This window comes from Maylandia zebra, linkage group LG6 (genome assembly GCF_041146795.1).
Source record: "Maylandia zebra isolate NMK-2024a linkage group LG6, Mzebra_GT3a, whole genome shotgun sequence".
NCBI lineage: Eukaryota > Metazoa > Chordata > Actinopteri > Cichliformes > Cichlidae > Maylandia > Maylandia zebra.
The window spans coordinates 33,806,601-34,065,951 of record NC_135172.1 but is presented as its reverse complement, the minus strand read 5'-3'; the positions used below and the strand labels follow the sequence as shown (position 1 = coordinate 34,065,951).

General features: G+C 40.8%; 16 protein-coding genes and 2 long non-coding RNA genes across 28 annotated transcripts in view; 9 read left to right on the top strand and 9 right to left on the bottom strand.

The window, feature by feature from the left end:
- The first annotated feature begins 48,520 nt into the window (after window positions 1-48,520).
- On the top strand, window positions 48,521-54,277 carry LOC112434980 (uncharacterized). The gene is made up of 5 exons (XM_076885481.1): window positions 48,521-48,702; window positions 49,428-49,538; window positions 49,641-49,679; window positions 49,758-49,906; window positions 52,900-54,277. The coding sequence occupies exons 2-5, from the start codon at window positions 49,535-49,537 to the stop codon at window positions 53,314-53,316; spliced, it is 609 nt and encodes a 202-aa protein (XP_076741596.1). The 5' UTR covers window positions 48,521-48,702; window positions 49,428-49,534; the 3' UTR covers window positions 53,317-54,277.
- Window positions 54,278-54,777: 500 nt separating this feature from the next.
- On the top strand, window positions 54,778-59,237 carry LOC101481973 (uncharacterized). Its single transcript, XM_004539347.4, has 4 exons — window positions 54,778-54,883; window positions 54,982-55,302; window positions 56,856-57,001; window positions 58,580-59,237. Exons 1-4 carry the CDS (start codon window positions 54,817-54,819, stop codon window positions 58,913-58,915), a joined length of 870 nt encoding a protein of 289 aa, XP_004539404.3. The 5' UTR covers window positions 54,778-54,816; the 3' UTR covers window positions 58,916-59,237.
- Window positions 59,238-59,477: 240 nt separating this feature from the next.
- On the top strand, window positions 59,478-65,229 carry LOC101484441 (uncharacterized). Its single transcript, XM_004539093.4, has 5 exons — window positions 59,478-59,602; window positions 63,380-63,679; window positions 63,881-63,922; window positions 64,073-64,180; window positions 64,394-65,229. Exons 1-5 carry the CDS (start codon window positions 59,563-59,565, stop codon window positions 64,693-64,695), a joined length of 792 nt encoding a protein of 263 aa, XP_004539150.3. The 5' UTR covers window positions 59,478-59,562; the 3' UTR covers window positions 64,696-65,229.
- Window positions 65,230-72,688: 7,459 nt separating this feature from the next.
- Window positions 72,689-78,163, top strand: LOC101482262 (uncharacterized). Its single transcript, XM_014410448.3, has 8 exons — window positions 72,689-72,849; window positions 72,946-73,002; window positions 74,484-74,801; window positions 74,919-75,242; window positions 75,800-75,877; window positions 76,019-76,120; window positions 76,447-76,502; window positions 76,818-78,163. The coding sequence occupies exons 1-8, from the start codon at window positions 72,813-72,815 to the stop codon at window positions 77,241-77,243; spliced, it is 1,398 nt and encodes a 465-aa protein (XP_014265934.3). The 5' UTR covers window positions 72,689-72,812; the 3' UTR covers window positions 77,244-78,163.
- A 410-nt stretch (window positions 78,164-78,573) lies between these two features.
- On the top strand, window positions 78,574-97,223 carry dnm2b (dynamin 2b). Of its 5 annotated transcripts, none has more exons than XM_004539095.4 (20): window positions 78,574-79,026; window positions 81,544-81,617; window positions 81,883-82,032; window positions 82,125-82,328; window positions 82,547-82,645; window positions 84,475-84,635; window positions 84,743-84,885; window positions 84,976-85,111; window positions 85,308-85,375; window positions 86,702-86,840; window positions 87,649-87,735; window positions 87,825-87,895; window positions 90,397-90,451; window positions 92,201-92,311; window positions 92,526-92,635; window positions 92,734-92,845; window positions 93,645-93,812; window positions 94,132-94,358; window positions 95,025-95,240; window positions 95,469-96,360. In XM_004539095.4, exons 1-20 carry the CDS (start codon window positions 78,866-78,868, stop codon window positions 95,536-95,538), a joined length of 2,562 nt encoding a protein of 853 aa, XP_004539152.1. In that variant the 5' UTR covers window positions 78,574-78,865; the 3' UTR covers window positions 95,539-96,360. The 5 variants fall into 5 exon arrangements, with proteins under 5 accessions (XP_004539152.1, XP_012774176.1, XP_004539153.1 ...); XM_012918722.2 differs by lacking the exons at window positions 86,702-86,840; window positions 95,469-96,360 and adding exons at window positions 85,686-85,824; window positions 96,728-97,223 and having other exon boundaries at window positions 78,575-79,026; XM_004539096.4 differs by having other exon boundaries at window positions 78,575-79,026; window positions 95,472-96,360.
- Window positions 97,224-97,275: 52 nt separating this feature from the next.
- On the bottom strand, window positions 97,276-108,790 carry tmed1b (transmembrane p24 trafficking protein 1b). Its single transcript, XM_004539097.3, has 5 exons — window positions 108,493-108,790; window positions 107,073-107,170; window positions 106,788-106,977; window positions 98,430-98,597; window positions 97,276-98,324 (listed from the first exon to the last, which is right to left on the bottom strand). The coding sequence occupies exons 1-5, from the start codon at window positions 108,688-108,690 to the stop codon at window positions 98,274-98,276; spliced, it is 705 nt and encodes a 234-aa protein (XP_004539154.1). The 5' UTR covers window positions 108,691-108,790; the 3' UTR covers window positions 97,276-98,273.
- An 11,282-nt stretch (window positions 108,791-120,072) lies between these two features.
- Window positions 120,073-122,806, top strand: LOC101485665 (TNF superfamily member 14). 2 transcript variants are annotated; one of them, XM_004539098.5, is made up of 6 exons: window positions 120,073-120,337; window positions 120,656-120,873; window positions 121,550-121,619; window positions 121,866-121,913; window positions 122,011-122,242; window positions 122,373-122,806. In XM_004539098.5, exons 2-6 carry the CDS (start codon window positions 120,676-120,678, stop codon window positions 122,560-122,562), a joined length of 738 nt encoding a protein of 245 aa, XP_004539155.2. In that variant the 5' UTR covers window positions 120,073-120,337; window positions 120,656-120,675; the 3' UTR covers window positions 122,563-122,806. The 2 variants fall into 2 exon arrangements, with proteins under 2 accessions (XP_004539155.2, XP_004539156.2); XM_004539099.5 differs by having other exon boundaries at window positions 120,623-120,873.
- Window positions 122,807-126,150: 3,344 nt separating this feature from the next.
- On the bottom strand, window positions 126,151-128,527 carry LOC101486153 (uncharacterized). Its single transcript, XM_004539100.2, has 3 exons — window positions 128,031-128,527; window positions 127,879-127,915; window positions 126,151-127,546 (listed from the first exon to the last, which is right to left on the bottom strand). The coding sequence occupies exons 1-3, from the start codon at window positions 128,274-128,276 to the stop codon at window positions 127,170-127,172; spliced, it is 660 nt and encodes a 219-aa protein (XP_004539157.1). The 5' UTR covers window positions 128,277-128,527; the 3' UTR covers window positions 126,151-127,169.
- Window positions 128,528-137,726: 9,199 nt separating this feature from the next.
- LOC101486446 (phospholipid phosphatase 3) lies at window positions 137,727-147,705 on the top strand. The gene is made up of 7 exons (XM_004539101.2): window positions 137,727-137,871; window positions 138,036-138,204; window positions 140,050-140,207; window positions 140,314-140,600; window positions 140,681-140,738; window positions 146,626-146,802; window positions 146,903-147,705. The coding sequence occupies exons 1-7, from the start codon at window positions 137,815-137,817 to the stop codon at window positions 146,999-147,001; spliced, it is 1,005 nt and encodes a 334-aa protein (XP_004539158.1). The 5' UTR covers window positions 137,727-137,814; the 3' UTR covers window positions 147,002-147,705.
- A 1,310-nt stretch (window positions 147,706-149,015) lies between these two features.
- On the bottom strand, window positions 149,016-175,901 carry LOC101487011 (adhesion G protein-coupled receptor L1). Of its 5 annotated transcripts, none has more exons than XM_004539103.3 (26): window positions 174,571-175,901; window positions 167,740-167,852; window positions 165,258-165,471; window positions 164,645-164,754; window positions 163,804-163,818; window positions 162,311-162,518; window positions 160,802-161,066; window positions 160,362-160,701; window positions 159,980-160,273; window positions 157,869-157,972; window positions 157,550-157,735; window positions 157,392-157,430; window positions 157,131-157,311; window positions 156,914-157,036; window positions 156,212-156,429; window positions 155,928-156,101; window positions 155,048-155,260; window positions 154,676-154,896; window positions 154,436-154,502; window positions 154,219-154,307; window positions 153,415-153,583; window positions 153,162-153,311; window positions 152,983-153,079; window positions 152,793-152,903; window positions 152,400-152,423; window positions 149,016-152,083 (listed from the first exon to the last, which is right to left on the bottom strand). In XM_004539103.3, exons 2-26 carry the CDS (start codon window positions 167,801-167,803, stop codon window positions 150,093-150,095), a joined length of 5,667 nt encoding a protein of 1,888 aa, XP_004539160.2. In that variant the 5' UTR covers window positions 167,804-167,852; window positions 174,571-175,901; the 3' UTR covers window positions 149,016-150,092. The 5 variants fall into 5 exon arrangements, with proteins under 5 accessions (XP_004539160.2, XP_023009546.2, XP_076741217.1 ...); XM_023153778.3 differs by having other exon boundaries at window positions 152,400-152,420; XM_076885102.1 differs by having other exon boundaries at window positions 153,162-153,272.
- Window positions 175,902-176,358: 457 nt separating this feature from the next.
- nxnl1 (nucleoredoxin like 1) lies at window positions 176,359-180,069 on the bottom strand. The gene is made up of 4 exons (XM_004539102.3): window positions 178,109-180,069; window positions 177,575-177,822; window positions 177,309-177,398; window positions 176,359-177,207 (listed from the first exon to the last, which is right to left on the bottom strand). Exons 2-4 carry the CDS (start codon window positions 177,808-177,810, stop codon window positions 176,850-176,852), a joined length of 684 nt encoding a protein of 227 aa, XP_004539159.1. The 5' UTR covers window positions 177,811-177,822; window positions 178,109-180,069; the 3' UTR covers window positions 176,359-176,849.
- A 1,575-nt stretch (window positions 180,070-181,644) lies between these two features.
- Window positions 181,645-185,240, bottom strand: LOC101487876 (nucleoredoxin-like protein 1). Its single transcript, XM_004539107.6, has 4 exons — window positions 184,966-185,240; window positions 182,910-183,180; window positions 182,718-182,807; window positions 181,645-182,593 (listed from the first exon to the last, which is right to left on the bottom strand). Exons 1-4 carry the CDS (start codon window positions 185,048-185,050, stop codon window positions 182,224-182,226), a joined length of 816 nt encoding a protein of 271 aa, XP_004539164.2. The 5' UTR covers window positions 185,051-185,240; the 3' UTR covers window positions 181,645-182,223.
- Window positions 185,241-186,971: 1,731 nt separating this feature from the next.
- colgalt1b (collagen beta(1-O)galactosyltransferase 1b) lies at window positions 186,972-205,723 on the bottom strand. Its single transcript, XM_004539108.5, has 12 exons — window positions 205,222-205,723; window positions 200,149-200,259; window positions 199,935-200,052; window positions 197,455-197,589; window positions 194,375-194,579; window positions 194,157-194,276; window positions 193,187-193,263; window positions 192,989-193,095; window positions 192,490-192,622; window positions 191,325-191,452; window positions 189,208-189,414; window positions 186,972-189,083 (listed from the first exon to the last, which is right to left on the bottom strand). The coding sequence occupies exons 1-12, from the start codon at window positions 205,437-205,439 to the stop codon at window positions 188,813-188,815; spliced, it is 1,830 nt and encodes a 609-aa protein (XP_004539165.2). The 5' UTR covers window positions 205,440-205,723; the 3' UTR covers window positions 186,972-188,812.
- LOC143419036 (uncharacterized) lies at window positions 189,411-199,098 on the top strand. The gene is made up of 3 exons (XR_013099005.1): window positions 189,411-189,529; window positions 191,305-191,502; window positions 198,362-199,098. It is a non-coding gene; the product is annotated as an uncharacterized LOC143419036 (long non-coding RNA).
- Window positions 205,270-209,199, top strand: LOC143419034 (uncharacterized). The gene is made up of 2 exons (XR_013099004.1): window positions 205,270-205,410; window positions 207,919-209,199. It is a non-coding gene; the product is annotated as an uncharacterized LOC143419034 (long non-coding RNA).
- Window positions 209,200-217,425: 8,226 nt separating this feature from the next.
- On the bottom strand, window positions 217,426-224,455 carry LOC101464164 (long-chain fatty acid transport protein 1). Its single transcript, XM_004539109.4, has 14 exons — window positions 224,308-224,455; window positions 224,050-224,229; window positions 223,802-223,940; window positions 223,438-223,693; window positions 223,148-223,306; window positions 222,515-222,584; window positions 222,208-222,299; window positions 220,286-220,395; window positions 219,937-220,146; window positions 219,705-219,831; window positions 219,486-219,623; window positions 218,056-218,220; window positions 217,818-217,964; window positions 217,426-217,724 (listed from the first exon to the last, which is right to left on the bottom strand). Exons 2-14 carry the CDS (start codon window positions 224,217-224,219, stop codon window positions 217,567-217,569), a joined length of 1,941 nt encoding a protein of 646 aa, XP_004539166.3. The 5' UTR covers window positions 224,220-224,229; window positions 224,308-224,455; the 3' UTR covers window positions 217,426-217,566.
- A 649-nt stretch (window positions 224,456-225,104) lies between these two features.
- On the bottom strand, window positions 225,105-240,368 carry LOC101464439 (adhesion G protein-coupled receptor E5). 2 transcript variants are annotated; one of them, XM_014410464.4, is made up of 17 exons: window positions 240,056-240,368; window positions 236,237-236,317; window positions 235,644-235,793; window positions 235,150-235,293; window positions 233,453-233,593; window positions 232,910-232,953; window positions 232,471-232,575; window positions 232,222-232,375; window positions 232,000-232,119; window positions 231,722-231,921; window positions 231,407-231,574; window positions 230,832-231,026; window positions 228,824-229,041; window positions 228,499-228,657; window positions 227,459-227,630; window positions 227,166-227,267; window positions 225,105-226,987 (listed from the first exon to the last, which is right to left on the bottom strand). In XM_014410464.4, exons 1-17 carry the CDS (start codon window positions 240,084-240,086, stop codon window positions 226,946-226,948), a joined length of 2,226 nt encoding a protein of 741 aa, XP_014265950.2. In that variant the 5' UTR covers window positions 240,087-240,368; the 3' UTR covers window positions 225,105-226,945. The 2 variants fall into 2 exon arrangements, with proteins under 2 accessions (XP_014265950.2, XP_014265951.2); XM_014410465.4 differs by lacking the exon at window positions 235,150-235,293 and having other exon boundaries at window positions 240,056-240,367.
- Window positions 240,369-258,217: 17,849 nt separating this feature from the next.
- The window catches only part of sid4 (secreted immunoglobulin domain 4), a 4,175-nt gene continuing 3,041 nt past the window's right edge, over window positions 258,218-259,351 (bottom strand). Inside the window, exons 6-8 of the mRNA XM_004539112.4 lie at window positions 259,188-259,351; window positions 258,821-259,087; window positions 258,218-258,727 (exon numbers count right to left, since the gene is read on the bottom strand). The exon at window positions 259,188-259,351 is cut by the window's right edge and continues 16 nt beyond it. Coding sequence (XP_004539169.1) covers window positions 258,723-258,727; window positions 258,821-259,087; window positions 259,188-259,351 — 436 coding nt within the window. The 3' untranslated portion in view covers window positions 258,218-258,722. The remainder of the gene's footprint in view (window positions 258,728-258,820; window positions 259,088-259,187) is intronic.

Here is a 259,351-nt window from a genome sequence, read left to right as displayed (position 1 = left end):
GTATATATGACGATAAGTGCTGGGTTAAACGCATTACCGTAAACACATTGCGTTATTGCATCACTGCTAAATGTAACAGCTAGATTCTGAACTTCAACAGGTAACAAAAGTATTGATGAGCAGTCAGGCTTGTACAACATTTTAGCCTATGCAGTCTTTCAGCGGGCACATTCAGTGGAAATACTTTGAAGATCATGTTGAAGTACTGCATTGTTGGCTTTGTGTTTATACTAAATACTAAAAGAAAAATGTTGTACGCCCTCATTAGGATGCAGGTGGCTGATGACAATTTAAATATAGCTTTTGTTTTGTTTTTTGTCCTCTTGATGGTAGAAGGACTAGATTTAAATGTGTTAGCAAATTTTGCATATTTGCATATTCTCACACAGACAATATCATTTAAAATACTTTATAGCCAGTATAGAATTTTTGTTTAAACAAAATCCTTGTAAAAGGCTGCCAAATGAATTGCATCATTATTTTTTCCATTTGAGCTGCTCATCAGCACAGTACCAGTAGATAACTACTGTAATGCTGATTTTGTACAGTGACACTGACAAGAGAAAAAACCACCGTAAAACGTTATCTAGAATTCTTTTGCCAATACTCATCGACAGAAATCACAAACATCTGAACCCAGAGCAATCAAATGTAGCATACACTAGCTATAGCTATAAAACACTCTAACTCTGGGATCTATATCAGTATTTTTCCTGCTTTAATACATAAAATGAGGAAAGCAGTAAAACTAAAACAGAGAAAAAACAGAGCTGTGCAGCCCCTGTGCCTCCTGTGAATCCAAAAATCCTAAACTGATCTGAAGGAGTTCAGATCAGTTCAAGGTTCAAGGGTTCAAGGTTCTTTATTTTAGATTAGATTAGATTAGAACTTTATTAATCCCTCGGGTGGGTTCCTCTGGGAAATTCGATTTCCAAAAAAGCACAGCACCGACAGAAGTTACAGAGTTACAGAATATTATATATATATATATATATATATATATATATATATATACACACACACACACACACACACACACATATATATAAATACAGAGACAATATAAATAAAATATACAAAGGGGATAAATAGAATAAATAGGAATAAAAAATGAAAATAAAAATACAAGTGAATTGCACATTTCAAGCATTGAGGTCTATTGCACTGTTGACTATTTACAAAAGTATTGCACAAAAGGTATTGTACAGTGAGGTGAAGAGGCACTACAGCTTAGTTGTTCCCCCCTCCTTTGTCCTCCTGTTTCCCCTCCCTCTCCCCTCCAGAGAGGAGTTAAACAGTCTGATGGCGTGTGGGACAAAGGAGTTTTTAAGTCTGTTAGTTCTTGTCTTTGGGAGAAGCAACCTGTCACTGAACAGACTCTTCTGGTTGTTAATGGCCGTGTGCAGAGGATGCCTGGCATTGTCCATAATGTCCATCAGTTTCTTTAATGTCCTTTTCTCTGCCACTGTCACCAGAGTGTCCAGCTTCATGCCGACCACAGAGCTAGCCCTCCTGATCAGTTTCTCCAGCCTGGATGAGTCCTTCTTTGCTGTGCTGCTCCCCCAGCACACCACAGCATAGAAAAGTACTCCAGCAACCACCGACTGGTAAAACATCCTCAGGAGCTTCCTGCAGATGTTAAAAGACCTCAGCCTCCTGAGGAAGTACAGTCGGCTTTGTGCTTTTTTATACAGGTGCTCTGTGTTGCATGACCAGTCCAGTTTATTGTCCACCCACAGCCCGAGGTACTTGTACTTGTTGACCACCTCCACCTCCTCCCCCTCTATCTGAACCGGCAGTGGACCTGCTCTAGACCTCCCGAAGTCCACAACCAGTTCCTTAGTCTTTGAGGTGTTGAGTTGCAGGTGGTTTGTGTGACTCCATGCGACAAAGTTCCTCACCAGACTTCTGTACTCCTCTTCCTGATCATCCCAGATACACCCCATGATGGCTGTGTCGTCTGCAAACTTCTGAATGTGGCATAATTCAGAGTTGTAGCAGAAGTCAGAGGTGTACAGGGTGAAGAGCAGAGGGGACAGCACAGTTCCCTGTGGTGCTCCTGTGCTGCTGACCACAGTGTCAGACGTAATGTCCTTCAGCCTGACGTACTGTGGTCTGTCGGTGAGGTAGTCGGAGATCCAAGCGACCAGGCAGGGGTCCACCTCCATCCTGTTCAGTTTTTCCTGAAGCATACAGGGCCGGATGGTATTAAAGGCACTGGAAAAGTCAAGAAACAGGATCCTGACCGTGCCTTTTCCCCCATCCAGGTGTGAGTGGGCTCTGTGTAGGAGGTACAGGATGGCATCCTCCACTCCGACACCCGCCTTGTACGCAAACTGTAGTGGGTCCTGGGCATGTTGTACCTGTGGTCGGAGGAGGTTGAGGAAGAGCCGCTCTAGAGTCTTCATAAGATGTGACGTCAGTGCCACCGGTCGGAAGTCATTCAGCTCATTGGGCCGGTTCTTTTTGGGGACCGGGACGATGCAGGATGTCTTCCATAGGGCGGGCACTCTCCCCAGTCGCAGACTGAGGTTGAAGACTCGTTGTAGCGGCTCCCCAAGTTCAGCAGCACACGCCTTAAGCATCCTAGGACACACCTTGTCTGGGCCTGCTGCCTTTCTGGGGCGAAGCTTCCTCAGTTGTCTCCTGACCTGATCCACTGTGACACTGGGAGATGTTTGGGAGGAGGGGAGGGGGGGAGATGTCTTGCTGCTGAGAGAGGGATTGGAGGAGGGGGGTGTCATGGTGTCAGGAAGGGGGGGAAGCGAGGGAGGTAGGAGAGTGGGGAGAGGACTCTGTAGTGAAGGTGAGGGTGAGGGTGGGGGGGTTGTGGGCTGGTCAAACCTGTTGAAGAAGTTGTTGAGTTCGTTTGCCTTCTCCACAGTCCCCCCCACTGTGCTTTTCTTGGTGTTGTGGCCTGTGATGGTTTTCACACCATTCCAGACCTCCCTCATATTGTTCCTCTCCAACTTCTGCTCCACCTTCCTCCTGTAGGTGTCCTTTGCTTCCCTCAGGCAGCGTTTCACCTCCCGCTGTGCTGCTTTCATCTCCTCCTTCACTTTGCTCCTGAAAGCCTTCTTCTTCATGTTGAGGACAGCTTTGACTTCCTGTGTTACCCACGGTTTGTTATTAGGATAACACCGTACCGTCTTAGCAGGGGCGACCGTGTCCACACAAAAGTTGAGGTAGTCTGTAAGACAGTGTGTCGCCCCCTCTATGTCCTCACCATGTGGGCTCAGGAGCACATCCCAGTCTGTGGTGTCATGTCACATGCATAGTTATACAAGTATAACACACAGTGAAATGTAACCTGATACGCTCCTCGACATGTGCAAAAATGGGGGTGGGGGGTGGGTGGGGGGTGGAGGAAGAACATTATATATATAGTATATACATTAGGTGAATGTGCAGTAGTAGCAGCAAGCAGGTGAATTCTGTACATTAATATGAATAGACATCTGACTATTTTACAGAATAGACAATTGTTACGTTTTTAGTCCAGGCGAGTAAATAAACGCAACAAGAAGTTTGCCCCCCCCCTCACTCCCCACCCAAGTAAGAACACCAACAACGATACCTTTCAAAGTGTTTAAGCAGCCGTTTATTTTCGTCGGCAGTGAGCAATGCCAAAACAACAAACAAAAACTCCCTAGTGGTCCCTACACCACAATAAAAAGAAGCCAAACAAAAACACAAGTCACTTACCTATCTTTCTAATGAAAAAACAGGAGAAAACTTGTTCAACAAAAACGGCTTCTCACGCCTACAAGGTTGCGGCAGTGACAGATATACATCAGGTGAACCAACACGTGATCACTACTTGACAATCTATTTACAACTATTTACAACAAAACGGACATACCAACGCCAAATATACACGCGAAAACTCTTCACTGCACTACAATAAAACAACACACAGGTTCTTGGTCGAGTGGTGGAGGTTCGGAGAGAGCTCCCAGGTGGCTGTCATTCGATCCTTAAGTACTGGAGGTGGTCCATCAATTATCCACATCCAAGGATAGGCAGAGACTCCACCCAGATACCTAGCAGCCACACCCAGGTGTCCACCTCCTAGGAGAGAAAAGGGGAAAGATACCCACAGCCATCCCCCAGTGGGAGGCATAACACAACACACACATCATTGGCCATAACACAATACAAACATATTTAAAATTAAAGGAATTGAAATGTACATTGTGCCATGGTTTAGTGTCTGGAAGAGTCCTGTCTCAGTCAATTATAGATGATGTGTGTGTGTGTTTAGGGCCCGGATGGCTTGGGGATAGAAGCTCCTCTTGAGTCTCTCTGTCCTTGCCCAGATGATGCGGAACCTTCTACCAGATTGCAGAAGTTGGAACAGTTTGTTGCCAGGATGGGACGGGTCCTTCAGTATCTGCGCTGCTCTAGTCCGGCATCTCCTGGTGTAGGTGTCCTGAAGCGGGGGGAGAACAATCCTGCAGCAGCGTTCTGCTGTACGGATCACTCTCTGGAGAGCTTTTTGGTCCTTCACACAGCTGTTCCCAAACCACGATGTGATGTTCTGTGTGAGGATGCTCTCCACAGCGCCTGTATAGAAAATCCTGAGGATCTTTGGAGAGACCCTGAACTTTCTCAGTTGTCGTAGGTGATACAGGCGCTGCCTAGCCTTTTTGGTCTGGACCTGAATGTGGGCAGACCATGTCAGGTCTGAGGAGATGTGGACACCAAGATACTTGAAGGACTGCACCCTCTCCACTGGAGCTCCATTGATGATGATGGGCTTGTAGTCTCTGTGCTGACTCCTGCTGAAGTCCACCACCAGCTCCTTGGTCTTGCCGACATTCAGCTGGAGGTGGTTGTCCTGGCACCATGATGCCAGATTCTTCACTTCGTCCATGTAGGCCGCCTCATCGCTGTTGGAGATGGCACCCAACACCACTGTGTCGTCAGCAAACTTCACAATGGTGTTGGAGCCATGGGTGGCCACACAGTCTGAAGTGTAGAGGGAGTAGAGCAGTGGCGAGAGGACACATCCCTGAGGTGCTCCTGTGTTGATGGTGATGCTGTTGGAGAAGCACCTGCCCACCCTCACCACCTGAGTTCTGCCAGTGAGGAAGTCCAACACCCATGCACACAGACGGCTGTTGAGTCCCAGATCCCTCAGCTTTGTGAACAGTCTGCAGGGCACTATGGTGTTAAACGCTGAACTGTAATCAACAAACAGCATTCGCACATAGTTACCCTGTTTCTTGTCCACGTGGCTGAGAGTGGTGTGTAGGACGTGGGCGATAGCATCCTCTGTGGATCTGTTGGGTCGGTAGGCGAACTGCAGCGGATCTGTGGTGTCTGGGATGGAGGAGGAGTGATGTTCTTCAGCAGCCTCTCAAACACCTTCATTACTACCGAGGTCAGTGCAACTGGCCGGTAATCGTTCAGGGATGAGGGTTTGCTGTTCTTGGGCACAGGGATGATGGTGGATCTTTTGAAGCATGTGGGGACCACAGACTTCGCCAGGGACTCGTTGAAGATGTAAGTGAGCACACCTGCTAGCTGGTCAGCACAGCAGCGCAGCAGACAGCCGGTGATGCCGTCTGGCCCCGCCGCTTTCTTTGTGTTCACTCTCCTCAAAGCCGCTCGGACGTCATGCTCCGCGATGCTGGTCACTGGTCTCTCGTTTAGTTTAGTTTGGTTTGTATTCATCAGGAATTATTCAGAGCTATCAGGACATTTGTGAATGTTTTACTGACATTCAAGGACAACTAAATGTCTCCAATATGTGCAACACCTGGTTAACAAATTGTGAAATACTCCTTTGCAGGGTGATGACATAAGGGGAAGGATTTTGCAACATCTCTAGTGTGTGAACATTAGTCATTGTTATATTCTTTACATTTGTGACTGTGTTTATGAGCATATGCATGAATATTGTGGCTAAGATCTTTATTTAATTGCTAATGTTTGCTTGTCTCAATTCATTATGACATAGATTTGAATTTTGATGCCCACTAGTGGTGTTTTCGATAAACACACCAAACAGACAGCACTGCACACAGATCTATTGCAAGCATACATATTGCAGGGCTCTAGACTAACTTTTTGCCATGGGCGTACCGGCACAAAAGTTAGGTGCACACAAATTTTATAATAATTTATATAATATAATGTGTTTTTCTGGATACACTGTGCTTTTTCAGCATTCAAAGATTGATGACACCATGTCAGAGCACTGGCTATGAATTTCAGAAGGATCAGGCCTTAACAGAAAAGTTAGCAATAGTTCTTTTTCTATTACAGCTACATCCCCTTCTGTCGTGCCTAGGCTGCTCACTAGGGCTGGGTATCATCACTAATTTCTATAATCCATTCGATTCCGGTTTTCAAAGTCCCGATTCGATTCAACCTAGCCTCAGACAGTCAGAAATATTATAATTCTGATCATTTATCAGTACTGACTTCATCAGAATAGTGAACATCACAGCAGATGCCTTTGTGTGAAAGTAACTGAGAATAAAACACAGAAAAACATGAAGGAGATTTTCCTGGTCTGGCTTTTTATAGCAGATAACCTTAAAAATATTCTACAATGTTCTGCATATAAAGTTTAAATTTCTTCAGTATTGAACAACAGAAAAAATAGGCTTTCTTGTCCGAGGTCATTTAAGTGAAAAAAAGAAAAAGAAAAAGACAGCAGCCGACAGCGCTGTAAACAACGGTAGACTGGTGGGTAATAAGCGAATGAATAATACAGAAAACAGAGATTGGAGATGGGAAACTGTTCTTGAAGTACAGAGAGAGATAGAGAGAGAGCTAGCTGTGCATGAAGTGTGATTTTAATAGTCGTGGAAGCAAAACAGCAAAATTCATGACGACATTGATCAAATGTGAAGCGCAGTTTGCTGCTTCTTTTGCTGCTGGCTTGGTGAATTTTGGTTGGAGAGAGACAAAACCTGCAGCTCAGAATCAGCGCAAAAAGACGTAATCACAGCGCGGACCGGACGCATCAGAATCGCTAAGCTCCGACAGTGTGTCCGTCTACGGGCGGTCGGGTGAGAAAGCCGAGAAAGACAAAGTTGATTCTGATGCGTCGGGTCCGTTCTGTGTTTACATCTTTGTGTGGAATCTGTGTACCTGCTCTCATTTGCTGTTTGGTTGTTGTTGAAATGGTTTTGTGAGCTTTAATCTGAGAATCTGGCGTTTCTGGCAAAACAGAGTTACAGTGGGGCAAAAAAGAATTTAGTCAGCCACCGATTGTGCAAGTTCCCCCACCTACAATGACAGAGGTCAGTAATTTGCACCAGAGGTACACTTCAACTGTGAGAGACAGAATGTGAAAAATAAATAAATAAATAAATAAATAAATAAAATCCATGAATCCACATGGTAGGATTTGTAAAGAGTTTATTCGTAAATCAGGGTGGAAAATAAGTATTTGGTCAATAACAAAAATACAACTCAATACTTTGTAACATAACCTTTGTTGGCAATAACAGAGGTCAAATGTTTACTATAGGTCTTTACCAGGTTTGCACACACAGTAGCTGGTATTTTGGCCCATTCCTCCATGCAGATCTTCTCGAGAGCAGTGATGTTTTGGGGCTGTCGCCGAGCAACACGGACTTTCAACTCCCGCCACAGATTTTCTATGGGGTTGAGGTCTGGAGACTGGCTAGGCCACTCCAGGACTTTCAAATGCTTCTTACGGAGCCACTCCTTTGTTGCCTGGGCGGTGTGTTTTGGATCATTGTCATGTTGGAAGACCCAGCCTCGTTTCATTTTCAAAGTTCTCACTGATGGAAGGAGGTTTTGGCTCAAAATCTCAAGATACACGGCCCCATTCATTCTGTCCTTAACACGGATCAGTCGTCCTGTCCCCTTGGCAGAAAAACAGCCCCATAGCATGATGTTTCCACCCCCATGCTTCACAGTAGGTATGGTGTTCTTGGGATGCAACTCAGTATTCTTCTTCCTCCAAACACGACGAGTTGAGTTTATACCAAAAAGTTCTACTTTGGTTTCATCTGACCACATGACATTCTCCCAATCCTCTGCTGTATCATCCATGTGCTCTCTGGCAAACTTCAGACGGGCCTGGACATGCACTGGCTTCAGCAGCGGAACACGTCTGGCACTGCGGGATTTGATTCCCTGCCGTTGTAGTGTGTTACTGATGGTGACCTTTGTTACTTTGGTCCCAGCTCTCTGCAGGTCATTCACCAGGTCCCCCCGTGTGGTTCTGGGATCTTTGCTCACCGTTCTCATGGTCATTTTGACCCCACGGGATGAGATCTTGCGTGGAGCCCCAGATCGAGGGAGATCATCAGTGGTCTTGTATGTCTTCCATTTTCTGATGATTGCTCCCACAGTTGATTTTTTCACACCAAGCTGCTTGCCTATTGTAGATTCACTCTTCCCAGTCTGGTGCAGGTCTACAATACTTTTCCTGGTGTCCTTCGAAAGCTCTTTGGTCTTGGCCATGGCGGCGTTTGGAGTCTGACTGTTTGAGGCTGTGGACAGGTGTCTTTTATAGAGATGATGAGTTCAAACAGGTGCCATTCATACAGGTAACGAGTGGGGGACAGAAAAGCTTCTTACAGAAGACGTTACAGGTCTGTGAGAGCCAGAGATTTTCCTTGTTTGAGGTGACCAAATACTTATTTTCCACCCTGATTTACAAATAAATTCTTTACAAATCCTACCATGTGGATTCATGGATTTTTTTTTTCACATTCTGTCTCTCACAGTTGAAGTGTACCTCTGGTGCAAATTACTGACCTCTGTCATCATTTTAAGTGGGGGAACTTGCACAATCGGTGGCTGACTAAATACTTTTTTGCCCCACTGTATATTTAAAAGTCGATTCAGGATTTAATGAATTGATATCGCTTTATTCAAGCTACTCACCTCCCACTTCCACCTGCACTTTCAACTGGACCACGGCCAATCAAAGAGGTCCGCCCCTTACTATCTCTGATTGGTTTAGTCCACGATGGGGGCATAATGTGTGTCTGTTGTTGACCACAGGGAAGGTTGCAGATTTTTTTTTTTTGCTACCCGAACAGTTGGTCGCACTCTAGAGCCCTGTATTGCAATACAGGGAGTGCAGAATTATTAGGCAAATGAGTATTTTGTCCACATCATCCTCTTCATGCATGTTGTCTTACTCCAAGCTGTATAGGCTCGAAAGCCTACTACCAATTAAGCATATTAGGTGATGTGCATCTGTGTAATGAGAAGGGGTGTGGTCTAATGACATCAACACCCTATATCAGGTGTGCATAATTATTAGGCAACGTCCTTTCCTTTGGCAAAATGGGTCAAAAGAAGGACTTGACAGGCTCAGAAAAGTCAAAAATAGTGAGATATCTTGCAGAGGGATGCAGCAGTCTCAAAATTGCAAAGCTTCTGAAGCGTGATCATCGAACAATCAAGCGTTTCATTCAAAATAGTCAACAGGGTCGCAAGAAGCGTGTGGAAAAACCAAGTTGCAAAATAACTGCCCATGAACTGAGAAAAGTCAAGCGTGCAGCTGCCAAGATGCCACTTGCCACCAGTTTGGCCATATTTCAGAGCTGCAACATCACTGGAGTGCCCAAAAGCACAAGGTGTGCAATACTCAGAGACATGGCCAAGGTAAGAAAGGCTGAAAGACGACCACCACTGAACAAGACACACAAGCTGAAACGTCAAGACTGGGCCAAGAAATATCTCAAGACTGGGCCAAGAAATATCTCAAGACTGATTTTTCTAAGGTTTTATGGACTGATGAAATGAGAGTGAGTCTTGATGGGCCAGATGGATGGGCCTGTGGCTGGATTGGTAAAGGGCAGAGAGCTCCAGTCCGACTCAGACGCCAGCAAGGTGGAGGTGGAGTACTGGTTTGGGCTGGTATCATCAAAGATGAGCTTGTGGGGCCTTTTCGGGTTGAGGATGGAGTCAAGCTCAACTCCCAGTCCTACTGCCAGTTTCTGGAAGACACCTTCTTCAAGCAGTGGTACAGGAAGAAGTCTGCATCCTTCAAGAAAAACATGATTTTCATGCAGGACAATGCTCCATCACACGCGTCCAAGTACTCCACAGCATGGCTGGCAAGAAAGGGTATAAAAGAAGAAAAACTAATGACATGGCCACCTTGTTCACCTGATCTGAACCCCATTGAGAACCTGTGGTCCATCATCAAATGTGAGATTTACAAGGAGGGAAAACAGTACACCTCTCTGAACAGTGTCTGGGAGGCTGTGGTTGCTGCTGCATGCAATGTTGATGGTGAACAGATCAAAACACTGACAGAATCCATGGATGGCAGGCTTTTGAGTGTCCTTGCAAAGAAAGGTGGCTATATTGGTCGCTGATTTGGTTTTGTTTTGTTTTTCAATGTCAGAAATGTATATTTGTGAATGTGGAGATGTTATATTGGTGTCACTGGTAAAAATAAATAATTGAAATGGGTATATATTTGTTTTTTGTTAAGTTGCCTAATAATTATGCACAGTAATAGTCACCTGCACACACAGATATCCCCCTAAAACAGCTAAAACTAACTAAATAGCTTTGATATTAATGATTTTTTGGATTCACTGAGAACATGGTTGTTGTTCAATAATAAAATTATTCCTCAAAAACACAACTTGCCTAATAATTCTGCACTCCCTGTATAACATTACACTGATGTGAACTATGCGATGAAGAACAAAGAAAGAAGGTCAGTTTAGACTTTTATTTACATGTAAAGTGTTAAAAAAAAAGGCAACCATGTAGGAAAAGGAAAAAGAAAGTGAAAAAGTTTGGACACCCAAGAGATAGTTTATAATGAGAAGGAAATCTCAATCAGAATACTTTAATAATCACTTAGGAAATTATGTGGTTTACAGTTGCTCCAAGACAGTAACAGACTAAACTAATTAAATAATATGATATATTACAAAGTTTACACATGTAAGAAATAGGACTAATATATACAAATCACTCAATTATAAATGTCAAGAATATTACAAAGGTGTAATATATACGATTGATATTTAACTCTAACCTGTGAAACTTTGTCATTTGTCATTTTACTGTACAGCATGTGCAACGAGTGTAACTAATGCAATGTGTACTGTGTGCAGTGTATTAGATGGAGGAGTTGTGCAGAGAGCAGTGGCGTGTCTAGAAAATCTTTGTTGGGGGGGCCAGGTAGGGGCACAGATTTGGAGAAGGGTGGCAGATGTAATTGGCAGATAATGTTAAAAAAAAAATCTACCAACCGTTAACCATAATTCAATAATCCTGTAAACCTAATAACTGAATGCGCTTTTAACTCTTATTAGAATGAGATTTTAACCACTACGGTGCAAAGTTTTTAGATACTGCGTTGATAAAGTACAAGAGATACAATCAGTGCTCTGTCAGTGTTTATTATTATGTTAACTTTATCTGCCTATTTAAAAAAGGCAGATTAAAAAAAGAAGATCATCTTCTCACAAACTGGTGTTTGATTTTGAAACAGGAAAAAAGTGGGGAAACAAACTTTGCTAGACCCGCCCCTGCACAGTTACCAGCTGTCAGCTACATAAAAAAAGGATCCTGGTGTTATTTGTCTCTCAGAAACAGTTCATAACTTCAACTCATTCATGTGACCTAAAAGGTAAACCTGTTTCTCCATCATCGGGTCAGCTCTGATGATTCAGTAAGGACATCTCCTGGTTTCATCTTCATGTTTCCCTCTCACCACATATCCAAACCGATATCATGACCAGCAGGTTTACAGCTGTGGCTCCAGCAAACATCAGCTGATACTAGAAATTAATATTAAATAAATTCTAACAACAGCTGATCAAGCTTAAACGTGCTGCTGTTGTTTAGCGCAACATCTGCTGGTTTCCTCTTTCTGGCGCAAAGTGGGCGATAAACAAACAAGAGAGAAAAGCCGATCAGCTGATCATTGATCAGTTTCATGATTGAAGTAGAAACAGGAGAGGGAGGGGGAGAGAATGAGAGAAGAAGAGGCAGCTGTGCAGCAAAGACACAGAATAACTCCAGCTTTGTGTCTTTTTTTCATTATAGTGAAAGTATGGGACAAACTGCGTCTCTTCTCAGCTCAATACGAAACGTGTAATATTTTCTCTGAATGAGGGACCATTCCATTTTTTTAAGGAGCCGTTGGCAACTCTACTAATTAAACTTATGAATAAAATAAAGCTTACTATCAGTAACATCATAGCACCCACCCAGCTGTATAGAAACTCCGTTGTGCTAGCTAGTAGCAGTACGAGTTATTGTAACTGACTGTAAAAAGTCAGCACAACGAAAATAAACTCCACTTAAACTTGGTTTATATCTGACCCAGATAGACTGCAGGTCATAACTTCTTACCTGAAGTTCAGTTCACCTGACACTCGGACTGGCGGCTCTCCTCCTGCCTCCCCTTCCCTCATCCACCTGCTGGCCTCTGTAGAAGCCCGGCCATAGCCACCACCAAACAACTGAGTCGACCTGCATCTGGCCAATCCACCACCTCTCATTGTTCATGCCTTTACTAAAAAAAAATAAAAAATAAGTCACCAGGCATATGCCCGGTATGCCCGATGGCCAGTCCAGCTATGTTAACCTGCAACGAAATCTGCAGCTCCATACAGCAATGTTACGACTTAATTATATCTTATAACCAGTGTTGGGGAGTAACGGAATACATGTACCGCCGTTACGTATTTAAAATACAAAATATGAGTAACTGTGTTCCGTTACAGTTACCGTTTAAAAAGGTGGTATTCAGAACACAGTTACTTTGTTGAAATAAATGGATTACACTGCGGTACTTTCCCATTTCATTTTGTCGCGGGTCAGGACTGTTTGGGTTTTGTTTGACAGCTACGTTCTGTTGTTCCAGGCGGCAGCACTACGGTTGCCATGGTTACAGTGTGACGCTCTCTCTCTCTCTCTCTCTCTGCGTCTGTGTGTTTCCTGGGTGAGAGAGCACCTTTTCGTTGTTGTTGTTGTGCTAAGCTAACAGGCAGAATGCTACAAGCTCTAAAGAATGTAGCATCATGGGCAGTGTAGTCTGTGCTGCAGGAAGAATGGACTGCCATACACGTTATGGGTCTGTGAGCGCGAGGAGGGAGAAAAAGGGGAGTGGAAAGGTACGAGTTGTCATCGAGGAAAAACGGGAGCTGGAAGCATGTAAATATAATAATAACCACTTCAGCTAAGAAGAGTGCCTGACGAGCCCAGTTGTAAGTAAGCTATTAAGACTCGACTGTACACCGTATTCGTGTTTTCCTCCGAAAACAATAAGTTCCGTTGGAGCAGCCTTTCGACACCTCTCTCTGTCTCTCGCAAGAAAAGTTGACCCACACAACAAAGTAAAGCTATTTTTCGGCTACGAGCCGACAGGGACCCCGCCGTATTAGTCTGAGGTCCCTTTACTACAGTTCGGAGTCGCGGACCTTCAGTAATAGTAATAAATCACACAGCAATAGTACATTCACGTTGTTGTAAAAAGCATGATAATATATTAAGTAATCCAAAGTATTCAGGATACGTTACTGTCATTGAGTAACGTAACGGAATACGTTACAGAATAAATTTTGGGGCATGTATTCTGTATTCTGTAATGGAATACATTTTAAAAGTAACCTTCCCAACACTGCTTATAACTCATAACTCTTATCTTAGCTCCCCTCAGTAGCCTACTGTCTGAAATATTCGATGGCTGCAATAATTCTTTAAGTGTTATTTTTTCCTTGGTATTCTAATTTCACCGAAGTTTACTAAACTCAACAAACTTGATATTACTTACCGGGACATTTATTCTGTCCTCATTTTCTTTCACCGAAAAATTGTTTCCTGCAGTGCCGTCTTTCGTGCTTGGCTCTCCTACCTTTGCTAACGTGATGCACATAGTGCAGAAGCCGATGCTGCATTCACTTACACTCGGATATCTGAGCTTCACCGTGAAAACATAATCGTACATTTGATATTTGATTGAATTTTATTGTTTTACCTTTGGGGTGGCACCTGGGGTGGCCAGTCTGGTTGGGGGGGTGGCCTGGGGGGGCACGCCACTGGCAGAGAGATGGTTACAGACAAGAATGATTTCCTGTGTTGTTCAGTGGTGCTTTTTGGTAATCTCAGTCTCTTATTGAACGTGCTCCTGTGACTAGCCAGCACATCATGGAGTGGGTAGGAGATATAATCCAGCATTGTCCTTATTTTGGGCAACATTTGCCTCTCAGATACCACCCTAAGGCAGTCCAGCTCCACAACATTACTGGCATTGTGGATCAGTTTATTGAGTCTGTGGGCGTCTGCGACCCTCAACCTGCTGCCCCAGCATGTAACAGCATCGAGGATAGCACTGGCTATAACAGACTCGTAAAAAAATCCTCTTGTCCAACAGATGTTGAAAGACCTCGGCTGCCTCCAAAAATAGAGACCACTCTGGCACTTCCTGTATTGTGCAGTGGTGTTTATAACCCAGTCCAGTAGTGGTCTTCCTGTTAGGTAATCAACAATCAGGGACACAAGAGAGGCATCCACCTGCATCGATGTCAGCTTATCACCCAGAAGGGTTGGCCTGATGCTATTGAATGCACTGGAAAAAAAATCAAAAAAACATAACCCTCATAGTGTTCGTTGGCTGGTCCAGATGGGCGTAGACACGACTGAGCCTGCCTGTGTTACACAACAAATTCACCTGTAGCTAAATTCTACATACGTCGTTTTTAAACATGTTAAAATGAAAGAAGTGTTCATTTGGGGTAGGGCTGCATTGGTGGGACATGATGTTACTGCCGGTGTGGCCAGGATGACTACAGAACAATTTAGAGTGAAACAAAGTTCAATGAAAATAATTTTGTATTTGTTGCATACTTGGACATAGACAGTTTTAACTCACTGTCTGTTATGTGAAGGCTGTGTGCAGACAAGAGTGGTAGTAGGAGGACCCAAGGTGCAGATAGTGATGTGACGTTCTGTATCGAGGCTTCGAAGCTTGTGTCGAGTAATTGAGGGAGCGTTTCCGCGATGCGCGTATTGAGGCTTGCTTCATTTATGGGAGGAGCTGAAAATGATGACGTCCGAAGCCTCGTTGCCCGGCTGTACCACGTGACTGGTTCATGAAGTGGTTCGAACTTTGCCGCGAGATATGACAGCGATATAAACCCCTCAGACTTCATTCAAAAATGTGGGTGTTTGATGGAGAATTGCAATTAGTGAGAGTTTGGAGACAGTTTGGAGACAGGTTGGAGGTTTATGAGAGTGAGGAGAGAAAGTCAGGAGAGAATGGAGCCAGCTAAGAAGAGGAGGATGTCCTCCCCTGTGTGGGAACATTTTGATCTTATTCCTCCCAACAAGGTATGTAAATTTCTACAGAAGATGTATTTTCATAATACTGATTGTGCAATACAAGTTATGTTAAGCTGTCTTGACTTTTGTACAAGGTGAAGTGTTTGCTATGTGCCAGGGAGCTGGGATATAACGACACCTCATCCATGCTTAGGCACTACAGAGCTTTGCATGAGAATAAGGGGAACATCGATTGTGGAGCAAGACCAGGTGAGCCATCAAATGCAATGATAATATAGCATGCAGTAATGTTACTAAATGATATAACAATATTATACAACTGTTATAAGTTACGTGTGTGATATTTATATTTGTGCTTTGTCTTTATTGTCTTTCCTCAGGAGAACAATCTCAAATAGATGAAGATCTGGTTAGCATGGTGATTGAGGACTCCCAGCCATTTAGCATTGTGGAGGACAAAGGATTCAAAAGATTTGTTAAATCATTCAATCCTAGCTATGTTCTCCCCACTAAAAAGGTCATAAAAGCAGTGGAAATTTAGTTTTTACAGAATAAAATGTGAACAGGCAGGACTGTCCATACCTCAACGTTACAAAAGCACAACCACTGTCTACACCCCAACCACACCTCACCTCACAGTAAATGATCATTTCCATTTTAAGCATTTCCAAATAATCATTTTCCATACTGCCAGTATAAATATACACAGTATACTGCCATCACTACAATATACATGTTTTACACACTCCTTTTGTTGTTGACATTTACAGGCTGTGTGCAGAAGGCCACACTCTTCAAATTCATGCCAACTAATATTTTTACGTCCAGTAGGTGTCCTACTAGAGCAAATGAAGCTTCAAGAAGGTTTGCGCTGGGATGAACCAAGTGGATGAAAAGCTTCAGTGCTTCATGAAGCTTCATCTGCCCATCACTAGTAGTAGGAGGACCCAAGGTGCAGACACTCTGAGGTAAAACTTGAACTCAAATGTAACACAACTAGATATATCAAAATAAACTTACGCAGGAAGACTGACAAAACACACAGCATAGCATAAGGGTAGATCACAACACAGACACAGAGAAACACAGGGCTTAAATACACAGAGGGAGCAATCAGGGAATGGGTAACAGGAGGGAAACACAGCTGGGGCAAATCAGGCCTAACGAAACAGGGGAAGCAAAACCAGATACATTAACATCAGACATGGACCTTCAAATTAAAACAGGAAACAGCACAGACTGAACTAAAGACACAGACTCACACGCAGGCACTGCAACAGAGGGAACAGAGACGTAAACCATAAGACAGAACACAGACAAAGAAACCAAAGACTAGAAATGATAAATAATATAATAAACTCAAACCTCTGGGTCAACGACCCAGGCATCCTAACACTGTCTGATGATAAGATTGACCACACTCAGACAGAAGCGGACCCAAGCAGATGGAGAAACTGTAACATGACCATAAACTTTATTCCCTTTTTGTGGGTAATGATTAATAAAAACTGTGAAGTCTGGGTCATTGTTTTTTTAATAAGAAAGAAAGAAAAAAAAGAAAAAAATCTGTGACTTTATTCCAATGCGTTCAATGGAAACTGGCAGAGATATGCAGGTTGGTTATTATAGACATAAAGACATTAATGTACACTAACACCACAGTGTTTTACCACTCGATCGAATCATATCACTAGTTTCTGAAGGTCCAAAAAGAGCTCAAAATAGCAAGGGTTATGTGAGTGTCCCATTCTTATGTTTAATCATTTAAAATGATTAATGTCTGTTTTGCCAATGTCTGTTTTGAGAGTTAAGGTTGAGGTCAAACTAGTATTATTTATTATTTATCCTAGGATGAACAAAAAGCAGATGTTGCATCTGCTCTGGCTGCAGTGGGGCTGCAGGCTTTTGAAGCAGAGGTTGCTCTGGAGCTAACAACATCTCTGAATATGGTGCCATTACCATGTACTGGATCTTCAAATTCTTGACAAAAAACCCCACTTTAGTTTCTTCGTGTCCTGAGAATTTCTTTTCTTCTTTGTGTTTTATGAAACTATTTGAATATAATTCTCCATATAATTCATACTTTTCCACATTTTTGTATTTGATAATTTTTTATATTATAAAAAAGACACAGGCATTAGAAAGAACTGCATAAAAAACAGTTTACAGGATTTATTTGTAAAAATGAAAATAATAACATTTGTTACTAAGATTATTGGTAAATGGCCTGTATTTGTATAGCACTTTACTTAGTCCCTAAGGAACCCAAAGCGCTTTACACTACATTCAGTCATTCACCCATTCACACACACACTCACACACTGGTGATGGCAAGCTACATTGTAGCCGCAGCTGCCCTGGGGCGCACTGACAGAGGCAAGGCTGCCAGACACTGGCGCCACCGGGCCCTCTGACCACCACCATTTATTTTCATAAATTTCAAAGCAGTGTTATAATAAAGCTTAATTTATCCTTCCGCAATGAATCTACACAGAGCCTATGACATAACCTTTGCAAGATGCCAGTGCCGTCACCAAAAATTATACTTGTGCGACATTTGTTGCAAGCTATGTCTGTGTAACGTATAGTTATATTTTGTATAGTATAGCAACATATAATTAAATAGAAAGTGAATAGAAGACTAAAGTGATTTTTACACAGTTGTGTTCAAACTTATGTGCATAGAAAAAAAAATAACAGCGCTAATGTGTGAATGTTGTACGTCATTTTGTAACTGGATTATTGATAAGGAGACAGAAAATTGCTATGATGATATGAAAACATTTTTTCAGTTTCTAAAATAAATTTTGTTTTGACTTCTTTTGCTTTTTTATATAGGAAATTATTTTATTATGCTCTATGACTGCATCATCTGTCAGACATGTGTTTGTATACATGTACACATATATGTCTGCTGGAAAGTCTTAGTTACTCATTGCCACTTACTTTACAGGAAGGATGTTCCTAGTGATAGAAGTCAGAGGCAGTTTTTAAGCCTCAAAACCACAACTCTAAAACACAATGACTTTCTCATGAAAAAGATGTCCTACATAGATTTCTCTATGCCTGCCAACTCTCGACCAGTCAGTTTTTGTCTCAGCGATTTGAGATAAAAACTAAAAATATTAAAAATATAGCTGTGCTACTGAAAACTTCAGCTGTACTAATGAAAACGGCAGTATTTGCTGTTTGTGAGAGCAGTGCAGTTAAAGAAAAAAAAATCTGTTTTAATAGGGAAGAATGGTAGAGACACAGACACCCTCTCCTGAGCCTGGCTCTGCTGAGGTTTCTTCCTTTTCCTTCCCCCTATCGCCAAAGTACTTCCTGATGGGGATCATCTGATTGTTGGAGCTGTATTATTGTAGAGTCTTTGCCTTACAATATAAAGTGCCTTGATGTGACTGTTGTTGTGATTTGGTGCTTTGATATGGTAAAAGTCAGCTTTGTTCTTTTTTATGATTAGTAATTGTTCAGCTTTTAAATCATATCGTATGTGTTTGTTTGTTTGTCTGTTGCCAACGTTTAAGTAGCACGTAGGTGGAGCTTCTGTCCTTTCTTTTACTGCAGACTGCTTTAGAGCAATCTAAGTATAAAGTCTAAGTCTAAATATAAACAGATGTGACATAAAACAGCACTTATGTTGTGAGCCAGTGTTGGTGACACAGTTAAAAGAGGCTGTTACAAAGGAGGCTGTGTTGGTGCTGTTTCCTCCTTTTTATGCCCACACACCTTTGAAAGTTAGAATGAGAGCAAACCTGATTTGACTGCAGAAGCAAGTCTGTCTTCCACCATTCACCAATCACATCCGTCTGCACTGGGGTTTCCCTGTTATGTAATTATATAGCAAACTGTGAAAATACCTGTCAACACGTTTACTTTTATCATGATTGTGGCAAATTCGGACAACAGTGGATCATGTAGATATATTTGACAAGAAGAAACCACTTAGAATAAGAAAAAACCCTACATAGATGTTACTTTTCAGCCACAATGAAGATCAATTCATTCCTCTGTTGCCTTTTATATGGTAAGTGACTTTACAATGTTACCACTTTAAGCTATATTTAAATGGTAATTTCAGTGCATTTAATTCTGCACTCAATGCTTTCAATTTTAGCAGGTACACTTACTGATGGAACCATAATCAATTTAGAGGAATTCGAGGGGAGAAGTGTCTCCTTCCAGTGCTCACACAGACTCGCAGGGAGCAACAACAAGTATTTCTGCAAAGATCCATGTATAAGCACAGGAGACATACTACTTACTGTAGAACCTGGCAGAAGAGCAGAGTCAGGGAGGATTGCTCTGATGGACTCTGGGGATGGATCCTTCACTGTGACCTTCAGCAATCTCCAGCTGTCAGACTCACAGAAATACCGGTGTGCTGTGGAGCGGACTGGTTTTGACACATATGTTGAGGTACAGCTAACAGTAAAGAAAGGTATGTGTATTATACAATCAGTTTTAAATAAAATGCATTAATACCCTTAAGTTCTGTAAAGTTTACACATTCATATTTCACTAGAAGAGGAATACATTTAAATTTAAATTTACTGTACAAGTATCTTACCACTGCTGAAGTTATGTTACAGATAGACGGTATAAAATAATATACTAATAATTAATTTTAAAATTTTCATAATCCTTTGGTTCACTTTTTTTGTCTTTTGGTTTGACTGGAGCCCACAACTTCTTTTAGCTCTGAAATTTCTATTATTTTGTATTTTCCTCTTTATTCTATTATTCTCTCAAATCTTTTTAGATAAAACATATTAGAGTATTTTGAAAAATGCAGCTTTTCTAACTTATTATAGTGGATTTAAAATTATTTTTTAAATCCATAAATCATCTCTTGAAAAAGGCATTACACACTTTGGTGGGGCTTTCTGGACAAAAAGACTAAATTCTGAACATTGTTGGGCTATTCTGTTATACCTGTATGTAAAAAATACACTGCACCCAAAATATTTCATAGTTCAGCAACACTGATCAATCTAATAAACTTAAACCTACTCCATCCTTCCTATTCTGGTATTTTAAAGAGTAAGCAACCTAACTAATAGGGTTGCAAACTCTGATGAAAAAAAAAATAGGGAACCACCCCCCACCCTCCACCTCATGATGCTTAATCGATGTAATCAACTTTAATTTGATACAGTGTGAAAAAAAAATGCACAGAAGTAAATTATTTTTCAAGAATAATTAAATAGATGCAACATGTTTCTTCTACAGCATAGGTGTCAAACTCTGGCCCGCGGGCCAAATTTGGCCATACCAAATTACTATTAGAGCTGGCCTACTGGTATTATACAGCTAATATATATATTGTTTAGTATTAAGCTTTGCTTGTTCCATATTCAGTTTTTCAGCAAAACTTGTTTGAGTCCATAAGAAAAGATTCATTCTTATATCTGAAGGAAGATTTTTTTTTCAATAAATATTAATGTTAGCCCGCGACTTTGTTCCAGTTTTGAAATTTGGCCCACCGTGTATTTGAGTTTGACACCCCTGTTCTACAGAATTGCAGACTGCACAGATGGTATCTTCCCAAAGGAAAAAGTAGTATAGCTTACTAGGGTATATTAGACTTAACAGTTACTATATACAGTAATGGACTTCTATATATTATACATAAGATTAAAACTTTGGGTGCAAGATTCAGACAATTATTGATTAAAAGCTAGACATTTTAAATGAGAATAAGAACTAAAAGTATGTCTTTGTGCCCCCTTTTCCCTGTTAATGCCCTATCGGCCCCCCTGGCTAAACTTTGCTAAATCCGCCCCTGCACAGTTACCAGCCGTCAGCTACGTAGAAAACGATCCTGGTGTAGAAAGTAATATTAAATAAATTCTAACAACAGATTATCAAGCTTAAACATGCTGCTGTTGTTCAGCTGCTGGTTTCCTCTTTCTGGCGCGAAGTGGGCCAAAAACAAAGAAGAGAGACGGACTCATGACAGAAAAGCCGATCAGCTGATTATTAAGCAGTTTCATGATTGAAGTAGCAACAGGAGAGGGAGGGAGAAGAGGCAGTCGCTCCATATATTGGTTGTTAAGCTTAATGTGGGAATGCTTTACAAACATTCAGAGATGAACTTACACACTTGCTTTACTTCTCTGTGGGATAACTTCCTCCGAGATGAAATGCTGGTTTGGTAGCGAGGCTACAAATACACACAGCCACTCTATCACGTGAGCACACTGCTCCGAGGTGCTATGGTCAAGGCTGGACTGGGACAAAAAATCGGCCCGGGCATTTTGACTAGAGACCGGCCCACCAGGATAAAGATTGAAAATGTGACGTCATTCAGGGGTAAAACCGCAAAGGATTCTGGGAACTTGTGGCAAGAGGTACTAGTGCACGCAGGCTTTCAATTGAACTCGGTTACACAGCGATAAAAAGAAACACAGAAAATGGCAACAAGCTGTTGTATTATTAACTGCAATAGCCGGTCGCATGACAGCCACGGGAAGCTGACGGGTAAAGAGATCGTTTTTTTTTTTTTATCGGATTACGTCGTTGAAGAGAAATTTTTTAAGCCATGTTTCCGAAGTAAGAGCCGACGGATGGTCTGGATATACCAAATATAACGTCTCAGAACACTCCAGCTCACATATTAGTCTGCTCCAAGCATTCCCACAAAGGTCAGAGTTTTGTAGTAGTTAATACGTAATTTTTCTTAACATAATTGGTGATATAGGTTACAAGCAAGTCTGGCGCTGAACAGAAATTGTCGCGCTATGCTCCTTTGTTTATTGTGCATAAATAGTGAATTGTCCTGACACAATATTGCGTTTCGCTTCTGTTATTACCATGGTACATTGACAAAAACATATACTTTTATTCACAGGATAAAACAGTTGTTTTGTATCACTAATTGCCCAGTGCGATTACAACATACAATATTATTGTCACTGCTACATTTCTGTAATGCTACCAGAAATTATTTCCACTACTAATTAATTACCGTTGAGCTCGAAGGTTATATTAATAAACTGTTAACGAATGTGTATTTATGACGACGATTTGTGAGACTGGTAAACTTACCTTTGTTCCTACCGTGGTCTTTCGTTCTACACGGTGCATTTCATGGTCCCTGTACCCATCCGTCGGTAAACTGTACCTGGGCTTGTTGCAGTGACCTGAAGTTACTAAACTTCATGAGTGCATGCACTCACTCCAAGAACCGTATAATTATAAATCTGAGCGTGGTGAAAGTTGGGCAGCACGCTGACGTCTTTTGTCCACTCTGTGTGCTCGTAAGGGTCTGACCCTTTCACTCCTTTGATTTTTCCTCGTATCTTTTCTTTGTCTTTTCGTCGAGTCTGTCTTTGTACGGACCGGCATTGTTCTCCTTTTGTTTTGTACATTCCTTTTTTGTGCGGCAAAGAAAAAAACAAGAAGGTGTTGGAACCGGAGAATGAACGTTTTGCGTTGCTGCAAATGCTTGCATTTGATGCGGTACTTGGATTGTTTTGCCACTAGTTCCCGGCATGCAATGCGCGAAAATCATGTGATTGCTAAACAAGGGGGAGGGTGCATCCGGCCTCCTCGGCTGTAATTGGTCCAGCCCAGAGTCGATCATGACCAATTGGCCAATCCAACACCTTTCATTATAGATACCCTTCCTTAAAAAAAAATAAAAATAAAAATCCATCGGCCCATAAAAACAAAAAATCGCCAGCGGCCCACCGGGCAAATGCCCGGTATGCCCGATGGCCAGTCCAGCTATGGCTATGGTTATGAGCCGAGTTACGCCATGTCATGCTTTTTTGATATTTAATGGATCAATTACATTTTTTTATTTCTCTCCGATATCCGATCCAGTAATTTACGTCAGTATCAGACCGATACCGATACGTAATATCGGATCGGTCCATCTCTACTTTAAATTCAGTGCCATTTGAGCACCTAGCCATCAGGGACATCAGTCATTGATTTTCAGGTTCTCTTGCCCACACAGACTTTTTTAGATTCTTGAGGAACTAGTTTGAAAGTGTTCCACAATTTGTGGACATTATTTTTTTTAGATTGGCTAACCTCTGCTTCCATTACCTGGCCTCTCTAAAATACTCTTTTTATACACTGTCATGGTGCAGATGTGTTGCTAACTAACTTAAATATCTGCAAAGCATTCCTCCAGCTATTTTATTTTTATAACTACTTGGTTTTCCAGACTTTTGAGAGATGTTCCATGTTCATTTTAACCATTTGATATTTTTTGTGTTCCATTGTAAATAAAATGTGAGTTCATAAGATTTGAAAATCATTGGATTCATTTTTTTTTTTGCGTTTTACAATTATTTACGTTTACAATTATTACATTTATTTAAATATTACATACCATACATTTCCTGTATTGCTTACAAAAATAAAAATACCAATAGTCTAAATGCCTCTTACACCATTTCTTTTTATACAGCTGTTAAAATTGTGACAACGGTCATACCTGATGTGTCTTCCACAAGGACATATCAGAATACCAACACAACACATTTAACAACAGGAATAGACACCACAGAGCCCACTAACCTTTCAACAGGTATAAATATATTTATCAATCCTTATTCATATGAATAATAGATAACTTTATATGACACAATATTCCAATCTGTCCTACAGCCCTAAACTTCACAGCAGAAGAAGGACCTAACATCAAAACAGGTAATGCTTACTTTGATAATATCATTTAAAGTGTTTGCATGAACAAGACCTGAAATGTTCTTGTTTTCATCAGGCACCATCGTGTGTGCTACTGTTGGTGGTGTTGGTCTGATCGTTATCCTGCTTCTGGCAGTATGCTGCAGGAAGTCCAGAAAAACCTCAAAACTTAAACAACATGAGTACTGCAACAGTGCAAACAAAAGAAAGGTATGAACTCAAAAAATGTACGTCAATCTGAAAGCTGTGCTTGTAGTACATAACTAAAAAGCTGAATTTACAGGAATGTAGTGAGTGTGTATCAACAGACATTACACTGTCTGGATTCAGAATGATTAATATACCATTAGATAAAAAGTTACCACTACCACTCTCATGGCATTCACTGGTAGAAGTCTTGCTCTACCTGCAGCAAAACCAAGTATGTCTAATAGCATCATTGATAGGCATTGTTTAACAATTTTACATCTCAGTTTTATTTGTAGTAGAATCTTGTTAACTCCTCAAGTATTCCTCTGCCTGAAAACCCTCGTCAAAAAACATGTCTTTTGGATGGATCAAATTCAGAGCTTGTTTGATAGCCTATCACGGCGCAACTGAGTTAAGCTGAACTAAGTTTACTCAAGGTCATGATCCAGTGGGTTTATTGTCAATCACCAGACTGCATAAAGCGCAATGCGCAAAATTGCAATAAAACAAAACAAAAACAGTTCAACACCAGAAAAAAACAGAATGATACCGACACAAGACGGTGCAGACCCAACAGTGCAATAGAATGTGCAAAAGACTGAGCGATGTGCAAAATGTAACTGATATATGAAGGTGTGCGTGTGTGTGTGTATGAGATCGTGCAGATAAGTGGTTGGTAGTGACATGTATGAAGGCATGCGTGTGTGCGTATCTGTGTGTATCAGCCCAGTCACTGAGTGTTCAGGAGTTTGATGGCTTCTGGGAAGAAACTGTTTTGCAGTCTGACAGTGAGGCCCAAATGCTCCCGTACCTCTTGCCAGAAGGCAGCACAAGCAATTCATTCTGAGCATCAAACCATGCATACAAGTAGTTCAGCGCATCTGGTACAGAGGCGTCACCGTCGCAGGCAGGTGTTGCCTTCCTGTAGTTGATGTCCTGGATGCCCTGGTACATGCACTCATACATGCCAACCCTCCCGATTTTTTTAGGAGAATCCCAAATGTCAGTGCCCCTCCCGAAAATCTCCCAGAGCCACCATTCTCCAGATTTTCTCCCGATTTTCCAATAATGGCAGTACAAACATCCAATAAATGCAAGTCCCATAAGAATGTGCTAATTTGTTGTCTCTTTTTCACTTACCAACAGGTCAGCTGTGGTTATGATCACAATAAGAAGAGGACAAAGTGTAGGAAAAAGTCACCTAAGAGTTCTTATGTACCTACTCACCAACAAAGACAGGATATACCAACATCTGATTCCCCAGCAAGTGTACGCCTTCACATCTATGAAAACATCTCTTCCCCCCCAATCTTTCTGAATGTTCAGAATATTCACCCACAGGGGAACAAAAAGGACTATGATAATAACTCTGCAATCCACATTAATACTTTGCCAAACATAATGCATGAAAGAACAGATCATGGTACTCAAAGAAAACACAAAGTTAAACGTAAGACATGCAAAAATATAGAGAGTTGCACAAACAGTGTCTCCAGAAGTGATGGGAATAACGGCGTTAGAAGTAACGGCGTTACTTTTTTCAATAAAGAGTAATCTAACTAATTACTATTCCTATCGTTACAACACCGTTACTGTTACTGACAAGAATCGCATTACTATTTTTCAACAAACAGACAGTTGAAGCTGTATTCAGCTTACCGCACCTTATATCAGTTGCACGGAAGTATTTGTAAGTAATTTGGGCGCTACAGCTTTAAGAAGCTGTACACGCTCCCGCGGACGGCAATCACTTTCTGGTAGACAAATCACTTTTGCCCCCCTTGAGCTAGGGGGAAAACAATCGCATGAGTGCTGCTGTTTGACTGAGGAAGAATAAAGTAGTCTTGGTAAGCCAATCACACGACCACTTCAAGATGACAAAGCAACAATGTGATATATACCAGTTTTTAAATTGTGTTGATAGGCCACGTAAAACCAGAATCATGATAAACAATATATACGGCGTGTTTTTTCCTCAATATTTTCATCATGCTGTCTAAGGACAGCGCGAGCAAGCACTCTGCTTATGAACAAAAAGGACGTTTTAGGAGTGATGGCGAGAGAGAGAGAGAGAGAGAGAGAGAGAAAAATTCAAATTCAAATTTTATTTGTCACGTACACAGTCATAGACAGTACGATATGTAGTGAAATGCTGTGTGTAAGATAGGAAATAAATATGAAAAATTAAAAAGGGTAAATTTAACTAGGAAGGAATAAAATATAAATTAAGGTTAAAAATGAAATAACTGTACAACACAAATTAGAATGAAGGGTAAATTTAACTGGGAGAATAAGATAAAATATATAAATTAAAGTTGAAAATAAAATAACTGTACAACAAAATACACAATATAGAACTATATAAGAATGTATGAAGAAATATAAATAAATATATACACAATAACAGCAGCATATACACAATAACAGCAGCGTGATTTAAGTAATGAAGTGAAACAATGTCCAGAATGTCCAGTGTGTGTAAGAACTGTATGTGTGGGTCAGTACTGTGTGGTGGTGTGATTGAGAGACCGTATCGCCTGCGGGAAGAAGCTCCTCCTCAGTCTCTCTGTGTTGGTCTTCAGGGAGCGGAATCGCTTTCCTGACCTCAACAGAGAGAACAGTCTGTTGTTGGGATGGCTGAGGTCCTTCACGATCTTCCTGGCCTTGGTCCAGCACCGCCTGCTGTAGATTGAGTGCAGGTCAGGGAGCTCGGAGCGGATGGTGCGCTCAGCTGACCGCACAACCCTCTGTAGAGCTCGTCTGTCCTGCATGGTGCTGTTCCCGAACCAGGTTAAGATGTTTCCCGTCAGGATGCTCTCTATGGTGCACGAGTAAAAGTTCCTGAGCACCTTGGAGGGCAGTTGGAAGTCTCTCAAGCGTCTGAGGTGGTAGAGACGCTGTCGGGCCTTTTTCACCACGGTGTTGATGTGACAGGACCATGACAGGTCCTGCGTGATGTGAACTCCGAGGTATTTGAAGCTGTCCACTCTCTCCACTGGGCACTCGTTGATGACGGGGGTCTGGTAGTTCCTCTCCTGCTTAGTGCTGAAGTCCACTATCAGCTCCTTTGTCTTACTGACGTTTAGAACGAGGTTGTTCCTCTGGCACCAGTTCTCCAGATTCCTAATCTCCTTCAGGTAGGCCGTCTCGTTGTTATCAGAGATCAGGCCCACCACGACGGTGTCGTCAGCAAACTTGATGATGGTGGTGGAGCTGGTAGTGGCCACACAGTCATATGTGTACAAAGAGTACAGCAGGGGGCTCAGAACACACCCCTGGGGGGCTCCAGTGCTGAGAGTGGTGGAGGCTGAGACATGTCCGCCCATCCTTACTGCCTGTGGTCTGCCAGTTAGGAAGTTGGAGATCCACTGACACATAGATGAGCTGAGTCCCAGATGCTCCAGCTTGGTGGTGAGTGTGGAGGGAATTATGGTGTTAAATGCAGAGCTGTAGTTTATGAAGAGCATTTTAACATAATTCCCCCTTCTAGTGTCCAAGTGAGTGAGTGATGTGTGGAGGAGATGAGAGATTGCATCGTCTGTGGAACGATTTGGACGGTAAGCAAACTGTAGTGGGTCCAGTGTGTCTGGTAGTGAAGAAATGATGAAGTCTCTGACCAGGCGTTCAAAGCACTTCATCACTACTGAGGTGAGGGCTACAGGGCGATAGTCATTGAGAGAAGCAGGGTGGGGTTTCTTCGGGACAGGAACAATGATGGACTCTTTGAAGCATGTGGGGATCACCGACTGAGATAAAGAGATGTTGAATATCTCAGTGAACACAGGAGCTAGCTGGTATGCGCAGTCTCTTAGGATACGACCTGGGATGCCGTCTGGTCCTGCTGCTTTCCTGGTGTTCACTCTCTTGAAGGCTCTCCTTACTTCATGCTCGGAGATGACGAGCACGTTTCCGGTGCTGGCAGTATCTTCCTGTCTGCAGCCGTTAGCGCCGCTAACACAGAGTAAGAGAGAGAGAGAGCGAGAAAGAGCAGAAAAAGAGAGAGAGCAAGTTTTGAGATGTGAGAGATTTGTGATGTTTAGCATGTTTGGAGGGTGTAGTTAATGTGTTGTCTTGTGTAGTTAGTGTGTAGTGTTGTGGATAGTTTTGTGTTGTGTGTCAAAACAATGAGGCGACTGCTGTCTCCAGGTAGAAAAAGGAGTGATATACCTGCTGCTGTCAGATCTGCAGGTATCAGGCTGTGATGTTCTCCTTTATAGTGGACGGAAATTATTTTTTTGGAGTGGCACAAATAATTTGTGTGGCATCTTATTGAATGCAGAACAGCTGATTGTTATGTAAATAGTTTGAAATGGTTATAAAAAAAAAGAGTAAAAGGTAAATGGCCTGTATTTATATAGTGCTTTACTAGTCCCTAAGGACCCCAAAGCGTTTTACATATCCAGTCATCCACACACTGGTGATGGCAAGCTACATTGTAGCCACAGCCACCCTGGGGCGCACTGACAGAGGCGAGGCTGCCAGACACTGGCGCCACCGGGCCCTCTGACCACCACCAGTAGGCAACGGGTGAAGTGTCTTGCCCAAGGACACAACGACCGAGACTGTCCGAGCCGGGGCTCGAACCGGCAACCTTCCGATTACAAGGCGAACTCCCAACTCTTGAGCCACGATCGCCCCGCAATGGCTGCAAATAACTTGTTATTTGCAAAACTTGTGCATATGATTTAAAAATTCACAATTTATATTTGCATTTAAGGTTATGAAATATGATTCAATGAACATGTTTGTGGTTGTTACAGTGAAAAAAAATCACTTTTTCAACTCGGATTTGTTGTTTTTTGTCTTATTTTAGATGAATTGTGTTAATACAGTATTTCAAAATGAAAACATAACTGTAAATTCAGACACGTGAGGTTGTGCTGAAAAGAATGATACCAAACAAGGCAAAGTAAATAGTTTTTAAAGGTGAACTGTCGAGGAAAAATCAAAAGTGGTTAAAATGGCCAATTATACCCTGGACCCCAGAGGGTTAAACATTTTTTTTAAAGTATCAGAATCAGAATCAGAATACTTTATTAATCCCGAAGGAAAGTAACGCAATAGTTACTTTTGAAGTAATTAATTACTTTTAGAATCTGGTAACTCAGTAACTAACTCAGTTACTTTTTTGAAGTAACTAGTAACTATAATTAATTACTTTTTCAAAGTAACTTGCCCAACACTGGTCTCCAGAGTCCCTTGTGGATCCACTGAAAAGAAGCCCATATCACTTTGGTTTGGTTTAGATTTATCAGAAATAAAGGAGAGTTCACCTTAAAGATATGAGTTTTTATGGACATTCATGGACAAGTCCATAAATAATAAATGAGCAACCCTCATTGTCATCATTATTTAACTTGTACAGTAAGTCGTACTGTTAATGTTTCCATTTCATGTCTGTGGCTATATGTGTTTGTGTAAATTAAACTTCTGTTGCATTTAAGTACACGTTTTAAAGCTTCTCTGCTCAGAGTTAAAAGTGTAAAATGTTACTTCATGAGGTTAATACTTCTGCTTAAGTTCAGGGGAAGCGTTAGTAAGCATTGTGTCACTTTGTGCCTATGTTCATGAGCATGTGCTGTTGTGGTTGCATGTCAGCATGTAAATACCGAACAGTCTGTGTCTTCACAGTTAATGAGAACTTGTGAAAATGAGAGTGAATTATATCTTTACTATAAAGTGTGTATACAATTCATTATGCTAAAGACTTGGATTTTGCTTCTTCCTTGACGCCATAGCTGACACCACTGCACACTGATATGAGTAACCCAAATTAGACTAATTACTATCAACCTCTTAAATAATATAATATCACAGTGATGTGTAGTTCACACTGAAGATCTATTCTATTCTATTCTATTCTATTCTATTCTATTCTATTCTATGCTATTCAAGTGTTCATGTAATAAACAAATGATATGTAGCTTATACATATCATATATATACTGGGTTTGTTTTTTTTTAATTCATCCCAATGATAGCATCCTTTGACTGAAATTAAGTGTGTATACACACTGATGTCAGTGTCCTCTCACTTTTCCTGAATTGATATCTGATGCCCACAGCATCCGCTGGATCTTGGAGCAGTCCCCCAGTTCATCTGAAACATCACTTCTCTCTTTAAGACCACCCTGTAAGCTAGTGGTTCTCAAACTGTGGGCAGGACTCCATTAGTGAGACATGGTACTACTGCAGGTGGGGAGTGAAACAAAATTTTGGAGTGAAACAAAATCCAGTAAATATGATTTTGGTTTGGAGAATAAACAAAAGTTTACTGATGTACTTAAGTGTGGATTACACTGCACAGGCAGCTGCAGACATGACAAATGAGGTGTCACTCCTGTCATAGTGCTTTGAAGTCGCAAAGTAACCATGTCTAGTTGTCACATTGTAGTAGTGTCTTCACTGATGACGCCACGTGGTCACAAAACAATGACAGGTACACAGATGTTTGTGCAAAGTCTTAGTTCACTGTCTGGTGATGAAATTCCCATTACTCTGACACAAGTGGACTTAGGCAGATGCAGAAACTGTATCATGCCCATAAAATTTAGTGTTGCGCGGGCAAACATTAAAGCCACCTTTGTATTACTGGTCTTAAGCTGAGGTGTGATGCTTAGAGCGTCTCTTTGTCACAACCAAAATAGCATGCTTATGGGTGATGGGAGGGGTGGAGGGTAATGATTTGGGCTAGTTTCGCAACTACAGGACTTGTTACTGTTACTTTTTGTAAGGTGTTCACACACACACACACACACACACACACACACACACACACACACACACACACACACGCACACACACACACGCACACACAGAGTATTGATTTTAAACCTGCAAAGGAGAACATTTGCCACAACTTTTACCATTACAAAGTTCAAAGTAGTGTTCCAGTAAGCACTGCACACATGTACTATGGTTCCACCTTTGCACTCTTTATTCTGATCCCTTTTAAAAAATATGGCTTTAGGTCACATTTGAACCATTTTAAAGACTTCTCACCCATTTAATTCACACTTGTGTGTTGCTTGTTGTTATACATACAGCAGGCGTGTATAAAAGTCAAAGACTGAATGTAACAGCCTTCTCTGTGGAAGAAACTGGGCATCACCTTTGTCTCTGGTTATTATACAGGAAGCAAATAGAAGAGTGGAATTTTTATAGAGTTGTATTTTATTTGCATAGACATAGCAATAACTGCATATAACTGCTATTGCTATGATATTAGGTCAGTTTTGTTGCATTATTCCTAAGCAGATAATAAGCAAATATAAGTATGTAAGAATACTTGAAATGGTGACAATAAAACATTTTCAGTTTTTGAAGTGGCTCTGCTTTGAGACTTTAACAAAAATATTTTAGTACACTATGCTCTTTGACTACATCTATAGTATTTGTATACTGTACACATGATGTGTTGAGGACAGTGATAAAGTCAGAGAAAAGCAGTATAAACACATTTGTGACATAACATCTCTGGTCACATGAAGTCAACCAGAAATATTTCTTGAATATAAATTCTCTTTATTGAATGGTCACTACAGTCACCAGATATCAGTTCAACAGAACGCATTGGGGATGTGGAGGTACAGCTATAATTCTTCTATATAATAGGTCAAATATCGACAAATGATAACAAAAATTATACTCTATAAAATCAGGTGCTTTCCAATTTGTGAAATTAGAGATCTATAGAATCAAAGTTTGATCTTTACTTGGAAATGTTAGTCTGGAGAAGGGAAAGACGTGCAGTCCAGCAATTACACAGAATCTGCCAAAATTCCCTCCATTGATAGCTGTCAGCACATCTAATGACATAGAGTAAAAATTAACTTTGATAGTTATTTTCGCAAACCTTATTTTTTTCTAATGTATAAACAAATGTGAAGGGAAATGGCATTCATGCTACTACCACAAAGAAACTGTGTAACAGTTAAAGGAGGCGGAGGGTCATGAAGGATGTTGTGTACATGTCAGATTGAAAGAGACTATAGGACCTGCTCCTCCCTTGATGTCTGCCCATAAAACCTTCAAGAGTGAGATCAGTTTGCGTAAACAGAATGCAGCTGATATTTTAGCCTGCAGGATTGGGTCTGTTCTCCATTTGTGGTACAAGTGTTTAACTTTTAGGCTGTAAATGCAGAGCCCGTAACAACCACTTAGAATGAGAAGGATCTACAGAGCTGGCACTTTATCAGCCATAATGAAGAGCATTTTTTTCTTCTCCTGTTTTTTATATGGTAAGTGACTACCTAAAATTAATACATTAATTAATTTAAATGCTCAATTTGATGCCTTATAATGTCAAATGTAATGTCATTTGTTTTAGCAGCTGAACTAACAGAAGGAGTCATAATTAAAGTAGAGGGATTCGAGGGGAGAAATGTCTCCTTCCAATGCTCGCACACACTTGCATGGAAAAACCATAAGTATTTTTGCAAAGATCCATGCACACGCATGGAAGACATACTGGTTACTGTAGAATCTGGCAGAAGAGCAGAGTCCGGGAGGATAACTCTGGTGGACTCTGGAAATGGATCTTTCTCTGTGACCTTCAGTCATCTCCAGCTGTCAGACTCACAGAAATACCGGTGTGGAGTAGACAGGCCTGGTTTGGACTCATACATTGATGTACAGCTCACAGTAATGAAATGTACGTGTATAATCCTATTTCTTTTAGCTTGATTAAAAATGCATCACTACAGTGAATTCTATAGCTGTATCTAAAGGTTGGTAAAGTTTTACATATTCATTTCTTACTAGCAAAAATATATTACAAACAACATTGTTACAAACTCTGAACATAAATGCTGTGATTTTTTTCCGCATGTTAAATACTTTCAAGTATTTAATATATGAAAGGATAATTAAAATATTTAAAAAACCGGAGGTACCTAAAACATAAACCACATACAATACAAAATAACACCAAAACACAGTAACTCAAAAACACTGGGTCAAAATGACCCAGTACTATGACAACAATCAGAAAAACATTATATTGCAAAAAAAGAACTACTGACATGAAAATGTAAAGTGTTTTTTAAATGTAATTTAGTGAAAAAAGAAGAGAACTTTATTTTTGAATTTCATGTTGAAGCGAGCAAATATCACAAGTTGTACCAGAAAAAAAACCCAAACAAAAGTATCCAACAATACTCTAATCAAAATAGAAAAAAAAATAACTGAGAAAACATTTTTGTGCACATTTTTTTCCTTGCGTACTTCGATATCAAAGTATAGTAAGCAGATAATACGTTTGACAAACTTTAGCATTTTAATGATTTCATTTGTATTATTTTTACAGAACTTATCATCTCTCTAAATAACTCTTCTACCACTTCTTCTTACACAGCTGTTGAAAATGAGACTGATATTTCTTCTACATTGCCATATCCGAATCCCACCTTGAAGCAGTCCACAACAGGTATAAGTTCTGTCTGATATTATGCATTATAAGAAGAAAAAGTTGTATAAAGGCTACATGATTCAAGATTTCTTTTTAATACATCAGGCAACATCATTTGTGCTACCGTTGGGGGTGTTATTCTGATCTCTGTCTTGATGATGGCAGTACGCTTCAAGAAATCCAGAAGAACATCAAACAATAAACTACAGGTTTACACCAACAGAGCAGACACCAGAAATTCAAATGAAAGCGAGGTATGAGTTAGAAAATGGAAGACACCTGTTAGGAAGAAGGAATATAAAAGAAGTTATATATAAAAAAAACTTTCTGGGTGGAATTACAGAATTATATTGAAAAGTAAATCATGAGAGTTATACAACCCCAACTCTGTACCAAAACCACTTTCATGTCCTTCTCTTAAATATAATGGCAAAACAGGAGGTGGTTGTCTGAGATTTTCAGACACTGGGACATGGGAGAAATGGTTTGTCTGGCTCTATTACCAGATAAGCATACCCGGAGGGCACTTGCTAACATTTTTATATCTCAGTTTACTTCTATTAGAGCCTCCTTGACTCCTCAAGTATTCATTAAATGGCCAGTCGACAAAGCTAAAAACAAAATTACAAATCATGTCAAAGAAATCGTCTGGCTGACGGCTCCCTTAAAAATGCACCTGGTTTTTGTGTGTTTGTTTGTTTGTTTTTTGTCTTTAATGGATTAAATTTGACTAAATTTGTTTGATAGCCTATACCCCATGCTTTCTGTCTTTCAGTTAAACTAAGCAGAGCAAAGCCAACTGGCTGCGCATAAACTTTCATATTTCATATGTATCATTAAAAACTTTGGATTTTTATATATATCTATATATCTCAACACTTTTTTTGTCACTTTTTAATAGGTCAGTTGTGGGTACAATGACACTGACACGAGAACAAACAACTGTAGCAAGCTGTCTGCAAGTTCTTCTGTCTCTACTCATCAACAAAGATCAGATCTACAAACATTTAAACCCACATAAACCAAATGCAGCACACTCACTGCTGTCTATAAAGCCATTTATTTCTCCAGCCCTCTGGCAGGTTCAGGGTATTCGCCCATGGAGGGCTCAAATGAATAATAATAACTGGCATCTACATTAATGTCTTGCCATCTTTAATATATGAAAGAACCTGTGATTGCAGGAACCTCAGGAAGTTAAGTTATAATCTGTACTTTTTATGGACATTTGGAGACAAATACATTTTCCAATTATGAGCAACACTTGTTTTCATTATAATATGCCTATACACTGAATTAAAAGTTATTGTTTCCACTCCATGTCTGCTGTGCTCTGTGATCACAATGTGATGTTAAGTATGGGAAAGCATGGATCCATCATGCCTTGTATGAATGGTTATCCTTTAATGACCATGTTTTATTTTCTCATGGCTGCTTCTAGCATGATGTCACGAAGCTCGTATCATCTCAACTGTTTTCCTGAAAGTGGCAATAAATTCTCTGTAGATAAATGGACTGCGCAGTCATCAGATTTCAATCCAATAGAGAACATTCACATCCATTCGTTTTTCATTTTAAAAACTGTTTCCAGTCACAAAGTAATTCACTGATAAATGTCAGTGCATCTAGTGACACGCAGCAAAGATTAACTTCAATAGTTAATTTTGAAAAACTGTTTCTCAGTGTAAACAAATGTGGAGGAAAGTAACATTCATGCTTCCTCCACAGAGTAACACTGTGTGTGGCAGTTCAATGAGGCTGAGGGTCATGAAGCATGCTGTGTATGTATTGAAAGAGGTCATTGGATCGGCTCATGACCGGCTCTTGTTTATTAATAAATATATTTCATTTGCAAATGCGTACAGTGGTGCTATAAGCCTTTAACTTTGTAACTCCAAATGCAGAGTCTGTAGCAACAACAGAGCTGGCACTTTTTCCAGCATTTCTTTCATCTCCTGTCTTTTATGTGGTAAGCGAAATCCTAAATTTATACATGAATTCATTTAAATGTTGAAGTAGATGCCTTCTTCTAATAACATGAATGGCTTTAGCAGCTGCATTGACTGAGTGAGCCATAATCAACAACAGGGCAGATCTGAGCAATGCAAACAAGAGAGGTATGAATCAGATACTGCTATCAAAGGCAGTGATCAGGGTGATCTCTAATCACTGTGAATAAAATAAAGCATAAAATATATTCGGGGTTGAATTTGCTGGAGCAAAGTGAGAGTAAGTCATTAGAAGTTGTACCAGCTGTGTTGATGTTATGGATTTTTTGTTGTGTCAGACAACCAGCTGTTTGATGGCTTGGTTTAGATTTGTCTGGAATAAATCAGAGCTAATCGCAAAGATATATGAGATTTGTGTAAATTTTATGGAAATTCCTCGACAAGTGGATACTCCGGGTATTAAAAGCTTCATCTGAAATCTTCGTCACACTGAGGGTGTATGCTAAATTTCACTGTGGTTATTTCTAATTCACCACTGTAGCTGCCTGTGTTTCTGTAACTCAAAAATTTATTTATTTATTTATTTATTTATTTTTTTTGGCCTGTCCCGTTTGGCTCTTTTGCCATCAGAATTGTTGTCTAAAGGCAAAGAAAGATGCCCAACGGATTTACTTTACCAAACTGACCATCCCAGCCTTGCCGTAATGGTCCATTTGATTCACCTTTTATTGTTTATTTTATTTTCACTTACTGAATACGGGACAGACTTGACTGGGGGAAAGAAGGGGAGAAAGAAAGAGGGAAAGAGAAACAGCTGAGAAGAGGGACGGGGGAGAAGGGCAAAAGACAAAAACCAACAGAACGGGCAGAGAAAAAAAAATGCATATATCAATCACCTGGATCACCTGCTGAGAAAGAAAAAAGAAAGCAAGCAGAAGAGAACAAGAGTAATAGAATAAACAACATCACAATGATATATGGGAATATGACAGTAAATACTAAATGTTAAACATTATTGTGCAGCACATAAGATCAACAGAACACAGTGTGCTTTGAGGTAGGAGCCAAAAAGGGTGTAGTTTGTGGGTGTGATCACCCGTGTGTACACCTGTGAGCATGGACGCGCTTGTTTTTTGTTTTTTTAAAAGGTTCCTTCATGTAATAATCTGCTAGAGGGTGTGGGGGGGCCACAGCCCCGTCCTCCAGGGCGTGAAGCAGGTGTGGAGGAGATCAAAACTCCAGACATCCAGAGGCCCCCAGAACACAAGAGACCAAGGAAGACCAACAGAGGGGCAGCTGCGCCACTGTCCCGGAAAGAGCTGAGGAGAGTCCCAGATGAGGGCTCACTCAGCAGCCGCGGAGCAGAAGCCAGGGGGAGTTGCAGTGACGCGCCCGTGAGCTCCGCCGGCAGCCAGCTGCGCCTGAGTGACCGAGCCCCAGGCCGAGAGGCCGGGGGCACCCCACTTCCGAAGTGGCCCGAGCGAGCCCCAGGCTCCAGGCCCCGATAAGCGGCCGCCAAGGAGTGAGCCGGTGTGTACCTGGACGCCCATCCCCGGACACAAAGAACCACCAACGCACCGATGTCTGAGGGGGTCCGCCACTGGCAGGGGAAGTGGTGGTAGGGGGAGATAGGCCTCCAAACCTTGGAGGGCCTGAGATGTCCCCAGAGAGGTGGCGCCTGACACCCAACCTGACATATAGACACAGACATACAGGCACACACATATACAAACATCCATTCCCACCCTCATGCTCTCATATGCACTCACTCCACACTCAACCAACGTGGAGACAGACATAAAGAGACGTTGTACACACGATCACACTCCCCAAGCATACTCTACAAACCGGGTCTGCACCCAGACCCAGGTGGTGTTTCCCTTTTCCCTGCGGTGGGGGGAGGCAGACCGCCCCGACTCCGCAGCAGCAGGAAGGCTCCACACTCCAGACCGCAGTCGGACGGCCAACTCCTCCTCCTAGTCCTAGCCCCCCTGCTCCAGCAGGTCGCAGAGAATGGGGGTGAGAGAAGACTCCAAACCTCCCTCCACCCGCTCATTGTAGTGTTGATGCATGTGTGTTCTAAGGTGCATTTAAAACCCAGGAGGGCATGGAGCTACCTGCCAGAGAGCAGCAGGTAAGCGCATGGTCCCTCCTGCTAGCCCTCAATGTCTACGTGTATTTAAAATTGAGAGGTGGGCAACGATGCCAGGGGTGGGGTGTACACCCTGATGGTACTTTGGACTCCGTGTATCGTGCCCACCCCCAAGATCCTATATGTATGTGTAATGAGAGTGTGAGTAATGTGAATGTCTAAGTTGTGGGATAAAATTGAGGCAGAGGCAGCCCGAAGGGGACGGGGGGGGGGGGGGGGGGGGGGGGGGGGGTAGCCTCCTCTGCACCCTGGTGACATACCCCTACTCCAAGGCCCTGCATGTGTGGGTGGTTGTGGTGGAGCGGGAAGAGGGAGGCAGCTGGAGATGGGGAGGGAAGGAAGGGAGGGGCAAGTGACCCCTCCCTGGGGCCAGCTCCCCCGCTGACCCCAGTAGGCACCCCCATACTCCGCGACCCGCCAGGGAAAGGGGGCCCAGGCCCATCCAGACCGGGGCCCAGTGCAGCAGCGCCGCCCGGCCCCACAGAGCCCGGGACAGTCCACCCAGCCCCACCACAGAGAAAACTGCACCCACCCCACCATCCACTCATCTTCCAGACTACATAAGACAATAGACACCCAGGCTGAGATCTTCCTCCACCTCTCCTGTATCTCCCCCTCCTGCAGAGGGAGCTCCTGAGGAGAGGAAAGCTCCTGCAAGATGTGACAATCTCCCCCACCAGTTGAAGAGCCCCCCAGGTGGCTCGACGCACCGGCGGCACCCTGCTCCAGGGCTGGGCCCCCATGCACCCACCCGCCCACAACCCCGGCAACACACCAACCAGGACCCAAGCCCCCGAGGCCCGGTCCGGGTCCCAGCCCAGAGACGGAGCGCCCCCAGAACCTCACGCCCATCCCGGACCCACCCAGGGGCAGCCAGGCTACCAGGTCAGTAACCCACGTCCGTCAGCACAGACCCTCCCCTAGCCCCGCTGCACGCAGCCGCGAGGAAACAGTCACCTGAGAGCCAACAGAGCCCCTAACCGGACATGACCGCTACCCCGGGTTGAGCCCCCCAAGGAAGATGCCTCCGGGGAACCCCCCGACGCCCTAAGCCTGTCCCTACCCCCACACCAATCACAACAGTGAAGGCGGGACCAGACTATGACCCCCCACCCCCACTAGGTGATGGAGCTGATCAAAGGAGCCCAGAGCAATTGATCTGATGTGGTAGCAGAGGCTGTATCAAGACTAATGTAATCTAATAGATAATTTCTATATTGGTTAGAATTAAGATTATTTTTATTTTTCCAGTTCATGAGGACTGTTTTCTTGGCTATGCATAGGGCAGTGAAAACCATATGGGCGATATTCTTTTCTGAAGTGACATTATCTAAGCTGCCCAACAAACACACTAAGGGGGAAGTTGGAATGTTGCATTTCAGACACTTCGATAAGTCCTCACATATCTCGCGCCAAAACTTCTGAACTGGTGGACAGAACCAAAGAGCGTGGATATAATTGTCCGGTGAATTGGTTTGGCAGTGTGAGCAGTTGTTGGTAGACGTAAAGCCCATCTTGAACATCCGATGACCTGTATAGTGCACTCTATGTAATATTTTGTATTGAATTAATTGAAGACTGGGATTTCTAATTAGATGAAAGGTTTTTAAGCAAATCTGAGACCAGAAGTTTAGGTCTAAGTTAACTGATAAATCCGCTTCCCATTTTGCAATAGGAAGTGATATTGATTCATCTGTTTTAGAAAGCATTCTGTATATTTTGGATAGTAATTTGGGGGGTTTAAGAGTAAGAAATTGAACCACACTTGGTGGTGTTTGTAGTTCAACTTGACCCGGTTTAAATTTCTTTTTTACTATGGATTTAATTTGTTGATATTCTAAAAATCTTTTCTTGTTGATCCCATATTGTGTAACTAGTCCGTCAAATGAAATAAATTCTGTTCCTTCTAGTATATGTTCTAAATATTTGATTCCTTTATCACTCCAATCTGAAAAGTTTATCATATTATTGTTTTGTAATATGTCAGGGTTGTTCCAGATAGGTGTACGTTTGCATGGGATTAATGAAGACGCCGTCAATTTTAGAAACTCCCACCATGCTGTCAGAGAAGAGCTGATGTTGATGCTTTTAAAGCATTCATGTCGTTGGATGTTTGAGCTGATAAATGGTAGGTCTGAGATCTCTAGATTATTGCAGAGTGCTTGTTCTACATCTAGCCAAGGTTCATCTAAGAGGGTGTGTTTTAGCCATCCTGAGATAAACTGAAGCCTGTTGGCTAAGAAGTAGTGCTGAAAGTTAGGCAGTTCTAGTCCTCCTTTATCCTTGGTCTTTTGTAGTGTTTTTAAGCTTATACGTGGGGGTTTATTTTTCCAAAGGAATTTGGACATACATGAATCTAGAGATCTGAACCCTAACTCAAATTTTTTTTGCATTTGAATATAAAAAGCTTGTTCACATAAGGTTAACCAGGTCTGAAATACCACTTCATATGGTTGACTCCTCTGGTTAAGGTCAGAGTAAGAGGGAAGTTCAGTAGATGAAGTTTAGTCACTGTAGTATGCTGTGGTGCGTTTATTTTTTACCTTCATGACCATACTTGTGAATATTGTGGTTGTTGTCACAGAACAGGGGTTGCATTTGCAATTAGTGACACCTTGTGAAAATGTGAGTAATGTCATGTCTTTACAGATACTCTATCCTCATATAACATGCCAGATACTTGGATTTTTGTCCCTCCCAGGGGTCATATTAATAAAGACACTGTGAGGGTCAGCACTGATATAAACAACCCCAAACAGACTTTATTACTGTAAAACGGTGAAACTTCTTCTTCTTTTTTTTTTCTTTTTTTTTTGAAACATAACACCACACTGATCTGTAATTTACAATGAAGAGCAAAAGGGAAGTTTCAACATTTCTTGCATGGGTAGTGTTATAGAAGCCATGTTTACTGGAGAAGCAGATGGATAGTGATAAATTAAAGAACAGGACACAAGCCAAAAGACAGCTTAAACTGAATAAAAGACCAAGAGTGGCAGGACAAACTAAACTGTCTGTGTTTTATACCTTTAATCTTTTACAAAGAAATAATCTTTAAATACTATTTATCCCTTTTTCCCATTTTTAACCATGTTCAGATGAATTACCTGGTAATGGCCTCAATTCACACACTCGCTTGTGTGAAGTGAAAATGAATAATATATGAAAATAAACAAATACATGTCTTAGAAAGTGTTCACACAGTTTAAACATTGTTTTTATGTTGTTCACAGAACAAGCTATATCCAGTCAACATCCTGGGTAATCAAGAGTCTTGTTTGGGGCCTTCTATCAATTATTTTTGAAAGAGTGTTGTTCATGCATTTTTGCATTCATAATTCCATCAATTTTGATAAGATCGCCAACACCACTGGCTGAAATGCAGGCCCCAAAAATATCAAAGCTTCCACCACATTTTACAGATAGGTATACACAACTGGAACCAAACTTTTCAAATTTTGGTTCGTCACGTATTTTCATTCCAGGTGTTGTTATTTGGCATATCTCAGTTGTTTTTTCTGTTTTTCTTCCTTAAGCATTACTTTTTGACACCCACCCTTCCACTGAGACCATTTCTCTTGAAGCTTCAACAAGGCCGGGTGTGTCTCACAGCTCCTATGTCAAAGTGTTTTAGCCATTTAATTTCATGTTGTCATATACAGTTTCAGGCCTGCCACCTTTTCCCTCCATTTGTCCAATTTCCTCATATTTTTTTCAAAAACAAACTACACACCATACATATTATGCCAGGTTTTTAATACAGCTCTTTGGGTCTCACATTGTTGGTATTTAAAAATTTTTTTTAATAACAACAAACTTTGTCATCATGGGCTTTTTTTTTTGTAGAATCAACTAAAGAAATGGCAATAAAGTGTCTTTTTACAACAGGCTGCTAACAAAGTGCTTAAAATGATGAGAATGGCACTTATCACTGGCAGTATTTTAAATCACAAATTAGCATTCGTATCTATATACTGTCCAGATGAGCCAGACAGAGACTTTTTTTACCTATTTTGCCAACGCACTATTAGAACAAAATGACTGTTCCTTAGTGTTGGGAGATGACTTCAGTGCCGTTATTAACCCTGTTTTTGATAAATCTAATCCAGATGCAGCAACTAATCTCTCATCCACTCTGCTGAATGCACTCATTAGAGATCTCACCCTTATCAATCTCTGGCGTATGCAGAACATTGACACCAAGGATTACACATTCTTCTCCAATAAACACAAGACATTCTGTAGGATAAATTACATTTTTTTTTAGCCCTTGCCTAATTTCAGGTAGTACTTCTATTCAGCCAATCTTGTTATCTGATGACTCGGCCTTATTATGGAGCATCGACCTGCCTAATACTAAGACTAGGACCCCTAGGTGGTGACTGAATACATCGCTGTTAATCAACCCTACTCTTCTTAGCATGCTTTAGCTCCAGCTGAAAGATTTCTTAGATATCAGCACCAATGTAGACATTGACCCACAGGTCTTATGGGAGACTACAAAATGTTTTATTCATGGTTTTTGCATCTCATTCTCCTCTGTGCAGGCAAAATCAAAAGTTGCTCAGGTCTCTATTTTAGAAAATCAAATAGAATTATTACAGAATTTACAAAAAAAAAGTTAGATTACCAGTCTACACTCCTAGCATCACAGACAGATGAATACAATGCAGTAACCTTATCTAAAGCAGAGTTCATCTTCCATAGAACCAGACAGAAGTACTATTTTGAATCAGAGTGTCCTTGTCATCTGTTGGTACTTATGCTTAAACAAGGACACCCATCCCAGTAATAAAAGCTGCAGATGGTAAAATTGCAACAAACCCCCAAGCAATACCACTGCCTTTTTATATTGCTTTTTGAAAATCTGTATAAATCAGAGATCAATTTCAAGGAGTCTATTTGTAAGAGTTTTGACAGTTTGGAACTACCCCAAATCTCACAAGCAGCTCAGGACGGGTTGGAGGCCCCATTAACTCTGGATGAGCTGCATAGAGCGCTGAAAGGTCTAAATAAAAGGCTAAATCTTGGAATAGATGGCTTTGGGATATGATCGGCTCACTTATGCTTGACTCTTAATTTTGCAATCCAGAATGTCTCTTTCCAGAGAGATGAGAAAATAGCACTTATTACTCTTCTCTTAAAAAAGGTAAAGGATCCTCTGAGTGATCTAGTTTCAGACCAATATCCCTACTCACAACTGATCTCAAAGTATTAGTGATGTGTCGGTCTCGAACGAAATGGCTCTTAGAGCCGGATCTTTGACGTGAACAATGCGGGCCGTGGGGTATTTTTTCTTTCTCTCACCTTCTCTCTTGCACTTTTTTCCGCTTCACTCTGCACGCCAGCCTTGTGCTTTGTGCTGGGAAGAAGGGGGAGGGGCAGTGGTTACACTCGCAGTAGTACAGGAACAGAGAGAGAGAGAGAAAGAGAGCCAGGGACAACAACGTCACATTAGAAAGGTATAGTAGTCATCCACAACTATTTTCAGTTGCAGATGATAAAGGATTCAGAAAGTTTATTCATGCAGGCCCATATGACAGAGAATGTGCATCTTCTTTTTGTTTTCATATTTTAATTTATATTTAATTGTGTTGTAGTTTGCAGGAAAAAGCTGGAAATAGTTAAAAGTTGAAATGTGAATAGTTGGTTTTTGTATTATATGATTTATTTATTACATTTTATGTGGAGTGAATAAATAAAAGTATATTTACGGTGGCCACTAGAGACAAAGTACGTACAAACTCCGAAGCACATAAAAACTCAAAACACGTACAACACACAGCAGAAGTGCTACAGGATGCTAGGGGCAGTGTTGAGCTTTTGTTACCTAGTGGCTACACAAGCCAGCAAGTAAAATGGCCTGCATTTGTATAGCGCTTTTCTAGTCCTTAAGGACCCCAGAGTGCTTTACACTACATTCAGTCATTCACCCATTCACACACACATTCACACACTAGCAATAGCAAGCTACATTGTAGCCACAGCTGCCCTGGGGCGCACTGACAGAAGTACCAACCACCGGATTTGGTGTGTGGTAGTAACAGGTAAATGAACTTTTTTTTTTTATTATTTGAATATATATGAGTGATTGTGTATAAATATACAAACAATATGCTTTCAATTGTGTAATTTAAGTGATCTAGGAAGCTCTGTTTGGGAAGTTCAGTTAATGCTAGAAATGTGTTTTGGAATTTGTACGTGTTTTGTCTCTAGGGGCCACCGTATATATTTATATATAAACATATATGAATAAAACCACTTTTTTTGCATTAGTAATTCCTTTTGTGCATAATTTCATATTGTTGTTAATAATAAATTAATTAAAGCAACAAAACAACCTGAAGAGCCGGTTCTCTAAAAAGATCCCATCACTACAAAGTATGTGCCAAGTCTCTCGCATTGCGCTTGGAAAGAGTTATTCACGTTTTAGTTAATGCAGACCAGACAGGGTTTATCTGAGGGAGGCTCGCATCTGATAACATAAGAAGGCTGTTGCATATCATAGATGCCACAGATGGCTATCATAATCCATGTGCAGTATTCTTACATGATGCGGAGAAAGCCTTTGACAGGCTAGAGTGGGAATATACATGGACAGTATTAAAACACTTTGGGTTTAAGCAGAAGTTTGTTGCAATGATTAAGACAGACCACTCACCCTTTGCAAGTGTACTAACAGGGGACCTTATTTCTCCCTTGTTTACATTCAGTGTTGTTACATCCCCACAAATGAGATCTAGGGGAAAGTGTGGGGAGCGGTAACAAACAGGACCGGAAAAGAATGAAAACGAAACCAAACAAAGGTGTTTAGCATATATTAAGGTTTTATTACAAATACTCTTAACACAAAGAGACAGCAACACCACTTTATCAATAAGACTAAATAAGAAAAAGATAACAACAGCAAGAAAACAACTAATAAACAACAAAGTAAGGTGCACTTCCGAGGGCCCACAGGCCCACCCTTCGCTAGCAGCAGCAAGCTCTACTGCTGTTGAGGCCCACACTACTCACTTGGCGCAGTTACTGTCTCCACTTCTCCCAACGCTCCACACCACAGGCAGCACAATCACACAATAAGACCTTTCAATCACCTAGAAAGCAATGTAGAGACACAGGACAACCACCCTGCACCACACAATTCTTCCCAAGTAACCTCTGAGAGGTAATTGCTGACTGAGTTCAGGTGCCAAACGAGGGAAAGGGCATCAGCTAGGGCAGAGTAAAAGAAAGACAGAGGGGAGGAGCAAGAGAGGAGGAGGCGGAGAGAGAGGAACAGCACACCCACACACTCCCACAGCCTCACAAGATGTAACAACCATGGGACAAGGCAGGGTTGCCCACTTTCCCCTCTCTTGTTCTGGCTCTCTCTCTCTCTCTCTCTCTCTCTCTCTCTCTCTCTCTCGAGAACCCTTAGCACAAGTCATTAGACAGTCCACAGTCTCTCACATTAGAATTGGTGCTCAAAATCATATCATATCTCTTTAGGCAGATGACATTATTTTGTTTTTAGACAACTTTGAGACATCCATCCATCCATTGATTAGATAATTTACAATTTTGGTTCTCTCTCGGGCTACAAAATAAACTGGACAAATCTGCCTTGATGCCTTTGGACGATGAAGGTACCAAAGCTTCTTTGCCTGGGTGCATTCAGATTAAAAGCACTTTTACTTATTTGGCCAGTACAATTCATAACAACATACAAAAGATAAACAGGCACAACTTGAATACCATGCAAAAAAGGTGGTTTGGCAGTTCCAAAAACTTTACTTTTTGCTAAAGCATATCGTTAGGGCTGGATCAGGTGACCCTAAATCCTCCTTTAGTTGTGCTGCAAAAGTTGTAGGCTGCCGGGGGATTCCCATGATGCATTGAGTATCTCTTTTTCAGTCACCTTTCTCACTCACTGTGTGACTTCTCTGCACTGAATCATACTTGTTATTCATCTCTGGCTCTCTTCCACAGCATGTCTTTTATCCTGTCTTGCTTCTCTCACTCCAACTGGTCACAGCAGATAGCTGCTCATCCCTGAGCCTGGTTCTGCCGGAGGTTTCTTCCTGTTAAAATTGAGTTTTTCCTTCTACTGTCCTTAAAGTGCTAGCTCATAGGGGATCATGATTGTTGGGTTTTCCTCTGTATTTATTATTGTAGAGTCTACCTTACAATGTAAAGTAAAGTACCTTCAGGTGACTGTTGTTGTGATTTGTGTGTGTGTGTGTGTGTGTGTGTGTGTGTGTGTGTGTGTGTGTGTGTGTGTGTGTGTGTGTGTGTGTGTGTGTGTGTGAGAGAGGGGAGTCAGCTCGAGAAACGTTGGTGCTGAACCAAGAAAAAACATTTTTGGTGTGCTGAATAAAGTATCTGTGAGAAAGACACCTGAATATCTTGTGGGGGGCTGGATATTCACAATGACCCTTATTAAAACATATTTTACATTTTCTTTTTTCTTTTTTTTTTGTATACAGAACAGGGGTAACAATGGTAACTTTATTGTCCCCAGTGGGAAATTGATTTGCAGTCTGTTTATACAGACACACAAAAAAATAAAAAATAAACCACGCACATCCTCACCACCTTGTGGGGCAGCTGCAGAGCTGAAAAAAAATAATGCACAAAAAACTCCAGATATCTACCTCTAGCAGATCTTTTAATTTTAGTTCTACAGTCTGCAAACTGTTAATTCTTTTCTATGTTTTATTTTATATTTTAAAATTGAAAAAATTTAAATCATACCTTATGAAAAGTGAATTTTATATTTTTTTTTTACATGTGCAGCTTACTGCACAGTTGTTGATCGACATCAACAGATGCAGATATAAGAAGTATAAAGTAAGATGTATTCAGTATGTTGTTGTAGGTTTGTGGTGAATCTAAATTTCTGTTCCTGCTTTGGTTTGGTTTGTCAAGTCACCAGAATGATACTCATGCAACTGAAACTAAATGTAGGCAAATACTGGAGTCATCATTATTTCACGTCTTCCTGTTTTTGCTTTTTGTAAAGGAGACGTTGTAGGTGTCAGGCAACAATGTGAGAAGTTTATTGAAAATGAAATCAATAGTAAATATGTTTGGGGAAATTAAATATTATTAAATATATGAGGGCCGTTACCACATTTGTACTGAAAATTCAAATTTAAATCAAGTTCTTCCCTCCCAATATTACAAAGATGAGTGGCAAAATTAAATGACCCTCTGGGATTACCAGTTAATTTGAAAGCAGAAATAGAATCAGGTGTTTTCAACTGAAAAACTTTTGATTTTTTTTTTAAAGACCAATTAAAGCAAAGTCTGAAACAGTGTTGGATTTTCTTCTGGTCAAAACAACCATAGCACAAATACCCAAGAGGTTAAGACAGCAATGTAGTGGGAGTATAACCAGTCTTTAATCAGTTGCATGTTATTGTAAATGCTGTTACTGCTGAGTCCGGCTCCTCCTCTGTGTCTGGATCTAGTTTCAAATCAGATTTCCTTGATGACCATTTTGCTGCTTCCTCCTCGCCCTGCTGTGTCTGTGCCCCTCACTGGCTGGCACTGTGTGATTCCTCTGCCTCTTTTTAAAACCAGCTGGACTGAACGGGTGTAATTCCTATTGTTACTTGCACAGATGTCGACGGGAAGTAAACCAGTTTTCAAAATTAAAGTACGGTCTTTGATTAAAATGAGTAAAATCCTGTTTGGAGAATCAGAATCAGAATCAGAATCAGAATACTTTATTGATCCCTGGGGGAAATTATTTTTTGTTACAGTGCTCCATTTTAAACCAACATTAAGACAAGACAGACAATACGCTAACTAAGAATAGTACAATATATACATATATATACATACATACATACATAAGTCACTTATGAATAAATATTTGGAAAAGAAACATGTGTAGTTGTAGCAGCAAACAGTGTGTTAAGTGGATGCGTTGTACAGGGAGATGGCCACAGGCAGGAATGATTTCCTGTGTCGTTCAGTGGTGCTTTTCGGTAATCTCAGTCTCTCACTGAAGGAGAAGGAAAACACTGTAGCTAAGCTTTTAAACAGGGAGGTTTCAGAACTTTAAAATGTATTCACTATCAAACTCATCTACAGATGTAGATGACTTGATCACAAATCTAACGCTACGTGCTAAAAGAAAAAAATATAGACAACTATGGCATAAAACTGTGCTGCTGTCAACGAGTAACTGTCAGTTAACTGAGGCCGTCATCAAGTTTGTGTAGGTGTCAGTTCTTTGAAGCAGTTCCTTCCTTTCTTTGCTTTCACAAGTCAGGTCAATTCACGCGAGAGGAGTGCAGCTGTGACACATCTGCGGAGGCGTGTTTGCCCCCCACTCGTCACAAACAAACGCTTCTCTGCACACCGTGACTGCTCTGTGCGCTTATAGTAAGCTCGCACCTTGTATTCTTTCGCAATCATTTGTATGTGACAGTGATTTCATTTACTTGGTAAATATTTTCGACTAGTTTACAGTTTTATCGCGATCGTGACTTACAATATAATTCAATTCATGTGCACAACCTCGTACAGTGGTGGAGCAAACTGAAAGAGTTTGACCAGTCGTAAATACCTGAAAGGACCACCAAGATAAGAACCACTGAGCTGGCAGTTTATCAGCCAAAATGAAGACCATCTATATCATCTGTCTTTTTTGCAGTAAGTGGCTTAGAAAAATTATATTAATGTAATTAATTAACGTATTAATGTTTTCTAACATTTGTTTAACTCCGGGATGCACTATATCTTGCCAATTTTAGCAGCTACGTTGGCAGATGGAAACAAGTTGATGAAGATAGAAGGATTTCAGGGCAGAAATGTCTCCTTCCAGTGCTCACACAGACTTGCATGGACGTATAATAAATACTTTTGCAAAGATCCATGTGGGAGCGAGAAAGACAGGCTGGCTACTGTAAAATCTGGTGGAAGAGCAGAGTCCGGGAGGATAACTCTGGTGGATTCTGGAGATGGATCCTTCACTGTGACCTTCAGTGATCTCCAGCTGTCAGACTCACATCAGAAATATTGGTGTGGAGTGGACAGGCCTGGTTTGGACACATACACTCAGATACAGCTCACAGTAAAGAAAGGTATGTCATCATTTTATTTCTTCTGAGTTTATTTTATCAGTACGCTTAATTTGAATTATGCATCTGCATTCTTACTTCAAAAGATAAGGAAAAAAAAATACTCCACGTTTCTTATAGTTCTTTATTTCAGAAAAAAATTACTGCATATAAAAGCATAGCTTGTGAATTAAAATGCATTTTATAATCCGGTTTATAATCTGGTGGTTCCAAGTAATTTCCCCTCGTGGCTTGACTGGATCTTCTTGTTAAAAGATTCAAAAGATTTATTTCCCCTTTTTTTTCTTCTCACGTGGATTTATTGTATTTTTGGAGGCTCAGTGAAGAAAAACATCCAGTTCATAACATATTAGAAACATCAGAGCATTAAAACAATCAAATAGGTTTATTTTAACTTTTTGTTTTTCTTGTTCTAAGTCATCTCTCGATAAGCTATATTAATACAAAGTTGTTAAAACTAGCTTCTGGACACCTGTAGTGAATACATCTGTAAAATGCATCAATTCCTTTTTGCATCAGTATATTAAAAATTCCACTTATATATCCATGACATAAAACTTATTTTGCAGAAAACATCCCTAGATATATATAAAAAATAAAGGTATCTAAAAACAGTAATCTTATTGCGGAATTAAATTTTGAATGAAAAACTTTTACTTTTAGAATATATATATTGTATATTGATTAGTTAATAATAGTACCATAATTTGCCCCTTTCTCTTATACAGCTGTTGAAACTGAGACACCTGATGTTCCTACCACATGGACATATCAGAATACCAACACAACACAGTTAACAACTGGAACAGACACCATTAAGCCTACAAAACCTTCAATGGGTATAAAAACAATGTATTACAAATTATTGATTTACAGTCCTTACAAATATAAATTCTGGATACATTTTACATAAAGAAGTAATATTGAGTCCTGTTTTGCAGAATCATTCTCCACTAAAGAACAACCTAAAATCAGCACAGGTGAGTTTCCACTTGAGGATGTGATTGGTGTATAAGTTACTGATGAATAAGATGATTCTATAATCTTGTTTTCATCAGGCACCATTGTGTATGCTGCAGTCGGGGGCATTGCTATGGCATGTCTCCTGATGCTGACAGTATGCTTCAGGAAGTACAGAAAAACCTCAAAACCTCAACTACAAGTTTGCTTCAACAACACAGATGTCAGCAGTGCGTATCAACAAGAGGTATGAGATGGAAAATTGGAGATCACACTATCAGGAGGTTCATTCCCTCCTAGAGATCAGTGATTGCCTTAGACAGCAAATTAAATAAAGTAGAATATGATTGGGGTTTTTTTTTTTATACATCAAATGTAAGTATGTGACGAGGGGTTTTCCAAAAGTCATTTCTCATTTTTTTATATTGTGGAATTTTTCAATGGGGATGTGTTAAAACCACAGTGTTACATTAGTGTTGTGCTAAAGGAATGGTTTGACATTTTAAGTAAAATGCTTCTTCCCCTTACAATTGAAAAGTCAAAAGTCATATTGTGTATAGCTCTGGTGATAAATCTGGGTCAACTAAAAAGGTATTCTTGCAAAGTAACAGATACTGGCACTGGAAGTCACTCCTGTTTCAGAAGCACACACTCACTGACACCATTAGATGCAAAGATAAGTTCTACTGTCTTCCTGTTAAAAGTAGCAAGATAAAAATACTAACCTTCAAGCAACATGATGGTTAACTAAGCACAATTAAGAAAGTGAGAAGGGGGAGAGATAGTCTGGCTATGTCTGGTGATCTGGTACACAGAGAAACTGAATTCTGCATTCAAGTGTCTCAGAAGTACACTGACTAACATTTTACATTTCTGTTTAATTTGTAGTGAATTACATTTAAAGAAGAACACAGAGGCCTTTTTGAGTAGAAAACTCATACACTACCAGTCAAAAGTTTGGACACACCTTCTCATTTAATGATTTTTCTGTATTTTTACTACTTTCTACATTGTAGATACATACTGAAGACATCAAATGTATGAATTTATGGATATTTGCAGCAAAGAAAAAATATAAATAACTCAAAAAATGTCTTATATTTTAGATTCCTGAAAGTAGCCAGCCTTTGCTTTGTAACAGCTCTGCACACCTTTCTCTCAGTGAGCTTCATGATGTAGTCACCTTTTCCTTCTTAATGGCATTGGGACCATTGTGTTGTGCAGAAGTCAGGTTGGTGCACAGCTGACAGCCCTATTTAAAAACTGTTAGAATTCATATTATGGCAAGAATCAATCAGCTAAGTAAAGAGAAATGACAGTCCCTAACCCATCATTATTTTAAGAACTGAAGGTCAGTCAGTCCAGAAAATTGCAAAAAAAAAAAAAAAAGGGCTAACTGGCTCAAATGAGGACTGCCCCAGGAAAGAAAGACAAAGAATCACATCTGCTGCTTAGGATAAATTGATCTGAGTCACCAGCCTCAAAGATTGCAATTTAACCACACCTCAGATTGGAGCCCAGATCAATGTTCCAGTAGCAGATATTCCTCTCTACATCAACTGTTCAGAGGAGACTGTGCGAATCCGACCTTTATGGTCAAATAGCTTCTAAGAAACCACTACTAAGGAAAAGCAACAAGCAGAAGAGACTTGCTTGGGCCAAGAAACACAAGGAATAAACATTGGACCAGTTGAAATCTGTATTTTGGTCTTATGAGTCCAAATGTGAGATCTTTGCTTCCACCCACCATGCAGAAAAGGTGAACTGATGGTCTCTACATGCATGGTTCCCACCGTGAAGCACAGAGGAGGTGGCATGATGGTGTGCTGGTGCTTTGCTGGTGACACTGTTGGGGATTTATTCAAAATTGAAGACACACTGAACCAATATGAGTACCACAACATCGTGCAGCAACATGCTATCCCATCTGGTTTGCGTTTAGTTGGACTGTCATGTGTAATTCAACAGGACAATGACGCCAAACACGCCTCCAGGCTGTGAAGGGCTATTTGACCAAGAAGTATTGTGACAGCTAACAACGAGTCTTTCACATCACTGTGGAGGAAATTCAGTCACTTTAGGAAAGCTTTTTAAGCCTGATCGCCTATTTAAGGTCATACAAAAGCATCTTTAAGTCTGGTCTTTGATTGGACCTAGTCTTTGACTCCCAACACCCTCTGGAACACAAACTCTCAAAACATGTGGTTAACCAGACTGGGCTTTCATCAAATCAGCAAAGATGCACAGGAAAAAAGGTCAGACACCAACTAGGGAGAATCAGGACAAACAGAACAATATTGCCATTTTTCTGCATAATCCATCATACAAAATGTAATCAAATGGAAAAGTCTCTTTTTAAAACTTGTTTTATTAGTTTTAATCTTTTAACTTTATGCATCAAGCAAAAAATTTAATTATATGCAACATTCTCTGACTGGAAGAAATTTGTTTAACATTTAAACCTATTTTCTGCACATTCCAGCACATAAAATATTTTATTGTGTGTTTACACTCACTCTTTCAAATAGATGCAAGTGAAACACAGCAGAAAATAAATAAAATCAAAGACTAGCGGTCCTGTTGTTCTATTTTCACCTGTAAAGCAGGAGTGGGGTAGGCGGAGGTTTGCCCTGGTGCAGGTGTGCCGCAGCGGTCAGTTGAAGAATCCACGAGTTTCTCTGTGAATTTCCCATTAGCCTACTTTTCCTTGGCAGACAGGCTCTATTTAAGTGTTTTCTTTATCAAACAGGTCTGGACGTTAGCAATTCTAGGTGTGTAGTGAAATTGAACTCAGCTTTTCAAAAACAGGTTAATTAATTACTTGATGATTTAACAAGAGGATGCATTTACTTTTTCACAAAGGGCCAGAAAGATTTGGATTACTTATTTTTCCTTAATAAACATTTTTAATGCATTTTGTATTTACTCCAGTTCTCTTTAAATAATAAACAAAAATGTATTTGATGCTCTGAAACATTTAAGTGTAAGAAATATGCAAAAAACTGAGAAATCAGGAATAGTGGAAATACATTTTGATGGCACCGTGCATGCCTCTATCCTTACTGTAGAAAGATTTAGATTTATACATTTTTGTCTAATTCACATAGTAATTACTCAGCTAATAAGTAATGCTATTCAATGCCATGTGAGTAAAATAAAATAAAATAAATATTTTGAACATATAAGAAAATTCTGATTTATTTATTTATGTTTGTTTTTTTATTTTTGTCTGTTTTCAAGGGAGCAGAGCATCTTCAGAAGTTACCTGGGCGTTCCTCTATTCATACACACCATCAAAGACTGGATCCACCAGCAACTGAACCAACAGAAACGACATCTAGCCTACACCTTCATATCTATGAGAACATATCCGTGTCCAAACTTGCTGCAGCTTCAGAACATCCACCCGCAGAGCATCAAAATGACCACGATAATAACTCTGGGATCTACATAAATCCTTTGCCAGATGTAATATCTGAAAGAACAGGTGTTAGCAAGTGTAGGAAACACAGAGATAAACCTTTGACATCCAAAAATACAACGAGCGGTACTAATAGTGCATCTCCTTGTGTCTCCAGAGCTCCCTGTGAATCCACCGAAGAGAAGCCCAGAACACTTTGGTTTGGTTTAGATTTATCAGGAGTAAATCAGAGTTGATCTCAAAGATAGAATGTATATATTTTTCTGACAGTTATAAGCAAAACCTATTTCCATCATTATAAGCTTTTACACTAAATGGTGCTGTTAAGTGTTTTGATTACACATGTGGTTTAATATGTGTCTTAATCAAATTTACCTTACACTGGAGAAAAAAATGTGTGTGAACTACCATTTGACACTGTTAATATTTCTAGGTAAGTTCAGGGGAAGTGCTGGACTACATCCCTAGTGAATGAATACATTTAGCAGCTAGACTGCGTATTTGCCTTTGGTGTGAGTTTGTAGTAAAAGTGATTTGCACTTTTTCACTTAGTTAGTTGTAGTAATGATGTAGTTCTGCATTTGTGATACATGTAGTGTATTTTGAGGTTGATGCTTATCTGGAAGTATTTTGTGGGAGGGTAGTTTCAGTAGCTCCCTTTAAAAAAAAAAAAAAAAAATAGAGGTCACCACAGGAAACGCATGTATTCCGATGACTCCTAGTGGTCATGTGAATAAAGACACATTGGCAGTGAGGGCTGATATAAATAACCAAATATGAACTTCCTGTACCTTACTACAAAAAAATCATATTTTTGTAATATAATGTCACACTGATGCCTAGCTTTCAATGCAGCAAAAAAAAAAGCTCTTTCAAGATGGCGTAATTTATTTGTCAAAAAGACAGTGACTTGTTGACAGTACATCTAACATAAAAACAAAGACAAAATTAATAATTTCCAACTGGAAATAAGCCATGAAGCAGTTTCAAAAAGATGCAGCAGAGAGAAACAAACAAAAATGTTGAACCCTCTAAGCTTTTTGTTTAATGCTTTCTATAAATAATAGTTTCATGTATTTTGTCTAATATTAAAAAACTAAATCTTCTACTTAAATGTCTGCTTGGTAAACCTAGTTGGCCAACCAAGTCTTGTTAATCATGCCTGTTAACATGCAAATACCCCTAATTAATACGAATACTTAATAAATGCTATATTAGACCTCAAGAGTGTTTGTTGTTTGTTTGTTTGTTTGTTTGTTTGTTTGTTTGTTTGTTTGTTTGTTTGTTTGTTTGTTTGTTTGTTTGTTTGTTTGTTTTGTTTTGTTTTGTTTTGTTTGTTTGTTTTTGGGGGGGGGGGGGGTTGACTTGGGAGTAACAGGCTATATGGAAAATTTTTCCAAGAACCTACCAAATTTTAGTCCAACATTAGTTTCTTTTACCATCTCTATGAAAAATATAAAATCTCTCTACCTGCTTAATGCTGAAGAAAGTTCGACAGTCACTAAACGTGCTGAATAACTGGTGCACAGTTGGTTTATTATAAAAAATGAAACCGCTTCCTGCAGTGGTTGAATGTTATGGGTGTACAGTTTTTTACATGAAAGAGGAAGAGTTTCAAAGCCATAACCATGAAAGCACCTGACTGAACACAGGGAGACAATCATTAGTCCAGGTTGTTACCTTCTTCAGTGGCTGAGGGGAGAACCTGACTCTGGCCTGAAGGTAAATTAGAAGTAATGGGAACCATCTTAGACTCATGGAGAATAACTACAGCTGTCATTATTACTATACTACACATCCAAGGTGAGTTTTATAGTATTTAGATTTAAAACCTAGTACTAGACTGCTTATTACAAAAATAATTAAAATGTGTAACTAACACCAATGTTTTATGACAGCAGTAATCAGCACCAAAACCACAGTTTTTTCTGGTGTGGAAGGTGAGAGTTTTGTCTTCAGATGTGACTATCCAAATGGCCTGACGGAGAATTTGAAGTACCTGTGCCGTATTGATGAATGCTCCAGTTACTTGATAATGACAGACAAACATAACCGGTGGGAGACCAAAGGACGCTTCTCCATGTACGACAACACCACTGGAAGCTTCTTCATTGTCAAGGTGGATAAACTGAGGTTAAATGACAGTGGGACGTATCAGTGTGGAGTGGATATCAGCCTCCAACCTGATTATCACAGCGCCATAAAACTGAATGTTTCCCAAGGTATAGTATAAATATTTACACCACAGTTCTCAGTTGGCTGGCTAAATATGGTCTCCAGTTATGCATATTTCAACTACTCAGAGCAGACTGGTTTCTGGTTAGTGGGAATTGTCCCATAGGACAACCACAACTGATCAAATCAAATCAAATCAAATCACTTTTATTGTCACATCACATCAACTGAGATGATATAAGTAAGTTAGATAAGTTAACTAAGGCTAAAAAATAGAAGGTATATGTGCTGTTCAGCAAGGTGATGAATTCACAGGAATAAAATATTATAGCTCTTATGAATTCTGTTTGTGACCCCAAAAATAATAGGCCATAAATGACATTCATGAGAAATCAGTCGTACTAATTCCATGTTCTGCTTTCATGAGGTTTCTGTTTCTGTAAAGATGTACAGTGGAGTCGAAAAGTTGGACTTACTTTTTATTTTAACTTTATCTTTTAAAATATTTCTATGTAAATGTGAAAATATCTTGAAAAGCTTTAAAGTACACACTTATAAATTAATTTTGTATAATTAACTGACCAAAAGCAAATTTGTGTTATTGATTGTGTTATTGCTTTGTTACAAAAGGTCAGATTCAGTTATCTCCTTTTCATGTAAACAACATTCAAGCAATATTCAAGTGTATTTAAGGACATTTTTTCCCCCGTTTAAGCATTAGTGTAGTTTAACGTTCATAGTTTCATAAGTGAAACTCAGAACATAAGGGACTTTCTCGTCAATTGACTGGAGGTTTCTTCTGAGGAAGTAAACAAGACTAAATCATTTGGGTAACATACCAGTATTTCACAGACATGATCGGAAAGGAAGCCATGTCTGCTGCTGAAAGTTTGAGACTTCTGGCCTGAACAGCCAAAATAAATGGAAGCGTTTATGAAGATAAAAAAGGAAAAGAGCGATGCAGCAGCATATCAGACCAACAGCGAAACAGGGTGGTTAGAGGCTATTTTGGGCTTGAACACGTGCACAGAATCAATTTCACTCTTAGCAAGGAGAAGTGGTACTTCAGTCTCATGAAAACTTTTCCACCCAGTAGTTTACATGCTTGCAAAGAAAAAGTCACGCTGCAGTAACATATTTAGCAATTTGAAAAAGAAAAGCATTTTTAAAAATTGAATAAGAATTCAATTAGAATTTTCAATGCATTTTCCAAGGGTTGGAGGGCCAGAGACTAAATCCCAGCCACTATAGGGTGGCCTTAAGCACACCCTGAACAGGCTGCCAATCGTATGCAGGGCTAACACATAGAGAGAGACAACCACTCACACTATGGGGCAATTTAAAATCACAAATTAACCAAACCTCATTAGTTGCATGTCTTTGGACTGTGGGAGGAAGTCGGGGTACCTCTGTGCATACTTTCATTTTATTTGCTCATTTATAAATTCCTCTTTTTGTATTTTCATTTTCCTGTAAAAGTAATACCAGCCAATAGTGAAGACACAATAGAGAGTAAGTGATGTGTTTGATGTGTTTGTGTGCGCGTGTATTTTCATCTGTTTTATTAGCACTGAGATTTGTATTTGTGTAAATGTTCCAGCATATGAACCTCAGCTGTTGTTCCACCTGCCGCTGGTCCTGACTGCTGTTATGTGCGTGGCAGCACTCATGTTTGTGTGTCTGTTCACATTATGTCTTCTACTGGTTCTGAAACACAGAAGATCAATCCCACCGCAGAATAAAGAGGTTTGTCCACCACAGACACTTTTAGATATGCTAGCAGTATAAGCAACAGCAAAGTGGTTCAACACTGTACATTTGAAGTTTCTCATTATTAGTCAGTAACATTTATGAAATGTGAAACATTCATGAAACCTAAGGTTATATCGCAATAACAGGTCAAAATGTGAAGAGGATGTCAGTGATGAGTCATAAAGGTAGAACATAACATGTCATAAGCTTACTCTGGAAAAACACACCTTCAGAAAGGAAATAATAGTAAAATCACTGCATGGAGTTGACAGGCTCACAAAATACCTTTACCTGGCAAATGTTTTCTGATAACTATTTTCCTAAAGCTAATGTAAGCTGTGTGTTAGCAGAGATACCTACAAAAACAATAACATTGCTGACAAGTTCTCTGCTGTAATAACACAAATAAAAACACTTTGACCAACATAGCAAAAAGTATACAGTAATCTAAAGTTCACTTATCCCCTTAACATCTAGTTTGATACATACAGTTGAGACTTATACAGCATCAGTCTGATTTGAAGATGAATAAATACATTTTAGCAATAAACTGCAATATAAGACAAATTAAAACTCATATATGCATTTGTTTTACATTGGATTAAATTATTTCATGGTTCAGGCTTTAAAGTCTTATCATGTTTATCTTATGAGTAGCAAAATGATTCCCACAAACAGTGTGAGTGAGTGTCACGATCACACATGCATTGTGTCTTAATGCTCATGCCCACTTCTCTGGCCTGATAAAAGGTCTGGATTTTTAGTTTGGAAGCTTTAAAAGTTTCGTTTTTTGTTACAATATGTCCCACCATCTCCACTACTTCTTTGGACATGTTTTCAGATTAGTGGTAGCCGAAGGAATTGACATGGAGGTATGTTCACAAAATACACTGGAGAATGATATGCTTGTTAGCCCTGTAGTGTAGTTGAAATCTGTGTGTAATTACTCGTGTGATGACTTCTTTAATTTTCCAAGTCTCTGCTTTGATTAAAAACTGGTAGTTTTTGAAGATGTATTTATTTCCAATGAACCCTTCCTCTAAGGCAGAGGTTCTCAAACTGTGGGCTGTGCCCCCACTGGGGCATAAACAGAAGTGGTGACTTTCCATAGAGTATAAAACCATTTTGATGCTTGTTCATTAAAAACCTTTTTTTACCACTTATCTATTTTATTTTTCAATAATGTATTTAAAATAAATTAATTAATTGAAAAGGACCAGAGTTGAGGATGAGGTTGATGACCAACAAACTGACTATCGTCCTCACTTTTCCCTTACAAAACATGTGGGAGAATCTTTGGCAGCTGTCACTTGAATGTAATGTGTGGTTTGTCTGCTCTGGCCTACTGAATCTTTTTTTAAAGAAGGCTCTGTAGAAAAGGCTCATTCTAAGCTAACAAAAATACAATCATAAATAGTTACAGGTGATGAATCAAAATCTATATACTCCATGTATGCCTATAGATACACAATAGTGTTGTAATGTGTAATTTGACTGCAGAAAATGCCACATTGTTTACTCAGCACAAAGAAAACATGATCTCACTCTAAGTGTTCTTCTGGTATCTTGCAGATAACGTCTGACTATGAGACTATGATGCCAGGTCTAAAAGCTGAGCCTCAATGTTGCTGCAGCTGTTCAGCCCCAAACTGCGGTGATCCTTCATCTTTACCATTACCACCACCACCTGACCTCTGCTCCAGCTTCCTACCAAAGCATCGGGAGTCTGCTCTCTCATTCGGCGTTGGTGAATATGTTGATGTGGATGTACTAGGAAATATCTGCCAGTACCAACATCTGGATCTCAGCCAGTTAGAAGAGCATGTCTATCACAGTCTTCATGTACATAGTTGTCCTAAACATGAACCTATTAAAGAGGAGATGAACTGTTTAAATGTCAAAAGATAATTCTGGGCTAATCATACCTTAAGTCTTAGTAGTGTGGTTTCAATCAGCCTCTCACAAAAAGTACCAGTGATATAGAGTAGCTTGGTAAATCTGTAATTAATAATTCAACTAATGAAATCAAATGACCAATCCTGATCCAGATCCTGATTTAATATATTAGTTTTATCCTTTTACAGTGTTTGAATGACAGAAAGAGCTGAGTAACTCAAAACTTTTGGATCTTTATGCAATTTCTTTAAGTGTATATTTTTGTTTTGTTTAAATGGCAAAAAGAAAAAAGAAAAACAAAAAAATCTGAGTGGATGGTTTAAGCAGTGTCACTGTGCTCTACAATTTTTATAATATTTACCAAAATAAACAAACAGGTTTATATCTGAAGTTTTGCTTGTAGTTATTATTTACTGACCTGTTACCTCTTGATTACTCATTGTGAGAAAAGCGCATGGGAGGGACATGCTGATGGTCATGGTTTTTGGGGAGAGAATCAGACAGAGGAAACTGATGAAAGACAGGAAGTGAAAGGAAAAAGAGGAACCCGTGAAGAAAAGCAGACTTGGTATTCATTTAGAAAGACTCGCAAGGGCAAAGAATCAGGGTGATTAAAGTAAAGCCCAAGGACGGTAACAAAAAGAAACCTTACGTGAAGCATGGAGATGACTGTGATCTTTGTGATATTTCTTTTGGAAGGTAAGTTTACTGTCCTCTTTTAACTGATCCTTTTACAAAAACCTTTGCACATTTCATGGGAAATGCCTCATTTGCGTATTTAAACACAAATTTTGCGTAACAAAAATAATTATCAAAGTAGGATTGAGCGATAGTGAGAAACATCATCAAGAAATTCAAAGAGAGTCAAGCAGTACAGAATAATCCTGGCAGACACAAGAAAAGAAATCTTTCAAAGACTTCAAAAAGAAAAGAGATGTGGCTAAAGACCTGAAAACAACTGCCAAGAAATTAGTGAATAACTAAGTTGGGAACTGTAGTTTCAAAGAAGACAATCACTGCAAGGTTGCAGAACAAGAAATATCTTGATGCATGCTCAATCATCCAGGTAAGTAAATCCCCAAGAGTTGATTCTGTTCCTCTGGACGTAGTGTTTTCAATGGGAGAAACATTTGACTTCTTCAGTCTCAGTTGACTGCAGGTTTCCCCAATCTTATAAACAGTACATTTGCATTATGACTGAAACTAACACCACTGAAGGAACAATGGGCTGGGAGGTCAGTTCCTTGATGATCTCGGGATGATCTGGCTCTAGAGTTGGCAGTTTGTCTTCTAATCGGAAGGTCGCCGGTTCGAGCCCTGGCTCCAACAGTCTCAGTTGTTGTGTCCTTGGGCAAGACACTTCACCCGTTGCCTACTGGTGGTGGTCAGAGGGCCCGGTGGCGCCAGTGTCCGGCAGCCTCGCCTCTGTCAGTGCGCCCCAGGGCAGCTGTGGCTACAATGTAGCTTGCCATCACCAGTGTGAATGACTGAATGTAGTGTAAAGTGCTTTGTGGCCCTTAGGGATTAAGTAAAGTGCTATACAAATACAGACCATTTATCATTTTACCATTTAATATGGAAATTCTCATGACCATTGATCAAAGATGACTGATCAAAGCACATTGGTCAAAGGCCACTAATCAAAGACCCTCTCTCTGAATGAGTACCATTCAGAGAGAGTTGGGGAATGGCTACAATCACAGCATTGTAAGATGGCGAAAGATGTACCCTTTGCTATCCTACCCTGGAATACCATGAAGTCATTGGTTCACGTATGTGGATGACACCTGGGTGAAAATCAAATCTCAGGATGTTCCACAATTCACGGATCACATTAACTTGGTGGACCAACACATCAAATTGACCAGGGAGGACATGAAAAGTAGCAGGTTAGCCTTCTTAGACTGTGAGATTTCCATCACTAACGGGGGATATCTAAAAGCTGATGTGTACCGTAAACCTACGCACAAGGATTAGTATTTAAGATTTGACTCTCATCATCCACTGGAGCATAAACTGGGTGTCATTAGGACACTACAACATAGAGCGAATACCACAGCGGCCAGGGAAGCAGAATCACATCAAGAAGGCCCTGAGTAAATGTGGTTATCCCAGCTGGACATTTGTAAAAGCTGAGAAGGCACCTAAAGAAAGTCGATCCAAGAGAGAAGGACAACAGCTGAGATGCATTTTTTCTAAACACCGTGTCTCTGTGGCTTTTAAACCTTTTAAACCCAAAACACGCTTCACCAAAAATTGGAGAAACAGAGTAAAATAGTGTACGCTGTCAAGTGCCAGGAGTATTCCCAGGATTTATACATTGGGGAAACCAAACAACCTCTGGTGAAGCGGATGGCACAACACAGAATAGCTACCTTGTCAGGCCAGGACTCTGCAGTCTATTTACACCTACAGGCCAGTGGACACTCTTTCAAGGATGAGGATGTACACATCCTGGACAGGGAGGAACGCTGGTTTGAGTGCAGAGTCAAGGAGGCCATTTACGTGAAAAGGGAAAGACCATCTCTGAATCGAGGAGGTGGCCTAAGGGTACATCTTTCACCATCTTACAATGCTGTGATTGCAGCCATTCCCCAACTCTCTGTGAATGGTCCTCATGGCCTTTGATCAGTGGGCTTTGATCAATGGTCATGAGAATTTGCATATTAATGATCAAGGAACTGACCTCCCAGCCCTTTGTTCATTCAGTGGACTAGTTTCAGTCATTATGCAAATGTACTGTTTAAAAGATTGGGGAAACCTGCAGTCAGACTGAAGAAGTTACTTTTTTTAGTGATGAAACTTTTCGCCCACTGAAAATGTTACATCCAGATGAATCAACTTTTTGGGAGAAAAAGAAATACTAAAATTCTGCAAAAGACACATCTTCAAGACTGGAGTATGCCACGGATAACCTGGAAAACCATTATGCATACTGTAAGTGTGTCCTTTGGTCAGATGAGACAAAACTGGAGTTCTTTGACCACAGACGCGCTGCTTATGTTTGGCAGAAAATGGGAGAGGCATACAATCCAAAGCCATCCTCACAGTGAGTATTATGCTGTGGGGATGCTTCAGTGTCTCTTAAATTGGGAATTTCATCAAGGTGGAATAAATCATGAGGAAAGAAGGAAGATTTGAAGATTGTTAAATAAAACCTCAAGCAGTCAGCATTAAAACTGGGTATTGGCTGTTGATTTGTGTTCAAACACATCAACAACCAAAAATAATCATATGTCACTTCTGCTGAAGAACTTCCTCCAGAAGATTAAATTGAAGGTTGTTGACTAGCCTGCACAAAGCCCTGATTTGAATCACATTGAAAGGCTGGGGGGTGACCAACGTCCATAAGAAATATTAAATCTGGAGGTTAAATCTGGAGGAATTTGAGAGATTTCCCAAAGAAAAATAGCTGGAATTGCTCAACATAAGACTTATTGAAAACTACAAAAAAAAGACTGCAGGCCTTTATCCAGCAAATAAACAACTGACTATTCACATCCATCCATCCATCCATCCATCCATCCATCCATCCATCAATTCGCTACCGCTTCTCCTTTTCAGGGTCGCGGGGGGCGCTGGAGCCAATCCCAGCTGTCATAGGGCGAGAGGCGGGGTACACCCTGGACAGGTTGCCAGTCTGTCGCAGGGCTAACACACAAAGACAGACAACCATTCATACTCACATTCACTCGCACATTCACACCTAGTGGCAATTTGGATTATCCAATTAACCTATCCCCACAAACTGCATGTCTTTGGACGGTGGGAGGAAGCCGGAGTATCCTCCCACCGACTATTCACATCATAGTGGCTAATAGTTTTGATTAAAAACTGTTAGTTTTTGGTTTGATTAAATAAGTTGTTTAATGAGTGCAAAGACCAAAAAAATGTAAGCATAGCATCTAGAATAAAACTATGTTGATGTTTGAAAAAACAAACAAACCCCAAAACCAAAAATAAGCTCCTTGCTTATTTTTGTACGTAAGCAAAATACTGAATATTAAACTATATTTGCACATAATACTAAAAAAGGCTAATGATTAATGCAATGAAATATGAAAGTTTTCTTTTAACTGTATTTGGTATTATAGACATGGACTCTGTGCTGCTGGGAAGTAAAAAGGATTATATATTATATCAAATGTAATGAATCATTTTTTTCCACACTTGGTTCTGTATGATGCGTAAGAGAGGGCATATTCATAATATGGTTATCTCAGAAACAGAAAGCTCTGTCTTTTAGCTAAGAAGAGCTGCCTACCAACTATTCTTATTTTGTTTTTCTGCAACAGCCAATTCAACGTATGCTGGCTGAAAGGCGGTAGTCCTAAAGAGAAGACAGCAAAAATGGCTTCAGATAGTGGATGAACTACAGATAATACAGAGTATAGTTCAAATATATACTTCTGATTATAAACCACAACATGATCTGACTGTTGGTGCTCTGTGTGTGTGCGCGTGTGTTTTTTCTAGGATTATGGGAGACTAAAGCTATGTCAGTAACAGGAAACAAGGGCAGCTCTATCACAGTAACCTGCTCTCACTCCAACGCCTACTCCACCGTCAAATATTTCTGCAAAGGACAATGCACATATCAAGACATCCTCATAAGCAGCACTACCATTTCAAATAAAAAATACAAAATTGAAGATAAAGGAAATACATTCAGTGTCACTATCTCTGACCTGAAAGAAGATGACTCTGGAACTTACTGGTGTGGAATTGAACGAGTTGGTTTGGACACATATAATCAAGTAATCCTTACAGTTTTAGGTGAGTTGATTATATTCTGTACGTAAAGCTTTCATTATGTTATCTGTTCTGACTTTCAAATTTCTTGTCATTGACAATAGTATTTCACAACAGGGTCTCAGATTGTGTTTTCTGCACCAGACAGTGAAAAAAAACTGAAACACTAGCTCAGCAGAGCTGAGGCAAAATTAACTTACTTCACTTCCTGTTATTTGTGCACAGCTAACCAAGATAAGGCAGCCGATACACATGCTTCTCTTTCTGGTAAGGAAATGGCTGTGTGTGTGTGTGTGTGTGTGTGTGTGTGTGTGTGTGTGTGTGTGTGTGTGTGTGTGTGTGTGTGTGTGTACATATATCTGATAAAGTCCAGTGTGATATATTGTTGCTGATTTATAAGACCTATAACGTTTTCAGAGATGGTGGTGTATACTGGAGTAACTCTCGGTGTGGTGGTGCTAGTGCTGGGCGTGGGACTTCTGATTTTCTTCAGACATCGAAACAGCAACATCAATGCATCATCTGGTATAAAAAATTAACAAACTTTTATTTGCGTAGCTTCAAAATACTAATTTAACAGCCGTTTCAAACACCACAGTTGTTGTCACTGGCTGATTAATTCAATAATGTGGAACTACATAACTAACTATTCTCAGGAAGTCAAAGTCGAGTAAGGATGAGGGTAGTTTTGATATCAGAGGAATGACTGATTGCTGGTTCGTCTTTACCTCTTTACAGGACAGTACTATGACCTGGTGTTCAGGTCCTGTCAAAAACAAGATGCCTGCAATGACAAGAATGCCTCTCCATCCAAGGAGGATCAAGAAACAGATGGTGGAACTAAGAGCGCCAATCAGCATCAAGATACATCAGAGCCTCAGAAGGACTCAGGCAATCTCATCTACACGACTGTTACCTTCACAAATCAAACAGAGTCCAGCATGGCTGCACCCGACTGTGTAGCGTCTATAAAATCATCCTCTAAGCCAAAATCATCAGAAGAATCTACAATCTATAGCAACATCTCAACTCAATGCTGATGTTAGACAAAGTATTTCTACTGGAACATTTCACTTCTTGATTATAACATGTATTTTCTTCTTGTGATTTAAATATTTTAAAAATCCAGCTCCAAGTTGTTATTTAACTTCATATCAGGCATAATGTGTAATGTGAAAATTATATACATAGCAAACAATACATAGATTTTTTCAGACTCTGTTTTTCTATTGTATACATGCTTATTTATATGAGACTGAAACTGAGAAAGTGATATGAGCAAAGAAAGAGGTTGTGGGTTCATTCGCATGTGTCTAACGTAGCTTTGTTTTGATTAAGGTCCCTAGAATAGGATCAAAGCCCTAATTTGAATTTTGACTTGGTGACCTGAAACCTGATGGATTGAAACCAAAGTTTAAAAAAAGACCATTCAGACTCAGACCATTTACCATTTGACTGTGCAGTGAGTGTTGAGCACTGAGCACAACACATCTCTTTTTCCAATGATTTAAAACAGGTTTATTGTGTCTAAAATCTTGTTTAAATAAAATCTCTGAAAATAAACAGTTCAAGTATTTCATAAACAACTCAAATTCTGCACATTTGTTTCCTCTTTGAAGATGACTGAGCAGTAGCAACAATTTTGCATGCCTTTTTGACAGAGCTGTGATTGGGTAAGACAACTAGACCCATCAGTCACCAGAAGGTCTTTTGTAAGTAAGAAACTGTTTGAAGGAAAGCAGAGTTATACTTTGAGTCTGAATACAAAACACACAGATGATATGTGTGCCCCCAGAACCTACTTGTCAATTGTTTCTTTAGTGTTTAGTGTTGTTCTGTATGTCATTACAAATGGACTGCAGTTTGCTGAGAACCTTGTCAGTTTGCCTCTTGCCCTGTGAGAGCTGGAAGGGGCTCCAGGCTGCAAACCATTTTAGAACATTTAAGCTTGTTCTCTACTAGTGATGTGTGAATCATGAACGAATTGTTCAATACTCGAGGATCACTTTACTGACTCATGAATCATGATTCACAAGCCCAACTGACTCACTGACTCATCCCTGTTGCTGTTAGCAGCAATTTATCTAGCTTATAATTAAAATTGTGGAGAAAAACACAACATCCAGTATCTTAACAAAAAAAATTCTGCTCTGAACTGGAAGAAAAAACCCTGAGTAGAAGCTCACATCAAGAAAATAGCTCCTCGGTTCACAGTAGCATCGCTCTGCTAACATGCTAGCAGCACATTTGACCTACTCAGAATCAGAATCAGAAAGGGTTTTATTGCCAAATGTTGAGCAGGTTTACAACATTAGGAAATTGCTACTGACCCCCTCCCTTCCTGTGCTGAATCATAGAGCGAACGAATCACTCACTCACCCCCTCCCTCCCGGCTCACAGCTTCTTCTTTATATTTAACACATTTAAGGAAAATACTAATAAAATAAAATAAACAAAATAAATGTTTATTAAGCAATTTTGATAGGGAATTGCTTACTTTTAGAAATGTTTTGCTCTTTTTTGCTCTATAAAATAGTTGTTTTCTTTTAGAATCATTCATCTTAGCAGTAGGATATACATGAAAAGAGAAACAAATTAAGTTTGAGTGAAAATGTAAATTTTTTTCACTCTCTGGTCAACTGACTCAGTGAAACAAATGACTCAAAAAATCCGATTCACTTTGGTGAGTGACTCATTAAAACTCGATTCAGTAAAAAGAATCAAATTTACCATCACTATTCTCTACATCAATTAATGTTACCAATCTATATTAATATGACACAATTTAACTCAAATTCCTTCAAGAAAGTGCGCTCAACATTCTTCTGTGTCTCTCATGTTTCTTGTTTGGCAGGATGATCTTGCATCATGGAACCCTTTTGTTTTTTTTAAGAGAGTAAATTGAATTTTATTTGCTCTAACTGCATTGCAGATATGCACAGTTTCACACAGGTTTCAAGCTACAGCAGTAGTAGCTGCAGTAGATTTTTACATAATTCCTTTTTGTGACTGATCTTGGGAAAATTTAGCTAAATATATAAAAGGATCCTGACTGAAAAAATGAGGATATTATTAAAATTCACTCTCTGCATATTGACTGGTAATATCATTATCATTTTTAATATTATCATTCTTTTCAACATAAACTGTAAGCACAGTAACAATGGAAAGCACAATAAAAAAAATGCCTTTGCATGATATATAAGTAAGTTAACTAATTAAATACAATCCTTGAACACAAATAAATTTCTCAGGTAGTTCTACTTACTTGGGTACTTGTATTAATTTTCTTGCTGATTTTGTAGCTGTGCTTTTTACTCAATAAAACTTATCACATGTGCACAGTAAAATAAAATAAAGTGGTCAAACAGATTTTGGAAAGTGGAACATTTTGGAATTTCTCCGCTGTACACCACCACTATACATTTATAAAAAAAATAGATGAGATTGAAGAACAGACTTACACCTTAAAGGACTTCACATACTGGACACATAGAAATATTTGGCTTAAAAATATGTTTTTGGACTCACCTATTCTTAATGCAGCCGTTCACACCAAATGCTTAATTGCACATGACAGATTTGCAGCTCAAGCCCAATTTGTCCAACTTTGTGCATGTGATTAAATACACCTGACCAATCGGCCCACTGCATTTGTTAACAAGTGCCCCTGTGTCTCAAAATGCACTGAATGTGCAATGATCTAGATATTTCTATCTTTTCTTGTTTAGAAACGTCACAAACAGCCCATCATTGCTTAGCATTTACTCCACTTTTCTGTAATGCATTTTTTGAGGACATATTTTTGCAAAAGATGCTTTCACTGTTACACAATAAGTTTTTCTTCCAAAAGATTCTGAATTTTTTATGGTTTTGTCACAACATGCTTGGTGCAAAGGCCTTTAATTCAAGTTATTTAAAAAAAATGTCTTGTATTAACATTTAGGAATTACAACCACTTTTGTCCACAGGCCCCAATTTTTAACGGGCCTAAAGCTGTTGGACAAACTAAAATAATTACACATTCAAGGAATGATTTTAACACTTAGATGAAAATTTGTTTAGGTCAGTGACTCCCTGAAGTCTTGAGCCTATGAACATCACCAAATGCTAAGTTTTCTTTCTTTGACATACAAGGCCTTTACTGTAGCCACAGTGAAGCAGTTGGTGGTCCTGGTGCTGTCTCCAGCAGCGGCTCTGGCTCTGCCTCTGGTGCCGGCTCTGCCTCCAGCACTAGACCACATTTCACAGGTATGTCTCACTAAGAAACACAGAAATAAAGATCCTCAAGTCTTTACATTTATCCTGAAAAAAAAAATAATTTGTGCTTTGATTTTTACACTCACTGAGACTCAGTTGGTAGACCTGGTGGTGGCACTTTCTCTGACGCCAGCACCAGTGGCAGTGCTGCCTCTGGCGATGGCTTTGTCGGCACCCCTCTCTCCAGTGACAGTGACTCATCCACATCCACTCATTCCAAGTGAGGGCTGGAAATATCATGAAATATACATACACATTCTGTTTCATCTATATTTAACAGTATCAGCTGTCAGATCAGAGACTTTCTTAAATGTGAGTTACGCCTAAATATTTCAACCATTGTCAATGGAAGATCACTAGTCCATTTTGGAGACCTGTCCCTCCCTCAATGTCCATATATGAAAAGCTAAAAGAGAGTGCAGCATTGTAGAACAGAGAGGGCATCGGGGATTATAAATATCACACTCATTAAATCTGATATAGCATGAATGGAGGATCTAGGGTGAAGCTATACTGAAAAGCAGCTTGCAGATGTTCATTGGTTGCATAGAAAGGTGTTTAGCTGAGCCATCAAATCAGCCAGATCATCTTGATTTACATTGGAGTTTCAATTTGTGGCCTCTCTGAACAAACATTCAGCTCAACTTTTGAAACAGAGTGTGTGATTTAACAGTTGAAAAGAGAACATTTACTCGCTCAGGATAAACAGACACACAATTTATGGTTTATATTTTTTCGTTTGTATTTATTCAAATCCTCCTACTCCATCTCAGCATGTCGTTGTTGAGAAATCATCAAAGGAGAGGATACAAGCTAACAAAGAGGTATGTGTGAATGCATGTGTGTGTTCAGTTGCATCATCATCCTATCATCCTGGTCTCCTTTTTCTTAACAGGAAAGTATAACAGATCATCGTTATGATGAGATAAAGGAACAGTAACAGCAAAAGACCTCACTGCCATCTGTTTATGCTACTGTCAGTCCTCTTGCAGACCTGGTCCACTATGAATCTGCCAAGTTTCAGAAAAACGGGAACACACTTCCTGACAGTAATAAAAATTGATTCACTGAAAAAGAGCAGGAAGCCACCAGTCCTCCAGCAGCAGAACCAACTCTCTATTCAGACGTCACAAAGGGGCAACACTAATAATATAGTCACTCTGTGAAGAATGTCTCAGGTCTGGTACTACACACTCCAGTTCCGCACACTCCAGTTCCACACAATCCAGTTCCACACACTCCAGTTCCACACACTCCAGTTCCACACACTCCAGTTCCACATAATCCAGTTCCACACACTGAAACTCCAGGGTGAAAACCTCCAATCCAGCACTCAATCTTGCACCCTCCACTTCTGCATCCTCCAGTCCCAGTTTTGCAACACTTGCACCAGATGTCATAGGTATGACACAGAGACAGATCCTCTTGTCCAGGTGTTTCCAACTCCAGTTCTCGAGAGCTACTCTCCTGCAGCTTTTAAATGCATCCCTCTACCAACACAACTGAATCAAATGGTTGAATTACCTCTTCAGCATGCCATCAAGTTTGGCAAAGGCGTGGTAACAAGCTATCCATTTGAATCCGGTGTGTTGGAACAAGAATGCATCTAAAAGCTGCACGACAGTAGCTCTCGGGGACTGGAGTTGGGGACTCCTGCTCTAGTCTATACATGACTCCAGAGGGCAATAAATTGTATGCATTGTTGTTTATACCTTTTTGCAGGTTGGCCTATCGTTATTGGGGTGTGTCTGGGAATATTGCTGATGATTTTTGTGATTGCACTAATACGGTACAGACAGAAACTACTCAGGATGTCAGGTGAGGACTAGAAATTTGACAAAAATGCCATTAGATCAGCCAGATCTGCCAGGATTACAGTAAAGCTTCACTTTGTGGCCCGTCTGAACAAACGCTCTGTTCAAATTTTTATAACAGAGTGTTAACAGTTAAAATGACATGATTTACTTGCTCAGGATAAACAGACACAAAAACAAATATGATGTCCTTTACATTTATTCAAATCCTCCCCCTCCTCCATCTTAGCACGTTGTGTTGTCGAGAGATCGTCAAAGCAGAGGATACAGTCTGGATATAACAAAGAGGTACGTGTGTGTGTGTGTGTGTGTGTGTGTGTGTGTGTGTGTGTGTGTGTGTGTGTGTGTGTATTTGTGTATTTGTGTATTTGTGTATTTGTGTAGTTTGCATATGAGCACTACACCTGTATCTATCATCCTATTATTTTCTTTCTAGGGAAATACTGGAGATCCTAATCATTATGATAAGATAAATGAACAGAAACAGCAAAAGAGCTCATTGCACACTGTTTATGCTACTGTGAGTCCTCATGCACCAATCCTCCAGCAGCAGAGCCAACTCTCTATGCAACTGTCACAAAATAGGGTTAACAACAACAACATCATCAAGCTGGGATGTGTTTTCCATGCATAAATATTATTCATACATCTAAAATAGATGGAGAAATGTTGAATGGATTTCAATTTAGCATATAATTTTATCAAATACTTTAGTTAAGGCTTGTTTGATACTTACGTAGACAGCTACTTCCGTGCAACTGATATAAGATGCGATAAGCTGAACACAGCTTCAACCGTCTGTTTGTTGAAAAATAGTAAGGGACCGCATTTTCTTGTTAGTAACTGTAACGGCGTTGTAACGATAGGAATAGTAATTCGTTAGATTACTCATTACTGAAAAAAGTAACGCTGTTAGTAACTCCATTATTTGTAACGCCGTTATTCCCATCACTGTTTAACAGCGCTGATAAACTATGCCAATAAACCATATCACCGTAAAAAATGAGTGAACTCCCTGAACACCCACCACACCCTTAACTGGAGGCCACTTAACTGTAGAACTAAAACCTGATAAAGGGAATGAAAACTGATGATACTGAAGCTGTAAGATAAATAAAGATTGAAAAAGCTGCTAATGCACAAAAACAATTAAACACCTATTAATTTATTGTTATTATATATATATATATATATATATATATATATATATACAGACGCAAACTGCATTATTTGCATATAAGTGAATAGCGTAACATGCAACTATGTAGTCATGCCAGCAGCCAAAAATAAATACAATAGTGAAGTCTTGTGTGTTATTACCTGTAATAAATACACAATAGGATTGGACCCAAAATTTGTAACTAGGTATTGTCAAACTACCATGTAAAATGAGGCATAGTTTTACTGTAACTCTGAATACACAACCAGAGGCACAGCACAAAACTCTTTGCCCTATACATAAGCAGTCTCTGTGCCTCCCCTTACTTTTACAATCAATATCTCATGTGCATTTTTGGATTTTTTTAATGATTAATAATTGAGTCAATAACTGTATTGGCCACTCTGTAGTGGTCATTGGGGTTGCCAGTAATGAACTGGTCACATGCCAAATGTAATAAAAAAATCTATAAGTCTCATCATATTCTAAGTGTCATTTCTGAGCATACTACAGTCTACAGTTATTTTCTGGTTGGATGCATTTTGTGAGTCGTATTATTAGTATTATTATCATTAGTAGTAGTAGTAGTAGTATTTTCTTCACTGTAATTTACATATTACCATGTCATGAAAATCTTAAGAGTTAAGATCTGAGTTGTCTAACATATTCTGCCTTCTTATTTTTCCCAACACAACCTTTATTTGCCTCTCTCTCTCCTCATCTACATCCCCATCAATTAAATTGTGCCAAATCTGACATTCACACACTGTATTTTATTAAGTAAAACATAATTTGTTAGTTGTGCAAATCAGAGTGTCACGTTTGCCACCAGGTAGAGCAGATCTCAAATGCAGGACTCTTAAAAGACCAGTGAATTTATTTACAAAGAGGATGTGCAATAACAATCCCAAACATGAATCCCATAACAATGCTAGTCCTGATTCCCAAATCTCAAGGATTCTCTCCAAGTCAGCTCTCCACAGTTTGTATACCACTGGTCTCTAACAGGTAACTCTGCAGGTTTACTGTATACAAGAGGACACAGGTAAGTTTCTTTACTAAACAAAAGTAGCAAACCAACTAGTACCAGAGCTGGGATTTACACTGACATAGTAGCGCAACAATTCAGCAAAGACTTAAGCGCAGCCATTCCCTTAAGTAAGGCCACTGCATAAAATCCAGAACACCACAACACACATGTAGACACACAAACGAGGACAGTAGAGAGGAGAGGCAGAAAGCACGAGTGGGATAAGACAGACAGAAAACAGTCAGTTAGACGATGACAAAGGGACCATGACAAAGACAGCCTCTACTATTTTGGAATCAAAGTGCAGGCACACAGCTACTTTATCCGGAAATTTAATTATAATAAAACTCTACTACATTTTCATAATTCCATGCCTCTGGATAGACTACATTAATACTTTTTCATGCAATGGGTAGATACGTAGAACACCTGCTAACTAATATCTGGTATTATAATTATTTTGATCCAAAGATAAGAGAGACATTGTGGACATTGTTTTATGATGAATATTTTGCTTGAAGCAGCGAAAGACGTCATAACATGCAGCTGATGATTAGCTACTATGAGTCAACACTCTCGCTCTCCATCTGTTTCTTTCTCTTCTCCTTTTCTATCTCTGTTTCTATCACTCTGCATAAAGAGATTCAAATCCTGTTTCTTCATCATGCAAATATTTGAACTTCTGTGGTGGAAAAACAAAGTTGGCACTCTCTCTTTTGTGCAGAGACATCACAAGCAAGTGAGAATATAACAATTTGATGAGAGCAGAGTACAGGTGTCATGACTGATCATAGGGGCATGCAGCTTATTTAGCTTTTTTTAAAATTTTGGATCATAATATTATAATTTTAGCTTAAAACTGTGGAAAACTATAAAACGTTTCTGACCAAAACAATGGCAGCATCATTACAAATCATCCACTTAATAACAGGTAAGATTATTCTTCTATTTGATTTTCTTGGGGCTGAAACTCATTTTAAGTGTTATGATTAAATTATAGTTTTATTCATTTAATTTTCTATAACAGCTGCTGTGAGCTTTTTGTCTGTAATGGGAAACAAGGACAGACGTGTCAACATTAACTGTAAGTACAACAAAGATGTAAACCAACCAGCAAAATACTTCTGCACAGAGGCATGCTAGTAATTTGAGTTATTTACTGCTATACTTGAATACAAATTTCAGGTAATTAGGTAGTTACAGGTGTTTGGATTTTATGATTGTTTTTATACCTCTACTGTTCAGTTGTGAGAAAAATGTTTTTACGACATTTATCAGACAGCTATAGTTACAAACGTTGCTGTGATTAAGTTTTAAAACATGAAAGATAGCCATTGGTTAAATCATAACGCTGTATAGCAGCTAAAATTAGCTTATTTTAACAAACAGCGCGAGTGATACTCATTACTGTGCATTTGAGTTTCTTTGAGTACTTTCTTTTTTATTTTATTGCTGTTTTTATACCTTTAGTCTTCCGTTCTGATGAAAATGTTGTACATAGATTTAACAGACATCTATAGTCACAAGTAAATCCAGTGGAGTGGTTTGGTTTAAACTAGATTTAAACTAACAATGACCTTAAAAATATATAGATATTTTAAAATAATTAATTAAACATACTAACCGAAAATGGATTTAGCTACATTTTGGACCCTGTTTCCGGAATGCAGTAGCTAGCGAGCTGCTTGGAGACCGAAACAGCCAATCAGAATTTTTACATTCAAGTCTGTGATTGGCTGGTTTTATGGCACACTTATAATGCTGTAAAGAGTTAAGTGTGCACGGAGCAGAGATGTTGTGAGTGCTAACGACACACTGAGAGACGGGTTAGAAAAGTGGTAATTTTTGGCCCTGATGGCTTGCCATAGAGAGCAGATCCGCAGATGTCAGCACACAGAGCAGAGAACTGAGCAAGAGCAAATGCCAACAGCTGAGCGAGAGGGGCTGTTATTGTGTGTGTATATGGATAAGAGCAAACACTGAAATACATTTCTTGCACACAGCAATGTTTGCTCAAATTAAAATTTTCTTCACTCAAAATTATTTTTTCCTCAAAATGCAACATTTCGCTTGCAAAATTTTTTCTAAGGGCGCTCAGGCACAAATAACTCATACTACTTTTTCTTCGTTGGCGTTTAACAGCAGCATTGCTACCATCTTCTGTTTCAGTCCGTTATTACACTATTAAATCCTACAGCTCATTCCTGCGTCTTTCAGGATCTTACAAAGCTTCAAATGAGCGTTGACTATTAAATTAGTCATCGGCGATTTTGATAGGTGACATAATCGTGACTGGTGAACTAACCGTGGCAGCCCTAATACACCTGCATAGGTGCTAAAATGAACTTATGAATGAACAGCATGAGTGATGCTTTTTACTGTATATTAATGTATTAATAATACAGGTTGTCTTCTTGCTGCCTAAAAAAAATGTCAAACAGCATCTACACTCTACTAATAAACAGATTAGTAATTTTAAGTGTTGCACTGATTGCACTATACACACATCTGCTGACTTTGAGTGAGAAATTAATCTTTGCTTCATACGCTTCAACTCTCTGACAGGCTACAACAAACCAGTGAACCAGACCACATTTCTTGGCGCCTCGGCTACCATCAACTGCAACTATACAAGAGTAAAAGAAAGTGGAATCAAATCCTTTTGTAGAGAAGATGCAAGCTCTTATTGCAATAATCTGATATCATCTTATGACTCAAATTACACCAGACTAGACAGATTTTCTCTCAGAGATGATAAACAGCAAAGAGTCTACACTGTGATCATTTCTGCACTGACCCAACAAGATGCTGGAAAATACCAGTGTAGTATAAAATCTGGTACATCCACTTCTTGTTTAACTGAGATCCACCTCTATATTTTGAGTGAGTATTGATCTGATTTTAATTTAACGTAATAATAATTTTAGTAAATGAAAACACATTTATAAGTTGCAGTTTGTAAAGAAAATAGCTGCACTGACATGCATTTCCTTTTTTAAGACTGGGACGAGGTTAAACCACATGAAATAATTGGTGTTACTTCAGAGACTGCAACAATTACATGTAACTATTCTAAGAGTGAAGAGGACACTGAAAAATACCTTTGCAAAGGAAAGAATCCCTTGAGCTGTGATGAGTTAATACGGACAACAGAAGAAGACAAAGTTGTAGTTAAAGACAGATTTTACATGAGGGATAATAAAAGAAGGAACTGTTTCTATGTCTACATCAGTGACCTGAGGAGAACCGACTCTGGAACGTATTGGTGCGGATCTGGTAAAACAATGACAAATGCTGAATACACCAAAATATACCTTTCTATCAGTAAGTACCCAATTTGTATACATATATATATATATATATATATATATATATATATATATATATATATATATATATATATATATATCTGTGGTGTTTCACAACAACACCTTTTTATTAGAAGAAAAACCATCTGCAATAAAATTGGTTGAGGTAGAAGGTATCATTTTATTGTTCGACACATGGTTATAATTATTCTGACTTTAGTCCTGGTTTATTTGTTGACAATCAATAAACATATTTTACCACTGAAGCCATAAATTGAGTTACTTTATAGGAAATACAAAAAAAATGTATAGCAGGGGTGTCAAAGATAAGGCTCAGGGGTTCGAATTGGCTAAGCTGACTCCAGCCTACTGGATGGCTTTGGAAAAGGGAATAAACTTCAGACTGTTAAATGTATTTTCATACATTTTAAAGCTTTTCCTACATTCATACTACATCAAATTAATTAATTAATAGAAAAAAAACACTCTTTGGTACTGTATAATGATTATTTTCTGAGTATTAACAACATCAACAAAAATTGTGTAACCTTCTTTCTTTTTTTTCTCACACAGCTGAAAGACACACTCAAACCAAAAAATCAGTCAGTTTACGTTTGAAGAGAGATGACGACAACGAAGATAAGCATTTAGGTATGTGTCTCTGCCAAGCAGTTGCAGTTAATATCTCAGTATACGAATACACACAAATGTCTACTGCAGAAACACACTAAGCCACAGTCTCTATTCTATAAACTTTTAAGCCATATCTCTATGGCTGTCTCCTTTTTGCAGGCCTGCATATTGGTATTGGAGTGGGTGTGGGTGTGGGATCATTAGTGGTGATTGCTGTGGTTGTGCTAATACTATACAGATGTAAAGTCCTCAGGATGTCAGGTAGGAAAATACATAAATACAATAAACAAATACATATAATTGTTTAATTTATCAGATCAAGATTGGTGTAAAACATTCAATGAAAGGTTTTTCTGACCTTAACTACAAAAGCAAAAATATTTAATTCATTTAAATATAGATAGATAGATAGATAGATAGATAGATAGATAGATAGATAGATAGATAGATAGATAGATAGATAGATAGATAGATAGATAGATAGATAGATAGATAGATAGATAGATAGATAGATAGATAAGACATCAGTGAGAACAAACACACAAAAAAAACTCTTGTTGTTTATGTTCAAATTCTTCTCATCTTAGAAACTGCTGCTGAGGGGTCATCAGAGCTGAGGACAAAGTCTGGACATAACACAGAGGTGTGTGTGTGTGTGTGTGTGTGTGTGTGTGTGTGTGTGTGTGTGTGTGTGTGTGTGTGTGTGTGTGTGTGTGTGTGCATTTGTACATGTTTAGACATCTTTGTGAGGACAGAAAATTAGCATGTGGGGAATAACAGTCACATCTGGGTATAAAATGCTGGCCCCCACGAGTTTGAAGGCATTTTTGAGGCTCACAATGTGTGTGTGTGTGTGTGTGGGGGGGGGGGGGGGGGGGGGGGGGGGGGGGGGCTGTTTAGTTTGATTGAGGGCACAGTTTTGCATCTGTCCCACCATTGCTCTTCATTGCTCCCCCAGGGAAATACTGGAGATCATCAATATGAAGAGATTAACATACGGAGGCAGCAAGAGAGCTCACTGCCCTCTGTTTGTGCTGTTACCAGCCCTCCTCCAGACCTGGTCTACCATGCTAATGTTGACTTTCAGAAGGATACCAATGTCAATCTTCCTGCAGACATAGTCCACTATGCCACTGTGGATTTCCAAAAAGATGAAAGAATGCTTCCTGTCACTAGTGAAAATGGCTCTACTCCCATGGGACAAGACGTCATCAGTCCTTCTGCAGACATGCTTCAGTATACCACTGTGGGTTTCCACACTGGTGGAAAAACACTTCCTGACACTAAGAAAAATAGCTCCGCTGGCAGGGGACATAGTGCTACCAGTAATCAAGCACCTGAGACAACTCTCTATTCAACTGTTATAAGACAAGGGGAGCAATAATATAGTGATGCTGTGAAGGAGCTGAATATTCTCTATGCATAGATACTATCTGTAATCTTAAAATAATAGGAAAAAGGTTGAAGCACTTCAGGTGTAACTATAGAAATGTGGTTTAAATATTACAGTTATTACAATTACAAATATTTAGGTCGCATACACGTCTGATTTCAGTTAGTGGTTTTTAGTAAAAATTTGATTTGCTATGGTCGACGCTTCAGTGTCACAAAAATGAGAACATAAATTATTGGGTTTTTTAAACAAGTAATTGGTCAAAAAGTAGTTTACAATATTTAGAAAGTGTATCGTCACTTAAATATCTGATCACTGATTAAGAAAATGAATATTCCTAAGAAATAGTTCCCGGTTTGTTTCTTTTTCAGTCGTAGTTAATGAAACAGTTTAATACAGTTCAGAGGTTGGCAGTACCTGAAGGTGCAGCTGATGAATAAACCACACACAATTTGACATGGAGTAAAACATGTTTAGTTTACATTTCTTTAAGATAAATTAATATTTAAACTACTATGAGCTTTTCCTTGTGTCTTGTTATGATTTTTATCCTATTTGTTTTTATAATTCAAGCATGCAGTTATGATTTCCTGTTTTACGTTTGACCACCGAGCATCTTATTTTGCTCTGCAACTCCCTCTTGTGGACTCTTTGGTGATCAGCTGCTTATAAGTAGATAACTGTATTTGTTATCGTGTGCTTCATTGTATGAACCATATCATAATTCACTATCACATTGCCTGTAAATACCTCTCTGTAACAGTCTGTCATAGTAAGTAAGTGTTTTGTTTTATTCTTTTGTATTCGCTGAAAAGTAAAGACAAAGGAAATTAATGTGGTAATACAGTAGAGAAAGTGCTTCATAAAACAAAGCAGTTTGTGTAAGATTCTTTGAAATAACGAAATATAAAGAAAAGGGTTGTTGTTAATAAAATGTTTATTCCTTCTGGGGATGTAAGTAAATTTATTGTTTACATAAGAAAGTTATGAGCCTCACTGCAGATGCTCCTAAAATAATTTCATTAAAGAGACAAAAAGTACAGTCAACCTTGTAAAAAAAATTAAATAAAGCAAAAACATTACAGACAAAACAAAGAAAAATACTGTTTAGGAATTAAACTTGAAATTCAAAATCGTTGTTTCTTAGTACCAGTGGTGAAACGAGTGTTTTTATGAATAAGATAAGTCTCTTTTCTAATTTGTCAAAGTTCAAAAACTACTGTGCTCTGTCATAAAAATGATGACATATGTATGTGTACACTGACAGACATCCCAAACGACCAATAACTGACCAAAATGACGCTCCAGGCGGAGCTACAATCTCCGGCGGAGGCTGGGTGTCGCCTGACCGGATGATGACAGAAGTTTTCAGTCTAATGTGGCGACTTTTATCATGCGATCACACATTTAAGACTCTTGCGAGTTTACTAAAGGCTGGTGGGACTTCTGACTCTTAGCTCTCTCGTGTCGTACTGAAATAAACTCCCCGAGCCTGTGACAGACTGCACTGCCATTCGGGAACTTTTGGTTTGCTGGACAAGAGACCCCCTTGGCTCCTGTTTGACCGTGGAGGAGAGCAGAATAAAGCCCACTGAGCTGACCGAGCTGCAGCTATGGGAAACCGGGGAATGGAAGACTTGATTCCCCTCATCAACAAGCTCCAAGACGCCTTCAGCTCTATCGGCCAGACCTGCAACTTGGACCTGCCTCAGATAGCGGTCGTCGGCGGTCAGAGTGCAGGGAAGAGCTCCGTGTTGGAGAATTTCGTTGGGAGGTTGTACCATTAATATGTAGAATTGGCTAAAACTGACACTGTGAAGCTTAACTTTCTTTTTTTGGCAGGAGTCTCTCGTTGTTCTTTTAATAAAAACAACACAGAGCTTTTGCGTAAAAGTCGCCAGCTAAACACTTGGTTACGCGTCTGTGTGTCGGAGCCTCCCAGTTTTCCAACAGATTATTTCCATTATGGAGCTGTGCTATTCACGATCGATAATTACGCATTTTACGCAAGAACACAGCTGTTTGTTTAGTGACTGGCAGAACTGGTACAAAACGAGTGTTAAAGTAAAGTGCAATAAAAAAAATAAAAGCTTTCGTCTTAGCGTCCATGTTCTTGAACTATACAGTCAAGAATGTGACTTTCTCATTAGATCTGTGTCCACTGTTCTTTCCAGTCATTGCTTCCTATTAGGCCCATTCTGTCAAACATTTACAAAGGCTGTTTTCCTTGAGACTGCTCATTCTGAAAAGAAAGATAGCTTCATAGTCCTCAAATTACACAGGTCAGGTAAATGTTTTACTTTCAAGGGTGAGGTATGTAAAGGTTGTTAGCAGTTATGATGAAGTCATCGTGGATTGATCATTTATTATGAGACAGTTACACCCATCGTATATATATGAAAATGCCTTGACTCTGCCCTCTCAGCATGCTAAGCACTGTTGAATTTCTTTGTGAGGCTGATGAATGAGCTAGAAGGAATTCCAGTAAGCAGTGTATGATTCTTCTTGATGATAAATAGCAGTAAAACAGCTGTTACATTATTGCCATATGTTTGAGGCACTCTGCTCACTTTATTACGTTGTGTAAAATAATCAGTATTTTACATTAAAAACACATTGACATAGCTTGAAACAAAATCCGGAAGGGGAATGTGACATTGCCGTAATGCAGTTATAGGGGCCTAATCCACAGTTTGAGTTTAGTAACAAAGTAACAGGACCACTTTAATCGACTACATGTCCAAATGATTTCATTTGTTGTTCAAGAGATCGGGAATGTGGATTAGGCTGCCATGTCTCCTTTTTCCCCGTTTCCTTTTGTCTCCAAGTCCCAAGCAGTGGCCGAGGGAGACAGTAGAGGCATTGATGTGTTTGTGCTGGGGTCATCAGTGATGTCACCAGCTGCACTGTCATGTGTATATGACACACTGGGTACCACCAGATACCCACAGAAGAGCACAGAGCTGTTTTCATGTTTGTTAGTTGCTCCACTGACATTCAGAGATGAAGCACTGCGTTTTGAGATTGGGGGGTTTACTTGTTTTACGAAGGTGGAAGTTAGTTTTTGTCAGACACATCCGGCTAACAGTTTCGATTATTGATGTAGGTTTTTTTTTTCTATTTTATTGTTTTATTTTATTGTTTATAAAATGTTGACAAGTTTCCCTTATTTTAGTTCTCCACTAAATGGGAAAAAAAGTTCCTTTTACATTTTGCTATAATGTAAAATTATCCCCCAAAATTAAATTTTTGTTTGTTTAAAAAAAGAAAAGAAAAGATTATCATAATGCAAAATGTTCATGATTAATTTTGTGTTGGTGGACTAAATCATCAGTTGTTGTTTTTTTAAATTGTACTTGGTTTAGAGGACAAAAAACAGTTAGCAGTGTCCTTTGCAATTCCAGTTTAGATGACCCGCTGCTTCAACCGATTCATGTTGTGGTTGTGACAGGAAGAGAGAGAAAAAAACAGGATGGGTCCACAGTTGTGCAATTTCCTCCCTGCGCTGTCAGCAATGACTACAAGCAGAGGCTGTATACATGTGTATAGCTTCAAATCATTATATGTTAGTGCGTGGGGCTTATTTACCTTACAATAAAACTTGGACCTTGCTGCTGGCTGGGCATGCAAACAGAAAAACAGATAAGGACATATTTTCATGGCCCAGAGAGATGTGTAGTCGGTGACCTGGAAATGATCACGATTCTATCGGACAGGAGTTTCCATTGTGATGAATGTGTATGTAATGAGAAGGGCAAACAGTGGGAGACATCTATTTGTCTTTGATCTATTTATATTGAACAGGGATGCAAGTCAATCTTGGGTTTGCATTAATAATGCAAAACCTCAGATGGAGGCCTGCATTTCCAGTTAATGGTATATGAAAGCTGTTTTACACCATGAACTCTTATTTTGGTAGGGGATGCTAAATATGTAGGATTTTGATATAGTTTCAAAATGAAATTGATGTTTTTTGTTGTTGTATTTACTTATAAGTCAAGCCCTTTTTGTAAAGCACCTTTTATTTGCCGGTTTTAAGATCACTTCACAGATGCCGTACAAGCTGATAATAAGACAGAAAAATGTTACAAAACAAATAAAAAAGTAGATTTAGTGCTATGTAAAATATATTACTAAACACAAGGAATTATAAAGTATAATAGAATAAGAAATGCAAAAAACATAAGTGCTGTAAACGCTGTATGAAACTAAAAAAGAAAAAAGAAAAAAGAAAAGCCTGTCCATTAAACATTACTTGTTGTGTTAAACTTTACCTGCTTCTCTCCTTCAGGGACTTTTTGCCCAGAGGATCTGGCATCGTCACCCGTCGCCCTCTCATCCTCCAGCTGGTTAACAGTAAAGCAGGCAAGTTGTTTCTCAGTTGTTAGGAAGTAGTTCTTGAAAATCTGGTCTTTCTTGAAGAAAGCTGGAGAAATGTACCACACAGGATTGTTTTGCGTTTACAATCCTGCACTCTAAATCCATATCAATACAGGTTTAATAATTGCATCATTTATGCCACTAATTGAGCTTCACTCACTACATCTTACAGCTGTGTTACTTTGTGCCGTTTCTTTCCAGTCCATTCGGTTTTCTCCTTGCCGTCTAAAACTTGTTTATCTCCATGTAGAGTATGCAGAGTTCTTGCACTGTAAAGGAAGGAAGTTTGTGGACTTTGATGAGGTCCGCCAGGAGATCGAAGCGGAAACAGACCGTCTCACTGGATCCAACAAAGGCATCTCCCCTATCCCCATCAACCTCCGTGTCTACTCCCCTAATGGTACCACACACACGTTTACAAACTCAGCCTTCTTAGTGCCAGTGCTCAACATCCGTCTGATCACTTTCACCGTTCCCTCTTTTCTCTGTCAGTGCTGAACCTGACCCTGATTGACCTACCGGGGATGACTAAAGTGCCTGTCGGTGACCAACCCCAGGACATTGAGCATCAGATCAGAGACATGTTGCTACAGTTCATCACTAAGGAGAGTTGTCTGATCCTGGCTGTTACCCCTGCAAACACAGACCTGGCCAACTCAGATGCCCTCAAGATAGCAAAGGAGGTGGACCCTCAGGGTAAGCCAATGTTCAGAATATGTGGACCTACACACGTCTACATATTTCTTTTTGTAACTTTTTCGGTATAATTTTTGCAGCAACTTCAGGGATTGTACAGCAACTGCAAATTATTTGTTACTCAACAGTTATTAATGCTGATGACAATAAGTTTTTATTTGAAATCATTCTGAGATTATCTATCTGAATGCTAAAACATAATTATGACTTTTCTTCAGGGCTACGGACCATTGGTGTGATCACAAAGTTGGACTTGATGGACGAGGGGACAGATGCACGAGACATCCTGGAAAACAAACTTCTGCCGCTCCGCAGAGGTACGGACACAAAACCAAAGCATTAAAACTCCCACGCCATACCCACAGCAGTATCACCTGTTGTTTTGTGGACAACAGGTTTTGCTATATTGTTGTTTTCTTTAAACCTCGCATGACTATATTGGGACAACAGCCAGAGATATTTTAAGATAGAGGCATGTCTCTCAAATAATCCCAAATTAATTGATGAATTGAATGAGGCGGAAAAAGAACTACCAGGAGGGAAAGAATTAGGCAAAATTAGCAAACATGGAGCAAAAAATCTGTGATAAACTTGAACCTAGGTTGCTGCAGTGGCCTTTGGAATATGGATTAGCCTGTGCATAAGATGCACGGTAGCAGCATGCAAGTCAGCCACATGTTTAAGCTTTTTTAAAATTTTATTTTATCTTATTTTATTTGTCAGATTTGACTGATGATTCCATACACAGTTTTTATGCTGCATTAACCAATGAAATAGAAGTTAATATTAATAATGATACAAAATAATTGCCCGATTAAGTGTGCATTTAAAGATGGCTGATTACTTTCCTTTGTAAAAGGATGTTGTTTTACACAGTTTTGTGTTGCCAATTAACAGCCACAGTTAGCATCATTTTAGTTAGCATCCTATTTAATACTTACTTACTGGAATAACTGAACATCAGCTCTTTAGAGTGCATTCGGGTAAAATGCTAGACAACACGACACCTACCTATTACTCAGACAGCCACAAACATAATAAAGCATAATGTGGTTGCCATAAAAACAGGGGGATTAACTGTAAAGACCAAATCTATTTTGTTCCTGACTCCAACCTCCTGAGACCCAAGGACAAAAGAATCTTCCCACTGAACTTTTTTGTGATTTCCTGCCTCTTTGGAGCTAAAAGAGGCCACCCAAACACATGAGATATCAATGGAAAGTCCAGGATGTCCTCTATTTAGTACATCAGGACTTAGTAGGGTAGCTCAAATGAGTCAAAAAAGCAAATGTCCATTACAGAGGTCATAAATGAATAGCCTGGTTGTCAGGAGGATAAACAAGAAGTTGAACATTTTAATACAGGGGTAAAAAAAGCTACTGCATAGCCTCTAGTGGGGATTGGTGGAATTGCAGCTCATGTTTCAAAGAGGCTCTTTTGACTTAAGGTTTGCTTCAATTTTTACCTGTTATTTCAGATTCTGACACTTTATTGTCATTATCATTTCCACAGCAACAAAATGAAATGCATCCAGTAGAAGAATAGAGCAATAAAAAGAAAGCAAATTCATAATAACTAAGGAAAAACAACATAATAAAACACAGTCACGTGTTCTTGTTTTTTCACATATTACACATTGCCTTCCCACTGCTTTCGAAAACAGCAGTCAAAGGGCATTTATTCAGCATTAGGTGGAATAATTACTTTAGGAAAGAAACTGATCTTTAATCGGTTTGTCCTTGATTTAATAGCTCTGAATTTCCTCCCCAAGGGCAAGAGCTCAAACAGAGGTTTACTGGGTGTGTGTTGAGCCTTTGAGAGTATTTTTATGAGTTTTCTTTTTTAAATTGATGTAAAACAAACACTGTTTTAATCAGAGTTTAAGAAATTAACTTTGTAGGAACTGCATGTAGCTTTTTGTATAATATTTAGTTTTGTAATTTTTAACATATTTGGCCTAGCAACCAAAAGAACTTTTTAGTCACATGTGCTGTTGTTTTAGTAAAGTGTGGGGGGATATTCCACTTTGTGAATTCTGTCTGGTCTTTAGTAAATCCATTAAATTTCTTGTGTGACTACAAATCAAAAAATGATGTGGTTCTGGTCTTCTAAACTCCCTGGGTGCCTTGTTTGTACTTTTCTTTAGGCTATATTGGTGTGGTGAACCGCAGTCAAAAGGACATTGATGGGAAGAAAGACATCCGTGCCGCTTTAGCCGCTGAAAGGAAGTTCTTCCTGTCTCATCCTGCATACAGGCACATTGCAGAACGCATGGGTACACCACACCTCCAGAAGTCCCTCAATCAAGTGAGACACACACCTGATTATACAAACACATATATCAGGCAACGACAGTCACTTATAGCACAGAAGTGTTCATAAAAACGTACAATCTTTTTGTAACTTCTTTACAGCAACTCACCAACCACATCCGCGACACGTTGCCAGGGTTACGCAGTAAACTCCAAAGCCAGCTGCTATCACTGGAGAAGGAGGTGGAGGAATACAAAAACTTCCGTCCTGACGACCCGGCACGCAAGACAAAGGCGTTACTTCAGTCAGTACCCACTTCCACAGACCCAGATCCACAGATGCATGAAAACTCTACAGGATATTACATTTAATATTCATTTTGTAAAACCTGCAGGATGGTGCAGCAGTTTGGTGTGGACTTTGAGAAGTGTATAGAAGGGTCTGGAGATCAAGTGGATACTTCCAACTTGTCTGGTGGAGCGAAGATTAACCGTATCTTTCATGAGCGGTTTCCCTTTGAACTAGTGAAGGTGACAAGTGTTATCATCCCTTTTCTCAAAAACAATTATTTTTCTTTGTTTTTTTGAGTTCTTTTAGGTCATATATTTTTTATTTGCCCCTGAATTACCCAAAGAACACAAGCGCCTCTTAGACTGTTGCTACTGTTAATTTGGCTGCAAGTATCACCGATGATACACATAATGAATCAAATCCACTGTGTCTTAGATGGAGTTTGATGAGAAGGAGCTGAGGAAAGAGATCAGCTATGCCATCAAGAACATCCATGGAGTCAGGCAAGTTGAGCCAGGCTGTGAAAAAACCCCACACATTTGTCTGCTCACCTGTCTTACCTCTTTTCTGTCCGCGCTTTATGTGTCCCTCTTTTGTGTCCTGGCTATAATGTGTTTTTTTTTCTGTAACCATTTTCTGTAATCTCTCGGCTGCTTGTCAGCCTTATGTATATTTTCTTTCCTCTGCTCTCCCTCGTTTGTTTTTCTCCACTCTCCGTTCATGCCTTCCCTGTGTGTATGTACCTGTTTCACACTGTTCCCATGTGTCTCCTACTCCATGTCTCCATGTTTGTCTTGTCTGTATGTCCTTCAGGACAGGCCTGTTCACCCCAGACTTGGCGTTTGAGGCCATAGTGAAAAAGCAGATCATTAAGCTGAAAGAGCCCTGTCTGAAATGCATCGACCTGGTCATCCAGGAGCTCATCAACACAGTCAGACAGTGCACCAATAAGGTATCACTGCATGGTCGCCTGCCCGACTGCTACTCATGCATAGCTTGTACTGCCAGATGTAATTTTTCACCCAACAGTAGCCATTTTTGTGTGCATCTGGACATTTTTTTTCTTGGATTGCACAACTGAAACAGGAATTTAAAGAACTATTTTATAATCCTGCTTTGAGGTTTTCTGATATGAAGAAAACAATATAAAGCTACGTGTTCTGGCTGTACTGCAGTGCATTGGAGTGTGTAGTAAGAGATAGACGGGCTGTGACACATTCCTGTACAGGTTCTTTGCAAAAAACAAGCTGCAGGCCTGGTTTGAAGAAATAGCTCGAGACAGCGTCTACAGCCACAGCTGCTTCCTGAGATTATACTTAATCAAAGCCCTGCTTTGAACTAAATTTCAGCATGCTATTGTTTCTGTTCAATCGCGAAACTCCAACATATAGCTGACACTGGGGGGAACTCTTTTTGGGCAAGTTGAAATTGTGTTATGAAGGTGGGACTAACCAAAGTTGTTAGGCTTTATTGTGATTGCCTGTACACAGTTTGATGTCGTGTTTCTACAGCGACAAAGAAGATATAAGCCGACCAGCTAACTTGCACATGTACAGGAAGCTGAAACCTCCATCAACCTGCAGCTTGTTTCTGTTCTGAACATGAAGTAGAACTAACTAACCACCTGTTTTTCCCTTTTGTCATATTCCTCAACCTTCATCTTTACATCCCCTCTTTAAATGCTTTGTTTTCCCAAACTATTCCATCCAACATGGGCTTTTTGGTTTTTTTTATCACCATTCCCTTTTTTCTCCCACCATGGCACATACAACACTTCCTCCTCTTTCTCCTGATATTAAACCTCCAACTCCCACGATGCATCACTACAGGACAGGCCTGTTCACCCCAGACTTGGCGTTTGAAGCTATAGTGAAAAAGCAGATCATTAAGCTGAAAGATCCCTGTCTGAAATGTGTTGACCTGGTCGTCGTCGAGCTTGTCACCCTGATCAGGAAGTGCACTGAAAAGGTAAACATGAATAGCAGAGAGGCATGTTGAGGTTATGGAGAGAGAGCTAAAGGACAAAAGAGTGAAGGAGAAAAAACAGACAGGCTAAGACTAAATAGTGATAAAGAGCAGATAAATTCAATAAACTAACTCGTCCTGTCAGTGTCCCGCTGCTTGAAGGCTTTGCTGAACATCCATCCTGCTGCTCCCCTGGACCCCCAATGACAAATCCAAGAGCCCCTTCCCACTCTGATCCTGAAATCCACTCAGCCCATCATCACTGGGATTAGTGATTTAACACTACCTCACCAATATCAAATCCATTCCCCTCTCACAAGACATGTGGCTGCTTAAAATGGCACAGCTGTGGCTGGTGTTGTGTATATTTCAAGTGGTGTACCTTTTCTACACTATTCACATCCACAATGAGACACTCACAATGCTCTTCCAGACTGTTTTTTCCCTCTTTCCTATCTTTTAACCTCACTGATTTCCTGGTTTCTCTATGAGCTTGAGATTATAGTACAGTGGAAGGGGTTAATTAACCCGGTGCTGTTTTATAATATGGTTACATTTTCATAGATAAGAAAAAATCTCAAGCTGATAGAGGACTTGTTAACGCATGCCTCCTAAGGTGTTGTGTGTTAGTTGTCTGACCTCAAACATGTGTTCATGGTGTAACTTAACTGTCACTGGTTGAGTGTAGCTGCTGACAAGGAGACACAGATTGTTTTACAGTGTTGAGCCTGCATGCAGTAACAGTGTATCCGTGTGTAATCTGCATCAATCTGCAGCAGTGCATGTGTCTCTGTATGTGTGCTTTCTACAGCTGACCTCGTACCCCCGACTGAGAGAGGAGACCGAGCGGATTGTCACCACTTATATCAGAGAGAGAGACAGCAAAACCAAAGACCAGGTGCGTGCTAGAGATGGAGCTTGCCTGAACAATTATAAAGCTTGCCTTGTTTGTGTACACAACACGTCATGTTTTGCCCTCTTTGGCAGGTGCTGCTGTTGATTGACATTGAGCTGTCCTACATAAACACTAACCATGAGGACTTTATTGGATTTGCCAAGTAAGACCAACTTAAAATATAGATTATTCAGTTTAATTAGGATAAGTAAATGTGGGGGTTCATATTCACTTTTTAATTATATACATGATAGTAAAATCTTTCCATTTCCATGATAAATCGTAGTGACTAAAACATTATCTGCCTTTTTCCACCACTAGTTGCTGCCAGAAAACATCTAAGTCTTAAATCATTTAGCAAGCAAGTGGCTGTCATGTGACCTGCCTCCTGTGTGCTCCAAACACGAACCCATAACTGAAAACTCATCTGAAGCAGACTCATATGCCACATGTGAGAAAGGGCATCTGCGTAAACAGCTTTATTCTCTTTAAGATCAATTCAGTGTGTAGAGTTTATCAATCAAATCTTGAGCTTTATCGTGTGGAACTTTCAAACTGTTCTGTAGTATCAGGAAAAAGTAAGCCTAAATTTGAAATGATGCATACACAGGCTAAGATTCTTTCTCAACACAAAAAGCATTCACTTAAATTTATTGGGATTATTTTACCTTTACAGTTAAAATACAACCTAAGGGCAGCACCGATTACCTCACACCTGTCAGTGGAATTACCCTAGAGCAGTTTCTTGTAACTTGTCAGTTAACGTGTCAGAATTTGTAGAAGTGAGAATTTGCAGTTGTTTTTCTTTTTGTGCTGTTTTAGTGATAGATATTTCGTCACACTGTTGTAAACCACATGTTTAATCATCAATTTCAGTTCTAACAATGAACAAACATAATCATTAGCCATGACTGTAGGTGATTAGTCACTGGGCACTGTATTAGGTACACCTAGTACCTAGGGTGGAGCTCCTTTTGCCTTGGGAGCTCCACCTTATGCCTTTTTTCATAGCAGAGAATCAACAAAGCACTGGAAAATATATTTTTCAAAGATTTTGGTCCATATTGAAGTGATAGCACCACAGTTGGATTTGTCAGTTGCACGTCCATCTATTCACCACCTCCCCAAAGGTCCTCCACTGGATTCAGATATAGTAAATGTGGAGGCCTTTTAAGAACATTCAACTCATTTTCATTTTCAAGAAACCAGCTCGAGATAATCTGAGCTTTGTGACATGACACTCTATCCTGTTGAACAGCCAACAGAAAGCAGGTACATTGTAATCATAAAATCATAAAAAGGTACTCAGGGAGCCTCTGTATGCTCACTGTGTATGCTCACTTGGTATTAAGGGGCCTAAAGTGTGCCAAGAAAACCTGTCTCACACCATTACACCATCACCAGCCTAAATGTTTGACACATGGTAGGATGAATCCCTCCTTTTAAGTTGTTTATGCAAAATAAAAGGAGGGATTCATCCTACTCATCCTGGTCCAGTGAGAGTCCGATTTCCACTGCTGCATTTGCATCAGAAAGTTGTTTATGCAAAATTCTGATGCAAATGCAGCAGTGGAAATCGGACTCTCACTGGACCAGGCAACATTTCTCCAGTCTTTTACTGTCCTTTTGTGTAGCCTCAGTTTTCTGTTCTTCTGCCTGTTGTGTGCTCAGTGATGCTCTTCTTCATAGCTTGGTTGTGACGAGTGGTTATTTTTATCAGCTTTAAGCAGTCTGGCTATTCTACTCTGACCTCTGACATCTACAAGTCATTTTCTCACAGAGAACTGTCGTCAGCTGCATATTATCTTTTTTCAGGACCATCTGTTGTAAACCCTAGAGATGGTTGTGTAGATCAGCACTTTCTGAAACACTCAGACAAGCTCGCCTCACACCTGTAATAGTGCCACATTCAAAGCCACTTAAACCACCTTGTTCTCAATTTTGATGCTCAGTTTGAACTTTAGCAGGTCAGCTCGAACATGCCTAAATGCACTGACTGTCTGCAAAGTGACTGACTGATTAAATATTTGCATTAATGGGCAGTTGAACGGCTAATAAAGTGGGCATTTTGTGTAAATATATTTTGGTTTGGTTAACGTTTAATCTTTCTGCCTTTTAGTTTAAAATGAAATTCTACTAAACCCAAATGCATTTAAAGGCTACTCAACAGTTCATCCTGCTCTGCCTTAACCTCCTAGGACCTGGTGTCCACATATGTGGACATCACATTTTGGGTTATTTAGACCAAAATACTCAATTCTGCTCTACAAAGGCCTGATATCCACTTACGAGGACATTATACTGCTACTGTTCTATCCAAATTTTAAACTAATATCCTCATATGTGGCTCTTATTTTTCATAAAAACAAAAATAAGGTAAAACAAAATCTGGTAATTCTTTGTTTTTACATTCATCCGGCCCCAATCAGCCCAAATATCAAAGAGAAATTAAAAATGCATGCCGTGGAAGAGTTCGGGTCTTAGGAGGTTAAAGATAAAAAATATATATCAAAAGCAAACTGATCAAAAGGAAACTGATGTCTTAGATTCTTTTATGTTGCATGAAAGATTCCAAGAGTAGTGACAGTTATTGACTTTCTCCGTCATCTGTTCCCCGTTTGAAAACAGTTCTGTATCTGATGTTATGAAATCTGCCTCCTACAGCGCCCAGCAAAGGACTGCAGCTAATGCCACCAAGAAGCGAGCCATGCCCAATCAGGTGATCAAAGATACAGTCTACACCTCATCTAAAGTGCACATGCCTCTGTGATGTCATCATAGACCCTGCTTCCATCTGCTGTTATTCTGTTTTCATTTCTTGATGTTGTCTCAGCCTATCTCTCCTGCCATTACTACCTTGTTTCGTCACACGTTCATACTCTTGTCTGTGGCCCTCTAGTACTCTCCCTTAATTTCCCTTTCCTCTGCCTCTTCTTGTGGTTCTCCTTTAAATAGCCCAGGGAGAGATTCTTGTAAGTATGAAGCCCCCACGTCTCCATTTGTCACTTCCTTCTTCACTGCAGAGTGCATGGTCATTCGGACCATGCCGAGAAGCAAGATTTGTACTCCGTGATGAGAGGAATTGGGAAGTGAGAGTTACACTAACAAGGATGTGTTATGAGAACTGGAGTAGCTGTCATTAAAAAAAAGCAAACAAACAAAAAAACTTACAGCTTCCTTTTTTAAAATTCACTGTAATGTTCTGTATACACAAGGCAAGTTGATGTGTGGGAATTTGGGACAATTTTTATTAAACTTACGATAAGTTCACAGTCACATGTACTAAAAAAAAATTCTGGAAAAACTTTGTTGTTTGGAGTAAATTGCAGCAAACCAGTAAAGACAACCCACTACCTAAAGAAAGTAGAAAAACTGTCTGTAAACTTGCAGTTTCAGCAGGATTTACCGGCGTTAGAAGCCCAACAGTGCATCATTTGTCAGGAGAAGCTGATTACTGATATGGTGCCAAATTAGCTAAAGAGGCGCTTGGAAATCAATCATGACATCTTAAAAATCTTAGAAAGATTGAAACCAGAAGAAAATGCCAACGGAGTGAGATTGTAGGTTTCCTGCTAGGTCCAGGGTCCACTAATGTGCCTCAAATGTACCTAAGCTCCCTCCGTGTGTGTCAGGCACAAAGAAATTGAAAACCACTGGCCAAATCATAAAGGATGCCCGTGTGGATGTGTTTTAACAGAATAGACTGATACAAACTGCTGCCATAGCATAAACAGCTGTGGCTTTGTTATTTTGTAGCTCACAGGTCAGATGCTCAGTTCTTTTGCTGTGTCAGTGACAAGAAATTTGTAGCTCCACTCCAGCACATTTGATTAATGAAATTTAGCCATCAGTAATCCCTTCCAAGCTGAACTACAGGCTCTTTTAAAAATCACATTTTAATTGCAGTATTAAGACTTTAAGTAATTAACAGTGACACATATCTGCAATTATGACTAATTATACTGGGAAATTCGTGCACTAGTGGTCTATAAAAGTTACATTTTGAACCAATTTGTCACAGCTATCCACTGTAACAAATTGTCTGCAAGGCTGACGCACCAACTGTGCAATCCATCTATGGTTACGCCAACCAGATTTCAAGTATTGCATACGTCTGCTCATTATCCCTGTGTGTTCATTTGTCTTCCTGTTCATCAGTCTGGCAGTAAAAAGGATGCAAAGAAGGTGACTTTCCATTTGAACCTATTATCACTTGTTTGTACTCTTTGTGGTGCATTTATTGATGCTGTACGGACTGATCTGATTGCTTAGTGATCTCCTTTTTTTTATTAAGAACATTGTTACACCAGCATGGCTGTTATGTTGCTGTTTTTAATGTTGCTGTGGCATTTTTTGGGGCATATATTCGGAGTATGTTTAGGTTTCATTTGTTTTTACCATTCTGGTCGCTTGCTGTTGATCACCTGTCTGTACAGCTTAATCAACTGTTGGACTTAACTGTGTACAGGTCATCCGCAGAGGTTGGCTCACCATCAACATCAGCATTATGAAAGGGGGATCCAAGGAATACTGGTTTGTCCTGACTGCCGAGTCTCTGTCCTGGTACAAAGACGAAGAGGTAAGGCTGCTTTCAAAGACAAAAGGTTAAGTAATAATTTACTGGAGTAAAGCGGAAGTTACAGCATACCAACAATGGCAATATCTTACGTGTGCGTTTAAAGAAATGTCTTAAAGTTATTCCGAGCAGTGAATGAGTTTGTTTTGAAATAACTTTATGCATATCAGTCTGTCTACTTTTCAACTTGTCAATACATAACTGTTTCTTTTATCAGGAAAAGGAAAAGAAGTATATGCTGCCTCTTGACAACCTGAAGCTGAGAGATTTGGAAAAGGGCTTCATGTCCAGCAAGCACGTCTTTGCCATCTTCAATACTGAACAGAGGTGTGGATGCTTTAATCGTCTATAATCATTACAGTGATGCTGGGATTGGTTTTTTAGATATGATCTTTGGTCAAAGTTTGTGCATGTCTTTTTTACAGGAATGTGTACAAAGACCTGCGTCAGATTGAACTGGCATGTGACACTCAGGAGGATGTTGACAGCTGGAAGGCTTCCTTCCTGAGAGCTGGTGTTTACCCAGAAAAGGACCAGGTATTTCATTGTTACACTTACAATCTAGAAAACTGGGGAACCGTTTATTCTAGTGCTTTCAGAGGTGAGTATTACAAAGCATTATGTTCAGAGTACACTGAAGGAAACTGCAATAACAATCACAACAGTGCATTGCAAACTGTTGCATTGTCACAGGAACAACATGCAAATATCTTTATCTTTGACAAATTGCTGCTAATTCCATTTTACACAGCTTCAACTATAGAAGACAGATTTTAAAAATGGAATATTTGAGCAGCAAAATCAGTTTGGCTTTGATCTGCCCAAAAGTCATTTACATGTCTCCTTAATTGGACTATGGGGAAGTGTCAGACCTACATCTTTTAATCTTTTACGTATAAGCATAAAGTTTCACACCTTTAATGTGCAGCTGTCACATTAGAAGTGAAAAGCAGCAGCGTTAAAATTAATATAATGTTATAAATTCATGATAATTAACCACCATCTGCAAGGACTTCACTTATTCCTAGCACTATTGTGCCTTTTTCACCAAGTCTCATTTTATGTGAGCACACACAGAGGCTGAAGAAGAAACTCTCGATTCACAAAGGAATTGTATTATCGTTTATCTCTGACGGAGGTTTTATTCATATATTTATTTAAAGCTAGCTCACAAAAGAAAGCCTGGCTGTGTTGAAATACCTTTGCATCGTACCCTTCTGCTGGTACAGTCCAGAATTGGTGTTTCTAAATGTGTTAACTTTTTATCTAAAGACACCTGCTATTCATGGTCATTTTTGCTTCGTCTGTCTCTGTCCATCTGTCTGGTGTCCTGCAGACTGAGAATGAAGATGCGATTAATTCTAGCGACACCGTGTCCATGGACCCGCAGCTGGAGCGACAGGTGGAGACTATCCGCAACCTTGTGGACTCATACATCAGCATTGTCAACAAGTCCATCAGAGATCTCATGCCCAAGACCATCATGCATCTCATGATCAACAGCGTATGTCTACTGCTTTACTGCTGTGACTCAACATTAGTCGGAGACTTTACTCAAAGCAGGCAGGAAGCAGACAGCTGCTGAGTGTAGTGGTACAGATAAAAGAGTCATACATTTCCCCTCAGGAGTTGGCAAAGACTAAAACAGTGTTAAAAAGGGGGGCTGGGAATAATTATATAATAATTTAAACATTGCACTTTATCTAAAAAGCAACTTTATAGAGTCCTGCTCAAAATTATTTATAGCTTTTCAAATATGGAATACCAAATCTTATTAGAATTCGTTTTCTAAACTGCTGCCCTTTTCCCACTCGCACTTCCAGGCCAAGGACTTCATCCACTCAGAGCTGCTTGCCTACCTGTACTCTGCAGGGGACCAGGGCAGCTTGATGGAGGAGTCAGCAGAGCAGGCTCAGAGGAGAGATGAGATGCTGAGGATGTACCACGCTCTGAAAGAGGCTCTGGTCATCATCGGAGACATCAGCACCACCACGATTTCTACTCCAGTCCCGCCACCTGTCGACGATACCTGGATTGCCAAAGAGCCAAGGTACAACATAATTTTGGACAAATTCACACAACACTTACATAAAATATTACATTAAAACTTAAATACAAGATAAAACAAAGCTGCTGAGACTATGGAAATAATAAAGGGAAATAAAAAAAACAATATTAATAATAATTAAAACCCTTTTCACACTTGTATTAACAATGAACTCGTGTGATTTGGGAAGTACCCACAACATCTGTGTTTTGGGCAACACAAAGACAAGTTCACTCTAAATTTACTGACATCTGTGGTCACCAGGTAGAGACCCAGTGTTACTATTAATAGACATATAGTCACTGTTGATTTGTTTCAATGTTTCCAAACCACTGAATATCCCAAAGTAATGTTAGTTCTCTGCAAAACAGACAAACTAGGCTTGACTCATTTTATTACTCCAGATGTCCAGCAGAGGTCAGCTAAAGACTGTTTTTTCCACCAATGCAAAAGAGCATTTTCAGTTATACCAGCATCCAACTATGTTCATGTTTTTTGCAGTAATGAAACAGATTGAAGTATAAAAGTCACATAATATGAGTTCTGTCGGCTGGAACATCAAAAAAGACAGTATCGTTTACCCTATTTAAATATATGCTATGCTAAAATTAAATATATGACATTTGTTTTTGACATGATATTAAATATCTTTCCGTATCTTTCTTTCAGTCCTCCAGCATCCCGTCCTGGCACCGCATCAGGGGCCCCTCCCAGCCGACCCCCAGGGGTGAGGGGGGCCACTCCAGGTCCTCCATCTGCTGTCAACCCATCACCAGCATTTGGACCTCCCGTGCCTTCCCGGCCTCCAGGCGATCCCAACTCTGTTCCTCTAGTCCCATCAAGGCCGGCCCGTGTGCCTCCAGCGCTGCCACCGGGCGTTCCTAGGTAAAACTACACACACACACACATACAGACCTTGAAGCTTTTTTTGTGTGGCTTTGGTATTGGGGAAAGTTGCACTGAAACATTTGGTGAAGGGCTGCACTATGTGTTACTCAGGCTTTTGTTGGTGGTTTGGGAAAAACTGATGCATGACCTTCTGATAATATTTTTCCTTGCATGTTCCCTCCCCTTCCCTTCCCCCAATACCTCTTCTCCTCTCTTTTCCTGCAGCAGAAGACCACCGGCTGCTCCCAACCGACCTACTATCATACGTCCTTCAGAGCCCTCGCTTCTTGATTAGAAACCTTTTTTTTATCTGGTCTTAAAGACTTTGTTTACACTTATATATTTCTTTTAAGCAGAAATAGTCACTAATTTTTTTCCTGTAACTTTAGACTACTGTTAAGTAGTAATCTGATGCTGTTTCAGTCTGTGCATTTCAGAAGCATATTGTATGTAATTGTGAGATTTTTTTTAACAAGTACATAATGACATTTCCTGCATTTAGTATTATGAAAGGGGATAAATTTGATGACTTTAATGGCTCAAAAGTGTGGAACCAGCAAGTCAGGCTGAATTTTTCATTGTGCATTTAAATTGAAATGTGTCTTACAACAATACAATTTATAACTTTTTGTATTATGTGTACTTGCTAATATTTTGTCAGCAATTTTACACACTATTCACCTCAATAAGTAAAACCGCACTTTTCTCTCAATTTTTCTCAGCTTCAAACAGGCGTATACAAATTAGAGTGACCAGTATTTTATATGCTTGATAATTTTGACTAATTAAGTTTTTATGGGTAAGGTTTTACCATTTCTGTTTTAAAGACCAAGTAAACAAGAGACAGAAGAGGGGAAAAACCCACTGCTGCTGGAGCAGTGGGGTTTTTTCTGGTTTAACAACAATAAATATACAGTAGTTAAGAGTGAACTTACCCAGTCAAACACCCAGTCTGACAATTACCTCCCACAACTGTTCATCCTCATTAGTGCCTACAGTAAAGAAAGAAATTATAATTACTTAAAAAAAAATCTAAGCCATAATGGAAAAAAATGTAAGGAAGACGTTCTTCTTCTTCATGAAGTGATGGAGTGAATAAATGAATAGAAAAAGACAAGTGTTTGGTGGCTGCAGCTTCTTCTTCTTCACTTTTCTCAAGTTTTTTTTTTTTTTTTTGCACAAAGAGTGAAACATGCAGAACATGCTTCTTGTGACAGCATTTACACAGAATTGAGGTTAAGAACTTTTGATTTGTAAGATTAGGAGACCAAGAGAAAAATTTCACTTTCTGTATGCGGCATGATAAGATCTTCTGCAAAGCATGATGAAAGCTAGTTGCTTTTGGTGTTTTGCTGTTCATGTAGCTGGGAAGGAATTACTAAAGGTATGCAATCCTGTTCTTCCTCACCTTTTCTTCTGTCCGCTGTGTTTTACTGATACCGTTACCCAAAATCTTTTTTTCTTCTCGTGACCTTTTAATACAGGCGGCCACCGCAAGTCCCTGCTCGTCCCAACCACTGGTGAGGGAAACTCAGACTCTACAGCAGGAGGAAGATTGTCCTACGTATAATTGTTAAGCTAGACACTTAAATAACAAGTGCATGCAGAAATAATGGTTATACATTACAAGAGAAGTCGTGGCTGGACAAAAGTTGACACTCTGTATGCGTTGGCTTCTAGAATGAGAAATGCTGGCATCCTCTGTATATTCAAGTAGACTATTAAGTTTACTTAGTATTTCTATTATTTAATTTACTGTGTAGCAATCATGAAAAAATTATTTGTTTTGTTCTTTATCAGAAATGTTTATCAAACCTGAGGAAATAAAAGTAAATTGAAGGCAAAGCTTTGTGATAACATTTAGCTTAACTGTCCTACTAGGTGTGTTTACCTTGGCATGCTGATCTACTGCATGTTATTCATTCAAGACTGATGTGGAATTCATCATGTGACTTATTTATAAAGACAATTCTTTAATCAGTTCTGTTTGCAGCTGCTTTTTATCCCGAAAAAAAATCCTCACATCAAAGTATTTCTGTGTAAAAATGCATTTATTCTGATCAGTGACTCCCATGAAAACTTGATTTTTAAGTATCTCACACACAATGCATCTGGTAAAAAATAAAAAGCTGAGTAGAATCAAAATTACATTCTTTTCACACACAAACATCAGAAGAAGAAAAAAAAAGGCCGATCTGATTCCCCAGAAGCCAAAATGTCAGAAACCAAACATGCATGTAACAATCCTGATATATACACATGAACTTACATTCACATACATCCTGCATGTATACAAGTCTAAAAGAGAACTGACACGCGTTTGTCATCATTAATCACTAAAAATAATCCCTCATTCTTGTTCTGCATTTTTATTTGTAAGTATGTCAGCTGTCCTTTAATGGCACATAACAATAAATCAGTAACCTCTCAAAGAAAAAGAAAAAGATCCCTAAGGCTATAACCGAGGAAACACTTGGAGTGATGACAATTAAAATCGCTGTTACGATGGCAGGATCTGTTGAGGACAAATAAGCCAGCAACACTATTGCACAATGTTATCCCCTGTAAACCAGCAGTCAAAGAAGTTACACAGCTCAATTGTTAAGTGTTGTTACACTATTGACCTTCAAAGGTAATGACACCTTTGGTGAAAATTTCCCAAAACCTTTACACAGTTTCAGAAGTATGGGACAGTACAACAGGACAACATTTCCTCGATGGCTTGTGGTAAGATCTGACGTTAAAGGCACTAAATGACAGAAATGACTAACTAACCTAAACTTCCTAAACCCTTTACTCATCTGGTTACCCTTAAGGGTGTAACAATGTTACTTATTGCTCACAAAGAAATGTGGAACAAGGTCTCAGAAATTAAATACAACTCCAGCAGAATTTATTGTGACTGTTTGTGTCCATGTGGATTATAAGAGCAATAATACACAATAGTAATAATTTGAATGGGTAACCAAATGCCTTGTTCTCAGCTGATTTTCTTCCCGGTCTGTCATGTATTACTTCAAAACAATCCCTCTATGTGCGGACCCTCCGCTTATCATCAAACAGTTTGCGGACTGTGTAGACCTGTGAACAAAGATGGCAGGATATCAGGTTTGAAAAGTGTCTGCCTAAAGTACAAAACAAATCATTTTCCCTTATTGAGGTTGTGAAGCTGAGATGTTTATTTACCTGTGTAAGAGCCACGCACAACATCACCACCACGCTGGCACACGACCAGAACGAGACTCTCCACAGGTTATCTTCCAAAAGGTTTCGGTCCCGTGCCTCGAAAGCGCGCAGCACCGTCTGCATCTGTCGGCTGCGCTCCAAGCGTTTGTAAAGAGATTCCATGGATTCCTGAGGGGAATGAAGCCCGGCATGAAAACATGGATAGCAACAGGGAGCAAAGATTTAAGGGATTTGAAAAAGAAACGAGAGGGGAAAAAATGACAGGCTATGCTTGGTCTCAAAAGTACCGAGCTTTCAATTGTGTAGTTGGTAAAGTGGAAGAAATAGAAGTTGCAAATGGCTTAATGACTTTTCTAAACTTCCATTTTGGTGTCAAAACAGAACTTAGAGATGCGTTTTCTGTGCCGTTTCAGTTCATGTCAAATGTAAGTTTGTCAGCTAGAAAACCCATAATACGTCATGCAGCAATCGTGTGGTTTAGTTTAACTAGTTTGACTTGCCAAGTAGGCAATGATTTTCCAGCAGGTGCATCAGTATTTAAGTCTTCAAAACTGGCAAACACTGTGTAAAGATTGAAGCAGATGTTATTTGACATTTTCTATATCGTCGGCAAAATCCCACAAAAACAAAACAAAACCAAGAGTGTATTAGTTTGTCTTTTAAAACTTTCCCACTTCCCCTGCCTGTCTGTGTCTCACAGCTCAAGCATAATTTGTTCGAACTGAATATCAAAGAATGACAGGTAAAAGACATATGATTTCCTTTTCTAAAAACACTATCCAAGTAGAGGCTAGTAGCAGAAGCATACTAGTATGTGTAGTAAGTGTTGGTCGAAAGCAGCTGGACATCTTTCAGGTTTTTGAAAAATCACCTTTCAACTAAAAGGCCTTTTCAGTTTCATAAGCTGTACTTGCATATATGGGACTCTCCATCATCTCTAGTGGGGTTAAATAAAATAGTTTGAAATGTGTTCAAAACCCAAACGAAATTCAGTTCCCTTTTACTCAAATACTTTAATGATCTGATCACTTCACAGATGAGTGTCAGAGTATACGCTGCTTCAGACACATGGTTAAGTTGTGGCTAATTTCTAAGTCTGTATAACCACCATGGAAAGTTGCGTCGTAAGTCAACTGTAAATCAACTGTAAATGACCACATGATCACATGTTAGAAAGGCTTTATTAAGATGTGATCAAGTCATTCATCTCTCAGTGTCGCATCTTCCCGTCCTCTTCTCACCCACTGTTTCTCTGTATGATGGTTGCTTTTTATTTTCTCCTCCCTTAATATCCGGTGAGGTAAAATAACGTAAATAAATAACCATTTGTCATAGTGTGCATTTCCCTTGCATATATAATTTTGGAGCCTGTGAAATATTTATGTAATTTATACCATTTTGAGTTTCTTACAACATGCTTAGTGTGAAGCAGATGTTACACACTAAAAGCAAAGTGTAGTATTTCTAATGAAATGATTTTTTTCCTAAACAGTGTAATGTAATTTTAAAAGAGGACGCCAGTCAAAGAACACTAACACCAAGTGGCAAACACCAGGGCTAAGTAACGAAGCCAAGGCAAAATAGTGCCAAAAATAGTCAAATTCCTCTTTAAGCCACTTGAAGCTCCAAAAGAGAGTCAACACAAAAACTCGCATGTTAAAATGTCCAAGTTTACACCATTAAAAAGCATGTTTACAGTGACTTTGGTCTCTATGAACAGTTTGCCCCATTTGTCACAACTAAACTAACATGGATTTTTTTTTTTTTTTAATATTCTTTCATGATTGTGTCCATGTGAACTAAGAGGCACGCCGACACAGGCTAATCTGTAGCTCCAGTGCTTCACTTGGTCCGCTACGCTGTGTTTGTGCTTTTTTCGCCATTTTTGGCAAATTTTTAATAGACTGTATGGCAAATACTATGTCTGCCTGTGAGACCATCCAAGAAGTTGGTTCTCCAGTTTTTATGAGTGAATTTCAAGTATTTCACTTGGCTTGTAATTAGCTATAATTGGTAGGCATATGTGTGTTGGTGTGCCACATGCGTACTCCGTATTAACACAGTTGCTAACCAAGCTTGCTGGTGGTAGCCTATAACAGAGCACTAACAATCTCCTGCCCCAATATGGTGAATTTAAGCCTCAAAAACAAACAGACAACATTTGCAGGTGTCCAAAATGCTTTGAAGCTTTAAACCGATTAGTTATGTCTATAACTTCTGTTCCCTGAAGGAGAGGAACGAGGTACAACACATAAGTATGGGATATCACGCCCTCGCGTGTCCTGGCTGAAGAAACCTTTATTCACGCCTTTACGGCAGATGACGTGTGATGACACGCGCAAGGCCCCGCCCGCACATATAGCCGCTGCCATCACCGTCATCCCTCAGTTCGATAGCCGCTCTTCACCGAGCCAACTGCTCAGTGGGGCCACCCTGTGTTGTACCTCGTTCCTCTCCTTCAGGGAACAGAAGTTATAGACATAACTAATCGTTCCCTTTCAGTCGATTCACTCGGTACAACACATAAGTATGGGACCTATATACACGCCCCGCAGAGCAGCCACCGAACCGGAACGGGACCACCACATCCTTAGTGAGTGGTAGACCCAGCAGAAAGGACAGCATGAGCCACCGAAGGGGCTGTAACGTCCAACCGATAAAACCGCACAAAAGTGTGCGGCGACGCCCAATTAGCCGCTGCACAAATATCAGCCACAGGCACCCCTCTAAAAAGAGCCCATGAGGTCGCCATCCCCCTGGTGGAATGAGCTCCCACCCCGTGGGGCAACGCAAAACCTCCGGTGCTGTATGCCAGCGAGATAGCTTCCACAATCCAGTGGGACAGCCTCTGTCTGGACAGAGCTCTACCTCTATTCGGATTAGCGAAGCAGACAAACAACTGGTCACACAAACGCACATCCCGAGTGCGCTCAATGTAGGTGCGTAGCGCACGCACCGGACAAAGAGAATGCACCCTCCTCTGCTCCTCAGATTCAAAAGGAGGGGAGCAAAAGCTCAGCAACTCAAACTCCATTGAACTATAAGATGCAGGCATGACCTTGGGAAGATAGGCGGCATTCGGACGCAATACGACCTTGCGGCCATCAGGAGAAAACTGTGTGCAGGCAGGATGCACAGACAGCGCATGAAGGTCCCCCACTCGCTTCGCCGAGGCCAAAGCGAGAAGTAATGCGGTCTTATACGAAAGAAGTTTCATATCTACCGACTCAACGGGTTCAAACGGAGGGCCACAAAGGGCCTCCAGCACCAAAGACAAGTCCCAAGCCGGGACACTGGACTTAAGCACGGGCCTCAGCCGGCGAACCCCTTTCAGAAAACGCACGGCGAGGGGATGCGCACCTGGTGTCACCCCGTCAAAACCGATATGACAAGCAGATATAGCCGCTAAATAAACCTTGATCGTTGAAAACGAAAGGCCTTTATCCAACAGCTCCTGCAGGAATGTCAAAACATCCACAATAGAGCACTGAAATGGGAGAGTGTGGCGGTCCTGGCACCATCGCTCGAAGGCTCGCCATTTGTAAGCGTACAAGCCTCTAGTAGACGAGGCCCTGGCGCTCTGAATCGTCGCTACCACACTAGGTGGCAGACCCTTAGCAACCAAGTTTAACCTCTCAGCAGGTAAGCATGAAGGTGCCACAGATCCGGGCGCGGATGAAACACTTCCCCCCCCGCCTGAGAGAGGAGATCCCTGCGGAGAGGAAGCTGCCAAGGACTTGCTGCAAGCAGGCTGATTATTTCTGCATACCACGACTTCGCGGGCCACCAAGGGGCCACCAGGATCAGAGAGAGGGAATGCCGACGCACCCTCTCCAGAATTGGAGATATCATTTCCACTGGGGGAAATGCATACAGGAGCACGTCTGGCCATTGGTGCGCTAGCGCGTCCAAGCCCAAGGGTGCATCGTGGTCGATTATGGAGAAGTACAGGGGGCAGTGAGCATTCACCCTGGAAGCAAAAAGATCTATTTGCGCCTCGCCAAATAGATCCCAAATCTGAGCCACTATTGAAGGGTGTAACCTCCATTCTCTCACCAGAGGACCCCCCCTGGAGAGAAGGTCCGGCCCCAGGTTCAGGTGGCCCGGGACATGGGTGGCTCTTAGAGTCAGAAAATGAACACTGCACCATAACAGCAGAGAGCGAGACAGCTGCAACAGGGGAAGAGAGCGTGTTCCTCCCTGCCTGTTTATATAAGACACCACTGTTGAATTGTCCGTCCTGACTAAGACATGCTGGCCCTGCAGGACTGGACGGAAACGCTTTAGAGCTAAGAACACTGCCAACAGCTCTAAGTGGTTGATGTGCAGCTGGCGCTGAGCCGCGGACCAGATCCCTCTCACTGACGCACCCTCGCACAGCGCTCCCCACCCACTTAGGGAAGCATCTGTGGACACCACCTTGCGACACAACACCCTCCCAATCCGAGAGCCCTGGTGCAGTAGCCCGGGCTCCCTCCAAGGACGGAGAGCTAGCATGCAAGACGCAGTTACCGGCAGCCTCCTCCGGAGGTGACGCGAAGCACACAAACGGTGAGAGAGAGTCCAGCGTTGAAACGCTCTCATTTTCAACAGCCCAAGCGGCACTACGGCGATCATAGATGCCATCATGCCCAACAAGCGCAATATCGTCTGGAAACGCAGTCTGCGTCCCAGCTGAAATTGAGCGAGGCAGCGATGAAACGCGGCCACTCTGTGCTCTGACAACCGTGCGCGGCTGGAAAGAGAGCATATTTCCAGACCGAGAAAAGCGATCTGTTGACCTGGGATTAGCGAGCTCTTCTGAAAGTTCACAGAGAACCCCAGTGTCTGAATGTGTGACAGAACCCGCGACAGCTGCGTCTCCGCCTGTTCTCTGGAGCAAGCCACGAGAGCCCAGTCGTCCAGGTAGGCCAAGATGCGGATGCCCCTCTTCCTGAGGGGCGCTAGCGCTGCCTCGGCACATTTCGTAAAGGTGCGGGGAGCGAGCGACAGCCCGAACGGCAGCACTAGGTATTCGTAGGCTACGCCCTCGAACGCAAACCTCAGAAACTGCCTGTGTTTCGGGTGTATAGCGACATGAAAATAAGCATCTGTTAGATCGATTGTCGCAAACCAATCTCCCGGGCCGACTGCACTCAGGAGCTGTCTGAGTGTTAGCATCCTGAACCTGTACGTTCGCAGGTACGTGTTCAAGACTCGCAGGTCGAGGATGGGACGAAGCCCTCCCCCTTTCTTCGGAATGACAAAATAACGGCTGTACCAACCTTTGTCCGTCTCCGAAGCGGGGACCACCCGTATTGCTCTCTTCTGTAATAGCGCCTGTATTTCCTCTCTGAGTACCAAGGCTGCCTCGGGGTTGACAATCGTGTTCACGTCTCTTTGGAAACGAGGCGGCTTGACCCGGAACTGCAACCGGTAACCCATGGCAACGGTTTGCAGCACCCACGGAGAGGGGGCGCAAGCGCGCCACTGAGGGAAGTGAGCAGCCAGCCGGCTGGCCTGCAGCACTGACGGCGGGGCGCCGTCGCCCCCCAGTGTGTCTGCAGGGGACTGCATCCCCTGCCTGACCTGGCTCATTTCGCCTGCAGGTTGAGCATTTGAGATTGTTTGAGAGTAAACAACACTCTTTATTGATTGCAACATGGGAACATGTACATTTATACATTTTGTTGGGTGCACCTTTTCCGGGGCATAACAATGAAAAACAGCGGGAACACTCGATGTGGTCGCTTGAACATTCAACACATCTGAACCGTGTGCAGGGGTTATGTGCTTGGGAGACCGCGATAGGGAAGTGCAGCGCCTTCTGGGGCTGACAACCTGAACAGAACTTAAGCGGCACCTCTTGTGCGGCAACAGAGGGGTAAGAGCAGCGTCTCCCTGCGTCTCCCGGCCTTTGCCCCAGGCCGACTGGCGTGGAGCTCGGGCCGGAGTACGTGCTCTCGCCGGCGGCCCTCCCACTCCAGCAGTGGGCGCCGGTCTCTTGCCAGCTGTCAGAGGAGCGGCGGGCCTGTGAGAGCTAGCAGTGGGCTTGGGCTGGCGTCTGGGGATGATGTCGCGCAGAGCTTCCGTCTGCTTCTTCCTCAGATCGAATCTAGCCTGAATGGCTTCAAGTGAATGTCCGAATAACCCAGCCGCAGACGCTGGTGCGTCCAGATACACAGCTCTGTCTCTATCAGGGACGTCGGAGAGGGTCAGCCACAGGTGCCTCTGCGCCACCACTGTCGAAGCCATCCCTCTGCCCAGGGAGAGCGCTGCACAGCGAGACGCACGGAGGATGTAATCCGTGGTGACTCTAACCTCGTTAAGAAGAGGTGACAGCGGGCTGTCCTCCGGAACCAGCGATCCAAGCTCCGCCAGGCACATTGCTTGGTACGTCTGGAGCATGGTGACGGAGCTCATGGCTCGAGCGGTGCCGGCCTGAGCCCGATAAATCTTCTCCAGCTGCGAGGCCGAGAATCTGCAGTGCTTGGACGGCAGAGTTGCGGGGCCACCGACACCATGGTTATGGGACGGGGCCAGATAAGCAGCCAGAGACGGCTCCATAGGGGGTGGGTTAGCTAAACCAGCTCCCTCGGCGCCGTCCAATTCCATGTACTGTCCATAGCCGGGCACAGTGACGCGGGTAGACAGAGGTTTGTCCCATGACGCTGTTAGCTCGCAGAGAAAGTCTGGGAACATGGGGAGGCAGTTTTTGGCCGTTGCGGGCTCCGGTGGAAGGAAAAAACCCGCAAACCGCGACGGCTTCCGAGCTGGTGGAGGAGAGGGCCAGTCCACCTGCAGCTTCTCAGCGGCACGGCGAAACAGGGAGAAAAGAGAGGTGTCATCGTGGCCGACCGGCGCAGCAGCGGCGGCATATTGGGTCGACAATGAGCTCTCCTGCTCATCCTCCGACAAACCATGGATGTCCAGGCCGATGTCCAGCACGTCATCGTCTTCCTGGGGAGCGCTGGCGGGCTTCAACCCAGGCTGAAGCCCGTCAGCGCTCCTGCATGGTTCCGGTCCGTCATCGGCTAACCCGTCAACGTATTCCATGTGGTCAGCCCAGCTAATCGCGGGGACATCGACCTGAAAATTTTCGTCTTCGGACTCGGACGAAGCCGGGGCTCCAGACTCGGAAAGAAGAGGGTCATGCCGTGCGACAGCCGAGCGTCCCAGCACTCTTTCCACAAACGTCACCCGTCTTTCCAGGGTCGAGCGTCGGAGCTGGCGACAAAACGCACAAGCTTCGGGCTCCGTCAACGCTCTCCTAGCGTGGACGATCCCCAGGCAGACAGGGCAGGCATCGTGCTGGTCGCTGTCGTGCAAAGAGAAACCACATCCCTGAGGACAGGGGCGAACAGAAGATTTCTGCTTTGCTCGCTTCGGTTTGGAGTCCATTCCCAAAACGCAAAGCGAAACGCTGCACAAGAAAAACTTGAAAATAGCGCTCCGCGGGCAGCCTACGCACCAGCTGGGCGGTGGAGGCTAACACCAACAGGGGCAGTTAAGCTAGGTTCAAGTTGGCAGACAACGGAGCTAACTAGCAGTAGCTAGCTAGCCCAACTCAGCAGAGGTGTTCTCAGCGAGGTGAAGAGCGTAAGAACTGAGGGATGACGGTGATGGCAGCGGCTATATGTGCGGGCGGGGCCTTGCGCGTGTCATCACACGTCATCTGCCGTAAAGGCGTGAATAAAGGTTTCTTCAGCCAGGACACGCGAGGGCGTGATATCCCATACTTATGTGTTGTACCGAGTGAATCGACTGAAAGGGAACCAGACACTGCAATGGATGACATCACAGTGTCTACATTACCCACAAACTGGGACTAAATTACTAATTTTACTAATAACTTATTAAAGTAAAGGGAAGAGGATACAAACAGTTAAGGTAAAAAAGAAATTAAATAACAGTAAATTACTATAAAAATTACAGTATTTATGTGAACGAATCAAAAACCGTATCCTTTTGAGTCAATGAAAAGCAGCTTTCCAGCATGCATGAGTTTACGCCGTGAATCAGTAAACACACTGTAAATATCATGATGACAGTTTTGAGTATTCACTGTGTGTTTTATGATTCACTTGAATTTATTTTTTTAATGATGACTCATTTTCAAGTGGACTGAGTGAGGATGTCCAAACTTCCTCGCTTGGGAACTATTTTTATAACAACAAACGACACACTCTGAAGAAAGTTTCTGTAAAACCAGACGAGGTGTGTGGAACTGATGACAAAAAAAGCTGCGGCGTTTTTAAATTCCTAGTGGTGACGTTAATTACGCAATAAGGTATCAATGACAGTAAAAGGATTTTTATCAGTGGAACAAATGATGCAACTTGCCCTTTTTCTGCTTGAATTCAAAAAGCTAAAACTCACCCTGATGTCTTCCAGTTTGTATTCAAGAAGGCTTCCCTCAGGCTCCTCTAAGCCCGCCCACTCATCATCTCCTCCCACATCTCCTCCTTGGCCCTCAATAATGATCTCAAAGAACACCATCTTTTCTGAGAAGCGACTGAAGCTGTTGTCAAAACAGATTTCATAGTCTCCCTCCTCTGTGGGCTCCACCCTGAAAGAACAGAGAATGCAAATATCAAATATAAACTAAGTTGTAATAACCCACAGGGTATATATGAAGAATGATCACAGATTCAGGCCACTTACACGTGGACTCCATCAGAGCGTCGTGACTCATATATGAGCCGGATGCCCTGAGGGGAGACTACTGTGAAGTCTACATCCATACCAGCACCTGCTATTACCTGGAAAAATAGACATTCACATAAGCACATTGTGCACCTTCAAATTCAAATGTCAAACATTTTGCAGTAAAAGAAAAGTCTCTAGCCAAACTAATACTAACACTTTCAAGAGGGACTCTCCCACTAAACAAACAACAGGTTGACTTGTATTACTTCCTGTCTTAAAGCCTTACAAGGTGCTGCCTTGTTTGGACAGTCATAAAGGTAATATAATGCCTTCCTCCATGAATCAGCAACAAGTTAGATCAGTGACTAAATCATCTAATTAGAACAATATAATTTCACAACATTGGGTCCCACATTGTTTTTTGTATATTGTGCAATTTGTAATTTTTCTGCAGCATACAACTTTTAATACCATGCCCAACAGTTACTTTTCTACTTCTGTGTTCAGCTGATTTTCCAACTGGTCTCTGTTGTTATATTTACATAATCTTTTTTTTACATTATTGTTTGCATTATTGTTGAGATACTGTTTAATATTTCTGCCGTTTAATGAGATTGGTGATGTTGCTGATTCTTTGCAGTCTGATTTTACACAGCAAACAATGAATCCTAAGAAAATAGAGCTGCTCATTTAGAGCAAAGACTACTGCATATTCATAATTATTTTGGTCATGATTCTTAAACACTTTAACTCACAAACTTCTTTTTTTTAAAAAAAGGAAAACTTCACTGTTTCTTCTTTCTTTCTTTTTGCATCACACAGAATCACAATGAATCAGTATGAAGAGACTGTCTGAACTGAGATCTGAGTCACTGTCAGTTTTACACACTTCTTACTGGCATAGACATTTCCCATGGGGGTTGTTAGACCATGGTTTTACTAGTTCTAGTATTAGTCCTAGTACCAGCTGGGTCAAGAACTACAGCGAGTTGGCATCACGGGTTTACCTCGAACAGCAGGATCTGAAACCATCAGACACGTGACTGATTAAAATCTTTTATGTTATTTCCGGTACGCTATTTTTTTTTATCATTGATCTGTACAGGGAAAGCATCTGACTTTCGGGAAGCACCTTATTTATAAAACGGTGGCAGATAAATTAGATTTGATTTGACGTGTTGGTTTGGTTTGACTTGCTTACCGTTTCAGGAAAATGTGGAACAAAAGATGCATTGGTAATAACTTATTATTCTTCAATGTGACGTTAATGGTGGCTTATTAAAATACCTGCACAATGCATGCATGCATGCCAGCTAACGTTAGCTGAAAGGAGTGACGCAAGGCATCTACAACATGTTCCGCTATCGCTGCTATTATGAAATAAACTGTGTAGACATTGAGTGGTTATTTCTTCGGACCCCCCATACACAGTTACCTGATATTCGACCTCCATCGTACCGTTCTTTACTGCGTTTTGAAAGAAACACTCGGATCTTCCTGCTGGCAACAGAAACGTAAACTCGCTGTCTTGGCTCTGACCGAAACAGCTCACAGACCCTGCATACCACACAAAGACTGCTGCAAACACAAGCAGCCGTCCTCTGTTTCTAGATTTCCTCCAAAGTGCATCCATGGCGAAAATATTATTGGAAAAACACAGGGCTATCTAAGTTGAGCCATCTCCTTAGCATCCCCTCTTCCGCAGCAGAACTTTACGATGCCGGGATTGGGTGGAGGCCCGCAATAGATGGTACTGCTACGGGCCAATCAGAGAAAGAAGAGTAGCAGTCTTCCTCCAATCAGTGAGGGCTGAGGTCTTCGCTGAGTCAGCTTGTACATGCTCTACTCACAGGACTCCGGATGCAGTGACAAATGCGACCTAGTCAGTAGGCGCGCTCCCGGAGATGGGGGAGAACAACGCAGTATGGGAGTCTATGTTAAATCCAGATAAATGAACTCTAAACATTGCCATAAAAAACACTGTGTATGATTTTAGGGCTCATGCAGTCGGCACCAGAGCATGTGAAGTGGGACAACCAACCAACCAACTTTGACAAGGAGACATTTAGCTCAGCTCAGTTGAGTAGACATTTGTACTGACACATGCTACCATACAAAACAAAAGTTATAAGCCTATATCTACAGTAAAATAAATATATAAATAAAGTGCTGCAAGGGACAACCTTTAATCCTCATGATAGCCCATATACTGACCCACTTTTACAGGCTGTACAACCAATGTATGAAATAAACCGAATATACATCCTGTATGGGTAATCACAACCATACTGTGCTTATGGAGAAATATTATTTAAGGTACAAAAATATCCCTCATATAGTATACTGTGCAAAAGAAGAGAAATATTTTCTCAAGGTGCCGACATGGATTAATGAAGTTGGAGTCGCCGACTGTGAGTGTAGAACATCCTCAACACATTTTCGTTTGTTTTGTAATTTCTGAGTGAGATCATGTTTCATAGCTGGACTCAGAAGCTGGTGAATGTATCCAAAGAGACAACTGAAAGATACTTTTCAAAGTCTGTCTTGCAAAGGTCAATGCAGTCCAGAGTTAATGTCCTCTTCATCATGCTAGTTTCCACGGTTGTTGTGAATGCACTAAGCTATTATTAATCGAATAATAAAGATGATCTTGGGTATTCCCACAATGAGGTGTCAGTGATGAAGTTTTCACTACCAAACTGTGTGACTTAGTTTTACTCATAGATGTAAAAGTGTTCTCAGTAGAATTCAGCCGAGCGGGCACAATGGTGTTTGTTTTTGACAGGCCTAGACTCCACGGGCCTGTACATAACATCAACACTGTACACACACCCAGGGAGCTAAATCAGGATCAGTGTAACTTCCTTCTTACTGGAAAGACATCATCCCCGGTTTTCCAAACCACACTGAGCTAAGATGGTAAAGCGCCTGATCTTTGCTGACGTAATTCCCAGTGTTTCTCATAAAAAGTGAGATATCAACACTGAGAAATATTGCTGAAATTGCATTTATTTTTCTTAAGAACTCTCAAGCTGTTCACCGCCTGTTTTGGATGGTTTATTAAATGCAAACACTTTCACATGTACTTTTACGATCACACAAAAAAGGAGGGATTTTTGCTTTTGTGGGGTTTTTTTTAAATAGGTTATTATGCTATTGGTTTACTTATTTGGGCCACTGAACATTTATTTGGGCTATGTGTGGTCCCTAAATTAATAAGACTTTGACAGTAGTAGTTCTAATGCCTAAATAAGATGACAAATGTTTTATCAAAATATACTTACGATGGATAAAGTAAAAGTACTCATTATACAGAATGGTCCTTTTCAGAGTTTCATGCAATACAGTGGGGCAAAAAAGTATTTAGTCAGCCACCGATTGTGTAAGTTCCCCCACCTAAAATGATGACAGAGGTCAGTAATTTGCACCAGAGGTACACTTCAACTGTGAGAGACAGAATGTGAAAAAAAAATCCATGAATCCACATGGTAGGATTTGTAAAGAATTTATTCGTAAATCAGGGTGGAAAATAAGTATTTGGTCAATAACAAAAATACAACCCAATACTTTGTAACATAACCTTTGTTGGCAATAACAGAGGTCAAACGTTTACTATAGGTCTTTACCAGGTTTGCACACACAGTAGCTGGTATTTTGGCCCATTCCTCCATGCAGATCTTCTCGAGAGCAGTGATGTTTTGGGGCTGTCGCCGAGCAACACGGACTTTCAACTCCCGCCACAGATTTTCTATGGGGTTGAGGTCTGGAGACTGGCTAGGCCACTCCAGGACTTTCAAATGCTTCTTACGGAGCCACTCCTTTGTTGCCCGGGCGGTGTGTTTTGGATCATTGTCATGTTGGAAGACCCAGCCTCGTTTCATCTTCAAAGTTCTCACTGATGGAAGGAGGTTTTGGCTCAAAATCTCACGATACATGGCCCCATTCATTCTGTCCTTAACACGGATCAGTCGTCCTGTCCCCTTGGCAGAAAAACAGCCCCATAGCATGATGTTTCCACCCCCATGCTTCACAGTAGGTATGGTGTTCTTGGGATGCAACTCAGTATTCTTCTTCCTCCAAACACGACGAGTTGAGTTTATACCAAAAAGTTCTACTTTGGTTTCATCTGACCACATGACATTCTCCCAATCCTCTGCTGTATCATCCATGTGCTCTCTGGCAAACTTCAGACGGGCCTGGACATGCACTGGCTTCAGCAGCGGAACACGTCTGGCACTGCGGGATTTGATTCCCTGCCGTTGTAGTGTGTTACTGATGGTGACCTTTGTTACTTTGGTCCCAGCTCTCTGCAGGTCATTCACCAGGTCCCCCCGTGTGGTTCTGGGATCTTTGCTCACCGTTCTCATGATCATTTTGACCCCACGGGATGAGATCTTGCGTGGAGCCCCAGATCGAGGGAGATTATCAGTGGTCTTGTATGTCTTCCATTTTCTGATGATTGCTCCCACAGTTGATTTTTTCACACCAAGCTGCTTGCCTATTGTAGATTCACTCTTCCCAGTCTGGTGCAGGTCTACAATACTTTTCCTGGTGTCCTTCCAAAGCTCTTTGGTCTTGGCCATGGCGGAGTTTGGAGTCTGACTGTTTGAGGCTGTGGACAGGTGTCTTTTATACAGATGATGAGTTCAAACAGGTGCCATTCATACAGGTAACGAGTGGGGGACAGAAAAGCTTCTTACAGAAGACGTTACAGGTCTGTGAGAGCCAGAGATTTTCCTTGTTTGAGGTGACCAAATACTTATTTTCCACCCTGATTTACGAATAAATTCTTTACAAATCCTACCATGTGGATTCATGGATTTTTTTTTTCACATTCTGTCTCTCACAGTTGAAGTGTACCTCTGGTGCAAATTACTGACCTCTGTCATCATTTTAAGTGGGGGAACTTGCACAATCGGTGGCTGACTAAATACTTTTTTGCCCCACTGTATATTACTGGGCCATGGTTACTGATTAACTAACATCTATCTATCTATCTATCTATCTATCTATCTATCTATCTATCTATCTATCTATCTATCTATCTATCTATCTATCTTTACAACACTGTAGCCTCCTATATCACAGAAATGCCTCGTAAGCTATGACTACATTAAAAACTGTACTTTAGCGATGCTATTGAGTAACTGCACCTAATTACAGCTCACCAGTAATTCTCATTATTTCATCTAGTGACATATTAACGGTACAGTGTTCTAGTACTTTGGTGCCACCTCAGTGCTTTTTCCATTTCATGGTTTCAGTTGTTCTTTTTTTCTTTTTTTAATAAACGAATCAGTGAACACTATAAACTGAAAAACAAAACTGAAAACCAACTTTTATTTTTCACAGAAAGCCGTCTCACATTTGAAGAACAAGAAGGGTTTTTTTTTTTAGTAAACTGGCCAATCAGCAAGCAAAGCCAGTATTCAACATTTCTTCCAAAGTCTAAATAAAACCTAATGATCATTATTATTGGTGTCATATGCAGCAGTGTCTGTCCTTCTCTGACAATTCACTTTTCGATTAAAAAGTATTGGATATCGACACACTTTGGTTATTTTTCCCATGTACACCACCACAGTGGATTTATAGTCAAACATTGAGGGTGGCTGTAGCTCTGAAGGTCTCCGGAGGTCCATGATCAGTAACGTACAACTCTATAAGCAGTCTATAATCTACTTAGACACTTGTGAAAGTCTATAATGAAGAGACTCCTTCATGAAAATATGGAGGGTTTGCAACAACATACAAACCACTAGTTACAGTGGTTAAAAAGAGATTTCTTAGATTAGAAATGACCAGTTAACATATAAAAGAGCCTAGACCGTTCTGGAAAAAAAATTGACAGATGAAACCAAGTTTAACATGTACCATAAATATGTGAAGAAAAGGCTAGAGAAGGAAAGGAACAACTCCTGATCCAAAGAATCCCATGTGATCTGTCAAACATGGAGGAGGCCACGTTATGATGTTTGATTTAAAATGTATCTAAGAGTTCTGTCCTTAATATTTACATAACCTGGAAGGGAAAGTCTGCAGATTTATAATACGTTTACAATGTCTGTCCTGCACCAAGGCAGACAGTTTTTTATGTTTACTAAATAGAGTGATTGTGTGAAACAGTGCTGTTACATTTGCAGACATGGTTTACCACTTTACAGTCTGTATAATCAGCACATTTGGTTTCAAGGAAAATGGGTAATTTTCTGGGTCTCGGAACTTCTGAAATAGGACACAAACTGTGACACTCCTTGACACATCCATCTCTGTCTGTTGCCCTACTTTGTGCTCTTTTAGTACCAACCACAGCCCAAACAAATGTTTTCCCTAGATATAGATATAAATTATTTTTACGCAAATAAGCATCAAAGATGATTGAAGTAGGCAATGCACATAATGAACCATTACAAATGGAAATTACAAAAAAGAAATGGCTCATGTTGAAATAAACGCATTCATGTATTCTTGTTCAAAATATCGACTCCTCATTTGTTAAACTTATATCACCCGTTGATGTTAATTTCATTATTTTGTTTTATTTTAATATGTTCAGCATAATTAGTTACTGCCTTAACAAGTATGGCAGCACGTTATATTAAAGCTCAGTAATAAATAAAATAATAGGTAATATTAGGGTAACAAGGCAGAAACAAGAATTTCATAAAGTGGTAATTTCCACATTTTTACATTATTATTATTACATTATTAAGTTATTACCACTCAATTAGCAAAGTTATAACCAGTTAATATCCAAGTAATACCATGGTAGCAACAGTGGTTACAGATGGGTAATATTACACATGTCAATATCAGAGGTGTGGACTCGAGTCACATGACTTGGACTCGAGTCAGACTCGAGTCATTAATTTTATGACTTTAGACTTGACTTGAAAAAATGTTCTAAGACTTGTGGCTTGACTTGGACTTTTACACCAATGACTTGGGACTTGAATTGGACTTGAACCGGTTTACTTGAAAAGACTTGATATTTTACCCCAAATATAAAATTTAACATGCATATTATATAGAGATTGAAAATGTGACGTCATTCACGGGTAGAACCGCAAAGGATTCTGGGAACTCGTGGCAAGCGGTACTAGCGCACGCAGGCTTTCAATTAAAATCAGTTAAACAGCGATAAAAAGAAACACAAAAATGTCAAGAAGCTGTTGTATTATTAACTGCAATAGCCGGTCGCATGACAGCCACGGGAAGCCGACGGGTAAAGAGATCGGTTGTTATCGGATTACGTCGTTGAAGAGAAATTGTTCAAGCCATGTTTCCGAAGTAACAAAGACGCGACGGATGGCCTGGATTGCAGCCATTCAAAGAGCAAATATAACGTCCCAGAACACTCCAGCTCACAGGTTAGTCTGCTCCAAGCATTTACACGAAGGTCAGTGTTTTTTAGTAGTTAATACGTCATTTTCATAACATAATTAGTGATATAGGTTACAAGCAAGTCTGGCGCTGAACAGAAATTGTCGCGCTATGCTCCTTTATTTATTGTGCATAAATAGTGAATTGTCCTGACACAATATTGCGTTTCGCTTCTGTTATTATGGTACATTGACAAAAACATATACTTTTATTCACAGGATAAAACAGGTTTTTTGTATCACTAATTGCCCAGTGCGATTACAGACTGCGGTAAAGTGAGCCGTCATTTGTGAGCCGCGGTCAAGCCAGCCGCCTCCTATCCGCGCGGTGATTACAGCATACAATATTGTTGTCACTGCTACATTTCTGTAACGCTACCAGAAATTATTTCCACTACTAATTAATTACCGTTGAGCTCAAAGGTCCTATTAATAAACGGTTAAGGAATGTGTATTTATGACGACAATTTGTGAGACTGGTAAACTTATGATACGTACGATGGTCTTTCGTTCTACACGGTGCATTTCAAGGTCCTGCACCCATCCGTCGGTAAACTGTACCTGGGCTTGTTGCAGTGACCTGAAAAGTTACTAAACTTCATGAGTGTATGCACTCACTCCAAGAACCGTATGATTATAAATATGCATATAAATATGCTAAGATGAGATAGCTGACTTCATCTAACTAGCAAATGTTGTCCAGGCTACGTTGGTGATAGTTTTTTTTAATGTGTATGATATTTTTGTCATGCGATTTTAAAGCCGGTCCTACAACCGCATCCAAGAATAACATGCAGCTTATCTCAGAACTGTCGGTGAAAATAATTCTTGGAGCTAGGTTTAATTGAGCTGCATTTTAAAGAGGTGCAATTTCACAATTTGTGTATATTTTCTAAGTTCACTATTTTGTCATGTGTTGAGAAAAACACAGATTTTAAAATTACATGGTCTAATATTTACATTTAGCATAACTGCAACATTATTTTTTCTTTTTTTTTTTTAAAGACTCGAAAGGACTTGAAATTCAAAGTTTCAGACTTGTGACTTGACTCGGACTTTTACACCAGTGACTTGAGACTCGACTCTGACTTGCCTGACATTACTTGAGACTTGACTTGAGGATAAAGACTTGCGACTTACTTGAGACTTGCAAAACAATGACTTGGTCTAGAGCTGGGCGATATATCGAGTTTTTAAAACATATCGATATATTTTTATACGAGATATAAGATGTGACAATATCCTTTATATCGATATAGTCTATGTTACGTTATAATTATAGTTGTGGAGCCGCAAGTTTGCCTCTCTTTCGTCCACTTTTGTCTCTACGCAACGTTACTCCGCCTCGCCTTCACTGAAGACAACTCCCCCTCCTACCCCATCGCTTCACGTGCAGGCAGCGACAAGACGGACACGGCAAATCTCCGTTAACGAGTTACTGCGCATCGCCCCATGCGTGGGGCTGGACGGCGTCAACGTGCTAACGAGCTAAACATGCTAACGAGCTAACCGCGCTAACGAGCTAACCGCGCTAACCCTAAAATCCTTTCATTCTCTCAAAAGTTGATAGCGCGCCTTATGTATGAATTCTGGTTGTGCTTGGTGGCCGCGAACCGATTTTATGTGGTACACGGCGCTCAGCAATCTGTCAAAAATGTTTGAGTACGACTTTGGTAAGCTACGGAGCTGCACCGCTTGATAGATTGTCGGCGCATTACGGCTACCGAGGAGCTTCGCGGAGTGATACGTACTGTGCATCAACGTAATATTACCGTATTGTGTGTGTATAAGGACCATAAACGGCACCTGTAAGAGACGTGGTTATGAAGCGGATTTCAAACTCCAGGCTATCAGTCACACAGTAAAACTTGGGAACAGAGCAGCTGTAAAATCTGTCTGTCTTTGTTATTACGCTCAGCGTCTTTTAGTTTACATTTTGACTGCACAATTGTGAGCTCTTTGTTTAGCACAAAAACAACCTTGTTTTCTTTAATTTATGGAGCATTATTATTTAATGAATGCTCATAATTTAATTTTGAGTAATTTTTCATGTACATCTGTGCTGTATGTTAATAAAAGTGCCTGTGTGACATCTGGGACACAGCTTTGACTAAGAACTCTTTTTGTTCTTACTTTATGGCTTAAAAAAAATATCAAGATATATATCTTATATCGCCATCCAGCTAAAAAATATCGAGATATGAATTTTGGGTCATATCGCCCAGCCCTAACTTGGTCCCACCTCTGGTCAATATGTCATATGTCAATTTATTTAATTTATGAATAATAAGGGCCCATGGATTTGATTTCAAATATCCATCTATTTTCTTCCGCTTATCCAGGGCCGGGTCGCAGGGGCAGCAGCCCAAGCGGAGAAGCCCAGACCTCCCTCTCCCAAGCCACCTCCCCCAGCTTATCCGGGGGAACACCAAGGCGTTCCCAGCCCAGCTGGGAGATATAATCTCTCCAGCGTGTCCTGGGTCTGACCCGGAGAACCTCGCCCAGGAGGCGCCCAGGAGCCCCTCCCAAATGGCCGAACTTCTCACCCTATCTCTAAGGGAGAGGCCAGCCACCCTTCGGAGGAAACCCATTTTCGCCGCTTGTATTCGTGATCTCGTTCTTTCGGTCACTACCCACAGCTCGTGACCATAGGTGAGGGTAGGGGTGTAGATTGACCGGTAAATTGAGAGCTTCACTTTTAAGCTCAGCTCTCTCTTCACCACAACAGCGCCCGCATCACTGCAGCCGCTGCACCAATCCATCTGTCGATCGCCCACTCCCTTCTCCCATCACTCGTGAACAAGACCCCGAGATACTTAAACTCCTCCACTTGGGGCAGGGTCTTGTCCCTAACCCGCAGTGGGCACTCAAATATTAGATTTCAAATATGTATTTAAAATCAACTGGTTTAAGCAAGCATGGATCTATTAGGGAAGGCAAAAAGGAGGCAAAAAGTGGCTAAAGTTAGCAGGTGGCACCCCACTTCTTCTTTGTCTTTATCTATGGATAAATACAAAGCAGTCCACTGAATTAAATCCACATTCTAACTACTGCTGTAGAACTGCATGGTACTTACCATGCAGTTCTACAGCAGTAGTTAGAAACCTTTATATTTTTCCTTAAGGTATATTTAGAGCTGTGTCTCATGTAGTTATTAACTCAAACCACATACTATTAGCTTGCACAACTGATAGAGTAGCTAAAAGTAGCTTAGCAGCTAACTTTAGCTGAGTAGCTAATATTAATTAAAGCTGAACCACATTAAAGTAAAAACAAAAGGTTGCATAAAAGTAAGGTTGTTGTGAAATAAGCTGCCAATTATTATTGTAAATATGAATAGAGAACTAGATGTTGTTATACGTTCAGATAATACCGATATAAAGTCGCTAATGTTATTAAGAGTATTCATTAAAAAATGAAGCACTCAAGGTTCAACAGTTTAGGTGAGGGGATTAGAGGTGTGGCGTTCTCAGAATATAGCTATCCAACCAAAGCACTAAATTTCAATGTTTTCCAATTTGTTATTTTGAGCAGAAAAGTAAAAAAGATAAATTATGCAATATGTTGCCTAATCTCTTAAGTACATCTACAGTAGCACAGTTTGAAGCTGACTAAACACTGTAAGCTGACTAAAGCTCTAGATTCCCCCCCCCCCCAGATGATTGAGACTCCAATTCTATTGTTTAAGGGATTCTGTAACATTGTAGATACTGCAGAGTTTTTAATTTCATTTTCAAATCTCATTTACTTAAAAGTAAATGCAAATATTGCAGTTACACTCAGAGTATTACCGAACTTACATTTTTTCTCAAACTAAATGCTTCCTCTTCAGTGTCTGCACTCCCTGACATTTTGTTTCCTGACCCATTTTCTTTCATTGCACTGTGCTGCTCTTGATAATTTCCTTGCATCTCATCTTAAGAGCCATTAAGTTACAGCGATGATTCAATTCAATACATTATTCAATGACTACCATTTTTATGTATTGTTACAGTATTAAGTTATAATTTGCTTGTTAGTGTGAGTGCTAATTTGTCCTTTAATTTCTTAGTAATACAGATTTGTTGAAATTTATTTCAATGAAAGTTATTTGGATTGTGTGTATTCCTGACCAGGAATTCCCTGCTTACAGGGGGATTGTACATGCTGGGTTTGTGTAAATCACAAAGTTCTGCCTTAACTTTCTCTCCCACTTTCTGAATGTATCAGTAGGTTTCCTACAGTAGGTTTTATTTCTCTTAATGTGTCTAAAACTAGTCAACTTTATACTCTCTGAAATAAAAGAAGTTCCTTTAGTCTTGCTTTTTTGTTTGTCTTAGCACTTTTACTGTAACTCACCACTGGGTCTGTCAGAGTCTGTTCATTTTGTCATTCATGTTGGACTGAGCATGCAACGACCACAACAACTACAGTCAGGCCTTCCTTGGCAGCAGACTTGTCTCTGCCCTCCTTGCAACTTGCAAGTGCCCTGTGCACACACTGCATATCTCTGTTTGTGTGTCTAAATGTATGTGTCTGAAGTAGTAATTTATATTGCAAGTCAGTAAGTGTGTGTGTGTAGTTTCACCATATGGAGTATGTCACGTCAAACTTTCCCCTCCTACAGCAGAAAACAGATTGTAAAAATACTGGTTTCAGGTTATGATAAAGAGGATACCAAAAAGACTGTTTCTTCATAACATTAGAGACAGTGTTTAAGCAGCAGGGAGAAAAAGAAAGCATTCAGTACCACAATTCAAAACGAGGATTGCATTATGAAACAGGAAATGCGAAAGAACAAAAAAAAAAAAGAACCATAACCAACACAGACTGCCTGCATTTCTGTACTCCTACTTAGCTGTCCACATTTACATGAAGATGAATCACACTTTCAGGATGTTAGATAATAAAAGTAAATACATTTAAAAAATGACATGTCACTAAAACATTTTTTCAAAGGAAAAAAGTGAGAACTACATCAATACTACTTACAAAAGTGAGGAAAAAATGTCTCGTTGTCTCACTTTTTCCAAACTGCTGCAAACCATCAAGCTCAATCACTGCAAGCTGTTGCTTGTTGAAAAAAAAAAAGAAAAGAGAAAGAAACACCGCAAGTTCCTCAAAATGAAAATAAAAGCAAGTTGCTTAATCCACCTGAGACACCTAGAATACAGAAAGAAATTTTATGTGTGAAAGGGGGGGGTTTAATGCAAGATTATCACTTACAATGTGGGTGATAGTGCAACACTGTGGTGGGAGGGCTGGGTAGTGGTCAAGAGTGCGGATGTGTGTTACAACTTGCCACCCCAGCTCATCTGGTTTTGCTGTACTTAGTTTAACATCACACTGCGTACTTGCTTAGTATTAGAAATGCTATAAATGTGCATAGCTAGATGAAGCGACTTTCTTAGAAACTGATAAAAAAAAATCTAAACAACTTAAAACCAACATCGACTGTTCAATAAAACATCAAGAACAGTGAGGCAGAAACTAAAGAGTAAGAAAAGGAAGTGTCAGCTGTGATGATAACTATATTCAGCAGTTGTAGGGAGTGCCCCACACACACGCACACTACTCACTCTCTCACTCTTTGTCTCTGTGTCTTTGCTCCTTCCCCGTGTCATCTTCATTTCCTCCTTATATGAGCTGAAAAGCAATATTTGCGATAGTTGACAGCAGGCAAGCGGACACTAGAGGTTGGACTGAGTGCCAATATCTGCTCCGAGAGAAAATATCTAGAGAGGGAAAAAAATTTAATAAATGAGTCAGTAGCGTAGTTCAGAGAATGTTGTTAGGTCTATATTTTTGAAATGCGTTAAGAATACATTTGCTATTAAATATCCCAAACGAGCTTCAGAGGACTGTGTAGAGACTACACTGGATGGTTGGCTGAGCGGTGGAGGAACATTTAAATCCAAGGTAATTTCCCTTTCCCTTACAAGAGTTTTGTTTTTATTATTCTTTCATTTGATTGACAAGCTGTCTTTCACTGTGCTGTTCAAGTAGTCGGGATATGAAGAAATCACATTGTTTTCAGAAACTGCTTGCATCATGGCTACTTAACCTAAATAGACCGTAAAATAACTGATTTGTTTATGTGTAGATTGTTGCTTTGTCACACATTCTTTTTTTAAATATTTCCTGTCCGATCTTCCTTTTCCCCCCATTTCTTTACACTCTACTGTACAACTTTTTTTCCTTCAGTATCTCCTTTGACCTTTACCCTTAACATCTTAGGTTGTCTCTGATCTGGTGGGATGTCAGAGGGCGGCGCAGGTGCCTGCCCCCAGGTGTTTGTGGTGGACAGTCAGGCCAGCTACATTAAAATGCCCCCTGAAAGGAAACCAAGGTGGGGGAGTCAGCTCCAAAAGTTTCTTCTCTTGCTGGTGGGACTGGCCATGTTGGGAATAATCGTCGAGGGATTTTTAATCTACAAACTTTACCAAAGGACAGAGGTGAGGTCTGTGTGTGATTGCGTACATGTGTGCTGTAAGAGAGAAGAGAGAAGTGTCAGTGCTTGGACTGACTGGAAATTCCTTCTCTTTAGAATTTCCCTGCTTGCCCCTACGTCATATTGAGACATGTCATTGCAGGGCTAAATGCGTTTCGGTGTGGGTCCTCGTTTGCTCTTTAAGCTATAGGTCGATAGTGACACGTTTTTCAACTGGACTCTTTCTCTAGTTGTACTTCCCTTTATTTGTATCTCAAGCACAAAGCTGCAACATTAACTTCACTTTTTTTAAAGACAGTTTCATAATGCTGTTTATTATTCACCTGCCTCTCACGTGTTATGCCCTCTGTTTGTATATAATATGAACTGCACTTAAAAAATCAAACCTAAGATCTCAGGTTTTATTGAAAATATTATTGTTACATTTAGGTTACTATTGAAAAAAATATTGGAGTATGTGGTTTCATACAAAAATAATCTAATGTGTAAAACATTACTTGTATATATACATATATATATATATAATGTATTTGCAGAATTTACATTTAGTGTGCATGTGTTTTTCCATACATCTCTAAAGGACACCTTCCCTTATTGCATGAGGTTCCTACATTTTGACAAACACACAAAGATTTTCACTCAGTATTTGTTGTGTTGTATTTATCTTTCCTTCCCTGTAGGCTTCTTCTTCTAACCATGAGCCTGACCTTAAGAACCGGACAAACCCCAAGCCAGAAAGTCTGGTGGGAGGTATTGAGATGCCCATTCTTAACATGATTCATTGATAATTCATGATCTGCATAGAAGACTGTCTGTGAAGGGAAGCCAGAACAATTAAATCATCATATAATTTAGACCATTAGACTGCTAACACGTTGAAATTTTGTATTGTTTTCCCCCACAACTTCATCTTAAGAATTTTATGTGTATATTTAAAAATGTTTTTTTACACTGGTTGATCAATTATAGTTGATCTGCCCTTGCTTTCTTGAACAGGTAGGAAGATGAGCAGAGATGAGAGGAGACCCTTTGCTCACCTGCTGGGTAAGAGGCTCCCCTCATCACTCAAACATGAACACTGCATATGAGCTCTTCAGATAAATTATGGTCCAAGCAACTGCTTTCTCTCTCTTTATCCAAGGCTCCAATAAGCCGGGGACGAACGATATAGTGCAATGGGCAAAAGAGGGTGACGCAGTCACCCAAGACATGACGTATAAAGAAGGCCGACTGACAGTAGAAAAGGAGGGCTACTACTATATCTACTCCAAAGTGATTATGAATGCAGCAGAAGAGTGTTCACTTAGCCAGCACAAAGTCCTGAAGGAGACCAAAGCCTATGATAAGCCTATAGAACTTATGCAATCAAAAAGGTACTCTTTCTTTCCTTTCTTTCCTCTCTCCCATTGTTATTGGTGTGCTTATTTGTGTGTTGCCTGTCTGTAATTTTTATGTTTGTGCTGAGTTGATTTAAATGTGACACCTATCATATTTTTCTTCTAGTATTCATTGCTCAACCTCAAAACCTCATTTGAAGCCTCCAGAGGCTTCAGAAGATTTGTGGAACAGTTACCTGGCTGGGATTTTCCAGCTGCAAGTTGGAGATGAAATTTATGTGACACTGAAGAATATAACGAAGATTCATGGAGGGTCTACTCTTAACTTTATGGGGGCCTTTATGGTATATCCCTAAAGACACGTGTGTGCCAGTTTATCTTATTCTATTTACTCAATGTTAATTTTACACCATCTGTTTGGATGATTTCTATGTATAATATATGCACAAAATAGATAATATATGCTGTACCCGGTGTATGTATTTGGATCACCAATGAAGAAATAACATTTTGTTGTTTTATAAAAAAGTATCTGATATTCAGGTTATATAATGCTATTTTTGCAATGTGGTTTCTTGTTTAAAATAAATAATGTTTTTTTCATCAAACAAATTGCAAAGCAGTATCATATCCTGATTATGACACACAACAAGAACAACGAATAAGAAGGTATCTCATAAGTGAAAGAATGAGATGCGGCAGATTTTTTTCTTGTTCACATATAAAACTGTGTGAACACTCATAAAATCATTTGGAAACAGCTTGGATACCTTAAACACACTGTGATGAACCACAGACAACCCACATTACATAGCTGCATATTGAGAGATGCAACAAACACCAATTTCTGCAAGGCACTATATGTGTGTGTGAAGTGCAGGATGTGGTTGAGTAAGGATGCAGTGAGGAGAAAATGGGGGAGGGAGTGGAGTGGGGGGGGGGGGGGGGGGGGGGGGGGTATCGAGATGCTGGGTCTAGTGTTCCTGACTCAGCTACTTTCACACTTTAGGGGAAAGTTTCACATCACTGAAGCAGTTTCAAGTGGAAAGAAGTAAACCATATAGATAGTCAATGAGGGTTCAATAGCCAAAAATGGCTGCTTCCATGGCAGTAGAGTGGAAAGACAGAAAAATGAAAGTGTGTGATGTGGAGTGAGAATAAAACTAAAGCACATGGACTAGTAAAGACAGGTGCAGAGACAGGTAACTAAATCACCACTAAGACAGAGACATAAGTAAGTGGAAAGACTGACCTCAGATACCTTTGAAATATTTGGGTCATTTCCTGCCACAATACACAGATAAGCATCTGTGCAGAGAGGAACAGGCTCAAACCAAGATAGTCTTTGCAAACTTGAGCTCGAAAGCAATGGTTGTACAAACATATCATGTTGCTGAGGTTTATTACTTGCAGCGGTGCAATGTGTCCATTGTCTATTTATGTTAGTGCTTTATTTTACATAGTTTTCTTGGGTTTTACACCCATGTTTTACATACTATTTCAAGTCTCTGTTTTCACTACATTTCTTCAACTTCAACTACATTTCAGAAGCAAGCGTGGCACATTTTGCTTCATTCTACTAACCTGACAAATTTTCTTGTGAACATCATGAGCTTTCAAACACAGCATGTATTCAGGTCATAAAATCTGATGCATTCCTCCTCAACAGTAACAGGATGCATCAATAAAAGGCTGCTTGCACCTTAATGCTTCAGTAGTAACGATCTGTTTGACGTGATAAATGTCCACTGAAAAGGGAATAAGTAATTCCACATATAGTAAAAGTCTTGTGTTTCATGCACATGCAAATTCACATGCACATTCACAATGCAATACGTTTCAAGGGCTGCACATTCACAGATCTGGTGGTAAGAGCCAGAGATGTGCAAACAGGGACACTGACACACATGAGTCCTGAAAAGCAGCTGCAGCCATACACAATGCAAGGTTTAAAATGAAGAAAGAAAGAAGCTTGACTAGTGTTTTGTGAATCTTCACCTCAGCGAAAGCACTTTTACAGCTCCATTTCAGACTTGTCTCTTGTAAGCAAGTAAAGGGTACGTTGCCATCATGCATCAACTGTATGTAATCTTACAGCTAATCTTGTTTAATGCATATGTTAACAGGTCAAATGTTTGAAAATAATTTTGATAGAGTACTTTTAAGTCAGCAAAATCAGATTTATTATCCATGTTTGTTGCCAAAAATATTGTCAGTTCCGTTGTTTGGAATTTACTGTAAATTTGGGGGTTTTTTGTTCATTTTTAAGGTGAAAAAAGGTCACTTTCTCTTTCAGCTTGCAGGTACATGTTGGTATGTGTTTTCTTTGGCAGGAGCTGCCATGCTTTGAGGTGTGTGTGGGTGTTGTGGCACAAGGAGTGACTGACAAAGCATATGAAATTGCACTGTTGCATATGTGTGGGGAAACCAGCACTTAATCATAAAGGTATAAGGGCAATTTGATGTGCTGCAACAGAGCTGCTATAAACTATTCAGCGTGCAAACTTTTCACGAGTTTCTATGTGCGGTGACGGTTATAGTTGGCTAAGAAAGCTGCAGAGAAGTGGTTTACTTTTCAAAATCTGTCTTTTATTTACAATGCTACTGTCCTATCTAACTTGATCTGAATTTAGATAGAACTGAAGTTTATTTGACAGACTATTGACTATTTGACTGCACTATGAAATAAGGAAAATCACTGAGGAAACAACATGAAGTCAAAAAAGGTAAACTACGCAGCAACTTTTTCCCTTTTGTTTTCAGATTTTGCTCAAAGATAAACAAATAAAAATTTATTAGAAGTAAAGACATTTGTTCTAGAGTAAAAATAAGAGAAGAAAACTATAAAACTACCACAACAACCTGGGACATGTATTACAAACCAAGTTTATCATACCAAAGATTTCTCAGCTGCTAGCACACTAAGTATATGTGGGTGCATATAGCAGAACTCACCAAAGATGGAAACTCCCAAAAAACAGTAATTGTTATACAAGAAAGAGAGATTAAACAACTTTATGGCCTTTTGCCCTAAGCTTTACAGTTTGTAGAAACACATTACGAGGAGGTTTCTTAACAGAAAGTTTGCAACGCCGCATTTGCCCGCTTGTAGTCCATGAAAGACAAAGCAGGAGTCAAAGAGTTGGCCAATCAGGTTCACCAGGGTTTTTGACTGGTTGCAGGAAGCTGTACCAAAGGTGGAACACCTGCCACTACCTAGTCACCTATTAAGGGTGCAATGCTGGTAGGTGGTGACTTCTCGTGTCCAAAGACACTACTGCAGATGTGCCATAAGTGAACCAAGATTTTTTTAACTTAGCTATACACATTACAGCAGTGTAACAGCACCAAACAAGTCTTGTCCATGTTTGGAAGGCTGGCAGAAAATTGCTAAATGTTAAATAAAAAGTCAATAAAGTTATAAATGTATCTGCCTAATTTTTAAGGTACAGGTATGTACAGCTGTGTGCGCCACTGAATCGTTTAGAGGAATGAACAAAAACAACAAACTTGCGGGCTAAACCAGCTGTAAACAACTTCAATAAAGATAACGGGAGCTGTAGGTTCACTCGTAACCACTGGTCCCAAAAACAATGCATCACACCAAATGTGTACCTGTAAAAATAAACAACTGATTGAACTTGAAATTTCTTTATTTTTATGTTTCTTTCAGTTTTGAAAATCACTAGTTTAGAAAAGTGAGTCCATATAAGCAAAAAAAGAAAAAAAAAAGAAAAACACTGTACCTGCATATGCACAAAAACACATGCACTGATAGTGCATGTGTTTTTGTCATATGCAGAAAGTGTACATTCATCTTTAAAAGTAAGGATATGATTAAACTTACTTTGTTTTAGTTCGTTACATTCAGTACTTACTTTTAGACCAAAACCATCTTTTTATATGTACATGTACTAAAGCCTGCTTTTTGCTTTGAGCATTTGTTGGAACCATGAAAATCCTCATTCATTATGACAGCACCAGATGAAATTTTGTTTCACTTGACATCTCCATCTCACGTATATACGGGAGGTGTTTGTTTGGTGGCTTATAGGTTTTTTTTTCTTCACCACACATCATGGTAAATAAACAGGATGTGATGTGCATCCAGTTCCCGGAATGAGGTGTGTAACATTGAGGTAAAATTTGTCACAGTCGCTTTCACATTTTCTTATTTAACACCAAAAAATACTTCATGTCACCACATCCATGTTTTTAATATGGATTACAGAGAAATACATTCAACAATGGGTTCGTCCACAGGACTTAGACATCTTTTAAAAGCAAAACAATTTCTTAGGTTGAGTCTTTACACTTAATTGTAATTAATAAACAAATAAACTGAATGTTTTAGAAATTCTGGATATGTTTTGATTAACTCTGACTTTTTTTCTGCATAAGTGCACAATCTCACTCATCACTTGGTTACTCATTGCTTCCAAGAACAGATTAACAACAGAAGAACTAAATGCATCCCTGAAAGGGTTTTTTTTTATTGTGGTTGCAGAGGCCTAATGACAACTTGAAATCTGTATATTGCACATCAATATCAGTGTAGTGACATCTACTGTACATTTAAAAAAAATCCTATACAAAATATAAACATTTCTATAAATAAAAGTTATAAATAAAAGCAACATAAGTACATAAATAATTCCATATCACCAAATAAATATACAGAGAAACATTTTTACATAATTACATACAATGAGGCAAGTTTCTAGTCTCTCCATATTCTCTTTGCATTATCACAAATGCAGCTTTTCTTGAGTCTCATAAGGTTCTTTCTCCTAGAACCTTTGCAAGGAAGCTCGTCTTAGCTGTGAAAAACGGCACCCAAGCCTGTTCGTTTTCAACTATGTGGGTTTATGAAAAAACAGACTTCTGTTCTTACTCGTTACAACCCACGTGTCTCGGGTCCATTTACTTCTAGATAACAGCAGTAGCACTCCAGCATGTGCATCTATGGGTCTATGAGGAAAATTCCAAATCCTGAGCTTTGCAGCTCCAGTTTCCAGTCTTCTAGGCCTTTCTGTACTGTCATCTGAGTGAGCATTCCCTGGTTTTTTAGTTGAGCAACAGTCCAGCATTTCCTGCTCACAGGTAGTATACCTGCTGGAAGCTCCACTTTGCAGGTAAGTTCATCACCTACTTTCACCGTGAGAACACCCGCGTTGCATATGGAAGTGCAGGTGAAATTTAGCTCAACATACATGAAGTAGGCTCCATCTTGTACTGGCGTCAGTGAATGCCGCTCTGGGTCGAAGACAAAGTTGCTTCCTACAGATGTCCGTTTACCATATGAGATGGATTTCCATTGCATGGTGGAGTTTTCCAACTCTGCAAGAGGAGACAATTACATTTATTTTAGTTTTTGTTTACACAAGATAATCAGATTTGGCGGTTACACTTATAGATTTGCTAAGACTTGTAACCCCATTTGTTGTAATGCAAAATAGGGTTTTTATTTTTCTCAAAAACTTAAATGTACACTTTTCATATAAACAGCAAACAGTAAAAGACTAACAATAACGTTAAACCACGAGGTCATTATTTTCTGCCTACTCTAAATCTTTTGCAAAAAAAATGTTATAACTTCCGTTTTTTCTGTAGATTCAAAAGACTTTATGTTACATGGCTTTATATATTTGGAAAATCAGTAAAAGACTTACTTGAGTTGGCGGCTTGTAAATAGGAAAATTTCTCCATCTGTTGGCAAAACAGTAAAGAATTTGTGAATCAAAATGGATAAATGTAAGAAAAGAAACGATATAAAGTAAAAGGTTATACAAACTTTCTGAACAAAATGATAATAATTAATTACCTTATATGCTGGGGAAGATGCGTCTCCCGTCTGCTTCTGCGGCGTCCCAACTGATGGGGGCGAACTCAAGGACTTCATGTCCGACCGCAGTTCCATCACAACCATCGCTCCTCCGACTGCAAGAGCTGTGGTTGCCACAAAAAGAAAGCTGATGGACATGACTAAAAAATTGTCCAGGCACCTTCCACGCTGAGGGCTTCTTTCCTGAAGCGCTTCAACGTCCACGTCTTTGGCTTGCTGTCCCATCAATCCGCAGTAGGGTCGCTTGAGCTTCGGTCAAAAAGTTCACACTGAGCAGCTTTTATCTTCTCAGAATAAAAGGTTTGAGCGAGCTTTAAAGTTTTATAGGTCCGGCTTTGGTTGGTTGACGACCAAAAGATAGTCCGCTCGTCCGCCGAGTCCACTGCGTGTCTTGGTTTAAATGTTTCAACTGTAAGCACCCATAGCTATTTATGTACGTGAAGTCACTTTCAGACAGGGAGGAAAAACGCGGAAGTCATGGGTTTCCCTACCGTCCCCACACATTCACACCCCCTCCTTCCCTGGTCTTACAGGAGGTGAGAAAATAGACGCGCAGATTTTCCGCAGCGCTCTTCGCTATTGCGCAAGTGCACCCTAGAGAAGTGCGGTGGAAAACGAAAGGGACAGAAGAGACGATACCTTCAACTGCACTACATTCCGAAACAGTCAAACATAGCTAACCTTTTCACTTTGAACAAAGCAGGACTGGCAAAAGTGGCACAATGGAGATAATGATCGCATGAAAAAAGCGAATATGGACGCGGCTGTCTTAGGCCTTATGGGAGTTTTTTTTTTCTTTCATTTTTTTTATGTCGGTGTGTGTTTGGGGTTTGTGGGTGATTGGACAGTGTAGGGCATTTGTATGTATAATAATAAAGAGAGAGAGAGAGAGAGAGAGAGAGAGAGAGAGAGAGAGAGAGCGAAAGAGAGAGCACGAGAGAGAGGGGAAGAGAGTACTAGGAGCAGTTTTACCAGGAGCATGTCAAATGACAGTGTGACTGGTTGCACAAAAAATAACCAGGAATATCCCTTCTTGCGTTTGAGAAAGCGAGAGAGCGAGAGAGTTTTATCTGCTAGGAGCAACTACAAGCAGTTTCACCAGAGGCATGTAATGAGACTGACTTTAGCTTGAAAAACAAAAAAAAAAGCTAGGGATATCCCTTTGTTTTGTGTGTGTGTGTGTGTGTGTGTGTGTGTGTGTGTGTGTGTGTGTGTGTGTGAGAGAGAGAGGGAGAGAGAGAGAGGGAGCCCAAGAAAGAGAAAGACCGCAAGAGGTTCAGCTATTAAGAGGAGCTGGATGGTGGAATCTATTAATACTGCAAAAACTATTTTCCCTTTTCAGCTAGTCAAACTTTAGTCTTAACAGGTACAGTTCAATGCTTTGATAATAGAAGTATGGGAATTCCCCACCATATCTGTATAAGAGAGGGGAAAGGCACGAAGAGTTGAAGAGTGACACTAAAAGGATTACATAGTGAGAGTGATTTTCTCAAAAAAAAAAAAAAAGTAATGCTTTTATTTAAGAAAGGAACTTCTGTCTTACACAAAGTCAAAATATAACTGGCCAATATTATTATCTTTATTCTATTATTATTATTTTATTTCATTGTCTTTCTAAATATTTTACATGCCATGTAATAGCTTGGTCTTCTATTCATTAGCATATCAGTTTCACCATCACAGTCACCACTTGCTTCACCATCAAAGAACGTTTAGAAACCCAAACGAGGTACATGCCGCAAAACCATGAATTCTATCAGAGTGGCATGGCTATCTGGCTTTCTGAATTCAAAATGTGATGTTTACATATGCATTAACTTACTTACAGGATGCTTCAGTTTTTCAACATGTTTGACATGTCTGTCTTCCAGTTTATGCAGTTGTTATAAAAACTAACCATTAACACAAAAGGCAGTTATTAGCTATAGAAGCAGCTAATAACTTGTGACTGACATTTCAAGTTGAAACAAACAGAACATGCTGGTGCTGCTTTCTGCACAGACGTGACATTTACAATGAGATGTTAAATATAAACTTATCAATTAATTACTTTTTTGTCCTTTCCTTACCTCACGAGTGCTCATTTCACTGATCCTCTTGCAATAGAGTCTACGCCGACATCGCTATCCACACACATTTGAGAAAGGGCTTTTTGCTATCTGTATACTACATAAACACTTTATTCGCATTCATATAAATAGTCATGCTGAAGTTAGATGTTGGTCCAGACTAAAATATATCAACAACTATTTGATAGTTTACAGTGAAATTTTCTGCTGGATAGTGCAGCATAAAAAAAGCTGCAAGACAGGGAAGTCAAGGTAGCAATAAACCAGTAATAAAAACACATGGACAGCCATTCGTTTATGTTTCTATTTATTTATTATCACCGGTGTAAAAGTGACTTACACATTTTAAAAAAACTTGTAAAAAAAACTAGTAATAATTAAATGCAGATATGAATACATGCAGGGGGGGGGGGGGGGGGGGGGTTACTGTAAAAGAACTAACTGGACTGATCACAGGCATTACAGTCTATTGTGTAATTGATGGTGAATGACTAGTGAAGACTCTTCCTCTAGCATCAGGTGATGATCTGTAGAGTCAGCATAGTGTATATTGGGATTTATGGTAATGGCACTCTAATACTATTTTTGGATCATGTTAAGGGAATGTTTGTGGCTGTTCCTGAACAAGAAGTCATGGGTAAAAGGAAGTGGCTACCACTTAGAAAACAAACACAGTGCAAATTCTGGCACTAATGTATACAAAAAAAATATTTAAATATATATATAGCTTTATCATAGAAACCAAAAAGATGGTGTATTGTTCACACAGAGGGTAATGTTTGTGCTGTATTTTGTACTTTTTAGATCACGTGAATTCAAAAGAGGTTATGGGTTAGTAAGAATAACATTTAAAAACATTATTGCTCTGCTGTCGTGTACTTACAAACTTATTTTGCATACAATAAAACACATTTATGTGCCTGTGCGCCATGTTTAGTTCCTGTGTTTGTTTCTTCATCTCTGACATCATTGCTTAGCATTTTAGTGCTGTTAAGTAGAAAACTAGTGAACAACTTGTGGTAGAGAAATATTGGCACTTTTTATTTATTTGAATGATTTTTAAGTTCCAATACTTCTACTTTTATGTCTCCTAATAGGGCCCTGATTTACAAGATATTTTGTTGGCTACAGACAAGTTTAAAACAGAGCATGGAACTCAATAGTTTATATTGAGTCTATTGTGATTACAAATTTTCAACTCCCAATTTTTCTTTTACATATTTTGTATGCACTGTACAAAACTCACTGTGATTTGCTCAATAAATTTGCATACCTACAGTTGAGCTGTTCATTCCATATATGTATACATATGATAGCAGCTCAAACATCCACTTATTATTAATCAGTTTGTAAACGCTCAAAAAAGTGGGGCGACTGAAGACTGGAAAACTGTTGCTAGGTCTGATGACCCACGATGTCAGTTGCAACATTTGGGTGGTATGGTCAAAATTTGCTGAAAGCACCATAAAAACTTGGATCGAGCTTCCTTTGCATCACAAATTTGGGCTGGTGGTGTTGTTGGTTGTGCAGGGGATTGCTTACTGGCACACTTTGGGCTCTTTAATAACTACCAAGAATTGCTTAAATTCCACCTGAGTATTGTTGCTGACCATATGTCTTCCCTCATGATCACACTTTACCCATCTTGTGATTGCTCCTTCCAGCAGGGTGAAGGGCCATGTCTCAAAGCTCAGGTCATCTCAAAGTGAATATTCCAATATGATAGTAAGTTCACTGTAATTGCTTCCACACTAGATTAAAAGATTTGCGTGATGGATGTGCGGCGGACAAATCTGAAGCAGCTGTGTGATGCTATTGTGTCAATCATCTTGTTAAATGTATGCCAGATAAGTAAGGATGTTCTGAAAGCCACAGTTTATCTGCTATATTTTGTAGATAAACTGTATCTGCGGGCTATTAATTCTCCAAAATGTAGGCTCAGGGTTAGAGTAGGCACTTTCACCTCACAGGGTTGAACCATTCCAGTACAGACCTGACAGGAGGGCCACTGTCACTATTTACATTGACTGACTACAGGTTAGTTCTGCCAAAACTTTCAGCTCAGTTTCTCTCAAATTAGATTTTCAGCTGAACTGTCTCAAAGTTTTTCTTAGTTTCTTCTCTGTTGAGTTTTTGGGGGATTTTTTCGAAAGTTTAAGTGATGTCCAAAAACCTTTATTGCTGCATTCATGCAAAGCCCAATAACAATGTTTTTTACATTATAATACACAGGTAAGTTTTACATCTTCCATTGCTTTTTGTTTAGTAACATTAGATAATGTCATGGCCTTTGTGACGCTATCTAACCTTAAACTTTGGGGAAGACAAAAACAAAAAAGTACTTAATTAAAATATCATGAGGAATGACAACTGAGAAGCATGACACGGTAATGGGAAAAATGTGGGGATTCTTGCTGTGTGGGTGACTGAGATGAGGAAGTCAGTCTGAAACAGAGAAAATAAGAAATTTAGCATTACGAGCATTTGTAGAAGGTCATATGCTCCACCAGGGCAAACCCATGTCTTCTGTTCCTCAATGAAACTAACCACAAATATACAAATAAGCAAACTATTAAAAATAAGGCAGCACAGACAAATTCCTCAAGAGTTTCCCAGCTGTTTTGAAAAAGATTGAGCTTGTTAAAAACGAACAGCATCTGTGTGTGTGTGTGTGTGGTATTTAGTTTATCTGAATTTATGATCTACATCTGTTCACCTTGCGTGTTGTTTTAAAAGATTTCAGAGACCTTTGTTAAGAGGAAGTTGCATAGAGGCCTTGTAATGTATGAGAATAAAATCATTTTACAAAATGACGCTCGAGCTTCCTTACGGAAAGTGACGAAATGTCGGAGGAAGGTAAAAGAGGAACTATGTCACTGTTAAATGCCTCAGATAAAGTAAACAACTGCTAAACGTACAACCTTGCACAAATACACACCCACGCACATTTCGTCCTGGATTTTCTGTGGTCAGGATTACATGTGGCCCCACTTCACTTAATTGACCAAAAAAACAAACAAACGTTATGATGTGCTGGGTTTTCTCACAGGGAAGTAGCTCTCTGTGTTTTCACTTCACAGTCAGGATCATGCTATCTTTCTATCTTCCTCCATGTATGAAAACAAAAACAAAAATGGCTAAACCCCAGGATAATTGCTAGAGTAGAGCATCCACTGATAGGGGTTTTGCTGCCACCTACTGCTGACAACTGTTTATCTTGAATGTTGTGCTGCAGTTTCACTTAACAAAATAAGTTAATCACCAATTTCTTAATTTACTCTTAATTTAAAAAAGAAAAGAATATTTTTTATACATTGTAACACTACTTGTGAGGATAAAACGACTCGTAAAGTTGTTGTGTTTTATTTCCTTGTGAGCAAGCTTTTGTTTTCCATGTCCCACGTAATGAAAATAAATGCAACATATTAAAAAATCAAGCTTATCGCACCAGGTCATCTAAAAAATGGAAATTTATAAGTACATTTAAAGTGTATGAAAACTGGAAAAGGGTACAGCAAAATGTAAAGTCTTTAATTGTACTCGTCTCTTGTAAGACGAGGCAAAAATTGTTTTTTTTTTAAAAACATATCTTTGGTGCCTTTTTGGTTATTCCCCTCCTTGGTTCGTTCAGGAGTCAACCACCACAAAGTTTCTAAAAGAAAACATACAACTGGGACTTTTTGTTTCTGTCATTGTAAATAGGGTCACTTTTTGTTGTGCTGAAATTTTTCAGTGTACACGTTGGTTTGCTTACTTTTAGGAAAGTGGTGCTACTGATTTTGCTACACAAAAACAAAGGCATAAATGAACAAAATGTCACGAGTTCGAAAATGTTGAGAAATGAAACAAACCAACGGAGGCCCAGGAGAGTGCAATCAAACAATGAGTTTATTAAAACACACGCAGGAGGAGAAGTATACAGCATCACATCAGCACACCATCTCCTGCTAAAAATACATTTGGCAATAGTTATATAACATCAGGGTTAACGCCCCTTCTTGCGTCGATTACAGATCAAATACATCGATTACAGTAAAAGGTACATCTTAGATGGCTAAAAACAGACACAGAAGTTCTTTTTTCTATAACATCTTTCATACATGGCAATACATTTCAAGTCTAGATGGTCTCTGAGTACTTGTCCTTTTCTTAACTGGTCTTCTGTCATCTGTTACTAAGTAAACTGAAATGCAGTTAGAAGCTAAATGAATTTCGGGCCTTTGGCCTGGCAGGCTTCTGGATTATGTGTGTTGTAAGCGTGTTTGCTGTCTATCCTTCTATGCTCCAAGTCACCTACACAATAGATTGTGAAGACATAACGCTCCACAAAGCTTAAAACCTTCTTTAATAGACTGAGCATCAACACTAAATGAGCACAAACATGCAATGTGTGTAAAATAATCATAGCTGCACCTGTAATAAAAAGGTTAAGGTGATGGCCATAGCTTTAATAAACATCTTTAATGCAATATCAAGGCTGTAGGATATATTATTAATCCAATGTTAATAATGCAGGTTATATTCTAGCAGTAAAATAATTGCTGTATCTCCACATTCCATCTTTTGACATTTTGAAAGAAATCAGTGGCATTATGGACATCGGAACAACCGCTCCGGGGTCCACAGCCCTTATTATTACCTTTACCAACAATGCTCTGGCACACGGAATGAGACAAAAACCACAGGTGACCAGTATCCCTAAAAATGTAGCAATTGAAAGCATAACCGACATAGCCAAACCCTTCCATTGGCCAAACACGGATGACATCCAGCTCTCCAGCGGGTTGTCGATACCTGAGTCCTCATGCATGGTTTTAGACAGTTTTCAGGCCCTCCAGAGCTCGGGTTACCGAGCCATCTGGAGCAGTATTATTGGGGATAAAGGTGCAGCACATGTCTCCAAACATGGCACAGACGCCCCCTTTCTCCACCAACAACATGTCAAGGGCCATTCGATTTTGCACTCCCATCAACGAGGTCGGACCCAATTGTTCTGCGAACCCTTCCATGGCATCCCTAGTAAGGTTAGAGAGTCTCAGCACATTGTAATGTACATAGTTAATGCGATCAACATTCTTATTAGGCGTTACCCAGATGAATATACTTTCAAATCCTGAAGCTACTTGGTCTGCTAGTTTATACTCGTTCGGAACTCCCCTGGGCACCCCTATGGAGTCAATCCAGGTAGGAGAGTTCAGTCTGGGGTCGTACGCATGGGTACCCTGGGTCCCTCTTTTTTGCCAAAATGTGTCTTTTATATTTGGCTGTTAAAGTACGTGTGGTGCGTTGTGGAATGGCTTTTACCTGGTTTCCAATGAGTATGAGTGGAGCTCCCAGCCGCACCATAGCACATGTCCCTTCACTTCCCAGAGGAACATGGACCAAAAGGGTTTTCTGCCCACAATAATAATATAACCCACTTCTTGCCCATGTTCCAATCACTGTGTTTGGGTCACTTACATTGTTTGTGGTTCTTCCCGTGAGTGTGACAGCACACCAGCTTGGGTCAATTTCTCCCAGTATATAGCATTGCCGGTAGATAGACTGTGCTCCCTTTTGTCATATAGACTGTATCCAGTATAGACGTTATCAGCTGTTTCCAGTCTTCATGCCTAGCTTTTAAGCTAAAATAACTGGTTGCTGGCTCTGTAGTTTCACGTTGCATGGAACTGCATGTTCCAGTTACCACAGTTCTTTCACACATTGGCATCAAACCACTGTGGGTATTTTCCAAAAGCTGAACTTTACTATTATTTGTCACTGACACAAGAACCACATCTTTATAAAGTACTTACTTGTAATGTTTTAAATTGGTTTTCAGTCATCGTTCTCCAAACTTTCTGAAGGTCTTTCTAAGTTTTTCTTTGGACATTGGTTACTTTTTCACTCATTTATAGTTCAGGCACAAACCTGACCATTTTTAAAGGAATGCTTTTTGTTTTGTTTCTTTAGCCGCTTAACACAGGCCCACAGTATAAAATATAAACTTAATATTGTTGTGTACAACAGGGTATTGAATTAGGGTGTTATTAGGGTAGTTATTAGGATAGTATTAGGGACATATTAAGAAGAACAAAATATATATTATTGATCATTTTTGAGGATAAGTGCAAAAAGTCAAAATACTATTTTGAGGGGAAAAAAGGCCAAATATGGAGATTACAGCTGTTTCAAGGCAAACTGTCACGGCTGCTGTAGCCTCTACAAAATGCCATGTGTAGATAGTGAGATCATACTTCAGAATTGGTTTTAGTTACAAGGAAATTATTAGCATAGCAAAGACCTGACACGGGAACTGAAAGTTCCATCTGGCCCTTCAGTTGAGCCATTCTGTTCACTAGAAGCCTCAAAAATTTGACCTCAGTGGAAGGGTGAATGTCAAGAAGCTACGTTCAAGGAAAGGAAACAGGAAGAAAAGAATAGGGTATGCCAAATTTCACAAAAACCACAGTGAATGAGTCAAATAGAGCTATTAATCCAAATTTGAAATTTATGGCTGAAATCATCCACAATATGTATGGAAGAGATCTGGAAAACGTGGAGGGCCAAAATTAATTAAATATATACATCATGAAATAATTAACTAAGTGTGTTGTTAATGAATAAAAATCTGTAACAAGCAATTAATTAAATATCAGTAAATTTAATTTAAATATTTAATAAACTGTTTGTTTATTACAAATGCAAAATAATTAATTGCACATTTATTTAATAATGTGTTAATTTATTTCTTTTGGGCACTCGTGTCCCTCAATAGAAGAAAGATAATGCCAATTCTAGAAAAGCATAGCTGGAAAGAAAAACATATGATGACTCACTGTTAGTCGTGGACTGCTCTCCTCATAACCTGGAACTCAACATCCTTGAAGCAGTGGGATCATCTTGACAGAGAAAAGAGTATACCAGCATCCAAAAGAAGAGCTCAAGAAGGCTTGCCTGAGAGTTTAAACTGTATTGGAAAAGAAAAGAAAAGAAAAGAAAAGAAAAGAAAAGAAAAGAAAAGAAAAGAAAAGAAAATTCAGTCTTGTTAAGATTGTATGAACTCAAAATACTGTTAACATCTTTTTCTCCACTTGTTACTTCTACCACCATCTTGTAGAATTCGCCTATAGATTTCAGTTGAGGATTATTCTTACTTATGATATATTTGAAGGGGTCAAAAAACCACGATAAAAAAAAAAAACACGATGTGTTTTTCAAACAACTATGTAAAAATTACATTTAAAAAGTACTAAAGTAATCAGACTCAAAAAGTAAAATATGTCCAGATCAATGGCAAATATTTGTATTTTTTTTTTTTAATGTGGGCTAAATTACTTAAAATACTTCGAATCTCAGTGTTTTTTTTAAAGTGATAAGAAGTTTTATTTAGTCTACTTGTGATTTCTTCCCAATCCCCCATCACCTGCATTTTTGTAGGCGATAAGTCATACAGTAGTAGTGATGGAGAAATATCTTCCAGACTGCATCCATGCAATAACCACCGTCACACCGTGACACATATCTGATGTGCTGCCTCTAATTAGGACTTGCGGATTTTTCCCTCCCTGTTTTCCCTAATGTTCGATGAGCTGACAGGAAGAGAGAGGGAGAGAGGGAGAGATTTTATCAACTAGTTTCGCAAACCACGCATATCTTTAAGCTGACGGAGGCACTTCAGCGAGTCTGAACGAGCCCTGCAGACTGACACCAACATGAGTAAAACATTTCTCCACTTTGACAGCGAAGAAACACGTCACCACGCGCTCCAGGTAGCATATTAAATACTCCGGGAACTTTTGGATTAACTTTCACTTTCCCTGGAGATCTGCACATGAGTAGCCAAAGGGCGCTCCCAAGTTTCTGATGCCAGTAAGATCTACAACCGACCTACAATTCGCAGCTAATCGTCATGTTGGATACGTTTGCCCCGCAGAGCGCCGGTGTGCCCGTCTCCAGCGCGGACCTCCAGCTTAAACTGACGGAAAACAAGAGCGGCCTGGGGATGGAGAACGGCACTGGGAAGAAACTCATAGAGATAACTGGACCGGCTTTATCCAAAAGAAAACTTCTGGTCGGCTTAGACCTGCTCTGCCTCTTTCTTGGTAAGAAGGCCTAGCTAATTGGATTTGTCAGTGTTTAACATAACACTATATTGCTTATTGAGGGGTCTGCATTGCCTTGTACAAGGCCATGTATTCCGCAGCATAACATACTTCAACATTTAACCCTGTGTTATAAGCTGATACAGCCCTGTGTTCATTGTGTTACTGGACTTCCGTGCAGTTGTTTTTTTTTCATTAATTACAACTACACTGGTGCCAGTGTGCATTAGTACAAACTACACTAACCGATATGCTGAATGGGTCTCTGTATTTTTTTAACTGTAGGCTACAACGTAAGAAACTTGTTTTCTCGTGAATGTTTTTATAGCTGAAATCTGCAGTCGATTCAGCAGTGAGTTGATAGACTTCAATCAGCTAATAACATTCTGTTGTCTCGAAAAGGGTTTGTGGATGTTTTTGCACAATTCTGTTAAATTCTTCCAAATAATTCAAGAAATATGGGTATTATCAAAGCGAGTCATTTGTTGTTTGTTTAAATCCATATGTTCTCCTACAGTCTCGAGTCATTGAGGAATTTGTTCATCAGCGACAAAATCCCGTGCACTTGTTATTGCTTTCAATAAGATCACGTCGCCCATATTAAGTGCTGTTCCACTTTGTTTTCATCCCTTCATCAAGAAATCAGTGGGTATTTGGGTACTTATAAACGTGATGATCTTAGAGTCTTCAAAAAATAAGCAGCAAATATAAAAAGGTGAAAAAAGGAGGAAACCAGAAAAGTAAAAGAGACAGAAAGTTCGTTTTCGCCCCTTTCATCTACATGCCACCCCTCTTTTTCTGCTGCTCTTCAGCTCTTTGTGCCAGCTGGTTTGTGCATTGCCCAGGGAATTGTGCAGTTTCCATGACAACATACAGTTCTCAGGGTAGAGTCAGGCCAGGGGGAATTCAATAAATAATGTACGATCCATGACTATCACATGTGTGTGTACACATACATGATCACGACTCTACTTGTTGACCCTAGCTCATAGTGGTATTGGTGGTGGGAGAGGGGTTATGTAATGCTGGCTGACTGGAGCAAGCTGGACAGAGAAGTAGCCTGTAAACAGATTGGATCTGTGCAGAAGGGTGGAGGCCCTGCGAGAAGTCTCTGTTTCTCTCTTTCTTTGTCTGTTTTGATGTCTGTTCCCCACCCTTGTCTTTTCTGTGTGTGCGTGCAGGCATGCAAACAGGAGGCAGAGAAGGAGAGAGGACATGAGAGACAAACAGAGACAGTGTGAGGCTGGTTCTGGCTCGGGTCTATTGGCGCTTTTACGCTTTGTTTTGTTGGGAAGAGCTCAACTGGAGTCACAAACAACCCCCCCTTTCTCTCCTCATCAACAGAAATGCATACACTTAGACACAAATACACACATGCGCAGCCAAACTGGGTCTTTTACTGAGCGCTGCCTTGCTCCGCTCTTCCACTCTCAGTGGATTCAGCTTTTATTCAGTAAGGAAACTGGAGCTTTCGGCTGTTCTCTGAGTTTCTTTGGTCCCAGTGGAGGAGTGTTACGACCCCGACATTCCTAATGGTTGTTCTCCAAAGAAAAAGTTGGATTTCCTTTTTTCTGTAACCGTCTTACTTTCCCAAACTTTTTTTCCTTTCTCAAAATCCCTATTCATCTGTCTTCTATGTAGCTTTAAATTTATGTTTTGATTATATTATTTTTGTCTTTCATTAACAATGTCTCTTCTTGGTTAACCTGAGATGAGAACTTACTCCTCTTTTCTCCTCCCATGTATCACTTTCAAAGAATACTTTCACCCAGAGGGAAACTGGGGATTTAAAATACTTAATTTTGGTCTAATTCTATTTTTCTCCCTTTTCTTCCTCCCACTCAGCTTCCATCCCTTTATTTGCATGTGAGCTAAAGGCACTGAGTCCTTACAGAAGAGGCTTCATTTGTGGGGATCCCAGCATCACGTATCCTTACCTGCACAGAGAAGCCATACCAGATGAATTACTCATCACAGGTGGCATCATCATCACCGGCCTCACTGTGAGTATTCATCATCTTCATCATTCCTGTCGCATCAGTCACCCCATTGTCATTTATTGTACAACAACATGTAATCTTGCGATTCTCACGTTGCATCTGAATCTAGATCGCCCTCGGCGAGTGTTATCGGGTGCGTTTCCACGGTGTCAGCTCGAAGGCCTTTGTGAGGAACGTATATGTTTCGTGCCTGTACAAGGAGCTGGGGTGCTTCCTGTTTGGATGTTGTGTTGGCCAATCACTGACCAACATGGCCAAGCTCAGCGTGGGACGGCTGCGACCGCACTTCCTGTCAGTGTGCGGCATTACCTATGCATCACTCAACTGCACACCTGGGACCTACATTGAAACAGTGACTTGTCGCCAGCCTGACCACCAGTTAGAGGAGGAAGCCAGGTGTGTGTCTGCATTCATGAATTTGTGCTTTTAATGTCGTATTGAAATTTGCAATTCTAAATACTTCTCCACTTTTTCAGGAAGTCCTTTTTCTCGGGCCATGCTTCTTTTGCAATGTTCACAATGCTCTACTTAGCTGTGAGTATCTCTATTTATTAGTCACTTTTTCAAAAATGTTTCTCTTCCTCTATCTCTCTCTCTTTTTCTCTCCCACACACCACACATTCATACTGGCAAAGAAAATTGACTGTCTCTCCAATTTCCAATTACCATCACTCTGTAAAATGCTGAGAGAGAATGAATGAAACAGGGACTCATCCCCAGTCCAGTTAGCATCAAAGAGCGAGAGAATAAGAGATGAGGGAATGGAGGGAGATACGGCACAAACAGAGACTGCTTTGTTCTGCTTTGGGAGGAGTGTGACCTCGTCTCACTGTGCTGCTCTATTGTACAAGTGTGTGTGTGTGTGTGTGTGTGTGTGTGTGTGTGTGTGTGTGTGTGTGTGTGTGTGTGTGTGTGTGCGTGCGTGTGCGTGTGTGTGTGTGTGAATATGTGTACTCATTTTTATGCAGACGTAAATGGTGCATCAGCAGAAATTCAAGTATTTTTACAGCTAACAAGCTCAGCGTAAAGAAAATATAACATGATTGTTCATGATTGATCTTAAATGTTCTATAGTGTCCTATAGAACTTTACATATTTATATTACATGCAAAGAGAGCGTATTTCACTATTAACCTTTGGTGGGAAGATTTGGACCTGGCTTAGACAAAGTCTGAGTCAACAAACTGTAAAGTTTTCAGCTTACAACAGCATTTTAAGGAGGGTTTACCCACTTTAAAGTGAAACAGATGCACAGGAATCACTTTTACTGCTGTTGCTGCTGTTATATAAAACAGTGTTTCACAGCTTTCAGTGACTAAAGCACAGAGGGGTCATTGCGACATCTATTATTTCAGGAGCACACATCTGGATCTTTAGCTACCCGACTTTGTTCTCTCACAGTGTCACTAGCACCACTTTATTTTAAGAGGGAAATTATTATTCATAATTTTTTTTAAAAAAAATCTTTTTTAAACTTAGGAACTCACTGCCTAATTCATAAGTGGAACTGAAGGCACAGTTGTGCACTTTCAGTCTTTTCTTTGTCCTGACTTTGTCTTCTTTTGACTTTCTATGGTACCTTTTTTGGTGGGAGTGGGGGGTTGATAATTTAATGTGATTTTCATGCATCTCTCTGAGCAAATGAACACTAGGGTGCCAAAAGTGGAAGCCACTTTGTTAGATGACAATGAGAGCCGACTCACAACAGTCTCTCGTCACAATATCGGGTGTTTTATGATGTGAGTGGCGCGTTGGCTGTGACACACCTGTGACAGTAGATCAGGAATAATTTCAGAATAATTTTTGCTGCTCGTGTGTCCATAAAACAACACTTAACTGTTAATTTACCATTAAACAATAACAAGATTATTTGCCTCCTGTTGTATTGAAAGTTATCGTGAAAGCTTTAACAGTGCACTGGTGAAAAAGAGGGGAGATGGATAAAAAGTCAAGTTAAAATGGTTATAAAGTGCCTTAAGAGAGTAATTCCCAGCCATGTTCCCAAGAAGGGGCACAAGTATCACCGGTGGTATTTCTTTAGTATCTAAGTTTTCAGCTAACAGAGCTCAACTAAATCAAAAAAATGAAATAACCATTAAATTAAAGAACTGCACCCATACAAGTCTGAACAGTAAACTTAAGTAAGACTAAGCAGTAGAGAAAAAGATGAATGCATAAATGATTAAAGCTGGTGAGGAAACCTACACAGAAGTACATCATTAGCTCGTTGACACTGTTAACTAATAGTAAACCAAATGCTGCCTAAGCATAACGGATAAACACTTTAAATAGCTAGTTAATCTTATGAATAAAATTATTACTCATTATTTAGCTAAAATATGGCTAACTCCTTGAATCGCTACCTTATCGTGGTGGAGGGGTTTGTGTGTCCCAGGGATCCCAGGGGCTATGTTGTCTGGGGGCTTTTGCCCCCTGGTAGGGTCTCCCATGGCAAACTGGTCCTGGGTGAGGGACCAGACAAAGAGCGATTCAGAAGACCCCCATGAAAAGAATATCGAGGGAACAGTTTACCCTGCCCGGGATAGGGTTACCGGGGCCCCGCCCTGGAGCCAGGCCCGGGGAGGGTGCCCGAGGGCGAGCGTCTGGTGGCCGGGCCTTAGTCCATGGGGCCCGGCCGGGCACAGCCCGAAGAGGAGACATGGGCCCATCCTCCCGCAGGCCCACCACCCGCAGGAGGCGCCATAGGGGTCGGGTGCATTGTGAGCCGGGTGGCGGCCAGGAGCGGAGGCCCTGGCGGACCGACCCCCGGCTGCCAAGACTGGCAATAGGGACATGGAATGTCACCTCTCTGGTGGGGAAGGAGCCTGAGTTGGTGCGTGAGGTTGAGAGGTACCGGCTAGATATAGTTGGGCTCACCTCTACGCATTGTCTGGGCTCTGGAACCAGTCTCCTGGAGAGGGGCTGGACTCTGTCTCAGTCTGGAGTTGCCCCTGGTGAGAGGCGGCGGGCTGGGGTGGGTATTCTTATATCCCCTCGGCTTGCTGCCGGTACGTTGGGGTTTTTCCCGGTGGACGAGAGGGTTTGTTCCCTGCGCCTTAGGGTCGGGGAACGGGTCCTGACTGTCATCTGCGCTTATGCGCCGAGTGGCAGTTCGGAGTACCCAGCCTTCTTAGAGTCCCTGGGGGGGGTGCTGGAAGGTGCTCCACCTGGAGACTCTGTTGTCCTGCTGGGAGACTTCAATGCTCACGTGGGTAACGACAGCGAGACCTGGAGGGGCGTGATTGGGAGGAACGGCCTCCCTGATCTGAACCCGAGCGGTGCTTTGTTATTGGACTTCTGTGCTAATCACAGTTTGGCCATAACGAACACCCTGTTCGAACATAAGAGTGTCCATAAGTGCACGTGGCACCAGGATGCTCTAGGCCGTAGGTCGATGATCGATTTTGTAATCGTATCACCAGACCTGCGACCATATGTTCTGGACACTCGGGTAAAGAGAGGGGCTGAGCTGTCAACTGATCACCACCTGGTGGTGAGTTGGATCAGGTGGCGGGGGAGGACGCTGGACAGACCTGGTGCACCTAAACGCGTAGTGAGGGTGTGCTGGGAACGTCTAGCAGAGGCCCCAGTCCGCGAGATCTTCAACGCACACCTCCGGCAGAGCTTCAACAACATTCCGAGGGAGACTGGGGACATTGAGTCCGAATGGACCATGTTCAGCGTCTCCATTGCCGAAGCTGCTGCATTGAGCTGCGGCCGCAAGGTGGTTGGTGCCTGCCGTGGTGGTAATCCCCGAACCAAATGGTGGACACCAGAGGTGAAGGGAGCCACCAGGCTGAAGAAGGAGGCCTATCGGGCTTGGTTAGCCTGTGGGACTCCGGAGGCAGCCGACAGGTATCGACAGGCCAAGCGGAATGCGGCTCGGGCAGTGGCTGAAGCAAAAACTCGGGTGTGGGAGGAGTTCGGAGAGGCCATGGAAAAAGACTTTCGGACTGCCTCGAAGAGATTCTGGCAAACCGTCAGGCGTCTCAGGAGGGGAAAGCGGTGCTCTACCTGCACTGTGTATAGTGCTGGCGGAGCGCTGTTGACGTCGACTGAGAAAATTGTCGGGCGGTGGAAGGAATACTTCGAGGACCTCCTTAATCCCACTGACACGTCTTCCGGGGAGGAAGCAGAGTCTGGGGATGAGGGGTGTGACCCACCGATTTCCGGGGGCGAGGTCACTGAGGCAGTTAAACAACTCCTTGGTGGCAGAGCCCCTGGTGTCGATGAGGTCCGCCCCGAGTTCCTGAAGGCTCTGGACGTTGTAGGGCTGTCTTGGTTGACACGTCTCTGCAATGTTGCGTGGAGATCAGGGGCAGTACCTGTGGACTGGCAGACCGGGGTGGTGGTCCCCATCTTCAAGAAGGGGGACCGGAGGGTGTGTTCCAACTACAGGGGGATCACACTCCTCAGCCTCCCCGGGAAAGTCTATGCCAGGGTGCTGGAGAGGAGGGTTCGTCCGCTAGTCGAACCTCGGATACAGGAGGAACAATGCGGTTTTCGTCCTGGTCGCGGAACACTGGACCAGCTCTTTGTCCTCTCGAGGATACTTGAGGGTGCATGGGAGTTTGCCCAACCAGTCTACATGTGTTTTGTGGACTTGGAGAAGGCATTCGACCGTGTCCCTCGGGGCGTCCTGTGGGAGGTGTTGCGCGAGTATGGGGTGTCTGGCCCATTGCTACGGGCCATTCAATCCCTATACAACCGTTGCAAGAGCTTGGTTCGCATTGCCGGCAATAAGTCGGACTCGTTCCCGGTGGGTGATGGGCTCCGCCAAGGCTGCCCTTTGTCTCCGGTTCTGTTCATAATTTTTATGGACAGGATTTCTAGGCGCAGCCAAGTGGCGGAGGGCTTTCGCTTTGGTGGCCTCAGAATCTCATCTCTGATTTTTGCGGATGATGTGGTTCTGTTGGCTTCATCGGGTGAGGGCCTCCAGCTCGCACTGGAGCGGTTCGCAGCCGAGTGTAACGCAGCGGGAATGAGGATCAGCACCTCCAAATCTGAGGCCATGGTTCTCAGCCGGAAAAGGGTGGAGTGCCCACTCCGGGTCGGGGATGAGTTCCTGCCCCAAGTGGAGGAGTTCAAGTATCTCGGGGTCTTGTTCGCGAGTGATGGGAGAAGGGAGCTGGAGATCGACAGACGGATTGGGGCTGCGGCTGCAGTAATGCGGACGCTGCACCGGTCAGTCGTGGTGAAGAGGGAGCTGAGTGTAAAAGCGAAGCTCTCAATTTACCGGTCGATCTACGTCCCTACCCTCACCTATGGCCACGAGCTGTGGGTAGTGACCGAAAGAACGAGATCGCGGATACAAGCGGCGGAAATGAGCTTCCTCCGAAGGGTGGCTGGCCTCTCCCTTAGAGATAGGGTGAGAAGTTCGGCCATCCGGGAGGGGCTTAGAGTAGAGCAGCTGCTCCTCCACATCGAAAGGAGCCAGCTGAGGTGGTTCGGGCATCTGGCAAGGATGCCCCCTGGGCGCCTCCTGGGCGAGGTGTTCCAGGCATGTCCCACCGGGAGGAGGCCCCGGGGCAGACCCAGGACACGCTGGAGAGATTATATCTCTCGGCTGGCCTGGGAACGCCTTGGTATTCCCCCGGACAAGCTGGAGGAGGTGGCTGGGGAGAGGGAGGTCTGGACCTCTTTGCTTAGGCTGCTACCCCCGCGACCCGACCTCGGATAAGCGGATGAAGATGGATGGATGGATGGATGGCTAACAGTTAAATTGTTCATCAAGAGTTCAAACACAAATGCTAGCAAAATATTATAGATAAAATGTTGAACTTGGTCACCAAGACTCAAGAAAGTAATGCATACAAAGGTAGTAGTTGATGAATGCTTACATTATAAATATATATATTTATGAATATCTATGAATAGTCTTTTGCCATGTTTCTGCCATTTCGGGATTTCTTTCTAATATTGCAGGGTCTTTACCCTTTATGTACGATATAAAGCACTTTGAGGTATTGTGGACTGGAGCTATATAAATAAAACTGAATTGAATTGAATTAACTATCCATAACTGATAAGTCCAGAAACAGGTGTTGAGTACTCTCAAAGATGCTTCAGATTCTATAACCGCCTATAACCTTCATATGCAATGTTTAATCATTTGTAGTATCAAAATTAAATATATTTGTCATTACCACACCACTCACATTTATGAAACCTCTCTCACAAAAAAACAAAAACATATCTTAACCCATCTCAGAAACCACTTATCCAATCACCATCCACCATAGCCCTTACCTTCTGGTGGAAGCTGTAATTCCCTGACCGTCAACACAAAGAGAGAACTTTTGTTCCCCCTCCCCACTGTAATCCGTAGCTTTAGCCACAATTATCTCTTCACTTGTAAACGTCTTGTATCTGTAATGTATTGCTCAGCGCATTTAATATTGTTTTTGTTTCTGTAATATAGTTTTACCTGCAGGCACGGCTGACGTGGCGTGGAGCTCGGCTGCTGAGACCCATGCTGCAGTTTTTCTTGATTATGCTGGCAATCTACACAGGCCTGACCCGTATCTCAGACTACAGGCACCACCCGTCTGATGTATTAACAGGCTACATACAGGGAGCTCTCACTGCCTACTGGGTGGTCAGTATAACTTGCCTGCTTGTCTTTGTGCATCAATGCGTGTCCACATGTCAAAGTCTGCTTAATCCTCAAGTTGGGCATGTGTTTATATTTCTCCCAGGCCTTCCACATCTCGGCTATGTTTAAAAGCTCCAGTTCAGATCTCTCTCCGACCGAGACCCCTGACAGCCCCCTGTCACCCCACCATACTGTTTGCTAAACCTCATTCCCACTTACCGCTGCATCTGCCTGCATCCACCTGCATCCACCTGCTGCCTGAAGACTGATTTGGACAGACAAGAGATCTGAAGAATGCAAGACCATTTCCTGTGAAATCAAACTACAAACCTCAGTATTTTGACAGAGTGAGGGGAGAAAAGGAAAGCAGACCTTATGAAATACTGTCAAAGCAAGCAGTCAACATTTTGTCCTTGAAACTGACATTAGCTTCACATGTAACACTTACCTGTGAGATGAGACTACAAACAAGACTGAACGCAGAATCACTATCACTCCACATATCACTTGTAAATATATAGTTTTTTTTTACAATTCAAAAACTGTAAAAGCACTTTTTTATGTCCATGATAGTGTTAATAATTAGCACTCTACAATGACTTAGTATGTAGCATGTAAAATATTTCATACAAAAGTTAATTATTTTGTGTAGTTTATTTATCCACCCACTGAATGTTGTTGAAGGAAAGCACAAATAGCAAAAAAGCAATTCATTTAAAAGGTTTGCATCGGGTGTTTTCATTGGATGCATCCGTCCATCTCTGTGTTATGTAAGTGAGAGGACTCCTAACAGGATCTTTGTTTATGGAAGAGGATGGATGCCACTAGTTCTCAGACATTATGAAGTTATGCATGCTTGTAGATAACAGATCATTAAAAATAAAAGTTTTTTTTTAGTTGTTTAAATTTCATTGTAATGTATGTAATTAAAGGGTTTGACCACTTGGGGGCACTACTGCAAGCGTGTAAAACAGCTTTCACATGTTTACATAAGCAGACAGAGAACATGTCATCTCTCATTTGGACTAAAGCGTCTCTGTCCACCTGAGAATTCCAACATTTTTTCTCTTTTCGCTTTGATTTGGTCTCCCCAGACTCCACGGGTAAGTTTCTAATTTTTCAGAAAGTCACTAACTTTGTCTTCTTGCTGTTTGGTGCTGGCCAGGTGGCACGGGGTAGATTTATCAAAGCTTGCCTAAAACAGCAGCCTGCTGCGACTGAAACAAGATTAAAGAGAACCCGGATCAAAACAGTAGAGTTATTAGCTGTAAAAATCAAAACAATGAGCCAAAGATGTTCAATTAGCACTGTGCAAATGAGCTGGAAAGTGGGCGATAATTCTCTGCTGTTTTGTCATAACAAGCAACACTTTACATTACACTGTGTCATTTGATCTGTTTCGGGGCTAATCCAGAAATATTGATTAGTGGAGCTTTAAGCAGATAGCACAAGAAAGCAAACAGCATCATTCACATTTATTATATGGACTGCTTTTTTTGTCTATATGTTTTTGTGATGAACCCATGCAACTGCAGTTCATTTAGTATTGAATTCATTTCATCACACTTCTCTTCTTATATTCGTCATCTTTGGGAGAATCCAAAACCTTATTTAGGGAAATGTAAAAGTGTTATCAACTTTTCTTTAAAATATCAAAATTAAAAGCAATCACTGTGCCGCTAAATAGTTCCTGACAGAATGACATTGCACTATTATTAATGCATGGATGTGTCCAAAGCATTTAAATTTTGCAACGGGATTGACTTTGAGCTCATTCTCATTACTGTCTATTTTGGGGAAATCTCTCTTATCATTCGAATTTGTTGCTTTGCATGTAATATCTTAATTAGATGTAAGATCGATGCATTAAGGTTCAATATTTCCCTATAAAATAACATATTAATTTAAAACACCAATGGCAGTCACCTTAGACTACATTGCTTCTTAGACACGAACATTTCTCACTCTCCTCACATCACATACCAAGCACACCCTCCCAACTTGTTGGTCTATTAAAGCTGCAGAATTTTCCATCTCTCCCTCTGATCTGTCAATGAGGTGGCTGCACTGAATTGCTTCCTGCTGTGTCGACCTCTCCACTGCCTCAGCATTCACCTGTAGACTCCAGGGGGCATGTTTACTCATCATTCCCCAATTCCTATATGTACCATATCTGCTGGGTTAGATGAGCTCAGAGTCTAGACTACAAACTCTAACAATGTTCTGTTGGTGTAATAAGCCAGTGGTCTGATTGAACTGTAATTTTTTTTTAAAATCATTCTGGCTGCAGTAGTAGACAGCTCTAACTCATCTGCAAGTTGACACATTTACATTTACACATGCACGAACAGAAACACAAACAGGAACCTTTTTTTTCACGTTTACTTGAACTTCAATAGCAATACAAGACAATCAGAACACTTGAGGCGATATGTACAAGGATCTCGGGGGGAGTTGCAGAAAAGTTCTGAGGTTTTACATGATCTCTGGCTCTGCAGTCAAAAGTTCCATCACCTACAGTCAGTGGCAGGTCGGGGCGCAGAGGTTTTGGTCTTGATGTGAAATAGGATTGGTCAAGAGTTCAAAATCAGTAGGAGGGGATGTGTTTAAGAGGCCCTCCAGTTGGTATAGATAAAATGCTTCACTGTGATACATTAATTATACAAGAATGATGTATATACACACACCCTTTCTCCCGCTTCCTCTCTCAGACACGCATACACACAAACACTCCCTTGCGCACACCCGTGCTCATCAAGCTACGCGCACACTCGTACGTCACGCACACTTCAGCACTTCCTCCTACAGTATGTAGCCTTGTAAAGCCACTATAAAGTCATGCACATGTTCTTTGAAAAGATTTTTTGGCAACACACAAGTGCTTCTTTGACACACTGCTTGCTTGCTACAGGGAGGGGCAACACCCAGCCGATGAAGCAATAGAAACTTAGACGACAGGCCAATAAGGATAAGCACCGATGAGATGGGAAGACACAGCAGGGTTTAGGGAAAGAGAGAAGAGAGAGGGGAATAGGAGGAAGAGTTATCAATGGATCACAGTCATACAAAAGTAACAAAACATGGAAAGGGGGGAAGTCTCGTGGTGATCGGGAGATAGAAGCAGGGAGGAGCCATCACTTTCATAGGCATCACTGTTAATCATCCATCATCATTAACCTTTTCATTAACATAATCATAATCGTTTCCATCAGCTTGATCGTCATTATGTGTTGTTATTATCACCATCTTCCTCCTCCTCCCTGATTTCTATGCCCCAATCACCACCGCCCTAGTCACAGGCTCGTCACCCGCTGCATCTGTCCATCATCTCCTTCAGAGGAGGGCTCTGGCGTGTACCCTGCCTCTCCATTGGATGCCATCGGTGGTGGCTGGTAGAAGGTCTGGAGGTGGTTAGGCCGAGGGCCCAGCGGGGGTCGCCCGAGGCTGTACGGCAGCTCCAGAGATGGCCGCTGAGGCTGACCTGTGGGGCTGACTTCTTCTGGACCTTCGGGGCTGCTGTCTGGGTACGAGAGGGTCGGGGGGGAGTTGCGGGTGTAGAAGCGAGGAGGGGAGCTGCTCCGGCTGTACACCTGCGGGGAATGGCGGGAATAGAGGTTGTTGGGAGGGGAGTTACTTTCTCGTGGAGCGAATATATTTGTCGGCGGAGAGCTTCGGGGGAAGATACTAAGCGGCGGTGAGCGGCGGTCTCCAGGGTAGAGAGGGGAGGGGTTTGAATCTCGGGCGTAGATAGGTGAAGAGTCAGCATCAAGGTCGAGATCTGGGGTCAAGGGCAGAGAGAAGCTGTCAGAATCTTCTCGCTCACCATACCGAAGAGACCCTCTGTCTTTCCCTCTTTTCCTCCCATCTGGACCTCCATCTTTGCTCTCAAACAGGAAGGATTCCTCCCTGTCTACATCCATCCCTCCTCTCCACACGTCAAGCACTCTGTCCTTCTGTTTCTCGCTTTCTCGTTCGATCCCTGCTCTCCAACCATCTCTGTCCTTTAAAAATAGGGATTCGTCTTTCTCTCTCTCTATTCCACCTCTCCATCCATCCATCCCAAAATCTTTCTTTTGAGTTATAAAAGTCTCTTCCCGCTCTGTCTCCGCTCCTCGCCACACCTCCACCCTTCCATCTCTCCTCTCCAGCATATGAGACTCCTCCCTCCCTCTGTCAATCCCGCCTCTCCATTTGTCCATCTCTCCATCTCTCTTCTGAGAGGTAAAAGATTCATCTCTCCCCATCTCTCCTCCACTCCTCCAATCATCCATCATTCCATCTCTTTTTAATAGAAACGTCTCATCCTTCTCTCTGTCCTGGCCGCCTCTCCATGTCTCTACACCTGCCTCCCTCTGTTTCATCAGCAGTGGCTCCTCCAGGGCCTTGTACAGGGGCTCTGAGTCCTGTGGTGGAGGTGGAGGAGGAGGTGGGAGGGGCCTGTCGCGATAACGATCCCGGTCTCGCTCTCTTTCTTTCTCCCTGTCTCTGTCCGTCCCTCCACTTGACTCTGCAGTGCTGCGGTGGCGGGACAGAGTACCAGGCGTGCGGCTGAGAGTGGAATAAGGTCGTGCTTGTACATCAGGGGGACGCGCTTGCTGTCTTTCCTGAAGCCCACGGCGTCCCAGAGTACCTTGCAGCTGTGAGTGGTCCCCATCTTTAAGCAGCTCACGGGACTCAGAATCCCCAGAAATGCGCGCGTGTGACCAGCCGTCTTGTAAGCGAGGCGTTGTGGTATGATCTTGTCCACGTGTCGTGGAATGTGTCTCAGTGTCTTGTGTGAGGTGCCTTGTTTGTGACCAGCCCTCTTGTGCGTTATGCCGTGTGCTTGGCTGCAAGGAGGTAGCCCATCCCTCTTGTGGCGGCTGTGCGTGTCGCGTTAACGTGGCAGTGTGAGTGAGAGCCGGCCTGTCGTGGTGGTGCGGCCTCGCCAAGCTGCCGTAGCGCTCAGGAGGAACAGGCATGGGAACTGAAGGCCTCAGGTTGCTCTGTACCAGCTCTGAAATAATCATCTTCTCTAGTGCTGCTGCATCGGACAGATTACGACGCATCCCAGCACCACCGCTCAGATCTGCTCCCCCGTGCGGTGTCAGGAGCCCCGGGGAGATGTCGTCCCCTCCCATTCCAACTCCTCCGTCCCTCAGAAGGTCAGTGCTGCCCACTACTCCAGCTCGGGACCCAGGAGTCGTCCCTAAACCGTGCAGGGTGAAGGTGTTGGGGGTGTAGCCTCCATTGAGACACACACTGTCCAACCCACAAGACTCCTGGCTTTGTGAAACGCCACCCTCTGTTAGGAGAAAAAAGAAAATGCCAGTCACAAAAAGCCAAGGAACCCATAAGAACTTTAGCATTAAATATATATGAATGACCAAATGAATGAATGGGCAGCGTTTGGTGTTCCTGCTGAGAGTGTTTTGGATATTAATATTTCTGAATGAAATGTTTGGTTATGTAGCCACATGGAGAAATGTGCTTTATGTCTTTATGGTCTGTGCATTGTGACTGTGTGCAAACATTTCACAGATAGTCTATGAATTGAAGCACAGTGCACAAGGGAGTGGCGCTCAATGATTCAAGTGAGCACAAGAGGGAAGAGCTCATACTCTGCTTGTTTCTGAAGGTTCCTACTGGTCCATGTTAAGACAGAAAGACAGAGAGGAAAAGTATCAAAAAAGAAACAATTATTTCAAGTCGAACAACTAAAGCAGAATTAAACAAACTCAAACAAATCCAAGCATCCATACTGTACAAAAACAGACAACACTGTACTGTGCAAAAGCTTTAGGCTATTAAAAGCTAAACAAACAAAATTTTTGCTTGTATAAATGGCTACTGTATATAATAGTGGTCTAACAGTCACTCAGTATTCAGCATAGCCTAGAGCTTTGCAGGGTTTTGTGCATATACATAAATAAGAGAATGGTAAAAGATAATAATAAGAGAAGAAAAGAATAGCCAGAGAAGCAGGGAGTATAGAGAACTGTATTAGGATGTACCTGTGGAGGTAAAGGGTTGATTATATCCCTGGGCCAGCACTGTGTCATATGGAGAGGCTCCAGCATGAGTCTGCAGCACTTGGTTAGTAAGAAAATGGTTCCCCAAAGCAGCTGATGATAAAGAGGGAGAAAATAAATGGCACATTCTTTGTCTGCAGAGCCAGCATATCTGAGCTATAAACTCTTGTACCTCGGTTAAGAGTAGGTGTATTATTAACATCCGCTGCAATGAAAGACGACTCAGTCTGCCTGCGAACGGTGTCATTCCACATCCTTCTGATACGACTCTGAAACAGACATATTACAGAAGTTCAAACCTGGCTCAGACACAAAGAAGGAGACTAAGAGGCACAGAGTGCTTCAGCATACCTGTCTGTTAGCCGTGGCCCTGCGACTCTGGCTGCTGGTGTAGCGGCTGTTGGATCTAAGGGCGGCACCCTTTACCGAGTCTGGAGAGCTGGACGAGGAAGTTGCGCAGCACTGCGAAAGACGCAGGCAACGGCCATAATCCTTCTGACCCTAAAACATTATTTAGTCATGTAGAAGACGGCTTTCTTCAAATAAATTATGCCACTGACAGACACCTGCAGTTATTTAATGATTCATGCTCACTGACACTGACCTTCCTGGCGAGGCTGCAGTGCAGTATGCTGATAAGAAGAGCCTGGGCAGTGTTGAGGGACGAGAAGAGGTAAGCCAGGAGGAGAGATGGAGCAGATAGGAACATGAGGCCTGAAGACCAAGTGACGCTCTGCAGGAAGAGCAGTGTCAGGGAGCCAACTGCCCATGCCCTGCAGACACCAAAGCAAAGACATATTTTACTTTTCTGATGAGCAATTTAAAACATAGGTTTTCACTTGCCTCACGTTGAAAATGAATAAAATTCAACTGTGCCTCTATTTCACAGGGCAGCTAAATTATTAACACAAAGAGGAGGAAGGAGCATGTAACAGCACTGAGGTTTGTAAAGCCAAATGTATCTGACAGCCCCCATCAGCAACAGGAACTGTGAAAGAAAGCTGTGACAGATGTGGGCTGCACTACCTTGAACATGCTCGACATTACTCACATACACACTCGCTGACTTTTTCTCTTTTGTTGAATGAATGCTTTTTCTTCCCTCTATTTGTCATTTTTGCAGCAATGCTAAGGTCTGACCTTTACTCACTCAAAAGGACGCAGAGTCTACATAGGTCATGCTGCTATTCAAGACTGCTGCAGTGCATTTAATTCGGGTTTTTAAAGGCTACAGTTGCTGCACTTCTTCTTTCAGTTCTCTTACCTTTATTAAATGATATTAATGAAATTTCATTCAACATTAATAATAACAAATGCACTCGAAAGATGTTTAATAAAACGGACTCACAATCAATTCATGCTTTGCACAATGACACATAATAATTCGGCACGAGAGACTCTTACTAACCTCAGGTTGTCATGGCGACTGGAGTCTGGCTTCAAAGCAGCGGTGCTGTGCATCTTATGTAAGGTCATCACCAACACAATGAGGTTTAACTGATGGCAAAAGAGGAAGATCAAACACAGTCAAATATATGCTCATTAAAACAAAATTACTGATCATGACGCTATGACACAGTCAAACAGGAAACGGTTGGCATTTCTAACACGAGATGAAATCTCACCGTAATGATGACAGCAACAGGTCCGAGGAAACTCCAGATGAAGTAATTGTCTGTGCGTAGCCAGCATCTGCAAATATATACAAACAAAACAACGAATTACAGGAAAATAGGAATCTTAAGAAAAACAAATTAATAAGCAGGAGATGACAAAACAACGGAGTAACTGTCCCCATGCAAGCTTCCAAGAATGTGGAGTCAAAGCCACACACAGCAAACACACCCACAGACCAGTCATCTTACGCAGTTTTCGAGCCGTAGCCTCTAAAGTCGATGGCTGCGGACACGGCCACCACCAGCCCAGGAACAGAGTATCCACACAGGTAGAAATACTTCCTCCTGGAGTTCCGCCCCTCGAACACCTCCCGCTGGAGCAGGTACAGTTCCACTCCTTCCAGACACAACCAACAAAACACAGAGAGCAGCGAAAAGTGCAACAGGCCGGCGGTGATGGAGCAGAGAACCTGAAAAATCAGGAGGCAGCCAAAAAGTGATTTATTACTATTGAGTTATTATGTCAAGCTTTTAAAATTATTATCTAGATCAAGACGCACTTCTTTAAAATGCTATTGTTTTCTAGTCCAATATCATCATAAAAAGAAATAAAACACTAACAGTGTACTGAGTCTTGTTGGCACCAACAAGGAAAAGAACTTCAGTGATGAGCAGGTTAGCCCACAGGTTACAGTGAATGGTGCTGTGGTCTGTATGCCAGGGCGCCCCCTGGCAGCACAGTGTGGTAAGGCAGGTCGCCAAGCACACCAATGCTACCGAGATGCCAACCCAGGAAACCACATAGACAAAAAGCTCTTCCACACCAGCTCCGAACTGACAAAGAAAAGCAGACATGAAAGAAAGTGTAAGACATTCATAGATATTTATCTTGATGCCCATTTGTTTGTGGGCATATCACATGCTGAAAACTGCTGTGTTTCTATCCTTGTTCCACATAACATTTATTTAAAGGAATGCAATCATACCAAACAGAGTGAGCATCTTACTGAGAACACAAAATTTAATTTCATGGCAGAAAAAATATTCTGCTACATGTATCACTCTCTCTTTTACAGCCACAAATCCAAATTATCACCCACTTTGCACTTGATTTTTAAACAACATTTCAGAGAGAACAGCAGGGGTGAACTCCAACTGTGCAACCACAAATGGGCGCCGTGGCGGGCGGGGGGAATCGACAAGTTCCTGGTGGGTGAGGATGGAACAAGTTTTTTTTTTATTCAACTTTAAAGTCTGTCAGCTGTTCATCTCAAAATCTGACTTTTAAGATCTTAGTCTGACCACACAAGCAAATGCATGTAAAATTACAAGAAAAAACGTGACTGTTTTCAGTGGTACGTCCATACTGGCATAATAGTTGCCAAATTAAACATATTGAAAATACATTCTGTGCTCAAACGGTGCGAATGCACAATGGCAATATGGCGAACAGTAGCTTCCACGAATTAAATGCTGCTATGTGTCAGCGTGTGTTACTTACAGCAGGTTGCTGGTATGTCATGAGGACAGCATAGCTGGACAGATGGTTGCAGGCGCAAGTAGTGTGTGTGTTGTTTGTGTGTAACAGGCGGCAGCCCTGTGTAGACCACCTGCCATTCCCAGAAACCCCTGATGCGTTCCAAAAAGAGCAATTGGGACCAAAGTGGTTCTCCAGCTGAGGAAACAAAGGCATCAATAAACAGTATGTTCAACACAGCAATTATGCAAAGTGTTACAAATTTGTTCATTTCAATGTGACTTTTACGCTGAACAGAGTTAAGAGACCTGCAGGTGCCTAAGAGTGAAGATCACTGGCTCGGTGAGATACACTCTGCTGGATCCTCTGTGCACAGATGCAGAGATGACATGAGAGTTCACCACCAGGCTCTTGTGCCTGACCTCTGAGCTCTGGCCCAGCCCCAGTCCAAGCCGCAGGGTCGAGTTCTGAGTTGTCAGGAAGGAGCCCAGGTTCTTGTAGAGGGAAAGGACTAATTTCACCTGACCTGGAGAAAAAACAATATAAAATAGCATGAAATAATTGATCTGGAATAATGATATGTCTGAAATCTTACTATCTGAGAAAAGCTAGTATTAATTCTCCAAACAATCAGTCTTAGCCATGGTTTAATAACTATAATTTAAGAAGAAATCTGTTTGTAATAAATATCTTTGTCACAACTACTGCTGTGAAAATAAGATTAATATTTCCTTCTGCAGTGCTCTTATATTTGGTGCTATGGCTCTGTTATGGGAGTGCAGCACCAGGTCCCCGTGTATAGGACAGGGCAGGCACTGCTAACACAGCAAAGAGGTTTATATGTGTGCAGAAGCTATAGGCAGCCTAAAGATTCAGTAAACAAGTATCAGCTTAGCCATTAGCTCATGTGGCTTGGCACTGAGATCAGCTGATCTGCCTGATTGCAGCAGAGCTTGAGGATGTGCCCTGCCTGAACTAACACTGATCAGTTTCTCCTATGTGCCACATACCGTTGTTGCTGTACTGTTGCAGGGCCAGTGCTGATATCTGTAGGATGCTGTCGCTGTCGTAAGTGTTAGGGAACTTCAGGTCCTGTATGTCCGCCTCTGTATTTAACACGTACACCTCCAGATCTGTGCATAAGAGGACCAGAGGTACACACAAGTCTGGATGAGCTGCTAGTTTGAGGAGAATATGACAAGAAAACGGACGAAAAAGTCAGCGTACCAACATTTGGTGCCCTGTCACTGAAACGTGCTTCATAAAGGTTATTAGCCAAGAGAAACGCTCCTTTTTCTACTGCATCTAATAGCAGTGACGCAGAGCGTGACTGGTCAGCATTGCTCATATCAGCCCAGGACACAAGAGCTTCAGGACCAAGCAAGTTGTCAACTGTCTGAACAACGGCCTGAAAAACAAGAGGGGAGAGACAGTTACATCTATCAGTCTAGCTAGCTAGCTAGCTAGCTGTCTATCCATCTATCTTACCTGAACATAAGCTTTGCATGTGCGTTCTCTCTTCTGCAGCTAAAAAAAAAGCAGAAAAACATCTGTTAGATATCTTTTAGAATCGTCATCGTTGACATTTCTGTTCATTTCCAGGAAAGGTCAAGCACACATCCACACTGACAACAGCAACAATTTACCTTGTTGTAATTGCGTGCTGCTGACTCTTTATTGGCTGGTCTCAAGGCCTGGAGCTGAGCGTCCAGTATCTCGAGCAGCTGTTCAATTAGCTTGACGGACATGCTGACATCACCGGCATAGATCCGCCCCCGGGTCAGGTTGACCAACTCCCCGGCGATGTTGGCTGCATTCTCTCCACTCTTAATCTGGAGTGAGGCGGGGGTGTTTAGAATGTCAAATATTTTGACATTTAAGAGAGAGCTGCTTGCTGACTAGCTTTAGGGCATTTGCACAGCATGCGTGTGCATTTGTGGTTGTGTGTGTGCGTGTGTGACTAACCTTCTGTGCAATTTGGCTGACCCAGGGAGAGGTGCAGTTGGAAAGGTCAGGGCCTCTGGAGTTCCAGCCCACTGGAGACGACATGCATTGATAGGAGGCTATACCTGCAGAGAAGGAAAAGGTGACGCAGAAAGTCAGAAAGGAAACCGACAGTTTGTATTTTATAACACCAGAGCATAGACCAGATATGAGACAGATGTAGCCTCTGTGTCTGAAGTAAAGCCATTGGGGAAGTCCATTAAACTTGGCATTCTTTCGTATTGACAGAAGGGGGCCTTTAGTTGATTCTATAAGAGTCTAAGAGAAAAATCTACTTCTCACTTGATTTATCGTCTGAGAAAAGACATTCTGGATGAGTTTATGGTTTTAGTGTCTAATTTCATATGTTATGTTAGACCACACAGTACTCATTTTACAAACGGTCGTCCAATTTAGAGTAAAAAAATTGTCAAGGGTATGCTTTAAGATTGCTACAACAAGTTTTTTCCTGCTTCAAAATAGGCCATTAAAGAGTGATTATGCAAGTAAGTACAGTTGGTCCACATAGCGCTATGGCAATAATCCAGCAAATATGTCTACACTGGGGTAGCTGTGGGAGAACATGCGGCTATGTGAGAATAGCCTGTCCCATGCATGCCCCAAGTGGGAGCACTTACACAGTTTTGTCTTTTGAGATCCCCTATATGGCCCCATGATATCCCATGGTAGTTTTGCTTTTTTAGTGGGTACCCATGAGAGTTTGCTGTGAGCAAACAAAAGTGGGCATGCCCACAGAAAATCCTCTTTGGCCTCCCATATAGTGTTTTTAGGGCAGCTGCTGGTGGTGGCACATGCTTCATAGGGCATGCTGCAAGCCTACAGTGAACCCCACTTGGACACCCTCTCTGCTTAGTGTCAGCAAGTCACAGTCATCTGTACCCCACACGTCATGCTGGTACTGGGCCCCACTGTGGCTCCACACGGACATGTTTGCTTGTAAGTCTGTGCATCTTTCTGTTATTTCAGGTCAATTGATAAGCAAAATTATAATTTATGAATGATCAAATTTCAGGAAAATGCCTGGAGAAGCATCCAGCATCCTCAATTTCTCAGTAAGAGTCACCCCTCCCTTGTCCCTTTCAAAATACCTAGATCGGGACAGCCAAAAATGCTTGACTCGAGTCTTCAAACAAGAGTCAGTGAACCAGTGGCCAAAATGTCTGACACATCATCTTTTACTTCACTATGTGTGTATTTTTCACTTTTCTATGCAGATAATTCCAATTTTATGGTTTATTTTGATAAAAGCACAATTTATAAAGGTATGTTTAAAACTTTAGGAAATCACTGCCTTCTTGTTACACCGTACACATTTAGTTTTTCCTTCTCAGCTCGTCACTAACTTTGCTTGTGCTTTTGGTTCCGAGCAAGTATTGCACAATAGGGTTAATTTTTGCTGAAAACAGCTACTGCTGGAAACGAGGCCAATGATAATGAACCCTGCAGTTAATAACATAATAACAGAACTGCTGTATGAGCTAAAAGAAGTTGCAAGGCTCTCCACAGCAGAAGCCAGGTGATTATTTACCATGAATTGAGTTTGAAGCCTTTATCTGCTTAATTGCTGCACACATTTTGTTTACAAGACATTTAATGAAAACCAAGACTGGACACTTGTTCTGCAAATTAGGTTTAAGTATGTAACAACAGCCACGCCTGTTTCCAGTTATAACCATCGTTTAAGATAAGACTCAATCATCACTGCCGTGCCAAACCCATGTCCAAGCCATTCAACATGATTATGAAGAGGCAAAACGCACTCCAGGCATCTCTACATAATCTCCATAAGAGTTGCTCCTCAGAGGGAGGCAGGGCTGAGGAAGACAGCTGCACAGCGAGAGGAAGAGTCGCTGAACCCAGCTTCTCTACACACTGTAACCTCTCAGACTCATCTGAGGCAAGTTCAAAGAGAGGACATCCGACTACATTTCAAAGGGAAACAGGATACACACACACACACACACACAAATGATACTACACACACATGAAACAAACATGTTGGCATGCTCACATCTGCGCACACACACACACACAAACACACACACTGGCATGCCCACATCTCCCACACCTACCCAAAGACCCCTTAGGGCAGGGCCTTTCCACGGTCTCCCCCTTTAGGGTAGGGGGCCACTGCACCCCTCGTGCCACCCGACTCTCACATCCTCCCACCTGACCCAGTCCCCCAGGGGCCAAGGGGACACGCAGAGGAGGGCGTGGGGTCAGAGGGACCATGGCTGTGATCGGCCGCTGGTCAAAAGGCCCTCTGTTGATGACACCAATTGGATGGGAGGCTGACGGCCGTACTGGAGTCAGAGCCACTGTGGCTGTGTATGACCGGACAGTGGTCATCAGAGAGGACAAGGGCCCTGGAGGGTCAAAAAGCACTGTTAATTCTCCACATTTATTACATTAGTCACCTATGTCCAGTTACACAACTACTATCATTCAACTAACCTTTAGTAGGTGGTGGTGGTGTGAACTGTAGAGGGTATCTCAGTACATAGTAGTTATTCCACACATACAGCTGGTTGTCTCTAGGGTTGTAATCTATGGAGGAGATGTACTGGTAGGGGTTTGGGAATGGTATCTGAACAGGAAGCTCCTGCCCACGACTGGTATCGTAGGCATAAACCACCATGTTGCTGCTGGCTCGGCCATCTGCCTGCCCCTCATCATCCTGGAAAACAGAGCGCACGGCGTAGAGCACACCGCAGGCCATGAAGGCGTTGCTAGCTCCACGTTTGTCAAAGCCAGTTGCCCAGGTACCCTCAAAGCGGAGAGTGTAGGGGTTCACCTGCAAACAGGAAAGAAATGATGAAAAAATCAAAACCTCCTCTTTTCTTTCTTCATCCTTTCCAAAATACAATCATCGATCTGTTTTTCCTTCCTCCTACCTGGCTGACCACGATGCGTCCATTATTGGCTTCAGTAGAGTAAATAACCCAAAGGCCGTTCTCATCCACTGCCAGATCGATGTCCGACTTCCCTCCCCAGCGGTAAGGCGAGGTATCGTGGTAGTTAGCATTGACCACCACTGCCTCCCCGCTCTTGATACGGGTGCGTAGGTCATATTTCACAAGGTTGCGTGTTCGCTCCTTGTTGTAAAATACGGCACCGTCATACACCACAAAGCCTGTACCATCCACACGGCTGGGCAACCTAGGAGATTATTATGAAATACGTCATGAAATGTGTGAAAATATATAGTTTGTGACTTTTTACTTTTACAGAAGAACAATAGAAACGATATGGAGTCAAAACATCAAAAATTGGCGTGTTGTGTGTTGACCGGAAAGCTCAGCTCAGATTAAAACCACCCAGAACATCAACAGCACCAACTAAACATCAGTGATATTAGCAAGATATCTCCACAGAGTCCAAAAGATACTAAAATTAAACATCAACCCCAGCTACACTTAGGCTAGCTTCATTCATTTGTATTTTGTAAGCAGCATAAAGGGATACATTTTGTTATACACAGCAAAATCTCCAGTGTTAAATTAACACTAGAGAGTGTCTATATGGGTCCACACCTCTGAGTGTTAAATACAACACTGTTGAGTGTTAAATTAACACTTTTGACAGTGTTATATGTTTAAAAGTAACCTAGTCAGTTTTGAAGATTAACAATGGCTAACACTGAGCAGTGCTGATTTTCTAACACTGGAATATTTCTAACATTTTGAGTTATTTTCCAGTGTTTAACACTCAACAGTGTTGTATTTAACACTCAGAGGAGTGGACCCATGTAGACACTCTCCAGTGTTAATTTAACACTGGAGATTTTGCTGTGTACAATCTTGTGTTGCATAAGGAAAATTAAATTATCTTGAATTCTGATTCTTTAGTGGCCTAATTAGGATATTATTTTGGTGACAATTGCAGATATTGTGGTAGCCTTAAGAGCATTTATATAATACCTTTTAATAATCCCAGACCTTTTTATTCATCACTGAGAGCAAGCCTCTCAGAAGCTGCATGCATAGATTTTACCACTAACTATGCAAACTACTACACAAAGAGCTAACAAATGAGTGGTAACACATTTAATGAGTGTAGCAGAAATCTTATCATCTATAAATGGCAATGATGCTTTTAACTATAACTCTTCTTATTTAACCATACGTTATAGATATAGAATATATGAAACCAACTTTTTATACGGATAAAATAAATGTTTTTCTTTTTCCATAATAAATTGATTTGGCTAAATGTGAAATAAGCCCCCAAGGCCTGCAAACTGCCATTATTTTTATTACAGACTACTTCATTGATTTTTTTTTCCAGCTGTGATTAATCTGTTACTTTACAGTTTCTTAAAAAACAATAAACAAAGCAGACCCTAGAGTAACTGAATATTCATCAACTATCTCAACAATATACGCAGTACACAAAGCACTCACTTATAGGTTGTGGTGACTCTGTTTTGCCGATAGTCATCCCAAGAGGCGTACTCATACAGCACCTCTGTTCTATAGGGTGTCCACGGCATGACATACAGCCTGTCACCAGCTTGCAGGGGGTCTTTACACCAGGCCCCTGATTGATGCTCCACCTCCAGGAGCGAGGAGGCTGGCTGGATGCTGAGCAGTGAGCCAGGACACACGAAAACTGGAAGATGGGAATTAGGTGGGGTAGAGGCAGGATGTGAGAGAGAAGAGACAGAGAGAGGGAGCAAAAGCGCAGGAAGGGAAGTGCGAAAAAGAGTGAAGAGAAAGAAAGTGGAAGCAGGTGTGGGGAGAAAATGGATCAATGCATGAAAAATGGATTGAATTAAATGCAGTCAATGCAGCGAGATTAAGGAAAAAGAATGAAGAGAAAAAGAGAAAGGGATTTAAAACACCTGTGCTGATCTCGAGAGGCAAGCAACAGAAGAGACGTATAAGTGTTGAGAAATCACACACTGTTAGTGTGTGTGTGGTGAGTAATACAACAGGGACACTGCAATGAAAGGTGTGAGTGTATTTATGTGCTTTTTTGTGTGTATGTGTGTGTGTGTCTGTGTGTGTGTGGGTTAGTGCAAAAAGAGTGAAAAAGAGTGTGAGGTAGAGTCAGGGACGCAGAAGGCGGGGCTAAATTTTGCCTTGAAGTGAATGAGAGGGCAGGTTAGTTTACGCCGAGCACAACGATTGGTCCACCCACATGTCAATAACTGTATGGACACATATGTATACTGTACAGTCTCACACTGGCATGCAAATAGGCATGCACACACACCCACACATAAGCAGTGCTTGGTAAGCACACATCCAGACGGATATACAATCACACAGATTTCGTCTTATTTTTCCTATGAAGATAAATAAGGGGCTCTTCCTATAAGGGAAGAAAAGGGAAAATAAGCATGAAGAGGATGACTAGACAAGAAGGAAGGAAGGAAGGAAGAAAGGAAGGAAGGAAGGAAGGAAGGGAGAGTAAAAAGTGAAAGAAAGAACAAAAGAAAGATCGAAAGAAAAGAAAGAAAGAACATAGAGGAGGGAAAGCTTCAAAGGAAGATTGTGTTTATGTACGTGTGAGTGGCTGTGTTTGTGTTGGTGTGCACAGAGACTGAAGGAGAGACAGAGAACAGAGAGATCAACCAGGAGCAAGAGGGAAAGAAGAGGTGAAGAAACTAAAGCAAGAAAGCAAGAGAGAAAAGATGAAGAGAGACTAGGTGCAGAACCTGGATAAAATTGGATAAAAGGACGGCTTTCTATACAACGAGAGATGGATAAAATGGGGGGAAAAGAACTGAGTAGGAAATGAAAAAAGGGAGGGGGCAACATCCAGCATGATTACGAAACAACGTCCTAGGGTAGGAGGAAGAGAGAAATGGTAGGAGAGAGGAAGAGAAGGAGAGAAAAGAGGGGGTTCGGGGGTAAGGAGAGATCAAGATGCTACAATGTATTGTCTTTACCTTTTTGGTCCACTTCTACTCAAGCATAGGAAAAAAAAGAGGGAGAGAAAGAAAGAAAAGTCAGAGGGTGAAAGAAGGGAAGTAAAGAGAAGCAAGAAAGCAAGCAAGAAAAGCAGGAGAGAAAGAAAGGAAGGAAGGAAGGAAGGAAGAAAGGAAGAAAGAAAGGGAAAAAGAAAGAAAGAAAGAGAGAAAGAAAGATTTGCACAGATAAAGACTTTGGAACTCATTCTCACCACATACATTATTGTTCACGTAAAAGGAAGGAGCACGAAAGAGACCCAACATATTCTTCTTCCCTCTTCTCCTCCCCTCCCACCCTATCCTCTCCCCCTTCCCTCCCCCACCTCCCCCGATCTCTCCTTCCCTCAATCAGGCTCCTGTGGAGAAAAGAGAGCAACTCCCGTGGCGTGAATCTGGAAAAGAAAACACACACGCATGCACGCGCAAGTGCATACTCCCAAACACACATACACGCAGAAGACATTTTGGCAAACAGTTTTTCTCTCTGTACTTTCTCCGTACAACTTTCTTTTTACATTTCAGAAACACAAGCATGCACACACGTTCCCTGAGAAACAAAAACAAAAACGAAAACTCCCAGTCTTTTTCTATCCATCAGTTTCTCAGGGAACTAGTAAACATCAGAAATCATACGTACAAATAATAATAAACACCAAAAACCTAAAATGCATCTTGGTGAAAAAAAAACAAAAACATAGGTTAAATCTGTGTGCACTTGTGTTTGTGTTTATGTATGTGTGTGAGTGTGTTTGTGTGTGTGTGTGTACATACAGTATATGTGTGTTTATGTCTGTTGAAATAAATATATATGCATACTCACTGTAAGGGACACACTCATACTGGATCTCCAAGTACTTGTATGTTCCAGGACAGGGGTCTGGGAAGACATCAACCCCTGCAACCACCACACACTGAGTCCTGTTGTTACACCTGGAGGACGGATGGATGGATGGATGGATGGATGGATGGATGGATGGATGGATGGATGGATGGATGGATGGGTGAGTCATACGGATGATGGAGAGAGAAAGCAAAGGAAGGAAGGGGAGTGATTACCAGACAGGAAAGGGGAAGCAAAGGACACTCCATTTGTCTACTCTCCCTCTCACTGAATATTGATCAGTTCTTCGAGGAAAACACTGCTGAGTACACAGCTAATGGTGCAGCCAGGCACTCATACTTAGCTGGAGAGGTTGCTTCACCTGCATGTATACATGACACACAAGACAACCTACTAATCAGCGTGTATGTTGTGCAGCAGTGCACACATACAAACAGTTCATGCACTCATTGATTGCCGTAGCCACTTCTAAAAGACGTATTCAAATAACTCGAGTACGATATTACAGTTTGCATCTTTACTGCGCAATTTTTAACTGCTTATGCAAATATAGTGTACACACAGCAGGATGTGCAGCCCAACACATACTCACCTCTGTGACATGATCTTTAGTGCGTCAGGGAGGTAACACTGTGTGTTCTCCATCTGGAAGGGGTCTGCATCACAGATCTTATCATCGGTGCGTCCGTAATTGGCAGTCTCCACCATAACCACATCGCTCCCTGGGCAGCGCAGCTCTATGGGGTAACCCTCACATGCCAGCTCCCTGCGTAGCAGGCCAAATGGCATAGCGGCCCGGGACATGGCTGCACAGTAGGCGGGGGAGAAGTGGGGTGAGGCAGCAGCGGATGAAAGGGAAAGGCGGAAACACAAGAAGAAAGAAAAGCCAAGTTTTCAAAATTTACTACAGGCAAAAGGAGCTTCATAGTTAAGTTAATACATTTCTAAAAATTGGCATTTGATTTATTTTTGTAGTGTCTGATTTTGAAGGGAGTCAAACGGCTTCTTAGAGCTATAAACCAATTACTGACTCCCATGTTTTAATGTCCAACTTTACAGCTGAAATGAAAATAGTTTTACCTTCTAAAGCTAATTTAACCCCTTCCTAACAATTTTCTTGTAGTAGTCTTCAGGCTTCTTGAAGGACATTCAAAGTTCTTCTGTGAATGTTGGCTACCGTTCTTTGTCAAGATGATTCCAAAACACTTCAATAATTTTGAGGTCCGGGTTCTGGACTGGCCAGTCGTAACTGAGAGAGCATATTGCATGCTTTTCTATCCAGGTATGATTTTACTGCACTGCCAGTGTGTTTGGGATCACTGAAAATGAAAAGCTGCATCTCTCCTGTGTCAGCTATTTTGTGGATTTTTTTCCTCTTTCTTAAGGACATGACTTTCAAACACTATTCATCTGCTGTATAAGTAGTTTTTTAGACCTGCCACTTCTTCTTTTGTCCACCACTTGTCCAGCTTTGTCAATTTTTTTAATAGCATACCGCACATCATGCCATCAAGTTTTAGGCTAACATCTCATCTGGTGCAGAAATACTATTTTATGCCCGTCAAGCTGGCATTTTTCAGAGATTCGTCTTAAGAAATTGAAACAAATTATCTGTTTTTGTGAAAAGTACAAGGACTGAACTGAAAATGTGTGAAAAGCAAAGAAAACGCTTAAAATACATTCAGAAGATGTTTCTTTCTACACAAAAAGCTTTTTGCTTTGTATATCTGTAATAGTACTATTGCTGGCTCCTTGCAAAATATAAAAAATGGTGGTGGCTCAAAACGTTTGCTCAGTACTGCATAAACCACCTATTAGTATTATGGTTTGAAGCAATAATTCATAATCATGGATGCTGGCACAGTCTCACATTTGTTTTAAGCCTTTTTTTTGCACTTAGTTATGAGTGGTGCTCTGTGATGGATGCTAACATGCAAAATCGAATCCCAAAGTTACGAGATGTTAACATCTGACACCATGGATACCGTATCTATGGTATCCTTCGTATGCTATGGATGCACTGGATTTCAGGGAAATTCCATATTGAATTAAATATCTGCCTAATGGTGAGCACGGAGAAAAGGCAGGGAATGAGCAATTTCTGTAGGACTGGAGACTGTACAGAATGTGATACTAACAATATTAACATGGCCAGGCTGATTACATCATCTGGGCTACATTGTCAGGCTTTGGGAAGATAAATACTCCTGGTCTACAGATGGGATCAGCTATCCAATACCACGAACTATAGGACATTGATCCCATTAATGATTCCCTAGGATAGAGACCTTACTTTGACTGCCTCATTCAAATCATTCCCATACCTGTATTTGTTAGCACATTTAACACACATTACACATGCTTTGAAATTGTGAAAACGTTGAAAACCGCTAATTTAATCTTTAAAATGCGCAAGTGTGAAAGCTAACACTGGAAGGAATCCCAGATGTGACTGTTGACATAATCTCGTCACACCTCCTTTGTAACAGCTACATGTGACGCGCAGCTTTGAAACCACTACTGACACTCAGGTGCTCGGTAAACACAATCAGACAAGTATAGGATTTCATTTTCTTTGAGCACTACGTGTGAATATGTTAAATACAGGCTCAGCGAAAACACTCACCTGACAACCTTTTAAAGCTGTGTAAACCATGGTTATTGGAGAAAATCCCATTACCATTACCTTAATCCGCTTTCTCACACGAGTTTGAGTATCGTGTACGCATGACAAGGTGTTTGCAGCATCAGGATTAAAACATTAAAGCAACACTTTGGTGTGACTAGTATGCTGCTGATGTACTGTAACTGTCTGCCGTGCTGAATAGCTGATTGTTAATCGACTTTGAGCTACAGGCAGCTCCTCATACACTTGTATTCAGATCTTGTGTTTGCGTAGGTCAAAGCATGTCATACAGCTTGTCTAGATGCCTTTTTTTAGTGGCACTGGGCTTCACTCGATTAGATGTGAGTCACTCAAATTTGTGTTGCACTGACATTATCTATGGCGTTTCAGTTTATAGGATTCCTCCTACTTAATGCTGTCAGAATCAACACCTCGACGTGACGCTTACCTTGGCCAGAGGGCGCAACTTGAGCCAGAGTGAGCACGCCCACGAACCACAGTGACACAGCCATGCTGGGCAGGAAGAGTTAGGACGTCACACCACCACAGTGCTAGGAGAGCCTGGGGAGGAAGCAGTGGAAGTGTGAGACTGTGAGTGAAAAACTGCACCCTCTCGTCTTAGTGGAGATGTGTGTGCGCGCACGTGTGTGTGTTGGATGGTCAGAAACCCACACTGACTATGAAAGAGTGCACATGAGACACCACAGCAGGGTGGAAAGAGGACAGAATAATAGAGACAGACAGACAGACGGACGGACACAGAGCGGGAGCAAAATAAAGATAACAATTGAACAATCGGTGCAGCGAAAAGCCCCTCAATCTGCTGTTACCATGGTGATAGCACAGTGCAGTCTCAGGAAGTGAGAGAGAGAGAGAGGGATGGAGAGTGAGGAGGTATACAGTGGATGTGCGTATCTGTTACTGAAAGCGCACACGTGAGAAATTGTGTTTTAAGTCTGTAATTAGCCAGAAGCAATACTGGCAACTGACCCATAAAAGAGTCTTAATCTTTCTATCCTTAGACACACACACTCACAGAGGCAGAGGGCTGGGCTCAGCTTAGGCCACTTTTCAGTAATCCTAAATAAATCATGTCGTAGAGACGATCTCTTCCCCCGCAGGCGTAACTAGGTAAAGCAGCTGACTGAAGACACAGGTGATCAGAGGGCAATGGTGCACTGTGGATTTTTATGAGGGAACATACGGGGCGCAGGAAGATGAGCTACAAGAGAACAACAGTAATATGACTCCTTACTATAAACTGAACTCTTGGCCCTGGACAGAAGGGAGAGAGGAGGGGCCTCATGTACGCCATAACATTTCTTTTTCCTTTTAGGATTTCAGCTACAGCTGTAGTGTGGACTGCGTAACCAGAATTACGGTCTTGGGAGGTTGTGTGTGTGTGTACATAAACATATGTGTGCATGTGTGTTTATTTGTGACTCGGTTTTCGCTCCGTCTTCTTGTTAGGTAATGATGGCCGACAGATTTAGGTCACTCCTCAACAAATGTCCAACACGCATTCAAAGACTTGCGCTCGCACGCACACACACACAGACAACCTCGCACGCATTCGGGCACATGCGCATAAACTAAGAAAGAGAAGAGAAACCTCTGCCTTCTTTAAATCCACTCAACCAACAAGGCTGTAATAAAGGCCCCAGGACCAGTGAGCTATGCACACGCACACACAGTAAATATAAAAGACTGAACAGAATGAGAACATTTCCATTTTTTATCAGATGCACGCACAACCACGCAAATACATACACACAATATGTCTAGTCTCCTGCAAACCCCTTATGGCAGCATTTTCTTATGCTTGCTACCCCAAATCTCTCTCTTTCTCTCTTGCTATCTCAGACCCCCCCCCCCCCCCCCCCCCCACACACACACACACACACACACATAGATGCAGAGTAAGTAGAGCAAGGACACTGATGGCCCTTGACAAAGCCACACACCCGGTTCCCCCTGTTTGCACCACCATGCTTACTGCCTACAACCAAAATCCTGCCCCGGGGAAGCGGCCGGCCTACTTGAAGTGGCAGCTATCTCTAAGTGAGTGTATGAACATAATGCTTAGAGTGAAAAAAATTACACAGGCGCACACATTAACGTGCATGCTGTGAATACACCCAACCATTTACAAAGAATATACACAGAGAAAATTCGTTTGCATGTTTTGCTGGACGATTTCATGAAATAAAAATATTCTCAGTTCATCATTTTACACACAGCTACACGGCAGTGTAGCTTTACAATGATAGCTGTTACAAGAATTTAGGCGTGACATCTAAATTCTTGTAGTTTAGACGGTAATCACACAATTCTGCATCACACAGATCCTTAAGAATGCGAGTAGCCTGTTGTAGAAATAATGTAAAAATCAAGTTACGTACACTCACGTGCATTAGAGGCCATACAATCAACAGAGGGCGAGATAGAAAGAGAGACTAACCTCCCTCTCTTTGGTCACAGAGCAATCAGTGCCTGAGGGTAGATCACTATGAAGCACAAAGTGACAAAGCAGCCTTGTAGCACTATGCTCTTAATGGATGAATGAATGTGTGTTTGTATGTGTGTGATGGAGAGGAGAGACTAATTAAGAGGTGTGGGGGAGAGACATAGATTAGTCTTCCAACAGAAACCCTGAAAGGTTTATTGGCTGAAAGACTTTTTAATAACAAGAGTGGGAGAATTTTCTTGTCACTATGGATAATATTTAAGAATCAAAACACACTACAGTGCCTTGTGCAACTGCCAGTTTCGGACCATTGACCTCTACATTTCCCAGAGGGCTGAGGCCTACATGCTGCAGTCAAAGCCACTTATGGGGTTTTAGAGCCTGTATGTTTGTCTGGTCGATGTCTGACTCCTGGGACTAGAGATGTCGCATTCCCCTACATGCATGAGGGTACACAGAAAATATGGTAGTAACTAGCATATCAAGCCAAATTTTTCTTTTATTTTCTGTCGTATTTGTTATTTTTATGATTTTAACCCCTACTTTATACATATCTGGAATACTAGCAGGTATTAATTAATCCCACAGAAGGCCAGAAAGACTCCCTGGTGTCTCGTTCTGTGCCACATTTTTTAAGAGGTGCAGGCCGGGATCTCTTACAAAAGAAAGTTTTTGCACAAAAAGTAATTGGGTTTTCTCTCACTTAAAGAATTGAGTCTTTGCTAAAGACTGCAGGAAGACTGATTAAACATTGATAGGTTTCCTCACATATTTATCACAACTGTAATCCTGCCTTCAGCACACACTCCCTGAGCTAAAAGCACACCATGCATTTGTGCTCTTTAAGCATTTTCTCCGTATCAGAAACTCTCCAGAATTGTACGGGTTTGCTCATTAATCATTCTTTTGTTTTTACCTGATCAGTGCGAAGCATAATAGCTGAAATCTGTTACTGTCACATTTAAGATTATTGCCCAATCTGAATCTTTCTTAAAGCACATAATTTACTTAAGTCTGTCTTCAAATAATACTTTTTTTTTTTTTTAAAAAGGCATTACAACTGTATCTGCTTTCCATAAGTGGACGTAAAAAAAAAAAAAACTTCTTAATATGACAAAATCCAAAGGAATTGCCTGATTGGTTGATTTTAAAATTAGTCGAAGTTTATATATAGCCTCCCTGTAAAAAAACAAACAAATCCACTGTCCACGCCAGTAAGAGGTGGGCGGAAACCAATCTCAGACCAACAAGGCGTACAATAGGAGGCTTGTGCAGCATTCATGTCAAGTGGGTTGCACGGTGGAGGTGGAAAGATTCTTATGCCAATGAGTTGCAAGCTTTCATGACAGCTGTATGAGTGGATCATGTTTTTTTTAAAACTATGTATAAAATTGCATTGACAGTGTACAATTCTGTGCATTAAATACGGGTGGATGGCAGATTTTGGCTGCTTTGAGGAGTCCGTGTTCGTTTTTACAGGCACTTTTACTTTTGTCACGGTCCATGTGTCTGCCCAGTCAACCCAGTAAGGCCACATGTGTTTTTTGTTTTTGTTTTTGCTCTCTCTCTCTCTCCTGTGTTCGCTCTGCCTGGGCGGAGCTCATTGCGGGCTCCCCCCCTTTGGCCCACGCACCTGGGAGCAATCACACACCTGCGGCCCATCATCCTGCTTTCCTGACTGCTAGTTAAGATGGCGGCTCAGTGTTTCTCGTCGCTGGACCGTTTTGCGACACATGTTGGTGTAGCCCCGGCTGACTAATATCTCGTGTCTTCATAGTGACTCCCTTGCGGTGGTTATCTCTCGTCTTGTGTGATGTAGATTCCTGGACCCGTCCCTTGAACCTCTTTGGATTTCAGAGCGCGAGTGTTTGGATGAGCGCAGTGGCGCGTGTTGGAGCGTGTTGAAGATTGGAGCGAGTGGGCGCACGAGCGAACGGAGTGTGGACCTACGAGCGTGTGTAGAGTGTTTTCCCTTCCTGACCCGTGAACCCCTGGAGCCACGTTCATTCCCCTCGTATTTTATGTGTAGTTCACCGGCTGTTGTTTGCTTCAGCTTCAGTCAGGGTTCCGTCAACGCTGACAACTTAAAGTACCGACGAACATAGTTTATAGCAGCATGTGATTTTTGTAATAACAATTTAGATATCGGCTTGAACCGCAATGATAAGTCGATCATCAGAAAAATAACATTTTTTTTTCCAAAAAAATATCTAAATAATAAGTAGGTTTTATCTTTCTGATGCTTTCCTTTGTTTTAAACCTGTGAAAATGTTGTGTTTTCGGAAGACCTACAGGCTCATGTTCAGCACATGTTAATATTTGTTTGGAAAACAGTTGTGCTGATGTTGCAAAGTCTTGGCACATCAGATCTCTTGACAGTTTGCAGAGGCCTGATATTAGATGATCTGTTAATGTTTCATGGCCAATAGTTTCTAGGAAAGCAGGGAGTTCCAGCCAGACACAACTGGCTCAGAATAATGTTCGCCTGCTCGAAAGAATTGAAAGTGACATCTGTGTTCATTTAGATCTTCTCAACATCTAATGAACATTTTATACTTTCTTCAAAGTCTTCTTTCTCAATTTAGGAGGTATTTCCCTGACACATAACAAGAAAATGTGCAGTGACTTTTTAGCACAGATTTGGATTTTTGCCATCACATTTCACATCTTTAAGTTTCTTATTTTAGGGGTTTTAACTTGCTGCATTAACTGAAAAAAAAAAAATTCCCGTCTGTCATATTTGATCTATAAACAGCTTTTCAAACCTTGTCAAATCTATCTGAAATTATATCGCATTATGTATCGATACAGCTGCACAGCAAACACACACACACACACACTCACATATGTGAGTAACATACGTATATGTGTTCATAATTGAAAGTGTGTTTAAGTATGCAAGTGATCCTTTAAACTTAAGAAAATGTGGCATTGCTCCCAGTTGTATGTCAGCATAACCTGCTCCGATAATGTGAGCTGCTGGAAAATGTCATCAGAACAAACTCGCAGAGTAAAATACAGGATTGCGGTTTGGATTTTAAAATGTCACATGGCTTGGAAAAGGCCTTTACGCCACTAGATCATCAACTGAAGTACGAGAGAACAGAGCAGTCTGGACAGAAGGGAGGAAAAAAGGGTTTATTAATAAAATATTTTAGCAAAATAGCAATATTAGGTACAGTGATATGGCAAAAATTTGTCTCCTCGCAGAGATTTTGTCAGACCGTGTACATTAAAATCACTTGACTAAGCAAAAGCATACGCACATATCTGCATGTCAGCTTTACAGATTATGTACGATTTATTTTTCGTGTTTAAACATAACCCCTGGACAAAATTAGCATAGTTAAATACGTCTCATTATTTGTTCCACAGTCTGACTTGGAACTGTAACAGAATATTAATTAGCTGCTCTTTTGACATTGGTAAATTTAAATGATTTTTACACGCCAAAGTGTCTGCCCCTTATCTTTGTCATATAAAAATCCAAGCAGATGTCTGTTCTCATATCATGATATTGATATTACACTGATATATCCGCCCACAGCTCTGCACAGGCTTGCATAAAATGCTCACAGCACAAACGGGGAGACTGACTCAGTGTGTCTGACTGATTCAAGGAGACGTGAGAGGAACCTGTTCGAGGTGGTCCGAACAGAAAGAGACAAATATGGTGCATTTTACAAGTCAAATGACAGAAAACCCATCCAACTTGTGTGTGCGCATGTATGTGTGTGTCTGAGTGGTTTAAGCAAATCACTGTGTCCTTTCTTTTTACTCCACAGTAGTTGATGTAAATGATCCCTACATGGAAACAAACCTCATTACCTTTGTTTTCTCTTTCTCATCCAACACACAGTGCGGACGCACACACACACACACACAAACAGAAAGGAGTCACCGCTCTAAAATCTGGGTTCACAGATAGTTCTCTATATTAATGAGCTCTTTTTCAATGTTTTTGTATCTATAATTAATAGGACACAAACGATGTCTTTGCACACCCTTGGCTACAAATGAATCAGGGATTGAGTCTGACAGTAGAGCAGGAGTCCTGTCACCCACTGAGCTCTTCCTCCATCTATTCCCTTAGCCTTTCTCCCCTTTCATTCACCTCCTTTGTCCTCTGCATCTCTCTATCGCTCCGTCTCTCTTTCTCACAGTCACTCCAGTCTCTCCGCCTGGCCTCCTCCACTGACCCAGTCCTCTCTTTCTCTCTCTGAAATATTGATAGTGGACTCTCACTCACTCGCTCTGCTACCTCTCTTCATCTCTTTCTCTTTTCTCCTCATGTTCCCATCTGTGGTGAATCAGCAAACCAAACCCGCATTAAAACCCCTTTTGTGTGTGTGCGTGTGTGTTTTACATCACTGCTCACTGCAGCACACATGACGCTGCAACCAAAGGTGTGTGTTAATGAACACAAATCACACCACCCATGACAGACCCCTCTGGCGTTCCAGTCTGGGACACCCTATCACAACACTTTTTCCCCTCTCTGATCTCCAAAGACGGGTAATCACGTGCCTGTGAATATTTCACAACACTCATGGCTACTACTGACCAAGCTTTAATGGCAGCCAGCGTTAAAAACCCCAGCACAGCAGCGCATGGGATCCATGTCCACTCAGTGATCAAATGGCCCTTGGCAGCAGCAGAAGCAGAAGCAATACCAATGAAAGAAGCGGGGCACCTGTGCTGTCCTCTGGGGCATTGATCATATATGTGCGATTGTGCGTGTGAACGAGAGAGAGAGAGAGAGAGAGAGAGGAGGGGCGGAGTGCATCCTCATAGCCTATATCCATATCTTACCGTCAATCCTCCAGTTTCCCTCGTCCTCCTCCTCCTCCTCGCTCACTGCGTCTCCCGCATCCCGTCTCTCCGCGCCCTCACCCACAGTACTCTCCTCCCTTTCTCCCGCTCCGCTGCGCCCGATGCATTAAAAAAAATTTAATACTCAATGGGGAATTAGTGGAGGGCGAGACCTGCTGGGCTATACGACAGTCATTAGCGTGATTTGTCCAGCAACAACTGGGCGTCCTCCGCCTGTGATCAGTGCGAGAGGCAGGGTTTTGCTCTGCTGGACCTCACACCCTCCCTCCGTCCTGTAGAGGCTCGATGTCTTCCCGCTGTGCTGTGTGACTGTGCGTCACGTTGGTATCATAATTCCCACGGGTTTCATGCCCAGAAATGATGCGGGCTATAGGCCTTATAGCCCCGATGGATGAAGGGAGGGAAATAAACGGGCACACACGAAAACAATAATTAGGCGCAAATTAACGCACAAACCTCGACCGCTCTGAGCCCCTCCGTCGATTTCTACGGCTCGCCGAGCTCAGCTGTCGTTTGTCATTGTTGATCGTACGCCTCCGATGCCGTTCATTAGGTACATCCTTGCATTTAATGGAAAATAACGTCGACGTGATAACAGCCGCTTTGCATATCCTTGAAGAATCGTGATGGGGTGCAGCGGCACATCAGGACGGATATGGAGAAATGTCAGGCTTTAAAAAAATAGGGGGGGGGAAGCAAGAATCGCGTTATAAAATAATACTGGGGTTTAAGGGGGGAAGGAAAAGACAACAGCTGGACGGTCAGGAAAGATACAGTTTCCCGTTCCTGGCCTCGCCTTGCATCCGTCCGTCTCTCTTCTTCTCTCTCTCCATCCGCTGGTCCGCTTGTTGCGCGTTCTGCAATCGAGAGCGCGCAACGCGTCTGCGCTTCTGCGTGTGTGCACGTTTGTTTATGCGTGCGCGTGTGTACTTGTGCAGAGAGAGTGGCGGGGTTGGGGGGGCTTCGGCTATATTGTCAAGGTTTGTCTGAGTGAGCAAAGCTGCTGTGTAGGCAAAAGCAACGGAATATGAAACACACAGCGGCTTGTGTTTATTCAGGCATCTGTCTCCTTTTACAGGTCCGACCAGCTCCGATGTAAGTTTAGCATTTACAGTTCTGTGACCACATCATGGTGAAAGGGGAGATGAGCTGTTTGTTAGCTACCCTGTGCTGCACAGTGCACAGACATTTGTGCAGCACTGCTAGAAAATATGACCTATTTGTCAATCTGGCTGTAATGTTAGAGCTTTGTTATAAATCATCATGTCTCTGCCTTTTCTAAAGCACATCAATCCATAGCAATCAAACCTGATGACACCTGATGATACTCTGGCTTCCTTCTCTGTCTCTGAGATGCATTTCAACCCCAGTGCTGCTGCTGTGATTACTATGATTACTGTCATTCTGCCTTAGCTTTTTGTACTTGTATTTTAGAAGTACTGGCAGCATGTAGTTAAGGCATGGGTCACTTAGAGGATATAGAGGAAGGAAGAAAATGTCACAAAGAGAAGGAACTGTTGCAAAGGAAGATCTTGCCTGATCAATCGAAAGCTTCATCAGATTAGCCTGCATGCGCGAGGAAGTGTGCAAAGCCTGGATGTGGTCTTCATTATGTGAGAAGATGATTTACAGTCAAAGTAGCTCAATGATAGTGTAGTAAAGCCAGTTTCTCCATGATTTCACTTGACTCCTGTTGAATAGCTCTGATTGCTGCTTGTGTAGTCTGTAAAGTGCAGCTAGACTTCACAAACACTCAAAGCAAAACAGTCACTAACAAAATTATTTTAATGGCGCTGAATAATTCATTGATTTCAGATTATGCATGGTGTGTTTTGATTGGACGCACAAATTATCATTTTAAAAAAAGTGCATTACAGAGCCGTGTTGTTGAGAATGGAGAAATGGTTATAATCATCTCCAGTGTGTAATAAAACAAGCCTTAATGGCAAGACTTGGCTCAGACCAAACCTTGTCTCGACTGTATACTTGGCAGCATTCAGAGACATCAAATACAGCCAAATCAAAGCAGCTGTCAGTGTTCCTGCAGATAGTGTTATATTTCTTTTTGTTGTTTGCTGCCCACATACTGTACACTGGAGCTGTTGTAGGACCACGATCTTTGTACCACTGAAGCAAAGCCAGTCACAATAAGGTCAGCTTCACATTTCTACTGAAATATCTGCGATATTTTTTGCTGTGAAGGACAGCAGCAAGTTTTAGGCAAATCAGCAGTGTTTTTCTCCCGTTCTTGCTCTCAATCACCATGGTGATCCCCCTCCTTCCTTGTCGCCCGCTCCTCCATCCGCCTCCACACCTTCATCTCCACCTCCACCCCACCCCTTTCGCTTTTTCTTCTTCTTTTTCTTCTTTTCATCTTCCACCTTATACTTCAGTCTTCTCACAGGGTCGCTGAAGCTGCGCATGGACTTCTCCTCAAAGTCCTCTTTGTTCATGAAGTTCCTGTCAATGAGTTCTGCTGCCTCCTGCCAGTTGTGGTAGCAGTCTGTTCCAAGGCGGAGTATCTCATCCACGGCGTTAGGGATGAGGATGGAGCAGTCGGGACGCAGCACCAACACTGTGGGCACCTCCTCCACGTTAAACATAGCCTCCAGCTCCCTGCGGAAACACACACACACACTAGCATAGAGCTAATGGATTTACATTACCATCACCCACTAGCAGGTTATATACACTTCTAACTGGCTAATCTCACACACCTCCTGTAGGGGTCCTCATAGGCCAGGAACAGGCACCTTTTGGGGAGCTCTTTGAGGAAACCTTCTTGCTCTTCCTCTGACTGGTCCAAACTAGAGAGTGAAAGGGATATACTCCAGTAAAAATTACTCCCAATGTCATTTTTACATTTTTACATTCGAGCTAGAGACAAGGTTAGTTTAATAAAGTAACAGAGGAGAAAATCTATTCCAGTGTTAGACGCTACAGTTCTAATAAACACCTATATGTGTGCCTCTGTGTGTTTTACCTAATGTACAGGAGAACCAGCTGAGCAGCACGATCCACGTAGAACTCATCTGTCAACTGTTTGTAGAAGTCAGAGAGCGTGGGCGCAAACTGCCTGCAGGTCTCACACGTAGCAGAAGCAAAGAAGAGCATCAGGATTCGGTTCTGCAGGCGCATGATGATCTCACGCTCTGTGTCCAGCTCATCTTGGTCCTTGTTGTTCTTTAACAGGACCCGGTCAATGAATAAGTCCACCATGATGAAGGGGTGCTACAAAGGGAGAAGCAAAGCTACTAATATGCTTTGGATTAATCAAGAAAGAGTAGGCACATCACCGCTAATCATGATAGCTCAAACCATGTAGCATAACACACATTAGAATATTAAAGGCTTCACAATAGCAGTAAAAAGTCTTGACATTTGGAAATATTTATCTGGGCGATTTTAATGGTTTTGCCTTGTGTTTCACTGTATGTTTCTACTCTCCCAAATCGATTACAGTAATCATATATAATCTCGCTTGCTGTTAAATCGGATAATCCTCACAGTTGCTTACCTCTAACAAATATTATCTCTCCTTGAGGCAGCAAATCCAAAAAGAAAATAGCCTTCAAAATCTAGCCTTATATTTCTTTTCACCTCTTCCTTTATCACACTAGAATCACTTCCCAGTCTGCCAGTTCGTATCACATTCCCTCATTCGCCTTCACCTTGGTGGCAGTAGCTGCTCACTACCTCTTCTTTTGTGTCCCTGCTCTCCACCTCCCCTCATATGTCTGGGAGGGAGGGATTGAAAGACAAGGTGACAGAGGGACAAGGAACATGAAGTGCTCGCACTGATGGTGTGTGTATGTGAAAGCAGTGACTGAACAATCAAGTCTGTCTGAATAAAGAGCGAAGAAATTACAGAATGAGAGACATGCTTAAAAGAAGAAAAAGAACCTTAATGAAGTGAGCCACTGTGAGACCTTTAATATTCAGTAATTAATGGAATAGCAGAGCCGCAGGGAATATGTGCGTAGTGATAGTTTGATTTGCTCTACTGGGAACACTACAATATGGCCATGAAAGCACAGCAGTGATACAGGCACTGTTTATATTAAAAGAATAGAGAATTTAATGATTTTGGAGAGCATACAATTCACATTTAACTATGCAATAACAAAGTGCAAACTCTGAGGAGACGTAGTTAATAAAGAATAGTAAAGACAAATAACAGTGTTATGAAAGTAAATAACACACTGACAAGACATTAATTTCAGTTACAAAACAAGCAGGCGCCAGCACCTAAATGTAGCCAAAAAATGCAATTACATGTATATTTTTAGGGTTTTTTTGCCCAAATATTATTCAAAAAAACAGTGTGGTTGAAAATAGTTGCCTGTTTACATATCCAGCAGATATCAGTCTATGTATCTGATTAATTTAAGCCTGTTACCTGTTTTTAGCATTCACTTTTGTCTCCCCTCCCCAGTGAGAAAATATTATATCTTGACTGTTAGCTGCAGAAAGCTGGACTTTTTTCACCAGCTAATTTCTCGTCTTGTTTCTTTATCATGCTGAGCAGCACACGTACATTCCACTGATTATTAGCTCAGAAAACAGCTGCCTGATGCTGCTGGAAATGGAGCTGATATGTCTTGAATTACTTTGCCAGAAGAATTATATTGTCAGTAGAAAGGGTAAAGAAGAGGGAAGAAAGTCTGTAGAGTTGCACAGCTGGAGTAGCCAGTATACACGTGAGTCCTCTCTTGCTATACACAGTAATTTGATCCTAAGTCAATAAGAAGGTATTGATTTGTAGAGCTTTAGATTGGAATCCTGGGGATCGATACTCACACATTTAGTCAGGATTGGTTTGTACATGTTTGTGTTTTCTGAATAAAAACAGTGGCATCTCTTGTGGTAGTGAATATCACCAACTGAATAGTAGCAACAAAATATAAAGAAAAGAAAAAACACCATCAACATATACAGTAGGTATCCACAACAACAGATGAGCAGTAATAGTAGATGTTAGTTTCAAACAGTCTGCTTTATAGCGTACATCTGCTCTCTGCTTGTTTTGGGGTTTTTTAAGAAAAGGAAATTTGTTTTCATCTTATGCAACATTAAAGTGAGTCTCAAAATGGTTAATAAAAAGAAGCGCAACAGATTATTCTTGTTCTAGGAAATGAAGGCTATTCCACTCAGGAAATTAACAAAAAAACAAAACAAAACTGTATTGTTCCCTACAATGGCGTGCACCAACCTAACCCTACAAAGAAGATCCCAAGCTGGTTCTAACTTGATTAGAAAGAGAAGCTGGAAGCCAGAGTGCAAAACTGTGCAAGACAACAACTGCATCAGAGTCTTTGACTTGAGAAAAAACACCTCACAGAGCCAGATTGTGCTGGTTTGTAAAACGATTAGTGCACACAGTATGAAAATCTATCTATCTATCTATCTATCTACAGTGGGGCAAAAAAGTATTTAGTCAGCCACCGATTGTGCAAGTTCCCCCACTTAAAATGAGGACAGAGGTCAGTAATTTGCACCAGAGGTACACTTCAACTGTGAGAGACAGAATGTGAAAAAAAATCCATGAATCCACATGGTAGGATTTGTAAAGAATTTATTCGTAAATTAGGGTGGAAAATAAGTATTTGGTCAATAACAAAAATACAACTCAATACTTTGTAACATAACCTTTGTTGGCAATAACAGAGGTCAAACGTTTACTATAGGTCCTTACCAGGTTTGCACACACAGTAGCTGGTATTTTGGCCCATTCCTCCATGCAGATCTTCTCGAGAGCAGTGATGTTTTGGGGCTGTCGCCGAGCAACACGGACTTTCAACTCCCGCCACAGATTTTCTATGGGGTTGAGGTCTGGAGACTGGCTAGGCCACTCCAGGACTTTCAAATGCTTCTTACGGAGCCACTCCTTTGTTGCCCGGGCGGTGTGTTTTGGATCATTGTCATGTTGGAAGACCCAGCCTCGTTTCATCTTCAAAGTTCTCACTGATGGAAGGAGGTTTTGGCTCAAAATCTCACGATACATGGCCCCATTCATTCTGTCCTTAACACGGATCAGTCGTCCTGTTCCCTTGGCAGAAAAACAGCCCCATAGCATGATGTTTCCACCCCCATGCTTCACAGTAGGTATGGCGTTCTTGGGATGCAACTCAGTATTCTTCTTCCTCCAAACACGATGAGTTGAGTTTATACCAAAAAGTTCTACTTTGGTTTCATCTGACCACATGACATTCTCCCAATCCTCTGCTGTATCATCCATGTGCTCTCTGGCAAACTTCAGACGGGCCTGGACATGCACTGGCTTCAGCAGCGGAACACGTCTGGCACTGCGGGATGTGATTCCCTGCCGTTGTAGTGTGTTACTGATGGTGACCTTTGTTACTTTGGTCCCAGCTCTCTGCAGGTCATTCACCAGGTCCCCCCGTGTGGTTCTGGGATCTTTGCTCACCGTTCTCATGATCATTTTGACCCCACGGGATGAGATCTTGCGTGGAGCCCCAGATCGAGGGAGATTATCAGTGGTCTTGTATGTCTTCCATTTTCTGATGATTGCTCCCACAGTTGATTTTTTCACACCAAGCTGCTTGCCTATTGTAGATTCACTCTTCCCAGTCTGGTGCAGGTCTACAATACTTTTCCTGGTGTCCTTCGAAAGCTCTTTGGTCTTGGCCATGGCGGAGTTTGGAGTCTGACTGTTTGAGGCTGTGGACAGGTGTCTTTTATACAGATGATGAGTTCAAACAGGTGCCATTCATACAGGTAACGAGTGGGGGACAGAAAAGCTTCTTACAGAAGACGTTACAGGTCTGTGAGAACCAGAGATTTTCCATGTTTGAGGTGACCAAATACTTATTTTCCACCCTAATTTACGAATAAATTCTTTACAAATCCTACCATGTGAATTCATGGATTTTTTTTTCACATTCTGTCTCTCACAGTTGAAGTGTACCTCTGGTGCAAATTACTGACCTCTGTCATCATTTTAAGTGGGGGAACTTGCACAATCGGTGGCTGACTAAATACTTTTTTGCCCCACTGTATCTATCTATCTATCTATCTATCTATCTATCTATCTATCTATCTATCTATCTATCTATCTATCTATCTATCTATCTATCTATCTATCTATCTATCTATCTATCTATATATGGCACACCAAGAAAAACTGGTAAAATAAACTTAAACTCAAAAACAAAGACTGATGGTTGTTGAAAAAACAGTTCCCGGTTATTATTCATCCATCCATCCATCTTCTCACTGGTATCCAAATTCAGGGTCATGAGGGGGCTGTAGCCAGTCCCAGCTATAACAGGGTACACCCTGGACAGGTCAGCAATTTATTGCACAGCTAACGCATAGAGACAGGCAACCATCCACACTCACAGGGAATTTAGATTCACAAATTAACCTAAACCCACTCATGTCTTTGGAGTGTTGGAGAAAGCCAGACCACCCAAACACAGAGAGAGCATGCAAGCTCTACATAAATTCATATTCATAAATTCCTTATTATGAATTAAAGCAGTTAATCTTGATAACATTTCTGATCAATTTTCTGGAACAGCAGATAAAAATTTCTTTCTAAAACAAAAATATTTCTCCTAAATGTCTGAGTGATAACATACAGAATATATTATATGATATATGTTTTCCTCATCTTATCCTCCAGGTATTGTTATCTCCCTCATTTCTCTTGGTATCCCATGCTCCATCTTTCTCCTCTTCATTTCCATCTTTTCCCTTCCCCCATAACTTCCACCATCTCTTTTTGCGTTTGTCGTCCTCTGTCTTGTACTTGAGCCTCCTCACAGGGTCAGTGGCACTGCGCAAGTTAAGGTTGTCAAACTCCTCGTTGAGCATGAAGCTCCTTTCAACAAGCTCGGCCGATTCCTGCCAGTTTTGGAAACAGTCACAGCCGAAACGACAGATGTCCCGCACAGCGTTTGGAGAGAGGACAGAGCCGTCGGGACGCAGGACCACTATTGTTGGTACATCCTTCACTTTAAACATGGTCTGCAGTTCCCTGAAAAACAGAAGTAGACTGGCATGAAAATATACTCTAATTTTGTACAAAGAGTGATGTGGTCCTCCAGACTAGGTGCACTGACAAACAGCTTAAATATATGCACATATATTTAAACACTCACTTCCTGTATGGGTCCTCAAAGGCCAGAAACAGAACCTTTTTGTGCAGCTCTTTGAGGAATTTTTCCTGTTTCTCCTCTGATTGGTCCAAACTAGAGAGAGAAATCTGGAAATCTCAAAACTGATCAAATAGATATATTTATGTAACTGCATATGTATAAGACAGATATATAGATTAAAAAAGATGTGGGAACCTGATGTAGATGAGTGCGAGCAGTTTCGGGTATTCGATGTATGCTGGATCTTTCACTCTCTTAAAGAAGTCGTTCAGAACAGGCACAAACTTCAGGCACTTTTCACATTCAGCAGATGCAAAGAACAGCATGACGATGCGATTTTCGAGAATCCCCATGATCTCACGCTCAGTGTTGAGTTCGTCTTGGTCCCAGTTGTTCTCGATGAGAACTCGGTTTAGGAAAAGGTCAACCATGATGAAAGACAGGAATGTAAAAGGATGAAGGCCCTCTGTGGAAACAAGGAGGGTTAGATGAAGTTTTATGTACATACGTTCAACAATATGCATGTGTGGTGGCTTGTACAGCACAGTCCTGAAATAATGACTTTTTTTTTTTCCTATCTGTTGCATCCATAAATGTTTCATTTTGCAAACTGTGATTGAGGCTGACATTAGTGTGAAACCCCTGAGACCCTGTGTAGTCACAGGGCATTGAATTTCAGGTTTTCAGTACTTCACTCTGCTCAATAAAGTGTTTTATACTTTGTAGACGTCACTGTTTTGTGCAGTAAAATGAACCCATTGTCCACACTTGAGGACACACTTTTCATAGGTAATGTTTTGTTTTTAGACCTGTCAGGTCCGACTGATCCCAAATAGCTACGAGAAATAGAAAATCCATCCAAAACAAGAGCTGAGGTCTCAGGATGTTAAATCTGAAATATTTTAGTGTCTTGTGAATTTCAACAAATATGCACGACAAAATAAGCAAGAATCAAGTTTGGAGTGTCTGTGACATTTTGGGTGCACTTACAGGTGAATCCGGAGCATTGCTACTGCCCACGCAAAACAAAAAACAGTCAAAACAAGTTTGACAGATTATTTGTGCTCATGTTGGATTCCATCAGCATCAAAGAATAATTAGGAACATCTGCTTCAGGGCCTTTAAAGCTTAAAAAATGCTAGAACCATTTTTCAAAATGTCACTGCTTTGGTGTTTTAGAGGTACAATCTGTAGACAGTGGTTACATCTATCCTGAACAAATTACTTTTGTTTACACAAAAAGTTTTTTGATTTTTTTTTTTTCGAGGGGGGGAATTTCAAACAAAGCATGAGCTGAGTCACTATTGCATCCTACTGTGACCGAACAGCAAATGGTAATTTACATGAAAATAATGAATGATTACCCCACACTGGTGTATAAAAAATTGATCCAGAGGGACCGATACCACATTTTGTTCTTAATCGTGACGATTTAGCGGAAGGAAAGCAGCAGTTCCAATTATTTTGTCAAAAATTATTTCAGTTTGGCCAGTTATTAGGATGCCACCATTACGAACCAGCAGGCCAGGTCCCTAAATTGGGAGTAATTGTTTGATAAATGCTGGTTCCTTTTAAAGGAGCAAATTTTACGATTTATAAAAAAAATTTAAAAAAGGAAACTTCCTGTTGTCCCATTGAAACACGGTAATTTGACAAACTGACAATACAACAGCCCAGCTAGAACGAGTTAGTCAGTATGAATAAAGCTTTTATGAAATGGTGTTTTCCAAGAGACAACTTATGGTTCAGAACAAACAAAAAAAAGACCCATAAGAGATAAATTTCAGATATAGAAATACAGTTCAGGCCAAAAAGCTAAGAAATATGCTTTATCTGTCTTGCCCAGCCTGTATTTCTGTTGCAGAAGTTGCTGCTGGCTGTGAATTGACAGCGATAACCTCACAAATTAGATTTGGCTCTGTGGCTTTGAGCTGTGCCAGATCTATTTGAGACTACCATTCTGCACTGAAACGTCCAAGGCTAATGTAGGAGAAATACATCTGAAATTGAGCAGCACTGGACCTTACCTGGAAAAAAAAAGAGGATTTACTGTAAGGCTTAGAAAGGTCAAAACTTAAATCTTACATTTGGAAAAGTTATTTCACAATAATCTGCTTCACTTTTCGAAGCTGATCAATAGCTCCTGATATACACTAGCAAGACTGCCGTGTCTTGTTAGAAGCTAATTTAATAGGCCATCAATCTTTGTACGTGCAGTGGCAGCTAAATATACACAAGTAATTTACCTCACCTTGAAACTCCTCGGCTCTCACAAAAAAAAAACATAGAGGGAATCCAGATTTTCTCCTGTCTTTCAAGACATTATATTGTTTCATATGCCTTTTCCCCCCTCTTCCCTTAAATCCTGTGAAGCTTGTTATTTTAGTGGCACCTTTCACTGTGTCTTCACCCCTTTCTCTGTAATTTGTTCACCCTGCACTCTGTGGTCCTCGAAGGGAGATTACAGATAGCTGGAGGTGTGGCAGTGCTGTAATTGAGGGGCAGAGGATGTGTGTGTATGTGAGTGTGCCCTAAAACACCAGCTAAACACTAGAAATCTTATTACTTAAAGACAAGAAGGGAGCGAGTAAAGGAGGGATGGAAAAAGAAGACAAATTGGATTGCAAAGGTAGGATGGGCTTGTTTCAATCTTCCCTTCGCAGCTTAATTTTCTGGCTCGAGTCTGATATCACCCATTAAGCCATCAAAGCATAATACTGATTCTTCTGTATCCTGTTTTTAAGGCTGATTTAACAGGCAGGGTGCAGAATTAACTGAGAGAGTGAATAGTTTTGAGCCTGGTTCCGGTGAACTCCAAGCTGTGCTGTAGGAAAGTGCTTAGCGAGCTGCAGAGGCACTTGCAGAAAGTACCCGGGTTAATCTCAGGGAGAGGGTTGAGGTAAATATAGAGAGAGAGGGAGAGAGCCCTAATAGGATTAGTCTGAGTCACACAGACATGCGTCACTGCACATGAATGCACAAAAACACGCACACATGCATACGCTCCTTTGAATAATACATGCTTTGGATATGTGACCAAATGCACACAACACATGCTGAAGCTTTTTTTTTTTTTTTAGGTGAGCCTAGAAGCATGGCTGTACTGTACAGGTGTCGATGTAAGTCAGTTATGCTTCTCTTATCATGAACTGTAATGTTTGAGTGCAAGAGATCTCAGACCGATCTCAGACATGTGGTGAAAGCATCATCTAAGAAATTAGTATACCTGAGGTTATCCATGAAGTCGGTCTGGCAGTTGGTGGAAATGGCCCTCTGGCAGTGTGTTTGAGTGTGATTGCAAGTGATATCAAAGTGGATGTACACTGTTACAGTGGTGGATGCTGATTTTTAGCCAAACATTCAAGTAAAGAGGTGAGGATATGTTGAGGTAATCTATGTGAGTCAAAAGCTCAGACTTCAGAATGCTCCAAGCACTCATATTACAACAAATCGTTCCTAAAATTGGCTCCATTTGATGTAAATAAGGGGGGATAACCCTAATATGGTCACAGCAGCTACAGCTCCCACCACCTGTTCAAGTCTTTTGATTGCAAGAGGCTGCCAATCAAACAAATATTTGCTTAAAAGAAATAATGGATGAACTGATGTGCTACACCAAATCCTACTGTAACATAAACATGGATTATTGTGAACTGTTAATCATGCAAAGCTACTCTCGCAGAGGTCAAGACTAAAAATGTCTCCCTTGAGTATAATTTCTTTAACTAATTAAATGTTTTTGTTCTAATCCAACAACAAACTCTTGATCTCAGATGCAAATATCATGAAACTGTAGGGCAGTCGGTGTAGAACGAGCACGCTTCACTGGTCAGCAATGAGTAAGCCATAATGAGTATAAACACAATGAATGGGGAGAGGTAATGGTGGCTTGCTGTAACCAGAGCTTAGCATTATGTAGTTACAGGGCAGTCAAACACCAGTGGGCACTAATTAAATAACATTCATGTCTGTGCTTAAATAAAACTGTAGTGTGCCAATAAAGGAGGCAAAGCAGATACTTTGATATTTTAGCCACTGCAGCTTTAACCACAGCCGGCAGCGTGTCAGTGCTTCCATGTACATTTAACTGAGCTTTGAGGTGCTGATGCTCTAGCGTTTCCCTGTTTCAGCCTAACTTAAATCCAGTGGAGAAAAAATGTCAACCAACCAATCCTTTCATATCAAAGGCGTTAGTCATCCTTTGGTAAAAACAAAGCAAAAAAGACACACTTTGAAAACACAGAGAACAGACAAGACTTTAGAGGTATTACAAAAAAATCTATATTCATTTGTTTTAACAAACAAAAATACAACCAAAGCTGCAAGTCTGGGTTAAAACTGCAATATGAGCTGCGAACTAAGGAAATACAAAAATCAATCCTGCTGTTATTCAAGTGTGAACAAATCCTTTGGTAACAGGTAAAACAGATACATTCATCAGTTACAAATAAGTAAGCCTAAAATTAATCTCCCAAAACATAACATGTAGTAAATAACAATGGCTGCTTGGGCCTAAATTAAAGATCAAGGTATTAAGAGTCAGAAAAGGCGAACAGAGGTGATTCCCAGCAACAGACTGAATATGAAAGATGAACGTAGCCTCATGGTTTGAAAAGGGAAACCAGTGAGAATGATCTTAAACTGACATTTTTTCCACCCAATGGCCAGCAGAGAGCTACTCGTTCTTCTACTTCTCACTGGTTTCAATCAGTTTGATTTCTTATGATTTTCATTATGTAATTATTGTTAATTTTAGAGTAATTCAGACAATAAAGGATGAAAACCGTAAAAAATCCAAGCATTCAAAATGCTCTTCTGATGTCACAGTGGCCCACACCATCTTCCCTGTACAGTCTATGTTCCCAACCTGGATGTGATCACAATAGAAATATGAAGTTTCACGACATGAATTTACAGGAAATTTATATATATCGATATCATCGATATTTATCAATATGTTAATATGGTTTTTCTTATTTTTTAGATTTGCTGGTTTATTTTAGTCCTTCTAAACTGTTAAAGCTGTTAAACTGAAACTAATGAATGACCAAAAGTGTCTTGGTGGAACGGATCCATCCAGTGAAGAGGGATAAGTGGTAGGGCTGCACGATTTTGCATAAAATGAGAATCACGATTTTTTTGCTTAGAATTGAGATCACGATTCTCTCACGATTCTCTTTTCTAATATAAATATTTATTGCACTTATTAACTGCACATCAACTTCGTAACAGTTGAGACTGAACATAAAGCCAATAAATAAACATAAAAACAACAAATGTCTCACGTTTTGTGGTTGCCGCAAAATGTTGTACTGCTTGAAATTCCGTCTCCGTCGTTGCTCGACACTGCGTGTATAGAGCAGGTAGTGCAACAATAGAAAAATAGTTGCGGGACAGCACTGTGTAGCGTTTGTCTAGGGTGTTGATCATTTTCCTAAATCCCTCGTTTTGCACAGTATTGATGGGAGCCATATCTTTCGTCAGGTGCTAAGTAATAGCCTCCGTAATTTCTTTGTGCCTGCGGGAGTTCGACGTGTATAGGGAAGCGCTGTATAAGGTTCCCGTTATTGATGTTTGGGTGGTTGACCGGGACGGATTTTCTCCTGTCACTTTTTCGTCATCCCTGACGTGCTCTCCGTTGTTTTTTCCCTGCTAATTTTAGCATCACACGGCACAGCTTCTGTATCACGTGGTATAAGGCTCCGCCCTTGTCATTTGTTGAGCAGGAAGAGTGAGCGCTTGTTTTCATGCAGATTACGTCCCGGATCAAAATGCGGTACAATTGTCGTCGTGTTTTGTTTTGTTTTTTTGTTTTTTAATCGTTGTCATTTGGAAATGAGATCGCACATAAGTATGGATTGAGATCGCGATTTTCTAACGATTAATCGTGCAGCCCTAATAAGTGGCCAAACATGCTGGGAACCATGTTGGGAAATGTTTTGGTGATTGTTTTCTCCAGAGAGAGAATTTTAGACAGTAGAAGAAGAAACGTAATATAACCTTGTTATTCTTTAGGAGGTCACATTTTAACAGTCTTATCTCTGAATGAATGCCAGAGTTCTTTCTCTCTAACTCCTCCTCAAATCTTCCCTCCTTCATCACAGCTCGTCCCGTGCGCTCCAGTTCTCCAGTTCAGATTGCAATACGTCAGAGTTTTGGGCTTCGAAACTCAGCTCTTCTTGCTCCTGAGTTTTCCTGGACTTGGCTCGGTCCCAGTCGGTCCTGACTGACTCGTTGTCCCAGACTACTGATGTTTCCGTGTCACTGATGTAGCCCGGGTCTCCTGTGTAATGGGTCGGATACACCAGAAGCGGCTCAGCAGAAAATGCACGCAGGTCCCGACGCTCAAAGTGGTCCATGTACTCTGATCTGATGAGCGAGACAAGCGGGGATGTGATTAGATTTACAAGAGCGCCACAGAAGAGGAATCACAAAGAGGAGGCAGATAACAGGAACAAAGAGAACACGTGGAGAGCAGATGGGTTATACTTACACTGGATGTTTGTTGTACATGACAGGAAGGAACTCGTCAACAGGCAGCATCTTCCTTAGAGGATCTGCACTGAGGAGCTTCTTGGCTCCTTGTAACGACAACATGTAGCCAAGAGTCCAGTAGGAATAGTCGGCCTCCACCAGATTGTGGATGTTTGGTAACGACTTCTCTGGATGGTCCACCTGCATTCGTTTCCGCCCAATATAACTGCAAGAGTTGTTCACATATAAGAGGCACAGATCACAGATTTGAAATGACAGCTAATAACAGTAAATCTACTCTACTGTCTTAACAACTATGCTGAATCCAGATGGAAGAGATGGTAGGCATCAGATTTGAATATGACCCTTTTAGTTTTATCCTCTTGAATTAACTAAGTGAACTTATATTTTAATTAGCAACTAAGAATCAGCACACAGATGAATATTGTTTCAATTTGTTTTAAAACCCACTGTGAGCAGGCACACTTCCCTCTGTGATGCTTCAGAACATTAATGTAAAATTCTGCAGTGATGGTCTAACTGTGGAGGAAAAGTACACAACGCAAAAACCTTGAGAACTACTCCTGCCCTGATGCGCCTTCTTGGGGCTTGGACACTTGCTGGGAAACTCTCATCAACAGTGAAGATTAGGGTTGGGCAATATGTAAAAATTTTCCAACTGACAATTGTCAGTCCAATAATCGGCGATGGGCGATACATGTGCGCATGTGCAGACTTTTTGATGGGCGGAGAAATGTAGTCATGCACGTGTTTACCACACAGAAGAAGTCCAAACATGGACGAACTAATTTGCCCAAAAAATAAGGGATGACAGCGTTAACCCGGTCATCACGATCAAAATTTTTAATGTGCTCAACCCATCTAGAGCGCAGAATGAACAGACTTTGGACAAACTGCCCGAAATGCGTTGACAGAGACATTTCAGGGATTTTGACTCCAGATGGGTTCATTCTTAATCGCGATAGTTGTGATGACGGTGCGTTAATGCTGACAACACTAAAATAAAATATAAAGTTGCCCATTTGGGATGAAAGAGGTAAACCTAAGGATCTAACCAAAGCGGTGTGCCGCTTGTGCAGACGTATAGTGCGAGCAAAGTACTCAAACACGACTAACTTGCATGAGCATGTACGTGTCCACCATCCTAGGCTATCACCAGCTTCTGCAGCTCCATCAACAAGCATTTGGGCGTATTCTGAGGAGGGTGCATTTGCTCGCAGATGAAAGAGGATGCTGTTAAAACAGCGCTATTATTATTTTTTTCTGTTGACTGCTTCTATTAGCTCCATCATTATTAGCAAACTTACTTATGGGCAAATAAATAAATAAATCGCCCTTATAAAAACGATCACCGATGGGCTCAGCCTATCGTCGATAGTCGATATATTCGTCCAGTCGCCCAAACCTAGTGAAGATGTGCACTGGTTAGCTGATACTGGATATCCACGGTGAAATTGCAAATGGACACAAGTAAGTAGGCAGAATGGGACCCACATCCCTTTCTCTTGCCAGACAGTAGCAAATGCATCAATTACAACGTTTGTGCAATTATAGCTTAAAAATAACTCCACATAGCAATATTGGAGTTCGATTGATAATTTCCACTTAATAATGTGATTGGAATAAATGTTTGTGTTTTAACAACATTTTTTCACACTCGCATAGCGGAAACTCTTAATGAGATATCAATGCGTCTCTGCTGCCACTATGACAAAGAACCCAGCAGCAAGAAAATTCAATCAATTCCTCCTCAGCTGTTGAATTCATAAGAAAAAAAATACGAATATAAAAATATACAATCGGGCTTTTAGAAATACTAAATATAGTTGCAGCTCAGCTCAAGCAGACTTTGCTGCAATATTTGAAGGTCATGTCTAGATGAGTCTCCCGAACAGCTCTTATTTCGGATAGTTTCAATGAAAATGCTGTAGGATGGTGCTCAGGAGTGGGATGCTGCACTGGATTATTCCCACAAGTGTTCTCAGCATCTGACTGGTGGCGTCTGAGATATCGTGTGACAGATGGTTGGATTTCACTGTAAGAGGATGATGGAGATGATAATCCTCTCTGTTTACTACACTGTGTATTTCCTCAGTTCACTGAAGCATCACTCACATGAGATCCCAGTCCAGCTTGTGTGATGTCACTTCCTGCAGCAGTGCCTGAAGGCGACGTTTGAAGAATACTTCAAAGCGGAGGTCGTCCTCGATGACCAGAGAAGTCTGGAGACCTCGGTCTACTATCTGAACGAAGACATATGGATATGGAGCATTACAGTGCTGCCAATATATTGGTGAGCCTGTGCATAAAATCCATCATGTACTTAGGTGGATTTAGTGTAACGTTTGTTAAATCCTTTTTGACCTTTATGGGTCCTTCGTACAAAATGATTACAAATGGCTAATTTTCTATAATTACACATAAAAGCCTGTGTGTTTGTTCATTCTCCCAAAATAACAGGAGAGGCTGAATACAGCTGGTTTAATTACTATACTGACTGAGCTTTTTCCTGACAAACAGTGCAGCTAAACTATGAAGTCTTTTATAAAGATTCTTTATGAAAACTACCAGTTGACCATGTAGACTGGGCACACACGACATTGGTTCCCAAATTGTAACCTAACTATTTTTGATGGCCTCCAGTGTAGCCAGGATATCCAGATAGTGGATATCTGCTTTTTGACTTCCCGGTTATTGTTTGCAAATACAGATACAATGAAAAAGGCTCATGAAAATGCAATAAGTCACTGGTTTTGCAACTGCATTTTGGTGAATACAGTCCCTTAATTGCTCTTCATGTGGACTGTTTAAATGCATGCAATCAAAGTCTATTCAAACATGATTGGTAAACAGAGGCTGGACAACAAGAGAACTGTAACTGGAGAAAGCTACCAGTCTCCTTTTCTTTGCTTATACATCCTACATAATCACATGCAGATAGCAGTTCATAGAGATTACATGCACTGCAACGCCCTTGAGTAGATGCATGCCGGGTTTTTGCCCCTAACCCTAACCCTCGCTTGTAATTCCTCTCTCTTTCCTTGCACTTTTTATATTTTCATCATGAAAATAATAATAATAAGATGTACAAATGTACAAATAAGATGTACAAATTTGTCCAAAAAAAGCAGCGCTCTCATTGAAACATATAGAAGACAAGTTTATTTGCCGCTCAAGCCACCTTTCCTCACGCAATCTCAATTATTGTGTTTTTAACAATAAACCTTATCTAAGATGTGCAGGTAGACATAATTGCCTTAGGCCAGCTCAAGAGTCTCACCTCCTTCCAGATGTTGTAATGAGACAAGAAACAACCCAGTTCACCCTTGGTTAGAGGTCGACCGTGATAAGGGTCTTTGTATCCTGGCAGCATCTTAAGCCCCATAGACTCTATATCAGACTTGTTCAGAGCTCTGAGAGAAAGAGATGGACATTGAGATTTAATATGGAATCGATACTCAAATGAAACAGTGAATAAACATGTACAACACAAATATATTCGTAAGCCATACAGGTATCAGGACTGACTGCAGAAACAAATCAATTACGAATAACTGAATAACAGCCTAACTTTTGGACAGCCCACGCGAAGGTTAGAGACATAAATAAGCAAAAAGTATGTGGCTCAGGGAATCTAGAAATAAGAGCAAGCGACCAGCTGCTTTTCACCTGGTTGTTTGTCTCAGCCCGGGCTCACTACATCAATTTACACTGCATGTTGCAGAGGCACAAATCAGGAAGACACAATCGGTGGGGGAGGAAGAAAATGAGAAACGTACTTGCCATCCACAGCAGCAACAACCTTACAGCTGATCTCCTGCTCGTACAGAGTTCTCAGCATTCGCTCACGACGGTCAGCTCTCCGCACCAGATTTATCATAAACACCTGGGTGCACGCAGATGCAAAACACACACGTCTAGATTACTGTGCACGTATTTATGTGTGTGAGAGAGTGAATGAGTGTGTGCATGTATACCTCATCAAAGCCTATCTTGTTAGGCTGCTTGGGAGGAAGAGACAGGAAGCTGGAGGGCTCCAATGGTGGATTTTTTACTGTCAAAGAAAAAAGGAGGGGAGGGAAAAAAGAGAATGAGTAATGTGTTAGAACAGGAGTTCCCATAATGTGGTTTAGGGAACAGCAGGGGTCCACAAGATAGTTGTGAGGGATTCCCCTATGAACGCTGGAAAAAACCTACAGTTTATGTTTTCCTTTGATTTCCTTTGATGTAGTATTTTGCAAGATACTGGTAAGTATTAAAACCGTGTTATAATCAGGTTATTATTATCTTGTATTAGTATTTGTTGTGTGGTTTGTCTTTCTTTTTCTAAAAAGTGATACTTACATATTTTATTCATTCTCAACTCTATATTTTTACTCTGAGATCACACTGGAGTAGCTTTTCATGAGTTAAGAATAATTCATATCTAGCGTATACTGTGCTTTCATTCTCTTTCTGAAACATGCCTCTTAGCTCTTCTCCCTTACAGCCATCCTTCCCTTTAAACTTTCCTGTTTGGCTACCCCTCACAAACAGATGGTACTGTACTCTGAGCTGCGTGTCTGAGATGACCATATCATCATGCCTACCATGCTCATTTGTCATGAGTTATACAGCATATGGCACTGCTTTGGTAGAAGGTCACACCGCTCTAACTCAGTGCATTTATTTTGTTACTGAGGGAACAGCAAAAGACGACAGTTGGCTGGCGTGAGGATTTGGTTTTGATGGAAAAAATTTTAAATGCAACTCAATGCTACAGACCAGACGAGGCAAGTGAAAGATGTCTTGAGTACCAACAGCTCAATCTGTTTGAATATAACTAGCTTAAAGACTTCTGAGACATAAACAACTTTATTTGCCTTAATCACAAGAAAACTTGCACCCAACGAGTAAACACAAACAAATCACTTCTGCATTTCTGAGCGCTTTGATCTTTTGACTCACCCATGACTTCAAGGTGAGTATGCAAAAAGCTCTCTGCCTCATCCTGCAAGGTAGCATGAGAACGCATTGGCACCGGGAAATGCCCATAAGTCTCCTTGTTGCATATATACATCTGCACATCTGTAGGCAAGAGATGAAAAACAAGCTTACACTTTCTTTTTTGAGAACTTTAATGGACCTACCACATAAAAACTCCAGCTCTATTGCCTTTAACTCACCTGCCATGCGCGCTGAATAGGCAAAGACAATGACATCATCCAGGGCCCAACTGTATTCTGGGTGTGGTGGATAAAAGGCCAGCTGACGGGAGGCCTCTTTTCTAAGGTCCATCAAGTAGGTAGAGTGGACCATTGGTACAGGAAAACAGCCACGACGCTCCTGCCTGCGGATGGGCATATAAGCTGGTGTGCGCCTGTAGTAACCCTGCAGGAAGTGCAGAAACACTGTGTGCTATAGTTACAAACAGCTCTCAGCTGTGTCCAATTTATAAGGTGAGCAAGAACCTGAACTGAAGGACTGGGATTTGAAGTTTCTGAATGCCTGTAGCACTTCGTAGGAGGTTGAAATATCGACATATTTTTTTAATTTATGACAAAATACATTTTCTAAGAGCAAATCTTGAAATTCTGGGTTGCGCTGACATGGAAAAGACATTGACTGATTGCCTTCTGGCAACAGGCCTATTAACTGTACTGAAGGAAATGTTCTTTAGAGGAATCAGACTGTTGGCTGAAGATGGTTTATTTTGTCTAGAGGACAGTCAGCGTCCTCATGTCTATTCTGATCTGAAAAGAAACAAAGATGAGTTCTGAAAGGCGTCCTGCCAAGACAGGAATAGATCACTGACAGCTTGTGTGATGAATCAGATATGCTGTCAAAATCATGGCAGCAGTGTCTGCATACTCAGGGAAACATGTTTCAATTCAATTCAGAACAATTTACTTTGGGTAATAAATAAATAAATAAATAAATAGAGGTATATATTTACTCATTTGAATAAACAGAGACAGCAGTGGCGTCTGGTGAAGCAAGTGGTAGCAAGTGGCGAAAGAACAAATTAAAAAAATGACTGTTTATGCTGTCTGTGTACCAGCATGTTATGTTAAATATTATATATGGTAATATTACTTCACCAGAAAAAGCAAAACTTTTAATTTCCAAAGGAATTCCACGGCATATACAGTCGACAGCCACTTTGTTAGGTACACCTTGCTAGGGCAGGATTGGGCCCCCTTTTGCCTCCACAGCCACCTTAATTGTCCATGGCATAAATTCAACACAGAGCGGGAAACATTCCTCTAAGACTCAGATCTATGTTGACACAATAGCATCACACATTGGTAAAAATCTCTTGTTCCCAAAGATGATTGAGATCTGATGACTGTGGAGCTCATTTGGAGCTCATGGACCACTGTGGATATAAAGCAGGGGTCTCAAACTCCAATCCTCGAGGGCCGGTGTCCTCAAACTGTCCCTGTTGCAACACGCTTGAATAAAATTAGAAGGTCATTAGCAAGAGTATAGAACTTGATTGCATGCTGAAGTGGCAACCCTTAACCCTTAAATTTCAGTAAATGTAAGTGTTTGAAAAAATGTACTTCTAAAAGTAATTTTATTGCACGATGTTCATTCACTCATGGCTGAAATACCACCTCAGCATGCAATCAAGTTCTATAGTCTTACTAATGACCTATAAATTGTATTCAGGTGTGTTGCAACAGGGACACATGGAAAAGTTTCAGGAAACCGGCCCTCGAGGACTGGAGTTTGAGACCCCTGGTAAAAAGGGATGAACATGGAAATGGGTCCAAAGTGTTACCACCCGGAAGAGTCGACACAAGGCAAGATGGATCCACGCTTTAACGTTGTATTTTTCCAATTCTGACCCCACAATCCAAGCGTTGCAGCAGGAATCAAGACTCATCAGACCAACACTTTTCCAGTCACCTACTGTCCACTTTTGGTGACGCAGCGCAAATTGTAGCCTCGGTTTCCTGTTCTTATCTGACAGCAGCATCACTTTCAACAGCTTCAAAGTTCAACATGATGTATGTTCAAATATGTTCTTCTGCAAACTTTGGTTTCTTTGTAACGGGTTGTTATTTGAGTCCGTTCCTATCAGCTTAAAGCAGTCTGACCATCCTCCTCTGAGCTTTGACATCAACAAGCATTTTTATCCAGCGAGCTGCTGCAGGTGTACCTAACAAAGAGTATATAGCACCTACACATCAAACACACTCCATTCACTACGCTGGTAATAATAAAGACTCTACCACACCTTCAAATTGGTTAATTTACAGTGTTTCTAAAGTTAGGTATTGTACAAATATAATTTCCTGAAGCACAAGAAAAAAAACACTCTGTAAATGTTCTCCTAGATTATTTTTCAGTGTTTGGAGGATGGCAGGAAATGTGTTTTTCTTTTCCACAGCAGAAATATTAAAATTTTACAGATTATCAGTAGCCAACAAACTAAATAGTGGATTTCATTATTCATCCAGGATATAAAAAGAGGTTTTTAAGACACGTTATAAAGAGACTAACCTTGATAACAAGGAATATTCCGATTGAAGGACGCTAAATCTAATAGCTTTTTAAGGCCACTTTGATTAAATTTAAGCTCTTGCATTTACAAAAAGGCTTAAAAAACACATTCTGGAAGTACAGCATTCATTTTTTAAAAAGCAAAGAATTTGTTGGACAAAAACTAAGCGGAAAATTAGAAGAAAAGTATAAAACACTATTTCCTTTCAAGCAACTGACCCCCTGGCTTAGGTTCTCCATCCTCCCAAGCATAAGAAAATGACACATAAATCTTATCCATCATCTGAAGACATTTGAAAAATGGATTTAGAGACGTAGCAGCAATTTCTCAAAAAGTTAAGATCTTAATTTTGCATCAATTTAAGGCTTTAAAGATCTGAAGACAACCGATGATGAATAATCTTTGCAGTCTCTTTTCTTTGTGTCGCTGTGATTAAAACCTGAAGCTAGCAGAAACTTAATTAAGTGTTATAAATTTAACGATGCACAGAAAAAGGAAAAAAAAAACATCCAAGAGATGCACCATCTTGCGGTTTATCATTTCGAGTCGGTGGATAATAGCATTTTCTAAATACTCTTATTGTGCTATTGTGCTTATTGCATTTTAGACTGTTCTTTGCCATCTGGTTGTCACAAATTAATACGTTATTCACACATCCAAACTGCTAACAGAATGCATAGGATGTGAGATACCACATAGCCAAAATTTAAATGGGGTGTAAATGGATAGCAGCTCAAAAGAAATCTGCAGTACCTGTGAGGTCATGCCGCACCAGAAGCTGGAGTATGCAGCTCTGGACTCCAACATGGGAGCTACAATGGTCTTGTTTTCCCTCATCAGCTTCCACAACACATCCTGATTGGTGAGCAGATTGTCACAGTCGGCCACCTGCGGACAGACGAGAAGGGCACAGTATTGACTATCGCACACAAAGGTACACATGTAAGCACCCAAAATGTCAGCCATTGCTTCACAATAATTGACTGAGCCACGGCAACATGGCTTGATCATTAGACACTGCAAGCATAGGCCGCTCCTTCTTAGACCTTTTCACCTCGAAGCACGTAATTTTTATAAAACCCTTACAAACAGACTGCACTAGTATTTGCTGTAGGCTCATTTTTACGGAGTTTCTGTTCTGAATTGATTTTCAGGGAACATTTTTTGTTGTTTTCTGTTTTTTGTTCAGTGCCAAAGTCTTTGCCTCATTACATCTCAACAACGACAACAGATGCGCTCCAACAAGTGCTCCCAGACAACTATGTGTGTGTGTGTATGTCTTCAGCATAAAATGTATCCTCTGATATTGGCTTTTTGCACACGCACCTTCAGTACACTTACATTAGGCATTGATTTTCCAAGTCTCTAAAATTCTACTGAAGGGACAAAGTGTAATTCCTCTGAAGGATATTCCCTCGTTTGGTCTTCGGATGATGGTAGCAAAGAGTGCTGTTGAACATATGGGTCTAAAATCTTCTAATTACTGTGTGCATATGGTTCACATCATTTTCATACTCATCAAGCTATTCAACGGCTCCTTGTGCTTTGTGAATGGGGGTATTTTTGCTATGAGAGAGACCAAGTGTTTATTAACAAGATAAAGGTGATTACTGTGCAACTTTGTACCGATGACCATTTTCACTTTCCTCTATTGTGACAGCTGGACCCAATCCATGCAAGCAGGAATATACACCACAGCTTAACAGAACCACCAGACCCCCACAGAGCATTCAGCGTTTTCCTATAATTTGCCAACCATATGTGCCTTGGCCTTGGCCAGTGTTTGTCCCAATAAGTCACAGGAACTTGTGCTAGAAATGTAGCATAAATGTAGTTAGTTTAAAAAGAAAGTTTTCTCAGGACTCTATGCAGTACATCCCATGATTCATTCAACAGCTTGCAGAACCATCTTTAGCAGCCTTGGAGTAATTGTTTTTCTGTTTAAAGAAATTCTGGCCCACTCTTCTTTACAACGTTGCTTCAGGTTCGAGGACATTTGTTTATTCACGCCTCGCTTAAGGTCGTGCCACAGCATTTCAATTAGGTTGAGGTCTGGGCTTTTTCAACCACTTTTCGTTTTGTAATAGATTTGCTGCTGCGCTTTGCATTACTGTCATGTAACAAGATGCAATTTGGGTCAAGCTTTAGCTGTCAGACAGCCTCTAGCATAGTGATCGTGGCTCAAGAGTTGGGAGTTCGCCTTGTAATCGGAAGGTTGCCGGTTCGAGCCCCGGCTTGGACAGTCTCGTCGTTGTGTCCTTGGGCAAGACACTTCACCCGTTGCCTACTGGTAGTCCTTAGGGACTAGTAAAGCGCTATACAAATACAGGCCATTTACCCTTTTTACCATAGCATTCAACTCAGTGCAAAAAAAGCCGTAATAATCATCCCACCACCACCGTGCTTGGCAGTTGGTATGAGGTGTTTGTGCTAATGCTGTGTTTGGTTTTAGACAACCTATGCATTATGGTCAAACATCTCCACTTATTGTTCCAAAACTCTTGTGGTTTATGCAACTTTGCACAGAGTCCTATGAAAACTCTCTTTTTCACATGACTGTATGTAAAACTACATGGTAGGAATTAGTGGAAAATCTTTTAAATTGTTATTTCTTACTTACATCGCAAATGTTAATAAAAATCAATGCATATCTACCTGTTTGCCTAATATATGAAGGAATGATGTAAAACAGTCCTATCTCAAAGTACTGGCTAACTGGCCACAAGTTTACTTGTACACAGGTATTAGCACGCAAGAGTTCTAAATAATAATGGTTTAAAACAATAAAATTGTATAATACACTGAAAACCTAACTTCTTGTGTCCTTTTGCATTGTCGAATCGAAACAGCTCTAACAAAACAGCAAAAAAACAAAACAAAACAAGCTCATTTCTGGCAGTGTGCCATTCAGCCTTTAGTTACCAGCTACACGGAGCTGTAGTTGTTTACAAGTGCAAAAGCACTGTTCTTCCCTGAACTAGGGTTTTAAAACTATAAAGAATTTAACACTTGACACAACAGCATTAGTAAAAATGTCAGCCTGAAATTTGCATATTTTGAATTTTTTACCTCAGTTCTCTGAAGAGATATAAGCATTTGTAGATAATGTGGATGAGTGGCTGTTAAGAGAGTGGAGTGTCATGAATCAGCGTATTGTAATTTCCACAGATATCGCCTTATTCACCGAGCTGAGAGCACATAGTTGTAGAGCTGCAGAGTGGATGATAGCATACCAGAAGATAGTCTGCCCATATCTCACGGGCAGTGTCCAGCGCTGCCTGACGGAGCTTCATTACATGTTCATAACGGAGATTATTCCAGTGCTTGGGCCCCACCTCATCTTCAAAGGCACTGAGGCATGCAAAGACAGACGCATTAAGTAATGTGCACACCACGCACACACAAACACGCACAGAGACCCATTGTCACACATGGGCACGCACGTACCTGGGTTCATCTTCGGGTCTCCACTCCACATAGTGGTAATAACTCTGGACCTTGATGAGCCACTCTCTTAGGATGGCTGTAGTGTTATCTATGTTGTGGTCTGTCGCCACCCTGTGGGAGTGATGACAGGAGAGAGCGAACTCTGAGTAAAGAACAGTTCTGCTGGTACCAACAAGTATTAAGACTTAATTTGGCTTAAAGGGAGATGAACATGTATCATTATGTGTGAAATTTATTATTACAATATACAGTATATTAGAGACATGCTGGAATAGCATTGGTCCCAGTCCTAGCATTAATAAGACAAGGCTGTGAATCCTAGGAAAACTATTTTTGGTCGGTGTCGCTATAAAATTCTGTTTTATTGGGTCACTGACTACATTTCAAACAACCACAGTAATCCCTGTACATGATGTACTTTTATTTATTAATATTCGCCAGCATTTATTATTCTGCCACTCAAACAGCATTTTCTCAGCAGGAGCCCTGTTGTTTTCTCTTCTGTTCTTTCTCATTTACTGCAGGCAGCTAATGTCTCTGCATAAATAGTTACACAAAGCTTCTGCTTTTGGAAGAAGAATGATCCTGTTCAGTTTTATACACTGAAGTATGGAGGTGGTAGAGAGGATTATAGATTGATTATCGGTTGTTTTCCAATCAGGATTGTGAGTTGTTTCCAAAAATCAAGTGGGAAATGTTTTGTGCATTAAGTAATAAAGTTCAAATAGTTTGCAACACTTGCCGGTGCACAAACTCAACATTTTAATATTCCAAAATCATACAGAAATGAGCATCAGTAGATCAACATGTCTTGACTGGAATAAAGCCATTTAATAACTAGGTGAAAATTTCAAATATCAATCAACTGTAGAAAATATTTCAGCCTTAAAATTCAAGTCATTTTAGATTTAATTATCCACCATCTATTTATATGGCAACAATAATTTTTTATTGTAAGGTAAAGCCCCAACAAACCTTATAATGCTATTATGGTGTTAGCAAACTAAACCTTGTTAAACATTCAACAGAGTTGGATCGAGTTCAGCATTCATTCTAGAGATAAAGGACTAGGTGTTCTAGTCCTGGTGAGGAAAGATTTAGCATCATTAAATTAGCTGATACCTGTTTCTGTGTTTTGCACCTACAGTTTATTAATGCATCTTGCTAACTAGCTTTAGCTGATAAATTGGGATTCAACCTTTTTATTCACATATGACAGTTTCAAGATAACAATAACAACATGTAAGTGGCTGAAACACCAACACTGAGACTTCAAAATACAGAGTCAACAACCAGTGGGCTGATACAATGGCCACGTGTTTCGTACTGTCTGTGCTGTGTACTGGTTAATCACAAACTTTGTCTTGCGAAACAAAGCAACTAGAACTCTGAAGGAAACGAAACAAGCTGAAAAATGCTGAAACAGCCCACAGAGCTAAGATGTATGAGAATATTTGGGTGGTGAGCTCAAAGTCATTGCATAAGCCTCTGAAGGTTTTTTATCCATGGTCACAAACCTTCAGAGGCTGGAACCTAAAATTAATGTATAAGTAATGTATATAATAAATATTAGTAATACATGTTAATATAAAGCAAGGTCATTTTTCATGTGCTGCAGCCTGGCATTCTTTCAGCTGATGACACGGGGATACTTACACATTCTCATCCCTGACATGCATTCACCAATGCAGATTTCAGTTACAGTCGAAGTTAAAAGGTTGGATTGCATGTCTTTAGCATAATTAGAATGGTCCCTTACTGCTTATTCTGTCCTGTACCTGACTGCCTTTATGTGACTGCCTTGTGATTTCTGTAAGTAGGCTTTAGAAATATTTCTTCAGGCTTCTTAAAGGACACTCTGATCTTCTTTGAATGCCCCGAACGTGTTGCCTTTTATTCCATTCTCTATCAAAGTGATCCCACACCGCATTAATAACTTTGAGGTTTGGACTCTGGGGAGGCCAATCCATGACTCAAAGTTTTTTATTGTGTGTGTTTTTTTATCTAAGTAAGCTTTTACTGCACTGGCAGTGTTTTTAAGATCACTGTCAGACTGAAAATGAAACTGTCCGCTAGCACTGGGTGAAATGCTGCACTAAATCGTGTTTTACAAATGGATGTAGACAGTCACTGTTGGTTGGTTGGTTGGTAATTTATTTCAACATGTGAACAATATACAAGTACATTTAGAAAAGAAATAAGAGAGAGAAAAAAATACTATACAAATTACATACAAAAAACCATTCTGATTAATTTACATGTTGAAAGGGACTGTTGTACCTGTCTGTTGACTAAATTTTTCAAGTTTGGATTCATCAGTTAATAACACCTGTTGCCACTAATTTTCAGATGTGTCTCAGGTCCTGTGTTAGGTCTTTCCTGGATTTGTTCACATTTGTTAAGGTTATGTCTTTAAGACACTGTTTTGACCTTCTTGATAAAAAAAAATGTTATTTTTCATACATTCAACTAAAGAAATGACGTGTTTTTTGTGACAGGCTACTAGTAACAAAATGTCTAAATTTAAATGAAATAGTTGCTAAATTGTCTGTTATGTTTAGACACGACGCTGGTTCAACACTTGAGTTGGGTGTCTGTTTTATTAATGGGTCAGTGTTAAGTGGCTCAATAAACAAAATGAAAATGACACAAAGACTAAGCTGAACATGAGTGAAATGTTCAAAGAAAAACTTGGCAATGAATATGTTGATATTTAAAGAGTGCAGTTTAATGGCAACCTAAGACATTTTAGGACATTGATAGTCTGAACCTGGAGGACAAATTCACAGTGCAAAAAAAACTAACCCTAAAGAAAACAAACATGCTCCTGGCTGTGCTGCTCGTCTAATGGACATTTTGGGGGATTGGAAACAGCAGGATCCTCTGCTGAACACTTTTGGGTCTTAGCAAGAGACAGAACTCTCATCACCAGCGATGATGCTGACTGATAAAATCTTTGACATCAAAGTTGACATTTTCTCTATATCCAAGTTCAAGCTCCACAGTGAATTAACAGCTACACTCCTACTAGTGCTCAAAATGAGACTCCCAGCGCTGCTGGAAGCAGTGCAGGGCTACAAAAGGATGTGACCTTGAAGAAGATAACAAGCAAATGTAAATCAGCTTTTGATTTTCATACGCTCAGTTGCTGAACTTCTTGAATGCTCTCATAATCCTTTTTATGGCCTTGCTGTCATTTGAGGTTCAAAGCGTCACATCACTAGTATCAGGTGTGGACGGGGAAAGAAAGGCAGACAATAGAGCCACAGAAGGGGAGGGTGGCATTCAGCTGCTCTCTGTGCTATCATAACAAATCTAAGTGTGTCAGGGAGGGGCAGAGACAAAGACAGAAACACAGACGGAGCGTGAAAGAAGGAAAGAATGTGTAACACGGCAGAAATGGATTTAACTCCAACCCTGTCATGTAATGAGCGTCAGTCAACATGCTGCTGATGTTAGCCTTCCCATCTGTCTGTGGCGTTTTTAACACAGCAGTGTCATGTGACCAGCTAACCAATCTATCTTCTTCTCCCACGCTCTCTCTCTCTGCATGTGTCTACTTCTTTTCTCTCTGTTGGACACAAATTTCTGACAGCTGTGAAGTTCTGAATGGCCAGAGGTAGTGAATTAAAAAGGGTTTGTGAAAAATAAATATGTGCGATTGCAGCCATGCCTAACGGATATGAGAGAGTTAGGGAAAAAAAGGCAGGAGGAGGAAGATGATTTATGGCTTGATGATAACATCCCCACTGCATGTCCCTGCAGAGCACACACACTCACCAGTGTGTGTGTGTGTGCGTGTGGTTGTGTGTGTGTGTGTGTGTGTGTGTGGCCGTTTGCCAAGTATTTCATCTTAACCTGTCACGTTGATAACTGCAGACATCGACAGGTGGCAAGCCAGCAGCTCAGAATATATCTTTCACACTGCATTTCAAAACTTTTTATATCAGCTCTTCCACGGAGAGATGAGCTATGTTGTATATCAAAGAGAGCCCGCTGAAAACTGGCTGCCACATGGGCATGGTTAAAATCAGGCACAAATATCTGGCTCAGACACAAGGAAAGAAGCTCAACATCCAGGTTGGTTTGTTTGAAGAGGCACACGGACACTTGAATCCCTCGTTCTGGGTCTGATGGAAAAAGTTTCAATTCAGCATTTAAATGAAGCACGGCATCCTCTGATCAAACAGCCATTTCACAGGAGTGACTGATGTTTAGTTTTAATTCCCCTTCCTGCTGTCACATTAAACGCAACTCTGCTAGAGGCGTTTAGCCCCTCATTTTCCTTCATTAGACCACTGGATTGCCAACTAGGATATAATCTAACCTGTCAGGTGTGAATGCTGATGAAAAATTTAAAAGAATCTCTCAATTTTCAAGAACAGATATACTAGCAGGGGATCACAGGAAGTTAGCAGAGCTGGAGACAGGAAAAATCTAGAAGGAGGGGGGCTGGGTAGCAACAGAAAAAAAACAGCCTTAAGGTAAAAGAAGATAAGTCCTGCGGAGGCGTTTTAATACACGGGCTCACATTCACAGTCTATTGTGTCTGGTCGCATTGTAAAAGATGTATTCAAAATTGTTTTAAATACTAGTTTTGTTTCCAGACGACTTTGGGAGACGACGATGAGGAAGGGGAAGAGGGAGGGGAAAGAAAGGGGAGGGATAGGGGAGAAAGAGCGGGACTATGTAAGAGAAGCTCCGTGACTGAATGGAACTTTTCCTGGGCTTGACTCTGCAGGCGGAGTTCGCCCTCCCTGCTCTGCCAGCTCAGGTCCACACAGTAGGGGAAGCCACGCTGCTCCCAGTTGCACTCATTTCATCACTGGTGTCATTTACAAAGATAAAGCCCACGCTGCATATGTGTTCCCACAGCTTTAGAACACAGCGCCCCCATCTGATCGAATCTCACAAGCGCACGCGCAAACGCACGCAGAGTTTTCCTCTATAATTTAAACCCGGGCTCGACGTGTCTCTCGTGCGCCACTGAGATCTTACAGTGAATCCCATTTTGTTGTACTTTAGTCAGCTAGTTCCTTTAATATGTTGACACGACACACTGATGACACTCACCACAGCGCAATGCGGTCCTTCGGGTAGTTCAGGCGCTCGATGGTTCCGAGGAACAGCGGCAGAGAGTGCGCCGAGTTGCGACAGACCAGCGCGATAACGACCCGGGGAGCGAGGATCGGAGACTCGGGGCTCCAGCGCTCCTCGGGGAAATAGCCCCAGCTCCGGCCCGGCAGGAGAACGAACAGCAAGGTAAGCAGTAGCGAGGTGACCCGGTGCATGGCAGGGGCGAGTAACTCCTAGAAGCCAGGGCGGACAGAGAAGGAGACTGGGGGATGTAGTAGCCGAGGGTCCCGCTGTTGTATTATGCCGACAGTGTGTACATGGCAGACGAGCTGGCTGAATTAAAGGGCAGGTCTTGACTGCTTTAAGGGGAACTCTCTGCTGTCCAAAGGCCGTTGCTTCGCAGCCGCTATGCACCACCGTTACAGAGAAAATTAACCGTGAGCTACTGACAGGTTAAGCTAGAATGAATCCTACCTAATGAAACAACCTTATCTTTCCTATAAGGCCGACTGGACTCACACTTTGCCATATGCTGCCCTCCCCTTTAAGAATAGATCCAGCTGTAGCAGATGGAAAGCCATTTGGGCGTGTCGGATGTGTTGAGCACACTGCAGGCCTGTCATACCTCTGCAAAATATCGTCCAGAAACTCTAAACTAAGGGGATTTACGCTCTACTTTGGAGCTACTGTTTGAGTAAAACCTTTCATCTCATGCCGTGTCCCATAATCATGCACTTGTTATACCCAAGTGACAATATAATCATGATAATGACAATAATGGTGATTTTTGTATACAGAAATATTAATTACAGAGCAAATAATTAAAATCATGGTGTACAGCAAACCTAAGCACTACCAGGCATTTTAGTGATTAACGCTAAACTTGAATGATTAAAATGAAAGATATTAGTGAGAAATGATTCCCGGATCTCAACGTGAGAAGAAATCCGCAGGTATAAGATTGTGTAATTGGCCAGTGTTGAGTCCTTTTGCTGGAAAGTGGTGGCGCTGAAGGTACTGCAGTACCCCCTAGTGGATAGAGATGACCTACATGTCTACAATTACAAATGAAAACATAAAGTACAACTCAGACTCCATAAGCTACTTTTATTTTTCCTTATATTTTTTTTCTTGGCTGCTTGCTTTAGTGGTTGCCATAGTGGATCATCTGGCTCCATCTCCTCCTATTCTTAGCCTCCTCTGTCACACCAATCCTCTGCATGTCCTCCCTCACTACATCCATTTATCTGTGCTCTTCCACTTTTCCTCCTGCATGGCATTTCTACAAGAAGTATCAGTATAACTACCTTTGTCTTTGCCATCATATCAGCTAGTACTCTCTGTTTACCAGCTATAGCTTACACCTACTCTCAGCTCTTCACTTCTAACTTCCCTTCTCTCTTGTCGCCTCCCCCTCTCCTCTTCCTTTGTCTTCGGCCAACAGTACCGTAGTTTCCACAGGCTCCTTGTTGGCCAACAGCACCAGAGGCAATCATTGTTAATCTCCGACCAGTGCGGAATGGGACCCTCCTTTCTGGTGCTCTTTAATATACAGTGCACTGGCTTGTCCCCATATACATGCATACATACATAATAAGATTTTAATCACTGTGAATCCAAAGTAGAAGTGCGCTTTTGAAAGCATTCAGTATGGCCACTTTTTAATGGTTTGATACAGCAATCCATTTCTGTTATTAAGCATATTATTAACTACCTGTTAATAATAATCACTGATAAATGCATTTATAAACACACAGCACTCGCAAAAGTCTTGAAGCATTCCTCATTTATTTATAATTTGCTTTAAAAAAGACGGACTTTATTGTTTAAGTGGTCTTGAGCTATAGTCTTCCGTGATTTCTGAAGGTCTTTTAAAGGTTGTTTTTTTTGGACATGGGTTGTGCTTTAACTAATTTTTAGACCAGAAGACACAGCAGACAAGGGTGTCACTGTTGTATTATACTGACATGAGATTGGATTGGCGCTGGCTGAATTAAAAGGCAGGTCTGAACTGGTTTCAGGGGAACTCATTGTTGTCAAAAGGCCATTGCATGCCAGCTTGTATGCACCACAGCTACAGTAACATTGAACTGTGAGTGAGGTACTGAGAGGTTAGGTTATGATAAGACAAATCCTCCTTATGTATTCAAACAACCTTGTCTTTTTAATAAAGCCATCTATACTTTCCCTTTGACATATGCTGTCCTCCCTTTTAAGAATACATCACACAGTCTGCTCCTTGTACCTGAGCATTACAAAGTTTTGTTTTTGTTTTGTTTGTTAAGCAACTCACTTATGACCCATTCAAACATAAAAAGGCATCTAACTAAATGGATGTGTTGTGTCTACACATACAGACAGCTTAGGAAAGGAGCAATTTTAAATTGTGTCTTTAGGCACTTTGTTAATAGCAGCCTATCACGGACAGTGACTGTCTGCAGCCATCTGTAAAACACACCGGAGGCTCTGAAATGGTTTGGTGCTGTATTTCATCCAGTGATGTTGGGGATCTTGTGAAAAGAACTCTGGAACTATGAATAGATACATTTTAATCTACCATATTATATCAGCTGTTTGGCAACAGATTCATGTTTCAGCCTGAAAATAATTCCAAATGCATTCACAATGCATAAAAAGCATAAATTAATATAAAACCACACAGTGAAACCATTATTTATGGATTGGTCTCCCCAGAGCCCGGACCTCAACGTTACAGAAGCAGTGTGGGATCATCTTGAGAGCATGGAACCAAAGGAAGCCAAAATTCAAGAAGAACTTTGAAATACCATTCAAGAAGCCTGTAGAACAATTCCTGAAGACTACTTTAAAAAATTACAAGTTTGCCTAAGAGAGTTCAGACTGTGCTGAAGAATAATGGCGGTCATAACAAATACTGACTTTCAAGCTCTTTAAAATTGTACAAATAATAATTGTATAAAAAATATATATATATATATATATATATATATATACACACACACAATGAAACTGCCTTTCATAAGTTATAACCGTTGTTGTTTACTTTGCCTATATATGTTGTCTTATGATCAGTATCCATATTAAATAACAGCTTATTTGGTAACTGTTTTATCAGCATTTGTGGAAATCTGCCTTTTATATGGTGTCCAGCTGCAATATGTCTGTGCAACCTTTAATATGTTTTCTTACATGGTTTTCCCTTCACAGACAAATATGAGCTTTAAATTTATATGAACTGTATTTTTCAACGTATTTATTCTGATATTTTTCATATGGTGCTGAGGGTGTCATCCTAAAGTCACACATATTGTATCATCCTCACAACACCCCCACATGAAACGTGTTCTCACAGCTACGGTTTTGCTTTATTATAGCATCTTAAACTATTAACGCCTACTGCTGCGCTTATTTATGTAGCATTTTCTTTCTTATCAATCACTCAAACCCCTTTAGACAACCAGTCTTTTTACCCATATATTTTATTGCATTATAATATAAAACAAAAGCACATATTTTTAATTCGACCCTAAGTTTGAATCACCAGTTAACCTAATATGCCTGTTTTTAGGAGGAAGCCGGAGTCAACCTTCAGGCACACGGAGAGCATGCTCGGAGAATCCCAACTGGGATTTGAATCAGGAACCTTCTAGCTCTGAGGCAACGTTTGCACCATTGTGCTAAGAACATGCACAGATCAGGCATAAGATTATGACCACCTGTCTAACACTGAGTGGCCCTTTTCAGACTCATTCAAATCCTTACACTTGACAATTTTTTCCTGCTTTTAATGCATCAGCTTTGAGAAGAAGAAAAAAACGTCGATTTGATCCCTAATATAACCCACCCATTAACAGGTGCCATGATGAAGAGATAATCAGTGTTATTCACCCATCAGTGGTCATAATGTTATGCCTGATGCGTGTATTATAGTCTCTTTTCTTCTGGTAGTGTAATTAATGTGCATTTTACAACCTAAATAAATGTACATGACCTTTATGTACAAGACTTTACATATTTATGTTTTTCTTTTTCTAGGGAAATTGAATAGAAACATGCAAAGGATATAATTTTAGAGGTCAAAGCCTCTACTGTGCCGCCATGTAGTTCCTTCATGGCTCATTGCCTTCATCAAGGACTGAGAGCATATGTTTTTCTGAGTTTTTAGAGCGGGCTCCTTGTCTCCTCTGTCAAACATGATGCTTGGCATGAGTTTTTCAGATTCTGATTAAGAGCCTTCAGAGGTTTGGCTGGGCTTCTGCTGGCAGTCACAATGACGGAGCAGCTTGTCATGTACTGGTTCAGAGACACCAGAGCTGGAGCTGTGGGGGATGTTGGGATTGACATGGAGATGCACAAACTGCTGTGGGACTGTCTCATCTCAGCATGAAAACAAAATGTAGCATGTAACTGACAGCGTAACAAGTAATCGGTTCAAGATAAGCACGGCACACTTATTCTTAAACCAGAAACAACTCCTTAAGTCTGACTTAGACTAAAAATTACATATACCTTTTTTGGATATGAGAAGTCAGGATGTCTCTTAGGATGAATTCAAAGATAGTACAGGGATAAAGAGAGCTTTTTCAAGCTGATACCTGGAATCATAGCAGGTCAGATAATAAAACCATATTAATTTATTACAAGAATATTAATAATTTTGATGTGAGAAGGGAATTAAGCAGCTTACACACATAAAAATGTAAAGAAATGCCTGCTCAGTCACACCTTGTGCAAGTACTGGCAGCGAGATCTACAGGATCATTTGCAGAATTAATTGAGATGACAGAGTCCACAGTTCTGTTCCCAGGTGCAGGGTAAAATGAACATGCCCAGACAGAAACAGACACATACAGGGAAATGTGCAAGAGCTTTGCATTTTACTCTGTGACAGCACAATCTGAACAAACTCTGGGGCATAAAACTCACAATTAATCTCACCTTATTACACACCTTAATCACTCTGGCTTTGATCCTGCACAGCACTGCTGTGATCAGAGACCGAGCTCCAAAATATCGCAGCACACATATTAACCCCGTGGAAAGAAAGAAGAGTGACGGGATAGGAAAACCAATGTGATGGCATTTTAAAAATGCTTTTATTTGCATTACTTTACTGGGTATACAAAATGTTTCATTAATTCGCTTTGGGGAGAGCATTCTGAGTGGGCTTCCTGTGTGTCCAGTAGTGTCTCTTAGCCTTCTGCTGACAAATCCAACCTACACTGCCGCATGCAAGATCCATCTGCTCCAAGTCAAAGGTGTCAGCATTTCAGATAACAACACTTAAATTTTACCCTTCAATAATTCAGCAAACTGCACTGTGAGTAAGCCACCAATTCTATCAGCTCATATCAGAGCTATGCAGTTGGTTTAAATAGCATAAAAACTACCTATAGGCTTTATAAAACATGGCATTAACATGGTTTAAAAAGAAAAGCATACATCAACTTCCATTAAAATACTCTATGCATCTAAGGGCATGCACGATACTTCACATTCCATACTGTGTTTATACCTTTGCATGGCTGCCGGGTTAAAAAGTGAAGTCGGGTAAAGAAACTGAGGAATCACCTCTTTCGTCACCTAAAGAAAATAAGATTCGTGCTTTTGTTGTTTTCTTTGTTAATGTAAGACAAAATCTGCAAAATTCTTTACACTGGTTTGATTTGTGAGCATAATCCAGTGACATTTAAAAATCATAATGACAGATTTTGACATTAGTTCATCGCTTTGGATCTACGTTAGCTCTCGTCCTAATCCGTTCACACTGTTTATCCTTACCTTATCTTCATCAGACTTTTCACTGCGGTAGAGTCCATAAATCGTATGTTAGCAGTCAACACTCTGGACAAAGATGCCAAATAAAAGCATGTCAGTGCTTGTGCACTCCCATTCATTTGGCAGTTTATTTAGCAGTTTTAAAGAATGGATCGTGATTATAGTCACATCTTCTGCTTCTGATGTAGAATAAATATAGGCAGTTGTGAAGAAGCCTTAAAACCCTCAGTTTGTTGGTAAAGGATGGATCTCCATTTATTGAAGGTCAGTCGTGGTATTTTTGTTGGTAAACCCTCAGAAAGACCTTTGCTTTCCTATTTTCAAGCTTCAGAAATCAGTTGTCTCTTTCATTTTGGCTTTCATAATGTTTGTCATTTCCACCTTCACGCTTCCACCTTTGCCTTTTTCTTTATTACAGGTGCAGCAATTGTGAAACTCTGAGGTGTTACTAAATGAGAATTTGGCAGATTTACTGTTTCCCCATTTTTATTCACAAAAAAAAATCACAGATCTGTATGAATGTTAAACATTTAGCTAGCACAAAATTCATGTCACACAATCACTGACACTGATAAATGCTTATTTTTAATCTTATTTGTTGCTATGCTGAAATTATTCAGCAAGGAAAAACTAATATTCGGCCCATTTATCAAGCTATCTTCATTTATTATCTTTATCTGATGACACGTTATGCAAACTGACATTAAAGCTTTTACTAAACAAAGGAGTTTTCATCTCCTGCTGTCACCCAGCCGCCATTACATTGGCACGTCTGAAGTATTAACAGAACATAAGGGCTGGATGAGCTGTCACTGACCTGACTGAAACTGAGTATGGTGAATGACAAAGGGAAGTTCTAGCTAGATGCTGCCCTGCCTCTTGTTCATCACCCTCATCAACTTGGAATCAAGCCACAAAATCCATTCTCTGAAAATGGTGCGACGGAGGTGAAGTGGCACAACACAGAATCAGCTGTTGTAATTGAGCAAACTGATGATAGAGCTATACAGCTGAGAGGGGTAATTGTGTGCAGCACACAGAGAATGACTAAGACATTGAACAATTTTAGTTCAGAGACCCAATTTTCCCTGTCCTTGAAACTGATAACGTTTGGAGAGAGAGAGGTAACAGTCAGCTGTCAGGATTACTGGGGCTGAGTGGGAGGACATCTGAAGATGATAAGAGAGAGCTGGCAGAGGAAAAACATGAACTCTATAAAGCCTGTATGGTAAACACATGAAGAGATGCAGGCAGAGGCAGCTTTTTTAGGTTGATGTGTTTCATCTTGTCCCTGCCACTGTCTCCGAACTTGCTGCGCAGAGTTTTGGCCAAAACATGCCTGATTGAAGTTTGCCCATTCACAGCAATCTATGTGTGCAAAGCGGCAAAAGTTATTTAATGACATCAATATTTATATTTACTCACTCACCAAAATAAAACCATTTTTAACAAATGTATTTTGCCTTCAGGGTTCACTTAAGCATGACTCCTAATGGATAAAGGAAAGACTAAACTGTGAAGCGCTTCACGAGCACATATTCAACTTGCAAAAATGTCTTGTTATTTTAATAAAAATCTGAATCCTGGTAGCGCAAACACTGAATAATTTAAAACTTGATGCTGCATGTGTTAATTTGAAAACTAAAAGAACCCCTGAACTGTGACTGTGCACGTTCCGACAAACACACGCAAGTACCAAACATTACCAGAACTTAATTACTGCTACAGTTCAATGGGAGGGAGACGACTGAGGTAGTAAAAAAAAAAACTAAGAAAGGAATGAAGTTAGCCCTTGGATATGAAAATATATACCATAAATTACAGGGTCATAAAGTCAAGTTGACACTGCAGGGTGATATATGGCTACATCTGGTGGACACACATTTCCTGAGCTTTACGTTTGAGGTGGAGGTATCGTTTCATGCAGGTCACAGAAAAAAGTAAGCCTCACTTCTCGACATGTTGCACACGCAGCTCTAATACCAAGACACATGGGCACATGTAGCGCACTTCCACTAAGCTGTTTTCATTATTTGTCATCTGTTTCATACAAACATCCAGCTTCTGCATTCGTGAAACCAAGCTGGCATCACGTTTGAAGGCTTCAACTGTCACCACCAAGTCCCTCTCCATAGACCTCTTCCTGGATTTAAGGCAAAAAGCCTTATCTTTCCTCTCTTGTTACTTGACTCTCCAGAGTGTTATGAGAAATGCGAAGAGCACTTGTCAGCGTTCTGTTTGGATGACTAGGACCCCTTAAGTAAACTATTTGCAGCTGGAAGCCATGCACGGCACATGGTTTACATTTTAACATGGGCAGCTATACGCTGAAAAGTGTTAGGTAATGAGCATAAGACTTTACATTTAAAGAAAGAATAGAAAATAATCAATGCTGTTTTCCTATTACAGACTTTATAAGTTGAGGTTACATGAAAAGAGGGAGCTCGTATAAACATTTACCACTCACTGTGGTATTCTTAATTCTTCACTCCTTTTACTTTGGCATGCAGGAATTTAACCTCAAATTTCACAATGTTGTTTTCCAAGTTTTACCAAAGCAAAGAAACCTCTTTATTTGGCATCCCTTGTGAGTTATGAACAGAAGATTAACCTTAACCAAAACTATTTTCCCAACTGATTCCTTCACGTGAATACGATCAGAGGCCCCACCAACTAAACTTAGCTAGTATTTTATGGAAAAAAAAAAAGTTATTTCACATGTTTTTCTTTTCAAGGATGTATTTCAGATTTCTCTTGACAGGATCACAAAAGTGAAAGACCTAGAAGAGATCTGTTTATTTCACTGAAAGCAATAAAGCAACTTCCTGAAGGATCAGATGCAGAGCAGCTGGCAGGAATTTACTTTTTTCCTCAAGGACACTTCAGCGGGGTAGATGATTGCCAGCAAGAGTGCTTGAATGCTGGTGTTCTAGTTGCAGTTGCACCGATGTCACGAAGCCAAACCAAACATTAGCACGAAGACATCAAATAACAGCAGAGCGCTCGCAGCCTTACAAGATCTGAACCCTATTCTTTGCAAAGACTAAGGGGGGCCTCTCAAGACTGTTTCATACTTTTTCATTTGCATGCTTCCTGCAACCGCAGCAAGCGGATATTTAAACAAGGCAGCAGTCGGGCTTTAAAAAAATCTCCTGTAAATATTCATTTTCCTTCCCAAACAGATGCCGCCTTGTGTTAATCCAAGATTAGTTGATTCAAGCTGAATTTAGAGTGAATTTCAAAGCAGCATCGAGCTGAAAACTGAGCTGGTAATAACTGTGTCTATCATTGTCTTACATATGTGCTGTCTCACAAGAGTCAAGACATGAAATTTGAGCTGCACATACACGCACACATGCAGACCACAATGCCAAGAAAAACTGAAGACCTGGAGAGGTGGGTTGTGTTTCTGTCAAGTCTGTACAAATACGAGAAAAGACGTACTTTATTTTAGGTAAAAGATGTATTCTCATATTCAAAATATAACTTACGAAAAAGTAGTGGTAGTAGTGTTTCTGCTTTTTACTTATTTAAAAAGATGTACAGAAACATGCCAAAAATGAAGTAAAAGTACTTTTTGTGCAGAATGATCTCGTCATTGCTCTCCTGTTGTGGCACTTGATCAGAGCATCAGTTGTGCTTCCTCTTAGTTTTTGTTATATAGTGTTGTGAAAAACTCTTTGCCCTTTCCTGATTTCCTTTTTTTGTGCATCTTTGTCACGCTAAAATGTTTCTGATATCAAATTAATGTTAATAAATAAATAAATGAAAATAACCAGACTTAATAGGGAAAAAATATTAAGGGAAAAAATCTATCCAAACCTACCTGGACTTACATGAAAAGTAATAATTGGTTCTGCTATACTTGGCAGCAAAAACTGCAATCAAATATTTTAAATAACTGGCAATGAGTCTTTGGCATCATCGTGGAGAAATTTTGGCCGATTCTTCTTCTCTGAATTATTTTAATTCAGCCACACTGGGGTCAGTTTAACATCACAAACCGGTGTCTTTTTTAACACTGGGTCAAGTAGGTTTGGATTGCTTTTTTCCTCTTAGTAAATGAAAACATCTTTTAAAAACTAATTTTAGTTTTATTTTGGCTATTTTTGTCTAATATTAATTTTTTTGATGATTCGAAACATATGAGACTAACAAATATGAAAAAAACGAATAAATAAGCAATTTAAATAACAAACATTTGGTGTATACCACTCATGGTGATTTGGTATCTGACAAAAGCTCAGGCTAGAGTGTTCAACCTATGTATGATGTCTATATGAGGAAGTGTCCTTTATATGGGCATCTTGGACACACATTTGTGACTGTTCAACCCTTCTGAGTGTAAGGGGTAGCCAATCAGAAGAAGGCTTAGTTATAGTAGAGGAGCCAAACGAGCTTCAGACAAAGAATGAACTGTGGGGCTACACCAAAATCAAGTATAAGATAAATAAGGACTTCTGCAACTGTGAATAAATATTTGGAGACTCCTCAAGTACTTGAGCAATTGAGTAAATGTACTTGCTTTTCACTACTTGATTTGGTAAAGTACTAACATATGTTACATACTAGATAACTAGCAGCTAATCAGAAGGGCACTTATTGCAGAAAGTGTGATAGATGATTAGTTTTTAAGTCTTTTTGCCTTTAAGGGGAGCTCTGAACATCACAAATGGGATGAGCGAAAAGATGCTTCACTGCAAAAATGTCCCACAGACCTGTAAACATGCATTCAAATGATTGGAGCTGATGTTTTATTTATTTTACCGTCTTCTTACTTTACAAACAGTTTTCATTGTGTTTTAGGCTGACAAGAAACTCACAGAAGACCACATGGAGAGGGATTTATGTGAAAGACTTTTGTGAAACAGCCAGAGTAACACTGAACACTGGAATGGAAAAAGTGAATCAGTCATGCAGTGAAATCCCTGACAGAAAGAAAATTGTCACTGAATAAAGAGAAGCTTGATTCAATTAAATGTTTCACAACTAGTAAATGAATGAGAACGGGTATTTAAAATGACAAACTCTTTTTCACACAACTGCAAGATTGGAATTAATTAGTTTGTGGCTTTGCTGTTTATTTTAACAGACAAGCATGATTGTGCCTGATGATATGATACGTTTTATATTAGTACCTGTGGAAAAACACTAGGGTAGCTGCTAGTATGTCTGATAAGATGAAACACATTGCCCTCTAGAGTTAGTTTGCATGCATGCATGCAACTTTCTGGTCGCTTCATGAACTCATAAAAGATGGACAGCATCTGAGGGAGTCTCCTGGGGTCAACAGTTTCTACATCACACAGACAGGAACAGAACAAAATATGGGTAAGTTTGCCACTTCCACAGCCATCCCTAGTCTTATGCATGCTGCAGGAGGGGTCTTTAAAACTTGAATATGCTGTTAGGATACAGTGTCAGCCTTGTTTGTTTGTCCTGATAGTTTCAGTCAGATGAGAGAAAAAAACTGTCCACTTTCGTCTGATTGGCCTATATTTATTTATTGAGCTTTAGTTTTGTTTATATAAGTCTGTAACGTTCTGCCTGTTTGATTATCTTCATACATGTAACCCCAGTTAGTTCTCAGTGTCAATATATGCTCATACATTCCTTTAGTCTTTGTTGTCACTTTTCTCATGTGCTACCTTGGTGCTCTGTTTTCCTTGGAACCTGCTCTTTGCTCCTCTTGTTCGCAGCCTAACAAAGACGCTTTTCTGTTGTTGAATCTGCTTCATCCACATCCAATTCTCAGCACATCAGTTGCAGACAGCAACCATGTGTCGCAAGTTTTTGGTAGAATGATTGATATTAACCCAGACATCATTTTTAACTTTAAAATACAATTCAGTGTCAGTGTCTGCCTTAAAAGCCAATCAATGCCCAGCATGTACTGTAATATAACTCACTGGTGCTTGGACTCAACGTGACTGGTATTAGGTGATGAAAGTTAAAAGTCACTTTGCTTTCACAAAAAGAACCCACATATTTTGTGCCATGATTCAAGGCTACTACTTTTGACACTTGAGAAAAATGCTTAAAAGGATAAAATGTAACTTGCACCGGGACTGGCTGGCACAGGCGTTCACAAGCTGATAATTGAAGTTTGCCGTGCGGTGCTGTCCTGAGTCTTTCTGTGCTGCTCTGTTTGAAACAAGTCTTTAGGCAGCTATGGAGTATTGGTCATGTTAAAAAATGAATTTTCAAATAATAGCTATTACTTAATTTCCATAAATTACTGAGTTTTCAGTCATTCTTTTTCTTGTAAGAAGTAACATATTTTATTATATATATATATATATATATATATGTATACATATATATATATATATATATATATATATATATACACACACACACACATACATATATATATATATATATATATATATATATATATATATATATATATATATATATATGTATACACACACATATATTTAAATGTATATGATGCATCAAATCTATTCAGGTAGGTGAGCTTAATGTTCATCTTAAAAAAACAACAAACACAAAATAACTATATCAAAAACACAGTCAGAGTAAGTTGTGTTAACGCAGTAGCCTTGTTAGCTCCTTCTTCTTTCAAAGAGACACTTTCCCTTCATTGATGGCATCATATAATTCATCAGTGACAGGCTGATAATGTCCAGCACGACTGTTCAGAAAATAAATCTTTTCACTCGAGTTTTGTGGCTTGTATCCTTCCTTCTGCAGCCGTGTCTTCTGAATTTTGAAAGTACCTGTGAACAAGATAAAAAAAATATATATATATAGTTTTTATGTAATTTTATAAAATCGCATTGCCGTTTGAATGTTTTTTCACTGATGTTCACCTGTAGTGTCAACAGACGGCATGAACCGAAGGAAGACAGGGCGTGCGTAGGAGGGCAAAGCTTTTTGTACACCGATCAAGAATGCATCAAGGTCCAACTGGTTTCCCTCCTGAGCTATTGCTGCCATACCGGCCTTCCCTTCCACACCTGAACACAATAAAACACAGAGTATTCATCAGCTTTTGAGTCTGTTTATTTGCCTGAAATGTGCCGATGAAATAATTCATTTCATCCATACCTGGCACAGACACTCCATAGACGGCAACATCGGTGTGTCCCAGTAGTTTGCTGAGGACTCCCTCCACCTCTGTCGTGGAAACGTTCTCCCCTCGCCAGCGAAAAGTGTCGCCGCTGCGGTCCATGAAATACATGTAGCCATAATCATCCATCACCAGTATATCACCTAAAGCACAGACAGTGACAGAGCAATAAAATAATCATCATTCTGATCGCTGAAAATGAATGACAGTCGTGAAAAAGAACGTATTCACAGGACTGGGAAATACTAAGTATACCTTTACTGCTTCCATATAAAGAAATAAGCAGCAGCCAGATGCTTTTTAATTTTGAAAAAGCCAAAGACTCTACAGGCTTTAGTTAGCATGTTAATTAGATCAATTAAGAGCAAGTATGGCTAATTTGTAAAGGTTACCAAACAGAAAAAACCCCTCTTCTCTCTAAAAACAATATGACACAGCTTAGGTTTGCAAAGCTGCATCTGAACAAACCTCAATACTTCTGGAATAATGTCCTTTAAATAGATGAGATCAAAGTAGAGATGTTTGGCCGTAATGCACAGCACCAGTTTTAACTACAATCAGCTGTCAAGTACCATGGTGGAGGGGTGATTTGGGTTTGTTTTGCAATCACCGAGCAAAATCACTGCTCTTTAAGGCCATCTGTCTGACAACTAAAGCTTGGCCAAAGGGCCACCATTCCAAGCACATTATTAAGTCTGAAAAAATCCACAAAAAAAGAAATCAAGGTGTTGTAATGGCCCAGTCAAAATCTAGACCTCAACCTGATTGAAATTCCATTGTGGATGATAGGAGAGCTGTAAACAAACCAATGAACTGAAGCAACTTTGTAAAGAAGAGTCAAAATTCATCCAGAACAATGTGAGAGAATGACAACTCACAAAGCCAGAAAATGACTACTTTCAGTGAGGGTTGAATTCACGATTCACAAACTGCTTGAATGAAAAAAATGACAAGCTTGCTCCTCACAATGCACCATCATCTGGCTTGGAAACTGTCATAGCCAGGGAGCAAACTTTCATTGCAATCAATGATCCTTGACACTAAAGTTGATGTTTGCTCTGTGAAAAAAAACGATGTCTGTGGTGAAATTACAGATGCAGCAGCGAAAGTGTTCCGAATGGGACTTTCACTGCTGAAAATAGCGGCAGTACTGGAAGCAGTCCAGTCGTGTCATGATCATAAATTATTTTCAGTTTTCTTATGAAAACAGAAGCCAATTAAAATGTGTACTGCATGTAAAAACTATAAACAAAGGTAAAAGTTCATATGGCAATTTAGCATCTGCAGCTTTCTTTTTCTGGATACCTGTGAGATGAAGCATGTTCGATATTATAAAACTGGAAATCAAGAAACAGACAGTCCATCATTATTATTCTGACTAACATTAAAGAGACAAAATAAAACATGCCTGAAATATAAGCAGAGTCTCCCATCTTGAACACATTGCGAGCGACTTTCTTTTTGGTGGCATCCTGATCAGCGTAACCGTCGAATCTTCTGAGCGGATCGGTGTGGTTGATGTGTCCCACTAACATGCCTGGCTCTCCTGCAAAGATGAAAGATTATTTTTGCATTTGTTTCTCTGTATTGTAGCTTTGCATGTATGTGTGTGTGTGCATGGTGTTACCTGGCTCACAGGGTATACAGAGGCCTTGTGAATCCCTCAGTAGTTCCTTGCTATCCTGCTGCACCCTGACCAGTCTGATGGGATAAAAATTTGGTAGGATGCGACTATTGAAGCCACACGCCCCGACCTGGATGTGCAAACATACAGTATAGCAGGTACGTAAAAAAGATGTTGTGTTTTAAATTCTTTAGCTTCCTAAGAAATCAGTAAAACAACATCCAGGTAAGCATACCTTTCCATCTATGTTGAGCAGGCTGCAGTTGCACTCTGTGGCGCCATAAAATTCCCCAATTCTTTGGATTCTAAATCTCTTGACAAACTCTTCCCACACCGAGGGACGGAGTCCATTACCGATGGCAACACGGACCCTGTGACGAGCCTCTGATTTTCCAACAGGCTGGGCCAACAGATAACGGCAGATCTCTCCTATATATTGGATTACCTATGTGTGCGCACAGACATAGAGGTACAATTACACACTAAAACCGAATCGCAAGTCTTGTTTATAGAACTGGCTCAAGAAAATCAATAGGACATTTGGCCTGTGGCTAGGCACAGTTATTGCACCAGTGTGTACTCACAGTGCAGTTGTGTTTGACACAGTCATCCCAAAAGTGACTGGCTGAGAATTTCCTCCTGATTACAGCAGTCAAACCAAAGAGCAAACACTGGCCTAAACCCATGATGTTCCCTGTAAATATCCACATGAACACATGAGCACATACAACAAGGATTTCTGTGAAGCAAATATATACTTGTAAACTTGTTCTTTCTTTTACATATTGGCAGAAACAGTATCCCTCCTAGTCAACCATGCCAGCCATTTGAACAGTGTTAACACTTGAAAGCATGAAAGGTGAAAAGCTTTTCAAAAGACATTTAGACATTTATTAAAATTTCACTTATGAATATAGCTTGATTTTGCCTTGACAGTTACCAGTAGACCTCTTTTAGACCTCTCATTAAAAGAAAATTGCTCAGTGGGTAAACCTAAGTCCTTGATTTCGAATTATGTTGAAGTGAAAAACTTTGTAATAACCTAAAGATGATAACATTTGCCCTTTTTTACTGTTACTTTTGAACCAAGTTTAAAGAATTTAAATTTAAAGTTATTCTTGTTTGTAGTTTTTTTTTTTAACCCATGATGCATTCTATGCTCCCCTGTCATCATGTTTACTGCTCACCTTCATGTTTCAGTCATATGTAGCCTATTTTGTTTACTTTCTTTTTCACACTGAAGATTAATTTTTTCGTGTTTCTTATTTCACTTTCTGCTTTTTGTTGCTAGCCTGTACCACCTGTACCTCTGCCTGCTTCCTGTCTTCTCTTGGTGTGCGTGTCTGTCCTATGTCAGTTTATTGTCACATTGTCTATTTGTTCAATGTTTTTTTTTATCCTATATAAAGCGTGTTGAGGCAGCTGTTGTTGGAGGTTTTGTTATGATGTCGGAGACTGATTGCAAATAGTTGAGCCAACTGGTTGCCCAGAGATTGAGCATGCAACACCCTCAACTTTGGACAACCACTTCTGATTGCAAGACAATTCCACAGGTCAATTGGTGGGGCAACCTGCCTCTGAAAAACTGCCGTCCATCTGCAGTCACTTGCAGACAAATTGGGAAATGTTGCCAATAATCAGTCTCATTAACAAACACAAACAGATTGCTAACAGTGAGTCAGTCTCAGCTGATAAGCGGAGCTTGTCTGCAGCACATCTCATTCAACTGACTGCTGGCTGCTTTTGATCAAGGTTTTCAAGCATCTATGTCATTTTGCAGCTAATCGTTCTGTAGCAACTGAATCACTATTTCTCGAGGAATTTCTGAATTTCTGTTTGAAATCTTTGAGGTTCTGCTGGATTCTGAATAAGTTGTTCACATGACTTTGTCGCCAATGTGATGCTCCAAAGCTGCCAGAGTTCGTCCCTGACTGCAAGGCAGCCTTTCCAGAGGCAGTGAAATTGCAAGTTCATTGCACACAGTTGCAATAACTTTAGTCACGCTCCAGTCTCCAAACACTGTTGTCCTGAATGTGACTTTAGGGTTCTTCTTCTTCTGCCCTTTTTGGTATGGATTCATGTTGTTTTCTCTTTTGAATTTTGGTGTGTTTGGGGATTTTTGTATCGGCCAATAAATAAACTTTTTGTTTATTTTTGCCTTCCTCCACATGCTGCATTTAGCCCAGAAAATAACATCACTAAAAGTCCAGTGAGATGAATGTCTGACTTCAGGAAAAAATGTATTTTTAGTATAACAATAAGATTTGTAAACCTCAAATAGATTTTACCATTTATCAAAGCCAATGGAAGTAAAAATAAGTACTTTTTAAAAATGGGGTAATATATTATGTTAAAATAGACATAATAACATAAGAGCTATGAAGAATGATTCTGATTGTTATTATAATGACATCATGCTTGTACAGATGTGTAAGAGTGGGAAATCTTACTTTATATTGATTTTAAATGTATTTTGAAAACATGGATGAGAAGAAACAAGGCCTACCTGCAGAATGATAGAGAGGAAGGCAGTTGTAGATGATGTCATCAGGACGTAAGCCAAAAGAATGAAAACCAAAAGCTGCGATGCGGTAATACCTGACAAAAAAGAACAACAAACTAAGTGACAGAAGTCATCATCATTACTTATGTCATTATTTAAAGGATTCTCTTAAAAGTGCAATTTTATGACTGAAATGTCGTAGACATGTCTTACAACAAAATTCAAAAAGTTTTATTAACTGTTGATAAAACTGTTTAGGTCCCTCAGTGGACTGCATCACCTTTGCAGATGTTTCCACAGATAAACTTACCGACTGTGCACCACTACAGCTGCCTTTGGCATTCCTGTTGTACCAGAAGTGTAGATGTAGAAAAGCCTGTCTGCAAATACAAAGAGAAGAAGAAATTTCCATATTGCATTCTCAAAACCTTTTGACGGTGTTTCACATGGGTGGCATGCACCGTGACGCTCCCGTCATTCTTTACATATTTTTTTGTTACTCTGTTTTCTCTCCGTCCCATACAGGCTAATCAAGTAAAGACTTGAAGCGTGTCAACAGAGGAATGCTAAGCAATAACAAAGACAAAAACAATACCTTTGTTAAAAATAAGAGAACAAATGCACAACAATATAAACGATTGAATTGAACATGGCCAGAGTTGTATTTGCATGCATTATATAAAATAAAAGATAAACATTGTTCATAGTCTTGAACTTTGTAGTAACTTGATGATGATTCTTTCCATTTTTTTTCCATTTTTTTGACACACATGTGAGCTAAATTAGAAAAGAAAAAATACGCAAGACAGCCAATTTTGGCAGTCGGCCATGCACTCTAGCAGGCAAAGACTTGCTAAGGACAAGAATGTGTTGCAATCAAATCTTGTAAAATGTCAAATGCAGCATACCCCTACCCACGTGCACAAATTCTACAGAGCCTCACCATTAAACTCTTTCCTTATCTTGTAGGGTGGTGGGTGTGTGGGTGAACGGGCCAGCAGAGAGTCCAAACTCTGAACCTGAAGCTCATCCTTGTCTTCCTGCTTACCAGTGCTGAACAAAACCATGCTGGGCTGTAACATGCTACTCACCTCTGTTACAGCTGGAAGACAATCAAAAGTGTGAAAAATGTAAAGCAGGCAAACCAGCACATGTTTTATTAGCTGTTTTATTCCACCTCTGGCCAAATAAGCTCTGTATTTATCTTATAAATAAAGTATATTTAGTTCCCACCTCCAGTCATCTCCGATCCAAACACCATCGCTCGAGCTCCAGAAACACTGAGACAGTGTAGCAATGACTGCTGTCTAAGGTTGTAGTTGATAAGAGCAGCCTCAACACCTATTATAGCAAAACCCAGCCATAAAGCTGCCATTAAAGGCTGACTTTCCATGTACAAAGCCACCACATCACCCTCAGTCCAGCCCTGAGCCAAGGCCCAGTGGGCCACAGCGTGGCATCTCTCCTGTAGCTCTCTAAAACTCCAAACCTGAAATGAAATGAAAATGCAAAATCAGTCATCTTAATTCAGTTTATCCGCTGTTTTAATTAAGGTGCTATGTTTTCTTTCTATTTGTTATTCTTGATGAGACCTCACCTCTCCTGTGGCCTCATATATCAAGGCGGGCTTGTCTGGGTGTTGTGTCACTACCTGGGCAAACAGGGCAGGGATGGTTCTTCGGTTTCGACGATGGTGATACATGGAAATTCTCACTTTAATTATAACAGCCAAACACCTTTTAGACACAAAGAAGAGGAAAGGAGAACGGGGAAGGGCATTTGCAAACAGGAACGGACCAGCATAGAAGCAAATGTGGGACAAGCCCATGCAAACTACCTACTTACATGAGGTCTCTTTTAACAGTATGCAAAGCTATATGAATGTTCTTCCAAGATCCCATATGGACCAAGCACAGCCCTAGCCCCACCAGCAGACTGCAGAGCCAGGGGAAGGAGCGCAGCCACACAGTGCCCAAACCAATGAAGCTCAATATGACACCGATCTTTCGCTCCATGATCTTATCTCTGAGAATACAAACAATGACTTCAGGCACAAAAATCATGAAAATACACTCAACTGAAATCTCATGAGATGAGGCTTACCTCTTAAAGATTCTTAATTATGATAGTCCAAGAGAAAAAAATGGATTCAGCAGCAACAGTGTGCTGTGACGAGTTAAATGTCAGCTTCACTGTTAAGTTGAGTAACAGCACCAGAAGCAGCTCACAGAGCTGTCAGATGTTTCCAAAGCCAGAGGTGAAGTGCCTGATAAGAGGCAGCACGCAGCAGAGAGTTGCACAAGTTACAACCCATGCAGTTCCTGCGTCACTGCAGAGCCAGTGTGATTCATTACTCCTGAATCAAAGTGCTGCCGGTCCTGTTTATAAAATCAGAAATGTGTGATTTCATGATTAAAATTATTTACTGGGTGCATGCATAGGCACGATTTCTTCATCTGAATAACTACAATAGATTACTCACTTACAATCAAGGAAGAGTTTAATCATCAGTATTTATTATTTCCCAGAAAGGCTAATGAGCACCAAGGTTTTAAAAGCAGAGAGAAGTTCAATTTTATTGAATGTGTAGAAGTTATAACATTTGAATCCATTAAGTGTATAGGGCTTTCTTTTAAATCATTACTAAATAGATCATTTTGATTAAAGCAGTTTTCAAAGGAAAATTTTAAAAAAAAAATCCATAAAGAATAAAAAAGACTATTTGGATTCACAAGCAGTATAAAAAACTATGCTTTATAAATCATTCCATTCCATGGAAGAATGGATGGATCTGGAATTTACATCAACAGCAACTCAGTGCCAGATAAGCGGAAGAAGATGGATGGATCATGGATCAGGTCCATTCATGGGGAAAAAAGGTGGTGTGTTATTGATTAATGCTAATAAACCACAATCTTCTTTTCAGATGAAATAGAAGCTTTAATAAATCTTATGATGCACATTCTTCAAAGAAAACAGTACCAAATATAAACAGAACAAAGTAAAAAAAATAAGTTCATATAACTTACATTCACAATACTACAAAAAAAAGCATGTAGCTATTTTCACATTGATATCCATAGCATTGTATGAAAAAAAGGTTTGATGGCCATAAAAGTGCAATCACACTTACCAACCGAAGAACAGGGTAGATGTTAAAACCAACAGCGAGGTGACTTTAATATATTTCGCAGTAAGGATTAAGACAATAAAACAATCGAAATGTTTCCTCATACTAACATCTTTGTCGCTTTTTGTTTTTTCTGTAACTGGAAATATATTAAAAAGTTTATTTTTACTCTCCAGGATCTGTAACTGAGGCTGGTGCACTGTGTGAGTAAAGAGGCGCGGGATCATCATATTTATCATCATGGAAAAGTGCAACAAAATAAACAAATTCAGGTCTGTACAGCTCCCATCGCTTAAGTTTTACAGTAACTAAGAGTGTGTAAAGGCACATTGTGACTGCTCACAGGCTTAAACACAGTTTGCTTGCAGGAAGTTGCAGGCTTATCAGTAGGGTGGGTCTGTTTTTGTGAATTGCCCACTCGTTTTGGGACAGATTTAGAATTTCAAGTTCACAATTTTGAGAATAAAAAGAAAACCCTTGAAATATGCACTTGGGGTGGGGAAAAAAAGGCACAGCTCAGTTGTTAATCAAGGGCGAGTCTTTGAAAATAGCCACAAGTATTATTTTCTTTAAAAACACTTGCTTTGTTCGTAATCAAAGAAGCAGACATAAACTCCTTGCAAGAACCCACATGGGAACAAGGGGAAACTCATCATTGGTAAGCTGCTTCCGTTGCAGCCTACTGTTAAATAGAGTACATGGAAACAAATATTATCCGACAGTAACAGCAAACATTCCCAATCTTATATACAAACAGCCATTTATGCAAAAACAAAAATACAAATATGTAAAACAGAACAATTTGCATGCTCATTTTTTTCTTGTAGCCTACATAACATGGACTTTATTGTCTGCACTGAAAATAAATACTAACATAATTATATCATATGACTTTGAAAGGAATACAGCTTATATTATTACTGTGATATGTTCTGCGTGAACCAATAAGCCACTCGAGCAGCTTCACTTTCACACTCCTGAATAAACACTTTTAATAGCCGGCTTTTTCATGCCTGTGACTTTAATGACATTTTTTTTTAACTCAGTGATAAAAATCTGTCATTACCAGTACGCCTTGAACTACAAAGAGTACTACAGCACACAAACAATGAGGAAAATAACCATATTCAGGAGGTAAATCGGACCTTGCGACCTTGTAAGTAGCAAACGATGCTACTGGATTGAACTGAAATTTGGTCCCATTAACATTACGTTACCTACGAGGAATAACCTGTGCTTAACAGGTCACAATTTCATTTCTTACTGTTTTATGATGTGACACTTTAAAGACAAGCTATAAATGCTTGCTATCAGTACCTAAGAATGACATTTTATTTTGAAATAAAGGATTTTAAGAGGACTTGGATAAAACTAAAAAATATAGTTTAAATGTATATATCCAGGAACCACTTTATTTCTTTTTTTCCCAAGTCACCGAGTGTTGGTGAATCTGCCAACAGCCCCCAGCCAGCATTGTGTAGTCATTTAGTGAGTCACTGCTTTTAGACTTCACCGGAATCAAGTTTAAATGAAGAATTGCTGTAGGTGACAAATTAGGCTGAATGTGTGATAGTCATTAAGTCTTTGGAGGAAAGCTTTAGCTTGAGCTCTTCATATTTGTGATTCTCCTGTTTGCTGCCCACTCTTTGAACCCTAAAGGGAGACAAACCACACGGTTAGACACAGAGTAATTTAAAGCTAATAATTACACACCCCTAGTAGATTAAAAAGTACCAAAGTGCTACCAGTGAGAAAATGCAGTTCTTTACTTTCCACTACAAAGTGTGCTTGTGACCGATGATGATATCCAGTGGTATTATTGCATGCTTACTTGTGATTGACTGCTGGAGGGATTTGTGGTGCTTAGGTCTGAGTATCTCTTCTTCTGTGACGTGCAGATACAGGAGAGGAAATTGGCATATTCCTCTCTCACCTACAGAGGGCAACAGAACATTAAGAAACAAATCTGTGTTGCCACCTCGCATACTGACACAATCTAGCATGTTTGTCACTGCTTTTGCCCTTTTCACTGATTTTATTTAAATATACATTTTCATGCTGTTTTAATTTCGGTCTTAGCATCATGTCCACATGAAGCTTTACACAAATATACTGTGTTCGTACCTGTTTGGACAGCAGACAGTGCATGATGAAGACCAGTGCGCCCTGCAGGCTGTTGAAGATGGTGAAAATGTACGACACTGCAACAGGGGGATCCTCTTGAAACAAGAAGACCCCAGATACCCACATCAGACCCAGAATACACATCTGGGCTACAGCTGTCACAGTGAAAGCTCTGCAGACGGAAAAGAAGGATGGGAAAAACGGTAAGTCAATAAAGATTACCAGAGAATGGTAAAGGTTACACACGGATGACTCAGTTACTACATCAGTGTTTGGAAAGCCCCATTAAAAGTGAAAGAACACAATGAGACATGTGTTCTAGGCAAAGCAGCTACAGAACAGATCATTTTAGTTCACTTTGCTTTCTGCTGAATGTATGTGGAAGCAGAAAAGCCAAAGGCTAATGATAAATATAAAACAGAGATTAAAAGAGGCACTCTTAAAAAGAAGTTTCTGTCAGTTTGCTCTGTATGGCTCCTTTGTTCTATTTATTTATCCAGCCTAGCTGAAGTTACCAACTTAGAATCCATTTAGCAAACAAGAAGATCGAAATGTGAAAAAGAGACTTTTCTTCCACAGACAGAAATTGTTGGATTATAATTTAATGCCTTCTGACTTTTTCCTCTACTGAAAAAAAACATCTTTCTCTCTTGTTTCTGGCACATGAAGTTCACTTTCCCAACTCCTTGGACTGAACTACACATCATTCATGATCGACTAGCAAAAAGAACAAGGGATTCTTTTTCTTTTTAACTCTAATGTTTTTTGCAGCTATGAGCGGAGGGTCCATGAGCTAAGTATGAGCCTACTGTAGGTAGACAGGCGAGACAAAATCCATTAACAGAAGCTCATCAGGGAGCTGTCACAACTAAGAAAACATTCCCTCCATTTTTTCCCCCTCACAAAACGTATTCTTTCTATCAAAGCAATTCCCAGTCCCGAAGCTGCCATATTGAATCTATATATTGTACGTTTTATAGTTACACAGTTTGGTCATGCAGTGGAAGGGGTTACACATTCAAATTAATACACAGACTGACTTAATTTTGTGCAGGTTGGAGAGGTCTGGGTTGAGGCTGGCAAACTTCTGGGCAAGTTTCCAGACGGTGATGATAAAGAAGAAGACATTCACAAAGATGACTAAGCACACAGGCCCGAAGAAGCTCCAGACGAAGCCGTCATCCGTGGACAGCCAGCAGCTACGTTTAGTGATAAAACACACATTCACAACAGGATGTTCTTTGCTTCACTGAGATAGCATTAAGTTTATGCAACCTACTGATGTCATTACTATTAAGCAACTGTAGAAACACATGCACAGACAAGGCTTCTCTGGTCATCACTTTTAGTTACTGGAAGACTTACTATTTTTTAGTGCCGTATCCGTTTGGTCTAACGCAGGCGGATATAACGACGATAAACAGAGGCGTCCCGTAGCCCACAGCATATAGGTAGAGGGGCCGCATGGTGGCATTGAACACCAGAACAACCATACGGTACAGCTGCACCCCTTCTAACAGCATCCAGGTGAATACCGCCAGGAAGAAGAAATGGAGCATTGCTGCAACAAACCTGCAGCCACCCTGTAATGTGAAAGGACACAGAAAAAGAACACGTCAGAGAGGAGAAAGCACCGCTCTATCCCCGATCGTACAGCAGTCAGCTGCTTGCAATGTTTCTGTGAGTGAGAATTATTCACACAAACATTTTCTATTCTCCAAATGTAATTAAGACCACATGAATAAGTAGCTTAGCAGCATTTTACATCTTTACTGCCAATGTATTAATGGAGCAAAGATGTACATAAACATCAGAAAACACAGTACCACAGCACCAATTCTGCTCAACTCATATGGACAAGGATAACAAAATACACCATTTTAGCATGTAATGCTTCAAGGTCAGACATCATTTTTGCTTATCGGGAACCTTCAGTCATGTGATCTCTCTGAAGGAGAAGAGACTACAAAGTAACTCTTGACAGCTGTGAAAAGCACAAGGTGTGACAAATCAAGCCAACAGCAACACTTTAAGAACACTTTAACAGTGGCCAGGCTCGGCTGTTACTTTGTTGCTGTCAGAGTTAACCACAGATAATTCCTCGGTGCCTGTGTTCTGCTGAATCCCAAAACCGATCAATAGATTAACAGAGAGAGAACTAAAAAGAAGCATCAGGTTAACCAGCAAGCTGCTACCTCGTCTGCATTATTAGGTAATTATCCACTTGCCATAATTATCACAGTTTGTTATCCATGTATCTGTGGAAGCTTATCAGCTCAAGGACACCTTCTCTCAGTGTTGGCAGATGCTCCTGGCAAGGCTGAAATCCTCCCACGGTTTTCTGAGCTCATCATTGTTTACAGTTAGTTTGTATTACTTCCATTTGCAACATATGAGCACTGAAAACAGTCTAATTATTAATGAGACAAATTATAAGTGGGTTTTTGTACTTTTGAGGTGCTAAAATATCCAAAAAATGGCATTTTACACTTGCTAGGCCAGGTACTGTTCTCTGGTACCATCCTGAGCTGCCACCCTGCCTCAGCAGTACTTCTTCTGGTCTCATTCAGATACAGGTCTTTTCTCATTATTGCATTGGTTAGTTTATAGCTGAGCTGCTGTAACAAGCCAGTGTGTCTGATCAAAATATATTCTGTTCTTAGTCAGATGAATAAACGACAGCATTAAGAGGTAAACAAGCCTTTGTCTTTTTTTTGCAGAGTTGTGATTGTGTAAAATACACAATTCAAACAATCACAGTTCAAACAGTGAAGTGTAATTAAGTGTGACTGCAGTAGGTAATGTCAGCCAACATTATTTCAATTAAAAATTAGTCCTTAATGAATGAAATGGCATTAACTACAACTAAATGGGAATAATCAAGCAAAGCACATGTGGAATAGGTTAGGTTATGGGATAGATTCTGATTCAAACTGAAGTTTTCTTTGCAACAAACTTCCCTGTGCTCATTTTTTGTAATTTTCTGCTCCATTCTGAGCCTACTCCAACAATTATTTTTTTAAAAAGTAAATTTTTTCCCCTTTAGAAAACCCACAAGGGTATTCTGCTTTATCATGTCAGAAAGCGCCATTCGAGATTTATTTCTGCAGGAATGCTCCAGCGTTAAAGTGAGAAAGACTCTGCTTCACAGCAGATACACAGAAAGATAAGTATCATGTGAAGATATTGCATGACACTATATGACAAACTAGTTAGTTACATTAACTATGATTTGACCCACATTCTCAAGTACAGGCCATTAGCTGCCGTTCCTGGCACAAGATATTGTTGTTACCACGAATGCTGGTGAATTTACATATTCTCTTTAAATAATGTAGAGCATGTCACATGTCACATCCTTTTAGAAACGTACCACAGGTTTAGTTTGAGAAATGCCAGCCAGGAAGATAAGATCAGCTATGAAGAGACAGATGCAGAGGTGCAGGTGGATGGTGGTGCGGGTTCCCTGTATGGAACGGCAGAACTTGAAAGTCAGGATGCAGAGTGTGAGACACAACAGGGAGATGGTCAGTCCTATTTTAGTCACCAGCTCGAGCCCATAGGTGTGCTGGAAGAGAAGACAATAAGTGTGAATGTGAGTGCAGCTGGTTACCAGTAAATAACATTTTGTTGCACATTTCTTTTCAAGATCATAAAATCATTTTACTTATAAACTTATAAAGTAATGCTATTCTAATAGAAAATGATTTGTATTTCATTGAGGTTTAAGTCATGAACACTGATGACCCTTACCCTATGTTTTTAGACCGAGTAATTTTACATTTGTTCTCCCATGTCTTGGGAATTAGGGGACAAGAAAAATTTCAAACTGACATGCATCAGAATTTGTTTTGTTTTTTTATCAAGATATAGCGTTAGGTTTGGGGTCAGGGTCACCGATGAGGTCTTAAACCTTACATGGTTACACTTTTTTAAGCTGTTTCTTACCTCGATGGGGTGAAGAGCCATGAGAACAGCAAAGCTGCTCAGATGGTTACATGTACATATGGTGCGTGAGGCATTGGAGTCCTGCTTAGAACAACCATCTGTGGACCAGGCCCCTGTCTCGGTCCAATATGCACAGATGTAACTCACGTTAGTCGATTCCTCTATGTCCTAAAACCAAAACAAACATGTCAAAGACGCGATTTATGTTTTATTTACATCTCTTGTTCTTTTGCTCCTCATGTTTGTTACTGTGAAGCTCAAAAGAAGTAAATGACTGATTTTAAAAAAAAGTGGATGTGACACAGGTGGGATTACCTCAAGATGTCTGAAGGTGATGTTGACAGAGCGGCTCAGTTTCTGAGTCGACGGATTTGAGACCACCACAGACACAACTTTAGAGAAGACCTGGTAGGAGGGGTCCGCTCCGTTTTCTTTAGCTCCTTTGACCATCTCGAAAGACCTGTTCACAGAGCTTTCAAGGTTTTTGTAGCTCAACAATGCAGCCACAGCAAAACCTGTAAAAGATCCACAGAATATTAGAATATTATAAACTTATTATGACTTGAACTGGACAGAAAAGAACTGATATTTACCAGGATATTTTCCCGTCCCGGCTGCTGTTGTCCAGTCTGTGTCCAGATAAGCATATTCACTGGACAGACGAATGTCTCCAGTTGGTCGAGTCGTTCCTCTTTGAACAGCAATCTGTGCATCTATTCAAGCAAATCACTCTTTTCAAATCATAACACACTTTGCATCCTAACTATTAGTTCCCAAGATGGAAATCATCAAGTTCATTAATTCAAAAGTGTTACCTATCTTGTTGTTCTCCATCTTAGTGTGGTTGTCTTTTAGCTGAGGCCCAATGAATAAAATCGATTTCTCCACAGCAGTGAGCAGCCCGCTCACACTTTCATCGATGTTCTGGGTTCCAGGAGACAGCATCGCATCGGTCTCTGTGAAAAGTTTCTGTCACAAATAAAAGACACAGAGGGGCGATTGTGAATACTGCGTACGCATTTGCATTTGTTATGAGTGTATGCATACTTGTATCTTTTCCTAACCTCCAGTAGCGCATCTCCATCAAGCTTTACTTTGCTGCCAGTTCCAGACAGGGCCAAACAGCTGTTTCTCATCATGGACATGATGTTTGCCAGGCCCCCGAGCAACTGGGAGACACATAGACAGAGAATAAAGACACTATTCAGCCTGCCCCATTCTAAAGTTCATGTATTTTGAACCTTGCGAGGCCATAGGGTCGTCTAGAGGAGCAGGTCCTACGTGATGTGCCAAAGCAAACTGGTGTACTTGTGTGCGAATCCAGGTGTGCTATGAGGTTTTTTGCCAGCCAGATGTTATTGTCAGAATAAATAAGTAACTTTGAAACACCTGATAAACAGAATTTGAGCTAGATGTATTATCCATTTTTGAACTATAACTGGCTTTATATCTGTGATTGTTCCATTATGTTGATAATGATCATAATTTTATTTCCACACTTACCTGTGTTGGCTTTTTCTCAGCACGGAAATTATCACAATCGAGTTCTAGACAAAACAAAGCATTAGGTTATCACCACACCGGCTGACTGGGATTCTTGCCTCCACCATGAAAAGAGTGTGTGATAAAAAATCTCACAGTAAAGGAACAAAACTATGCAATGTGCTGGAAGACAAGCCACAATCTAGATTCTTGAACTGATAAGTTCATACAGAAAGTAGATAGAGTGTTGAGTAAGCCCTGATATCAAAAACGAAACTGAGTCCCAAAAGATAAAAGAAAACAAAACCACAAGCTGCATGACTAAGAAGGGAAAAAAGGGACTTTACTCAGGAAGCGCAGTGGATGAAATTTGGTTTTCTTACTACTTAAACATGGTGGTGTAAAAGATGGTGAAAATATAGTCTGCAACTAATACAGTGACGTCTGTGTCAGGAAAATTGCAAAAATGCAATAAAGGTGTGTTGCCTAATGTGAAGAATATGAGGACATAAAAGCTGTGAAATGCACTCGTTTATAGGAAATAACAAAAAACTGCACACTTACTTGAGCATGGTGTCCTTTCCGCGCTGTAATTGGTGTAGCCATTTGAGCAGTTGCACCAATAACTCCCAATAATATTATTACACACTCCATTGGGTCCACACAGCTCTTCTTTATTTTCACTGTCTGTGCACTCATTAAAATCTGTGTAGGGATATAGAGCAGAGGCATAGGTAATGGCTCATACTCCTCAAATGTAATAATTTTGATTAGACAGAAACAACTCTGAATATAGGAGGTATTGGTCCGTCCTTCAAAAGAATAAACGTCTCTGAAATGTAGCTACCCACACAGTCATGTGACTTTTATGATGCTGGTAAAAGGATCTTAAGGAAAGAGTTAAACTTTCCCAGCAAACGGTGTTGTGACATCTTGTCTTGTATTTTGGGATCACTAAGTTCTACTTTGCAAGTAGAACTTGCCCTTTACATTATGACACTGTGTCATAATGTAAAGGGCCTATAAGACTTTTTAAAGATCATATCAACACTAGCAGAGTTTTTGTAAGCTTTCATTTTCTCTTGCTGGCTGGATGCTACTGTAAGCCTGATCTCACGCTCTCTCCTCTCTCTCTTTTGTGTGTTTTTGTTATTGGAGACAGATTTGATTTCCTTTTTTTATGTTGAGCTTGTTTGTACTGAGTGGGTGTACAGATAAACACACATGTGAAATGTATGAAATAGTAGAACTTGACGAGAATATTCAAACCCAAATTAGCAAATCTGGGGGAGCATAATTTTAATATATTCAGCTCCATGCAATACCTATGGAAGCCCGTTTTCGCCACTAAAAAAGAAATAGAAAGTATCAATTTTAAGAAAAGTAAACCGAAATTTCGACTTATTTTCTCGAAATATCGAGTTATTTTCTCAAATTTTTGACTTATTAACTACAATTTTTGAGAAAAGTAACTCGAAATTTCAAGTTAGCTCTATCAATCAGTAATCTACGTGAATGACATCATTTACTTGTTACCCGGAAGGATATGGCGCAGAGGAACGCGCACTAAACAAATTGTGCGCATTCCTCTGCGCAAAATGTAATTAAATTTTGAGTTATTTATACTTTTTTTTCACTGGCAGAAACAGGCTTCCATAGATACCACTATCTGAACCTTGCCAAATAACAGCAGATGGAATGATCAAAACTACACAAACAATTATTCCAGTTGGAACTCGCACTTCAATATTCTGTAGTTTATACAAACACCATTATTAAAAATTCCAGAATTCTAATTTTGCCTCAGGATATCAGATCTCCTCATCATGATTACTGCTTTTATTCACCACTTTATGTTCCCATAAATAAGAAAATCGTGTATATTTTAATATTTGCTTTTACTTCACTATTCACCATGACTTAAAAACCAATCACCCCACATTCAACAATTTTAATCCATTTAAAACTTTCCAAATCTCCATACACAGCACACTTTTTAATTTAACTTAAGAAGCTTCTTCAAAAATGTAAAATGTAAAACATCAATAAATAAAATATCTTCATGGAACCACACCTGTACAACCATACAGGTAATACCATCTGGTTAAACAACTATAACTGAGTTTCATTAGATAATCCCAGATCTCTAGCTTTAGCAAACAAACTATAGTGAGCTTTCCAAGCCTGATATCTGAAAAAAAAAACCATACTGTAAACAATGGTAAGAGCAGACTGGAAAAGGGCATGTCACACACACTTACCTATGCACTGTCCCTCTGTGAAGTTAGCCTTTTTTGAACTGTGAATGAATCCATGTTGGCACTGACAGTAGTAGCTGCCAATTGTGTTAATGCAGCTTGAATGTTTCCCACATATAGATGAATTACCTATACACTCATTTGTATCTGTAGATTTCAATACAAAATCATAAAGCATACCCATCAACAGATAACAAAACACAAGATTAGGGTATCAGGCCAATCAGTCAATTACGCTCCGTTTAGCCTAATTTTACTCTTCTTGGAACAGCACCACTCAACTTGAACTGATGACACTACGTACAAAAAAACCACCATTCATCTTTACAGCTGCTTCATTGCTGTTGCTACTAACACTGAGATGGACAAATAGCAGTTGTATCTCCCAATTAATTTTTAAGCTTGTGAGAGCAGTTGCTGACATTATTGTTGTGGTCACTAATCTCTGTAAACAATGGTAAGAGCAGACTGGAGAAATGTATGTCAAACACACTTACCTTTGCACTGTCCCTGTCCCTGTGTGAAGTTAACATTTTTTGAACTTTGAATGAATCCATGCAGGCACTGACAGTAGTAGCTGCCAATTGTGTTGATGCATCTTGAATGACTCCCACATGCCGGTGGATTTTCTGAACACTCATTAATATCTGTAGATTAAATACAAAATGAAAACACATAACCATGAGTAGATAGTAAAAAATAATATTCAAGTTTTTATTTTATTTATTTTTTTACAAATGAAAAAATATCATTTCAGTTTAAAGCAAACTTGGTAGTTATCTTATTAGATTATTTTATTTGTGTCATATTTCTTTAATTAGATGCTAGTATTTGAAATGATCTAACTATTTCAAACTCCTCTACTGTTGTTTCAAATTGAATCCTTCCTGGGTGTGAGCTAAAAGTCCTAAAATGGGAAAAAATAAAGAAGAATGTCATTAAGAAAGGCCACTTTCCTATTAAACTATGCTAAGAGTCCTTGCATGATGGTAATGCCATGTTTGTCTGAGAGTTCTTGTTTTGAGAAACGGCGCACAGAAGCAAGAAAATGTCAAAGAAAAGTCAAAACCATAGGTAATGACAGATTTACCAGTGCAGTTTTTGATAGTTTTGTTGTAGCTCAAGCCAATTCTACACCGCAGAACACGATTTCCCAGTGCACATGCTAGCCCTGTGGAGAAAAAGCAAAAGAAAGAAATGTGATTAAATTACAATCTTATTGGAAATCCATCTTCTGATATAAAGAGAAACAAAGTTTTAAATAAACAAATTGTGAATGTGAAGTTGCCATGTAATATGTTGTGTCTTCAAAAAGTGTACTTCATTTTAACGTCTCTGTTTATGTTCCCATCTACAAGTATCCATCACTTTGCTAAAAGTGTGAACTATGCAAACAGAATTATTTGCTTAGTTCACAGTTTTGCAAAAGTCATTATGTTTCCTTCCTCAGTTAGCAATTTGCACACACGGTGTCCTTCTTCTGTGTTTCCCTTCTTCTACCACAATTCTGTTATTTCACGATGAGGCTAAACTGTCCCAGAGTAATGCCACAGGAAACACAGTCAGTGTTGCTCAGTGAACAGTGACAGAAAGTGTGAACGAGGCCGACTTGTTCTTATTATATGATGAAATAACCACAGACAGAAACAATACCTGATTTTTTTTAAAGACTAACCGCATGCTCGCATACAGACGACTCTACTGACCAGTGAGCACATGTGCCCCAGCTGTATGACTCCTACACATTTTTACTCTCTAGCTTTTAATTGTGTTTTGTTTCAGTCTTTGTGTGTGTTTGATCTACTTTTTAGTTTTTTACTATGTACAGCACTTTGGTCAACCTGAATGTGCTTATAAATAAATTGATTGATTGATTGATTGACTCCTCTGCCTTTTCTGCCATCTTTTGTAAGCTGCATGTCTATTTTTCTCTCTCTGTTCCTAGAAGTATATTTTGACTTGATAGACAATAAATACTTCCTTCTGTAAACTGTTTCAGTTTTGTAAACACAGGCGGGTTGTCTTTTCACTAAAGGGCTGACTGTGAGAAGTAAAGCTGATTAGTAGGTGTTGATCGGTCATATGTTTACCATCCAACATGCCTGTTTCAGAATTAAGGGGATTTTTGAGTTTGCTTGAAAAAGTCCAGCTTTTGTTTGCCTTTGGTTACAGTAATAGCATGTGAACAGAGACAAGGAAATTAATCATGCAAGAGCTATTTTGCAGCATCTTTTTTTAGAAATATTAGTTATTTAAAAATATTGTGATTTGAAAAAAAAACAGAGCCTGGTATTATGGTTGAAATTGTTATGTTATGTTATGTTTAATTTGAGAACTAAATTGCTGGCATTTGGTGATATCATTCATTCAGTCAGTTATTACTAAGGCTTTAGCCCCTGTCATTATTGTTAGACAGGGGTTTCTGTAGGCCACAGTTAATTTCAACTTTAAACCTATATTCATCTGAACTGTTTATTTTTACCACAGCGCAAACATCTAGCCAAAATTGGTTGCAGACCACATATTCAGACATGTAGTATTCCTGTCTAACACATAGTACACAATGTTGACTTTTATATTTAGTGCTGTCACAAAAGATGTCTTGAAAAATGTCATGTACTTGTTAGATTTTCACCAACTTCTGAGGGGACTAACTGACCCTTTTGCCTTTTATGTCACATCATCATTACTGAGCAGCTTGTGGAAGTAATGTTCATTTCATTCAAAGGCTACTGACCAACTTTTGACTTGGTCAGCACACGAATTCGTTTTTTGATATTCCTCACAACCAAAGACCAGGGACATTCAGTTTTGACAAAAGAGGTCAGAGTTGCAACACTTGGGTGATATAACAGGATGTTCGACACATCACTGGTTTCATCTTAACAAAAGAAGAGTTTTGCCACATATTGTGAGAGCTCAACACAGACAGGTTCGAAAGTGGTAAACACAGAAAGCGTGAAACTATGATGCAAAAAAAAAACCCCCAAAAAACCAGCAACAACAACAAAAAGTTGACTAAAAGAAGCAACAAATGCTGCAGTGGGCGATAACTCTTATTGTGTTTGTTTATGAAGCAGTGCTATAGAGCATTGAACAAGCATATTGGCATATTAGCAACATGTGTATATAACTTTATATAGGAAATAAACATAGACTGTATATGGGGAAGGGACAGCGTGTTGCCACGTGAAGGTCGGTGGTTCGAATCCACAGAATGGCTACCCTGAAGTACCCCTGAGCAAGGTACTGTCCCTACACACTGCTCCCCAGGCACCTGATTGGTGGCTGCCCACTGCTTCACTGAGTGAATGGGTTAGATGCAGAGAGAGTAATTTCCCCACAGGGATCAATAAAGTATACATCATTATTATTATTATTATATAAAAATCGCAGCACCATTGTGATGTCACCCTCTCTGCACTGAATCATACTTGTTATTAATCTCTGGCTCTCTTCCACAGCATGCCTTCTATCCGGTCTTCCTTCTCTCACCCTATGTCACGGCAGATGGCCCCGCCCCTCCCTGAGCCTGGTTTTGCTGGAGTTTTTCCTTCCCACTGTCACCAAAGTGCTTGCTCATAGGGGGTCATGTGATTGTTGGATTTTTCTCTATATATTATTGTAGGGTCTACCTTACAATATAAAGCACCTTAGGGTGACTGTTGTTGTTATTTGAGGCTATATAAATAAAACTGATTGAATTGAATTGAATTGAATTGTCAAGTCTTATTCTAAAGCCTTAAGCTGACAATTTTGTCTGTGGCCACCTTGGCCCGCTAAAACTAGATGTCATTGTGCATACGACTCAAACCTCAGTGACTCTTGTCTTACATCAGCTACTTGTCAGTCACAGGGCAGCCATCCTGGACTCTGCACTATTATTCATTTGGCTTTAATAGGGGCCAAATTTTTGAAAATGTGAACATCAAACTCTATTCGGTAAAATCTGAAGCCAGCAGTTTCGCCGACAAGCACACCAGGAAAGTGTTCACTGGGATTATAAATCAAGTGAACAATACAAACACATTTTCTCATAGGTTTCTTTAAAATCAGATGTCTTTCTGCAGCCAGATGCGTCACCCTGTGTTAGGTGTCTTTACTTTTCAGACCTGTACTATATTAACAACTTTTATACACAATCTATGGATATATTTAGTTGATGATTGCTTTGTACGTTTTAGATGTATTTATCTTAATAAAAACATGAGCTCATTAAAGAATATTGTAAGGCATCTGTACAAAGATGACATAAAATAGAGTCAAGTGAACTTCTGAAATCAGCCTACATTACATGAACCATCACTTCTGGTGTACCACTAGACAAACCAGAAGAACTAACACGAACGTCATGCTCTGATACATCTGCGGTTTATTCAAACAAGACTTGAAGATTCCTCTTACGGGGAGGCACGTTGTCTGTGATTTTTGCATATTACTGCTGACATATGCAACGGTCTGATTGAACAGCGATACTGGATTCAGGTTCAGGGTTTCTGAGGATGTGACGGTTTTTCTGGAGGTTTTTACTCGACGCCAACCAGTCTGATAAGCACAGCCATTCAACAAAAACGAATTACCTCAAGAAAGATCTACTTAGAGTTCAGCTAAGCTTCATTTATATAACACGTGTTCGCAAAAACAGTCACCTCAAGCTGATTCATAATGTAAGCTAAAAAAAAAAAAAAAAAAACCCCGGACAATCTGAAAACATAACCAAGCACTTAGCGATAGTGGGGAACAAGAACTCCTTCAACACCAAGAGGCAACTGGTAGAACCTGTGTAACGATCTGCCGCGACTGAGGGAAAGGACCATAGAGAACAACATTCAAGAAACAGAAACTGGGGGAAAAGCACACACACACACACACGCACACACACACAAGGTAAAGTCATTTTAAAACTTACCAAGCAGAAGTAGTCCCTTCCCAAATCCCATGCTGAATAGGAAAAACAGTTCCACACAGAAGTTTGTTTCTGAACTATCGCGACTATGAATGAAGTGAAAATCTGGTGGCTGTCCGCTCACAAAGGTTCAAGAAAAAAATTTCAGGTCCATAAAAATCGAAAAAGTATTTGAGTGACAAAACAAACACTGATCACTGAAAAGAGACGTCCTTTTCGTACAAGTTATTTTTACTTGTGACAGGAAAATCAAGAATGAACCTTCACCAGCTTTCTTCCTCTCTCAGATTCAGACTTTCAGCATGGGCATGTCTCGCGCTCGACTCCCCACCCCTCGCTCTCTCTCGCGCGCGAGACCTCTCTATCTCAGTCTCTCTCTCTCACACACACACACACACACACACACACAGAGACTCTCTCTCTCTCCCTCCTTTCTTTCTTTTCATTTATCAGTGTGGCCCTGTCTCCCTCACACTGCTCTTTCTTTCACTTTTCTTTGACTCTGTGTCTTTCCACATGAATACGTTTCTCACACTGGCACATATCACATTGCTTGCACACACAACCCCCCTCTGTCTACACCAGCTTTCACATTTCCCCCTACGCTCCAGTGGCCTCTATTTCAGGAGCTATTCACATGAGAGACAGAAAAGGGGGGGGGGGGGGGGTGACTGAAGAGAGGACGATGACTAACACTCAGCCTAAACAGCTGCTGCTGTACTTGAGTCTTGCCCGTAAGTAATCTTATATCCTTTCCCATTCTCCTCCAAGTCCTACTCTGCTCTTCTTCTACATTTTCTTCTTTGCCTGCTCAGCATTCAGCCCTTCACCCAGTTCCACTGACAAACCCTCTGCATTTTCTCAACCCCCAGGCTGCGAGAAAACAGACTGGAGACAGATAGAGTGACCTCTGTTAAAATGAAATCCACCACACAAGCATAATGCTGTGGTTCACAGAAAACAGCAGGGGTTTGACAACAGCTTTATATTTGATAAAGAAATAAATGCTTTTGTTGTTAGAATTAGTTTCTTACAGCTGAGGGCCCTTGCAAAGGTTACACCCTCTCTCGTCACTTCATTTCATCCAGGCTTGGTTATAGCCTTTATTTGGGCATCAGCCAGGCTCTGCTTTCCCATCTGCAACTTGTCCAAAATGCAGCAGCTCGACTCCTAACGGGCACACACAAACAAGACCATATTTCCTTAGTTTTGGCTTCCAGGCACTGGCTCACAGTGTGTTTTACGATTAGATTTTAAGTTTTTGCTTGTTTTTTTAATCTTTAAGCGGGTTAACAGCTTCTTATCATTCTGATCTGTTAACTACGTACACATCTCAAAAGATTACTGAGCTCAGCTCACCAGATGTTTCTGGTTATATGGAGAAGCAGATTAAGGCACAGAGGAGATCAAGCCTTTGTTGTAGCTGCCCCTAAACTTTAAAACAGTCTGGTCTTTCACATCACGACTTAAGCAACACTCGACATCTTCATAGCCTGCTTGAAAATTCATTTTTATTCCTTGGCATTGAAACCAGACTTGACATTTGTTTGTTTTCTGTTTGTTTTTCTTGCTTTTATTGTTTTAGTTGTACAAAACTTTGGTCAGTGTTTATTGTTTTTCAAACATTTTTGTAAAAAAAAAAAAGACATTAAAATCTATCATGTAAAGACATAACTTCTTTAACTAGAAAACAAGTGGGTGCCAATCTTTTGTATGTGCTCTATATCTTCATTAGTAATACAGGATCATTATATAAATACAGGTTCCGCCTTTAACAAGACTCAGAATCACATACTAAGACTATTAGGGTTACTGAAGTGTAATCAGCTTCCAGCTTCCAGACACATGACCGTGATCAAGAAACTGATTTTTGTTAAATCAGTTTTATGATCATGTTTTGAAAATGTGTGGAAATGCTAAAAATAATGCACACTCATCCTTATATCTATATTATTGCTTTTAATATCTTCCCATACACACTGCTTAGCAAATACATTCTGAACCATGACAAGTTACACACTGACACTTAGTCAGGGAATCATTATTGTCATATTGTAAAGGTATATCCCTTTAGCTTTATTTTCCGATGCATTGACGGCAAATATGAAGACATAAACCTTCAAAAGTTTGCCATAGGTAACAGCTGGAGTGGAAAACAGCAGACCACAAGATTATGCAACCAGTTTGACTTTTTTTTCCATTTCATTTTACTTTCTTTTTGACTCTACTGCAGCTCTATAATTAGGTTTGGGCTTTTGTTAGGTATAGAATTGAGTGATTACATTTAGCCACCAAACCATGAGTTTATAGGTTTAAGGGAAAGAACATTAAAATACACACTTTCAAATTAAACCTTAAACCTTTGCAAACTTTTACCATCTGCAACACACTTCTTTGATTTTACCTTGGTTACCCAGGTTTACACATCCTTGGTTACCATGGGTACATGTTCTGCAACCATAACAACACCTGTGGAGCCTTTTAACACACAGTGTCATTGCACGGTTTTCTGATTTCAATGATCTCTGGTTTGGTCCTATTGAAGTGCCTTGAAGATTGAAAAATATAAACTACAACTACGGTTACCTGCTGCTTCATGACAAGCTTGTGGGTCTTTACAAAGCCTCAGTGGGTGAGGAGTTAGAATTGAGAACAGGTTGCTTCAGCATGTTGACATGTGTGTAGTTTCTAAATCCTGCAATACACAGCAACGTTTGCTAAGCTATGAGATATTCACAGTTAGGCAGGGCAGTGGTACAAATTCTCATATAATTTTCATTGTGTTGCTTATTTAAGAATAAACATAAATAATTATGTTCCATGTCTATGTTTCCACACATATGATAAAGTAGTAATTAATATATATTGACATATTATTGCACGAGTACTCAGTTCTCATAGCTTGCATGATACCTGCAATTTTGATTATATAGTTAGTGCTTTGCACATGAGCAGCGAACTCCATTTTTTATCAGTAACACATTTATCAAGACTTATCAAGCCACATTACTCAATTGGGGTAATGTGGTAATTACTTGTTTTGTTTTGTTTTATATACGTAGATTAGTCTATCACACAAACATACACTCTCACTCGCAATGATACATGAGGAGACTTTTTTGAGGTTATCTTTTCCCCGTATGTTCCCCGGGTGTAACATCATTACCTTGAAAGAAAAAAAAAAAACACTCCGACAGAAAAATATATTTCCACCAGTCACTTGTGATGACAACACAGAACATCTCACTAAGTTGCACATATACAAAAGCTGTGACAGAGATGTGAAAACCCACAGTCGAAAAGGGGGAAAGAAAGATTTAGATGTGTACTGCAAATAGAGATTGTTTTCATGGTTACTGGGCAGTTAACAGAAACAGTGTCCACCACTGATGGAAGTCTCTCAGTGTGCAGCACAGATAGCAGTCGTAGATAACCAGTTACCTCTTCCTGTTACGTGCAGCGACAAGTGCACTTTCCATGACAAGATAGTTGAAAAATCTCTGCTTGATTCACAGTGAACGTAAATCTCATTGATGTGACCTGTTTTCCTGCCTTTGGTCTTTTGTTCTCTTACTGTCACGGTCTTCTGAAGCATCATCTTGACTCTGCATCTTCATATTTTCTCATATTCTCACAGACAAATGAGGAGACACATGGAGACAGACAAATCACACACACATGTAGGCAGGAAGAGGCTGAGAGAATCCAAGTTCATGTCCCTTCAGCATCTAGAGTAAACAAAAGTTTAAGTAAAAGCAGATGCGATGTGAGTTTTTCTGTGTGCACAGGGTGAATGTGTGTAGGCAGGGTGCACTGACCTATTTAAAAGTTTTCATGTCTGTGCCTCACAGACATGAAAGAAGAGTGTCAGCCTATGACAATCAGTTGCAACTTCATCTGCAGCTGTATTATTATATACTTTAGTGCTAACATATGGTAAGATCCACTTATTGTGTGTGTGTGTGTGTGTGTGTGTGTGTGTGTGTGTGTGTGTGTGTGTGTGTGTGTCTGTGTGTGTGTGTGTGTGTGTGTGGGGGGGGGGGGGGGGGGGGGTTTGTGCATGCACTTGGCAGCCACAAAACATTAATCCCAAATGCACTTATTGGATGTCTGCCCATTGTAGCCATCAGTCATCCCAAAAGAGAAACTCTATGGGAAAAATGCAATCTGTCAGAGGGAGAGAGTTTTTTAAACAAGACGAGCAAATAGCAATGATCAAATGACAGCTCTGAGTAAGCTATGTGGTCACAGCAAGTGGTTAGTGGATTCCTTTGGTTGCTTTTAGTGTGTGGCACATTTTCATTAGACCAAAAAAGTGGAAAATGAAACCGTCCCCTGATCAACTATCTGTACTTCTTAAGTATATATAAAAGTTTAAAAACTGCTGATTCATACAAATCTAATGCATCCATCTGTAGGCAGTTACCTCATGTAACAGACGCTGTGCAGAAGCGTTTATTTATAACTCCATAGCTATGAGTTTAGGTGTCGCTTTTGAGCACTGTGTGTCTTTTATGACTTTTTTAAGGAAGTTAGACATATAAATATGTTAAATATTAATGAAATAGAGATAAACAAGTTGGTCATAACTTCTCACTAATACTGTAAAAGAGGAAGATTTTGTTATTTTGAAAACGGCTTCAGTTCAGCCTGTGAAAACAGCAGGCTTCAAATATAACATTGGCTTGAGAAGCAATAATTGTAAGAGTAAAAGTGGAGGTTTTAATTGCGCTGGCCATTTACAAAAAAGAAGCACTTTTAGTTGTTTTATGAGAACTGTAACTAAAAATAACTGTTAAAATAAGTGATCGGTGACTTGTTTTTAGAAGGACTTTGCTGGAAGTCAGAATCCCACTGTTTTTTGAGAAATTCTGAGATTAATATTTCTTTTTACAATAATAAATATCCCTGAACTATCCCTTAGTTATGCTGCTATAGCCGTGGGCTGCTCGGGAACTTCAGTTATACACTTCCAACTAACTCTTCTTTCCCCCAGAGTCTGTTTTTCATGCTTGTTTCTCCATAGTTTCCTCTTTTCTCTTCTCTTTACCCTCATCCCCCAGAGATGGCTGCCTGTGACAAGCACCTTGACGCACACATAGGCAGCACTGCAGGGTGAGCATCCATGTATTTAGAATACCAAGACACAAAAACACTAAATCACACTCTCACGCTTCGTAATTTTTCAGTCTCCAGTTCAGTTCAGCTCTCCTCATCTGGTCTGAACTGGCTACTAAAATAGGGAGCACATTATTAGACAATCAGTCCCAGCTTCTCTGCCAGCCACCCTAGCACTGCCCCGGGGCAGAGACTTCTGTAACAGGGTTTGTGCTTCGTCATAGCAGATGATATACTTGTTGGGGTTTTCTCGCCTTATCTTGCAAAATCAAACACCTTCAGGCGACTACTGTTGTGAATTGGAGCTATAAAAATATACTGAACTGAATTAACTGGATTGTCCTGTGTTTTTATGACTCTGAGTCATACCTGTCAATCATGTGGTATTAAAGTCAAAACAAAGGACTGAAACTTGACATAATACATAATATTGAATATAATTTATGATTTTGTTCTGGTTTTGCTTTAATTTGGCTATGGATTGTTCTAGACTTTTTCACCATTGACTCCCCTCCTACTTGAGAGTTTGCCCAACCAGTCTACATGTGTTTTGTGAACTTAGAGAAGGCATTTGACCTTGTCCTTCGGGGGTCCTGTGGGGGTGCTCCAGGGGTATGGCGAGTCTGGTCCATTGCTACAGGCCATTCAATCCTTATACAACCGCTGCAAGAGCTCGATCCGCATAGCTGGCAATAAGTTGGACTCGTTCCTGGTGGGTGATGGGCTCCACCAGGGTTGCCCTTTGTCACCGATTCTGTTCATAATTTTTATGGACAGAATTCCTAGGCGTAGCCAAGTGGCAGAAGGCTTTCACTTTGGTGGTCTCAGAATCTCATCTCTGCTTTTCGTGGATGATGTGGTTCTGTTGGCTTCGTCGGGTGATGGCCTCCAGCTCACTTTGGAACAGTTCGCAGCCGAGTGTGAAGCGGTGGGAATGAGAATCAGCACCTCCAAGGCCATGGTCCTCAGGGTGGAGTGTCCCAGAGACGAGTTCTTGCCCCAAGTGGAAGAGTTTAAGTATCTCGGGGTCTTGTTTACAAGTGACGGGAGAAGGAGCAAGAGATCGGGCATCTGACAAGGTAAGCGGAAGAAGATGGATGGATTTTTCACCATTTGGAAATCCCAATCAGAGGGATGAAGTTCATGTCCAAAAAAGTAGTATAGAGAACACAAGCAAAGGAAAACAGACACAGAAATTCAAAATTTTAATTTCAGGATAGAAGTCACACATGGGAAAAGAGGGAACATAAGGAAGCAGGGTTGTATCTACTGAGAAGAGTGACTGGATACAACACATGTCACAGTACGGCTGTGTGCAGGCAAAAGTAGGACCCAAACGCAAACTCACAGAGACAAAAGGTAAACTCAAAAAACACAGCTTTATTGCTGGCGTGGAGTGGGAAAACAACAGTACAAAACTAAACTGGGAGAACTAAAACACACGGCGCCACAGGGAAACATCACACAGCTATGAGGGAGACTACGACACCGAACTGAGGGAGACGCAGACATAAATACACCAAGGGTTAATGAGCGGAGTGGGAACACATGGGGAACACAGGTGACACTGATAATAATCACGAGACATGGCAGGCGTGAACACAACACTGACGGGGAGACGGGCGAGGCGAAACAGGAAGTACAGAGGTACAAACAGGAGGAGAGAGAGCACGGGGAGAATACCGACATAACGGGCAGGGGAGACACGGAATAAACACGAAAGGGGACAAGGGCTCATGAATACATAGAGGGGCACACAGGGGGTGAGAGTCACAAAGGGAAAGCACACAGGGAACAACATAACAGGGCACTCAGGAAACAGAACCTAAACAGGGAACTGAATACAAAAATACAAGAGAACTAAGAATACTGGGCCAACATGGCCCAGGACCATGACATCACCCCCCCCCTTAAGGGCTGGCTCCAGACAGCCCAAACACAGAAAAACAAAACCAAACAGAAAACAACCCAGGGCGGGCGGCGGGGGCCTAGGACGGAGGGCCCAGAACAGAAAACAAAAGAGCACAAAAAACACCGGAGCCCAAGAAAAACAACCCAAAAACACAGTGCAGTCCAGGGGGCCGACCATACGGACGGCAACGGTGGAGACGTGGAAACAGTTCAGGGGGCCGGCCATGCGGAAGGCAATGGTGGCGACGAAGGAGACGACGGAGCAGTTCAGGAGGCCGGCCGCGCGGAAGGTAGCGGCGGCGGCGAAGGAGACAACGGAGCAGTTCAGGGGGCCGGCCGTGCGGAAGGCAACGGCGGCGACGAAGGCGACAACGGAGCAGTTCAGGGGGCCGACCGCGCGGAAGGCAGCGGCGGCTCTCCAGTGTTGGGCGTGCTGGCCATGGCCCGGTGGGCACAGGACCAGTCGAGGCAGGGCCAGACGAGGCAGGACCAGACGAGGCAGGACCAGGCGACGACGGGGCCGCAGCAGGCGAAGCACAGGCTGGAGCTGCAGGCGTGGGTGCAGCTGATGCAGAGGCCGGACCGGGCGTGGCAGAGGCGGAGGCTGGACCAGACGAGGATGAAGACTCGGATGAAGCTGGACCAGGCGAGGCAGAGGCGGAGGCTGGACCAGACGACGCTGAAGCAGAGGCTGGACCAGACGAGGATGAAGACTCTGATGAAGCCGGACCAGACGAGGACGAAGACTCTGATGAAGCTGGACCAGACGAGGATGAAGACTCGGAGGCTGCAGCAGGCGACGACGTGGATGGAGACACGGCTGCTGCAAACGTGGATGAGGCTGCCGGTGGAGCAGCTGGTGGCTGAACGGGCCCCTCGGACCCTCCAGCAGAGATGGGTGGCTGAACGGGCCCCTCGGGCCCTCCAGCTGGAAGAGACGGCTGAAGCAGAAGGCAGTCTGAGGCGGAGAGAAAGCTCACGCCATTCCTAGCAGGCTGAGAAGCAGCCTGAACAGCTGACGTGGAAGGAAGCTGAACGGGCTCCTCGGGCCCTCCAGCTGACGTGGAAGGAAGCTGAACGGGCTCCTCGGACCCTCCAGCGGAGACAGGAGGCTGGACGGGCCCCTCGGACCCTCCAGCGGAGACAGGAGGCTGGACGGGCTCCTCGGGCCCTCCAGCTGTCGAGGCATGACCAGCAGGTGTAGAGACCACTGGCTGGACAGAAGGCTGAGCAGGTGATGGAGCAAATGACTGAGCTGCACAGTGGGTTAAGGGCTGGGCTAACGGAAGCACAGGAATGTCAGCTACGGGCCGGGCTGCTAACAGAGCTAACGACCGAACTACTGACTGAAAGGCATGCAGTGGCGATGGCGGTGTGGGTTGTAGACTGAATTCTCCTGAGCCCTCAGTAGAAATAGGGACGGGTGTAGGCACATGCCGGACACTAGCCACTCCCACCCGAGGAGTAGGTACGGGTGCGGAGACGGGCTGTATCCTGGCTGACCTCACCCTGGGGACCGGAACAGGCACCGGCAACGGCTGGGCAACTGCCCTTCCCACCTGAGGAGCTGGTACAGGTGCAGAAAGGGACAGAGCCTCAGCCGGCCTGGAAACCAGAGCGGGGACCAACTGGGCCTCAGCCTCCCCCACCCGAGGAACTGGTACGGGTGCAGAGGTACGCTGGGCCCGAGCTGCCCCGGGAGGAGAAACACGAGCAGGAAAAGGAGCAGGCTCAGAAAAAACAGTCTTAGAAACAGCAGGCTCAGGGTCGACAAAAACAGATCTATCAAAAATGAACCCGCCGTCCACTTCATGTTTTGCAGTCTTAGTATTAGCAGTCCTTGTTTTAATAGTTTTTGAAATCCTTGGGTTGACAGTTGTAGAGTGAGCTGACTTGGGGATGACTGAACCGGACCTGACAAAACCCGAACAGACGGAACCGGAACTGAGTGTGTTTGACCTGGTAGAGTGGTTCACAGTTTTCCCTTTAACAGCATTTACAGCCTTTGGCGAGTGCTTATTGTCTGTGATTTCTCCCTGTTCAGAGGGAGCAAAATGAAAAAACTTCTCCCAGTCTATGTCATCGTCCATCAGGGACACATCGACAGGATCAGGAGTGTGTCTATTGTTCTTAATGTCCAGAGAAGCGGAAGAAGGATAATCAGTGTTACTCACCACCGGGAGTTGCTTAACATGGTCCATCTTATTGCGGCGTGTGCGCCGCTTCCTACGGGGAGGGGAAGCGGGCGGAGAGAATAGCCGAGCCTCCGGCGTGCAGAACGGCGACACGGAGGCTGGAGCGTGGGCAATTGAAGGGACGCGGAGAATTCCCACCTGAAGCGGCCGCGGCTTGGGTGCAGGTGAAGCGGCAGGTGGGGGCTTTCGGCAGCTCCGGGGACCACCGAGAGCCAGCCGCGTTCCTCGGAAAATCCACCCGTAGTCAGGAGTGCGCCACGGCCTCAAGCGGAGCTCCTCCTCTAGCTCAGCAAAGGCAGCATCCTGACGCTCACGCAGCTGAGAGCGGTTTGCTGGGTCCATGTAATGGTCGTAGTCTTCTGTCACAGTACAGCTGTGTGCAGGCAAAAGTAGGACCCAAACGCAAACTCACAGAGACAAAAGGTAAACTCAAAAAACACAGCTTTATTGCTGGCGTGGAGTGGGAAAACAACAGTACAAAACTAAACTGGGAGAACTAAAACACACGGCGCCACAGGGAAACATCACACAGCTATGAGGGAGACTACGACACCGAACTGAGGGAGACGCAGACATAAATACACCAAGGGTTAATGAGCGGAGTGGGAACACATGGGGAACACAGGTGACACTGATAATAATCACGAGACATGGCAGGCGTGAACACAACACTGACGGGGAGACGGGCGAGGCGAAACAGGAAGTACAGAGGTACAAACAGGAGGAGAGAGAGCACGGGGAGAATACCGACATAACGGGCAGGGGAGACACGGAATAAACACGAAAGGGGACAAGGGCTCATGAATACATAGAGGGGCACACAGGGGGTGAGAGTCACAAAGGGAAAGCACACAGGGAACAACATAACAGGGCACTCAGGAAACAGAACCTAAACAGGGAACTGAATACAAAAATACAAGAGAACTAAGAATACTGGGCCAACATGGCCCAGGACCATGACAACACAAGCGTTACAGAATGGGGTTGTTTGGCTTTTGAGATTATATAATACAGCTGTGCTGCTTGTTATATACAATTAACATTGCTTTGAAATGACAGCTCAAGAGTGAGAATATTCTATTTTGTTAAATTGCTGTTGTCTCAACTCTTCACTCCTCGTGTCTTTCTCACCTCTGCTGGGAGGTGAGGAGAGGGGGGAAAAGGATTTACAATCAAGGTGGTGCAATTTAAGAAATGAGAAGAGGGAGCTCTCTCACATTTGGTGAGTAGGTGTAAAACTTGGGTGACAAATTTTGCAAAGTGATTAGAACCAAAATCCCCAAAGCACTAGCTAAAGGAAGCTAACATTTCTTGTAGCAATGAAGGAAGCTTTGGGAATGTGTAACCCTTTAATATTAAGCCAGAGTAATTTGATCAGAGCAGCTTTAATAGCCTTTTGTCATGTTTAAATGATTGATTAATTAACAGCTTGATTGTGAAAGAAAACCAAAGTGCAACATGAGCAATAAATAGAAGATGTTATCTAAACTTTATTTTAAATATAAAATTGTATTTGCCTTTATGAAGGATATGTGCATAGATGTATGTGAAAGACTGAAGTAGCCATTGCGACATCACCCTCTGGTTTTTGAGAACCAAAACCTTAAGAAGAGTTTTCAGTGGAGACAACTGCATAAACTTAGCAATTGTGGTTTACTGACAGAGAAATCTAGATAAGCAGGCAGATGAATATGAAAATATAGTTTTAATTCATTAAAATTTTGTCAGGAAATCCTGAAGCTTGCAATTTGGTCTGCGGTCGCTATAACTGAAAAATAGAAAGTATCATAAGTATCTTAAGTTAGGGGTTTGAAAGCTTTGGCAGCTCACTCATGATGATGGGAGAGTTGTATTTTAAAAACATATCTCTGAAACAAATCATATATGCTGATAACAAATTTTAAATAAAAGAAAGCATCAGCGGGCATTTGGGGTCAAAACAGAATTCACTGCCATCCAGTCTGAAAGTAGAAGCTGCTCGAGTCTTACATCACAGTGGTGTGGTGAAAAGTTTCCTGTGGAAATTTTATAACGGCATCCACTTACTCACACACACAGACACACACAGATGCAAGCACACACGGGATCTTTCCATATTGAAACAGACCAAACAGATCATAATCATATAGCTGCAGTTGCTGTTTACATCCTGAGACATATATCCCTTCTTTTTTTATTTCCCACCAGTCCACACTACCTTTAGACCAAGTGTGTCTAGTTTGTCTTCTGTTTATGAAGCTTATAGTAGTATGGTTTTTAAAAAGTCGTTCCATATTGTAGTGCTCAGCTAACAATGTGCCAGAAAGGGCATCAGGCGTAAAAAAAAAATAACGCATAAGCCACATCAAACATGCAAAGTTACCCACTGTGGCAACCTCTTGTGAAAAAGGCAGCTGCCAAAAAAGCACCGCTGCATGAAACCTGAGTAAAGTCAAGAATAGTTCAAGCTAATGTGAGCTTTAACTTTAGAGCTTATCAGACTGTGCAAATTGTTACATATTGTAAAAAGTTTGGTTTAAATACTGTAACGTTACCTGTTATGGGCAAATAAACTTGTTTTTTCACGTGTCAGTATTGTAGACGATAGTTCAGTCCATAGCCATTACTTTAATGGTAGATATTCTGATAATAGCTGTAACAGTGATTGCAAAGAAAATAGCAGATTCCATTCAGTTCTGATTTTATTTTAGTGTTGCATTACACTCAATAATCAGAGCAATTTACAAAGTGCTTTGTAGTGATTTTAAAAAGGGTTATTTCTGTCTTAGACACAAACTTGTTTACCTGAATGTTGCTGAATTGGACAAGTGCAAGTATGAAAGCATGTAATGTACCGTACACGTTGTTTCACACTGACTGTGACCATCATTCTGTGTGCCTCCGCTTCTTTTGCTTTTATACCGTGTATTTTTAACCAGAAGTGCACCAACTTTTTTTCACATCTGTGGTTTCCTTTAAGCGCCACAGACGCAAGTGAAAGGAGGCAAGGTATACTGACACATACGCACACAAATATACACACTGTTGTGGTAAAGGTTCTGCAGTAATGTTTGTGTTCGATCTCCCACTGCACACGCAACGGTTTAGCCAAGTTATTGCTATGCAGAACGAAGTGTTGTCAAATTTGATGCGATTGAGAAGACCTTTTATGTGGTTAGAGTTTCAAATGAAGACGCAAAGGTCGTGATCACGGGTTGCCTTGACACCGGTTCGTATTTACGGAGCAAAGAGCACCAGCGCCAACTTTAAAGCGCAGCCGCAAGGAGCTGGTTGTGCTTTAATTTAAACCACTGCTGGCTGCTGCTGACAACAGCGGTCTCATTTTGTGTTACACCCACCTATGGTTGCCATAGTGTTAAATCTCTTCGACAAATATAATCTAGTTGAAAAGACGGATTTTAATTCATCTTCGTTCAACTAATACAGACGTGTTTTCTGTGTTGCTGCACAGTATTTACTGAAGTCTTTTCCTTGACTAAGTAAACTGGATGACTAAATTTTTACTCTTTATGATTAAAGAGAGTGGAATCACATCTTGGTCAAACATTAACAACCATCCATGCTATTTGCTTTACTAGTAAAACGATTAAAGCAGATCTCAGAGATGTGCACGTAGGTCTTGTCGGTCTTAAGTCTGAATGTGGGGTGACTGAAATGTAAAAACACTTCTAAAACCGAGAACAGGAAGCGCTAAAAGCTGAGAAGTGTGGATAGAGACAGGGCACATTCACCTAGTTATTCACTGAGAGGACTTTAACATACATAACTTAAATTTGCTAAATAATGATTTCTGCACACTATGAGCCCCAACAAGTCAACAGATCTACCAAAAAAGGCTACTTTTGGCTTGGAAATTACAATAGTAAATGGACTGGTTCTTATATGCCACTTTTCTACTTTAATAAGCAACAAATTAACAACAAAATTAAAGTAAATAGGCCACAGTTGCACAGTACGGGCCTTATACTGTGACAGAGAGAATACAGAAATACGTGGGAAATCATGTGCCTGACTGGTGTTTTTGTTCTCTGACAGGTGGATAATGGAAGGAGTGAACAGAAGGATTGATTTCCTGAAGCAGGCTTGAATTAGTCTGAGGGAGAAGGAGCTCCGCCACCTCAGTAGTGTGGGCTGGAGCGGGTGAGCTGGGTGCTCCCTGATGGAGAGCAGTTTGTGACATACTGTCCCTCACCTCCTGTCCCTCACAAATGCCTCAAAATTCTGACCAGTGATGGTTCCAGTCATGTGGATTAGTTTGTTGATCCTGCTGGCATTTCTGGCACTGATGATGTTCCCTGCTGTTCCCCAGCAGACAACAGCAAAGCAGATGGCACTCACTACCACAGACTTCCAAGCATGTCACTTTACTTTATACAACGTGTCTCATTCAACCTTTCACACACATTCATTCATTCAAACACTTTTTTAAAATATCTGATTGTTTTCTATTCAAAATTCACACTCAACTCAGGACTCATGGTTTTATTATCTTGCTCATGGATTTTTTGGCATGCAGACTGAAGCATCCAGGGATTGACCCACCAACCTTCTGATCAGTAGATGACCTGCTCCTATCCTTTAAATGTTTTAGTACCTTTTCTAAATTGGTTGGATTAAACTGCTGTGTAGGGATGGTAATCAAGAACTAGTTCTTGTAGAGAACTGGTTCCCAGTAGTCCATTTCCTTGGAATTGTTAGTCTGCTTGCCTGTTGATCCCACTAATTAGTTCCAGTCAGGTTGCTGAATCTGTTTACAAACTAAACACCAGCAACATGCACAAACATCAACACAGCATGCAATCATTTTGTACAAATGTAATGTTTTTGATATGCTGCTTAGCAATGGTGGTGACTGTCAAAGCAGAAACCAGTGAGACTATAAGAGAATTGCTAAGATGTTGAATCTATAAGTAATTTTTATAATGGAATCAGAGTCACTAAATTCTTATTAATTTCCATCTCTACTGCTGTGTAGAGATATTTTAGATGGTGATGGTGTTTACCAATTGCCTTTTCAAATTAAATAACACAGTCACTGATATAATCATTACTTGATCAGACCTCATTTAATTTGCTTCTGATAAGCATTATTATCAAGACAACTTGACATTTCCTGCACAGGCAGAGCAACACTTTTCATGCTTCTGCAAGTGCTAACATGGTGATAGTGAACAACACACGCACTCGTGTTTTTACAGCTTTACTGTTGGAACACCTAGGTCAATAAAACACAACCTGAGCAGGTAAAAATATAATGGATCACACATCGAACAACTCAACAAATTCATATATCATTCATCTGGATCAGAAAAAAAAGAATTATTATGCAGTTTACAGGACTAGTCTCTCTACAGGGATTACTGATTTTTCCTCAGAAAACATTTCAGTTCATTTATACAAGATGATTTAGTGAGATTAGCATACACAGTATATTGTTGTAACATCCTGTTGTACAAACAGGAATGTCTTATTGACACTAAGTGAGATCAGACAGCGTTTGTTAGTCTGCGCTCTGGTATTCATCCTAGCTCTGGAGCCAACACTGTACAGGAACTCCATTCATTATCGCAACATTAGTTGGCCTTCCTATGCCCTAAAGAAAATGTTTTTTGTCTATTTTTTTCCCTTTCCTGCTAACTGCAGCCACTTTACAGCTTATCCAGGTTCACCGGAGGGAAACCCTAGCAACAAACTTGCCAGGCACCCCTTTTCCACCTATTATTTCCTCTCCCGTCATAGGTTCCTTCCTGAATGAGAGGGATTTACAGCTGGAAGATTACATTTCTCTATCCAAAACCAGTCACATTTCTCACTGTTGAAAGGAAAACTAATATTTGGGTGTGTTTTCTTCTCTGTGTGCACTGCTATAACCTTTTTGTTTTATCCTCTACTCACCTCTTAAGACTAGCATAAGCAATGTGTGGTCCAGGATAGACGTAGGACGCCTGTCCAAGCCTCCTCGAATGTAAACCAATATGATGCTTCTTAAATTGTGACAAACTCTCTGTTTGAATGTGTGCGCACATCACTTTGGTGGGACGTCAGCTGGAGCCCTATGAACTTCTCTGTTTATATCAGGATCCATTACGTAACATGTGTCTATGTCTATTTAACATGTATACAAAGACATACAGAGAAAGAGAGGGATAAGATTTAATAGAGAGTTTGCACTATCAGAGTTTGCACTATTTCACTAAAGATGTCTTCTCCTCTTTTCCACCTAAATGAATCTTTATCAGCCTGCATTTGAGGGGAAAAGTCTTCCTCAGCTATCATGTTTATTGCTTTTATTTTGTCTTCTTCTTATTCCCTCTCTTGGCCTCTCTGTGAAGTGAGGGGGCGGAATGAGGTGATAGAGGGCAGATGTTTCCTCCCCAGCTTTGAAGAAGCTTGTAAAGATCAGGAGAGAAACTATCACTATCGGGGTATACGCCACAGAGGCTGGGCGTTTTTACGAGGGAACCCACAATTGCATGCAGCAGATAAAGAGTTGATTCTGGCAACAGTTTTGGAAATGGTAGCTCACTGCTCAACCTTGTGCTGCAGCTGCAAAACCTAAATGTCAACCTAACACCTCATCACGCAAGAGCTGCTTTAACGTTTTTATAACAGCGCAACCACTGATGCATCCTTTTGCAACATGTGTTTGAACACACAGCACTTTGTTCAAGAGGGAGTGGCAGTCCTTCTGTACACAAAGCGCTGCCATGATGAGGCTGTCTTCTTGTAGCCATACAGAAATTAATACTGTGATAGTGCAGTGCGTCACCTGGCACTCCTTTGGCTAAGGGTGCGAGGCCTCAGGTTGCTCTTAATTGCCCCAATGGAGATGTATGTGTGCAGTAAATCCACATACTACCACATTGTGGTCAAGGACGTGACTGGGAAGTGATACCATGGTCACAAGGCAATCTCATGCCAAAATGATGACATGAAAACCTTGTGTTTAGGGATTTATGTGAAAACCTTGGGTTTCACAATTTTTTAAAAGCAAGGTGCTGCTATTATAACACTTTCTTCTGTAACTCGCACTATTAGTGCTGAAACATACACAAGTGAAAATACAAAATGAAGGCGAACAAGCCCAAAACTCCAGAATACTGAAAAAAACTGCCAAGCATTCCAAAAGGGGAAATACATGTAAAAAAAAGCACATAAACAAATATGCTTCCCCGGAAATGCTCCATGATGCACAAGGGAGTCAATGACACAATATGACCTCGTGGCAACTTAGAAACTTAGGAGTTCAGACTCAAAGGTCTATTTACAGTTGGTCTTGCAATTACACTTTAACACAAGCTCAGTGTGCTGTGACAAACTAATTTGAATTGAAAGGATCAAATGATTTTTTTTCAGGAACTGATTTTGTAATTGACAATAGGTAAAATAAAATAGTAATCAAGTTATCCCAACATGCAGCTCCTCACAATTACAGATGTTCAGATATGAAACTGAGCATGTTTTTTGCATAAATGTTGCTAACACATGTTGAAAATTTATGTTTTTGCTTTTATGTATATTAATATCAAAAATTAAAGTAACAAAAGAGCAATTTTAGAATTTAAAAAAAAAAACACTGTTCATGTGATGTCCAAATTAAGCACATTGTCACTTCCTCTTAGGTCCCAGAAAAAGGAGATGCAATAGTCATGCTGTCATTGCTGAGAGCATTTTTTTTATATAGTTGCATGCTCATTCTTTTTAAACTTATGACCATGCCATCACTGAAACAACTGTGGGAAGCTCTTTAGATCTGGACACAAAACTAAACTGATGGGAATTCACCAAGCAAAGGTCACGACCGTGTGACATTACAAAAACACATTCTTGGCCCAGACTCGTGAGAATTCATATGCTAACTATGACAAATCTGTGCCACTGGTCAAGTGGCTCAAAGAACAAATAATGACGTGAAGACATTTCATGTTTTAAAATGTTAAAAGTCCGTCTCTCTCCGACTTTGTCATGGTCCCCGTGTCTGCTCGGCCAGCTCCAAAAGGCCACATGTGTTTGGTGTACATTCTCCTCTCTCCTCCCCGCCAGGGCGGAGCTCACTGCAGGCTCCCGCCCTTGGCACACACCTGCATCTCGTCAGGCTCTGATTACGGGTTGGACTCTTAAGGCCGGGACGCAGACAGCCTCACCGCTGGATGATTATGCTAGACACATTAGTGAACCTCTGCCTTGAATCCTTAAGCTTTGTAAACTTGCTGCGATCTCTGTGTAATCTTATTTTCTCCTGTGCACAGTTTTCCCCGGACCCGTGACTAACCTGTTGTTTCAACCACTGTAAAGAAGAAGAGCTAGTATGTGTGTGACTCCAATCCCGGACTTCCCTTTCGGACCTAGGACCCCCGTTCCCCTCACTGTATATATCTGCACCTGGTGATTGTGTAAATAAACGTTGTTTTCCCCTGAACTCTGCTCTGCGCCTGAGTCCTACTACACCGCATGACAGACTTCGTAATACTATGAAGGAATAAAAACACGTTACTGAACATTATCATTATTAAACTCTGTAATGGAAGATGTTTTTTCATATTTGGTCGGTTATGAATTGGTGACATCTTTGGTACTTATGAAATTTCTCCCACACTACATATAGTATGAGTCTGGGAACACACAGATGTGAACAGGCTGCTGCACAGCTGCTAGGTTGTAATTTTACTTTGGGGGTTTTTTCAGCTATTTTTTCTGTGCATTTTGGTATTTTTTGTCATTTGTGGATCTGAATCTGAAATATATTTCCTCCCATGTGGTTGTCTTGTATGTTTTTCCCCTTCAGAAGGCACCCTAATGTCTACACGGTCATTTTTACAAGCAATTTTTAAACTCATGGATATCAAATGAGTGGTTTAACTGTTTATGATTGCATTATTATAGCTCAAAACGTGCACAGTCCTAATATAAGTACACTTCAGAAAAAAAATATTTCTTCTAATACAGATTAGACAATTTTGTTTAATATGGTATACAGTGATTTGATTCTTAACAAAGGCTTTTATAATGTTTTGTACATTAGATCAGGAACGTTTCTATCTTGTATCGTTGCATTTTGACAGTGTAAGCTAAGGAGAGGACAAGAAGGGAGGAGGACAGTGTGCAGATGCATTCCAGTGGAAGAAAAAACTCCCACACATACATGCTGTTAGCTGTCAGTCGATGCAGAGTTCCAGTAAAAGCTTCCTGAAAGCTGATACGAGACAACAATAGTAGGAGTAAAAATTTTCTGCAAAATATGAAAATTAACCCAACATGCCTAGTAATGCCAAATGTTTAAATCTCAGCATAATTTGCTTAATCAAACATCAATGTAGATGAACCTATTAATTATTTTCTCTGGTTTCTTTCAATTAAACGCCAGAGCGTCGGCAGCATTACGATCCATTCTTGCACAAGGTGTAAGCACTGCATAGATGTTTACCAACGAGACACGCTGGGTTTTCTTAAGCTGCAAACAAAACAAAAAAAGCAAGATAGCATTAGAATCTAAAAGAAAGAGATCATTTGTAATCATGAAACCGCTCACTTTAACTCAGCTCACCTCTTATGATCACTCTGGTTGTAGCCTCAGTGGAGCCAATGTGGTTTGTGGCCACACATTTGTATGTTCCACTGTCGCTTTGTTTAACTTTGGCTATCAGGAGCTTTCCGTCATTTGTGAGCTCTGCTGTGGGGGACAGGCTGGGCCGGCCCACCCGACTCCATGTGAACTGAATGGGATGAGTGCCGTGGGCAAGGCATTGCAACTGCAGTGCATCTCCGGGTTGGAGCCTCACCTGATCGGGTAGGATGGTGGTGTATGGGGGTGCTGTGTGGAGAGGAGAAAGATACAATTTTGCTTACCATGAGCAGTGGCAAGGACTCTGGATGTGTGGGATCTGTGTTTAAATATCCTTATGTCCACTCACTCTCCACCTCCATATCTGAGTAAGCTTCACTGTAGCCATGTATGTTAGTCGCGTTACAGATGTATTGTCCCGAGTCTTGGCGCCCCACGCTGGTTAGTGTTAGAACTCCACCATTAACTGTGTGTTTCCATGGCAGTGGAGCTCGTAGCTTGGACCAGGTGATA

Coding starts and splice junctions, on each gene's coding strand:
- LOC101487876 (XM_004539107.6), bottom strand. CDS start 185,050: ATGAAACAATATAATGTCTTGAAAGACAGGAGAAAATCTGGATTCCCT. Junction 183,181..184,965: donor GAGAGCCGAGGAGTTTCAAG/GTGAGGTAAATT, acceptor TTGTTTCCACAG/AGGGCCTTCATCCTTTTACA. Junction 182,594..182,717: donor TTTGAGGACCCATACAGGAA/GTGAGTGTTTAA, acceptor TCTGTTTTTCAG/GGAACTGCAGACCATGTTTA.
- LOC101487011 (XM_004539103.3), bottom strand. CDS start 167,803: ATGGCTGTGTCACTGTGGTTCGTGGGCGTGCTCACTCTGGCTCAAGTT. Junction 161,067..162,310: donor AGAGTCACCACAACCTATAA/GTGAGTGCTTTG, acceptor ATAATCTCCTAG/GTTGCCCAGCCGTGTGGATG. Junction 153,080..153,161: donor GGGCCACGGCTAACAGACAG/GTATGCTGAAGC, acceptor TGTCTGTTTCAG/AGTCGTATCAGAAGGATGTG.
- LOC101464164 (XM_004539109.4), bottom strand. CDS start 224,219: ATGGAGCGAAAGATCGGTGTCATATTGAGCTTCATTGGTTTGGGCACT. Junction 223,941..224,049: donor ACTGTTAAAAGAGACCTCAT/GTAAGTAGGTAG, acceptor TGTGTCTAAAAG/GTGTTTGGCTGTTATAATTA. Junction 222,585..223,147: donor GATAAGGAAAGAGTTTAATG/GTGAGGCTCTGT, acceptor TTGTATTTGCAG/ACAGGCTTTTCTACATCTAC.
- colgalt1b (XM_004539108.5), bottom strand. CDS start 205,439: ATGCACCGGGTCACCTCGCTACTGCTTACCTTGCTGTTCGTTCTCCTG. Junction 194,580..197,454: donor GGTGCGGCATGACCTCACAG/GTACTGCAGATT, acceptor CACTTCCTGCAG/GGTTACTACAGGCGCACACC. Junction 193,264..194,156: donor TACTCACCTTGAAGTCATGG/GTGAGTCAAAAG, acceptor TTTCTTTGACAG/TAAAAAATCCACCATTGGAG.
- dnm2b (XM_004539095.4), top strand. CDS start 78,866: ATGGGAAACCGGGGAATGGAAGACTTGATTCCCCTCATCAACAAGCTC. Junction 94,359..95,024: donor TGGATTGCCAAAGAGCCAAG/GTACAACATAAT, acceptor TCTTTCTTTCAG/TCCTCCAGCATCCCGTCCTG. Junction 95,241..95,468: donor CTGCCACCGGGCGTTCCTAG/GTAAAACTACAC, acceptor CTTTTCCTGCAG/CAGAAGACCACCGGCTGCTC.
- LOC101481973 (XM_004539347.4), top strand. CDS start 54,817: ATGGGAACCATCTTAGACTCATGGAGAATAACTACAGCTGTCATTATT. Junction 55,303..56,855: donor AAAACTGAATGTTTCCCAAG/GTATAGTATAAA, acceptor TAAATGTTCCAG/CATATGAACCTCAGCTGTTG. Junction 57,002..58,579: donor TCCCACCGCAGAATAAAGAG/GTTTGTCCACCA, acceptor GGTATCTTGCAG/ATAACGTCTGACTATGAGAC.
- LOC101482262 (XM_014410448.3), top strand. CDS start 72,813: ATGGCAGCATCATTACAAATCATCCACTTAATAACAG. Junction 72,850..72,945: donor AATCATCCACTTAATAACAG/GTAAGATTATTC, acceptor TTTCTATAACAG/CTGCTGTGAGCTTTTTGTCT. Junction 76,121..76,446: donor TAAAGTCCTCAGGATGTCAG/GTAGGAAAATAC, acceptor TTCTCATCTTAG/AAACTGCTGCTGAGGGGTCA.
- LOC101486446 (XM_004539101.2), top strand. CDS start 137,815: ATGAGTAAAACATTTCTCCACTTTGACAGCGAAGAAACACGTCACCAC. Junction 140,601..140,680: donor CAGTTAGAGGAGGAAGCCAG/GTGTGTGTCTGC, acceptor CCACTTTTTCAG/GAAGTCCTTTTTCTCGGGCC. Junction 146,803..146,902: donor CTCTCACTGCCTACTGGGTG/GTCAGTATAACT, acceptor TATTTCTCCCAG/GCCTTCCACATCTCGGCTAT.
- LOC112434980 (XM_076885481.1), top strand. Junction 49,680..49,757: donor ACAACCTAAAATCAGCACAG/GTGAGTTTCCAC, acceptor TGTTTTCATCAG/GCACCATTGTGTATGCTGCA. Junction 49,907..52,899: donor GCAGTGCGTATCAACAAGAG/GTATGAGATGGA, acceptor TCTGTTTTCAAG/GGAGCAGAGCATCTTCAGAA.
- nxnl1 (XM_004539102.3), bottom strand. CDS start 177,810: ATGGTGGACTTATTCATTGACCGGGTCCTGTTAAAGAACAACAAGGAC. Junction 177,399..177,574: donor CTGGTTCTCCTGTACATTAG/GTAAAACACACA, acceptor TTCACTCTCTAG/TTTGGACCAGTCAGAGGAAG. Junction 177,208..177,308: donor TATGAGGACCCCTACAGGAG/GTGTGTGAGATT, acceptor GTGTTTCCGCAG/GGAGCTGGAGGCTATGTTTA.
- LOC101486153 (XM_004539100.2), bottom strand. CDS start 128,276: ATGGGACAGCAAGCCAAAGACGTGGACGTTGAAGCGCTTCAGGAAAGA. Junction 127,916..128,030: donor CATCTTCCCCAGCATATAAG/GTAATTAATTAT, acceptor TTTTGCCAACAG/ATGGAGAAATTTTCCTATTT. Junction 127,547..127,878: donor TTTACAAGCCGCCAACTCAA/GTAAGTCTTTTA, acceptor CTCCTCTTGCAG/AGTTGGAAAACTCCACCATG.
- tmed1b (XM_004539097.3), bottom strand. CDS start 108,690: ATGGATGCACTTTGGAGGAAATCTAGAAACAGAGGACGGCTGCTTGTG. Junction 106,978..107,072: donor CGCTCTGATGGAGTCCACGT/GTAAGTGGCCTG, acceptor CTGTTCTTTCAG/GGTGGAGCCCACAGAGGAGG. Junction 98,325..98,429: donor TGTGCGTGGCTCTTACACAG/GTAAATAAACAT, acceptor CTTTGTTCACAG/GTCTACACAGTCCGCAAACT.
- LOC101484441 (XM_004539093.4), top strand. CDS start 59,563: ATGGAGATGACTGTGATCTTTGTGATATTTCTTTTGGAAG. Junction 63,680..63,880: donor AGTAATCCTTACAGTTTTAG/GTGAGTTGATTA, acceptor ATTTGTGCACAG/CTAACCAAGATAAGGCAGCC. Junction 64,181..64,393: donor CAACATCAATGCATCATCTG/GTATAAAAAATT, acceptor ACCTCTTTACAG/GACAGTACTATGACCTGGTG.
- LOC101464439 (XM_014410464.4), bottom strand. CDS start 240,086: ATGGGATTTGGGAAGGGACTACTTCTGCTTG. Junction 235,294..235,643: donor GGGACAGGGACAGTGCAAAG/GTAAGTGTGTTT, acceptor TGAAATCTACAG/ATACAAATGAGTGTATAGGT. Junction 232,376..232,470: donor ATGGAGATGCGCTACTGGAG/GTTAGGAAAAGA, acceptor TATTTGTGACAG/AAACTTTTCACAGAGACCGA.
- LOC101485665 (XM_004539098.5), top strand. CDS start 120,676: ATGTCAGAGGGCGGCGCAGGTGCCTGCCCCCAGGTGTTTGTGGTGGAC. Junction 120,874..121,549: donor AACTTTACCAAAGGACAGAG/GTGAGGTCTGTG, acceptor CCTTCCCTGTAG/GCTTCTTCTTCTAACCATGA. Junction 121,914..122,010: donor ACCCTTTGCTCACCTGCTGG/GTAAGAGGCTCC, acceptor TCTTTATCCAAG/GCTCCAATAAGCCGGGGACG.